General features: G+C 39.7%; 8 protein-coding genes across 10 annotated transcripts; 3 read left to right on the forward strand and 5 right to left on the reverse strand.

Annotated features, from left to right (window-relative positions):
* Nucleotides 1–592: 592 nt before the first annotated feature.
* Nucleotides 593–7,229, forward strand: LOC148160136 (toll-interacting protein). Its single transcript, XM_088004080.1, has 6 exons — nt 593–803; nt 2,930–3,082; nt 3,343–3,525; nt 4,545–4,697; nt 6,083–6,167; nt 6,282–7,229. The coding sequence occupies exons 1-6, from the start codon at nt 771–773 to the stop codon at nt 6,503–6,505; spliced, it is 831 nt and encodes a 276-aa protein (XP_087860206.1). The 5' UTR covers nt 593–770; the 3' UTR covers nt 6,506–7,229.
* A 1,170-nt stretch (nt 7,230–8,399) lies between these two features.
* LOC106930655 (uncharacterized) lies at nt 8,400–55,397 on the reverse strand. Its single transcript, XM_088004081.1, has 48 exons — nt 55,283–55,397; nt 55,028–55,069; nt 54,670–54,928; nt 53,268–53,382; nt 52,906–52,990; nt 52,051–52,157; nt 51,670–51,880; nt 51,436–51,561; nt 51,230–51,347; nt 50,577–50,715; nt 49,769–49,879; nt 49,262–49,331; nt 48,719–48,856; nt 48,475–48,639; nt 46,832–46,926; nt 46,619–46,745; nt 46,263–46,518; nt 45,748–45,797; nt 45,456–45,565; nt 45,208–45,359; nt 44,928–45,066; nt 44,508–44,618; nt 43,984–44,160; nt 43,478–43,717; nt 42,683–42,839; nt 42,114–42,242; nt 41,578–41,725; nt 40,153–40,196; nt 39,865–40,050; nt 21,897–39,764; nt 20,407–20,660; nt 19,891–20,062; nt 19,403–19,647; nt 19,063–19,246; nt 18,211–18,436; nt 16,592–16,764; nt 16,441–16,510; nt 15,445–15,566; nt 14,069–14,100; nt 13,815–13,983; nt 13,093–13,188; nt 12,553–12,593; nt 11,536–11,751; nt 11,313–11,414; nt 10,993–11,121; nt 9,427–9,466; nt 9,177–9,297; nt 8,400–8,734 (listed from the first exon to the last, which is right to left on the reverse strand). Exons 1-48 carry the CDS (start codon nt 55,356–55,358, stop codon nt 8,533–8,535), a joined length of 24,345 nt encoding a protein of 8,114 aa, XP_087860207.1. The 5' UTR covers nt 55,359–55,397; the 3' UTR covers nt 8,400–8,532.
* Nucleotides 55,398–60,453: 5,056 nt separating this feature from the next.
* On the reverse strand, nt 60,454–66,168 carry LOC148160137 (U2 small nuclear ribonucleoprotein A'-like). Its single transcript, XM_088004082.1, has 9 exons — nt 65,956–66,168; nt 65,455–65,602; nt 64,914–64,992; nt 63,614–63,660; nt 63,074–63,176; nt 62,919–62,998; nt 62,674–62,746; nt 61,316–61,409; nt 60,454–60,707 (listed from the first exon to the last, which is right to left on the reverse strand). Exons 1-9 carry the CDS (start codon nt 66,035–66,037, stop codon nt 60,553–60,555), a joined length of 861 nt encoding a protein of 286 aa, XP_087860208.1. The 5' UTR covers nt 66,038–66,168; the 3' UTR covers nt 60,454–60,552.
* Nucleotides 66,169–68,870: 2,702 nt separating this feature from the next.
* LOC148160138 (selenoprotein S-like) lies at nt 68,871–72,696 on the forward strand. The gene is made up of 6 exons (XM_088004084.1): nt 68,871–69,198; nt 69,385–69,516; nt 70,243–70,349; nt 70,420–70,506; nt 70,660–70,732; nt 71,457–72,696. Exons 1-6 carry the CDS (start codon nt 69,102–69,104, stop codon nt 71,531–71,533), a joined length of 573 nt encoding a protein of 190 aa, XP_087860210.1. The 5' UTR covers nt 68,871–69,101; the 3' UTR covers nt 71,534–72,696.
* A 661-nt stretch (nt 72,697–73,357) lies between these two features.
* LOC148160139 (chondroitin sulfate synthase 1-like) lies at nt 73,358–107,658 on the forward strand. The gene is made up of 3 exons (XM_088004083.1): nt 73,358–75,092; nt 79,927–80,422; nt 105,045–107,658. The coding sequence occupies exons 1-3, from the start codon at nt 74,782–74,784 to the stop codon at nt 106,635–106,637; spliced, it is 2,400 nt and encodes a 799-aa protein (XP_087860209.1). The 5' UTR covers nt 73,358–74,781; the 3' UTR covers nt 106,638–107,658.
* A 7,157-nt stretch (nt 107,659–114,815) lies between these two features.
* LOC148160140 (leucine-rich repeat serine/threonine-protein kinase 1-like) lies at nt 114,816–177,403 on the reverse strand. Of its 2 annotated transcripts, XM_088004085.1 has the most exons (39): nt 177,209–177,402; nt 170,544–170,670; nt 165,545–165,732; nt 162,619–162,790; nt 160,907–161,086; nt 160,007–160,143; nt 158,067–158,293; nt 157,663–157,790; nt 156,205–156,368; nt 154,975–155,112; nt 153,577–153,689; nt 147,529–147,599; nt 146,671–146,800; nt 145,718–145,830; nt 145,056–145,270; nt 144,794–144,958; nt 143,967–144,139; nt 141,463–141,586; nt 140,937–141,096; nt 140,602–140,780; nt 140,422–140,519; nt 139,417–139,588; nt 139,165–139,331; nt 137,544–137,683; nt 136,563–136,821; nt 135,015–135,184; nt 133,402–133,599; nt 133,174–133,313; nt 132,959–133,096; nt 130,954–131,148; nt 128,959–129,110; nt 127,434–127,551; nt 127,235–127,351; nt 123,257–123,454; nt 122,925–123,139; nt 121,344–121,769; nt 120,662–120,763; nt 116,857–117,036; nt 114,816–115,294 (listed from the first exon to the last, which is right to left on the reverse strand). In XM_088004085.1, exons 2-39 carry the CDS (start codon nt 170,611–170,613, stop codon nt 115,279–115,281), a joined length of 6,048 nt encoding a protein of 2,015 aa, XP_087860211.1. In that variant the 5' UTR covers nt 170,614–170,670; nt 177,209–177,402; the 3' UTR covers nt 114,816–115,278. The 2 variants fall into 2 exon arrangements, with proteins under 2 accessions (XP_087860211.1, XP_087860212.1); XM_088004086.1 differs by lacking the exons at nt 114,816–115,294; nt 116,857–117,036; nt 120,662–120,763; nt 121,344–121,769 and adding an exon at nt 121,776–122,440 and having other exon boundaries at nt 177,209–177,403.
* A 792-nt stretch (nt 177,404–178,195) lies between these two features.
* On the reverse strand, nt 178,196–192,202 carry LOC148160141 (retinaldehyde dehydrogenase 3-like). The gene is made up of 13 exons (XM_088004087.1): nt 192,011–192,202; nt 191,832–191,936; nt 190,128–190,268; nt 187,457–187,586; nt 186,621–186,682; nt 185,228–185,356; nt 183,531–183,644; nt 182,353–182,455; nt 181,437–181,621; nt 180,819–180,983; nt 180,362–180,519; nt 178,511–178,585; nt 178,196–178,425 (listed from the first exon to the last, which is right to left on the reverse strand). Exons 1-13 carry the CDS (start codon nt 192,107–192,109, stop codon nt 178,356–178,358), a joined length of 1,536 nt encoding a protein of 511 aa, XP_087860213.1. The 5' UTR covers nt 192,110–192,202; the 3' UTR covers nt 178,196–178,355.
* An 8,886-nt stretch (nt 192,203–201,088) lies between these two features.
* On the reverse strand, nt 201,089–213,072 carry LOC106927606 (ankyrin repeat and SOCS box protein 7). 2 transcript variants are annotated; one of them, XM_088004088.1, is made up of 6 exons: nt 213,032–213,072; nt 212,807–212,952; nt 210,940–211,004; nt 209,632–209,843; nt 207,891–208,496; nt 201,089–203,231 (listed from the first exon to the last, which is right to left on the reverse strand). In XM_088004088.1, the coding sequence occupies exons 3-6, from the start codon at nt 210,975–210,977 to the stop codon at nt 203,092–203,094; spliced, it is 996 nt and encodes a 331-aa protein (XP_087860214.1). In that variant the 5' UTR covers nt 210,978–211,004; nt 212,807–212,952; nt 213,032–213,072; the 3' UTR covers nt 201,089–203,091. The 2 variants fall into 2 exon arrangements, with proteins under 2 accessions (XP_087860214.1, XP_014858770.2); XM_015003284.2 differs by lacking the exon at nt 213,032–213,072 and having other exon boundaries at nt 212,807–213,024.
* Nucleotides 213,073–214,825: the final 1,753 nt, after the last annotated feature.

Here is a 214,825-nt window from a genome sequence, read left to right on the forward strand (position 1 = left end):
TTTTATTTGCTAAATGACAACTTATTTATTAATGTCCTCAAAATCAAACATACATTTCCTCAGTCATTGCTTTTGAACTGTATTACCCAAAGGTTCTGGGTTTCTTTCCACAACCTTCCCCCAGAGGTTTGCTGGAATTCTGAACATAAAAACTTAATGGAATGAAACATCCAATTGTGAGATTTATGTGGATCCCTTCTCAGATGGGAATACAGGCATGAAGCAGTAGATGCTCTGGCAATGCAGGCTCTGAAAGTGGTAGATATGGTGTGATTGCTTGGTAACCAAACAAGATTTATTAAAAACTTACGCAAGTTATTCTAAATTGTTAGGAATATACGGAATACACCATAGAAAGAGGATGTTTAATAAGAAATGTTTTCTATCAGTTTTTAAAAGTAAATAAAAGTAGCATCTTACAAATTGCATTGAAAAGGAGGAGGTAAGTATTTTGTAGAGATACAGGAGACAAACTTAGTAAATTTGTTTGTTTTGTTTTGCATTTTTGACTGGGGAAAATGGTTGATTCTGGCCCCCTCTCCTGGTTAGCGGCGGTACTGCGCTACAAAGCGAGAACAAGCAGGAAGCAGACCGCCGTACACTGGGGGCAGCACTGCACCATTATCTTCAATAGCAAGACATTTCCGGAGTCAGTTTCAGCCCAAAAACAGAAGCTCGGTTGTTTTTAATGAGTCACTAAGGACTTTTTTAATTGTTTCAAGAAGCGTCACGACTCGACAGTGTCTGAGCCCAGTTCTTGAAGGAACGACATGGCGACTACCATCAGCACCCAGCGGGGACAGGTAACGGACTGCGTTAACTCCAGGACTGACTGACAGCTTGGCGCAACTTGTGTCCTGATTTCTGTCTCTCACTGACAGACAGCCAGCCAGCCGGGCTCCCAGCTCAGCCTCAGCCTCTGACAGACTCGTATACTCGGATTTATCGTCTAATTACCCTCTAGTTATCTGTTGGTCAGCTAGCCTCTGTCCTGTCGGGGCTAGCTTCATCTTCTTGTTGAATGTTTTCCGCATCTTGGACAGCTTCTCATTTCTCTATTCAGTTCCCTCTCAGATCTGAGCTGCTGCGGTCACATCATGACACACAGACACACCGACAAATGATTTTCTTCTACCACATTTAGGGATTCATCAGATCGTATCATGTCTGCTTTTTGTTTTTAACCTCAATGATTGAGGAGTTCTTCAGGCTGAGCCGCGCTCAGATTCTTTAATGACTGCGTTTCCTCGCTGACAACAGATTCAGACTAGTGTATGTGCTAAACATAAGTTAAAATCAGGATAAAATACATTAAAGAGCTGTTGACGTATCTTCCAGATGACTCAGGCATGGGCGGTCCTAGCCTGTGCGGTGCCCTGGGCTGGGCAAACAACATTCAGCGCCCCCTCCCTGCAAGTTCAACCCAACATGATGCATCATTTAAATTTCCATTTACCAGCAGACATGCTGCAAATTTAATTTAGAATCTTGTTTGGAAAACATGGAAGTGTGATGCAGTGCAAGTTTATGGAGTATTCAACTGAAGCAGAGAATGAAGTCGGTGTGATCTCTTTTACAGCGTCATAAGTGTAAGGAATATAATCAGTATGATATTGGTAAATGTCCATTATCACCCATGTAGTGACTATTTGTTGAAAACTCAAACTCAAAAATAAAAAAACTCAAGAATTAAAGGTGATCAAAAGAAAAGGTAAATCCAACTCAAATAGTCACCTATCATCGTGGTTAGTCATTGTGGATTCTGGCTTACACAGTCCAAAAAGTCAAAATGTAGTTCTTTGTTTGTTTTATTTCACTGTTCAGACAAAAAGTTACAGGCTTCGCAGGATTCTGCTACTCTCCTGCTCTGATTCCTGCACCTGTTCTCTGACTGACTGACAGACTGACAACTGATGACTGAGACTGGTAGACTGATTCCATAGACTGGTTAAAAAAAACAAAAACTTATGGCCACCCATGTGCATAATAAGTTACCTAAAGCCTACCTGTTTATACAGTGAAACACCCACATCCCAACTGAAATTAATTAATTAAGTGAATTCCTAACCAAAGAACTTATTCTAAATAAAAAATTAAACAAAAATTCTAATTATAAATCAACTAGAAAATAAGCAAATAAAAATTAACTAAATAATCTAAATTCTAAGATTTAATTGAAAATAGAGAACGTGCATAACAGCAGTATTAATATTGGCTATCAATATTGATTGAATTTTTATATCTGAGCATCCCTATGTAATAGGCTGTAAAATTGTTGTTGACAAGCAGCTTAACGCAACAGAGTAATTGCAGCAGGCTAGGAAAACTTTCCTAACAATGTGAAGTGACTAAGGGACTGTTGTACTGGCCAACAACTAACACCAGAGGGTGTATTTGTAATGTCATTACCATTATATTATATTAAAATTATATAAATGTTATTTATTGCACTAGGCATGCACTGCTTTTATGGGCGATTGCCGATTACAGATCTTTATAAAGCCTAACCTGGTGATTTTGATTTTAGCCAATTATATAAATTTTTTTATTGAAATGTTTTTAAATACAGCAAGAAAGTTGCTGACTTTGCAACAGTGGGGTGACGGACATGACCTTGTGATGTCAGTAATGAAAGCAGAGGACCAGTGTCCTCTGCTCTCAAGGGAGAGCAGAGGACAGTGGTTGATTCTTAGACTTTTGCTGCTGTAAATAAGATTGGAGATAAGATTGGCTTCACATGTAAGTATCAGCTGATCACCAATCTCCCAAAATGAAGGAAATTGAATCCAATAAATCGACTGGGGCATAAATTGCAATAATTTTTGGGACAATTTATCAACCAGCAGAATTAGTTCTGGTGCCAGACCTTCTTGTTAGTCATGTTTGGTGGCGGCCTTGCCTCGTCCTCAGCAGTGTGTCGTGTTTCCAGGTGTACATTGGGGAGCTGCCGCAGGACTTCCTGCGGATCGCTCCCACCCAGCAGCAGCAGCAGCAGGTCCAGCTGGACGCCCACACGGCCCGCCAGCTGCAGTACGGAGGCTCGGTGAACACCGTGGGCCGACTTAGCATCACTGTAGTCCAGGTAAGATGGACTGTTCAAGCGGCAACTTAATGTATTTAGCTGGGTATGTTAATGACTCTGCAATTTGTTATTCTTCATGTAAATTGCATTTATTAGGCTGAACATATGTATGAAAGTGTTTTGCGTTATGTCCTTATCATAGATTTGAACCCTTTTTCTCCCATCCATTGGACACACTTACTCCATTATACAGTTTGAAATTATTGGAGCCAGCTTGTATTTACTTCCTTACTATCGCTGCTATGTGTTTACCTGTGCAGGCAAAGCTAGCTAAAAACTACGGGATGACCCGGATGGATCCGTACTGCAGGATCAGACTGGGCTATGCGGTCTACGAGACCCCGACTGCTCATAATGGAGCAAAGAACCCACGTTGGAACAAAGTGATCCAGTGTACGGTACCACCAGGGGTAGACTCCTTCTACCTGGAGATCTTTGATGAGGTGAGGAGCTTTGTCCAGCAGGGGCCACAGCTGAGCATCCACACCTGTAAGACGAACTAAAGTCCTATAAATGTAATCTTTTTTCACAAATGTGGAGCTAGCAAGAGGAGAGAGGAGCACTCCTGCTTTGTGGAGTCCTGGATTATATGAATACTACTTGATTTTTTAAAATATCTACCTGAAGAAAATATTTTGTGTTGATTTTATTGTAGCGATGCACTAATCCGATATTAATATCTGAATCTGTCCCAAAATTGAAAAACAATTCTGGATCAGGTATTGGTGACATCATGCTTTATTTGATATTATATTTAGAATGCCTAATTGCCCTCTCTGAACAATTTAAAAAAAGGTTTGTTGCAGTTTATGTTTATTGTTTGACCAAGACAGTCAACAAAATGTTTTTATTAATTTTAGTTTCCTTATTATTCATTTTATATTTGCTGTTATATTGCTTATTTCACTGACTGAACAAATTAAAGTTATCTTGTTTTTACATGTTTGACCAATCCTGTGAATCTATTGGTGTATTTAAGTGTGCTGTACTGGTGCAGCACATCAGTAGATAAAAAAATGTTTGAACTCAATTCAGCTGATTTTCTGTATCGTCTGATACTACACCTCAGGTATCAAAACTGAAAAAAGTGGATCACTGCACAATAAATTAGATCTCTAATTTATTGATCTGGAGTCTAGACAGTCTAGGTCTGTGGTATATTGTTAATCATCGATACAATCCAAATATTAACCAAGGATGGATGAAAAATAACCAACAATAAACTAAACCTTAAAGTACAGAGATGAAACTGGAACTTGTACGTGGACACTGAACAAATAAATTCAGTTTAAATAAATAAAACAGTTCAAGTTTATGTTTTCAGAATTTATTTAATATCTGTCTTCGAAAATATGAATAAATATTTGAAATGGGAGCTGTGTGTTCTAGTGAAAAGATCCTAAATTGGCTGAACTGGTCTGAGTTTATATTTGTTTCTTTGTGTGTGTGTGTATGTGTGCAGAGAGCGTTCTCCATGGATGACAGGATCGCCTGGACACATGTCACCATTCCTGAGGGCCTGAGGGACGGGAACGTGGTGGACGAGTGGTTCAGCCTCAGTGGGAGGCAGGGAGACGACAAGGAGGGCATGATTAACCTGGTCATGTCATTTGCTGTGAGTGCAATCGCATGCACACACAGTCTAACAACTGACACACATTTTGTAATCCAACATGATGAAATAAAGATGTTAGTGTTACAGGTGAACCACGCCAACAGTTTTATTTCCAACTTCTCCAGAAATTAAAATGAAATCTAAACTAGATCAGCAGTAGTGACAGGTGTGTGTGTGTGTGTGTGTGTGTGTGTGTGTGTGTGTGTGTGTGTGTGTGTGTGTGTGTGTGTGTGTGTGTGTGTGTGTGTGTGTGTGTGTGTGTGTGTGTGTGTGTGTGTGTGTGTGTGTGTGTGTGTGTGTGTGTGTGTGTATTAGAGATGGAGGCATGTTTAGGTAACGCACTAACTGTTGTTTCTACTAACTTGGGATCGGATTTTAGGAAACTGTAATAGTCAGAAGTCTGAAGCCTTGGTTGATATTCTGAATGATTTCCATGTCTGTTATAAATCTGACTGAATGATGAATAAAACACATACCTGCTGTTCTACAGATTTACTCTAACAATACTATAGGTTAACTAACTAGAACTCCAGGAAACTTTGTGACATCATTGATATTTCATGGTAAAGTGTTTCGATTTTAGACAGTTTTATGAATTGCTGTTGTTGCAGTTGCTGCTCCCATGGTTACAGTCAGAATGTTTCAGCTCAGATCTTTGGCCAAATCATATTTCTAGTCTATGAATGTTTCTGTAAGATCTCAGGTAAACTGAGTCAACAGTGTTGTCAGTATTAGTGGTGGGACTTAAATAAAAGTTTTAGTTGAGGTAACTGCAGGTTCCCGGGTTTCCCTCAGTGTGTTATAAGCCTGGTAGATCACCAGGCTTTACTCTGCCCCCCACCCCCCACTGTATTAAGTGTTGTTTAATGCCAGTAACACTGTTACTGGGGGCTTCAGGGGCTTCAGGGGATCACAGTGGTGAATCTGCTGCACAGCAGATTCAGGTTGTTGCTAGGTAAAAAAAAAGAGTGACCCTTTCCTTTACGTGTATCTCCCAGAATGCCGTGTGATTCTGGATCAGAGTTCAGTAAAATTATTGAACATTCTATTGGACATATTTTTATTGATATTGATCATCACATTTCTATAGTGATAGATATTTTCTAATCCCACACTTAACTCGTCGAGGAAAGACCCAACGGTGACACGTCACTCTAGATACTCCAGATGTTTGTGTTTTGCTGCTGTGATAAAGTCATAACTCCTTCCCCTGATGGTGCATAGACATAAACCCAATAGAAGCTGCTGCCTAAAGACCAGCCTTGCATTATTTCCACATAATGAAGCTTAGATTGAGTGAGAAAGCTGAACAAGTTCATTACAATGAGTATCACAAGTATCCATAGCAACCATCTGTTCTAATGGTAATCGTCTCTTTATTCCAGTCCCTACCAGCAGCAATGATGACCCAGCCTGTCGTTCTAATGCCTTCTGTCTATCAGGAAGGAGTAGGCTATGTGCCTATTGCAGGTAAAACACACACGCACGCACGCGCGCGCAAACGCACACACACACACGCACACACACACACACACACACACACACACAATGACTGCTGTCTCACTGTCTGTCTGGTATTCTAAGGGGTGCCAGGAGTCTATAATCAGGGTGTGGTGCCCATGGCCGTACCAAGCAGCATGCCGGCTATGGGGGGCCAGGGCCCGGTGTGCAGCGAGGAGGATCTGCAGGCTCTTCAGGACATGTTTCCCAACCTGGACAAGGAGGTGGTCCGCACGGTGCTGGAGGCGCAGCAGGGCAACAAGGACGCCGCCATCAACTCCCTCCTGCAGATGACCGAGGAGCTGTAGCTGCAGCTGCAGCAGGGCGCAGCGGGCAGCAGACATTCCAACAGATACATGCATGATGCAGCAGGGAGGCCATGACCAGTCAGCTATCGCCCACAGAGAGACTACTGCAGCTTTCCACATGTACACTCAGTTCTCCCAAAGAACTTTAACCCTGAGATTGATCCACCGGCTGCTGGTCAGAGGTCCGTTTCCTCTCAGTTCAGTTAGCCTAGAAGAGTGTGTGTAGATACACACTCTGAGTTGCTGCATTGATAGGAGCAGCCAGGTGTGTACAGGTTGGACTCGGCAGTGGAGTGTGTAGATGTTTGGTTTGAGTTGTTGAAGGTTTGCCGACTTCAGGGTTCGATTTGCACTGATCAAGTCAATCTGCCGGTTGTTTTGGCATTTTTAGCTGAATAGTGTTTGTGTCTCTGTGTTGTACAGCTCCTCCTTCACATTTAGCCATAAAATGTTAGCTATATGAAAAATCTATAAATTATATAGAAATCTATACAATACAAAATTTGGGGTAAATTATCCATCATAAGGAAATTATGAAATATTACACAACTGTCTTAGATGTAACTTTAAAAAACACTAAGAAAAGTATTTTAAAGTTATTTTGATATAAAATCTAAAGGTGTCTGTGCAGTGGCTTGTTAATGAACCTTGGTGTCTGAAGTGCGGCGTGACTATGTTGCTTTGTTCCATGATTAGCTTGCCAATAAAGCTTCTGAGGCCAAAATACTTTGAAGTTTTTCTTTGTTCATTTCAAGTTGAAGCAATCATTAGTTTTATCTTCATCAGTTTCATATAGAACTGAACACAGTCTGACAAGACTGACACACAACAACACACACCACGGACACAAGGATACATGGATACCAGTACCCATGTAGCAGCACCTGTTAAACAATCTCCAGGATTTTAAAGGTGTAGTTCTGACTTTTTGAGATGAGATTTTGCAGGCAACAGAACATCTTTGTACAAGTAGAGATCAATTTTAGTTGCTGGATCAAAGTAAACTTTTTACTTTTATAGCACCTTTCAAGATAAAAACCACAAAGAGCTTCAACAAAATAAATACACAAAACAAATTTAAGTAAAAGCAGATCTAAATTTTTAGCTGGCCTTTGAAAGAAGCCACTGAGTTTACTGATCTGAGTATTGGGAAACTAGTCAAAGTATAAGCAACTCTCATAGCTAGTTTAGTTTCAAAACTGGATTGTCAGTTTTGAAACTAAACTGACTAGATATATAACATGGTTACTATCATATTTTCCGGACTATAGTGAACCTCACTATAAGTACAAGCTGCACCGGGCTCTAAGCCGCTGGTATCTCTGCCACTCTTGATTTTCCTTGTGGAAAACCGAGAGCGAATGAATGTAGTTGTATCTGATTTCTGAGTATCTTAGTATATTAGAAAAAGGAAGCTACACTTTAAATGAAGTTATATATTTTTATTATGTTAAATATATCTATCTACTGGTCTGTGTCTGTCTTAAAAGTGATGTAAAATGTTTGAATGCTTCATATGATTCCATATGATTTGTGTAAACGTAATCTGTCTTTGTTTATGTAAGAAAGGACAGCTGATGCAACATGCTGCTGATGCAAATAAAGACACCATCTAATTATATGTATTTACAACCACTGTGATTATGTGAACAGTCATCTGCATACAACAACAGCTTCTCACTTCAATAAAACTATTTTAAAAATTTCTTTGTTTCATTTTAGCTATAAATCAGTGTGCTGAATTTCTGGTTCACACATTTTATTTAGATTGTTTAGCTACATCAGCCTGTAGCGATGCCCCTCCCCTCCAGAGGGGCCTGAGCTCCTCCAATCTTCACTGTGTTTTCATTCAGTAATGTTCCCCATGTGTCACAAAGGTTCTGCATACAAAACATCATTTTGCAGACATATTTTATTTCTTATCAGTGAGAAATACAGACATAGTTTAATTCTAACAGACTCTGAAGAAGAGCATATTGTGCTATAAAGTGTGAAAAAGTTGTTCCCTGGTATGAATGAGGAGCAGATCAGCGCCTCCTGCGGTGCTGGGCTCTGGTTGTGGCGCCCGCTGAGCATGTCTCCATCCTGCAGCGGCAGCTTTCCACCTGGCTGTAGCTGTGCTGCAGCGTGGAGCCGTCAGCACAGGTCAGCTCCACCTGCTTCATGCTGGTTGTGGCTTCATGGCAACACTCACATTGATGCATCATGGAGTTTGCTGCAGCTGAGTACCTGCAGAAATCCACACAGACAATGACAGCGTCAGCCTCTAACTGCATGGTTTCTACCTGTTCTCCATTTAAAATGGCTCCTCTTCCCCCAAACTTATTCTTTAGACTAAATTTAGCATTTGAATGTGAATAGATGTTTAGTAAAAAGATTTTTCACAAATTTTGACATGATAGGGGTATAGAGTATTTCAGTTTGCTGACAAATGACAAATACATTTAGACATGCAAATAAAATGCAAACTCAACAGTTAAGTCTGGTTATCCAGGTTCTGCAAGATACAATGTAAAATCCTTCCATTCATAGATTGGAGTCACAAACTAACTGCAGTTATCCTTATTTTACGTTAAGGTATTTACAAAACATTTCTCTGTTTTCATGCCTAACATCTTCTATGCATCAGTGTAAGATTAGGAACTCCAGAAATATTGCCAAACATTCTTACATAGATGAGCTCCTGCAGTGTCCCACACATGATGTAACATTGACTGGCGCAGCACTGACACAGTGGTTCACCTCAACTATGATCTGCTGACTCTCCACCTGGCAGACACTCTGGAGCCGACCTGGAACACACCACAGCTCGTCATACACCATGTGTTGTGTGCTGTGTGTTCCTGTGCTATGTGTTGTGTGTTGTATGTTGTGTGTTCTGTGCTGCAGCTCATGCCTCCATGCAGGATGTGGAAACTTACAGGTTGTGCAGCAGCCAGAGGCATCGGTCGTCTCAGTTCCCTGCAGGACAACAAGGCGGGTTAGCAGAGAGCAGCAGAGCTTTATGGAAGCGGTGGGAAGTTAATGTCCATCTGGTTGAGTTTAGCAAATTCACAGTCTCTTGAAAAAGCATTAACACTACTGCATAATACAGCAATCACTGTGCTTTGTGGTGATCCATGATTCAGGTTTTAAGGGCTCAAGAGTAAAAGAAGCTGAACATGAATGCATGCAAGACTTTTTTTTATTTTACACATTAAAATCCTTTCACTTCCACTTCACTATTCTGCAGCACACTGAGTTGGTTAATGTTAAAATATCTGACCTTGGGATTGTAGTGCGTGATCTGCAGTATTACCATAAAGTGATTGGAAAGTTCTGGAAGTTTAACTCCTCCAATGAGCCGGTCAGTTTGGGTCAGTTATGAAAGGTGTTGCTGGTTTATCATCTTCCTCAGTTTGCTAGAACATGCTGAGCCTACATTACCTACACAGGCTGATGGCCTCTGTTACGTCCACTCTCGCATTTCAAAATATCCAAAAAACACAAAAATGCCAGAGCAGTCCAGGAGGAGGGTTTCGACTCGCTCAAAACAAATAAAGCACTCGCGGAGACTCTTTCCTGTTTCCAAAAGGTTTCTTTTACTTACAAACATAACAAAAAGTAATCTCCGAGTTGACTTCAACAAAAAACTTAATTTGCGGTACAAAAATCATTTCATTCCTCACTCCTTCACCAAACAATCAGCTCAGCCCCAACAGCTGTTTCTGCCTGTTAATCACTGCCCGAGCCTGACTGACAAGGAGGAGGGTCTAAAAAGAACAATTAAATACATACATAATTAAATATACAAAATTGAGCTACCATTAATTTGTCATTAAATCTGTGGAAATTAATTTAGCAATGAATAAATTTATCTAATTCTTAATAGGCTCCAACAGCCTCCATGTCACGCTGCATTGAAGCAGTAATTCATGCCAGAGGAACAATCAAGTATTGAGTGCATAGAAATGTACAGACTTGGCATTTGTGCTTAAAACATCTGCTTTGTTTGATGTAATGTGATATTTTGATTTTATGAAACAGATTTTTGTTTTACCTGTCATCCACTAAAAATGCAAAAAGTAAAAGCTTGAAATTCTTTACTCTATAATAAATTTCTGTAAAATGACTGTTTCATTTTCTGAGATGACTGACAAGAAACATTGAAGAATCACCTAATATTAAGTTGTTTGAGGTTCTAGAATAGAAGGAAAAGTGATGATTCTCTCACACAAACTTTAGTGGCAATGCCAACTGCTAACTGAAAGTCATGTAAATAAATACTGCATGAGCATACACACTCAGTGTCCCAAACAGTGTGAGATGTTGTGTATGTCTTTTTGTGTCTACAGCAAGGAATCCATCAGTCCAAGTTTTCTTTTGTTGAACAAGATTTTTGTCTTTTTCTTCCTTTGCCACCATCTTACCATAGTTTCAAATGTGATCAAACATGAGAGTTTAGGAAGATTGATGTCCACATTTTTGTCTACATTTGAGGAACTCACAGGTTCACAGTTCAGGGGGTTGAAAGGAGGACAACTGGTCCTTGTTTCCTTCATCACACTCTGTCCGTTGATCTCCTCACATGTGTATTGCACACACTTATCACCAGGTAGGACAAACGTGTTGTTGACCTGAGCAGAAATGAAGAGCAGTCAGCTAAAAGCAGCAGGCCTGAACGTGTTTAAAACACACACAGCATGTATAGTAAAGTCAGGAATGAAAGATCTGCTCTGTACTGCTAAAGGCTACATAGCTTCATACTGCTGTGATTAATATGTCAACTCTTATTTTCACAACACATAAACACAGTATGTTGACTGACCTCAATGATGTGGACTGTGTTGTTCCCAGAAGTGGTGAGAATGCAGCTTTTCTGTACACATGAACCACAGCACTGACCTGCTGCAGGCTGATACTCAAACCCCTGCAGACAGACAGACAGAATGAATATATCCATGGTAACCTGTAGGAGTTTGATTGGTACCAGATCCACTTTCATTATGTGTGCAACAGCATCCTGAGTGATGTTCTGTGAATTCTCTTACTTCAGAGCAGTTTTTGTGGCAGACAACAGGTCTGCATGTGATGACATTGAGTTTGGTGGTGGGGTGTGTGTTGAGGCCGCAGTAACACTCTTGGCAGGCTGCAGGAATGAAAGACTCCTCCTGTCCATCTCCTCCTGTCCCTGGTGGCGCTGCATCTCCTGACGCCTCCAGTGGAGCTTCTGTTACTGTCTGCAGTGTTGGTATCTTGGCACCAGGCTGTAAAGCCACACAGTTTTAGTTACTTTCCTCAGGCGTTAAACTCTAAAGAAGCTCTTCCAGAGATTTGCTTCTTTTTACAGTGACTGAGCTAGAATAGTCTGACAGGTAAAGTCCAAAAAATGTAAAAAGATATTGGATGCTACAGCAAAAACACAAAATTTACAAAGTGTTTTCTTCTAGTTTCTAGTGCAAATAAGTAAAATACATGAAATAAGACACAAATAACTAAGAAGTAACTTTTTACCAAGATAAATAAACATCAATAATGTTTGAATATAGATAAAATAGTTTCACTGGCTGATTTTTTTCACTAATAACAAGACATTTTTCTGGTTTTAAGTGGAAAAAAATCTATTTTCAAGAATTGTTGACTTAAACAACCTTAGGATCCAAATCATCTCAATCGAAAGTTCAGATTACAACGTTTTAGTTGTGACCATGTCACAGGCTGAGAAGTGAGGCAGCTTTTTTGTCTTCTGTGTCTTTTAATCTTGTGTTTATTCAATTCCTAATAATTGTTTTAGTGATGTAATGAAGTGATGGAACCACTGTAAGAAGAGTAGCAGCAATGGCTCAATGTGGATCCTAAATGAACTAACCAAACAGGCCAGCAGGAGTGGATGTGGACATGACTGAGACACTGTACATCATTCTTTTGTGGTAAAGATGAAATAAAAGAAAATACCTATTATGGTTATGAACAGAACAGAACATGTCAGGTTTTAATAGGGAAAATAAATCCTTTGATAGCAAACTAAACAGTCTGGCATAATCATTCAATAAGCTTAGTTTCCTCACCTTGAACTCAGTCATGTCATAGACACACACACCTTTAGGAACTACAGAGACAGAAAGGAGACAAGTTGGGTTTTAATATGGTTATTATGTAAAATAAATGATCCAGCTCTATTTCAAGTGAACAGAAATCTGTACTTAAAACGACTATATGAATTCACTCATTGATGTTAAACAAAGTTCTTCTTATACTTATTTAATCTACAGTTTATGAAAAACCATAGCTGTTTAATTACTTTCCTCAATATGAATTAGTTGCATCAGTTCTGTGGTTTAACATGTGAAGAATCAGATCGTTAGCAGGTTGTAAACTGATTTAAATCAAACATTGAATACATAGAAGATACACTGCACATTTCACTGTTATTAATAAGGGAAGTTAAGAAAAGCAGGAGGTAGTTAGACTGTAGGGAGAACGGGGCTGCCTACTTCGTCAAATCTTTCATTATGTTGGACTTTTTTGTTGTGTTTTAACTCAGGAGGTAAATCCTCTCCTGGCATCCAGAACCGATGCAGTAATTGGTCCAGACTGGAGCCACTCACCACACTCGTAGGACGGGCAGCAGTTCCTGTTGGACACATGAAGCTGGAAGCCCAGAGGGCAGGCCACAGGACCAGCACACAGGTTCAGGTTGCATTCTGTTGGAAGCAATGGCAACACATGTTGCTATAAAACTGCATTAAACTTTGTCATCACAAATAACAAGAATCAAAGCAGAAGTTCTGAAGTTTTGATTTGTATTGTTTGCTCTTATTGCTGGACCTTGTCCAGGAAGTCTGAGCTCAGAACATCAACCAATCAGCTGCTCACAGCAGCACCAAACTCAAAAACATAAAGAACATCAGGATCATTATCAGAGTTTATCATTGAGGTCACAACGGCTACACAGTGAAAAGAGATTAGGTTATTTAGCATTTTAAACTCCTGATAACAGGACACAGACATGAGTCAGGTCTTCATATCATCCTCATCTCTTCACAGACTCCCTGTTTACGTCTGGACTCTGGCTGTGCTGTTGCAAAAATAGTAATATCACATCCAGTCAGAAAAAAAAACTTATCAGTAAAAACAAAATGATTAAATTGAACCTAAATCTTGAATAATTTTGGAGTTAACTAAGTATTAACTCTGTTTTAGGTGATCATTGATTCTATTATAGACAATAATTTTTATTAATGGAAGCTTAAGCTTACAGCCTTATTTATCGGTTACCAGGTTCAGTTAGCAGCGATGTGTTTACATGATATCATGTAACATAACTGACCACAGGTCTGCGTGGTGCAACAGCCTTGGGTTGTGTTGGTCAGCTGCTGGCCGGGCTCACTGCAGTTGGGCTTCTGGACCTCAGGACAGATCACCGGCTCACAGCGAACACTCATGGAGTCCTGGTCACACTCACAGTTGCTGCATTCACTGGTCCATGTTTCCCCTGGCTGGTGGGTACAGATGAGCTAGTTTAGACCTACTGGTTATGATTTAATGGAGTACATGTAGATGTGTGTTGGGCGCAGTTTTCACCTGTTTGGGTCTTCCATCTGGTCCAACACAGTCTGTAATCAAACCACAGAAAGGGGAACAGAGAGTATTTATGATTAACAAATAATTTGCTGCTTTATTTGGTGTGAGGGCAGGGTCCAGGTCTGAGGAATCCAGTAAAATAACTGGGGAGTATATGTGACTGAGCTCCATTGACTGGCTCATTTCTTCAAAACTCTGAAATATGTCAGTAACTTCAACAAAATGTGTTCTCAGCTCTATTTTCTACAGCTATTACCAGCATTTCAACTGGTAGGGAATCTATCTATCTATCTATCTATCTATCTATCTATCTATCTATCTATCTATCTATCTATCTATCTATCTATCTATCTATCTATCTATCTATCTATCTATCTATCTATCTATCTATCTATCTATCTATCTATCTATCTATCTATCTATCTATCTATCTATCTATCTATCATCTATTGTTGAGATGCTTTACCAAGGCCGAGAAAGAGTCACATGCTGTTAGACAAAGGGCCCATAGTAAAGAGTTACATTTTTGATTCTGTTAGACACTAAGGTCCATTTCTCACGAGAAACAGAAACTTATCAGGCCACAGAGACATGGTGTGATTTCAGGGAGTGTCTTCAGTTCATATAATCAGCTAGCCTCGTCCTTCTCCTCAGACGCTGCACAGACTTTTTAGAAACTCTTCTCGGATGTAATGGTAAAGTGTCTCCTTTCAGCGCTGAAAGTTAATAAAATAAGTAAAGTCTGAATGCTTTTCTTGGCTGATTTTATGCTCCGTGTGTCAATACAAATTATGATTCATCAATTGAGATTTTCATTCTCAACACTATCTATCTATCTATCTATCTATCTATCTATCTATCTATCTATCTATCTATCTATCTATCTATCTATCTATCATCTATCTATCTATCTATCTATCTATCTATCTATCTATCTATCTATCTATCTATCTATCTATCTATCTATCTATCTATCTATCTATCTATCTATCTATCTATCTATCTGTCTATCTATCTATCTGTCTATCTGTCTGTCTGTCTGTCTGTCTGTCTGTCTGTCTGTCTGTCTGTCTGTCTGTCTATCAATCAATCAAGTTTCTTTATAGAGCACATTTCAGCAGCAAGGGAGTTCAAAGTGCTTCATAAAAACCTTGTGCATAAAAAAGCATAAAAACAAAGTCCTTTACAACATCATAAAGTAAGTTGTATAAACAAGTGTTTTAAAAGCTGTGTTAATTTATGTGTAATTTCCTGAACTTTATGAGAAACAGATGATAAAAATGGATCTCCCATCAAAACACTAAGACTGTTCAGTCAGTCTGAACCTAAAATTCTCTGAAGACTCACTAAAAGTTTTTTTTTCTCAATCATCTTACCGCAGGAAGCAACACATGTGTCATATACTGTGTTGAACAACGTGGTGCCCTGAGGACAGAAGCAGCCTTCCTGGGTATAGTTGGCAGATGATGTCACATCTGCCTGAAACTTCCTGTTGTATCTGATGGGATTAATGGAAAGGTGGGTTACTGCTGAGGTCTGATTACATTTTTAATCTTCACCCTTCACACCCTTTGAACTTTTTCACATTTTGTAGGAAAATAATTACAGACAAAATTTTCTTACAATAGAAAATGTTAAGTACAACACAGAGTGTTAGTACTTTTACAACCAAACATTTCTAAGTAGAACTACATTTATCTAGATACTTTAACCAAAAAGCAAACTTTGCTGCATCCAAATCAGCTTTTATCTAATTTATTAAACCAAAAGGTGCAAGTGATTTGAAAGAAAGTGACCCAAGTCCCGTTTTTATACCAGAGAATCAATACATTAAACTGAGATAAAATAATTTGGAAATTAGATGCCTTTCTTTTTTTATAGCAAATGTGTAAAATCCTTTTTAAGTTTTGGATCTGTAGAGAATAACATCATCTTCCTACAAAAAAAGAAAAAAAAAGACTTTTTAGCTTAGTTCCTTTTATTTGGCTTGCAAATACGATGATTTTGGTCTATGTGACAAAAAGTCTGGACACAATGCATCTCATAAAGCTCTGTTCAATTCATCATTGATTGAAAAGAGACATTGCTAAATGATTAGATCAAAGCATGGTCAAATTTTGGGATGGTTCCAGTCAAAGTCCAAACTTAAATTCAATTGAGAAATAAAAGCAAGACTTGGACATTTTCTTTCACTTCAGAGTTATGCACTACTTTCTGATGCAAAATGAAATCCTATATTGGACATGCTGACATTTGTAGCTGTTGTGCAACAAGTACGTTTATTTATCTCTGAATTTTCCATCTACAAAGAACAATAAGCAACCTGCAACGAATAATACAAATGTAGTAGAGTGAGAAAATATTTACTGCACCTGTCATTGCATGTTGGCTCTACTGAGGGGCCACAAGCCATGTACACTTTGTTGTTTGGACATCTGTGGTCTACAAAATATAATCATGTTAACTTTAATATATTCCAAATCTCCAAAAGATGAGATATGTGATAATAACTAAATGTCTCACCACACAGTCCATTGGTGTCACTCCTCCAGTCAATACAGACTCCTGCATTGGAACACTCAGTAGCATACGCTGCCAGGCTGGAGCACGTGTCATTACCACCATTACAAATTTCATAGGTACAAGACCTCACAAATGGTGCAGGGGATATGAATGAGTGGCATGGGGTGAATAAACTACAAAGACCATAGTTGCATATTAGAACAGCAGAAAATGACTAAAAAAGTTGCAGACACAAATTCAAAAAACTGTAATTCAATATACATGCAAAGACAGAATAAGAAAAAACTGACAGCTCAGTTTAACCCCTGTCTTAGAGCAAGTGTTGCATGACCCTTAAAGAGGTGGCATTGTGTATTTTCCAGGCACAAGGTTCCATTTTATACCACAATCAAGTAATTATGTTACCTTCAGTTATTATAAAAACACTGTACATATCAAACATATAAATAAATTTGACTTTGAAATTTGACATGTTTGTACTTTTGGTCAAATTAAGGGATTTCTCAAACACACATGAAAGAATCATGTATTTTAAGACTTAGTGCCATTCATATGAAGCTAGGAGATGCAGAAAAAACGACTGGAATTAATTTCAAGTTTTTGCAAATATCACTTGAAATATAATAAACATAAAGACAGATTGTAACATAACCACTATGTTTGTTTCTGTTTTTTGAGTAAATACATTAAACAGTAAATGTATCATCTGGTTTGTATAACAGTTGCTGTTATTTCATTGTAAAATAACTCAGAATTTCCACTTTTAAAACTGATTTTGGGCAGGATCATGCTGGTTTTAGGTGTGGCTGAAATTAGTGCGTCGGCACGCAGTGGTGCAACCGGAGAGGAAGACGCTCAACGTCAGATATGTGCAGCGGGAGACTTGATTTGACTGAAAGTTTAAAATAAGTAACAAATCAAAGGAAAGATATAAAACAGCAATCAAGGTTCGCCCCAGCGCCGCAGATTGTGCGCTTTAGAAGCTGGATCGGAGCTTGCACCCAGGAAACGCCGCTAGGTGCAAGAGGACGCCACCGGGGAGGAAAGAAAGAATCTCCCGGTGAGATCTGGACTTTACTTTTATTTTTGGGAATTTTTGGTGGTACCACTCTTTCTTTCTCATTTTTTTGGGGGGTTGGGGGTGGACGCTTTGAGTTTTTTCATTTTGGATTGGGACTTTGGATTAAATGGAGAAATTCTTCCAAGACTTTGTTTAGTTTTTTTGAGGATATGGAACTCTTTTGTGGACATTATTCTCTTTAAAGGAATGGGAATTTTGGGACATTTAAGTATTTGGTTTTCTTTACTGACAAACTGAGTGATTTAAATCTAACCTAATATTATTTTTCAGGGATTATTGGTTACTGATCTATTTGTCAGAATAACTATTATTATTTTTTTAGTTTGTGGTTTTTGTAATAAATCATTGTTGCTAAAAGTCAACAAATTTCATATTGGGTGGTTGGATATTTATTTTTTTGTCAAATTAAATGGTTTAACATATTTTACCTGATTCCTGTGACAGATCCCCCTTGAGTATATTGTGAGTTCCGCTTTAAATCAAGCTGAATTTTACAAGATTTATGAAAAATAAATAGCATGTTTTGCATTTTTCTGACCTGCTCATAAGTAGCTCACAGGTGGCAGGTTTGCAAGTTGGTTGTGTTGTTGGATTTGGGTGCTGTGATGAAGATGTTAGAGGTTGTGTTGTTGCAGTAACTGAAGGGAGGCTTGGGGAGACACAGCTGGTCCCGGGGAGAGTCCAGAGTCCTGCAGATTCTGAGCAGCTTTCTATCTGGCCATTTGGAGAACGGCAGTCATTGGCCTGCGAGTTGTCACAGGTACCTACCAACAAAGGAAGCAGTTAGTGGCAGAGCGAGGAAACTCAAAGAAGTCATTCTCTGGACATTCTCTGGAAATTCACAAGAAGTTCAGACAACATGTCAACTTGTTTCTTTCGTCCTGTGGAAGGAAATAAATATTCCATCCTTAATATATGGAATAAATATGTTTCATTTTATTTGTCACTATAGAAGGAAAATGTCCATTAAATCCATTTCAATATCTACAATAAAATTGCACAATTGTAAGTGTGAAATATTCTTAAACCTCTTAGTAAATAAAGACCATCTAACCAGTTGATATTCATTCTAAAACAGAAAATGTACAGAAAGGAAATAGGCAGGAACTGTCTAGTTTACAAAAAACAAACAAACAAAGGCTGTTTAAAACTTTTCTACCTACTTGATTTGGGTTGGAATCAAAATGAAGTCATGTCTGATTTGGGTCTTGGTACATTCACTGACCTTTGGATCATTCTCAGATACTGTCATCCTAAATAAGTGTAAATATAAATGTACCCCTAACTTTCCAAGTGAGATGATTTTCCCATTCAATCCATTGTCTTTTGTTTCATATGTCCAAATAATCATTACTAAACATGACTGATAGCAAACTCTCTGATAACTCACCACATTGTCCCTCAGTGTTTCCCCCAAACAGAGAATAAGGAAGGTCAATACTGAAGGAGGAGCCCCTATAGACAATTTTTGTGTTGATATCTTGTATCAGTGCTGTGATCTCCATATCTGTGCCATATAGTAGCATGACAGAATTTTTATATGCTGGATAGACACGTTTCTGATTCACATACACCTATAGGACCCCAAAAACAACAAAAATATCAAGTTAAGGAAGGTTGTGAAGTCGTAACAATTGTCAATTACGTCATATTACGCAGAATATTTATTACATCTTATCTATACAAAAAATATCACAAGCTGAAATTGTTCCAGTTAGACTGCTGCTTACCACATTGGTTGGTGTTCCTGAAGTTTTCACTTGAGTCAAAACTGCCTTTACTGATTGATATGTGACACTTAGAGCCAAAGGGCAGAATGTGCTGTCTGAAGGGTCACAGTTATTGCTTCTAGTAATCGTTAAGTTATATTTTGAAATAATCTCCTTAACCAAGTAATAAGAGCAATTCTGTTGAAAATTATACATTTTTCCATCAAATGTCATGTAGTTGGATCCACTCCACACATTACATACACCTTCAGGAAGAGAAAGAGAAAAGTTCAAAAATTAAAAAAAAACATGACATTAGCAGGTGCTGCCAATATGATTGTATTTTTGTGAAATGTTATTAACTAATAAGAATATATGAAATGCTAATTTAATGCTACAAAGGTATTTCATCTGGTTCAAATGGAACACTAAATGCAAAGATATAAAGGACCAGATATAAAGATATAAAGCAGACAAATTATTACGTAACGATTCAATTTTAAACTTACATTCACATTCATAGTGTAAACAACATCCATTTTGTTCATAGATCTTGACAGGTTTCCTCCAATTGGTACAGATGGGTAGGGTTGCATTTGGACAGACTGTAGCTATGACCGTTACCTTGCCTTCAATGCAAGTAGATGTGGTGCAATTGTTAGTATTCCAGGACTCTCCATTCTAATTAAAAAAAAAAAAATCGAAAGTCAAATACAGGGGTGAGTTATCGTTTATCACTGAAGGGATTTGTTCTTGCAAACTCCAGAGTTGTCTGGGACTGGAAATACCAATTATTTTGCATAGATCAAGTCAGAACATTTGTCATCGTAATCCAACATGATGAAAAGTATACTGCAGAATTGACTTGTGAAATGTATATATCTTAACGTATAAATTATTTGTAATATTCCCTCAGTTGATTGGGATATCTTTGGTCGTACGCTGTACTCTGACTGTTGCAAAAATATCTATCTGTGTTGGAACCAATTATTGATTAATTAGCTGATGACATTTTAATGCCGTACTTGTCTTGGTGGATACACATCAGAGCACTCTAGAGTAGCTGCAGATGCTAATGTTGTCACTGTGGTCAGGACTCCAGAGCTTGAAGTTGGGGGCTTTGCTGTTGAGCTCAGTAATAAAGTAGAAGAACGTGCAGTAGTGCTAGACATTGACGTGGTTGGACATGGGCTGGATTGGGTTTCAACTTTACAGGATGCATTGCAGTATGCACTGTAACACCACCCAAGGCCATCAGAAACATTGTATAACAAGTCTCCTGTGAATAAAAGATTATAGAGCAAAGTTTAGAACATTAAATAAAAAATGGATTCATTACATTTTAAATGCAAGGGTAATAATGAAATAAGGATAAAAAATGTGAATACTGAAGATTTATTATATTAAGATAAATATTACAACCTTTAAAGATTTAGCTGTTGTACTCAGAATTTACAAATGTATTGCTTAATTTAAACTAAAATAGTCTTGTCAATCTAAAAGCTGTACAGAGTATCATGAAATGTGGATAAGTTTGAGAAGATATCTGTATACTCTATTCCTGTAATAATTACCCATATAATGTAATTTTATAAAACTGTTTTGGCGGCCTTGTATAAAGTCCTCAAAAATCATCTGTAAATCTGATTCCCCTAAAAAAACCTACAAGAAGACAACAGGATTCAGTGCCAGATAAATCTGACAAGTTTGTTTTAAATTCTGTAATGAATAAGTCACTGGTGACCAAATTGTTTATGTAGTAGATAAAAAAAACAAAAGATAGTTATATATGTATACATAAGATATATTTTGAAAACGGAAGAAAACAAAACCAATATATAGATACTACTCGATTAGTAGTGTCTATATAAGGCACACACTACTGCCTTCCAGTAGTGTGTGTCTACTTGTACAGGGTGGCCCACAAAAAAGTAGCCCGCATTACTATAGTATTACTGGCGGCCTACCGTAAAGAAAGAAAGAACTTGAAATGCCAAAATCTTTACTCACTCTTTACAGAAAGTGCTGGAAATGATCCCCTTATGCGTCATTGCAGTTTTGGGTGCGCCTTAACAAATTGTCATCTATGCGACACAACTCTGGGGCACCAATGCTCTGAAATGCATTACGGATATTGTCTTTCAACTGCTGTAAAGTTTTCGGGTTATTAGCGTACACTTTGAAAAGTGTACGAAAAAGTAAAAAAAAAAAAAAAAAAAGTAGCCCGCCTTCCTGGCACTTTGGCAGAAAGGCGGGCTGCTTTTTCGTGGGCCACCCTGCATTATCTATGAAATTTTGTGATTTTATCAGGGATTTGTAATTTCATGTGTGAAACTGAAAATTTATAAAGGATTATTCATATTTATTACATTAATTAAATCCATCCATCCATTTTCTATACAACTTTGTCCCTAGTGGGGACAGGATACATTAATAACACATATCTGAAAATGCTAAATGTTGAAAATATTATAAAAATAAAGAAAAATAAACATTAGGATGCAAAAGAACATACCAGGATGATGAGATGTTCCATTAACATTACACACACAAGAAGCTGTGGTAAGTTGTGAAGATGAAGGAAAAGTTGCTCCGGTTGTCTGCGTAGTTGATGTAGGTGGATAAACTGTTGTACTTCCTGGGAGTGTCTGTGTAATGGGTGCAATGACAGTTGTAGCACTTACTGGGCTTTCAGTGGTAAGGGAAGTTGTGGTTTTTATGGATGGGTTTGTAAGTACGCTTGATGTTTGTAACTGTCCGGTTATTACAGAAAAAGTTGTTTCAGAGCGTGTAATTAAGGGTGATATTCTTGTAGACTCTGTCTGAATTGTAACCCTTGTTGTACGAAAGGGAGATTTTTGTGAAGATACTGACGGAAAAAAATATGTTGTACTTCTATGATGTGTCGGGAAAGACTTAAATATTGAGCTAGTTGTAGGTGTAGGAGTTAAAGTACGAGTGGTTGTGAGTGGAACAGTTACATTGATTGGACCTGTTGTACCAACTTGTGAGGGGTGTGTAGTTCCACTCTTCAATGTTGTTGTTTCTGAGATCGTAGTTCCCACAGATTCAGTTGTGGCTCTCTGGGTGGATGTAATAGGGCCTTCTGTAGTCATATGAATAGAGGGCTTTGATGATACCGTTGTAGTTTCAATCATGCTTGTTGCCTCTGGTACCGAAGTTGTGGTTTCAACAATTGCTGTGATGGAGAATGTTAATTGACCAGAGGTTGCTTCAACAGGCTGTCTTGTATCTACATTGGTTGAGTGACCATGACTTGTAGATGCTTCAGAAGATTTTGTTGTAATTGCTCCTGTGCTTCTGGATGGTTTTGTTGTGGTTTTGGTAACAACAGAAGGTTTCAAAGTAACAAGTGTTGTTTCTTGGCTTGTTGATATGATCCCTGGTACTAAAGTTGTGGATTCAACAATTTCTGTTACCGAGCCAGTCACTGGGCCTGTTGTGCCAACTTTCGAGGGTTTTGTTGTTCCAATCTTCACTGTTGTTGTTTCGGAGAATGTAGTTTCCGCAGATTTAGTTGTGGCTCTCTGGGTGGATGTAGTAGGGCCATCTGTAGTCGTTGTATAAAGAGAGGGCTTTGATGATATGGTTGCAGTTTCACTTCGGCTTGTTGCCTCTGGTACTGAAGTTGTGGTGTCAACAATTGCTGTGGTGGAAAATGTTAATTGACCAGAGGTTGCTTCAACGGGCTTTCTTGTACCTACATTCGTTGAGTGACCATTGGTTGTAGATGCTTCAGATGATTTTGTTGTAATTGCTCCCGTGGTTCCGGAAGGTGTTGTTGTGGTTTTGGTAACAACAGAGGGTTTCGATGTAACAAGTGTTGTTTCTTGGCTTATTGACATGATTCCTGGTACTAATGTTGTGGACTCAATAACTTCTGTTATCGAGCCAGTCACTGGGCCTGTTGTGCCAACTTTAGAAGGGTTTGTTATTCCAAACTTCACTGTTGTTGTTTCTGAGAATGTAGTTTCCACAGATTCAGTTGTGGCTCTCTGGGTGGATGTAATAGGGCCTTCCGTAGTCGTTGTATGAATAGAGGGTTTTGATGATACCGTTGTAATTTCACTCTTTCTGCTTGTTGCCTCTGGTACTGAAGTAGTGGTTTCAACAATTGCTGTGGTGGAGAATGTTAATTGACCAGAGGTTGCTTCAACGGGCTTTCTTGTACCTACATTCGATGAGTGACCATTGGTTGTAGATTCTTCAGAAGTTTTTGTTGTAATTGCTGCCGTGGTTCCGGAAGGTGTTGTTGTGGTTTTGGTAACAACCGAAGGTTTCAATGTAACAAGTGTTGTTACTTGGCTTGATGACATGATCCCTGGTACTAAAGTTGTGGATTCAACAATTTCTGTTACCGAGCCAGTCACTGGGCCTGTTGTGCCAACTTTAGAGGGTTTTGTTGTTCCAATATTCACTGTTGTTGTTTCTGAGAATGTAGTTTCCACAGATTCAGTTGTGGCTCTCTGGGTGGATGTAGTAGGGCCTTCCGTAGTCGTTGTATAAAGAGAGGGCTTTGATGATACCATTGTAGTTTCACTCCTTCTTCTTGTTGCCTCTGGCACTGAAGTTGTGGTTTCAACAATTGCTGTGGTGGAGAATGTTAATTGACCAGAGGTTGCTTCAACAGGCTTTCTAGTACCTACATTGGTTGAGTGACCATGACTTGTAGATGCTTCAGAAGATTTCGTTGTAATTGCTGCCGTGGTTCCGGAAGGTGTTGTTGTGGTTTTGGTAACAACAGAGGGTTTCGATGTAACAAGTGTTGTTTCTTGGCTTGTTGATATGATCCCTGTTACTTCAGTTGTGGATTCAACAACTTCTGTTATGGAGCCAGTCACTGGGCCTGTTGTGCCAACTTTTGAGGGTTTTGTTGTTCCAATCTTCACTGTTCTTGATTCTGAGAACGTAGTTTCCACAGATTCAGTTGTGGCTCTCTGGGTGGATGTAATAGGGCCTTCTGTAGTCGTTGTATAAAGAGAGGGCTTTGATGATACCATTGTAGTTTCACTCCTTCTTCTTGTTGCCTCTGGCACTGAAGTTGTGGTTTCAACAATTGCTGTGGTGGAGAATGTTAATTGACCAGAGGTTGCTTCAACAGGCTTTCTTGTACCTACATTGGTTGAGTGACCATGACTTGTAGATGCTTCAGAAGATTTCGTTGTAATTGCTCCTGTGCTTCTGGATGGTTTTGTTGTGATTTTGGTAACAACAGTGGGTTTAGATGTTACAAGTGTTGTTACTTGGCTTGTTGACATGATCCCTGGTACTAAAGTTGTGGATTCAACAATTTCTGTTACCGAGCCAGTCACTGGGCCTGTTGTGCCAACTTTAGAGGGGTTTGTTGTTCCAATCTTCACTGTTGTTTCTGAGAACGTAGTTTCCACAGATTCAGTTGTGGCTCTCTGGGTGGATGTAATAGGGCCTTCTGTAGTCGTTGTATAAATAGAGGGCTTTGATGATACTGTTGTATTTTCACTCCTTCTGCTTGTTGCCTCCGGCACTGAAGTTATGGTTTCAACAATTGCTGTGGTGGAAAATGTTAATTGACCAGAGGTTGCTTCAACGGGCTTTCTTGTACCTACATTCGTTGAGTGACCATTGGTTGTAGATGCTTCAGATGATTTTGTTGTAATTGCTCCCGTGGTTCCGGAAGGTGTTGTTGTGGTTTTGGTAACAACAGAGGGTTTCGATGTAACAAGTGTTGTTTCTTGGCTTGTTGACATGATTCCTGGTACTAATGTTGTGGACTCAATAACTTCTGTTATCGAGCCAGTCACTGGGCCTGTTGTGCCAACTTTAGAGGGGTTTGTTATTCCAAACTTCACTGTTGTTGTTTCTGAGAATGTAGTTTCCACAGATTCAGTTGTGGCTCTCTGGGTGGATGTAATAGGGCCTTCCGTAGTCGTTGTATGAATAGAGGGTTTTGATGATACTGTTGTAATTTCACTCTTTCTGCTTGTTGCCTCTGGTACTGAAGTAGTGGTTTCAACAATTGCTGTGATGGAGAATGTTAATTGACCAGAGGTTGCTTCAACGGGCTTTCTTGTACCTACACTCGTAGAGTGACCATTGGTTGGAGATGCTTCAGAAGTTTTTGTTGTAATTGCTGCCGTGGTTCCGGAAGGTGTTGTTGTGGTTTTGGTAACAACCGAAGGTTTCGATGTAACAAGTGTTGTTTCTTGGCTTGTTGATATGATCCCTGTTACTTCAGTTGTGGATTCAACAACTTCTGTTATGGAGCCAGTCACTGGGCCTGTTGTGCCAACTTTTGAGGGTTTTGTTGTTCCAATCTTCACTGTTCTTGATTCTGAGAACGTAGTTTCCACAGATTCAGTTGTGGCTCTCTGGGTGGATGTAGTAGGGCCTTCTGTAGTCGTTGTATAAAGAGAGGGCTTTGATGATACCGTTGTAATTTCACTCTTTCTGCTTGTTGCCTCTGGTACTGAAGTAGTGGTTTCAACAATTGCTGTGGTGGAGAATGTTAATTGACCAGAGGTTGCTTCAACGGGCTTTCTTGTACCTACATTCGATGAGTGACCATTGGTTGTAGATTCTTCAGAAGTTTTTGTTGTAATTGCTGCCGTGGTTCCGGAAGGTGTTGTTGTGGTTTTGGTAACAACCGAAGGTTTCAATGTAACAAGTGTTGTTACTTGGCTTGATGACATGATCTCTGGTACTAAAGTTGTGGATTCAACAATTTCTGTTACCGAGCCAGTCACTGGGCCTGTTGTGCCAACTTTAGAGGGTTTTGTTGTTCCAATATTCACTGTTGTTGTTTCTGAGAATGTAGTTTCCACAGATTCAGTTGTGGCTCTCTGGGTGGATGTAGTAGGGCCTTCCGTAGTCGTTGTATAAAGAGAGGGCTTTGATGATACCATTGTAGTTTCACTCCTTCTTCTTGTTGCCTCTGGCACTGAAGTTGTGGTTTCAACAATTGCTGTGGTGGAGAATGTTAATTGACCAGAGGTTGCTTCAACAGGCTTTCTTGTACCTACATTGGTTGAGTGACCATGACTTGTAGATGCTTCAGAAGATTTCGTTGTAATTGCTGCCGTGGTTCCGGAAGGTGTTGTTGTGGTTTTGGTAACAACAGAGGGTTTCGATGTAACAAGTGTTGTTTCTTGGCTTGTTGATATGATCCCTGTTACTTCAGTTGTGGATTCAACAACTTCTGTTATGGAGCCAGTCACTGGGCCTGTTGTGCCAACTTTTGAGGGTTTTGTTGTTCCAATCTTCACTGTTCTTGATTCTGAGAACGTAGTTTCCACAGATTCAGTTGTGGCTCTCTGGGTGGATGTAATAGGGCCTTCTGTAGTCGTTGTATAAAGAGAGGGCTTTGATGATACCATTGTAGTTTCACTCCTTCTTCTTGTTGCCTCTGGCACTGAAGTTGTGGTTTCAACAATTGCTGTGGTGGAGAATGTTAATTGACCAGAGGTTGCTTCAACAGGCTTTCTTGTACCTACATTGGTTGAGTGACCATGACTTGTAGATGCTTCAGAAGATTTCGTTGTAATTGCTCCTGTGCTTCTGGATGGTTTTGTTGTGATTTTGGTAACAACAGTGGGTTTAGATGTTACAAGTGTTGTTACTTGGCTTGTTGACATGATCCCTGGTACTAAAGTTGTGGATTCAACAATTTCTGTTACCGAGCCAGTCACTGGGCCTGTTGTGCCAACTTTAGAGGGGTTTGTTGTTCCAATCTTCACTGTTGTTTCTGAGAACGTAGTTTCCACAGATTCAGTTGTGGCTCTCTGGGTGGATGTAATAGGGCCTTCTGTAGTCGTTGTATAAATAGAGGGCTTTGATGATACTGTTGTATTTTCACTCCTTCTGCTTGTTGCCTCCGGCACTGAAGTTATGGTTTCAACAATTGCTGTGATGGAGAATGTTAATTGACCAGAGGTTGCTTCAACGGGCTTTCTTGTACCTACATTCGATGAGTGACCATTGGTTGTAGATTCTTCAGAAGTTTTTGTTGTAATTGCTCCCGTGGTTCCGGAAGGTGTTGTTGTGGTTTTGGTAACAACCGAAGGTTTCGATGTAACAAGTGTTGTTACTTGGCTTGATGACATGATCCCTGGTACTAAAGTTGTGGATTCTACAATTTCTGTTACCGAGCCAGTCACTGGGCCTGTTGTGCCAACTTTAGAGGGGTTTGTTGTTCGAATCTTCACTGTTGTTTCTGAGAACGTAGTTTCCACAGATTCAGTTGTGGCTCTCTGGGTGGATGTAATAGGGCCTTCTGTAGTCGTTGTATAAATAGAGGGCTTTGATGATACTGTTGTAGTTTCACTCCTTCTGCTTGTTGCCTCCGGCACTGAAGTTATGGTTTCAACAATTGCTGTGGTGGAAAATGTTAATTGACCAGAGGTTGCTTCATCGGGCTTTCTTGTACCTACATTCGTTGAGTGACCATTGGTTGTAGATGCTTCAGAAGATTTTATTGTAATTGCTGCCGTGGTTCCGGAAGGTGTTGTTGTGGTTTTGGTAACAACAGAGGGTTTCGATGTAACAAGTGTTGTTTCTTGGCTTGTTGATATGATCCCTGTTACTTCAGTTGTGGATTCAACAACTTCTGTTATGGAGCCAGTCACTGGGCCTGTTGTGCCAACTTTCGAGGGTTTTGTTGTTCCAATATTCACTGTTGTTGTTTCTGAGAATGTAGTTTCCACAGATTCAGTTGTGGCTCTCTGGGTGGATGTAATAGGGCCTTCCGTAGTCGTTGTATAAATAGAGGGTTTTGATGATACCGTTGTAATTTCACTCTTTCTGCTTGTTGCCTCTGGTACTGAAGTAGTGGTTTCAACAATTGCTGTGGTGGAGAATGTTAATTGACCAGAGGTTGCTTCAACGGGCTTTCTTGTACCTACACTCGTAGAGTGACCATTGGTTGGAGATGCTTCAGAAGTTTTTGTTGTAATTGCTGCCGTGGTTCCGGAAGGTGTTGTTGTGGTTTTGGTAACAACCGAAGGTTTCGATGTAACAAGTGTTGTTTCTTGGCTTGTTGATATGATCCCTGTTACTTCAGTTGTGGATTCAACAACTTCTGTTATGGAGCCAGTCACTGGGCCTGTTGTGCCAACTTTTGAGGGTTTTGTTGTTCCAATCTTCACTGTTCTTGATTCTGAGAACGTAGTTTCCACAGATTCAGTTGTGGCTCTCTGGGTGGATGTAGTAGGGCCTTCTGTAGTCGTTGTATAAAGAGAGGGCTTTGATGATACCATTGTAGTTTCACTCCTTCTTCTTGTTGCCTCTGGCACTGAAGTTGTGGTTTCAACAATTGCTGTGGTGGAGAATGTTAATTGACCAGAGGTTGCTTCAACAGGCTTTCTTGTACCTACATTGGTTGAGTGACCATGACTTGTAGATGCTTCAGAGGATTTCGTTGTAATTGCTGCCGTGGTTCCGGAAGGTGTTCTTGTGGTTTTGGTAACAACAGAGGGTTTCGATGTAACAAGTGTTGTTTCTTGGCTTGTTGATATGATCCCTGTTACTTCAGTTGTGGATTCAACAACTTCTGTTATGGAGCCAGTCACTGGGCCTGTTGTGCCAACTTTTGAGGGGTTTGTTGTTCCAATCTTAACTGTTGTTTCTGAGAACGTAGTTTCCACAGATTCAGTTGTGGCTCTCTGGGTGGATGTAATAGGGCCTTCTGTAGTCGTTGTATAAATAGAGGGCTTTGATGATACTGTTGTAGTTTCACTCCTTCTGCTTGTTGCCTCCGGCACTGACGTTATGGTTTCAACAATTGCTGTGGTGGAGAATGTTAATTGACCAGAGGTTGCTTCAACGGGCTTTCTTGTACCTACATTGGTTGAGTGACCATGACTTGTAGATGCTTCAGAAGATTTTGTTGTAATTGCTCTTGTGCTTCCGGAAGGTGTTGTGATTTTGGTAACAACAGTGGGTTTCGATGTAACAAGTGTTGTTACTTGGCTTGTTGACATGATCCCTGGTACTAAAGTTGTGGATTCAGCAATTTCTGTTACCGAGCCAGTCACTGGGCCTGTTGTGCCAACTTTCGAGGGTTTTGTTGTTCCAATCTTCACTGTTGTTTCTGAGAACGTAGTTTCCACAGATTCAGTTGTGGCTCTATGGGTGGATGTAATAGGGCCTTCTGTAGTCGTTGTATAAAGAGAGGGCTTTGATGATACCGTTGTAGTTTCAATCATGCTTGTTGCCTGTGGCACTGAAGTAGTGGTTTCAACAATTGCTGTGGTGGGGAATGTTAATTGACCAGAGGTTGCTTCAACAGGCTTTCTTGTATCTACATTGGTTGAGTGACCATGACTTGTAGATGCTTCAGAAGATTTTGTTGTAATTGCTCCTGTGCTTCTGGATGGTTTTGTTGTGGTTTTGGTAACAACAGAAGGTTTCAAAGTAGCAAGTGTTGTTTCTTGGCTTGTTGATATGATCCCTGTTACTAAAGTTGTGGATTCAACAATTTCTGTTACCGAGCCAGTCACTGGGCCTGTTGTTCCAACTTTCGAGGGTTTTGTTGTTCCAATATTCACTGTTGTTGTTTCTGAGAATGTAGTTTCCACAGATTCAGTTGTGGCTCTCTGGGTGGATGTAATAGGGCCTTCCGTAGTCGTTGTATGAATAGAGGGTTTTGATGATACCGTTGTAATTTCACTCTTTCTGCTTGTTGCCTCTGGTACTGAAGTAGTGGTTTCAACAATTGGTGTGGTGGAGAATGTTAATTGACCAGAGGTTGCTTCAACGGGCTTTCTTGTACCTACACTCGTAGAGTGACCATTGGTTGGAGATGCTTCAGAAGTTTTTGTTGTAATTGCTGCCGTGGTTCCGGAAGGTGTTGTTGTGGTTTTGGTAACAACCGAAGGTTTCGATGTAACAAGTGTTGTTTCTTGGCTTGTTGATATGATCCCTGTTACTTCAGTTGTGGATTCAACAACTTCTGTTATGGAGCCAGTCACTGGGCCTGTTGTGCCAACTTTTGAGGGTTTTGTTGTTCCAATCTTCACTGTTCTTGATTCTGAGAACGTAGTTTCCACAGATTCAGTTGTGGCTCTCTGGGTGGATGTAGTAGGGCCTTCTGTAGTCGTTGTATAAAGAGAGGGCTTTGATGATACCATTGTAGTTTCACTCCTTCTTCTTGTTGCCTCTGGCACTGAAGTTGTGGTTTCAACAATTGCTGTGGTGGAGAATGTTAATTGACCAGAGGTTGCTTCAACAGGCTTTCTTGTACCTACATTGGTTGAGTGACCATGACTTGTAGATGCTTCAGAGGATTTCGTTGTAATTGCTGCCGTGGTTCCGGAAGGTGTTCTTGTGGTTTTGGTAACAACAGAGGGTTTCGATGTAACAAGTGTTGTTTCTTGGCTTGTTGATATGATCCCTGTTACTTCAGTTGTGGATTCAACAACTTCTGTTATGGAGCCAGTCACTGGGCCTGTTGTGCCAACTTTTGAGGGGTTTGTTGTTCCAATCTTAACTGTTGTTTCTGAGAACGTAGTTTCCACAGATTCAGTTGTGGCTCTCTGGGTGGATGTAATAGGGCCTTCTGTAGTCGTTGTATAAATAGAGGGCTTTGATGATACTGTTGTAGTTTCACTCCTTCTGCTTGTTGCCTCCGGCACTGACGTTATGGTTTCAACAATTGCTGTGGTGGAGAATGTTAATTGACCAGAGGTTGCTTCAACGGGCTTTCTTGTACCTACATTGGTTGAGTGACCATGACTTGTAGATGCTTCAGAAGATTTTGTTGTAATTGCTCTTGTGCTTCCGGAAGGTGTTGTGATTTTGGTAACAACAGTGGGTTTCGATGTAACAAGTGTTGTTTCTTGGCTTGTTGATATGATCCCTGTTACTAAAGTTGTGGATTCAACAATTTCTGTTACCGAGCCAGTCACTGGGCCTGTTGTGCCAACTTTCGAGGGTTTTGTTGTTCCAATATTCACTGTTGTTGTTTCTGAGAATGTAGTTTCCACAGATTCAGTTGTGGCTCTCTGGGTGGATGTAATAGGGCCTTCCGTAGTCGTTGTATGAATAGAGGGTTTTGATGATACCGTTGTAATTTCACTCTTTCTGCTTGTTGCCTCTGGTACTGAAGTAGTGGTTTCAACAATTGGTGTGGTGGAGAATGTTAATTGACCAGAGGTTGCTTCAACGGGCTTTCTTGTACCTACACTCGTAGAGTGACCATTGGTTGGAGATGCTTCAGAAGTTTTTGTTGTAATTGCTCCCGTGGTTCCGGAAGGTGTTGTTGTGGTTTTGGTAACAACCGAAGGTTTCGATGTAACAAGTGTTGTTACTTGGCTTGATGACATGATCCCTGGTACTAAAGTTGTGGATTCTACAATTTCTGTTACCGAGCCAGTCACTGGGCCTGTTGTGCCAACTTTAGAGGGGTTTGTTGTTCGAATCTTCACTGTTGTTTCTGAGAACGTAGTTTCCACAGATTCAGTTGTGGCTCTCTGGGTGGATGTAATAGGGCCTTCTGTAGTCGTTGTATAAATAGAGGGCTTTGATGATACTGTTGTAGTTTCACTCCTTCTGCTTGTTGCCTCCGGCACTGAAGTTATGGTTTCAACAATTGCTGTGGTGGAAAATGTTAATTGACCAGAGGTTGCTTCATCGGGCTTTCTTGTACCTACATTCGTTGAGTGACCATTGGTTGTAGATGCTTCAGAAGATTTTATTGTAATTGCTGCCGTGGTTCCGGAAGGTGTTGTTGTGGTTTTGGTAACAACAGAGGGTTTCGATGTAACAAGTGTTGTTTCTTGGCTTGTTGATATGATCCCTGTTACTTCAGTTGTGGATTCAACAACTTCTGTTATGGAGCCAGTCACTGGGCCTGTTGTGCCAACTTTCGAGGGTTTTGTTGTTCCAATATTCACTGTTGTTGTTTCTGAGAATGTAGTTTCCACAGATTCAGTTGTGGCTCTCTGGGTGGATGTAATAGGGCCTTCCGTAGTCGTTGTATAAATAGAGGGTTTTGATGATACCGTTGTAATTTCACTCTTTCTGCTTGTTGCCTCTGGTACTGAAGTTGTGGTTTCAACAATTGCTGTGGTGGAGAATGTTAATTGACCAGAGGTTGCTTCAACAGGCTTTCTTGTACCTACATTGGTTGAGTGACCATGACTTGTAGATGCTTCAGAGGATTTCGTTGTAATTGCTGCCGTGGTTCCGGAAGGTGTTCTTGTGGTTTTGGTAACAACAGAGGGTTTCGATGTAACAAGTGTTGTTTCTTGGCTTGTTGATATGATCCCTGTTACTTCAGTTGTGGATTCAACAACTTCTGTTATGGAGCCAGTCACTGGGCCTGTTGTGCCAACTTTTGAGGGGTTTGTTGTTCCAATCTTAACTGTTGTTTCTGAGAACGTAGTTTCCACAGATTCAGTTGTGGCTCTCTGGGTGGATGTAATAGGGCCTTCTGTAGTCGTTGTATAAATAGAGGGCTTTGATGATACTGTTGTAGTTTCACTCCTTCTGCTTGTTGCCTCCGGCACTGACGTTATGGTTTCAACAATTGCTGTGGTGGAGAATGTTAATTGACCAGAGGTTGCTTCAACGGGCTTTCTTGTACCTACATTGGTTGAGTGACCATGACTTGTAGATGCTTCAGAAGATTTTGTTGTAATTGCTCTTGTGCTTCCGGAAGGTGTTGTGATTTTGGTAACAACAGTGGGTTTCGATGTAACAAGTGTTGTTACTTGGCTTGTTGACATGATCCCTGGTACTAAAGTTGTGGATTCAGCAATTTCTGTTACCGAGCCAGTCACTGGGCCTGTTGTGCCAACTTTCGAGGGTTTTGTTGTTCCAATCTTCACTGTTGTTTCTGAGAACGTAGTTTCCACAGATTCAGTTGTGGCTCTATGGGTGGATGTAATAGGGCCTTCTGTAGTCGTTGTATAAAGAGAGGGCTTTGATGATACCGTTGTAGTTTCAATCATGCTTGTTGCCTGTGGCACTGAAGTAGTGGTTTCAACAATTGCTGTGGTGGGGAATGTTAATTGACCAGAGGTTGCTTCAACAGGCTTTCTTGTATCTACATTGGTTGAGTGACCATGACTTGTAGATGCTTCAGAAGATTTTGTTGTAATTGCTCCTGTGCTTCTGGATGGTTTTGTTGTGGTTTTGGTAACAACAGAAGGTTTCAAAGTAGCAAGTGTTGTTTCTTGGCTTGTTGATATGATCCCTGTTACTAAAGTTGTGGATTCAACAATTTCTGTTACCGAGCCAGTCACTGGGCCTGTTGTTCCAACTTTCGAGGGTTTTGTTGTTCCAATATTCACTGTTGTTGTTTCTGAGAATGTAGTTTCCACAGATTCAGTTGTGGCTCTCTGGGTGGATGTAATAGGGCCTTCCGTAGTCGTTGTATGAATAGAGGGTTTTGATGATACCGTTGTAATTTCACTCTTTCTGCTTGTTGCCTCTGGTACTGAAGTAGTGGTTTCAACAATTGGTGTGGTGGAGAATGTTAATTGACCAGAGGTTGCTTCAACGGGCTTTCTTGTACCTACACTCGTAGAGTGACCATTGGTTGGAGATGCTTCAGAAGTTTTTGTTGTAATTGCTGCCGTGGTTCCGGAAGGTGTTGTTGTGGTTTTGGTAACAACCGAAGGTTTCGATGTAACAAGTGTTGTTTCTTGGCTTGTTGATATGATCCCTGTTACTTCAGTTGTGGATTCAACAACTTCTGTTATGGAGCCAGTCACTGGGCCTGTTGTGCCAACTTTTGAGGGTTTTGTTGTTCCAATCTTCACTGTTCTTGATTCTGAGAACGTAGTTTCCACAGATTCAGTTGTGGCTCTCTGGGTGGATGTAGTAGGGCCTTCTGTAGTCGTTGTATAAAGAGAGGGCTTTGATGATACCATTGTAGTTTCACTCCTTCTTCTTGTTGCCTCTGGCACTGAAGTTGTGGTTTCAACAATTGCTGTGGTGGAGAATGTTAATTGACCAGAGGTTGCTTCAACAGGCTTTCTTGTACCTACATTGGTTGAGTGACCATGACTTGTAGATGCTTCAGAGGATTTCGTTGTAATTGCTGCCGTGGTTCCGGAAGGTGTTCTTGTGGTTTTGGTAACAACAGAGGGTTTCGATGTAACAAGTGTTGTTTCTTGGCTTGTTGATATGATCCCTGTTACTTCAGTTGTGGATTCAACAACTTCTGTTATGGAGCCAGTCACTGGGCCTGTTGTGCCAACTTTTGAGGGGTTTGTTGTTCCAATCTTAACTGTTGTTTCTGAGAACGTAGTTTCCACAGATTCAGTTGTGGCTCTCTGGGTGGATGTAATAGGGCCTTCTGTAGTCGTTGTATAAATAGAGGGCTTTGATGATACTGTTGTAGTTTCACTCCTTCTGCTTGTTGCCTCCGGCACTGACGTTATGGTTTCAACAATTGCTGTGGTGGAGAATGTTAATTGACCAGAGGTTGCTTCAACGGGCTTTCTTGTACCTACATTGGTTGAGTGACCATGACTTGTAGATGCTTCAGAAGATTTTGTTGTAATTGCTCTTGTGCTTCCGGAAGGTGTTGTGATTTTGGTAACAACAGTGGGTTTCGATGTAACAAGTGTTGTTTCTTGGCTTGTTGATATGATCCCTGTTACTAAAGTTGTGGATTCAACAATTTCTGTTACCGAGCCAGTCACTGGGCCTGTTGTGCCAACTTTCGAGGGTTTTGTTGTTCCAATATTCACTGTTGTTGTTTCTGAGAATGTAGTTTCCACAGATTCAGTTGTGGCTCTCTGGGTGGATGTAATAGGGCCTTCCGTAGTCGTTGTATGAATAGAGGGTTTTGATGATACCGTTGTAATTTCACTCTTTCTGCTTGTTGCCTCTGGTACTGAAGTAGTGGTTTCAACAATTGGTGTGGTGGAGAATGTTAATTGACCAGAGGTTGCTTCAACGGGCTTTCTTGTACCTACACTCGTAGAGTGACCATTGGTTGGAGATGCTTCAGAAGTTTTTGTTGTAATTGCTGCCGTGGTTCCGGAAGGTGTTGTTGTGGTTTTGGTAACAACCGAAGGTTTCGATGTAACAAGTGTTGTTTCTTGGCTTGTTGATATGATCCCTGTTACTTCAGTTGTGGATTCAACAACTTCTGTTATGGAGCCAGTCACTGGGCCTGTTGTGCCAACTTTTGAGGGGTTTGTTGTTCCAATCTTAACTGTTGTTTCTGAGAACGTAGTTTCCACAGATTCAGTTGTGGCTCTCTGGGTGGATGTAATAGGGCCTTCTGTAGTCGTTGTATAAATAGAGGGCTTTGATGATACTGTTGTAGTTTCACTCCTTCTGCTTGTTGCCTCCGGCACTGACGTTATGGTTTCAACAATTGCTGTGGTGGAGAATGTTAATTGACCAGAGGTTGCTTCAACGGGCTTTCTTGTACCTACATTGGTTGAGTGACCATGACTTGTAGATGCTTCAGAAGATTTTGTTGTAATTGCTCTTGTGCTTCCGGAAGGTGTTGTGATTTTGGTAACAACAGTGGGTTTCGATGTAACAAGTGTTGTTTCTTGGCTTGTTGATATGATCCCTGTTACTAAAGTTGTGGATTCAACAATTTCTGTTACCGAGCCAGTCACTGGGCCTGTTGTGCCAACTTTCGAGGGTTTTGTTGTTCCAATATTCACTGTTGTTGTTTCTGAGAATGTAGTTTCCACAGATTCAGTTGTGGCTCTCTGGGTGGATGTAATAGGGCCTTCCGTAGTCGTTGTATGAATAGAGGGTTTTGATGATACCGTTGTAATTTCACTCTTTCTGCTTGTTGCCTCTGGTACTGAAGTAGTGGTTTCAACAATTGGTGTGGTGGAGAATGTTAATTGACCAGAGGTTGCTTCAACGGGCTTTCTTGTACCTACACTCGTAGAGTGACCATTGGTTGGAGATGCTTCAGAAGTTTTTGTTGTAATTGCTGCCGTGGTTCCGGAAGGTGTTGTTGTGGTTTTGGTAACAACCGAAGGTTTCGATGTAACAAGTGTTGTTTCTTGGCTTGTTGATATGATCCCTGTTACTTCAGTTGTGGATTCAACAACTTCTGTTATGGAGCCAGTCACTGGGCCTGTTGTGCCAACTTTTGAGGGTTTTGTTGTTCCAATCTTCACTGTTCTTGATTCTGAGAACGTAGTTTCCACAGATTCAGTTGTGGCTCTCTGGGTGGATGTAGTAGGGCCTTCTGTAGTCGTTGTATAAAGAGAGGGCTTTGATGATACCATTGTAGTTTCAGTCCTTCTTGTTGCCTCTGGCACTGAAGTTGTGGTTTCAACAATTGCTGTGGTGGAGAATGTTAATTGACCAGAGGTTGCTTCAACAGGCTTTCTTGTACCTACATTGGTTGAGTGACCATGACTTGTAGATGCTTCAGAAGATTTTGTTGTAATTGCTCCTGTGCTTCTAGATGGTTTTGTTGTGATTTTGGTAACAACAGTGGGTTTAGATGTAACAAGTGTTGTTACTTGGCTTGTTGACATGATCCCTGGTCCTAAAGTTGTGGATTCAACAATTTCTGTTACCGAGCCAGTCACTGGGCCTGTTGTGCCAACTTTAAAGGGGTTTGTTGTTCCAATCTTCACTGTTGTTTCTGAGAACGTAGTTTCCACAGATTCAGTTGTGGCTCTCTGGGTGGATGTAATAGGGCCTTCTGTAGTCGTTGTATAAATAGAGGGCTTTGATGATACTGTTGTAGTTTCACTCCTTCTGCTTGTTGCCTGCGGCACTGACGTTATGGTTTCAACAATTGCTGTGGTGGAGAATGTTAATTGACCAGAGGTTGCTTCAACGGGCTTTCTTGTACCTACATTGGTTGAGTGACCATGACTTGTAGATGCTTCAGAAGATGTCGTTGTAATTGCTCCTGTGCTTCTGGATGGTTTTGTTGTCATTTTGGTAACAACAGTGGGTTTAGATGTAACAAGTTTTGTTATTTGGCTTGTTGACATGATCCCTGGTACTAAAGTTGTGGATTCAACAATTTCTGTTACCGAGCCAGTCACTGGGCCTGTTGTGCCAACTTTAGAGGGGTTTGTTGTTCCAATCTTCACTGTTGTTTCTGAGAACGTAGTTTCCACAGATTCAGTTGTGGCTCTCTGGGTGGATGTAATAGGGCCTTCTGTAGTCGTTGTATAAATAGAGGGCTTTGATGATACCATTGTAGTTTCACTCCTTCTTCTTGTTGCCTCTGGCACTGAAGTTGTGGTTTCAACAATTGCTGTGGTGGAGAATGTTAATTGACCAGAGGTTGCTTCAACAGGCTTTCTTGTATCTACATTGGTTGAGTGACCATGACTTGTAGATGCTTCAGAAGATTTCGTTGTAATTGCTCCTGTGCTTCTGGATGATTTTGTTGTGATTTTGGTAACAACAGAGGGTTTCAATGTAACAAGTGTTGTTTCTTGGCTTGTTGACATGATTCCTGGTACTAAAGTTGTGGATTCAACAATTTCTGTTACCGAGCCAGTCACTGGGCCTGTTGTGCCAACTTTAGAGGGGTTTGTTGTTCCAATCTTCACTGTTGTTTCTGAGAACGTAGTTTCCACAGATTCAGTTGTGGCTCTCTGGGTGGATGTAGTAGGGCCTTCTGTAGTCGTTGTATAAAGAGAGGGCTTTGATGATACCATTGTAGTTTCACTCCTTCTTCTTGTTGCCTCTGGCACTGAAGTTGTGGTTTCAACAATTGCTGTGGTGGAGAATGTTAATTGACCAGAGGTTGCTTCAACAGGCTTTCTTGTACCTACATTGGTTGAGTGACCATGACTTGTAGATGCTTCAGAAGATTTCGTTGTAATTGCTCCTGTGCTTCTGGATGATTTTGTTGTGATTTTGGTAACAATAGAGGGTTTCAATGTAACAAGTGTTGTTTCTTGGCTTGTTGACATGATTCCTGGTACTAAAGTTGTGGATTCAACAATTTCTGTTACCGAGCCAGTCACTGGGCCTGTTGTGCCAACTTTAGAGGGGTTTGTTGTTCCAATCTTCACTGTTGTTTCTGAGAACGTAGTTTCCACAGATTCAGTTGTGGCTCTCTGGGTGGATGTAATAGGGCCTTCTGTAGTCGTTGTATGAATAGAGGGCTTTGATGATACGGTTGTAGTTTCACTCCTTCTGCTTGTTGCCTCTGGTACTGAAGTTGTGGTTTCAACAACTGCTGTGGTGGAGAATGTTAATTGACCAGAGGTTGCTTCAACGGGCTTTCTTGTACCTACATTGGTTGCGTGACCATTGGTTGTAGATGCTTCAGAAGTTTTTGTTGTAATTGCTGCCGTGGTTCCGGAATGTGTTGTTGTGGTTTTGGTAACAACAGAAGGTTTCGATGTAACAAGTGTTGTTTCTTGGCTTGTTGATATGATTCCTGTTACTTCAGTTGTGGATTCAACAACTTCTGTTATGGAGCCAGTCACAGGGCCTGTTGTGCCATCTTTCGAGGTTTTTGTTGTTCCAATTTTCACTGTTGTTGTTTCTGAGAACGTAGAGTCCACAGATTCAGTTGTGGCTCTCTGGGTGGATGTAGTAGGGCCTTCTGTAGTCGTTGCATAAAGAGAGGGCTTTGATGATACCATTGTAGTTTCACTCCTTCTTCTTGTTGCCTCTGGCACTGAAGTTGTGGTTTCAACAATTGCTGTGGTGGAGAATGTTAATTGACCAGAGGTTGCTTCAACAGGCTTTCTTGTACCTACATTGGTTGAGTGACCATGACTTGTAGATGCTTCAGAAGATTTCGTTGTAATTGCTCCTGTGCTTCTGGATGATTTTGTTGTGATTTTGGTAACAACAGAGGGTTTCAATGTAACAAGTGTTGTTTCTTGGCTTGTTGACATGATTCCTGGTACTAAAGTTGTGGACTCAACAACTTCTGTTATCGAGCCAGTCACTGGGCCTGTTGTGCCAACTTTAGAGGGGTTTGTTGTTCCAAACTTCACTGTTGTTGTTTCTGAGAATGTAGTTTGCACAGATTCAGTTGTGGCTCTCTGGGTGGATGTAATAGGGCCTTCCGTAGTTGTTGTATGAATAGAGGGCTTTGATGATACTGTTGTAGTTTCACTCCTTCTGCTTGTTGCCTCTGCTACTGAAGTAGTGGTTTCAACAATTGCTGTGGTAGAGAATGTTAATTGACCAGAGGTTGCTTCAACGGGCTTTCTTGTACCTACTTTCGTTGAGTGACCATTGGTTGTAGATGCTTCAGAAGCTTTTGTTGTTATTGCTCTGGTGATTCTTGAAGTTGTTGTGATTTTAGTAACAACAGAGGGTTTTGATGTAACAAGTGTTGTTTTTTTCCTAGCTGTCATTATTGTTTTTGTGGCATATGTTATTTGTGGGGTGGTTTCGTCCTTCAGTTTAGTTGTTCCTTTTGTTTTTGATGTGATGTTTATTGTTGACGTAGATCTTAAAGCTTAAGAAAAAAGACCAACATATAATAAAACATTTATGGCAAACTTTTCAAAGTCAAACAATATCATAGCATTTTGTCGTAATTATAGTCAGTCTCCAACCTGTGCTAAATTCAAATGGAGTTGTTGTAGGCCCAGTGGTTGTAGTATTCATGCATATGTACATGCTTCTAGATACAGTTCCATTAGCGCCACATTCAGCTGTAATGCAGTTTCCCAGACCATCCGAAGTGTTGTATATTGTGGCACCGAAGTTGTAAGTTTTTCCATTAATTGTGCATGTACATGCTGTAGGTAGATATATTACATTGTTAATCTAAACAAAATAATAATTTCAGTATTAACATTTATTAGATATCCTGATTACTATAAATTACAACATATACTCACAATCAACACTGTAGATACATATTATCCCAGATAATGTACAGGAGCTTTGAAAAATAGAACATTGTGTTAATCCCACTATTTTTTATTAACTGGTTAAAAACAGAGTGTTTCCTTTTGTGTTTTTTTTTTTTTCAAAATTTCTCTAAAAATTTATCTCACACAAATAAAAGTTCCACATGTAACTGCAATATGTAACCTTTACCTTTAAAGTCAGTTTTTTACATTTTTATTAAAACTGTCACTATGTGGTATGATAGAGACGGAAAAAAAATCACGTTCCTCCACTTCCTCCTTTACCAACTATTGCAATGTGCATAATTGCACCACTCCCTGTCAAAAACAACCTGTCAGTGCCAGGAGGAAGATATTCACAAATTAAAACTCTATGTACTAATGTTGACATGATTCCTGGTACTCCAGTTGTGGATTCAACAACTTCTGTTAATCTACTAAAGGCAGAAAAACATCTTACTATTGCAGGAAAATTGCTCATGAGTTCTTCATGGGTCATCATTGCTGTAGAGCCTCTCATTCATAATAAGTTCTACTCTTGGGACAATGCTATTGCCTAGGCTGTGAATACACAAGCATGATTGACAGTACAAAGAACATCTTTCCTTTCTTTTTTCCATCTATCTATCTATCTATCTATCTATCTATCTATCTATCTATCTATCTATCTATCTATCTATCTATCTATCTATCTATCTATCTATCTATCTATCTATCTATCTAACTGTCTATCTAACTGTCTATCTAACTATCTGTCTTTCTTTCTGCCTTTCTTTCTTTCTTCCGCTTATCTGGAGGCAGGTCGCAGGGGTAGCAGCCAAAGTAAGGAGGCCCAGACTAAGGCTGGGTTACCGTTACTAAATAAGACTAAGAACTTCCTCCTGGCTCTTATTGGGTGTTTCTGAATGTGCGGTTTATTTCTCAATAATTACTGATAGCACTTGGAGAAGGCAGAGGAGCTAATTTTTTCCTGTCAAACTGACACAAAAAAGTGAAAGTTTAACAAATATGTAAAAAATAAGTAAATAAATACTTTTTTATAGAAGTTGCATACCTTTGCCTACCTTAGCTTTTGTCATAGGCAAAAAAATAACAACTCCAAATAAACATTAGATTCAGCAGAGAAGACAATTCAAGAAGGAGTTGTCCAAGTAATAACAAAAATAAATGCTAAATTACAGTTGGGGCAAACTACAAATCCTTAACTAAGATTCACACTATTGTATGAAGCCCCAGATGGAACGTAGCCCAAAATAAAGACCACACAAACCCACAAAGTCTAGTTATATAACCTTATATAGTATGACAATGCATGTATGAATCAGATAGCATACGCAGATAGCATACACCAATCTATTAGTGTTTACTGGACCAGTTATGCTAATACAATGATCAATGTTACATGAGACATACCAAGTGTAACAGCTGTTGGATGGAACCTTCTCGCCTGTGCTGTAATGGATGCCTTTGTCATCATAGCATCCACACTGGTCCCAGTTCACACATTTCATTGTGTCTTCATCAAAGAATGGCTTGGTGTGAGAACACTGTGGATAGCAACCTATGTAATACAAAAGTATATATGTTAATTAATGGGGAATGAAATGTCCAATGTAGGTGTAAAGTGAGGAGTTGACTTTTCCATCATGATGTTTTTACGACTCACTCAATGAAAACATAACACATGCCTCCTGCAATGTGGAAAAACAAGTCACTTTTTACTAAACATTAGATTCCTTGCATCTTAATTTTTCACTCTTAATGATTTGACTACTATACATAATATTGTAGGGAAATTAAGTTGTGGTATGAATATTATTTAGTAACAGTAACCCAACTTTCCTTAGCTTACCTTCAAAATACTTTGTCTTATCTGAAATACTGTTTAATAAAATGTGATGTAAGTAAAGTTACAAGTTATTTAACTAGCATGCTGGACAAATGTTTACCTTCCATGTGAGTGATGAGTTTGGTACAGTTTCCTGAGGGATTCCTACATGTCTTCATACAGTCAGCTCCACAAGGCTTGTAATGCCATTCACAGCCACCAGGGGAGTTATAGTAGTCACAGAAAATAGCTAGCAGACACAAAATATGGACCTTTTATATAATTTTTTTAATATAAAATAAAGTTTTGCATGACTGGAAACTGCCTGTTTCCAGTCATGGAAACAGGCAGTTTCCATGTAACTAAAGGCTTACTTTAGTGTAACTAAAGCAAGGCTTACTTTAGTTACACTAAAGTAAGCCTTTAACAAGTAAGTTACACTGACTAAAGGCTTACTTCATTCAAATTGGAATAATTTCATTGGTACTTAAAAAGTCAGTTATATTGAAATATGTATTTAATTTGATTTACATGTGATTTATTTGTGTGCATTTTGAGATTACTAAAGTTTTGAACTGGTGCTTTGTAAAGCTGAAATTAGCTTGAAATTAAACAAAATCCAATTTTTGATTTTGTTACATCATCGAATAGCTCCATCACCATGACAGCAGTTGTGATGGTCAAACTTACGGCACAACTTTGGAGTTCTCCAGCTGATGCAGGCTCCAGCTGTGCTGCAAGCTTTGGCATAGGCAGCCACAGCGGTGCAGAAACACTCACAGTCACCTCCAGTGTCACAAGCACAGGAGTCTCTCACACAAGAATCATAGTATGGGCCAGGATCAACCTTAAACACAAAGCAGTTACATCAAACATGTTGTCTTTCTCATTCTAATTATACTCATGTAAGGTATACTGTTACATATTTTGAAAGAAGTTCAAAAGAGGCCAATAAATAGACTTTGTAGAAAAACTACAAATATTCTCCCATCAAGTTTTTCCATGTTTAAAACATTCTAAAATAAAGTTTGTTAGGCTTGTGGTGGAAATTTTATCATGCGGTAAAGTTAAGATATACACCAAAGGTTAGAAGCCAGACTGTCTCTCCACTGTTCAGGATCCTTTATCCATGGTACAAGACAAATATGTGGACTCTGACAAACTCTACTATGAGCCTTACTCAAAGCTTTTACTCTGTCCTGTTTGAGTGCTTTATATTCTTAAGCATGGTATAACATAAACTTGACTGACTGGAATTTCATCTAACAGTGCCTGGTAATTTTTTTCTAAAACGGGATGTTTTAGATAGATAAATAAACAGTAGCTGGATCACCACGCAAAGAAAGAGGCAATCTGTGCATGTAGTGATAAAGATGAAGAAAAGAAGAAAAAACTATCTAATCTCCCAAGGAGTGGAGCATTTACAGTTTTTAATTTATGTAAACATGGATCCATTTAGGTGTAGCTGTGCTGTGTGCATGTTACTTTTGGATGACAGCTGTGGAAGGTGGCGCTGGTTATGATGCTGCACTGCTTCTGAGACCAGGCTGCCCGGTAACGGTTGGAGGCACAGGGATCACTGAGAAGCTGGGCATTAGAGCAACTAGATGACACTTTCCAGCTGTTCCCAAACTCTAAAACATCTGTCACAGTCTCTTGAGAGCGTGTGGTAAAATCATTTTTACTGTTGCCATCGTAGTTCCCACAAAGTCCACACACTTCACCCTGGCATGGTGAAAACAACAGAGCAGTCACAAATATGATATGATTTGAACTTATCATCATCAGGTACATTACCAGTTCAGTAAAAATATCCAGCATTGATCAGTGTTGGTCTAAATATCAAATGAAATGATACAAGGATTTGTGTTCATGTGTAAGTATTTTGATAGTATGTTCTTTTATTCGGCCAGCTTATGGTCGTCTAAAATAAAACCTAAAGAACCAAGCTGAGATTTAGTTAATCACAACACACACACTTAATGAGTTACCTGGAACTGTGGACTGAGAGAAATGAAAAGGCTGGTCTTCTGGTCCCACATGACTACCAGCCCTGATTGGACGGTCACCACCAGGTAAATACCCATTTTTTGTACAGAAACAGGGAGAACATTGATGTTTCCTTTTATAACCTGGAAACTGTCATCTTTAAGATGGAATTCATTATCCTGTACACATCAAGATTACAAAGCAAACAAAAACCACATAAAATGTTAAACACTGCACAGACTCCATATAAGACTTTCTATTTCTCCTTGTATATATTTTGTTCCACATGTCAAAGATTGGCAGGGTTTATGTTTTTCCCAACTCCCTACATACTATTACATAACATGCTAAAAACTTTACAAATAAACTCTGGTTTTTGATGAAAGATTAGGACTATGCTAAGATGAGGCGATGGTATTTTTGCTGCAGGTTGTCATGCTGTCAGAATCTTCTCTCCTTGTCCAGCAGTTGGAAGATATTAACAACTAGATCACAGGTGTAGATGGAATGAGTGTGGTGTGTTTACCTCTAGGAAGATCTTAATGGTCTTGGAGCAGGTGGTCCCAGTGGTTCCACATGGAACATTCTCAGTGATAATACTGAAGCTTCTGTTTCCCTGACCAGGGCTGCAATAATCCTGAATGAGAACACACAGTAATACAGTCATAGGATTTCCTTTGTGTTCCCTTCTTATAATTAAAAAAAAAAGTCAATTACTGATACAGCTGATAGTTTTCTCCGCTAACAGGCTCCAGAATTCACTTCTATTGCTAGAGAAAGATTGATTTCAACTCCTCAATATGTCTAAAAGGTGACTGTCCAAGTATGTTTATTATTTATTGGACCAGTGTGTATTAGTGACAGGTTTGTTCATCAACATACATCACATTTAAAGATTTTAATTCTGACAAATAAACAATGTTGATTTGTCCAGTAGCCTTCTTACCTGTAGGAGTGTGTATTCGCATTGTCCACTGAAGTCAAACCTTTTATCATCAAACGTAATATAATGACCATCTCCATAGATCCCACAAACTCCATTGCAAACATTATTGGTACAAGTGAACGTTCGTCCGCTGCATGAGCTGTGGTGACATACAAACAGAAATAAATCAAACAAATATATAAATGTCAGATGTGAGAGCTGGAAGGGAGAGAATTGGCATGAAAGAGTTAATATCTGTGCTACAGTTTTTAAGGTCAAAAGTCATAAATGCCTCAAATACCAGGTGTTACAGTCCACTGTGAGAGTCTGTCCTGGCTGGTAGACGTGTCCATTGTGGACACATGGACAGCTTGTCTCATTGATGCAGCCTCCTGCTCCGTCTGACAGCAGGCCTTCCGGGCACACACATCCAGATGTACAGCCTGTACTGATCTGCTCCCGGCAAGAGTGAAGAGATGTTAGGCTGAACAAGGTGCATGGATTTATATCAAAATGCTTTTTTGAACTGAAATACTTTGCTGTACTTACACAAGGCATGTCCACTGTGCTGCAACTCCTCTGACACTCAGCCCCAGTGGTGCCAAGCTGAGCAGTGGAGCAATCAAAATAAATCATGGGGGCGACACATGTTGTAGAGGCTGAAGATTGAAATTGAGTGCAGATTATGTTAAAACTACAGATTATGGACTAAGACATCCTTTGCTAAAGAATGAAATATTGCACTGTTTACAAACCTCATTATAGGTTGCAATTAAGTGTTAGTTGTATAAACACCACAAAATTACCCTCCCATAGATGGATGTAACGTATAGAAACCTACTTTGTAGTCTGGCTCCTCCTGAGCAGCTGAGGGCCCCATGTCTGCAGACACTGTGGACGAGGCAAACAGAATCAATATGAATTATGAGGCATGTGGGGATGTAGTGATCTGATCCCAAACAGCCTTGACAACGCATTACAAGCTGACTGCATTAAACTCCATGTTTCTTGCCCTACTCTCTGTCAGTTTACTGACCAAAAGAAAATGGAGCACCAACTTTAAAAAAAATGTTGATTTGTTACATGCAGTCAAATAAAGTTTGTCAAATTTAATTTATTTATGTTTGCTTAAAATGACAACTTAGTAAACTTAATCTACATGGACTTAAAGCACTTGGACTTAAAGGACTTGGACAAGTCCTTTAAGTCCCCAAGACTTAAAGGACTTGGGGGCAAGATTAGGGGATTTGCTAATCTTGCCCCCAATTTATTTTTAAAGCACATGTTCTTTGATGATAAAACAGTTCATATTTATGTGAATATGAAAATCTCCAATGAGCATCTGTGAGTCGTTACCATGTTACTCCATCTTTGATGATGGCCTGTCCAGCAGGAATAAAGGTGTCCTTATCGTAGCAGGGGCAGCTCGCACTGGACACACACTGTCCCCCTTCATTCATGTAGGTTCCCTCAGCACAGCCGCAGCCGTCCACGGAGGTGAAGTTGACCTGGCAGGAGTAATCAGCCTGGCTGAGGGAACGACACGTCCGACCACAGGAGGTCATGTTGTACTCATAAACTGTTTCTGATAGGCATGATTCGCTAAATTTTCCTATTGAAAAAATGTGAAAAGGTTAATCAAACAGTCCGATCTACCCAGCAGAAGGATATGTTTCCGAACAGTGAAAACATGTTCACTGATTTTTGCTCACCGCAGATGGTTTCCCTCCAACCACTGATGTGGACTCCTGCTGCTGAGCAGGCATAGACATATGAGGAAACCGCAGCACACATGCAGTCCTCGCTTTTTTCACAGTTACAGCCGTCGTACATGCAGTTCTGCTCAAACACAAAGTGGACATGGAGAAGGCTATGACAGTAGAAGAGTTTTATACACGCTGAATGCTTCACGTTTGCAAACCTACGTCTTTGTATGAGCTGGGGCTGACAACAGAGTGGCAAGGGGCAAACACTCCCAGCGGATCAGTCAATTTGGAACACCAGTACTGTGCATAGTTCTCTGTAACACACAAATATAAATAAATATAATAATATAATATAATAAAAGGTGTATCTTGAAAAAGACAGTAGTGTTTCCCTGATGAAAGGCATCCAGGCTGATGTCACTTCACACATAGACATGTTTCTGAGATTTTGGGACTAAGGCTCATACTCAAGCTGCCGCTGATAGTACCAATGTGAAAAGTAGATTTTGTCCAGAAAATCTTTCTACTGGTTAATTTGGTATTTTATTTTGGCATCGTGTTTTATCTGTGTGTCTTTGTTTTACTTTGTTTAATCTGCATTTGCAATTTTGATCTTTGAATGGTGATATACATAATAATTACTTACTTACTTATCATTACTTATCATTTAAAAATTATTGGCCAAGATCTCATTTACTGATTTTTACCTTCTTCTAATTTAGCTTCCTGTTTCTTGACAGCTGAACCTGCAAGATGAAAGCATGTGTCTTGCTTTTCTGCAAAAAAACATTTTTGAAATATTTTATAGGATTTGCATATGCTGTGTAATCAGACTATGTTAACTTGTATGATCACTATGAAATCTTTCTTTTGCATTTTGGCAACTCCTCAGGGCATGGTTCTATTTGGTTTAAGACTGCTATTTCAAGAAGGTACTTGAAAATATTGTTTGCACTTTAAATATTAACTATGTTAAAATTCTGTCTTTATTGGGAAGGTTATCTTCAACAACTTCAACTTTTTGTAAGATCATGTTATGGCAAAATTTAAGATTAAACATTGACTGTAACTTTTTGAAAACGGTGCTGCAAAAGTAATAATTTTAGGCCACAGCAATCACAAAAGCATAACCCAACATCCTGGAGGGCCTGTGGTAAGCTGTGAGGGCACATTGTGTGTTAGGATCCCGGGTTGTTAGGTTGTTTTGTTGTTTGATTTGATTCTAGTTTCATTATTTTGTGTTTCTTATTTTGTTCAGTCTTGTTTCAATTTTTCTTTAATTCAGTCCTTTCGCAGTGATTCTAGTTAAGTTTATTTCTTGTATCTAGTTATGCTTAGTTACTCTAGTTTTATAATGTTTAGTTTGCTTAAATGCTAGATTCATTTCCTAGTCCCCTGCTTACTCTCCCTCGCCTCCTATGCCACTCTCTCTCTCTCTCTCTCTCTCTCTCTCTCTCTCTCTCTCTCTCTCTCTCTCTCTCTCTCTCTCTCTCTCTCTCTCTCCTCAGTCTGCCCCCTGTTCTTGCCATTCACACCTGCAACCCGTTAGCTATCAGCCCAGTTCCTTTGTTCCAGCATTCAAGCTCCCAGTACTTAAGCACCTCTTTCTCAGTTACTCCTTGCTGGTTCCTCCTTTTATTCCCTGTAACCTCTCCACTGCTGCTCTGGTTTCCCTGCATTCTTCTCATGCCTCCTGGCTTCTGCTATGGTTTATTTTTGTTCGGTTCTGGAATTTTGTAAGTTTGCTGGTTCATCTTTTTTTTTTATTAAATATTCCAACATCACCTGTTGCCTACCTCTCTGAATTTGGGTTGTCTTTAAAAACATTCAACATAACATTGTGTGCAGGAGATCATCTGTACCTCTGCTAATGTCCTGGCTGCAAGGATCTCCAAAGAGTGGCATGATGTCAGGACAGCTGACTCTGGTTTTCCATGTGTTGGCAAATGCTGCAGCAGTTCCCTCCACAAGTCCACTGATGACCCAGAAGTCATCACTCATTATGTTGTTGAAGTTCCCACATAACCCTGTAGCATTGTGGGACAGAGATGAGCTTTTGGAAACCTGAAAGATGCATATTTACATCCTAAATACATGGAGATGTACCGGATGTGGCTCCTTTGAGTGACACATCAGCTGAAACGAAGACTTGCATCACAGGAGAGAGCTGGACCATCACTTGGATTCCCACTTTGGTGCTGATTACAACATAAAAGGAGGATGGCCAAAAGGCGCTCAGCTCAGCTGCAGAGATCAGAACACATAGCATTAAGTGAGCTGTCAGTACTGAAGCAACATGTCCTACAGGTTTCATTTCATCAACATGTTTATTATAGTTCATTAATATTTCCATGGTGTGTTGTGGTGATAAACTGTCTTCTAACAGCCTGTGGGTTTCTGTCTCACTCTTTCTCTGGTGATGTGCCTACATGTCTGTTGTGTCCGAGTTCTCTGATTTTCCTCCATTTTCTTTCATTAATTACCTTCAAAAACTGATCATAGATGTCATACGTTTTAGTTCATGCTGCTGCACACTGAATGTCAGCTTAAAAAGGCTGCAACCCTAGCAGAATAAAATACTACGTGTAAATGTATATGGACATTGTGTGTGGGTGTGTTAGATGGACATTAATAATAATATTCACTTACATGTAAACAATGGAAGCTGAGAAAGAATATTGTTGACATAGACTTGCCCAGATGCTTGAATTTTGATGACCTGGTATTTAGTGGAAAGACATTTTAGATTGTTAAACATGCATTAATTAGTATTTGGATTATCGGTTAAAATAATTCACATTGCTAGATGTACCACTCTCAGAAGATATATTATATATATATATATATATATATATATATATATATATATATATATATATATATATATATATATATATATATATATATATATATATATATATATATATATATCAGCTGTTTTCTATTAGTTTTCTCAAAAATCTGTGGTCTTAATATTTATTTATGTATTTTAACTTTAAAGTGACAATGTTAGAACTAGTTCTTACAAGTTCTATCCCAGGTTTGAGTAGATGCTTGTAGACACAATCCAATGATCTGAAAGTCTTTGCATTGTGTCTACATGTTATGAAAAACAACAGAAATATAAGCCGGGGAGTTAATGTGTCGGCATCTTACCACGGCATTACTGCCCAGGGCCAGAGTAACGGCTCTGAGACACGTCCTGCTGTCTGTCAGACCACATTTGACCAGGTCCACTAACACAGTGTACAGGGAGCCATCACTCTGCTGCAACACAGTGACACAAAACCTGTCAGCACAAATAGCAATCCCAGTTAGAACACACCCATTTTGGTGTGAGCATTGACTGGTTATCAAGATATATAGTGAGTTTAAAAGGTTATTGTTTCTGACTACAAATAGCACAGAGGGCAACACACACTGCTGCACACTGTTGCTTAGCTGGCTGAAAGATGGCTGCTGCTATCTGTATTTTCTTCTTGTCGCAGAAAAAAAACAATTAGACACCGGGATCTTTGATCTCTAACACAGAAGCCTTATGGGTATCCATCCAAACGTTGGTTCTGTCTGCTTATCCTGGCAGGGTGGAAGAGGCGCTGCTATTGGCAGCAGTCTTGTCATTGGGAGACCGGTAGGTACACCCTGGATTTGAACCCAGGACCTTCTTGCTGCAAGGCAACAATACAGCTGGTCCTCTGGGCAGCTGTATTGCCCAGAGGCAATACAGCTGCCCAGCTGTATTGCCCAGCAATACAGCTGGTTTTAAAACTATAGTTAAGTTTTAAAACTATAGTTAAGACAACATAAACTGGTTTGTTATCCTTCATTTGTTTTTTTAAATATCTTTCGGTGAACCAGCATGCCTTGATGCTGTTGTTACACTTGTGTAGTTCAGCACTAAATATGTTCATTACAAAATGAATTTAATCATTGTCTAAGCATACAGATGTATAAAGCTCTTTACTTTAGCCAGAACATAGGAGCAGTCTCCATGGAAGGTGTAGATTTTCCCATCAAAGGTGGTAACGTGAGCTCCTCCCTCCACAGAACAGGTTCCCGAGCAGTTTTCCTCTGTACACATCCAGTGGCCTTTCTCACAAACACTGTTAAATTCATACGCAAAATTTAGTTAATTGACTAGAAAGGTGTTGGTGTTAAAAACAGTACTGATTTTGCTGTGGTTAACTATGGGGTCCGCAAAGCCCGGCTTTCATTTTGATAATCCACTTCCGCTAATTTAGCTATTTATTTACAAGGTAAATATCTAGCTAGCAATCTAGATATTCGTTGCTAACTAAATCTATTTAGTTAGATAGCTAAACTTTTAGGGCCAGTTAAATATTTTATTTGGAAAATAAATAGTTCGTTTGAAAATTATTTTAAAAATTAAATGTTTTGTTTGGTAAATAGATACTCACTATGAAAGTACATATTTAATTTTAAGCTATAACACATATTTTTTTTAACCGACCTTGTCAACATTAGCATGAAAGTATTAAACGCATTTCAAATTAATTATTCAAAATATGTCCCCATCACATGGGAACATGCTACTGGCTAACTCAGATTTTCTTTCCATATATGGGCCTGGTAGAGTTGCGTATGTTCCCAGCTTACCAGGATCTACAGTTGAATGAGTAGGACTCTCCTGACTGGTAGATCTGGTTGCGATGAAGACATGGGCACCGATCAGCTGCGACACATCCTGTGTTACCAATGTCATCAAACACCATTCCTGAAGGCAGGAGAGATGATAATTAATTTGCCTGAACAATAAATAACTCAGCATGGATGCTCATATTAGAACAAGAGTGTGTCTTTACCTGCAGGGCAGCTGCAGCCATCGTGGCAATGGCTGTCACAGGTCTGACTGGCCTGTGGGTTGGAGCAGGAGTCCTGACATGGCCGGCTACATTCCAGAAACTCCATGTTGTATGGGCATCGCTTGTCTGTGAAGACAGTTTGTTTAATTTTGTGGTATCAACTCCAGGAAGCTAATCTTAAAACAAAATAGCAAAGAAGGACTCTAATCTTCAGACTGCGTGTGCTGAGCTTACAGCAGAAGGTTTCGTTCCTCCAAGGCTGGGGTCTTCCTCCTGCATGGACGCACTGTCTGGAGAACTCTGAGATGGTTTTGCACAAGATGGACTCTGTGTTCTCTTCTGAGTTACACATGTCTGCAATGCACGCCTTGGTAAACGATTCCACATCCAGGAGGTTCTGGCAGCTGCTGAATGGATCGTTGGTGAAGGTCTCCTCACAAAGCAACTGGGGGTAAAAATTATAAACACTTTAAGTCTGTGGTCAACTCAGTCCATAGAGGCTTCTGGTCAAATAGGGGCTGAATGTAAACTGTTTCATTCAACAGCAGAATTGGAAACTCTAAATCAGACACTAACTGATATTAATATGTGACTGATGATGATCTGGATCATTACCTTATCCCCACAGCTCCGGGTCAGGCTGAGGTCGGGTTCCACACACGTCTCAGTGGGCCCGTTTACCTTGTAAGTCTCAGCCAACTCCACTACAGACAGCACAGCCCCTACAGTCAGTCACACAGTAACCATCCTGTCACAAACCAGCAACTACTCTCACATCAGATGTGATTGTAAAATATTTAGCAAGGACAAACCAAACTTAGTGTGTATCAATAAGTAAATTAATTCAGCAAACTAAGGAAAAACATAAATATAATTTCCATGTCTTTCTGAAACTGAGATATTTATCCAGATTTCTTAAATAAGTGACTGAAAGAACAACAGAGGGTTTACAGTATTTTCTCATTATAATCTTTTATAAAGCACAAAGACATTGAAGCACATTATTTTACAGACAAATTAAATTCCATTAAAAATAAACTCAGAGCTGCAGAAAACATTAACATTTTCCCCAGAAACTTCAGCCCACAGCCAAGGATAGCTTAAAGTGGGTTTTTTTTTTAAATCTGGTGCTGCCTTCTCAATCCTAAAGTCTGTCATTGGGAAAAGTACAGAGTTTTTCATAGCATGTAGAAGCTAAATTAATTGGAATATTATTTTAAATGGACTGAACTTATATAGTGCTTTTTCCAATCATTTTGACCACTCAAAGCACTTCACACTAGAGTCACATTAACCCATTACACAGATTAGTAGACAAGTTGGGGTTAAGTGCCATGTCAATGTGCCTCTGGCACAGGTTGAAGCTGGAATTCAACCTACAACCTTCTGATCACAGGACAACTACTCTTCCCACAGAGCCACAGTCGCCCTTACCAGCAGCCATGCTGAGTTACCATTAAATTACCTTACCATCTTTCATAAAATCATTAGCTATCCCATCAAAGTTTCCACACAGTCCACAGGTCTGGTTCTGATATTTGCTATCCAGCTCGATCTGTAAAGATACGACACATAAAGAGATTAAGTCATGTGTGACGTGTGAGCACTAAAACATGTTCATGGAGGAATATATGTATCGGAGTTTACTGTGAAGAGTCTTCCTAGCAAAGGTGTACTATATAATGCAGACATTTAGTTTCATAACAACAAAGGGCAGAGCTATATATGCTCCAACATAACTGACACATTTGTATTAATTGTAAAAGACTGAATAACTTTAGCTTGGAAAGACTTAATGATGTGCTTAGTCTGTTTGTGTCCTTCATACATACATCTAAGGAGTCATCCAGATTCCAAATAGCCTTGATTCCAAGATTGGCTTCAACAAAGATACTGGATGTGGTCCTTTTGATTGTCACTCCGAAGGCAACAAGTGGCAGAGACACCCTGCAGCAAACACACAGGATCAGGATGAGTCACAGAGCAGAAGCTAAAAAGTGAGGCAACATTTTGAGGCAAAATAATTCAACATTAGACATAAGCAACATCAGTCAGCAAACATGTTCAGTAAACCCTTCCATTTTGACTTCAAGATCTTTTAATTGAAGAACTTTAACATTTTACGACAAGTTCTGAGAAACCATAAACTTTAGGAACAACCCTGGAAAATAAATAATAAGAAAGAAAAGAAAAGAGAAAAATAAAAGAGAACAAGAGAAAAGAAAATAAAACACAAACGCTTTTTCTTCTGTCTTAATAATGAAGCTTTTTTTGCTCCTTTCTAAGCAATGCACATAACATTCTGCATTGTGTCTGCTTATAGCGTTCTACATGAACTCTGCAGAGGTTTTACTGTGCAGGTGCAGCAGACAGAAGGTGAGCAACTGAAAACAACTCTGTCACTTTCTCCATCTTTGTTTCAAAGGGATCCTGGATTTTTAACTGGCTGAGACATTTTTTCATCTTCTAAACTTAAAAACATAAATCAAATTAACAACAGTAATGCCATAGGTAGATCAGAGATATGAAATATGGTATGAGGCGTATGTGAGCAGTGAGACTGTAGGATAGAAGCAAACATAGAGACGATATGCAAAGAGCTGCTTAGAGAAAAACATTAGGATTTCATGTCAGATATTCCAGCTCTAAGTTAACTCAGTTCTCTATTTGCTTAAACCAGAGCTATCCAAACTATTTGCGCTGTGGGCCAAAATCACCAAGTTGAAAGCATTCAGGGGCCATATTTTTTTCCACTTTAAAATCCAAAATGATTTTATTGTAAATATTTTATTTTGGGGATATAAAAATGAAGATGTTGAAATTTTCTTAGATGTTTTTCTTACAAAAAAAGAAAGGAGTTCAGGTTTTTGGTCGAAGTTTGATGACTGAGTGCTTAGAGTCTGTTGAGTAAAAATGAGCTTAATGTTTGTGGCCTGAATTTAATGATATTAAAATCATAATTACTGTGTGTTGTACCAAACATTTTCCATTAAAAAAAAAACCCTGGCGTAAACTAAACCTTAAACGGATCTGAAAAGCTAAGCTGTTTAATAACTTAGACACAAGTTTATGATTAAACTCTTATTATATATATATATCAAACAATGAGAATGATGAACAGCAATGAATGTAAATATGCATTTGTAACTTAACCATAGCTGTAACTCTTCCTGCAGAGATTCAGTCTGTGGCAAACATGACATGAGCCAGAGATTAAATCTGGACTGAACTCACTTCTGGTCGTTGAATATGACGGAGCTGTTGGAGAACTTCACCACTGAGCCATCCAGCTTCATGGTGATGCTGCTGATGGTGGCGGTGTTGTTGACCAGGCCCCGCCTCATCTGGATGATGAAACTCTCATAGCTTCCCCCGCAGTGGGAGACCAACACATGGTTACAGGTGGAGGCCAGCTGGAAGAAATGCCCATCGAAGGTCTTGAAGTGATAGTTTCCCCAAGTTGTGCAGACTCGGTCAAGGTGAGACATGTTGGCTGTTGAATGAGAATGTTAGAAAGAAAAGAATGGACAAACAAGTTCATAATACTGATAATAGTAGTCAAACCCCAAAATGCTGGTGTTTGCATGGTTACCTGAAGTCAGATCCAGTGTCTGAAGAGCAGGGACGATTGTTACTGTGGTGAAAACAAGAAATTATAACTGACTAGTTGAACACATTGTTATATATTTTGAATTTCCATTTTCAGTTTAAAATATTTTCCCTTTCTATAAAAACATTAGTATTAAAAGTAGAAGAAAATTCTCAGGATAAAACATTTACATCAGACACCCGAAGCATTTTTATGTAGAATTATCTGAGCTGTTAGTGAAGCTGTGAAATGTGTTACCAGTCTGAGACAGAGAGCCAACCAGCAGAGTCAGGAAGACGAGCCATGATGTGGGCTGCAACCGTTGGGAGCCCATGTCGGTCCTACGGGTTGACTCAATGACAGAACTCAATGGGAGAACAAGTCCTTTTATAATATTCCAGCAAAGGTGGAGCTGGATGCACACAAGATTACAAACTGTTTACTCAAGAGGCATGTTTCTTCTCCCAGCTCCTTCTATACCCCAAGTAACATCTGAGTAATAGCTGCTGATCTTTACCTTTGATAAAAAAAAGAAACCAGAGCTGATGCTGTCTGGACCTGTTTTTGTTTGTTTGTTTTGCTTTGTTACCAAAATAAAATTTACCATATCTAAACGCTTGGACTGTTAAATTTTCAAAAACACGAGGAATGAAACAAAATCAAAGATGCTACACAGTTTCTGTCTTTTAGGTCTATGATCAATTTGATAAATTTGTTTTTGTCCGGAGTGCGCAGAAATGAAGGAAGAAATAGGATGCACAATATTTCAGCAGTAATGTCAATATTGTCCAGTACCGGGGGCCATGTTGTCTGTGGTGGACTGCTGATGTGGACATGGTGTACTTTCCTCCTGCTTATGTCATTAATCTATGTTCAACCACTGTGAGAGAACAACGATTACTTCTGTTTTGAACCTATTCGTTGATTTAGAAACTACGTTGGGATGCATGCTTTCCTTAGTGTTTGCACTGTTCCATTGCTTATCTCGCTGTGCATATGATGGTCCTCTATGGGCATAGGCGTAAATTCCGGGGGGGTCCGGACCTCCCCAATCTTGGAAGAGTCTAGAATTGTCCCCCCGCCCCCAAAGAAATCATGAAAGAAACCCTTGTATTTAAACAATGTCAACAGAATAAAGGCAATAGAAACAAAGAAGTAAATCTGCCATTCATCTAAGAAAAAAAATAAGAATTAATTTTTAGGTCCCCCCCACCATTGTTAGAACAATGGTTCAGTTCAAAGTGTAGGAGGAAGAACAGATGCGCTGCTGTTATGAGGAGGCTATGAGCTTTTGATCCATACTCCAACCTGGAAGGTGGCGATAATGCACCTTAGAATAAGAATAATGATAATAATAATAATAATAATAATAATAATAATAATAATAATAATAATAATAATAATAATAATAATAATAATAATAAGAAGAAGAAGAAGAAGAAGAAGAAGAAGAAGAAGAAGAAGAAGAAGAAGAAGCTGAAGCTGAAGCTGCGCTGCTGAACGGTGTTACGTGAGCCGCTGAAGTGAGGAGCTGGCTGTTAGCTGTGGCTCTGTAGCGCTAACATAAAAAAACCCTCCAGTAAGTAAATTCTTAAAGCAAAAGACATATAACTCGTTTTATTTACTTTCACTGCCCAATAGAGTGAAACACATTAATAAAAATCAGAGTGCAGTTCGTTATTTCATTACTTTGGCTGAATCATAATAAACTGCCATGTTATGCCTTGGAAATCTAGCTAAACTGCTACATTGCTTTCATAGACTTAGCTCTTTTTTCTGTCGAAAGTAGCCCTCTAACTCGTACTTTAATAAGAGTTTGAATTGGGAGGGAGCGGCTGAACATTACCACTACCCGACAACTCTGTATGGGTGCCGACAGCAGAGGGGCTAGAAGAGCTGACAGTAAAAAAAAAAAAAAGTATGCCTTTATTTCTTACCATCTTCAACGTGGAGCATTTAAAACCACAAAATAAATTATGAATATTTTTCTAGAAAACTCTGGTGCTAACCTTTAAATTATGATACTTCCCAAATATTCATCCATCAATTTTCTTTACACCCTTGTCCCTTAGTGGGTTCGGGAGGGTTGCTCGTGCATATCTCCAGCTAATGTTCTGGGTGAGAGGCGGGGTCACCCTGGACAGGTCGCCAATCTGTCGCAGGGCAACACAGAGACAGACAGGACACACAACCATACACACCTAGGGACAATTTGGAGAGGCCAATTAACTTGACAGTCATGTTTTTGGATTGTGGGAGGAAGCCGATGCATGCAAACTCCATGCAGGAAGACCAGGGCCTGGAATTGAACCCAGAACCTTCTTGCTGCAAGGCAACAGCTCTACTGCTGTGCCACTGTGCAGCTGCGCCACTGTGCAGCCCATCCCAAATATTCAATTTCTACATATTTATAAGTTTTAACATGGAAAAAAAAACTAAAATAAAAGTTTAAAGCAACTTAAGTTATAATTTAAATAACACATGACTTGTATTGAGAACCACAGCAATAAATCAATATTTATGAGGAATTTTATTAAGTGGAGTTACTTATTAAAACTTGTTTTTAGTCAGAGCCTTAAGTTTTTGTAAAGGTGTATCAGAGATTAGATCTGTGACTCTGAACCACACTCATATCTAAGCAACATTTGAATCTTAGTTTGACTTCTATGGGTCTCAACAGGTTGTTTACTGAGAAAAACACTTTTGTTATTCATTGCTACTTACTAGTCATTTTTGATGGTGCAGCTTGAACACACAAAAAAAATGTAAAGCACATTTTACTATAACTTTGCTGACCCCCACAAAATTGCTCTTAAAAAATGTCCTTGTTTATGGCCCCCCCTTTTCCCCCCCAGTAATTAAATGGGATCTACACTCTTGTCTCTGGGTACTCTGACTTACAGTCCAGAGATATACCTGTTAAGTTATGAGTGTGTGTCTGCATGGCTGACCTTCTGTGTTGTCCTAACTTCAACCCCTAACCTCTAACCCCTAACCTCTCCAGGGTGAACACTGACTGGAGACCACTGACCCAATGACCACTGCAGGGATAACCAGGTACTGATAATAGTTTGAAGTTATTTGCTAGAATTTCTCAGGTATTGTATCATGGTCTACATTCGCCATGTTGGAAACTGAACTCAACTTGGCCTGTGGGAGCCTGCGTCAGTGAGTGACTCAGCTCCCTCAGTGCAGGATATTCATCCTGTGGCGCACATTTAATCACCTAGCCCTGTTAACCTGGAGGGATTACATGCATCAATATGTGATATTTGTTGTGTGATTCTGTTTCTAACATTTTGACTTCCTCTTTTAATGCAACAGTCTGAATGGCAGAGTTGTACTTAGCCCTAGAAGTTCTATTTTAAGAGTAATTATTTTTTGAATATGCTTTCAAGATGATTTTACAAAGTAAATGGGTGCATGCAATGCGTCTACGGCTGTTTTGATCCATTAGAAAGGTTCTGTACTCCTAAATTTGCATCAGTCTTGAATAAATGACATCATGAATTAAGCTGTCAGGTCACATCCTTTTCTCTCCTTTGGGGTTTCATATGAACAATATAAATGTAGCATCAACTTTAATGTTTTGCAGCTGTACCTCATAACTTACCATCTTCATACAGCAGAGTAATTCTTCTGAGAAGGAAAACCTCCAACATTAACTAATCTTTGAGACAAACAGTTAGGAGATGGCTTTGGACTGTTTTAAAACCTCTAATTTTCCTCATTTCAATAAATATTAATAATATAGGCACTTTATTAAGGATTTTTTCTCTTTGTATTTCTTTCTGAGAGACATAGATCACAAACTATTCCTAACATATCAGACTGGATTAAATTTGCATTGTAAACATCCTTGTTTAACAGGGATTTCATGGATCCTTTTTCTCTCCACCCTTTAGTTCATGAAAGATCTGACTTAGGGATGTTTGCTGTGTGGTACCGCCTTGCCCAAAGGTAGTGTGTTCTGTTCAGCGCCATGTTGTGTTTGGTTTCTTAGCAGTGCTCTGCTGTTTCTTTGAGAGCTTTATGTCTAAAGTCCTGGGCAAATACCGAGGGTTAGGAGATCAACTGAGAGCAGGATGTGGCTGGAGCCACTGAGTAAAGACGCAGCAGGTGTCCGGGGGAAATGCTTGACTGATGGGATTTAGCTTGATGTCAAGAACTTCCTCAAGCCAAGCTGGGAGAATCGGACACAGAAACAGATACCTGCACAAAAGTCTCATACTTTGGACGGTTGGCATTTGAACAACATTCCCTTTACTAAAATAAACTTGTTGGAGACACTTTGATAGTTTGCTTAATATTTTAATGTGATCTCACATTTAGGAAACAACATAAAATTCTGATAATTCTGATAACCTTTCTGTTCCCATGTGTTTTAATGGTCCAGACAAAGTCCAGATGTAAATCCAGTTGAGCACCTCTTGTAGGACTTGGAAGATTTCTGTTTTCAGATGCTCTTTGTTTAACCTGATTGAGTTTCAGCCACTTTGATCAAAAGAATTTGTAAAGCCGGTAAACAAATAACTCAAAAATACTTAAGAGTATAAACATGTGGTTCTGAAGTAGACTGAGGAATTAATAGAAATGGGTGGTAAACCATTCTGAAGCCAGAAGGTGGAGTCTATCAGAGCCTCACATTCAGGGAACTACCTCTGATGCTGGTCAGAGGCAATGGAAGCTACAGAAACTCAAGCATTGGTTGACAGCTGACCAGCCAATCAACCAATGCTTGATTAGCTGGTCAGCTAATCATGTGGAAGACATGCTCATAGAATGTGGAAGACATGGGTTTGTATCCTGTTTGTCTGTTGGTTATTTTCTTGTGTAAATCTTCTGATGTTTTTTCTATTTATAATACAATTACATTTGTTCTGTCCTGTGAATTGCATAGTGAGGTGTTTTTTGTGTTGTCTTATTACATTGTTACAATTCCTGCATATTTACACTGCCAAACCTTGTGACAAAGTTGATTAATGTGCACTATCTGAGTCAAATAAATTAAATGCAAAAAAATATATAAATAAGCACAATAAAAGAAAGTACTTTACTCCTGGTTCAGAATGTTGCTACTTTGTTCTGATCAATTGTGTACAAATCCATGATAGCTTATGGTGGTAATGTGAAAAAGCTCATGGGGTTTGATTACTTTCATACTCTTCTATTTTAGAAAAAAAAAGAATAAAGAAAATATATAAAAACCAAGCCCTGTGATCTATTCATCCACTGTCTGAACCAACTAGAACTCTGCACCACTAAGCTGCTCTGCTTCAGCTTCTGAACCCTCCTGTCAGGAGGCTGGACCTCAACTACCTGAAAATTTCTGATGTTGCTGAAAAGTTCAACAGAATGCAGCAAAGTTTGCAGGGGGAAAAAAAAACAAAATGAGATTTTATTTGACAAAAGAATGTAATCTCAGAGAGTACAAGAAATCTGTTTAATGAGTCAATATACAAAATAAAAACAGCACACTGCAGTGCGACACCAGAAATCTGAGAAAGAAAAAAAAAAACCTAGCAGGTTCAGGAGCCATTTTCATGTGGCTCATCCTCCATGTCTTCATCCTCTGCTTGGTCCCCGTTGTTTATGCCATCTCCGTAACCTTCCTCCATATGCGCCTCTGCACCATTATAGTCTTCTTCTTCTTCTTCTTCCTCCTCCTCCATCCCACTGGGATCTGATTCAACAAATGAAGAGATACGAGATTCTGTCTCATCATCACATGGAAGACTAACGGACTTCGTATCAAACTCGTTGGGTCTGAAAAGGATATTCAATTGTGATGGAGAAATGTGAAACTTCAGACCTTTAGTCCAGTGACAACAGAATGCAGCTCCAGATTCTATCATCGATGGATTCTGTAAACAGCTGGGTTCTTTATATTCTATCATATTTGGAATAATTGAGCAGTAAACAGAAGCCTTGATTAAAAAAAAAAAAAAAACTGAAGAAAATCTTTCCTAGCAGGTTTACTCTTCAGACTGTTAACTCCCTCTAAGACTTCAGCAGACAAAACCTCATACTGAAAAGAAAAAATTAATTCCATGTTTGAGGGAAAGAGTCCTGGAGACCAAAGCTACTAAACCAGGACAGACTTGGTTTGTTGTCTTTGGAAGCAGATTATTTGCTCAAATTGACCTTTCAGTCACTGGTTTGGTGGTTCTGAAACAGTGCTGAAGTAGTTCTCTGAGGGAACAATCCTGCCTCTTGAGAACCTCCACACATCCTACTGAGCGGGTCTGTCAGTAGAAGCACACAGGACAGCAACAGCAGGTTGGAACCCACCTTGTCTGAGATCTCGTCCTGGGATCTGTCCGGCCTGCAGCATGCCTTTCAACCTCTCCACCTCTGCCAACGACGTAGCGTTGGAGATGGCATTCTGAAACACATTTACACAACTTCAGCACCATCCAACCCTACAACTGACTGTCAGATCCTCCAGCTTCCTGCGGTGGATCCAGAGCACTGATCAGCATGTTTTGGTTTGACTCTTGGAATGCAGAGTAGGTTTGATGCAAATGATACTAAAGTCTTCATGGTTTGCAGCAGATGAAGATCAGGAATGTAATCTGAATGTTTGTTAGCAGATTTTAAAACTCTATTCTGTGAGCAATAGGCAGGCAGTGTGAAGATCTCACAACTGGACTGAAATGCTGATCCTTCAATGCTGCAATTATTGAGTCTGCTAAAACCATTTTTCAGAGTCCTGTTGGAACATGTCATCTAGTTTTGGAAATATTTTTAGGTAGTCCTATGTTGTCTTTTTCAGAAATTAGATGTAACTGTCAAGATTCAGATCCATTATCACCCCAGACTCCTGGTTCTGTCAAAGCTTTTTAAACCAACAGACAGAAGGAGGGGGCTGGTTTTAGTCGATGCTTGTTTGGCTCAAAGACTAAAACTTTGGATTAATCTTTTTTTAGCTGAAGATTTTGGCACATCCAACTGTATTAATCTGTTAGTGAACAGATTAATACCAAACTTTAATGTGCTGGTGAAAGACTAAAGTACAATTGTGTGTCATCAGCATACATGTGATACTCTGTCTTATTGTTGCATAAAATTTCAATGTCCTTGTAAATGTTGAGGAGAGGATAAGGATGGAACCTTGGGAAAATCCACAGATAATTTCATTCATGTTGAAAGGTAGCTGAGGACTATGCCAGAAATACCAACCCAAATTGCCAATGAGGACATTAAAATGTCATGATCAATTGTATCCAATCCTGCACTGGGATCAGATAAAACTACTATTGAAATGTTATTACAATCTAGGCTGGAGTCGATGCAGATTATTAACAACACAGTGAAAAGAAGCTAAAGCACAACCGGTGTTATTCTCAAATGAATCAGAACCTCATGCTGGCTGTGCAGTTGCAATATATTTTTAAAAAAGTGAACACAAACTATGACCTTGATTACAGATATGTCTGCAGCACTGAGGCCATCCAAATGGAGCCTTCTAGAGCTAGATAATGACCCAGTCATTATCTAGATTATCAATCTAGAATCTCATTACTGATAAACAATGTAGTCATTATCAGTCCTTTTATAAAAGGACAAACGGACGAAGGGGAAAAGTGGGAAAAACATCTATTTTTGTGTGACTGGAAGGGGTCAGAGATCCCACTTGACAAACTGACCTTGATGGCCTCCACATCAGCTTGAGACGGCCCCGTCCTTCTCTTCTCTGGCTGAACGACCCCAGGAGTAAACCTGAAAGGGACACAGCTCATTTAGGCAACCTTCTACTCATCTGTGAGACTGGGACAGAATCAACTGCTGTCCTCTTCGCTACATGTATTTAAATGTATAACAGTAGTTCAGATTTGCTGAAAGGAAGCAGTTCATCAGGGATCCTGAAATGTTGCTGTTGAATCAGACTCACGTTTTTGTTCGCCTGGCCATGTCCTTGGCTAGCTGAACGCCTCGTTTGCCTCGGAACATTTTTTCTGCCTCCTGCCGTTCCTGGAACAACACAGTCAGAGGAACATGTTCATCTTTATTAACATACATTGGTATTTTGGGTTTACCAGACCTTACCTTGAGCTTCACTTTCTGAAAATCGAGCACACGGATCTGTGGGATTTTGTTGATGACGTAAAGCCTGTAGTGCTTCTTGTTTGTCACAGGATTCTTCAACAAGCTGCAAGCAGAAAGGACAGAGCTGCATGTCTGGAGGTGATGGCCAAGAGGGGTCAGACACTCAGCCCCATTCACTGCAAAAACTGAAATCTTATTAAGATTAAATATCTTACTTAAGGAGATTTATGCTTGTTTTCTTTCTGACAAGATCATTTTTCTCACCAAGAGGGTTTATGTTAGAATGTTTTTCTTATTTTAAGTGTTTTTGTACTTAATTATCTCAGTAAGATATAAAAGCTTGATATTAAGAAAATATTACTTAAGAGTAAATATATGCTAGAAACTAGAATATCAATATTTACCAAGCAAACTTCAAGTCTAGAACTTATTTTATCCAAGTAAAATGTTCTTATTTCAAGCACAAAAAAGAAATCTCTCCAGATAGTTAAATCTTCAGATAGTGCTATATAGAGATGAACATGTGTGTGACAGCGTTACCTAAGGAGGGTTAACGTCTTCACCGAGGCCAGCGGATCCAAGTCTCCCTGATGGGAAAGGAGAGGAGAAGGAGAACTAAGTTCTGATAGAGATTAATATGAACAGGTTTCAACTTTACTTTAATTAGACCCCAAACTGCCCAGATGTGTGAGCAGCATCAGATCAGACTTTCAACAGGATGTACTTCTAACCAGTAAGGAGAAGGGTTAGGGCCACTGGGAATCTCAGAAAAAAGTTATTTTTAGCTGCCCTAAGTCCTCTTCCATACACCTTAACAGCTCTGAGTCTAAGCAGCCTTTCCTAACAGCTGCCTAAATGTGGCCTTTAAGGCAGGATGGAGACAAAATAAGCATTGACTTTTTAACTTGCATGGTAATGCTGGAATAAGAGAAACCAGAACAATCCAACAACGACAATGTATTGATGAGCTCAAACTGTGATGTTCCTGAATGATCTTTCAGGAACATAACAACTCAAGAGGTCAGACCTCAAGGTTCAGTAACTGATTAGAACTGGAGGACTCAGTTTAAATCAGCTGTAGTCCTGGACCACTGAGCAGCACTTTAGTTCTGGAAAAAATGAAGACATGAAATATTTCACTTTGTATGTTATGAATCTATATAATGAGTTTCATTTTCTAGAAAGACAGACAGGAAAATACTGTACTTTTTCGGGATGTTCTAATTTCCTGAGTAGAGAATCCAAAGTGATCCTTGGATCCAAGGATCTGTCCTCTGCTTCCTCCCAGCTGAACACTCTATGCTGCAAATGACCCAAACAGCAGCAACCCTTGATCCGCCAATTCAGCCTGATAAGCTGCTGATCCACTGAGGTCTCATCTGTCTGTTCTGGTGCCCCGATATCCTTTCCTAATTTTGGGAGATCTGTGATCGGCTGATACTTGCATGTGAAGCTAATCTTATCCACTGATCTCATCTTCCTCAGCAAAGGTCTAAAAATCAGCCACTGTCTTCTATTGCTTTACTGTGAGAGGTTTGACTGACAGCCCAGCACCAGGTCATGTCTGCATGTTTGCAGTTAACAATAGTGATCCCACTGTTGCTAACTCAGAAACTTTGTTGTTGTATTTAGCAACATTCAGACAAAAAAAAAGTCAGTATCAGTCAGAACTGGAACCAGCAGGTTAGGCCTTTTAAAGATCGTAATCGGTGATCGGCTAGAAAACTGCAATTGGTGCAGCCCTAGTTCTGGTCTCTCGTGTTTGCTCTGACTTTATACCCTTCATCCATGCATGCATTCCAAACAGCAGGAACTGGGGCTCCATGGTAATGTTACTCACCAGCTCTTGGATGTTGTTGTTGGTGAGCACCAGCTCTCTGAGATCTGGCAGGGACTGCTCCAGGTTCTCTCCGATCCGACTGAAGGAACAACAGCAGCATGAGAGACAACAGCCACACAAACACCTCACATGATGGAGCCCTGTCACAATAGCAACTTACACTGGACAACAAGTTGTCTCAGTAATTATTATGATGACGATAATATTGTTTTGAGACTATTTTCAAGTAATTCATAGATGATGACATAATAATGCACCCTGTCAAAAAACAGGAAACTTTAACTCTGTAAAGAACATTTATCAATGGAACTGGAAGACATTTTAACTATTCAAAATTAAAACACAACAACAATAAATAAAACCCATATGACTATATGAGATTTAGCCCCCTTTTTTTGTCTGGATTTTATTTGTGTTTGGGCTGAAAACCCTGACCACAGCCCACAGCCTCGGATCACTGGCACCACCTGTCGGGTCTCAGGCAGGATCCAGTTACTTCCAATCAGCATCTGATCATTTCGACCTGAATCTGACATCTTACCAGATTCTGTTGTTGTTCATCAGCAACGTCTTAAGTCTTTTGAGCAAAGGGAAGCCGTCCAGTTTCCTCACTTCATTATCAGAGAAATCAATGGTATCAAACTGGTCCAGAGTCGCTCCCAGGTTCTCCAGAACCGGGATCTTATAACCTTTAAAGTAAAACACAGGAAAGGTTAAAGTTAAAGTACGTGAATAATTTCTATGCAAACACACCAGGTCCTCAGCTGCTTTTTCACTTAGCATTCAGAGCCGTTTTGGAAACTCCAGAAAGTGTCCTGCTTGTAGTTTGACTCTGACTTCCTACCATGCTAGCAGTTAGCAGCCTAGCTTCTCCGGGTCAGTCAGCATAATTAAAAAGGCAGCAAGTGAAGCAGCCGTTCTGGACGCCTTGTAAAGCCTGGTACTGCAGTCCGCAGACACAGCTACTTCCTATCCTGGTGTTCTCCGACTGAATAAAAGCAACGAGGCCTGATGCCGCTGTGAGGGAGGCGCTCAGGCTTACCTCGTAGGTCCAACTCTCGGTCTCTCACCGGGTTGGTGTACTGAGCAGCCTGCTCTATAAGCTCCGCAGATAACTTCACCATGTCGACAACAGAGCCAGGCTTTAGGCGGAACAAGTTTTCTTCACCAAACTAATCAAAACGTGTCACACACTACCGCCAGAACAAAGATTTCTTCTTCGTGTGTTTATTGTCTTCTTCGGAGGTAAGTAAGTTGGGGTTGGCAAACAGTCCTAAAGCACTATTACCGCCACCTACTGGTCTGAGGTGTAGACATAACAATATAGCTGTCTTTATTCAGGGGCGGAGCTAGATGGGGTCAGTGGAGCACTGCTTAAGAAGGTGGCTGGGCTTTATCCACGGGGCTCGGCCGAGCTCAGCTCAAAGAGGAAACATGGGTCTCCTTTCCATGGGCTCTCCACTTGTAGGACGAGCCAAAAGTGTCAGGTCCCAAAGTGAGAAGCTCTGTCATCTGGGAGGGAGTTAGTGTCAGGTATCAGCTGAGGTGACCATGGCATCTTGTTAGGATGGATAGAAGAAAAACATAAATAGCATACATACATCAAAAGAAATGTGCAACTGAGTGAGTTCTTAAAAAATTAAAGAGTTTGCATTTTGCATGTGTACATAAAAACCAACTGACTAGAAAAAATGTAAAAAAAATAAATAAATAAAAAAAAGGTAAATAACATCTGTTCTCTGGAGATCTAGAGAACATAGTAGATAGTGGAAAATCACAGAAGTTCTGCTCCAGAGGTTCCTTCTTTTTTAAAGAAAATCTCACTATAGATTATAAGTAACCTTTCTCTCACATAAAACATTTTTAAAGCATATGTATTAGTTGTAGTCCTACACGTCTGTCATATTCTATGAAATCTATACTTGCAGTGTTTGTTTGGCCTGTAGGACAGCATCAGCTGGACTTATCATGTAAAACAGATTATACTATACGACTATAAGCAAACTTAACTTGAACTGAACCTGTTAAAATCTATTCCTGCACACTAGAGTTTGCACTACTGCCATCTTGAGGAGCAATTCAAAACCTACACTGTCCAATCAGTCAGATTGTGTTGAGCAGGCAGGTTCTAGGCAGAACCCTTCGGCAAGCCATTTTAACATAAATTCTGTTTTACCGCCCTTACATTCCAGATACCTCAAATTGTTTTGTGACTAGACGTTTTAGCGATTTAAGATGTCTTTAATTATATTTCGACTAGACAAAATAACTATTTGAGATATCTCTAATTACATTCTGACTAGTCGAAATGACGTCAGATTTACCATTGACTTGTATGGTGACTTCAATTCAAGATATCTAAAATGAATTACTGACTATCTGAAATACACATTTCAGATATCTACAATTAAATTATTACTAATCATAAAGTAAATTCAAGATATCTCGATTTTGGTCTTAGATGTATTTTTGGATAGGAGAAATGTAGTTTTGACTAGTAAAAACTAAGTTATAGATATCTTAAAAGCAAATAATGACTAGCCAAAACTAAATTAAAGATATCTTGAATTGTAATTTTGACTAGTCAAAATTCCTTTTCAGAAATCTCCAAATGAATTAGAGATATCTTGAATTACACAGCTTTTCTATTTAAGATATCTTAAATTGACATTCCGACTAGCCAGAATGACATTACTGATATCTTGAATTAGTATTCTGTCTACTCAAAACGTCCCTGACGTACGTAGCAATTTGAAAGTTTAATAAAACAATGAAAAATAGAGAATACGAAAAAAGATGTTTGAAAACGCGCCACTTTCATGTTGAAAATGCTTTGACAATAGCAGTTTTAGCTTTTCAAAGTTGTTCTTAAGTGCATTCGGTTCGTCGGAAATGAATAAACAGGAAAATCTTTGCAGTCTTATAGTTTATGAAGTTTTGCTATCTTCGCATTTCCAACATTGTCGACCTCTTTCTAATTGTGGCATTTACTGACAATTTTGTGCAGGAAACATAAAATTCTGCAGGCAACTGTTTGGACACCACAAAGGGGCTTCCACGTCATTCTTAATTCAGATATCTAGATCTAAAATTGTTGACTAGTCATAATTGTGTTGAAGATATCTTAAATCGTAATTATGGATATGTGTCCCGTCAAAAGACAGATCCAATGACGCTATTTGAGATATCTTGAAAGGAATTTTGACTAGTCAAGATATAATTGAAGATGTCTTGAATTATTATTCTTACTAGTCAGAATGTAAATACATATATTTTAAATTACCATTACGGATAGTCAAAATGTAGTTTTGTCTAGTCAAAATGTATTTTTAGATATCTGTAATGTAATTTCGGACAGTCAGACGAAACCGAATTTATGTTAAAACGGTTTGCCATAAGAACACAGGAACCTTCCACTTCCAGTTTGTAATTTCAGCGCAACAGCATTTGTTCCCTCTGCCAAAATAGGATTAAAAACTGTCCACTTTTTTTTTTTTTAAATCATGTTTCTCTGCTAAATCGAAACTGGTTTGTGGTATCATTTGAAGGGTTTGATAAACTTATAAAGATGAATAAAGGAAATCTACCAGGACGGGCTTTCATTGTATCTGATTCTTAGAACAATACAGAAACTAGCTATATTTGTTTTAGTATGAATTATATTAGAGGGATCTGTGAAGTTGCTAGTGGGTGTCATAAACATTGATTAAATCAAGATATATTTGTGTTTGTATCCAAAATACAAGTGTGAATCTTGTTTTGTGCATTTGTAACGATTGCTTTGTGCAGACACAAATTATCCTGTGCAGGTGTGAATCGTTCTGTGCATTTATAAATCGCGTTCCGTGCATTTGTGAATAATGAGACTGTTTTAGCTCCCAAAAAAGGTGTCTGTTTTCAATTTCAGCCAAGCGTCATCATTGAGCCTCCGCGTCAGGTGGCGGCGCCAGTACAGAAGTAACTTTCCAGATGAAGAAGAGATTGCTGCGAAGATAAACACGTCACCGTGAATGTCCTGGATTGAGAGTAGATAGTTTTTGGTTTTGTGTCAGTTAGTTGGGATTCCGCTAAGATGGAACTGATATAAGGACGTTTGCGCCGCAGCAGGAAGCTTAAATAGACTCGCTGTGTGATTTGGGCTTTTAACAACACGGTGTGTGTTTGCGTGTGTGTGTGTGGGTGGGTAAAATGGATGATGATGTGGAAATATTAGACGTCGACGATGACAACTCTCCCCGTCAGGTTCCTCTGAAGAACCAGGACCTGACTCAGCTGAGCTTCACAGGTAACTAGCAACAACATTTCCGGTCTCGGCTTCATGACGTGTAAAGTATGAAACTGGCTAAGAAGGGCTGTGTTGAGTCTTTCTACTTGAAACACACGTCAGGAAATTAGACTGTAATAAGTTGAGTGGATTGTTGTTGGGAAGCACACGGCATAGTTGAAACACTTCCTCCCTGTCCCCCGGCAGTTGGGGAGTTCCTGTCCCTGTACGGGTGGTACCTGCTGGCTGTCACCGTCACAGTGCTGCTGCTCATTCAGCATCTGAGGAAGAGGAGGACCGGCCAGAGCCGTCAGGACTCCGTCCCACACAACCTGCAAGGTCAGCATCAACGTTCAAGTGGAGCCACTTTTCTAACAGCATTTCTACTTCCAGTTTCTTAGAATTTAACAAGAAAAAAATAAAAATAATAATAATAACGGAGCGATTCTGGCTGTAAGTCACGGTGATCAACCTCAGTAATTACTATGTAATTATGTCACTAATTGCTATAATGTCATATGTCATATGTAATGCTAATTTGCTAATATTTAACACTTTAGATGGGAGTAGCTTGTCAACACATAAGCTATTTCCCCATGGATCAATAAAGTACATTGTAATTCTTAGCATTTTCACAATAAAACCCCATTTTATATTAATATTGAGAAGGACTGCAATAGATATTGGCTTACATGATATTGGCATACAATGCTAAATGAGCATACATGCTCATTTAGCATAAATGCTAAAATATAACCAAATATTCGGTTATATTTGGTTACATTTTGGTTCCATGCAGCATAAATGTTGAGGGAGGGCCAGCATGTTCTTGTTAGATGCTATCCTGATTTTGTTGAGATGGAAATGAGGAGTTTAATTTTCTTCCTGTAGCTAATGTAATTGGACCTTTAGAACTTTCAGCCAGCTGGTCATCAGTGCACAACAACGGGTGGAGGGAGGGGCTGGGGGAAATATGACATTATTGTGACTCCTTTATCTGGCATGTCAGTGAAAAATATGAAGTGAATTTGTTGCAAACATGATTTTCCTTTTTTATTCCGGAAGATGCATCTCTAGTGACAAAGAGACAGGAGGCCATGGAGGCAGCTCGGCGGAGGATGCAGGAGGAGCTGGATGCCAAAGCTGCTGCCTTTAAGGAGAAGCAGAGACAGGTGCAGTGGGGGCTACATGGTGAGCCACCTGAACCGGGGTAGACTTTTACTCATGGTTTTTTATCAACAGCAAGAAGAAGAGAAGAGAAGGCAGAAGATCGAGGAATGGGAGAGCATGAAGCAGGGGAAGAGCTCCAAAGGACACAAGCTCTCTGGGGTGAGCTGACCTTGACTTGTCTCAGGACAGAATATTAGGCCTAGGTCAGGAACCCTGGTTTCTGCTGTGAGAGAACAAGTGAGCAGTAAATGCTGGAATAGAACCAGCTGCATTCATGTTGCTGTAGTTTCACTGTGTGTGCGATTCCTGCAGAACACAGAGGAGGCGAGCGCAGCAGCAGCTGGGCTCAAACCAAAGATGGATAAGAAGCCACTGCGCTCCAACGGTAAGAACCTCACCACCTACAGCCTTCATCATCAGGCTGTGTGTGCTGCAACAGAAACACAACACGGATTATTAGGTTTAGAATATGTAAGCAAATGGTGTTTAAACGGCACTGGAACTGCCAAGGATTACATTGATGCAGTATTTTTTGTTTGTGTGTTGTGTGACCCAATTTCTTCCCAAACAGGAAGGAAAATGATCCATGCTAATAAAATTAATTAAGAAATCATAATTTAAAAGTGTGCCCCCTTTACTCAAATACCCTCAAAACAAGTTAGCTCAATTAAATGCAGTCAGAAGGCAGCTAATAGTAAACTATTACATTTAATCTCAGTATGAATCCAGATGTTCTGGTTCTCTGACCTCAGGGAACAGCCATCACCATGGAGACCAAGAAACCCCGCAGCAGGTGAGGGAGGAGGTTCTGGTTCGGTTTAAAGCTGGGTTAGGTTCTACAAAAACATCCCAAGCTTTAACGTCTAAAAGGAGCTCAAACATATTGAGTTGTGACGGTCCATCTGAACCTGGTCCAGAATCCATGCTTGAACCTGACTGAGTCGCTAGACTTTGGTGTCTAGAAGCACTAAGTGTGTAGAGACAGAGCTGCAGCTGAAGTACAGTGAATGTTGATTCTACTCAGCCTGATTGCTGGATAAAAATACACATTTCACTTCAGTATCTGTAAAATAAACTCACAATTACATTTTTTTGTCTCTGTGTTTCAGACTACAATCCCCTGATGGGACAAGGAGGCTCCTGTAGCTGGAGGCCAGGGAGGAGGGGACCCTCAGTGGGCGGATGAAGTTAAAGGGTGGAGGTGCTCTGACCGCCTCCTGACTAACCTGCACCCTGACTGCTGGGACCAAGCTGACAATGAAACAGAGCTCCTGCTTCCAGATCACTGCTTAAACATCAATACTGGTGATGTTGGTACACCCATTTAGAAAATCACACTAGAGACTGTTGAGAGACATAATCAACATGATTTCACTGCACGATCTAACAAAACTACAAATAATATTTTCGTCTTGCAGTAAAAATGTTCCAATTATTACAATTCCTTCTTCCTTTGGGTCCAAATTTTTTAACATAGTACAAAAGCTTTACAGCTGCAGTATATAACTTTTATAAAATATATTTTTACAAATTTGCTAAAACTATCACAGTGTTGTGTAGTTTGTAACAGATTATTTATGTAAAGCTTGATCTCCTTCACCTCCTCCATGAGCTGTTATTACCATCTGAAGAAATGCATCACTCCAAACAAAAGACAACCAAACAGAGTCCAGAGGAGGGTCTCAGGCTGTCAGTCATCCTTCATGTACTTGCTGCTAAATGTGCTTGTTACAGGAAAACCCTTTGTGTGTCGTCATCTGTGACCATGCTATCTAGCATGAGCATTTACAACATGCTATGCTAGCTGCAGCATAGCAGAAAGCAAGGAGAGGAAAAAGAGGGTGAGCAGCACCACACAAAATTGTGATTGACAGCACTAATATTGTTCCTGGCTCTGATTGGTTGTTTCTAGTTCACACTGGGAGATCAGAATAGGTCAATTTTTTTTTCACAGAACATCTGTCTCATATCATACTGTCATAAAGTAGTGACAGTTTCAACAAATATTAACATATTTTTTGTAAAAGTTGCATACTGCAGCTTTAATTATTTCAGAAGGAACATTATAAAAGTGCATTTTAATGGGTGTACTACACTTTTCCTTTCCTCAGTAGCTCTTTTGTTAAGATGACAGCAGATCATGGACTCAGTTCTTGGTGTCATTGGAAGCTTGACATGAAGCCGTTCCTTGAAATGGTCTCTAACCAGAAGGTCTGGCTGATCTGTCCCAGTCATTGTTGCGTATTTCTGAAAGATTTGAGGGAAAATCATAGCAGCAGTTGTATCTAGTTGATATTGTTTACATTCTGTCTGTGTGATTCTAAACAAATTAAAGTGTAAGAAACCTTGTGTCCGTTTCTCTGCCCAACTCCAGTCATTGAGCTGGGAGAGCTGGGTTTGCCCAGCAGGTAAACTGTTCATTTTTATCTTAACTAACATGGGGAATTGTATTTATTTTGAATGCTGATGTTAAGGTTGTGTGTTTTTATTCCATTTCTGTTTTAGAATGGCCCAGTCAGTCATATATAAAAAAATGCATAGCTTTCCCCCTGCATCTTGGCGGCGTGACCAATTTGGTAAAGTACAGCATCCCCCAAAAGATCAGATGCTTTTGAACCATTTCTAATAATATTTCAGACCACTCAAGGTCACCTCACAAAAACAAAGATATTGAAAATAAACATAAGACAATTTAGAGTAAAATGATGTGGGAAAAAAAAGTGAAAATGCTTCTTTGAACAGTCACATTTTCGTGAGGGTAAGTCAGCATACTACTGAGGCCTAATCCACAGAATGAAGGAATCCTGTGGAACCAGGCCAAGGTGACACTGTTATTTAGGCACATCATGTACAAGTTGTACAAAGGAAACACTTCCGATTCATGTAAAGGAATGTACCTTTTCATGTATCCACTTAGGTCTTCTCAGCAAAATCTGGACAGATCTGCTAGATGTTTGTAAATGACCAATTCAGTTTTGCTTCAAATATTGGTGTTATTACTGCTGCCATGCCTAAATAGAAACACTGTCTACCAACCATTGTTGGCAGTGGCACAAATCTTGTGCTTTTAACAGAGTTCTTAATTTCAGGTTTCTTGGTCATAATTCATCCTGTTTTTAGATTTTGTTCAAAGTGACCAGGCACATACTTTTTATTACGAAGAACTTTATTGACTTTATATAGAACAAAAACACTGTCTTTTTTTTGCCCCAAACTTCTTTTGAGTCACATCAGCACAGGTGAAACTCTTTCTAACCAGAAGACCTATTATGATGAAACCGAGGCAAATGTGCTAGAAGTGTTGGTCTGTTTCACATTATAAATATAAAATATGGTTAAAATTTAATATTGAGGTTTGGAGCTGTGGCCCCAAATTTTAACCACATTTAAAACTTGTGGTGAGTTTTTAAGAAGCAGAAGGAAAATCAGAAGCAGGAATGGGTCACAGTCAGGATTTGATGCAAATGTTAGTTTCCACAAAGAGCTGTAGAAGTTAAGAACTTTTCAAACAAAGTTAAATAATGAAAAACATCTGAAATATTTTTATTCTCTGTTATCATTGAGACATGGACTATTATCTAAAAATAGAGAAGATGCGAAACAAGATTGTTTCAGTTCCCTCAATGCAAAACCAAAGCGCGATTCACATTAATTTAGCCGCTAGGTGGCGCACGAGATAAGCTGTGCTACTCCTTATTCTTTTTAGTTTTATGTCCCGACTTAAACGACAAAGTAAAAATAAAAATAGATATATCTGTTTTAACCTAAGAAACATTTTGATAAAAGGGTTGGCACTAAATATTAAAGCGGTAGTTTACAGTCGCAGCTGGAACCCGCAGCAGCACATTAACCACAGATTTAAGCAACCCTGTGGGGTTCTGCTCACATTTTAATAATCATCGACACAGTTAAAACCCTACATTAGATGTACTGCACATAACTCCGGTGGTTAAGAAAGGATTTCCGGTAAAACGTGGTACGCTGCGTCGGAACATTTCTACGGAAACGCACTTGGGTCAAACCAGTGTTAAACCCTTCGAGATCAGCGATCTGGATTGTCAGACATTCCAGCTACCGTGCTGGGGACAAACCTGACAGGATCCTCGCTGCAATGCAAGCCGCTACCTTCGTCGCTCGGCGGTGATTCCCCTGCGGTGGACGGTGGAGGACTGCTGGCTGGTCGGGGCGGGCAGCGGCAGGGCTCGGAGCTTCAGGTAGCGGCTTCGAGGAGTCTGCTGCGATGCTACGTGGGCATCTGGAAGAAAAGCGCTTTTCTGCTCCTAGACTGTGTGTGTGAGCCACTGGAACCTCACCGAGCCGTTTTTAGCTGCCGTCTTTTACTGCCTGGGTTTTATTTCCTAGACATTTTTCTTCGAGAACCGCTGTTTTAGAACCAGACAGCATTTTCCGACGAGCTGGTTAAGTTTTGGGGGAATGGCAGGTCGAAGCCGAAGAGCATGGTTTAGTGTTCTGCTGGGACTGGTGGTCGGCTTCACGCTGGCTTCGAGGCTCATCTTACCCAAGGCGACAGAGCTGAAAAGAGCCGGGCAGAAGCGCAAAGCCAACCCCGCCGCCTGCGGGCTCCACGGGGGGCTCAGGAACGAACGCGGAGGAGTCCTGTGGGCACCGCAGGCGGACGGCTCCCCCACGACGGTAAAGCCGGATTCCAGCTCCAAGAGTTTTCTATTCGTGGGTGTGATGACGGCTCAGAAATACCTGAACAGCCGGGCCGTGGCAGCACACAGGTACGGAGAGGGCTGATGAGCCAGCACTATGGATGGCTGACAGGCTTAAACAGAGGATGAGGATGACACAGATGGTGGTCATCCTTATTCTTAAGCTTACATGAATATTTCAACTTTTTCCAAACAGGAGCGACCCTAGATTGTAGGGACCCCAAACGATTAGACTTATCGTTTAGACACCAGAATGGTGTCTCCACCCTTCTGGTTGGAGACACCATTTGAAGCACCATCTTATTTGCTGTACTTTAGTTATTTAGTTTGGTCATTTGTCATAAAAAAAGAATAAATCCAAGCATTGAAATCAAACTCAAAAGTTGTTAAACCAGCAATTTTTCAACAGAATCTAAACACAAAATAAAGAAAATAACAATTATTATTCATAATTTGTAGAGCAGTGGTCTCACACTCCAGTCCCACAGGGTCGGTGTCTGGATCTCTGTCTGCTTCAGCACACCTGGCTCCAATATCAGCTCATTAGCAGAGCTCTGTAGCACCTGACTGCGTGCTGGTGAGGCAGTTTCACCATTTAATTCCAGTGTGTTGGACAAGAGACACTTCTAAAAGTTGTATTCTGGGGCTCCAGCAAAGCAGTTTGAGACCATTCAACTGGTCTAGAGTCTCCATCTGACAGCAAGGTTCATGACTGCTAAGACACTGACTCCTCCTGTCTGGAGTTGGACGTTCAAATATGTAGTCCAAAATAGATACTCATATATCTTGATTTTAGCCAAATTAAATAAGAACTCTGAATTTTGCTTTAATCAATTCTGTACTGTTACTCTTAATATGGAACACTTTCTGTTGCTTAATCGGTCATCCAAGAAGCTACTAATCCTGAAGTCTTCCAGCTGATTTCATGAGTTGTTACTGGAACACAATGCTCTGTTTTCTTAATCATTTTTATTCCCCTTTTCACATAATGTAAATTAGATGGGATTGTTTTGTATTTGTTAACTCAAACTCCTGATTCTATGTAACATATTAAACTACAGGCGTTTCGACACAATGTGCAGAAGGAACTTACATTTCTGATGACTTCATGTCATATTGCAACATGAACTCAACAGCATTTTTGCTATTGCATAATTTGCATATGGTTTCTGGTGCAATTTCAACTCTCAGTTGGCAGCATGTGTTTACTGGTTTGTACTAGAATAAAGCAGCTGATAAACTCCACAGCATCACTGTAGAAAAGAATGTGAAGGACTGGATGATCTCAGCTCACAGAGTTCTCAGCAACATCTTCAAAAGCAAGTGGCGATTTTAATTGCTAAAAACTAGTTTTATTGTCGAGATGAAATATTTAGCTTTTTGAAACAAAGGTGCACAGATGGCTGAACAGAGGAGGGGATGATTAAATAAGATGGGTAATAATAAAATGGACCCACCATTTGCAGGCTTGGAGGACATTTCAAATCATTCAAGGGTTATTAATAATGTTTGGTTAAAGGTCCACTATTATGCTTCCACTGGAATAGATCAGTGGATTGTACCTCACGATTATGTAAGTGAGCTGCTGCTGGTCACGCCCTCCCAACGCAGCGTTTACATTATTGCCTCAGACCCAAAAGCTCAATAATTCAGCACAAAAAACTTTTTTCCCGCAATTACAATCTGTTTTATGTATATATTTTTGCGAGGTTAGAGGACAAGCACTTCTCTCAACATCTGAAAAACAATGTTAGCTTATGCTAACTGACAAATAATGTTCATGCCGAACAACAATACAAAACACATAATTATGTACTTCGATCACCATCATTTCCAGATTTGTGTTGAACAGTCCAAGTCTTTTGGTAAATCCTGCCTGTTCTGTTGGTAGTTTTGTTAGGACTCCTGCTAGGTAACAAATTGTGATAACGGTTTAGAGGTTTTTGAAACCGGCTGTTTTGCAAACACCAGCAGGACATTTACTTATTCCCATCAATGGGGTGTTTATTTTATTTCATTTTTCCTGCTCTTGGACTGTTTCTAGAAGCAGGAGATACCAAAATGGAAGCACAGAAAAATGCAAAATGTGATTTTTGCATAATAGTGGCCCTTTAAGGCCTTAACTGATTTTCCAATGTCTTCTTGCACAAAATAAGGCCCAGAACACATCCACTAACTCTCTCTACCAGCTCACATGCTGGGCTCCATTTAAACTCAAATGTTGGAATTTCTAAGATCTGAGTTGGAAATTCTTCTTGAAAATGGGATGATACTAATAGAAAGGCTGGAAGTTGACAAGAAAGCAACAATGAGGTCAGGTCAGTAACTAAATTATATTAAATAATTCTGTTGATTTATCTGGTGATCAATCAGTTAATCAGATAAAAATTGGCACATTCTGTAGCTTTTTCATTTAACCACTTACATGGTTATAAATACATTAAAAGATGAAAATAGACAAATTTAGATCATTTTTTAAATAAAGTAAAGCTTTAATTTCCTAAAAAGCAGAAACAGCATTCCTTTAGTGAACACCTGATCATTTGTAGCAAAGGAAGCATCTTCAGCTAAAAACATCCTTCTAACATCAACATCAGGCCTTGCTAGTGGACTGAACATCGGCATAGTGTGGCTGATCTGTTGAGTGTTTTTTCGATTAACAGATTAATAATTGGATAGTAAAGTGTGTGTGTGTTTGTTTTTTTTAGCAGAATATGAACCAGGAGAAGCTGAAACTGCAACTTGAGGTGTTCTGTTCTGGGTGAAACATATTTTTCAACTTAAATACAAAAAGTATATATGTTGTACAGTTTTGGTTTGCTCTGAGCGTGCTGTTCTTTTAGCAAACAGCCCTTTATTGAGTCTGTGTGCACCAGTTAATGATTAATCAATTTACTTAATACTAAATTAGTTGATGATTATTTCAATAACTGACTCATTGAGGTTAATAGTTTCAGCCCTACTCAGATCCACAGATACAGCTTTTACTTGAACTTCTAATGGTTTGTAGTGTGTGTAATGAAACACATCTGTTATGACCTCGTTTATATGTTTATGTGTGTTTATTAGAAGTGAACTGAATTCCCACTGGGCTGCACAGTGGCGCAGTTGGTAGAGCTGTTGCCTTGCAGCAAGAAGGTTCTGGGTTCAATTCCCAGCCCTGGTCTTTCTGCATGAAGTTTGCATGTTCTCCTGTGCATGTGTGGGTTTTCTCCGGGTACTCCGGTTTCCTCCCACAGTCCAAAAATATGACTGTTAGGTTAATTGGTCTGTCTATATTGTCCTTAGGTGTGTGCGCATGGTTGTTTGTCCTGTCTGCCTCTGTGTTGCCCTGCGACAGACTGGCGACCTGCCCAGGGTGTACCCTGCCTCTCGCCTGGAACGTTAGCTGGAGATGGGCACCAGCAACCCTCCCGACCCCACCAAGGGACAAGGGTGTAAAGAAAATGGATGGATGGATGAATTCCTACTCATTGTTCAGTTTGCATGTTTAATGCTGTGAGGTTATCATTTCTGGGGTCAGTGGACCATGGAAGCCCTCATTGGTAAAATGTGTATGAGGATGAGTCTTCTTTCTTTTTCTCCTTTGTGTTGTTGGCGCCACCTTCTGGTGGGAGTTTGATCTCTGCCATTCAGGTGGATTTGAGTTTTCTGTGCTACAGAGTCAGCAGAACTAGACTGATCCACTGTTGTGGACAAACCAGAGTTGTAGAAAGTGAAGAGTGTGAGCTACAGTTTGTCTCACAGGAACAAGAGCAGTTCCTGATTCCAGCTTCTGAAGTCTGTCTGATATGTGAATGCCTGTAGCACCTGGCTGCTTGATAAAGAATTAATAGGCTAATTAAAGTTTGATAAAAAGGAGGCCAGTTGGTCACCACATCTCAACACCCAGAGGAGAACTGAATGAACCTACTGATGCTGCTGGTGGAATGTGGATAGCATTAGCCTGTAGGTGAACTCCTTCTCTCCTGAAGAGGCAAGACTTTAGAACAGGGGTCTCCAGCTCCAGTCTTCAGGGGCTCGTCCTGCTAATTTTAGCCCACAGTTTTAAAAGCCTTGGTGTAGGTCATTCTAACTGATCTGAAATAGGAGGAGATTGGAGTGATTGAATTTCAGATGGTGAGAAAAAGGAGGATGTGTTTTTCATGAAGTTATTATCTTTGGACATACAGAGGGACGATCCAGAGTTATCGCAAAGTGGATCAGCAAGCTCTGCACTTGACGATCTAGAGTTAAACTAGTTTCCACAGTTGAAACTAGGTGAAACTAGAGATCAGGCTTGAAATCTGACCTGAACATTCAGAGCCACATAAATATTGTTACAAAATCAGCCTCCTATCACCTGAAGAATATTTCCAGGATTAAAGGACTAATGTCTCAGCAAGCTCTAGAGAAACTCATTGATGTGTTTATCTTTAGTCACATTGATTACTGAAACAATGTCTTCATACGTCTGCATAAAAAAATCACTAAATCCAGAAAGATGGAGCACATTACCCAGTTCTACAGTCCTTCACTGAGAGAATAGATTTTAAAATACTGCTGTTGGTTTATAAATCACTTAACGGTTTAGCACCACAATACAATAAAGATCTGTTGTTGTATCAACATTCCAGATCTTTCAGGTCTTCTGGTTCTGGTCTGATCTGTTATGATGAAGACTCTATGATGTTTTTATGATGTAAAACACTTTGAATTGCCTTGTTGCTGAAATGTGCTATGCAACTGAACTTGAAAGTTATACGTAACCATTGAAGTTTACATATAACCTTCATTTGATATGTAAACTTCAAGTTTCAGTTGTTTAGTCTCTGTCACCCCCATGTGAAGCCAAACATCTTAATGTTAGCTCTTGCTCTCTGAGCTCTGTCTCACTTTGTATCTGTGTTTGTCTCGTTTCCAGAACTTGGGCCCAGACCATCCCAGGTAGGGTGGAGTTCTTCTCCAGTGAGGGCTCTGACACCTCTATCCCCATCCCGATTGTGGCTTTGAGGAATGTGGATGATTCCTACCCACCTCAGAAGAAGTCCTTCATGATGCTAAAGTACATGCACGACCACTACCTGGACAAGTACGAGTGGTTCATGAGGGCCGACGACGATGTGTACATCAAGAGCGAGCGGCTGGAGAGCTTTCTGCGGAGCCTCAACAGCAGTGAGGCCATCTTCCTGGGCCAGACTGGGATGGGAGCCCGGGATGAGCTCGGAAAGCTGGCTCTGGAACCTGGAGAGAACTTCTGCATGGGAGGTCCTGGTGTCATCATGAGCCGTGAGGTTTTGAGGAGGATGGTGCCACACATCCGTGAATGCTTGCAGGAGATGTACACCACCCACGAGGATGTGGAGGTGGGCCGGTGTGTGAGGAGGTTCGCCAAAGTCCAGTGTGTTTGGTCCTATGAGGTAGGAATACTTTTACCTCCATCCAGTAGAGTTTTTTTCTAGAGCTTTTTACTCACCTTTTGCTTTCGAACGATTCATCTGTTAGTCCAGATCAGCCCTACGCTGTGATGAAAGGTTTGAGCTTTTCACATGATGATGTTAGGATCGTGTAGCTGCAGATTTATCCTTTGCTACAAATTCATCCTTTGCTTATCAAGCATTCAAAGAAAGTAATTCTTTACTGAATTTCAGGCAATAAAATGTTGCTTTTGTTAGTTAAAAATGGGATTCAATTATTTGTTTACTTACATCTTTCAATGCATTTCTAATGTTGCAGAAGTAAACGTAAGTGGTAAAATGAAAAATCTGCTGAATTTGCCCAAATTTTATCTAAGTAATCATCAGAATAATGGATTACTAACATAATTGTTCATCTTTCTCATAGACCTGGGTTGGTTTGGGGAACTTTTTTACTTGAATGAATTCATCATTTTAAGATGTAACCTGGCTTCTCTTTGTCTGAAATTAAAATTGGATTGATCTTAAACATTTAGGAGTGATGATAGTAAAAGTGAAAGGGGTGAATGCTTCTTCCTAAGGCTGTAATTCTGTCCTGGAGGATCTGGAGGTTTTGTATCTCGGATGTTGGACCTTTTTAACTCAACTACTTATCCCTCACTGTTCACTCTCTCCATCCTTATCTTCTTATCTTCTAAACTAATATTTACAGTTGTTCATTTCCAGTGAAGTAGTTTAGTTTGTAAAAAGTATTAATGGCCCGAAACATGAGCTAATGACTGGGGAACAGAGCTGCATCGTGTGAGTGATGACTGCTCTCCAGGAAAAACTCAGTTTCTGCCATGCTGCAGCACCACTGCTTAACCCCCGCTGCTTTCACGTCGTTAACAGTATTTACCATTTTGATTTCCATGGAGATAATGCTGACATTACAACACAGAGTCTTGGAGCTCTGCCATAAGTACTCAGTTGAGGCTCACCACACGTCATCTGCCTGACGTCAGAGATCGTTGTGGAAACATGATTCCCTCCTGAACATCACCAGAGCATCCAGAGAGGAAGTTCACACTAGAGGCTGGGAACGCTTAGCTGGCAATCAATCAAAACCTTTCACTCACACTTTTTGGCTAATGCTGCAGGATGCATATTTTATACACAATATGTCTTTTTGTGTTTTTTTACATATTTGTTAAAATTGCTATTTCGTCATAAAACAAATCATTTGTGAAAATTGTTCACAAATGAACAATCATTTGTGAAAGAAAATCCAATTCCTCTGCCTCCTCCCAGTTCTCCTACTCCAGTCTGCAGAAATACACCAGTCGCTCAGAAACAACCAATCAGAGGCAGGAGGTGGGGCTTAGTGCTGCTCACATCCTCCACTTTTTTCTCTGCTAAGCTACAGTTTTACCACAACACAACCAGGCTAGTTAGCATAAACACCGACACGGCGGATAAAGTCATCCACCCACACACTGATGAGCGATGCCTCGACACGCTCTTATCTCTGGGTTCATCCTGCTGACACCATCCCTGACTCTCCTCGCCTCCGTCTCCATGGGAGACTGAAGTCTCAGCTTTCATTTCTCATATTGATGATGAATTTTCTCATGAACTGAGTCTAGAAATCCTGACTAAAATTTTGTGCTGTGCCTCTTTTAAGTACCCAGGCACTTTGTAATTACTGTCATGAATGAGAGGAGTGGGCTGCAGGTCAGATTGTTAGCTCTAGTTACCCCAAAAGAGAAATTAAATGTCACAATCATGTCATGCATGTATCTTCAAAGAGTCGTGAATGGTGATGCTGTGGGCAGGAGGTTCCAGTACCAGTCAGTGTAGCAGTGAATCTGAAGAGAGCTCTGACCGAAGCCTATGATGAAAAGTGTAGCTGTAGAGAGAGACTTTTCTGGCAGGAAGAGAGGAGATCCTCATCCGTCTGCTCGCTCTGCTGCTTATCAGTGACATCCTCCTCTCATCTCTGTGGTTTTCACACACTTGTCTAAATTAGATTTTCTTAAATTTGTTGTTACAAATATAATGAAGGGAAGATGCAGTTTAATTTCAAAATTTTTTTAGCATACACTACTAGGGCTGCAGCTAACGATCATTTTAGTCAGGGGTCCCCAAACTTTTTCCTGCGAGGGCCACATAACTGTTCCCTTTTCTGGTCGGGGGCCGGTCTTAGTTTTTCGAGAAATAAACCTTAGAAAACTTTTTTTGACGGGGGGGGTGGAGGGACGGGATGGGGGGGTAGCTGCCGACGACATATTCTCGTTTGTAGATAGATTTTTACCCAGAATGCAAATGGAAAAAAACCGTGAGCGAAACGGTGACTGGTACTGACTAGTATATATTCCATTGAGGGAAACTAAGTTTCATATCTGCTCAAGAGTCCCCCTGGTGGTTGAAGAAAAATCCACATATATATGAAAAAAAACACTGAATGCTCTCTGGTATTGTTCAGGGGGCCGGACCAAATGAGGAGGCGGGCTGAATCCGGCCCGCGGGCCGTAGTTTGGGGACCCCTGATTTTAGTCAACAATTATTCTGAAGATTAATTGGTTAAAGAAAAATGAGCAGTTTTGGCTTAATTGCCTCGATGTGTTGATCTTTCAGCAAATTACCTTTTTTTGAGTTAGCTCACTGTAGTTGGCGATTAATCGATTAATAAATTAATTAATAAAGTTGACAATTATTTCAATAATCAATTAATCAAATTAACTGACTTAAAGTTCCATGCTCGGTTTTTGTATGTGAACTGTAGGCCTCACTCTGCTCCGCCTGCAGCATATCATTTAGATGGCATCTATGATCAAATATCAGGATATGAGTTATTAAAGGTCTGAATTATTGAGATAGAAGGTTTTAGAGTTCAGCATAATTTCTTCCCACCGGTGTGAGAGGATCAAGGTTAGACCGACGTCTCTCTCCACATTCCTGCAGGGAGAGCTCATTTCTATCGGGAAATCTCCAGCTGTGAAGCTTGTTGTCGGGGAATCAGTGACTGAAGCATCCACAACAGATCATGACATCCTCCTCATCGTCTCCAGTGTTCATGTGTGGAAATGACTTTAGGGATTTCAGCAGGCGATGCAGGAACCATTTCCACCCAAAATGTTGAAGGCCGGTGTGTGTTTGCTTCCCTAAAATCCCAACTGGTGACAGTTTCTGTGATTGTCGGAGAACAGCTGTGCTCAGTTTGCTGCGGCTGGGAAAACATGCTGCCATGGCCGCTGAATCCACCCCAGACTTTCCAGGAAGGCCAAAGCCTGAAGGTTGAGCAGCAGTGGAGGTTGTAGAGGCCTTTCAGAGAGCTCAGTATGTGGTCAGACTCTGCTATTTTCAGACATCCTGTGGCCACCACGTCCAAAACCCGTCTCCTGTCACTTTAGGGCTGTGAAATGGCTCGCCAATGAATGTTTCTGCTCACAGCTCAAAAATAAACAGAAAGTGGAGGCGAGAGTGGTGAATTAGTGGGAATTATAGCTCTGCAGCATAAAGAACAGACAACTTGTGTCTCTGCTAGCAAGCAGGTCACTTGGATACAGAATGTGCAGAATGCTCATTTTTTCCTCCTCCTTGGCTTGAACTGGAAAAGGAAATGTTGGTATGCTTCCTGACTCTGTCTGGGATGATTCAGCGGAGAGACATGAGGGCTATAAGCAGCAACTGATACATGCACATCAATACTTTGGGATATCACTGAAAAAGTTTGTATACTAAACAGATCCAGGACACAGGGCTATATATGTCAAAATTTTACTTCTGTTAATTTAGGATGCCTTCACACCAGCCCTGCATAGTCCGCTTTAATCAAACGGTCCTTCTGCCTAGAAAGTCCGGTTTGGGGAGGAGTGAATGTGAATCAAACTCTGATCTCGACCATAAAAGCTAACTCTGGTTCACCTACAAACTCCAGTATGGGTTTGGTTTAAGTGAACTCTGGCGTGGTTCAAATGCAGTGTGAATAAAAGCAGACCAGACACCACTCTAAAAGCAGAAAGCAGACTTCAGTGCAGGGCATAATGGGTAAATGTAACCAAAAAGAAACACATGAGTCTAATGCTAGCAGGAGAAGTGGAACATGGTCTTTTACCAAAGACAAAAGAGAAATTCTACAACCGCTACAATCTGATGTCATTCCATTTGGTTTTGTGACGAAGGAAGTTGTTCAGTGTCTTCTTCAGAGGTTTTCATGCTGTTTCTTTCAGTGGTTCTTGGTGCAGTGCCACCACAGGCGAAAGGGGGAACATGTTGCTCAAACGGATTGGTTGTTATGACCCAGTGCAATGTGAAAAAGAACCACAGCAGCTGGAAATTACTTTTACCCAAATCGAACTGAGTTTACTGAACTTTCAGGTGTTAAAACACCTTTAGATATAAATAGGATTTATAACAAGAAATGTTTTTTCCTACAAAATGTGGACTTGCTGACAAGCTTGTCCATCTACTGTAGTGTATCTGGACTTGGTCTGGGATCCTTTGACATGATTTACTGAATAAAGCTTCTCTTTTAAAATCATTGGATACACCAGTCTATAACCAGAACCATCTTGTTTTATCAGTGACCTTTGTTGTCATCCTCCTTGTTGAGGGTATCGGTGATCGTCCACTGGAGAACTGTAGGCCATCGCCATCAGCTGGCTTCCCCATTAGTGGTGCAGGTCATAAATGAGTCAAACGTTTCTCTACCAACTATCATTTTTATTGGCTCTCAATGATCATGGCACACATGACATTAACAGTGCTTTAACCGTGTGGCCTCCGCACTCTTTGCAGTTTAATATCCAGAAGGGTGGAGGGTGGGGGGAGGGTAAACGATAGCCTTTTATTTTAAGGAGCACTGAAAGAGCGCCAGCTCCAATCTGCAGTTCTAACTCAGTTAATGGGAATCACAAGGCTGCATTGCTGAGTCAACGTCCTAATCCTGAAGTCTCCTCAGTGGCGTGCAGAGCAGCCGGAGCAGCCAGAGTAGCCGGGCCTTTCAGAGCTCTCTAAGCTTTCATGCGCCTGGCAGCCACTCTCTGGTCATTTGCATTCTCTTTTAGCTTCTCTGATTCTGCGCAGTCCACCACTGAGAAACTGCTTTGTGAATAATTCTGTTAAATGGTCTATTTTATTAGAAGTGTGATTTTGAATGCTGGTTTGAAACGGACCAGTGTGCTGTGTGCTGCCCTGTGTGGAAACTGCCACAAAACAGACTGCTTCAGAGCAGCTGTTTAATTCAGCTGGCTGGGGCGACGCAGAGTGTTTCTGGATTCCTCAACAACTATTTACAGCTAAATATGCTTTGACTTCACCATTTGATTTGCTGGAGGGTAACCACGGGGACAGTAGTGACTGGAAGTGCCGTTGCTTTCAGGTGATGTGCAATAAACGGTCAGAGGAATGACTCAGTTTTTCGACCTGGGGGCTGCTTGCCTACATTTAGTAATGGTGGTAGGAAAAGTGTTAGCAGCTATGTAGTGTAAGGAGACATGAAGAGAACATTTGATGAACCATAACCTTTCAGGGTCTAACATGAAGAATTACGGTACCTGAGCCCAGTCTTAAGAAACCAGCCTGACCAAAGGATTACTCCTGCTAACCTGTCTCTGACGTCAGCAGTCAGGGTTTGTGCTCTGCTCAGGGGTGTCTGCGTGAGGCAGCAGCAGAAATAGGATGACTTGCATGTCAAATTCCCACTGCCTCCAGTCGGCATGTTGAGTCTGGAAACAAACATGTGGACGACCCAGAGTGTACCATGTGGAGGTTCCACAGTCATGCTGAGCCTGTGTGTTTTCCATGTCATTAACTCCCAGTAGGCCTGTTACGATGACAAATTTTACTGAGCAATAAATTATCCCAGAAGTTATTGCGATAAATTACAATATTTTCAATCAATATAATGGTAACAGTATAATAATGTAAGAACACAATCTCAAAGATCAAGAAACTTTAAATCCTAACAAACATTTAACACTGGAACTGGAAGACATTTTAAATATCCAAAATAAATTAAACAGAAACAACAAAAAATGAAAAATGAATCTCTGGAAACAATCGTCCTGCAAAAAAAAGGCTAGATGAGAACGAAGCTCCGGACTGAAGACTTTTGTCATCTGGTTTTGGTAGAAAGAGAGAGAGAAAAAGAGAACAACAATAAATAAAGGAAATTATTAAAATTATTTACATTATCATGTGAGTTATTGAGTTAATGCTTATTGTGACAGTGCTAACTCCAGACATGTTCAACTGCCGGTGCTCATCTAGGGCTGGACAATAAAAAGATAATTTCTATTGTGATAAATCAATATCGGTAGAAAATGAAATGTTGATCATTTCACTGAACTTCGATCCAGAACTGCACAGCATTGTGGGTCTGGATTGAATTGAGCTGTTTTTATAAAATGCCTAAAGATGATGTATATATTGTATATGATTAAACTGAACTGAATCTTCTTACTAAAGGTGTACAATGTGTTTCTATTCAGTAATGTATCAGACTGTTTCTCCATGATTTGTATGTGGGATACAAAAAGTAGTGAGGTCCTCAGGCGGCACCATTCACTGTGCACTATAATGATGCTCATCACAATCAGTCACAGCACTGATTCTAAGCCTTCACTATCCAATTAAAGGAGATTAGTTTCTAAGAGTCTTACAATGACCATTCAGGTTGTCACCATGTGTTTCCTCTTTATAGATGAACCCCTGAGGAGCCGTCATTGATTTATTTGAACACTTCTTATGTCTGCTAAATAATTTGTTCATTCTGGTGGATTAAAACTCTGATATCATAGCGCATAATTCAGTGGTTCAGTGAAGTTGAACGTCTTAACCCAACTACTTTTTTGTAAGAGTACATGTTCTCATGTTAGAGGAATCCTCTGGTCATCAGAAGAAGGCATTTGTTTCCTACCACATCTACAGCTGCTCTTTTAAGGGAAATATTTAGTACACCTAACAGCCACCCAATTCAGGTGTACTTTATTGATCCTAAAGGAAAATTAAATGTCATAACTCACATCATCCAAATATGTTCAGAGTCATTGTGGATGATGATGATGTAGGCAGGAAAGATCTCATGTCTAATTACTGTCATGTTAACAGATCTTCAGCTTGGCAGCAGAGATGATGTTCCACAATATTATGTCCTGGATATAATATTGTTGTTGGCGGCTCGGCTAATCCATGTCTTTTGCTTTGCTGCTGCTCTGTAAATCTGTCTGATTGTATGGTTAGAAGGCAGAGCAGAGAGAGTCTGGGAAATGATCCTTGATCGTTACGATAAATGGAAGAGATGTTTTGAACTTCCTTCATCTCTCTTTGTATCCACAAAGCCTCCATTCCACCTCCTGGGATTTGGGGTCATAGTTCAGGTATGATTTGAGCTGCCCCTGGTAGTAAAAATAATACCTTGTTGCCATGGTTATATATCATAACAACTGGCCGAAAGTAAACAAGTAACAGCAAAAAACCTTCTAGCTACACAGCACCCAGAACCAGAGAGAATCACTGAGAGAAAGCGCTGTTCTAAAAATTATCATCATCCAGTGTCCTTATGATCTGAGATGTGTTGATCAGCAGAATCGGATGCAGTCAGTCACTTGCTGATGTTGCAACTCAAAAACTTTACCTTTAAAGCTCTGAATACATTAGGACATCCAGTCTGTATAAGAAACTAGACAGAGCTCTGCTTCATGCCTGTTTGGTTCTACAACCACAACTTCATGTTCTTAAAGCTCACATACCCAATGATCTCAGTGGATTCACTTGTATGATGTGACTCTGGTGCATAATAGGAGTTGGTGGTTGATTTACTGTGGATGCTTGACCTTCAAGAGGTTTGAGGCTGATGTCCAACCACATTCACCTGGAGCTCCCACACTAAACACAGTGGTATTATTAATGGCATGAAAAGCAAAGAATGTTGTTACGGTCGTTTCATTACACACATGTTGTAAATGTAGTTTACATCTAGAAAGCGAAGTGTAAAGTTTTCATACCATCAGAATCTCATAGCTGTCCATGGCTAATAGAGATTACATAACTAGTTTCTTCACTTTGTGGGGCTTAATAACTGCAAACAAAATCTAAGCCATTTATTTTTTCATGGACAGAATTTCATATTGAGGTTCTTAGAAGTAGATTAAAATAAAACCTACATGGCTCCAATCTTCCATGAAATGGAATCCATTTCAGCTGAAGGGCCTGAAGCTCTTACACTTAAGAGACATGGATGCAGCTGAGTGAGGAACCGTACATTATTCATACGCAGATGGAATAACATCTTCGTACATTTAAATCTTTTCTCGTTGTCATTCTGTCCTGGTAGTCAAATTTTGAAATCCCAATATAAAGACCTGCTTCTCAGTCCAGCTCATTAGTCTTGTCAGAAGGTGTGCAGCGGCACTTTGAACAGCTTTCATTCCTCTGAGCTGAGGATTTATTGAGTCCAGCACACAGTTCAGTAATCCAAGCAAGATGCAGTTAAAACATGAGCTACTTTATGAAAGGCCTTTGGTGAAACAATCTGCTAAAAAAAGTTATGTGACGTTCACAAATGATCCCATGCTTTTGAATGGCTCTTTACCCTGGACAATAGTCTGTTGGTGAGAATTGTTTGTTTTTTACAGCTTTGCTCACTTGTAATGCACTGCAACAGACATTTTTATTAAATTTAAAATTAGATTTAATTTGTGAATAAATGTAATAAAAGAAAGGAGTGGGGGTAAAGGCACACAGAGTACATGCTCATTGCTCATAGTTTGTTTTCATCACATGTCATGGCGATGTGTGCAGCACACTGTGTGACCTGGCTGCGACGCTGATGCAGGCCTCATGAAGCAAGAGAGAGGAGAAGTCATGGTGTGGTGAATGTTTAGAGTTAAGTGTTGTTTAATCTATTGTATTAATTGTTATATTCAATGGCGCAGAAGATGATTTTCTTGGTCAGTCACAAATGTTTTCATTTTTATCAAGAAACTGCACCGCCCTGTGTAGGTATTATCTCTACGTAAAAGGAAGTCTGTGTTGCAAAAGCCTGTCCAGTTGCTCTGTCACCATGACTGTCAGTAGAAAAAAACTTAACTGTCAGGAGCCCCAAACATGAAGATGAGTGGTTTAAAAATTTGTCCCTGAATTTATGCACAGGCTTTAATTTTGTAGGAAAATAGAAAGTAGCTCTTGAGTTGTTTTAAATAGATAGAGTTGATTAATATGAATTGGTAGGAAAAGTGATTCACTCCACTGGGCTTAAAAAGCATTAAACAGTAGACTGGGGCAGTTGGTAACAAGAAAATGTTGGCCTTAGTAAGAAATTGATTTTAATGATTTTTATCCACTGGGACACAATAAAACATTCATCTGCATTGGAGCTTTCTCTTGGTGCTATAGTAAAGGGGTGTTTCAACGTTTTCTATTTCTAAATCTAAAATACCTTGAAGTATAAGATTGTACTGTTTAGAGCATCTTTAAAATCCAGTTGGATTGGTGCATTATGGTGGCAGCATGTTGGTGTGGCTCTGTTGTGTTGCTTCTGGTTTCTTCTTTTTTGTAGATTTTTGAGCAGGAAGAGGAAGTTCCAACCAACTCTTCCATCCATCATGATGATCAAGGATCATCATACCTTCTACTCCAACATCTCTCTGCCCGGCTTTTTAACCATAAAGGCAGACAGAGGTTTATAGGACTCTAAATCTCTTGGTTGCTCTGCTAACACAGAGAGACATTTGGTGTCACCCAGGACACCAACAGTGTGTCCTCAGGGATATCGTCTCTGCTGCCCAGAAACTGACAAGCTAGCATGTCATGACCATCATGACTGTCATACAGGAAGAAGCTTCAGTCAGAAGTTTCATTACAAGACTGACTGCCAGTAGAGACCCTTCCTGCCCACAGCATCACCATCCACAATAACTCTTTGAAGATGATCTGAATTAAAATACTTATTTATTTTATATTATTATTGTCACCTAAATATCTTGAATCATCTTGTCTCATGATCTGAATATGTGTTGCTGTCCGCTCTGTGCTTTTTTCTGTGATAAACACACCAAAGAATGCAGAACGGGGAAACGTGTTTTTCTCTGGATCAGCCTCCTGACAAACGGCTCCTCTGTTTCCTCTTCCACACCTGAAGCTCCCTGCTTAGAAGGAAAGCAAGGACCTTCTCATGGTTCTTGTGGAGCTCACTCTGAAACAGTTGCTCAAATAAAAATGACTAAATAAAATCAAAGCTTTTATTTTATTTTAGAGTTTTGTTGATGGCCACCTACTGACATCCTTCTACACAAAATCTGCTGCGAGAAAAACGCAAAACATCCAAAGCCTTTCATGTGATCAATTTATAAAGAATATTGTTTTTTTTATAATTTACATCTGAATATTTTTCTGAAACTAAATGTATAATATTCAGATGTCCCACAAAAACTGCAGCAAATATTACAATTAGTTTGGCTTAATTTTTTATTCTTTCAGTGCTTTCATCTTTAAGAGACAGTTATAAGGGGCTTCACAGCTGTCTTTGGGTTTTCGGTATAAATGCCCATAACAGACTTGAGTGACAGAAGCATAATTATCCTGTATATCCAGAAACACTCCTTGGCCTCTGTGTGTCCTCACTTCTTAAATATGAGCGAGAAGCTGAATGTGCAGGATGAACAGGATGAAGAAGGAATCCTTTGTGTCTGGTAGAGGGTGCTGAGTGTGGATTTGGGCTGTAGAAAGCAGCCTTTGTTAGAGAGCCTTAGCAGGTTCCACTGTCGTGTTGGGCTCATGTTGCTGAGCAGAGACTAGAGGAGACATAGCAGCCACTAAGGTTTACTTTATACTTCCTGGTAATCACGGAATCACAAAAATGCAGACACCAAGTAAATGGTTTGCCATGTGAGATCTCTTCCTTTGCAGTCATCAACCATAAGCTGCACTTCAAAAACATTCTGTGCTCTGGAAAAAGTCAACAGTCAACCTCTGTTGGAAACATGTCATCTCAATAAAATTGAGGCAACTGTAGCACTTCCTCCTTCTCATGATCCAATCTGATTGGCTCAGGGGGAATTAGCCTGCAAGGCCAGGTTGGAACTGGAGGCTCACTCTTCATATTGGCACAGAGTGGTATGCTATAAAATATATTGGATATGCTCAACATGAAATATATTGTATGCATGCATGTATGCATGTATGTATGCATGTATGCATGCATGCATGCATGCGTGTGTGTATATCAGTGACGTGGGGTGAGGTTCATTGCTGGTGACGCACTGACTTACGACTATATAGACGCCATGTATGTTATTTGACGTACAGAAATTTCGCGCAGGCATACAACTCTGGGGGGCAAAAAGACTAATCTTTTACATGTAATCCATAGCCGTGTTAACTCAGTGAAACTTAGAAATGTAGGTATTAATTTCGTGCTATGATCCACAGCAAGGGGGAAAAGGTATTCGCCACGCTACACGCAGACTCGTTGCCATAGCAACTGCCAACATGTTTTAGGATTTAACACCAAAAAAAACCGCTTCTGCTTTACTGAATTACTTAGACATCCAAACTGTAGCCCACAAAATGCACATTTCATTAAAAAACTAAACAAAAACATCTTAATGCTGTCTTACCTTTACTTATCAATGAAATCCATGCACCGCTAATACTGCACAAAAATATCCGTTCATCCAAAGCCAAGTCTATCCTCGGCATATCCTTTCTACTCCGTTTAAGAATCATCAAACTGTCTCGAAGCAAAACTTTCAGCTCCAGTGTTGGTCTTCCTTTAGTTATTATCTCCTGCTTCAATTGAAAATCCACTTTAGAAAACTGTTTAAGTGTAGAAATGTAGTCTTTCATGTTGACGTCGGAAGAGAAGAGGAAACAAATATATCGCTGTACTTTGCTTATTTACTGTATGGCTAGCTCCATGGCTAGCTCACTGTGTCTTACTCTGCAGTTGTGGAGTCACTGTATCTGGGATCATGAGCGCCCCCTGCCATGAGGTAAGAGAACTGCCTGCCTCACCTCGAGTCTGTTCTCTGCCGTTTCTGATCGCTCCTCCGCCCACAAAACACGATACACACACAGTTGGTGACAAACAAACACTGTACATTATATACATAAGCTAAATTATGGAAAATCAGTCCATATATTAAATATTTTTTAGCCATTTTATTGCCGGCGTACAGACAGGACGAACTTGCTCCCATAGAATGGCAGCCTGTGCAGTTAGCAAGAGGTTGCGCAATCCCAGGTGAGGCTCAACTTCCTGCTGCTTCACCGGCTTCGCTTCTGAGCATTTGAATGGGAAAATGCAAAAATCCAGCGATTTTGAAGAAAAAATAATCAGAATTGGTTAAGCTACGTAAAAAATAGGTACTTTATAGTACAAACCACAGGGTGAAAATAGCAATATAAATGATTTTATTATTATTATTTTTCTATGACGATAGGTGAGGCTTTGCCTCCCCTGACCGCTCGTCACTGATATATATAATCATATATAATCTGATATATATATAGTCCCTTAGGAAGATAAAACTCCTAGTCGGTGTGAGTGTATGCAAACGTTCGGCAACCACATGACTGGGTGTCAACTGTTCGACATCCAGTCAACATACTCAAAGGTCCAATATGTTGGACCTTTGAGACTTTGCTATTTGCTAGCATGGAGTCTGCTGTAGGATCTGTAATGTCAGTAGGGTCAGCAGGGTTCTGATTATCCAGAACATTAAAAGCCCCTGCTGAGACTTAGGACCATGCAGGGCTTGACTTGCTGCACCAGGATGGGTTGGGTTTATGTCGTGAAGCTTGTTCTAACATTTCCTACAGGTTCTGTCCAGAATCTGTCCAGCCTGCAGGCCGTGGGGGGCCTTATGGCTGTCTTTGTGCCATTACTTAGCAAGTTTCACAGAGTGGCAGAGCACATTGTCCTGGTGAGAGAGGCAACGGCTGTTGGAGAGTGTGGTTGCCATAGCGAGATGTGCTTTGTCTGCAGCAATGTTTAGGTGGGTGGTACATGTCGAAGTATTGTAGGATTCATGGCTTCCCAACAGAATTGGGCTCTTAACAAGGGAATCACTGTTTTTCACTTTAGTTTGTGTAAACACTAACAGATCAAACTATATGTTGTAGTAGGGTTATTAATGCTAATAATGATACTCAATAATAAATAGTTGCTAAAACGGATTATTTCAGCTGAACTGTTGTCTATTTGTGGTTCCTCCATTGTAACCTCATCATACCTTACAGGAAATGGTCATGTTGGTCAGTGGGAATTACACTGAAATATTTTGCTGGTTTTTAAGTGTATTCATACTTATATAAACATAGATTTGCATCAGTAACTAATTGAAAACATAAAGGCTCACTGGAGAGAAACCATTCCTCTGCTTCCAGTCCAATCAGGAAAGGTTCAGGATTTTTCAGTCACCTTTTCTTGCTTTTTGTGTTAAACCTTGACCTCTATTAACTCTCAGCTCCTTGTTTCCCATCCACCTCCTTATTACATATAAAACTTTGTTGACCCACTACGGCTGCCTCACCAGGACAAACTTTGTTTCATGGGTAATTGAGTATTAGCTGCTGCTTTCTGAAGGTTCTGGGATGCAGTTTTGGAGAACTGTTGGAGAACTGCGGTTTAAATCAATTAACTCGTAACTTTTTCTGTTGGTTCGTGTTCTCTTTACCCACAGAAAACTCCAAGCGAAACCAACCCTCTCACTACACACCATGTGACAATGTTCAGTCTGTTTATTGGTCAGATATGTCCGGGGGGGGAGAACCAACTTCTAAAGAAGTAGAAAACACAGTTCAATCAAATCATTAGTGTGATTCTGGGGCCTATTTCAAGCAAAAGAACAGAATACCAAAAGATTTTGAGGAGATGTCTTGAAAGTTTCTCTACTCTACTACATCCCATAAAGCAACACAAACCTGGCTAGAGGAAGAACTGTGGAAGTTACTGAGAGCATTTGGAAGTGGTCTCTGTAGAGTTTGGTCTCAGCTTGGTGTGATTACTGTGTTCATATCTACACCATCCAGTAGAATCTATTTGCTGCATTGTATGTAAACTGTTGAAGTTCTGCTTGGCAAATAAAAGGCAGGGAAAGTTTATTTGTATAGCACAACAAGTCAATTCAAGTACTTTACATACACTGCATAAAAGGTTATGTAAAAGCCTTGTTGACCTTAGGACAGTTTGTTTCTGAACGGGCTCCTCCAGCTCCATCTTACCTTTGAAACATTAGATTTGAGTAATGTGCCAGTCAGTCCCTCCTGGAGGTGATGATGTTTTTTTGTGATTGTTGAAGCTTTTTCAGAGCGATGTGGTCAAAGTCGCAAATTCTTTAAATCTTTCTTTTTGCCATAACATGATCTCACAAAAAAGTTGGAATTGCTGCACATAACCTTCCCATTATAAACAGGATTTTAACATAGTATTTAAAATCCAAATAACATTTCAGTACTTTCTTGAAATGGCAGCCTTAATTAAATAGAATCATGTCCAGAGGAGTTGTCAAAGGGCAAAAGAAGAATTCTATATTGGTCATTCAAGTTAACGTGAACCATTTACACTGAAAAAGAAGACAAATGTAAGAGTGTAGCATCACATGCTTTCATCTGGCAAGTTCTACTTTCATAAAACACAAAGTTAAATAAGAAGGAAATTGTGACTGGTCAAAGTTCAGCTGAGTTTCAGTGTTGAAAGAATTGAATATATAATAAGACATTGAGGTGATTGGTCAGATTTGCAGAAAAGTTGCAATGACTGGTGAAAATTTTAAGTCTATGCAAAATTTGCGAATTATGAATTTGCACGAACAGTTGTGATTGGGGCGACTGTGGCTGTGTGGGTAGAGTAGTCGTCTTCCAATCGGAAAGTTGTAGGTTCAATTCCAGCTTCCTCCTGCCTCATGTCGATGTGCCCTTGGGCAAGGCACCCAACCCCAAATTGCCCACCGATTGGTGTATAAATGTGTGAGTGTGAATGCGATTCCAGTGTAAAGCGCTTTAAGTGGTTAAAATGATCGGAAAAAGTGCCATATGCTATATTTACCATTGCAACTTCCTGGAGGGATTCATTTGTGTGCAAACAATGATATTTCATAAAACCCTGAGCTTCTGCTTTCTCACACTGATACAACGGTGGCTTTGGTCAGAGGCTGCTTCAGATCTGCTGTATCTCAGACTTCTACTGGAGGTCTTTCCTGCTCACAGCCATCATCATCCACAAAACTCTTTGAAGAACTTTGATGATATGAGTTACAACAACATTCAGATTCCCTTTGGATCAATAAAGTATTCTTGAATTGAATTGAATTGTTAGCCAGTGATCACATCCTGACTCTCTGTCTGAATGTGGTTTTCCATCACTAAGGTTGTTTGGTCCTGTTGGGTTTATTCTGGGCACAAACCATGACACAATGTTTATAGACTGATGGAGAACAGAAGGAGTGTTGTTCACCCAGTCCCAGCTGTATTAGAAGCAGCTGAAGTTCTCTGCGGTACCATGTGGGTTTGTGTGTGCGTTGACCGTGCCATATTATCTTGACGGCACGGTCTCTTTCTGGACCGTGCCGTCAAGATAGTACAAAGCTGTGTAAATCCAGTTAGCACCGTTTGCCACTCCCCCCACTCCAGCCTAGCTGAACTTCAGGACATCTGCTGCCCGTCACCAGGCCCTGACGTAAAGCTCCACCCAGGGTTCTGTTAAAGCCCGTCAGAACCAGAAAACTCAGTAGATGGCTTTGGTTCTGGAGGAAGACTGCCAGAACTTTGCTGGCAACTGGCAGCTGAGTTAGCATCATCTATAACCTCCCCCAGTTTAGATGCTATCTGCTGTCCATCAACACCATCCCCCCTCCACCTAAACCATCCATGACAGGAACAGTTTGATCAGATGAAGATGTTTGCAGAAGCAGCTGTGCTCCAGCTCTCCACCAAGCAAGACAATGAGATCTTTCATCTTTTTGGGGTTAGAAGATATTTCTTTCCAATCTGTGGCTGTCACATGGCTGCTGGAAGGAAGCTGCAGATAATTCCCCAGGCCAGCTGCAGGTCACATCTGGAGCAGTAGCTTTAACCCCAGCACACAGCTGGAGCTGTGCTAACCTGGGGCCTGGGTGGATGTGAGGTCTGTGGGATCAAACGGGGACAGGGTTGTAATTAGAGTCCCACACCCAGCATGTTCTCTGGCAGGCTGCTGCTGTTTTAGGCGTGGAACTGATTATTACATGCACCAGTTCTGAGGTTCAGCATTCAGTTTGCGTGCTGCACCAACAAAAAGCTGATAGCTGCAGAAATGATTTGAGATTCAATAAATCAGAGGCACAAAGCTTTGTCAATGCCCCTTAGGCCTGTCCTGATAAAACATTTTCCTGGATGTCATTTTGTATCGAAGCCCATTTTCGCCATGGCAGAAAAAATAGAAAGTCATAATTTCGACTTTCAAAGTCATAATTATGAGATTCAAAGTCATAATTTCGACTTTCAAAGTCATAATTTCGAATCTCATAATTATGACTTTGAATCTCATAATTATGACTTTGAAAGTCGAAATTATGACTTTGATTCTCATAATTATGACTTTGAAAGTCAAAATTATGACTTTGAATCTCATAATTATGACTCTGAAAGTCAAAATTATGACTTTGAATATCATAATTATGACTTTGAAAGTCAAAATTATGACTTTGAATATCATAATTATGACTTTGAAAGTCAAAATTATTACTTTGATTCTCATAATTGTGACTTTGAAAGTCGAAATTATGACTGATTCTCATAATTATGACTTTGAATATCATAATTATGACTTTGAAAGTCGAAATTATGACTTTGATTCTCATAATTATGACTTTGAAAGTCAAAATTATGACTTTGAATCTCATAATTATGACTCTGAAAGTCAAAATTATGACTTTGAATATCATAATTATGACTTTGAAAGTCAAAATTATGACTTTGAATATCATAATTATGACTTTGAAAGTCAAAATTATTACTTTGATTCTCATAATTGTGACTTTGAAAGTCGAAATTATGACTGATTCTCATAATTATGACTTTGAATATCATAATTATGACTTTGAAAGTCAAAATTATGACTTTGAATATCATAATTATGACTTTGAAAGTCGAAATTATGACTGATTCTCATAATTATGACTTTCAAAGTCAAAATTATGACTTCCTGTTCTTTTATTTTTTCTTTCATGGCGGAAGTGGGCTTCCATAATTTTGAGACCCTTTTCAGCTAATTTAATAATAATGCCATATTAATGCAAGTACACTATCTCAAAGATAAAAAAGCATTACCTTCTAAAGACCACTTAACAGAGACCATAAAACAATTTAAATGTCCAAAATGTATAAACAATAATTAAAACGGATTATGAAGTCTCTGAAACCACAATTGCATTTAATAAAATATTCATAATTCAGCTTAGAAAGGTAAGACAGGAGTTAAAAATAATAATAAAACAATAATAATAAACTGTCTCAGCATGGTGACAGCTTTAACAAATATGTAAGAATTTTTTTAAATAAAAGTTACATGCTATAGCTTTAAAGGGGAGCATCTGTTTAATGACTGCTCACCAAATGGAGATTTTAATTTATTGTGCAATTAATTAATTAAAGCTTACTGTGACTGGCTTAGTGGGTGGTTAGTGGAAAACTAGCTTACATGGTGAAGAGGCAGTGGTCCACTTGTATTGCTATTATTAGCTGGTCTGATAAGCAAGAACACCACAGAGCAAACCTGCTGGTGTCATGGCCTTATAAAGCAAAGGCCTCGCTAAACACATCTCTCTGCATCCTTCGACACACTCACACACTGAACAGACCGAGTCTCATCTGTGTGTCCTCCCTGACAGATAGGCAGATAAATGATGCACAGTAGGTTTACACCTACTGAGCCTCTCAAAATGAATACTACAACATTCTTCTCAACCAGAGCAAAACACTAAACCACCCATCAATAAAACATATTTTAAATCAAAACCAGTTTGTTGAAGAGCGTGGAGGCCCCACAGCAGAGGGCTGATGTCTACCAGAGCCTGGGAGCTACCACTGCAAAATCAAGCACCTGATGGAGACATGTGGATGCCTGACTAATTCACAGACAGCTTAAAACGCAATAAGAAATTCAGTTTTTCTCCAGTGTAACGCTACTGTTTGCTGTGTTTTGGAATAAAGAAGTGAGGATGGTAATGTTGTGAAATGTTCACAGTAAAATGATGATGATTCCGTTCAAAAATACTTTATTGATCTCAAAGGGAAATTAAATGCCATTACTCATATCATCTAAATATCTTAAAGAGTTATTGTGGTCAGGGAGGGTCTCTGGTAGTAGTCAGTCTTGCAGCTAATCTGAAGAAGCCTCTGACTGAAGTCCGTTGCTGTATCACAGACATGACCTTCATGTCATGTTAACAGATCATCTTCTGGACACCAGAGACCATGTTTCACAGAAACATCTTCTGGATGACATCAATTGTAGATTTTTGTCTGCTATTTCTTAAGATCTGTTTTTATATTGAAACTTTTTATGAAGCCGACTTTTTGGCATTACCAAAAACAACAATGCAGTGGAGCTGAGACACTTCCATGACCTGTAAATAGCTTGTACTTGTACAGTGCTTTATCAAGTACAGGCCACACGACATTCGGCAAGCTAATCGATGGTAGCCACATTCTGACAGAGGTGGGGCTGCCATGCACCAACCACCACCAGCAGGCAACATGAGTGGAGTGTCTTGCCCAAGGACACAATGTCAGAGGCAGATGGAGCAGGAATTGAACCGACTGATAAACCTCCACTGTCTCCACCATCGGCGGGTTCTGGAACAGTCGGATGTAATCGGTAACATATGAACCAGACTTCTACATTCCAGTGAGGTTGTGAGGACTGGAGGCTGTGTTTTACCTGCTTCACACACCCTGCACCTGTTTACACACGCTCTGGCTCCAGCTCTGTAACTGCATGCTGAAATGAAAGAGTGGACCTCAGAAAGAGCTGATTGTTTTGCAGTGGAGGGGTAATGCTGGGCGGGGCCTTGGCTCCAGATTGTAGGCTTTGACTCATTGATCTTTGTGTACATGTGTGGAAAGAGTTGTCACCAAATGTTGCTACACCATGTATTTACCTCCCTTGGCAACTCTCACTATCTGGTTGCTCTCTGGGCTGCAGCAGCTCCACAAACCTGCTGCAGCTGCAGTTACGCAGCAGTTGCACCAGGCTCGACTAATTCACAAATTAGAGGTTTCCCCCTTTTTTTCTTTTTGACATTTTTCTGGAATATTTTAATTGGATAATGAAAGAACATGCTCTGACATGTTATTTCATTATTTTGGATGATATCACAATATAAGGGGTTTAATATCAGTCAATAACAATACGTTTTTTTTCTTTTAAATATCTGAAATTCTGTCAGATATTTGGATGGTGGAGGGGTGTTTTGGGGGGGGGACTGCTTTTTGTCCTGCCCCTGTTTTATCTTCAGCTTCCTCTCCAGCTGCTGTTCTCATTTTCTCCTTTCATTCCATGCTGTTGTTCTTTTTTTTTTTTTTTTTTTAAGCAATTTTGAGCCACAGCATCAAAACCTGGAACTGCTGCTGCACAAGTTACTCAATAGGTTGTTGCTAGGTAACCAAAGAGCGAGTGAGTTAGTTGATGCTATCTACTTTTCTTAGGTAGCTGTGAGAGGCTGAGCAGATAAAGTCTTTCCTCTGCCTACATCTCCCAGAAGGCTTTGTGGTTCTGGATCAGAGATCAGTAAAATCAGATTACCTATTGATGTTGATGATGTCTGTTATGATGATTATTATTGATTTATTGCCCATCCCTAGGTTCTAATTGTATGCATGCTGCAGCAGTGAGGCCTCTGCTCTGTCCAGCCTGATTTCAGTGCTGCAGACTTTGCCAGAGCTTTGGGTGGTAATGTGAGAGAGGCTTTTATTCTTGCAGGCGTTGCTCTCTTTGGTTCTTGAGTCCATTAATGGAGCTTATCTCCCATCTCCCTCTGGGAACATGAGCAGATAAAACCAGGTGGCTTTAAGGAACAAAGGCTCTTTTCTGCCATCAAGACTATTTTAATATTTACACAACACACAAACCCAAAGAACCTGCTTTTATTAATCCTGGGGTAATAAGATATCCAGTGCAACACTGAGTAATAATGACATAAATCAAGATAATGACTCTTGTATTGTGGGATGAAACAGATGAATGGAGAGCTTCTCCCTCTATAATTTAGGGTTTAGGTTTCAGCTACAACGGGAACGCTGACAAACTCTGTCACTTTACTGTTGTGTTTTTCTTTAAAAGGTTTTATTGGCTCTAGTGGCCTTTATTTGATAGTGAATTGACAGGAAAATGGGTAATGAGAGAAGGGGGAAGACATGCTGCAGGGAATCGAACCTAACGCCACATCCAGGATGAAGGCCTTCATATGTGGGTTGTGTTTAACTCCTGCACCACCTCAGCACCCCTGTGTTGTGTTTTTCATTGAGCTGTTCAGATTTGTTTTGAATAAACTATGAAATAAGCAAGGAATTATGTTTGCTTAGTTCATAGCAAACTGAGCTATGAGCTGTCTTTCTGAGACTGGTTTGTTGAGTTAGATGGTTCTGATCAGAGAGCATGTTTCTAATGTCCTGTCTTCTTCTCTGTTCTACCTGGAGTTGGTCAAAACCTTAGTCACAGTAAATCATTAATGGCCCAAACCTGTCCTCCACCAGTCTCTGGTTTGTAAAGGTACCAGGCAGATCTCCCTCCTGCTGAGCCCACTATAACAAGCTGTTTTCCCACAATAACACATTTTGCTGGATGATAAATTGTCCCAGAAGTTTTTGCTATGAATAATAATATTGTCATTTTGAGACCATTTTAAAGTAATATAATTGCAAAGACATAATAATGCAACAACACATTCTCAAAGATCAATAATCTTGAAATTCTAATGAACATTTAACACTGGAACTGGAATATATGCTAGATATCAAAAATAAATAAACAAAACAACAAATAAAATTAATTATGAAGTGAAATCTCTGTAAACAGAACTGTCCTTTAAAAAAAGGACTGATTGAGACCAAAGCACCAGACTGAAGACTTTTATCATCCAGTGTTTAGAAAGAGAATAAGAAACACAATAACTCATAAATAGAAATTACTGAAGTTGTTTTAATGTGCCGTGTGATGAATTGATTTATTGATTTATTGCTACAAGCCTGACAGGAACATGTTGGAACCAGTGGAATACTTCTTCCTGAGGATGTGAAGCTTTGCTTCCTCAGGTTGTCCTTTGGGGAACATCCACCAACTGCTTTTTCACTTGTTTTTTGCAGCTTACTAAAAGTAAAATATAAGAAAATGTTCAAACACAATCCCTTTTAATTCTTGATGCCTCTTATTTAAAGATTTATATCACTAAACTGCATATAGAGACTTCATTTATTCATATTTTCAAACTTATTGATATTTAGTGGTGCTCTTGTGGAACAGTGGAGAAAATGGTAAAGCTAACTTTTCCGAAAATACTGTCAGTTTTGTTTTTGTTCAGTGTCATTAATCAAATTTTTCTACAATAAATAATAAATTGTATGAAAAATGCCCACCCCTAGTTGCTGTGTGGACATAGTAACTGTTGATAGGTGGCAACTGTGGGAGCTGCCACCTATTGAGCTCAGTGGGAAGAGTTGTTTTTGAATCCAGGTTGGGGGTTTGAGTCCAGATCTCTCCTGCCACATGTCCATGTGCCCCTGGGCAAGGCGTTTATCCAGGTTGTCTACTGATCTGTGTGTGTGGTTCTGGAGTGAGGTGCTCAGAGTGGTCAGTATGCACATCTATTTCTCATCAGCAGACTTATCTACTTCCTGTTTTCTGTAGCTGTGGACATTGATGAGCTGCTGCTTCTGTGGAATGAAGTGATGCATCTGTGTGTTATGAATCATTTGACCCTATAAGCCTTTTATAAGCCAATCAAAGATCCTGTGTATCCTGTTGGTCCACTGGGTGTCACAGTCACAGGGTGTCTGTCTGAATTAGACCTAGTCACATGCTGTCCTGCTGCCCACCAAGCGGATCAATCCCAGTCCCACTGTGGAGCTGTCCTGCTGGGAGAAACTTTTCCTGGAGCGGAAAATTAATTTGGACACATCACCAGTGTTTAGTAGACGGCCAGTCTCCAATTAGGTTTGGATGGTGGAGGGGTGTTTTGGGGGGAGACTGCTTTTTGTCCTGCAGATTAAACCCAGCCACAGAGTGTGCGAGGCCTCTGACCCAGCTGGTTAGTTTTTCTTTTAGCACCAAAATATTATCCAACTCACACCTAGAACACAGAACTGGTGTTTTCCCACATGATAGTGGACCCCTCAGTTCAACTGGGACCAAAGCTGCATCATTTGTTCCATTTCCAGCTGCTGTGGTTCTTTTCCACAATAATCTGTCAAACCCACCAAACCCTTTGAGCATAATATGCCACTCCTCACCTGTGGTGGCACTGCACCAAGAACCACTGAAGGAAACAACACAAAAACCTCTGAAGAAAACACTGAACACAACTTCATTTTTCATGAGACGTAAACAGTGTAGTGGTGTCAGATCTTAGCGGTTGGAGGATTTCTCTTTTGTCTTTGATAAAAGTCTACAAGCCTTTTCTCCCACTAGTGCCAGACTTGTGTGTTTGTTTGGGTTGTATTTACCCAGAATGCCCTGTAAGAATTGTCCACTTTCTACTTTTGGAGTGGTCTTGGTGTTGACATGTGCATTCAAACTGCACTAGAGTTCACTTCAGCCGAACCCACACCAAGGATGGCTAGCGAACCAGAGTCACTTTTTTGGTCCACATCAAAGTTTGATTCCACATTCACATCTCCCCAAACCAACCAGACTTGGGTTAAAAGCGGACCAAACAGGTCTGGTGTGAAGGTACCCTTAAATCTGATTAGGGTTCCATGACCCCAATCAGGAGGTTTGTGCTTGAAAACCCTCCAGTGCGTCTGAATTGAACCAAAGCAGAGTGATGTAAAGAGCTTTCTCAGTCTGGGGAACCTGGGAGGAATTTTCATTGGAGGGTTTAGCGCCCACTGCTCAGAAGTCGGTCTAATAAACAGAAATCTTCAAACATTATGACACTGAATGACATGAGGCTTTATTTCTGTTTCCTCAGAAATAAAGCCTCATGTCTTTGTTGTTGCAGTATCTGTCTGCTGAGGTTGTGTTGAGTCTGCTGACTTCTGCGAGTACAATATTTTTTACTATCATCTACTCCACACAAGCCCACATAAACAAACTAAGCCTTTAAGGCGTTTTAACATCTGAAATAAAAAGTTCAGTCTTCAGCTTCCCGGAACAGTTTTCCCTCAGATTAGAAAAGTGACGAAAAGTGAAGAAATGACGTGAGATTAATGAGTGTGAAGAAATGAAACTAATGACTGCAGCAGTGAAGAATCAGCCTCATGACTAAAGCTATGGGGGGAGGGACATGGGGGGTTGTGACCAGCTGGCTGCCAGCTGATGACCCTGCTGGGTGCCATCTGGGCTTTCATCCAACATCACTATCAACTCAGATACATCAGGAAAAACATGGCATTGTAAAAATGTCATGCAAACATTGGCAACATGGAGCTTGTGTCTAGTCTGTGAGTCTACACGGCCGGACAAGGTCACGGCTGTGACCTCAGCTTGGACCGCAGCTGGAAGCTGCTTGGAGCTTTCATGAAACCATGGCAACATGTCTAGAGGAGAGCTTCTCTCTGTGAAGGCTGTGATTGGCCAATCTGCTGCTGTGGCCGTCTGTAACCATCCATCATCTCTGACTTGGTGTTGACGACAGTGTTTAGAGCGCAGCTTCTGCTGTCACCTGCACATCTGTCAGCTCACTGCAGGGAACCTCACACAGCTGGAGCACCAATGGTCTGGTGCTTCTGTTTTCATCAGATTGTTGTTTTTTTCACACAAATTCATAATTTTGAGTTTACTGTATTGCAAATTTCCCCAAAAATGGTCAGAAACATTGGATTTGAGTGATGCTAACTCCCACCTGCTGGTCGCAGTGTTTATTACTTCTACTACACTGCTGACTCGGCCTGGCTTGTTAAGTTATACTCTGTGATCGATACGATAAACGTAACAAAGTCATACCAGTGTAAATATTACAAAATTCCTTGAAAATTTAGAATTTGGTTGCAAAAATTTACAAAAACAATCATGAAATTCTGGAGAGAGTAATCAACGTGAAAAGAAGAATTTATTCAACGAAGAGGCAGCTATTTAACGGTTGAATAGGTTTTATTGATACATTTTGGATCTGGATTTGGTGCAAAATTTCAGAAGTATTGACACCCCTTATTTAAGCAGTAAAATCTGTTTTCAACACTTTAGTCCTTGCTGGTTCACTGCTCTCCTAATGAAGTGTATTTTCAGTGTGTGTTTGTACTTGCCCTGGTTTCCTTAGGTTTATTTTTCATGTTCCACTGCCAGCTGCATTATTCATGTCTGGTCTGGTCTGGAGACAGTAAGGAGAGAATTAGTTCTCTGTCTCCTCATGTTCAGTGGACTATGTGGACAGACAGAGACTGTTGCAATGTGACCTGAATTTGAACCTGAAGTGTTCTGACAGCAAACTGTCTCCTGTCTTTACAGATGCAGCAACTCTTCTATGAGAACTATGAACCAAACAAGAAAGGCTACATACGAGATCTCCATAACAGCAAGATCCATCGAGCCATCACTCTGCACCCCAACAAGAACCCACCCTACCAGTACCGCCTGCACAGCTACCTGCTCAGCCGCAAGATCGCAGACCTGCGCCACAGAACCATTCAGTTGCACCGAGAGATCGTCCAGATGGGGCGCTATGGAGCAGCCGAGCCCACCCGAGAGGACCTCCAGCTGGGCATTCCTCCGTCCTTCATGCGCTTTCATCCCCATCAACGAGAGGAAGTCCTGGAATGGGAGTTCCTGACTGGGAAGTACCTGTTCTCTTCCTCGGACAGCCAGCCACCCCGCCGTGGGATGGACTCCTCTCAGAGGCAGGCTCTGGACGACATCATCATGCAGGTGATGGAAATGATTAATGCCAATGCCAAAACGCGAGGCAGGGTCATCGATTTCAAAGAAATCCAGTACGGCTACCGACGGGTCAACCCGCTGTACGGGGCAGAATACGTGCTGGATCTGCTTTTGCTGTACAAGAAGCACAAAGGGAAGACCATGACGGTTCCTGTGAGGAGACATGCTTACCTTCAGCAGACCTTCAGCCAGATCCAGTTCAGGGAAGAAGACGAGATGGATGCCAGGGCTCTCGCTAGCCACATCAACCAGGAGTCCGACTCACTGTCCTTTCTGTCCAACTCTCTGAAAATGCTGGTACCTTTCAAACTCACTAGTTCAGGACAGGACCAGAGGGAGCCCAAAGAAAGCAAAGTTAACATCCTGGTGCCGTTGTCGGGCCGCTACGACATCTTTGTGCGTTTCATGGCTAACTTTGAGAAAGTTTGCTTGATCCCCAACCTGAATGTAAAGCTGCTGATTCTGCTGTTCAGCACGGACAATAACACTGAACGGGTCAAGCAGGTGGAGCTGATGAGGGAGTACCACCTGAAGTACCCCAGAGCTGACATGGAGATAAAGCCTGTCGCCGGCTCCTTCTCCAGGGCTCTGGCTCTGGAAGTGGGCTCCCTGCATTTCTCCAACAACTCCTTGCTCTTCTACTGTGACGTAGATCTGCTCTTCTCCAGCGACTTCCTGAAGCGCTGCCGGACCAACACTGCCTTGGGGGAGCAGGCCTACTTCCCCATCATCTTCAGCCAGTATGACCCCAAAGTGGTGTATTCTGGGAAGGTCCCCAGCAACAACCACTATGTTTTCACCTCCAAAACGGGGCTATGGAGGACCTACGGCTTTGGGATTGTCTGCGTCTATAAGGGGGACTTGGTCCGAGCTGGGGGCTTTGACACCTCCATACAGGGGTGGGGGCTAGAGGACGTCGACCTTTATAATAAATTTGTCCAGTCGGGGATCAAGCTGTTCAGAAGTACGGACACGGGGATTGTGCACGTCCACCACCCGGTCATATGTGACCCCAACCTGGAGGCGAAGCAGTACAAGATGTGCCTGGGCTCCAAGGCCTCGTCGTATGGCTCCACCCAACAGCTATCTGAGCTCTGGCTGGAGAAGAACGACCACGGCTTCGGGAAGCTGGCCAGCAGCAATGCCTCGGTCAGGACAGCATGATGAAAACACACCATGGCCGTTCACTTCCGCTTTACAACTCACTTTTCATCTATTTATTTTTACTGCAGTGAAAGACTTCCCGTTCGGCGTTGTTTGACTGTTTTTCACATAGGCAGCCTGGACTCATGTTGTTGATCATAGGAGGAGCGTTGGTGGGTGCTAACCAGAACCTGAGGCTCTTCTCCACTGACAGGTTCCATCAGTGCTGAGGACGCAGCGGTTGGTTGTGTGTACCTCAGGAAGTACACAGTCATGCTTGTAATGCGTTCTGTTTGTCTGGTGTGTGTACTTTACCAACCAAGAGTACTCGGAGCAGAATTCCCCTCCTGATTGGGAATGTTTACACAAGGCCGAGCCTGAACATGATCCCAGCCAAACGTCCAATCAGAGCTGTTCTGTTAGACTTCCAGTGTCTTTTTTACCTTCTTTGTTTTTTGTTTTTTTTGGTTAGATGTTGTTACACTGTTACCATTTTTTCCTTTTTTTATATATTTCAGTTTTTTATGATTTTTTTTAAGCTCTACTGCTGGATTTGATATCTGCAATTCACTATTTGTTTTCTAATTTATTGAATTTGCAGGCTCTCTTTTCTACCTTCTGATTTTTGAACAATGTATATTGAAAAGATTGTATAACCGCATCAGTAGTCATGACATAGCCCTTTGTTTCTTCATTTTTGCAAACCTATTTTTAAACTTCTCACCAAAGATAGATCTGCAGTCTGCTTTAGATGTTCCCCTTGTTCTGTGTGTGTGTGTGTGTGCGTGTGTGTGTGTGTGTGTGTGTGCGTGAGAGAAAGAAATAGAGAGAAAGAAGCCTGTGTGTGTGTGGGTAGCGTCCTTCAGGTGTGTGATGGTGCAAAGGCTGTTTGTTTCAGGCCTTTCTAACAGACCAGAAGCCGCTCAGGTCGTCATAGCAGCGTCATAAAATGGGAGCAGTTCTCTTGTCGGCCATCTTAAGTCACATGTTGCTGTTCCTTTTTCTAAATGACTTTGTTGAATAAAGTGTTGTGGCTCAGTGATGTGGGTGTGTCTGCAGTTTTTGTAGTGTTGCAATAGGAAATAAGGCCTGTTTGATCTTGTCTCCCAGGTTTTCATGACTGTCATCAGACTCGTTGCTCCATGAATGCCTAATGAGGCTGTGGTGTGGGAAAACCATGCCCACAATGATGCAGCTGCAGTCCCTGCAGTTTCTGCAGAGGAATCCAGCCTTGGGGACATTCCTGGGCTCCTCCATCATTATTAGTCTGGAATTATTTCACAACAAGTTCTAGATGCAGATACTCTCAAGCATTTGTTTCCTTGTGCGCTTAATGAAAATGTAAATCATGTCTGGCCGTGGCTTAAGGGAGGGCTGGTCCAGGGTGGCTTCTTTCCTTTACAGAAAGAGAGAACCAATGTTGGGATTTCCACCCACCTCATCCAGCCACCCGGGGCTGGAAGGAGGGCGAGACGGAGCAGGACAACATTCAGCTTAGTTTTGTAAAGCACTTCTCAAAAGATTAATACAAATACTAGAGTGTCTCATGATTAATAGTTTGGTAAAACTATTTATTGTAAATCATGACCCAAACTAAAACTGACATACTCGTGTTCTTAAATTGTAGTATTGTCCCCTTCAACACCCTGAAATCTTGTTTGGGTGAAGGATTTATTTTTTGATTCTGAAGCTTCTAACTCTTCATGACAAACATCCTCCACTGCTGAATATTTTCACCCTGTCTGTCTGTGTTCCAGCTCTGAGATGTACGGTAGGAACATAGTGCCTCCCATCACAGGCCTTGTTGACCCTTAAAGCTTGACTTTGCTCTCACCAGGTTTCTGGCTTCTCTCTGCTGGTTGGTATAGTCCAAGCAGACGCCTTTCTTCTGGTGACTCCAGCATCAACCTCACTTTTTTCATGTTCCTCGTTATTGTACAACTTAAAAAAAAAAAAGCCAAACTGTTTTTCATGGAGTTCTGTATCAAGTGAAGATACTTAATTCTGATAGATGTGGCTGGAATTTTGGATCTTTATTTCTTCTTTGTGTCCACATCCAGGGCTATGTCCTTCAAAGAGCCTGTTGGCATGTGCCACAACCTTTAATGACCACAAAAAGGAGCTACAAAAACCACTTCAAGCTTTTAATTTCCTTTCCATCAGATTCCAATATACTAACATTTAAAACTGTACTCCTCTCCCACTCTATCTCTGAGAAGAATACACCAGACTCCTCCTTCGAATCCAGAGAAATGAAGGAAGTAGTTGTGAACCTCACTTGGAGCCTTGTAATTTAGAAAGCCTTCGTTGCATCACAGTGATCAAAGGCAGCCTTCGAAGGATGCAGACCCTGAACTTGAACACATCCTTGCTTTCAACAGGATCCCTAATTTCCCTCTTCTTGATTAAAGTCTGATGGATGGTTAGTGTTAGCAGACATTTTAACCTCATGTTGCAGCCTTTGTGTAAGTTATCAGGTAAAACTTATGTCAGACCTTGTTCCATGTTGTTCATTTTTCTTTGAAAATGCTAAAATGTCAGAAAGTCTCCCTGGGTTTGAAAACCTTTAAACACAACTGAAAATTATTTGGACCTCCTGAAGACAAGATGGCATCAGCCAGAAGTAAGCTTAAATAAAGAAACAGAAAGAGATGACTTCCACTCAGAAAGAGGGGATTCCACTTTTAAACTGAACTTAAACTTTTCACACTTCTGTGGCTGTGTGCTAACAATGTCTTTCAAAAAGTATTGAGTAGTTTTAGGACAGTTTAATGACAGTTTCATGTCATTAAATAAAGTAAATCGAATATAATTGTATTATGACTTGAATCACTTCACAAATGTTTTGTACTAGGTTCTATTGAGTCATGGACTTGTAGCACACATTCCTCCTGATCAGCAGGGGGCAACAGTGGAGAGGAAAATTGCACATTTAACAGGAAGAAACGTCCAGCAGAACCAGAGCCAGGATCAGTGAAAACTAGCAGTAGTCTGCCAAGACTGACTGGAGGGTTGAGAAGAAAGAGCAAAAACAGATGAACATGTTGGATTATTTTCTATATTTATGAAAGTAAAAAGTTGATAGCAGGAGAGTGAGAACGATTAGCTGATGGCAGCGTTAACTCAGTTGATAACTAGGATCAACTGAAATGACCTGTTGAGAATTGGTGCTATAAAAATAAACAGAATCTTATTGGAATTCACCTAGATAATGTTTTTTACTCAGTGAATTAAGCTTGACAGCTTTTCCAGTGTGGCTCCACCTTTAATGATGACAGTGTAGAATCTATGACTTTAAAAACTTTATAAACTAAGTTATTCCTGGTCTGTGCAGCGATAATAAAATGGGGAAATGAAAGTAGAGTGATGGGTAGTTTAATCTTGTCACTGATCGTTTCAAAGACAAACTCAGGAACAGAAACTGACTACAGAACTCCTCATGTGATTTCTGAGTTCTTTGTAGTTTTCTTTAAAAAAGAGGAACAGGCAGCATGACAGCATTCAGCAGTCCGTCTGCTGGCAGCTGGAGAGAGAACACAGCATGATGCAGCTGAGGCTCTTCAGGTAACAGGACAAGATCCTGCTAAACCTTCAGGACCAACACATTCCTCCAACACACTGATGCTACCAATACAGCTGCTCCTAGGATTCAGACTGGCCTGATTAGAAATGTGCATCTAAATCAGCAGAACACCTTCAGTATGTAAATAATGTCTGTTCTGGTAGATTCAATGCTGCTTTTTAAAGCTCTGTCCCTGACACTGCAGAGCTTTGCTTCCTGAATATGGAAGCCAAATGTTCCAAAGAGCTAAAGCAGAGCTTCAAGCTGAGGGAGAGAGATGTTGTTCCTCACCAGCAGGGATCAGAGAGGATTTCTGCTCTGCAGGAAGTCCACTTCTGTGACCCTCAAACAGGGACACAGAGATCATGTGGTTGTTTTTCTGACAGTAGGTTCCGGCTGAATACATCTACATTATATTGTTGTAGAACCACGTTCAGCTGTTGTACAGCCGATGTGCAGACTTGAGCTTCATCTGTGGGTTCAGTTACTGTCAGGTCAGGTCCTTCATGTTGAGTCCCACAAAAGCCTTCAGTTCACTAACCAGTGTTAGTCAGTGATCCTTTTCATGCAATCTGAGTGAATTTATCAGCTTATGGATTTGAAAATTTATATTCGGTCGATCATCTCTGTGGTCTGCAGAACGGATGCAGACCCTGCTGAGCATGATGGCGTCTAAAGAGAAGAACACTGAGACTCTGATTAAATGTTTTCCTCTCTGCTGCGGCTCAAACACATTCAGATGTTCCAACCACCGCATCCTGACAGGCATCACAATCTGTCCTATACTGTTCAAAAAAATCATGAACAAAAACATTTTTTTTCTAAAGTAGTCATTAATGAAGTATTATGCTCTTATCTGAGGAAATCCTAAGATTTGCTACAGCTGTTAAACTGAACAAGGAACAACTTCATCCATCAGTGATGATGGTCAGCAGACGAGGTGATGAGAATGTGGAAATGAATAGAAATTTACAAGCAATAGAGCTGGTTTTGCTGTTTTGTCTGCATCAGATTAGTTTTCCTTCTCTATTACAAATCATTTACAGTTGAAACCACATATATTCAGTAGATAAAAAAAATGCTGCTGAAGCCGGTGAGGCAGACATTATCCACAGAGAAACGTATTCTAAAGCAACATGGGCTGAAAGGCAAGAGAGCAGGAGGCCATTACTGCAAATGGAACCTGAAAAGCTAGATTATAGTTTACAAATATCCACTACGACACAGAGCCATGTCCTGTTCATTTATGGAGACATGTCCTGTGATCTGATGAAACTAAAATGGAACTATTTGGACATGATGACTGTTGTTGTACCATCCTAACTGTGAAGTATGGGGGTGGTAGTGTCATGCTGTGGGGTTGTTTTGCTGTTTGAGAAACTGGTCCACTTTATTAAATATATGGCATCATGAGGAAAAACATTATGTGGAAAATACTGCAACATCTAAAGACGTCAACCAGGAAGTTCAAACCAGTCCAGAAGGATGATGTCCCTCAGGAGAGAGAGAGGCTGCAGGTCAACAGGTCAACAGGTCAACGTTCTGTTGTGGCCGTTACAAAGCCCTGATCTCTGTCCTCAGAGAAATTGTGGGTGTGTGTGTAAACTTCTGGTCTTTTCATGGCCACCAGGTTGTCAGAATGTGTGAATGTATTTTCCATTTTCAGCCAAACTGTGTACCTGACAGAAGCACTGACTGAACATCAGTGAAGAAGTGCTGGTGTTTTCTGCTCAGGGACACCGCTCATGTGTTTGACTTCTAATTAAAGGCAGTATAAGATAATAGGAAGTAAGAGGTGTGACATTGTATCTATTTACTTCCTGTTTGCTTTGTTTCTTGGGAAGTAAAACTTTTAGAAGAGCTAGAATTGATGAGATGGAAATGTTCTCTCTAACCATTGGATATGGAGAGTCAGATTCCTACCACTTTAATCAGCTCTGATTTATATAAAAATATAATTTGGTACCAAACGATATTTTATCTCTAAGCTGCCATCAGCCTCACATTGAACAGTTTTGCTGAGATTCAGTCCAACATTTACTTGTATGATTTATTTTTGCGGTCTTTTCAAAACTAATATAAAAAATTATTGAATTATGACCAAATATGAATTTGGACAGCTAAAACTGTTCATTTAATATAAAAAAGGTGAACTCAGCACTGCAACACCCCAAATGAAAAAAATTTCATGAAAATGCAGCTTTTCATTTACCTGAAATTTCATCTGGGACTTTTAAAGAAGGTTTTGCAGAGGGACAAAACAAAAGAAAGGAGGGAATAAATCTTTAAATTAGTATATGTGTTTTTCTTTTTTTTTTCTTTTGCCACAAAACAGTTACAATCCATGTGAATCATTATTAAGATTAAGAAACAAATAGCTGATCCTGATGCTCGTGTTAAGGCTCTCAGACTTTATGAAATATTTCAGTGTTAACTTCCTCTAAGTCATTAGAGATTAGATCCTGGAGATGATGTACCTGGCAAAATGAAAAGCCCCTGACTGAGCTTTAGTTGCTAGTCTTTCTGTTTCATCCTGAGTTCATGGAAACCAACTCTGAGTTTCTGCTTTGTTGTTTCCTTCATGAAGCCACAAAAGAAGCGACTGCAGGTGATACTTTTTCACTCCTCTGGATCACTGCTGTTGTTTTTTTTTTTTGTTTGTTTCTGCTCTGCCTTCTCTAACCTACTGCGTATTCTGATCCAGGTTCTGGTTCTGCTGGAGGTTTCTTCCTGTTAAAGGGGAGTTTTTTCCTCTCCACTGTTGCTACATGCATGCTCTGTATGAGGCATTGCAGTAAAGTCAATGACAATGTAAGCGGTTGTCACTTTATGCTCATCTAGGAGGAGTGGAGGCTGCAAGTCAATGACTGTAGAAAACATTTTAAACAAATTCGAATAATCTGAATTAGGAGGATTAATAACTGGGATCAATTGGAACAGATGTACGGTCTGATGTTCCTGACTTCTAATAGAGAGTTTCTGTCTCTGCTGCCCCTCAGTCCTCTGGGTTCACAGCGGAAACATGTCCAGTTAATATTCTGGGAAGATGAGTTCCAGGAAGACAAAATGTTCCAGTCCAAACATAGCTGAACTCTTTTTAGCTGAAAGCTTCAAACCAACATTTGGTCATTTCAACAAAGACGCAGTTCATTAATCCACATCTTTAATGGATGAAACATCTTTTAGTAGAATGGAGCCTCCATCTGTTGTCCATAACATTCTCCAGCTATTATCCCTGGATTAGAAGGGAATACCTCACAAGTCGCGCGCGCGCGCGCGCGCGCACACACACACACACACACACACACACACACACACACACACACACACACACACACACACACACACACACACACACACACACACACCCCTACAGGAGCAATTTTAGGGACCAATTAATAGCCATATGAAGAAAGTCCACGGGCCAGGATTTGAACCAAGGACCTTGTTGCTAAGCAGCAGTGCTAACCAATGGGCTGGAGTATGTTTAAAAGTCACAGACATAATGTGACCCTGATGTTATTCAGTCTAGCAGTGCATGGAGTCACTTCAACACACTGTAGTTTCCTGCTTCAGAAAGTCATGCATCACAAAACTGAATGAAATCCATGAATATTAGTTATGACTTTTCTAAGACAGAAATCCATTTTAAACAAATCCAAGAGAAGCCTGAACCGTCCCTTTAAGAACTTCTTGCTTTTTTAAGTTTTATTGGCACTAGTGGCCTTTATTTATTAGTAACTGCCGGACGAGAGGAAAGGCAGAGAGAGAACTCCGACTGGAGTCTGTATGTGGCGCCCCCTACAGGAACATGTTTGCAAATAAAAATCTATTGCAGAATCACATTAGGAGCAGCGTTATATAGAAACAGGAAGTAATCTATAAAATAAAAATAATCAATACAGGTCGGCCTGAAGTAGTTCTTATTAAAGCTGTATTTCTACTGCTTTCTAGTGTTTGATGAGAGACTGACTAAAAACAAGCTTCAACTACGTCCACCTATCGGAGGTCACGTGACTCCCAAGCTCCCCTCCCCACACACCCATCCACCCTGCACTTCAGGCAGCGAGGTCAGAATGTTCTGACCTGAACAGCTCAGTCAGCGGTAGGATTTACTCACATCAGTCACATACAGAGAACATCAGAACTATCTGAAAGTGATAAGAGCATCACTGATAAACTGTGCAGAGCTCTTCAGCCAGCAGCCTGCTTTGTTCCCATCTGGAGTCCATGGTGGACTTCATGAAGACACGCTGGCTCATTTTTACACAGGAAAACAAGATATCACCATTATTTATTACAGCAGATTGTTTACAGGGCAGCTGGGAATCCCAGACATTCCTAACACAGCTCCATGTATCATCTCTGCTTCTGCCAAATTAAAATGACACTCGAAACCTTCAGGATAAGAAACGACTTAAAGTCATCTTACTCCTTAGCTCAAAGCTGAAAGTGCTGTTTTACAATCCGTCCATCTGTCTGTCCGTCTCCCCAAACGGTGCAGTGTTCTTCTTCCTCAGCTGCTGTTTGGTGGATTAAGGTCCTTTTAAAAAAATTATTAGTTTAAAATATAAAAAAGGTTGATGTGAGTGAATGTCATTCTAAGATTCCTGTCTCACCAAGTGGTTCAAAACAAGTGAGAAAAACACTGAAACTTTATTTACAAAAAATGTATTGAACATAATTTCATACAATAACAATGTTGAGCATCTGCATATTTTTCATTATAGAGTTCTAGTAAATGAATAACTCCTGGCTCCTTTGGTCAATAATTCAAACTGTATGAGAGTGTCGGGATGTTTGGAGATGCTGCAGCGTCTGACAGCTTGTTTTTCTGTTGCTGCACCTCGTTGCTTATTTCTGCCTAATATCTGGGAGTGAGCTGCAGTCGGCCTCCAGATGTGTTTACAGAGCAGCAGCTGGACAGGGAGCAGCTCCTGTCCTCGGCCTCAGGTCCAGATGAATCTGCATCTGGCAGTGCTCAGGTCCAAAGAGGATCCTGGATCTTGTTCCCAGAGCGTCAGAGGGATCCACCCACCCAGCAGGACAGAGCTCAGTCTGTGTTTGAGGATCAGAATGTTCCTGTGAAGCTCCACCATCTCAGTTTGGATGGATTCTAGTAGACAGAAATATGTGAGGAGTAAACAGAGGGAGCTGAGAAGCTGGAGGCGGACGGGGGGCCGGGGTCTGCTCCATGGCCTCTAATGTGCTTTGGTTCAGGTCACATATACACATTAAAACACACACACGTTTTTATTCCGGACTGTCAGATATGGAATCAGATTAAACATTTCATGTTTACCAAACATATTCCCATTTGCTAAATGTCAAAATAATGAGAGATTTTCTTGAGCTCTCAGAGTGTGTTGGGTAGAATGTGTTTCAGGTCTGGATCAGTTTGCCTCGCTGTCACATCAGGCCGCATGAGGCTCACTGAAACATGGCAGCTGCTCCACTGAGGGACCAGAGGAAGCTGTACCACAATGTCCACTAAAGTGCACCAGTTCCTCCTGCAGAAAATCACTCATATAGCATGATGCTGCCATAAATCATACAGGATGGTGTTCAGGTATCCTCCCTTTCATTTTGCTGATCCATGGTTGTTTTTTAGTGTCATCAGGGCAAACCTCCAGATGTTCAGGTCTTTGTTCCCGTGTGCATGTGCAGAGTGTAATCTGCCTTTACTGTTTCTGTAAGAGGCATGGCTTCTCCTCCCTGAGTGACCTTTCACTCCATGTCTGGACAGAACATGTTTCACTGGGAAAGTTATACTTTTACCCAGTCAGCAGGTCTTTTGCTTTGGTTCTGATTCAGTGAGACAGAAAGCACCAGGCTGTGGGGTGCTGGGCTAAAACCAGATTTGGTGATGGATGGCAAAATTACAATATATTAATAGATTGTATTATATATCAGTGGGTATGTTTTAATATGTCACCCAGCCAGCAGCTCCATATTGTTCCCAAATAAATATACTAGAGAATTTTAAGATAATTAAATATTGTATACTATATATAATATAGTTTTATATAAAATATAATGTTTGTTGAACATGTATTTGTTAAAGAAAAGAAATAGATATATTTTTGGCCCTGAGCTGCTGCCCCTGTTAGTCCTTTCTAGTCTGGCAAAGACCGCAGCCTCACCAATAGGGGGCAGTGAGGAGCACTACAGACAGAGGCCAACAGCTGTCTTCTTCTTCTGGTCTGCTGTCATGGTGGACATTCCCACCATGACAGCATGGTGGGAATGGAATCAGGGCCTTCCTGATACATCCATCAGGAAGGCCCACCGCATCTTCCTGGATCTTATCTCATGTTTTCTGATTGTCCCATGAAGCCTCACGTGGAGGCAGAGTGTTCGACCTTATAATAATCCATATCAGATATGAAGAACTAACCAACAGGAAGCTTCTGAAGCCATCAAGATGAGGCTTTCCCAAATTGTTAAAGGAGTAGTGATGATGTTGTATGTAACCATCTGAATATAACAAATTATATTTCTTATTATTCTGACATTTAGCAAAAATAAAATTTTTTTAGTAATTTATCCAACTAGCTTAAAATAAAAACGATGACTGTTCAATAATGTCAGTGTTATTCTTTTTCCAGTTATATGGAGGGAGGGGGGGGTAAGGTGTCTGTCCTGCTCAGTGCCTCCCACCCCATGCTGAGCAGCTACCTCCTCCTCCTGCTACTGCTGCTCTCAGAGTGGTACAGCTCCTCCCAGGACTGGTAGAAAACGTCCAGCTCCTGGTGGCCCCAGGCCCTCCAGACTACCAGGCACCACTCCATGTTTTCCTTCTGCTGGAAGCCGCATACAACCATGTCCTTAGCCACCAGCGCTGCCTCCTCCAGGGTCCTGAGGTGGGGAAGAGGAATAGAAGGGGGTGAGGAGCTGGTGGAACGTGTCTGTCATTTGCCTTTCCCAGAAACTCACAGGCAGCTCATTTAAAAGCCATCAGTGCACTAGATTTACAGCCTATGGTAGCCAAGTGCTTGTACAGGATGAAGATCTTGTGCTTCTCAGGGTTTAAAGGCACTAAAAGATGAGCAGAGAGTATCAGGACTGATCTGTCATTCATCATTTTGGGTTTGGAGTCAGAACCCCACATAACAGCGTTCTAGTTAAGAAGTCGCAATTTCAACATGGCGACGCCCATAGTAGCTCTTATGAACATAATTTTAATCTAAGCTTTCCTTCAGGAAACACTGCTTTTAATTTAAGAGTAGTATTGCAGGCGCTACATGAAACATTGATTTTAGACAGATTCTTACATGTGTCTTGTAAAATAAATGTTTCCACCTCAGCTTATGTAAGTGTACTGATGTGCAAATGGTATAAAAAAAAAAAGGAAATCACCATGATGGCAGAAAACTGCTTATCCGCCATCATCGGTGGCTAAGCTAACTAGCCTGAGCTCTTATGTGGGCAGAGCCTCACAGCAGAGCTGTGAGGCTCACACTGCGGAGCTCTCACTGCGGAGAGCAAGGGGCAGGGTGTGAGCAGCACATTCACAAGCATGACTGAGAGCATTTAGCCCCTCCTCCTGGCTCTGACTGGTTGTACTGCAGATGGCAGTAGGACCACAGGAAGGAGGTAGAGGAGTTTGATTTTTTTCACAGATTATCTGCGATGGCATGGTGACAGTTTAACTTTTATAAACATATTGTTTATAAAAGTTTCGTACTACAGCTTCAATACAGAAAAGTTCCTTTCTGTTTTTTTGTGTATTGTTGAGCAAGAGCCAAAGAGAAGCCCAACAGATTTACAACATACAGGTGCTGGTCATAAAATTAGAATATTGTGATAAAGTTCATTATTTTCCATAATGTCATGATAAAAATTAAATTGTCATATATTTTAGATTCATTGCACACCAACTGAAATATTTCAGGTCTTTTATTGTTTTAATTTTGATGATTTTGGCAAACAGCTCATGAAAACCCAAAATCCCTGTCTCAAAAAATTAGAATATTATGAAAAGGTTCTCTGAACGAGCAATAAAAATAATCATCTGAATCAACAAAGTAACTCTAAACACCTGAAAAAGATTCCTGAGGCCTTTAAAAACTCCCAGCCTGGTTCATTACTCAAAACCGCAATCATGGGTCAGACTGCTGACCTGACTGCTGTCCAGAAGGCCATCACTGACATCCTCAAGCAAGAGGGTGAGAAACAGAAAGAAATTTCTGAACGAATCGGCTGTTTGCAGAGTGTTATATCAACGCACCTCAGTGGGAAGTCAGTAGGAAGGAAAAAGTGTGGCAGAAAACGCTACACAACGAGAAGAGGTGACCGGACCCTGAGGAAGATTGTGGAGAAGGGCCGATTCCAGACCAAATTAAATTTTCATCTCCATAAAACTTTTCAGCAGATGGAAGCATGAAGTGCTCCAAAATCTTCTGATAGCTGCTGCATTGATCCTGCCCTTGATAAAACCCAGTGGACCAACACCAGCAGCTGACATGGCAGCCAGACCATCACTGACTGTGGGTACTTGACACTGGACTTCTGGCATTTTGGCATTTCCTTCTCCCCAGTCTTCCTCCAGAGTCTGGCACTTTGATTTCCGAATGACATGCAAAGTTTGCTTTCATCCGAAAAAAGTACTTTGGACCACTGAACAACAGTGGTCCAAAGTGCTGCTTCTCTGTAGCCCAGGTCAGGCGCTTCTGCCGCTGTTTCTTGTTCAAAAGTGGCTTGACCTTTGACCTGGGGAATGCGGCACCTGTAGCCCATTTCCTGCACACGCCTGTGCACAGTGACTCTGGATGTTTCTACTCCAGGCTCAGTCCACTGCTTCCCCCAAGGTCTGGAATCGGCCCTTCTCCACAATCTTCCTCAGGGTCCGGTCACCTCTTCTCGTTGTGCAGCGATTTCTGCCACACTTTTTCCTTCCTACTGACTTCCCACTGAGGTGCCTTGATATAACACTCTGCAAACAGCCGATTCGTTCAGAAATTTCTTTCCGTTTCTCACCCTCTTGCTTGAGGATGTCAGTGATGGCCTTCTGGACAGCAGTCAGGTCAGCAATCTGACCCATGATTGCGGTTTTGAGTAACGAACCAGGCTGGGAGTTTTTAAAGGCCTCAGGAATCTTTTTCAGGTGTTTAGAGTTACTTTGTTGATTCAGATGATTATTTTTATTGCTCGTTCAGAGAACCTTTTCATAATATTCTAATTTTTTGAGACGGGGATTTTGGGTTTTCATGAGCTGTTTGCCAAAATCATCAAAATTAAAACAATAAAAGACCTGAAATATTTCAGTTGGTGTGCAATGAATCTAAAATATATGACAATTTAATTTTTATCATGACATTATGGAAAATAATGAACTTTATCACAATATTCTAATTTTATGACCAGCACCTGTATAACAGCAACGACACTGAAGAGCCATGCAACTGATTAACACCAGATGTATTTAGTGGCAACCACAGCTCAGCATAGAGTGCATCTGTAAACACCTGTGTGCATGTGTGTGTGTGTGTGTGTGCGCGTTTGTTTGTAATACCTTGTGGGGACTATTTTCCTGACACATACTACGTTGTGGGGACCAACTGCTCCTTGTGGGGACCGAAGCCTGGTCCCCACAAGGGGAAACTCAGTTTTTGGGTCAGGGGTCAGAGTTGGGGCTAAGGTGTGAATTGAGTTTTGGTTAGGGTTAGGTATGTGATGGTTAGGGTTAGGAAAAGGGTAAAGGTAAGTTTTAGGCTGTAGAAATGAATGGAAGTAAATGGAAAGTCCCCACAAAGATAGCCAGACAAACATGCGTGTGTGTGTGTGTGTGTGTGTGTTAGTTAATAGAAGGTTTCTACATAGGAATGTTCAATAGCAGCTGTGAGGAGCTGCGGACATCCAATCCCCCCTCCTCCTAACCCCCATACCCTTAGACCATGGGAACCCCAGGGAGGATCACTGCAGAGGAGGTGGTCAGAAATGTTTCTATGAAACACAGCTTCAAAGTATGATCCCCCCCTTCAACTCCCATCCCCCACCGACAGATTGTTTTGAGTCACTGTAAACACACAGGGAACCATGAACCTGCAGAGAAAACTCCTTTAGGCATCAAAACAAAACAGTGAATTGTTCAGCTCTATTATGGAAATTCTTATAGTTTCTAAACATGTAATTAAATTCATTTTTGATGCCATCTGATTCAAAATGCAGATCTGCTCCTAAACTAACTGGACCTGGCAGTGAGCTGTCCTCTGAAACTGCAAAATTAAGGAGCAGACATTATCCTGAAATAACAAAGAAAAAAAAGTGAAAATAAATTGCTAGAAAAACGCAAACATTCAGAGATTTCAGCATGTTCCTTCAGTACCACCACCAAAGCCCACCCTGGAGGTCCAGAGGACTCTGAGGTGCTTGCCGTTCACCATGCCTAATTACTGCTGCAGAGTTTTTCTCCACAGCGATGGAACCGACCCACCAGAACACCCTCATTCCTGCAGGAAGGGACAATAGCTGAATAACTCACCCCAGAGAGGACAGTCCTGGTGGACTGAGGACAGCAGAGACACGTCCCCTGAGTTGATTTCCACAGGACTGGATTTCAATGATTATCAAATCACCTCCACGCCTGTCAAACACACACATTCAGCATCGGGTTAGATTGCAGAACAATTCAGTTTCTTTCCAAAGTTGAATGTTGAAATTTTCTGCTTCTTTCATAGAAGTACCAACTGTCTCCCTGCAGCAGACAGTCACTAGCAAGCCAGGAAGAAAGGGAGAAACCGAAGACAATTTGTTTTCTATATCTTGAAGAACTACTTGTTCCATTGGCAGATTAGTATTGTTATTATACTTATAACATTTGTATAAGTGAATTAATCTGCCAATGGAAGTAGTAGTTTTTCATCAATATTAAGGAATTATTTACTTAAAACAGGCCTCTATATGTTGCTGAAAAATTACTTGTAATTTTAAAAAAAAATTTTTTTGTTTTATTTGACGTTTACTAAGATATTTGCACTAGAAACTAGAACAAAAATAATTGGCAAGATTTTGTTTTTTTTGTAGTGTAGCTAATAGTGGAAAGATCTATGCTATGTGTTTAATTTTATATTTAACGTTTAGAAAAGTGAAGGTCATAGAAACAGTTTTCCTCTCAGCTGGATCAGACGCATCACAAGGCCTCCAGGTGTGTGAACCGTTCTTACCTGGGGATCCACACTGTCCCATTCACTGGCAGCAGATTAAAAGCCTGCAGTTCAGGGACTACAGAGTTTATTTCCTCTGCAGAGTCTAGGTTAGTAGTTATGGATTCCTGTTGGGCCTGCAGGTTCTGGGCCAACGGTGAACAGCTTCTACTCTTCAGTGAACTGCAGTCTGTGGCGCTCAGACAGTTTGACTGTGGCGGTTCCAGAGAGCAGGTAGACGACAGGGAGCAGTAGTCTGTCACAGAATCCTGGTGCTGGATGATTTGTGTGCCTGCCTCCTCACTAAAAATCAGCGTCACATCTCCGTTAGACCATTCCAGCTTCCCATTCTGGTCCGTAGTGTTGATGTCATCACCTGCCGCCGCGGCCATCCCAGCAGGACGCTGCACGGCAAACACGTCCCGTAAGGGGTTTCTGTCTCCACAGCTCAAAGTAGGAAAAAAAAAGCAATCAAAACAAAACTCTATTATGTTTCAACATAGAGATGAGTGCTACAATCATGATCAATAATACCCCTGATAAACTGGAGGCTCTACACCTCTACTGGAGAATAAATCTGACAGTGGAACATGTTTCACTATCATTTCCTGTATAATGCAGCAGACAGTTTTTAGCTTTAAATATGTTAACTGTCTTTAAATGGATCTCTTAATCCAAATGAGAGCAGAACTTTGTTACATTCCTAACTAAACAGTAGCTGAACAGAGAATTAACACAATGAAGACAAACATTTTTAACATAGCTTTACTCCTCTGGTAAATGTCAATCCAAGAAGCGGACAATGATACTAATTTTCAAAAGTAGCAGGTGTTCCATGATATATCGACACCAACATCGGTATTGGTCTGATATTAGTTACTTTTTAACATATCATTATCAAGCTGATAAAAATGGGCCTATATTAACAACCAATATTTATTTCCATCTTGTTGCTGTTGGTTTCTGGAGGAGGTTGGTCATGTAACGTTTGATCATGTGACAATGATGCAGCACAGGATTGTGGGAGTTTAACTGAAGCAGGGAAGCGGTGGTGAAGTCAGCGGTGTGGTCGTTTTTCTTCTGAAGATGTTGAAATGGTAGTGTAATACCCATCATCTCTATAATATCAATAAATATCAGTTATCAGCATTATAAATGTTGCATATCAAAATGGACCCAGATTTTCATATGGATAAACCTCTAGCGTATAGTTTCTGGGCTTATCTGGCAGTTAATGTAATCAGGACAGAATCTTGTGATTTATTGACATGTGAGCCATTCCAACCATAACTCATTAAAAATTACTTATAATTTCTGAAGAGGTTGTTTTATGTAATTATGTTTCATTTTAGCATAATTTCAGATATTTATGATGTGCTGTATGCTTATAATAGTTATCTTAAACTGTAAATGAGAAAATGAAAACCCAACAGAGTCTGAATTCACAAAAAACAGAACTCCAAAGTAAATTCCAAGAGTCTATTTCAGCAAGAAATGACCATCAAAAGTTGACCGTCTGCTTAGATTAATGTAGCTTATAAGGACATTTTGTTGACCACTGGTTGCTGCCTCTGTGACCCAAATGGGTTGATTAACACCTACCAGTAGGTGGCACACAGCTCATATGAGGCGGCGTAGTACAGCTTGAGCGTGTTGCTATGGTCATCCAGCGTCCACAGAGCTTCCTCTCCACACAGACTGAAGCTAGTGGTCATGCTCACTATGGACGATGGAGCCTTGTACGGTTCCAGCCTTCGCACTGCCTGGAGACTGCTGGTGTCAATGACCAGCAGGCCTGGGCCGTTAGAGAACCAGAGCTGGAAAACACACACAAGAAACTATCAGTTTAACTCCAGGAGTGGAAAACACAAACTATATGATGAGCTCTAGGATCTGAACCATGATGAAGAGGGAAAATGTGGCTTCATGGTCACCTGAGAGCCGCTACTGAGCAGAGCCATGCTCCGGACGGGGTAGGGCCTCTGCCTCGGGTCAGAGTCCTTCAGGCCAAATACGGTCTTGTTTAAGGTGTGTGAACAAAGGTACATCTCTCCATCCAGAGGAAGGTCGTCCACCAAGGTGTAGACAGCCACCAAACCGTCAGACATCCCAGCAAACACTTTGGCCAGGCTCTGGGTAGAGAAGGAAAACATCTCCGTTTACCATATTAGGAAATATATTCATGCACATTGTCTAGTACTTTTAGGGAAGTACATCATTTTTAAATTTGTTATTCCTGTGTTATCTTCCTGTTTTGTTTTGTTTTGTCAATCAACTTAAAGGGGTGGATATTTATGGAACCACATAGTTTATGTTAAATATTTTGATTTAATTCTCATTATTTTGCAGAAATCAGTTTCTTTCCTTCCCATTTCTTCACTTATTTAACCAGCAGCACACAATGTCCTGGTTACACAAAAGTAAGAAAATTAAAACAAATATATAAGTTTAAAACAAATTGCAAAACAGATTAAAAGCAATGACATTAATTAATACAATCACGTTGGGTGTTTTTAAGAACCGCTTGAAAAAATTCCAATGAAATAAGATTCAATATTTTAGTTCAGACTGGAGCTGATTCCATGCTGTAGGAGTCACAACACTGAATAATTGCTTCCCTTTTTCTGTTTGAACACGTGGACCATGCAAGAGAAAAATGTTGTGGAGCGTAAACAACGGTCAGTAATCGATTGTTGTCGAAGAGAATTTAAATAAGTTGCAGCCAAACCGAGTAGAGTCAAATCTATATCATCAAGTTTCTATTTAACATTAATGGTTTGTTTTTTTACAGTAATTGTCAAAAAGCCACATTTTGTTCATTAACGTTTATTTGTAAATGTAACGAAAGGATAAAACATCCAAGAAGGTAAATACTGCTCTGCATAACCAGCACACATTTAGGATAATTAGGCAGACCGCCATATTAGAGCTTGTAAGTATGCAGGTTGATTTGGTGAATATTTAGCAATGGGAAAAAGCAGATCTGTTCGCAATATTAAAGCGATATGTTTCTTATAATCACATCATAATAAGGTTTTAATAGTCTCACTAAATAGTCTAAAAAAATAAATTAGGATCAGGAACTTTGCTGTTTGGTTTCACATCTGTTGTGTCAAATGTATGAGCCTGGGCCAAACCAGAATACAAACCCATAAAGGTATGAGAAGGAGGTGGTGGTGTGCGTGTGTATGTGTGCACGACATTACTCTGACCCCTTAAGGAAGGTGGGAGGTGCTAAGGTATTCTGATCAGTTGGGTATTTAGGGCATTCACTTTATTTATGTCAGACAGGAACATATATCGTAGTGCACACAACATTCAACATCAAGCACTCATGGTGAACAACAGATTGTTTCACTTTGGTTACATTCTGATCCAAAGTCAGCAGTAAAGTGTAACCAACTCATTGTTCATAATAGTGGGTTTATGTTTACTATCTTTGGCAGCAAAGCTCTCCTTCCTGTCCTTTGGAGCTCTAATTCATTAATGTCAGAAAGTCTTATATATAAAATAAGTATGAACATCCAGGAGAGTTTTTCATGAACAGAGCTTCTGCATGAGAACCAGGACAGACCGCCTGTGGGTGTTCGGATGTTGTGTCCTGTTATCATCGCCTCAGCACAGACAGGGTAATGCAGCAGTTTCTTTTCTTTTGCCATTTAAACAGTTTTGTCAAAAGGAATGTTTCCATTAACTTTTTTAAATGTGCATTTTGAAGTAGGGCTGAAACGATTCCTCGAATGATTCGAGTACCTCGATTACTAAAATTCCTCGAGGAAAATTTACCTGCCTCGAAGCTTCGTTAATTTATGTTGTATTAGTTAGCGCACCGTGTTCCGGCCGGGACTTCATTTGCGTTGCGCGGAGCTCTCACTTCCGCCTCTGAGTTGTTGACAAAAGCTAAGTCTCAGCGGCATAAAGTCCAATCTTCAAGATTGGCCCGTGGGGATTTTATTGATTGATGATAATGCCCGACTTTTTATCGTTTTTTGGGGAACCAATAAGCATCCTTAAAATGACTGGGGGAATGCCTGGAGTACGGCAGCATTTCTCCTCCGGGGCTGCTGGTTGAAAGCGAACGGCGGGAAGAGCGCTGAGGTGAGCGGATAGCCTGAACAGGGCGGGCGGCTGAGTAGCTGATGCTTACCGTGTAAATGTAGCTTTACCGACGAACCGCACAATAAATTTCATATCCCGGTCTGAAGAAACGGGTGGCGGAGCGCATCGTACATGGCTGGTAGATGAGTTTCTGAGTGTGACCAGTGAAGGTGTCGTAAATATCCCGTATTGCTTCCCCCCGTGTTCGTCCCCCGGTCTAACGGTTCGTCAGTCCGCTGGTCTATTTCCTCCCCTCCACCCCATCTTACGTTCGTTCATTCGCCCTCTCCTCCCACTCCAGGCGGCATTTCCCGTATTTTCAAACCCAAAGCGTGACAGGTTAGGTGGCAAGGTGTGTTTAATTAATCTATTAAACTCACTGAAGATGAATACATAAACTAAAAGCTGGATTGTAGACATTTTTTTATAAGCATATTTGTGAGCCTGCCTCTTTGTTATTAAATTCAATATAATTTCAGATTTTTCTATAACTTTTCTTCTGGTTAACTTAGAAAGTGAGCTATTATTGTTACAGGTTAGTTTTCTAAACTACAAAAAAGCAACTGTTAGGGATGCTCAAATATGAAAAATTGGACTGATATTGATATCTGATAGTAACACCGGTATTATGCCAGATTTACCAATATTTCATTTTATAATTTTTTTATCCGATTACTCGATTAATCGTAAGAATAATCGATAGATTACTCGATTACTAAAATATTCGTTTACAACAGCCCTATTTTGAAGTATTGCATTAGGAAAGTTTGATGGAAATGATTAACTTCAAAATAAAATTCAAACATCCTAGATTTCACAAAACCATTTTTATGCTAGCTGAGGTAGTTTTTAGTTTTTCCAATAAAGAGTTAATGCACCAAAGGAGAGATGAAAACATATCAGCCAAATAAGTTCTGCTGTAGCAAACTTTCACATACACTGCTGGGTATATGCCTCATCAGGCACAGACCTGGTAAGGTATAGACATTATGCCTTACAGTCAGACATTTTTCATCTCTGAAAAATGTCTGACTGTAAACCTTCAATTTGGAGGGAAAGACTCTGTTGTTTTCAAGTGTCCTCAACCTCTACTTCCTGATTGTTTAGGAAGTAGAGGTTTACAAATTATGATTTTCTGGCCTGGTTGATTCTGTTCTAACCAGTAGATGAAAACGTGGCTAATTTGCGTTTTTTTGTTTGTTGTTGTTTGTTTTTCCTGTTTTGTTGTCTTAAAAACCAGGCAGGTTGTACAGTAATGGTTTATTGACTAAAAATACATCCAGGTGGCCAATGTGCAATTCTGGTCTCTTCAGAGGGCAAACCTCCAGCTTGGAAAGAGTTTACTACTTCTAGAGTCTCATGTTAGTATCTTATGGCAGTAAGAAGCTCCAAAGCTTCCTCTGCTTATGCAAGGAAAGGAAGAAAAACTTTTTTTTTTTTTTGCAAAAATAGGGTGGATATATTTTCTTCCATGGTATTTTGATATTAGTGGAGAAAAAAAACTTGCTCTAAGAAAGATTTCCAGTAAAACCAAATGCATCTGAAGAACTACTTAAACTGTTACATTTTTATGATATCTATATATAAAATATGTCAGAAACTGGTTCTTTATAATTTTTAGCCAAGGTCATCTGAATCACTGTGGTGTGTCCACTTGTGGCTCTGGAGCCGCTGGTTGGAGACCACTGGTTTGCTTATTATGGGCCATTTGGCCAACATGTTTGGGCCAGCTAAGAGGAACACAGATGAGCTGTGTATTTGTGTGCGTTTGTGTGTATTTGAGTGTGTTTGTGTCTGCTGCCTTTGGAACTGACTTGCTCTGCAGCTGGAACGTGGAACAGACAGGTGACCACAGCTGGACAGGACAGGCGTTTCTGAGGCTGACTGAGGGGACACATGTCCTTCAGGCTGTAAACAAACACCTCCTGCTCCTTTCAGATAAGAACAGAAAGAGTCAGCCCAAACCCTACATTGATTAAACTCCAAAACACATTATGTTATTATTGTTCATACCTCAGTAGCTATCCATAGAGAATTTTGCATTTTCATCTGGCAGCTGATCCTGTTGCCAGGACAACACATCCTCTTTACATCCACCTGGCCCTTCTCCACATTCACCACACTGTAGTTTCTGCACAATGCATGGGAAACCATCAAGAATGTAAGACCAAACAATCAGAAGCACCAAATATAATCCAGAGTTTGATCCATTCAACACGTTGGGACCAGCTGTGTGTTTGGTGCACACACACTCCTAGAACTAGCAAAACACTGCAGCTTATTGAGAGACTGCAAAGGTTTTCTGCCCCAAAATAAAGACTTGCCCAGTCAACTTGAGTCTGTAGTGAGGAACCAGACTGATCACACTGTGGAGTTCCAGCAGCTCAGAATGAACCTACTTGAGGTTACAGATAGTAGACAACAATCTAGTTTTTACTCCTTTCTTTATCCAGGATGATGATAGTGAGGGGACAACAGACAATTACATGTGGACATAAAGCTGCTTTCATTGCACATTTTAAATTCTCAATAGCAGCCAAGAAAACAAATTTTTCACAATGAATATCAGTCAGTATTTTATCCACCAAGTGAGACAAAAAAAATGTTCTGATAAAAAAACAGTCATTATGGGAAATGTTCCCTCTTTACAGGAATTTCATGTATTTTAAGCTTATTGGATGTTCTTCAGTGTAAATTGTGTTAAACATCTTCTGGCTCACCAAACTTTAAAAGCCTGACCTGCAGATACTGTCAAACCTGAGCAATACCTGTGAAAAAATGCAAACTAATTTTTTAACTGCTCTCTAACATAAAGACAGAGTTCAGAGCATTGCTCTCCAATAACACAGAAAGAAGTTTGTCGCCAGTTGCTGTTTTGAAAATAAAAAAGTTGCTAAGAAAAGCAACAAAATTGCTAAGTTGGAAACAGTGAGAGGACTTTTGTTAGCCACATATGTTCAGATGTGACCTGGAGGGCGGCTCTGTCAGGCGGCCCTCTGTAAGGCAGAGCAGGAGGGGACAGCGGCTGACTGTCAGAGCTTTTTGGAGGAAGATAAGATTGGTTTCTCATTGAAGTATCGACTGATCTCTGATCTCCCAAAACTACGGAAATGTGCCGACCAATCCGTGAACCCTTACTAGAAGCCAAAAACAGTTTGTTCTGCAGCCAAAACCTTTGACCATATATGTACATGGATATACTTTCCAGTGTAGTCAATAGAACGATTAATTTGTTGGTAAATCTCATCATGTTGCTGTCTCTATCTGTTAAATGAGGGAATAAAATGTAATGAGTGTGTTTGGCTTCAGTCATGCCATGCTCACTGTTGGGTCAGTATTTAAAATATAAGGATTAAATTAAAATAACAGTCATTTCATGATAATATTGTTGTCAGGTTAGAAGTCTCAGTACAAGGCCAATATTTTTGAGAGTTTGGTATCACAATGTTCTTTTAATCAAGCTTTGCTTGATTAAAAGCATGGAGTGAACATTTGATTTCCAGAGCAGTGAAGAGGAGACATCTAAACGGAGACAAACCTGTCCTCATTGTCTCCGTGCCAGAAGACAGCGCTGCATCCCTGCAGCTGGGACAAGAAGAGCTGCGACTGGCTGCCGCAGGACAACAGATACCTAAGGCAGGGGAAGCTGGGCTCCTCCATCTGTCTCACACACCGCAGTGCCACTGGCCTCTAAACACACACACGCAATATGGTTGAACATATTAATTTATGCATTTTATCTGTTGGTGCCTTCAGAACACCCATGAATGCTTTATAGGATAAAAACAAAATAAAAGATATATGAGATATTTTCAGGAACCTCTGTTTTCAAAATAGTTTGCACAATTACTGTACTGTACATCCCTGGTACAGCCCACACATGGACCAAACGGTTTTGTTTTACATCCAAGCATTCTCACAGCTACAGTAGACAGCAAAAGAAACAACGACAACGCTAAGCTGACTGAAATCCTTTTATATGTGTAAGAAAAATGATTCTCAAATATTGGACTTCTAGGAACTGTCCTAAAGTAGAGGACTGGTACACTGAAGTTCTCATGATACTCCCCTTGGAAAAACTGACTATATCTGGCTCTATGCTTACTAAAAATTGTGGTTCTCATGATTAATAGCTTTTATAGTTTTATAATTAAAAATAAAAGCAGCTCCTAATTAGCAGGGAGTGACATTAAGTGTTAGTTCCTCAGAAGTATTGTACATTTGGAACTCTTCCTGCTTTACTTCCTCATTTTTTCATGCACCACATGTAGATATTTTAGTTTACATAATTACACCACAGTTTACCGCTGGGCAGTAAATACCTTAATAGTGACATCTTATATTTCGAAGAAAAAAACAATATAATACTTCCAGCATAAGAGATTTCTTGGTCAAACTAAAGCTTATACAGAGGTGCTGTAGGATCATAGTTGGTAGGTTTTATGAAAGTTCACAAAGTTCTTGAAGACGGCCGGTCCTGATCATGGCCAGCTCCTCTCTGGTCTCTTGATCTGACAGGCAACTAGAGGGGTCCCACTCTGTTATGGTCTACCAAGTCTGCTGTGGGCTAGAGTTGGAATTTGTGTTTAGGGGAGCAGGGTAAGTGGGGCTGAGAATTCAACACATAAAACTGAAGAGCGAAAGAGTGAGAAGAAAATCTGGATTCAGTTTGTAATATAGAGACTGTATGATCCAAAAAATCAAACACCAGAAAATGAGGATAAAATAAAAGTGATACTTTAATAAAACATGGCATGCTCCTTAAAGCCAAAATAAGTAACTTTTCTGAAAAAAAAATAAATAAATAAAATTACATGTTTGTTAAAACTGTCACTATTTGTGACAGTAGAATATGAGACAGAATCAGTGAAAAAATGAGGCTCCTCTGCTTTCTCCCTGTGGTCCAGCTGCCAGATGCTCAGTCCAAAGCAACCAATGAGAGCCAGGATGAGGGGCTTAGTGTTGTCAATCATCCTCATGTACTTGCTGCTCAATGTGCTAATGGCAGAGAAACAATTTACCATTCCAGGAAAATCGCTTATCTACCATCTTCATTGAGCATGCTAATTAGCCTTAGCATTTGTGGGAAGCTCCAGTTGTGTAGAACCAGCTGCAGCGTAGCAGAGAGCAAGGGGGAGGATGTGAGCAGTGTGTATATGAGGAAGATTGACAGCGCTAAAACCCGTCTCCTGGCTCTGGTTGGTTGTTTCTGATTGAGCGGTCTATTTATGCAGATGGGAGTAGGAGCTAGATTTGCTTGATTTTTTTTTTCATAGATTTTCTCATATCAAACTGTCACATCATAGTGACAATTTTAACAAATATGTATAAAACATGATTTTTAATCAAAGTTACGTACTGCAGCATTACGTAACAAATTCAGAAACTGTCTAGATATGAACCCCAACCTTGTATTTATTTTATAAATGGCCTGGTGTGTCCATGAAATGACATGTCAGTAATATGATGTGACATCACAGGATCTATGAAGACAACAAGACAAAAACCTTCAGCTTTTTGCTGATGGACTCACCTTCTCAGGCTTGGTGTCCCAGCACTCAGTCATCAGGGTGTGGAGGCTGTAGAATTGGACCTGCTCCAGACCGCCCAGCACTGGCCGGATGCCTCTGGAGAGCTTCCTGGCTATCTGGAGCTGGTGGTTCCCCAGAGCTGGCCTCCGCCCAGATAACAGCTCATACAGAACCATTCCATAGGAGAACATGTCCACCTGGATGGACGGGAGAGAGCAGAGAGCATTCAGCAGTGTTATAGTGGAAATGTCCAAACACAGGCCCAGGAACAACTGCAGCGGCTCTAGGAACAGAATATCACAACTCCACCCAAAAATGATCCAAACTTCTGGCAGATTTAGATTTAAAATCATTTCAGTCAAGCAAAAAGAGGAACAAATATTTTATCCTTGTTCATTTACTTTCATTAAAAAATACAATGTAGATTTATCAACAATCAGCAGATAAAATATTATTGGTTTAGCCAAATTCATTAATGTGCTCCAAGTCGAAAGGCCTCCTTACCATCACCCCAATGTTTAGCTCCCTCCACCGATTCTGCATGAGCTTTAGGTCTGGGCTCCAAAACAATAATCAGAAGAAACATTTTGCTAAAACTAAGCCTAAATCTGCCACAGGTATGAAAAATATGTGAATATCATTATGTGTTGTACAGGGATTTCTTGTGATAGATAGACCAACATAATGTTTTCAATTTCTGTGAAATAATGTATGATCCCATTATTAAAAATTATTTTCATGCAAATAAAAATCTGAACAGTGTGTGGTACATGTATAGACCCCCAGCCTATAATTCATGTTTAATAAAGCATCTTTAGCAGAAGTTCATTGCAGTTTGTTTCTACCAGCTATAGAGACTGAAAATCTGAATGATTTGTCCATTCAAGCACTACAGAACAATAAGACCAGCAGCTTGGCATAACTACCGTATTTTCCGCACTATAAGGCGCACCGGATTATAAGGCGCACCTTCAATGAATGGCCTATTTTAGGACTTTTTTCATACATTAGGCGCACCGCATTATAAGGCGCATAGAATAGACGCTTCATACTCTATTATTACACATCCACAGTAATAAAGAAATGGTCCCCGAGTACTTTATATAGTAGGCTGGCCCAGCCGTTGTTTCACTCACGGTGTTGGTGTTGCGATATTATGCCCAACTGCTTTCTGGGTAACACAGACCAACCGACACGCTGCCGCTGCAGTCTCTGTCTCTCTTCCCCTGCCCCTCCCCCCCTTTAAATGTATTATCAAACTTTATTAACAAACCAGTGTTCTGACAACTATCCCAGCATGCACCGCGCACTACTTCTTCTACGGGGGAAAAAGAAGTTGGCGGCTGCTTACCGTAGTGGACCAACTACGTAAGCAGCCTACTGCATGTCTGTGTAAACATGACGTCTTTCATTTCGATCTGAGTTAATTAGCGTAGCATTTCTGCCGGATTTTCACAACATATCAGCCACGACAATGGACAGGGGAACCAACAAGTTCATGTCATCTTTTTTGGACGACATCAAGGTGTTTGAGCCACTGGATGCCTCCAACATTGTGCGCGTCACAGCTAAAAGCTACCGATAGATGAGGAAAACAGCAGATCCTCACACCCTCAGCATAAATATAGCTGTGGACAAGATCACTGATGCCTATTGTTCTTGCAAGGCTGGGTAAGTCGGCATTCATGGTTTTGATGGTCCACAATGTACATTAGCATATGTTTACTACTGTAGCTTGTGTTTGTGAGACGGTCACGCACGTGGTAGCTGCACTGTGACCTAAAATGGGCATTAGCCAATGAAACGCGGCCCCTGTGGTAAGGTCCGTTGCTGGACCTGTTGTGACTCAATATTGGTCCATATATAAGGCGCACCGGATTATAAGGCGCACTGTCGGCTTTTGAGGAAATTGAAGGTTTTTAGGTGCGTCTTATAGTGCGGAAAATACGGTACATTATAAGCTGTAAAGATCAAAACCACAGTATTTGTAAGTGAAGTAATAAATACCTTCTCGTCGTAAACAATGCCCGGTCGGACCTCGGGAGCCTGGTATCCTGGGGTTCCTTCGACTCCCAGCGCCCCCTCATGGAAGGATTGCCGAGAGATTCCATAATCAGACAGCTTAACGTTGATGGGATCCTGAACCTGAAGCAGCACAGTTTAATGAGCAGAAGCCCTCAGGCCTCCAGACGTGACGCTGGCGCAGGAAGCCGCATACACACCTCCAGGGACCACACCAGGATGTTGTCCGACTTCAGGTCACAGAAGATGATGTTCTTTCTGTGGAGGTAGGCCAGTCCTGCTGCAACCTGATACGCTACCTTAAAGGTTAACATGTGACCAAGAGGCATGTACTCTGAGCCTAGGCAAGAGACACAAAGTGTTCAAGTGAGAAAATGTTGGAGGCATTCTGAGGAAATGAGCAGACAGACGGTTGTAGGAGTGTTTGCCTTTATGCCTCTTCTCCAGCACTGTGTTGAGGCTGCCCAGAGGCGCTAGCTGCAGCGCGAAGCACAGGGGATGAATGCTGATGCCCACCAGAGCCACGATGCAGGGATGCTGCAGAGAATGCAACATGCTGGCCTCCTGACGGAACTCAGAGAAGCTGCGACACGCATTAACGAACTGCAGGTGCTTCACCATGGTGTCTGAGAGCCGAACGAGAGCTTGTTACGGTCATGTGTTTAATAAACTAAGGGATATTATAAAAGATAGCAGCAGCAGCTAACACGTTTTATCCATATTTTCACCATATAAAAAAAGTTAACACTATAAGGGTTAACTCTCATTGTTAGACTTCCTTTACCCACATCTTTGCAGAAAGATATGGGTAAAGGACATCTTTCTTTCTGCATAAAAAGATGTCCTTTACCCACTCATGACAAGCTGTTAGCATGTCATGACAGGTTGTCATACAGCAACAGTCTTCAGTCAGAGGCATCTTCAGATTCAAATGACTGCTACTGCAGATCCTTTCTGCTCACAACATCTTCATCACCAGCTACTTGGACGAATTGAATTATGACAACATTTAGTTTTTCTTTGGCATAAAAAAAAGTACTTTTTGAATTTAATTGAATGAACTCTGACTTAAACTAAGGCCATTGAGGCCTCATTCAGATGAAGTATTTTGGAAAATCCCTTGATACTGGCAGAAGTTGCTAAAGCAATCGTCCTTGAGGGATCTGTGCAAATGGATTTTCCTTTTTGAAGTGGATACATTGCAGAGAAAAATCAAATCTAACCAGACACTGTGAGGCTCTGATACCAGGGGGGGCGATGCAAAGAATCCTGTGTGTTAATCCATGCTAAAACCGAACATTTTGACTTGTTAACTTGCAACTTTAGCATAACTGAACTTGGATTATAAAGCTGATATGAGAAAAAAGAATGGAGGATTCACAAAACTGATTACCCTAAAATCATAACCTTGCTTAGTAGTTCCACAGCAAATGTGGTGATGTCATAAACAAGAAAAACATTATAATGAATAGAGAAAAATGAACCTGAAAACTATAACACCGTCTGTTTAAAAATATCTACGCAGCACCGGGAGAACAGTCAAAAGTGCACAAAAAATTATTTAAGGGCTGGAAATCTGGAATTTGCATGACATGTCCCCTTTAATAAATGAAATGTTTGATGTTGTAAATGTGACACTGAATATCTGAAATTAAAATTTGTTAGATAATCTAAACATTAACTTTGATGAAAACATTAGGAACTGAAAAAAATCTGAAAAGAAAAATACTTTAAGTGCTTTGTGTATTGGATTCTGTATCGACTGTTATTTCTACTCATTCATGTGAAGGAGGTCAAAGGTCAACAGAACATAAATTACTGTATTAAAATAAGACAACATATTTGTAACTGAACATATGCTGGGTTTTATATAAAGGTTGTGAAGTAATCAACATGTCTAAACCTGGAGCTGCTCTACTAACTCTATGGCCGCTATAGCCAAGTTTACATTAAACATGTAAATTTGCCATTTTTATGTAAAATTATTCTCCAAACAGATGGGTTCTTTCATAAACAAAGCTATCACAGAAAGCTATTGCACCTGTATCGCTGGTGGCTGACAGCTGACGACATCTCTTAAAGTGGAAGAGCTTCACAGCAACCGGCTGGTCTCTGTATCTGGCTCTGTAGATGATGGTCCCACTGCCACCCTGACCGAGGATGTTCTGTTCCTCCTCGCACAGCTCCAGCTGAGCCTTCTCCAGAAACAACCTAACACACACACACACATACACACAAGTATGCCAATTAATAAGCTCCACGCCTAAACTGTAGACATCGCTTGGGAAATTCGTTCAGTGTTTAGTTCTGCATTATAATATTATGTATAATGTGCAAGTGACCACCTGTTGCACAAATAGAACTATAAACCCTCCTTTACACATAACTGTGTTATGTCCATAGTGCATGTCCATCTGGGCAGATTACAGGAGTCCGCATTGGGGGTGATATGATTAATCAGATTAATCATGATAGATCAATGATTGAAATTATCATCAATCAATTAAGTAATTGATTAACTGCTAAGACTTAAAGAAAATTTCGCTGAAAGAACACACACAGAGCAGTAATTAAGATAAACTTTACAAAAAAAAAACCATACACTTTCCATTAAAAAAAAACAACTTTGTATATATGATCTAACTAGAATTTTTCAAGTGTCAATTTTAACTTAAAAAAATACTATCAAGCACCTTTTGTGGTTCAATTATAACTGGTCGATCCAAAAACTACTCAACATGTCAGCCCTGCTCTGTACTGATGTTCAGTCCAGAAACACCTGAGCTTCTCATGTTGATGTTAGGAGGATGTTTAAGCTGCAGATGCTTCCTTTGCTACAAAGTGCTTACTAAAGAAATGCTATTATTATATTTTAGGCAATAAAATGTTTATTTTCTTATATAAGAAAGAAATTGAAGTATTTGTTTATTAGCATTTTATGTATGCAATGCATTTTTTAATACTTTATACATTTTTTTAAATCTAACTTATTGATTAATCGTCAGAATAATCACTTATTTAATGCTCAGCTGCAGCTCTGCTGTGCATGTTTTCAGAACATGCTGCAGTGATTACAGAACCAGAAATGTGTGCTGTTTGTCTGGGCCACTCATGCATGTGCTAACGGGCATTTCCCTTTTCCCATTAACACCTGGCTGAGCTGTGAGTCATGATGTTCATCAAGCCAACATTAATGGTACCTTTAGCTGCAACTAAACTTTGACTTGAATCAAGTTGCGACAGTCAGGGATGATGTTTATGTTATGGTTGAGGCCATAATTACCCAGTCAGTATTGTGCTGTTTAAAGTAAACGAATATGTGTCAATCTACTACAACCCTGTAAAAAGCATCAGGAGAACAGAAGGAATACAAGCTATTCCTGACAACTTCTATTGATCATAGAACCCATCATTGAAACAACCTGTCTTCCACTGAAAATCAATAAACGCATTTAATACTGTTACTAATAAGTGACTTTATATTTGACTCATTTAAAGTCCTGATGCTATGTTTAGTGAATTCCCTCAACTCGGGATCAACAATCCAAAAGTCTCCAGTGTATGGCATTGTTTAATGAAAGTGGTTTACCGTGCCGGGAAGTCGGTCATGAACAGTTCTGGGACCAGTTCCTGCAGAGGGATTGACTGCTCTGGATGCTGAGGACAGACGATGTGTTCCTGTTCCACAGCTGCCAGCACACAGTCCTCCATGTCGAAGTAATGAACCTCAGCTTCTCTTCTTCTGCCGTCCTCTGCCTGCTCCTGTTGCTGGTCCCTTGGGGCACACAGGGAGCAAGGCACATACTGCTCAATGAGGAGACTCCCATCACTCTGGGTGCCTGTCAAAGCTAGAGAAGGGACAGGAAGACAAAGCAATATTTACTTGTCTTAATGGATGCAAAAGCAACATTAAGCTAAATAACCAGGAGCAGCACCCCTCCTGGTGGCAGCATGTTAGAGCAGTTCTGTTATGTTGTTTCTGATTGGTTGCTGTTTGGCCAGTGGTTGCCTTTGGTTCTGGATGCTGAGCAGCTGGGAGGATTTTTGCTCTTACTTTTTAACTTTCGGAGAGTCGCTATGGTATGTAACCATGGCAACAAGGTAAGGCTTTTACTACTGGAAGCAGCTGATTAGCGTCAAAAAAGCTAAAAAAAAATATGTAAAAACAGAACAAGGTCTTGCATGTAATGGATTGCTGCCAGGCAGTTCTTCACACAAGGTTTAGGTGAATCCTACTAGTCAGTGGCATTTGTACACCTGCAGCACTGGCTGGAGTTCACACATGCTGGGATCAACACTACGATTCAGTGAAGATCAGCATAGAGAAGAGATCAGAGAGTGAGCCAATCACTGGACATTTCTCTCCTGGCTTTCAGACAGAAGCAGAACAGTTCCATGTAAGAAGCAATAAATCTGAGAGCGAGAAGTGTTTCATTGGGAAACATCACACGTGCAAGCAGGACTAATTTTCTTTCTGTGTAAATTTTAAATGAGAGCAGGACAGCATCCTAAGGTGAAAAGAAGTAATCCTCCTCTTCAACTACAAGTATGAGAAGAAAGGAGCACTGACCAGGAAACCACTGTTCCATCAGAGAGTTGACGTGGTCAGTGATGAAGGCCATGGCGGAGAAGTCTCTGATGTCTGACTGACAGAGGATCTTTATGCCTCCACTCTTCATCTTCTTCCAGTTAACATCAGATGACTCCACACTGCAAACATGAGCACATGGCCTCCGTCAGCCAAAGTCTTAGAAATTCAATCAGTCTTTTTAATACATTTTTAATAAATGAGCTCTAGCAGAGTAGCTGAAAGTGCCGTTTTGTGGTGTGTATTTTTTTTTTTTTAACATTTTATTTATATTAGTCCAATAGAATATGGTGAAAAATAAGAACACCTTATTTTATTTTTAGTTCTCTAACAAATAATATCATCATGTCAATTACTAAGCTCGTTATTTACAACTGGAACAAGAACGTGGTTTAAATTAAGCATAAATATTAGTCTGCTTTACTCAAACAAAAATAATCCGTATTCTATAATATAAAAAGTTAGGACACCCTGTTGTTTTGTAAATAACAGTAAGACTTTGATATTCTCTGAGGAAAGTTTGCCCCACTCGTCACTTTCAGCTGTGAGCTGTTTGCAGTCTTCCAGTTAGTCCACAGAATCCCACTGAGAACAACATCTGGGATTTGACTGCAAATATACCAAATACATGGCTGTATTTTTTGTTTGTTTGTGTATTTTATGATATTCTTTTCTGCTGTATGAGATAATGTTTCATGTTTTGATGTTTCCTGAACAGATTATTTTTGTTGAAAATTAGAATTTGTTCTACACCAAATACCAAATCAATAAAAACACGGTAGACAGCTCTAGCAGTCTGCTTTCAGTCCGACAGACAGGAGCACAGCAGGCTAACTGGTTCTAAACAGGACAAACTTCTTTCACAGAAAGAAGTTTTCTGTGAAAGAAAACTTCTTTCACAGAAAGAAGTTTTCTGTGAAAGAAAACTTTCACAGAAAGTTTTCTTTCACAGAAAACTTTCTGTGAAAGAAAGTTCACAGAACTTTCTTTCACAGAAACTTTCACAGAAAGTGAAAGTTTCTGTGAAACTTTCACTTTTCTGGGTCCCAGAACCCAGAAAAAAAAAGTCTGGGTTCTGGGACATTGTACGGCCCAGTATTTTAACACTGATGAGAACAAGTGTCTGTTCTCATCAGACACTTGTGGATTGTTTTTCAGTGGGAATAAATGTGAGAGTCAGGTAGTTTATTCTATAAGATGCTATTTTACAATAAGTGTGAAACGGTTTTTAAGTTTAAATAAAGTCTTATTACTTGAATCTGTTTTGTTGAATTATTATTAAATATCCATATATCCACATGCTTTCATGCAGTGTTTTCCACCTGACTGTAAACAGCTGATGTTTGACAGCTGATGCTCCAATGGTGTGCAAATCTTTAAGAAGTTCTAGGTTTTGGCTGGACATGAGGTTAAAGGTCGCTCTGTGGATTGAGGAAACAGTCGTTTATTGAGATTTGTGAAAAATTTCTTCTTTTGCCACAAAATTCTTTTGACAAATGTTGACATCTCTTTCTGAATTCTGATGAACAACTTTGTCCTTCTGCCCAGCTGTGCTCTATCATTCCTCCGTAAATGTCAGTGTTCATGCATCCCCCATTCTGACCTGAGGTAGCCTCCATCAAAAGTGACCAGAAGCCCCTCCTTCCAGTAGATAGTTTGGCTGCGTCGGACCCTGAAGGTGCTGCAGCGGTTCCTCTGCTGGCTGCCAGCGAAGCTATAGATCAGGGAACTCCTGCGGTTCAGGCTCCTGTTTTTGGCTGAATCAAACGACTGCAGGAACACCACAATATGTGTCAATCGTGAAGAAGTCCCTACAGTGACACAGTGGTTACTGAGGCTCTAGTGGAGCATTCACCTGAACGTCCATCTCTGTGAGGCTGATAAGCATCCTGGCAATGAAGCGCTCCCAGAAGCCAGCTGGAACGAAGCTCATCTTAAAGAGACGCTGCAGCGTGTTGTTGGTGTGCCGGTGGAAGCTGTGGATATCCATGGCTGGCTTTGGAGGAAGAAGATGTGGCAGCAAATATCTAGAGAAGGAGAAACAACAAGAATGCAGATGAACAGGAAAATGTATATTTATTCACTCCATTATCAGGTGCCGCTCTTCTTCTGGATGATTCAGTTTATAACGGTGAGCATATTGAATGCTCACTCCAGCTTTTAAACTTTGGTTCAGTCGAGGCAGATGGATCAGATTGATGTTTAACTCCCGTTTAAATTGAGCTGTTCCTCTCTGCCAGAACCTTTGTGTTGTGCTTCTGGTACCCGAGTAAATCTGATGCTCAAGTGACATCAGCAAATAACATCCATGGACGACGAGGCCGTTTCTCTTGACACACTTGGCTTTCTCTTTTTGCTTACAAAAATAATCTGATGAAAGGTTGGAAAAAACCTGTCATGTGCAAGTTGCACTAAAAGTACTTAGCCTATCAGCGAAGTTATTCAAGCCTAAAATATTATCTTAATGCTAAACATGTAGTAGCACAGACTTCCCCAATGCTAATGTCAGTATCTAATTGAACATTCTACAGAAGTTCCATGAATGATCAGGAGTTCCTGAAACTCTGGAAAGATAAAGGGGTAGAAAAACACTTTGCACCAACCTGATGGTTTTAGAACCTGAATAACATATTAAACTATAAATATCTGTTGTTGACCTCATATGTCTGTTTATTAAATAATTTAGCAGCAAAAAGGAATTTAATTGAAAATGTTGCTTATTTTGTTGATGTTTTGTTTTTGATTAAAATGTGATGAAAAAATTATGAACTCTGGAATAAAAGTCCCATTACTACTTTTTATATTGACATGTAAAATATAAGAACAAAATTCTCTTTCCAATAAATTTGCTCAGTTTTACCTGTCATTGGCAACAGGCAGAGCTATCTCAAACTTAGCCAGAAACTGGAAGTACTGCTCCTCTGTCTCCTGGGTGAACCCTGTTCCAGCCAGCAGCTTCTGTACAGCAGAGATCACAGCAGGAGAGTATGCAGAAGCTTCAGATCACCATTAAACACAACAACAGACACTGAAGGCTCACCCTGAGGTCTTCCACTTTGATCACTCCATTCCTGGGGACAGGCCGACAGGAGTTCAGATGTACGATCCTCTCTAAGCAGTCTGACAGCCAAACAGGACACAGGAAGTACAGAGTACACAGGCCATGGCTGGTGTCAGGGAAATGCAGCAAGGTTCCAGTTTCAATCAGGAAACTGATGGCTAGGCGAAGTACAAAGAAGAGAAAAGCAGAGAGTCAGAGCCAGGTCCTTTCTCCGTAAAATGGGATAAATACTCTGGTCTCCTGCAAAAATTTATGAGTTAAGACATTACTCAAGTGTTAGAACATGAAATGGGTTTCCATTCCAGTCTGCGTACCAGTTTGCAGGTCCTCATAATCTCTGATGTCACTCTCTGGGTTCTGTTCAATGATGCTCAGTAACTGAGCTTCAGTCAGGTACTGGACCTCTCCTTCAGCATGTCTTCTCTTCTTCTCTTCTACCACTGCCTCCTGTAGGATCAAATAGCTCCTGGGAATCTGACAGACAACATACAGAAATACAAACATGTAAAACATGCAGCACTTTTCCATTTCACATAAGCAACATGATCTTTGGTTATTTTGGTGAGCCAAAAATACAGTTAAAACCACAAATTTACATACACATCTGTAGCAAACATTATTAGAAGAACATGGGAAACAGTTTAAAGCAAAGCTAGGACAAGCAAGAGCCTAAAAAATCTCCTGATGAGCTGCAGAAAATGGGACCAATCAGAGAAGATGACTTTGATTTTCAGATTATCAAGCAAAACATCCACTCACACACAGAACATGTTTGTGTGGGAGAGGCGATCATAAAGAATAAACCCAGTAAACTGGGTAGATGATCAGAACAGAACTCACCAGTCTGGCCAGCAGCTTGCTCCCACAGCCTGAGCTGCTGCTGCTGTCCTTCATGGAGAGAGCCACATGGTAGAGCAGCATCTTCAGACCATCAAAACCCTCCAGAGTCTTACATGACACCTCACTGAACGCCAGGAAAAACACAAACAGATGAGTGCAGCAGGTTTCATTGATGTTCTGGAAACACTTTGGATGTCTGACGAATCGCAAATTCCTCTGGTAGATTACAGAGAAACTCGCTTCTGGCAGCTGGGAAATAATACCAAGCCAACATAAAAATATTCTATACTGTAGGTATATTTATGATGTAGCTAAAGAACAGCAACATCTGGCATATTTACAAGTTACAGTCATCTTTTAATTTGATCAAAATTGCCTGGGAGGCAATGCAAGAAAAAAGAAAACAGAAACTTTTGTGTCCAAAAACACAGTACTGTTGCTTACTTATGAGACCTGTCAACAAAGAAGTGAAAAAGTGTGTTTTTATTCATCCTAACTTCTCAAAGTACTTTCAGACTTCTTGTCACATTCCCTCATTCAAACTCTCAGGTTACCACATCCATTCACCACCAGACATGATTGGTAGACAACAACTACGTGTTCAAGGTCTAGTCCAGTGTTTCTCAATTCTGGTCCTCAGGTCCCCCTGCCCTGCATGTTTTAGGTGTTTCCCTTCTGCCACACATCTGGATTGAATATTTTGGTGATTAACAGACTTTTGCAGTACTTGATGGTCAGGGAATCATTTGAATCAGCTGTTCTGGAATAGGGGCACATCGAAAACATGCAGAGCAGTGGGGCAGTGAGGACTGGAATTGAGAAGCACTGGTCTAGTCAAAGGACACATCAGCACATGTAAACACCTGGGGCCTCATGTATAAAGTGTGTGTGTGCACAAAAAATATCCGGCGCCATATTTTACGCACAAGTAGGCATGCATAAAAATTAACTTTGCGTCAAGGTTTGCGTAAATATACGCACACGTTTTTGCTGGCGTAAAAATGTGCGGCAGCCACACAAACTTTTTCTGTGGACAATATCAAACTACAAAGCATCAAAACTCACCTAAATACACTGAAATCTGATTACATTCGGTTATTTAGACCAAGAAGTTTCAAACCTGATGTTTTTCATGATTTTAATATTTTATTGTTTAAAGTAAACAATGAAACTGAACCGCATTTATCCTCAGACAATTAGCTAACACACGCACACAAAATAAAGAAAATAAAAATAAAAGTATGTGAAAACCTCGCTCGAATGTAAATAGTACTTTTCCTCAGTTTTTGTCTCATAAATAATCAACAGGTTTGATTATTTTTAAGGTGATCAAGGTGTGTATGCAATCACACGTATATAAGTAGCTGCGCAAAGGTGAGCCATGTAATTGTGGAGCCCTTTGGTTCTGATGGAGAACATCCCCAATGGAAGGATTCAGAGGGAGCGTTTGTTCAGAGATCATATTGATCTGCTCGGAAATGTTGATGATGGTTTATGAGCGTTTAGATTGCTCAGACTGATCATCCTGGATCTCTGAGCAAAACTTAAAGAAGGCGTGCGGTACCGGTCCAGCTGCAGCCATCCTTCAGTTGAGCCGCCCACTTTGTGAATGTGCCTTATGGACATAAAGCATCTTTATTCTGTAAACAGAATTCTACTATTTAGAATAAATGTCCATAATCCCACTCAAAGAACACTCTGACTCCCTGTCTGTCTTTAAATCCCAGCTGAACGCGCTACTGTTCAAACAGGTATTTGCACGACCTTAATTTGGATTTTTTTTTTCATTAGAATGTATTTTTACTTTTGCGTGGTGACATTATGTGCCCTCAAAACACCTTTTAAATAAAATATATAATTATTATTATTATTATAAATACCTATACTGCTGAAAACAAGGACGTTGCCATGGTTATTGCTTCACGTGGTGGCTGACTTCCGGGTATTCATACTAATTCACAAATGTATTTGTGGGTGGTGACAGGGCGGACCAGCAGCTGGGCTCTATTTCCCGCAAATTAGGATTTATAAAGGAAAGGTGCACGGCTACGTGCGTGCGCATGGCTTTATGCATCCGATTTTTTTTGTGCGCCACACTCTTCTAAATTTTTCCGTACACCAAGTTTTAGTGTGAAAACTGCGCACTCTTTTATGCATGAGGCACCTGATGAACAGGGAGACGGTGTGAGCTTGGTTGTGTTTGTGTCAAAAGGTCTTCATGCAAGAACTGCTATAAATTTTATCAAGAAGCATTTCTTAACTTCTAGGGGTCAGACAAAACTGATGGCATCCCTCTTTTACTGACCAAAAAGCCCACAATTCTCACTGACATAACATGAAGCTGAGTCAAGTAAAAATGTATAAAAATTTCTTAGAAATTAACCAATGAAAATCAGATTTTCCTTTTGAAATGTGATTCAACAGTGTTATGCCACAAGGATTTCATCAATGTTAGGCTTATGCAGCTATTGATAATTGTGATTACAGATAAACTGTGCCCTTACTGCAGGTGTTTGACGGTGACGTCGGGGTAACCAGCTGCCCGCAATCCAGACGGCGATCGGCACAGAGCCAGAACATAAGCTCGCAGTGTTGCCAGCCTCTCTGTGCGGAACTTAGTGTCAATGAGGTCCAAATGGGTTCCTACAACTACCACAGAAGAGTTGGGTGCTCGTGCCTAGAGGACACAAAACACTGGAAGTTATTATATATGTAGATGAAAGTCAAGCCATAGAAATCCTGTGGAAAACACTGTCTGCTGGTATTTTTCAGTAAGTTAGAGATATTTTTTACAGTGCAGTTCCAATGCAGGGTAAGCCCTTTTTAAGGTGAAGGTTAGATTTAGAGGTATGGTGTGATTTAAGTTTTGATTAAGGTTAGGATTATGAGTATAATGGTAATGAGTAAGGTAAGAGTTTGGGGTAGGCATAAATGCAGTTGCTAAAATCAACAGAAGTTAATACAAAATGCAAATGTGGGTAGAAATACAAACTTTTGTGTGTGTATATGTGTGTGTCATTGTATTAGATTGTAAGGCACATTTTTGCAACAAATACAATGTTGTGGAAACTGGCTGCTCCCAAAGTCTAGGACCCATAAGAAGAGGTGCTGTTTTAGGGTTATGGGTCAGGTTTAGGACTAAAGTGTGAGTGGAGTTTATGTTAGGTTTAGGATTAGGTATATACTGGTAGGGTTAGGGTAAAGGTCAGGGTTACACTATAGTAATTGAATGAAAAATGAATGAAAGGCAATGAAAAGTGCCAATATAGGGAGAAATAAAAACGTGTTTGTGCCTGTGTGTGTATATAAAAGTGGGAAAGAGAAAAGTTACCTCTATGTTGAGAAGCCATGTCTGCAGGTTGGCCACAGCCTCCTCTCCCAGAGCCAGGTTCCAGATAACCACGTACAGGGACTTATCAGTGAAAAAACACTGGTTGACTGTGGTCATGCTGGCCGGACCACCAATATCCCACACATGGAACATGACTGACTCCTTCTGTGATGGACACATAGAGAAATGTTCCAGCTTTGAGTCTGTGTGCATGCTGAGTGGACAGTAAGCACATGTTATGGGTTCTCTGCATTTTCCTCACATTATTTTTGCCTGCATTGGGTTTTTCCAGCTCCCAGCTGAAGGTGGAGATACTGCATTCTGAGGGGGTGAAGGGAGACGCCTTGCCCGTCAGCAGAGCCTCCACCAGGGCCGACTTCCCCTGCCTGGGCGGACCGACCACCAGCATCTTCAGCAGCCTGCAGGGCTCTGCTTTTCGAAGCTGCGCCCGGAGGAACGCCAGGACAGAGTTGGCACCTGTTTCCCAACACACCACACTCATTTTAGTCCTGAATCTGTAGCACAAGTGCTAACCATGTTTTATTGGATTCATCAGTACTTTACAGTATTGTTCATAGTATCACATTGCCACTGTGTGTACTACTGTGTCTAAAATTTTAAAAACTAAAAGCATGATCCAATATCAACGTCAAGAGCTAAATAGAGTCATTTGTACATATATTAGGAGGAGGTTGTTTACTACAGCAGCTGGAAAAATGATAGAACCAGCGATCTAAGAGGATGCACAGCTGATCACTCAAGACTGAGCTGGCAGTAAGATATTCTGGTTTTATAAAACATTCCTTAAAAATGGAAGTTATAATTTTTCAATCACACAACCACATAGTCACACAATCAGTTAAAACCTGATCAGTTAGATCTATCTGTGAGAAGAATCAGAGTGTTTTTGTGGTGAAATAGTACCTTCATCTTTTACTGCCTGTGGAATATTGTTGATGTTGAGGTTTTCAATGTCCAGCTGCCACAGGTTGGAAAGTTGTCCCAGTTCTGCTGGTAGTTCTCGGATTCCAGGATTACTATCAGCAGGAAACGTAACATCAATCAGACAGTCACAGCAAGGGGAATTCACAGCTATCATACTGTCTGGATGTCCAAGCTGTGATACTTGGATGAGTGTCTTCATTTTAGAAGAATATATTAAATAAGACCAATCTTAGTTAAAGTTGTATTACGCACAATCAATATTTTTGAGCTTTATATGATGTTATAATGTTATTCTCTCACAAAAAACACATAACTGGTGTGTTACTTTGATTCTTCAAAGCAAGTTTGAGGAATCTTTGAATCTTCCATGGCAACCATTCATGGGTGCCTAAATACATGTTCATACAAAACGACGCCTGTTGACCCAAAGCTCTACCTTGGAGCTGCAGTTTCCAAAGTGAGATTCTGCCTCACAGAGCACCCCTCCCCTATGCCTCCCCCACTCAGCTCCTTCAGACTAGCAGCAGCAACAATGAGCAAGCACTTGCTTGACCTGTGCTTCTGCTGAGCTCATAATACAAACTATAATGCTCATAAGAGCGGTTGTAAACAACATAACTACAAACCAGTGTTGTGACGACGTGCTGAAGGCAGAGTGTTGGAAAGGATAGGAGCTTATTGAAAAGTTGGAAGCCTATTTTAAGGCATCAGATACAGCTATGATGTGAAGTCAAATTCACAGTCATATTTGATAAATACAGCATTTTTATAACTGAAGGTAACATAGTTACTTGATTGTGCTACAAGATTTCACTATGTGCCCGGAAAATACATAATACCGATCCTTTACTAAAGGAAATTACTGCATTTGTTTTTAATCCTAAATATGACTTTCACCATGACAGATGCACAAGACACACAGAGGGACTCACTTAGAGAGATACAGCTCAGTAAGGTTGTGTAGAGCACATAGTGACTGGGGAACACACTCCAGTTGGTTATCATTCAGGATCAACACTTCCAGGGAATCTCGCAGAACACTGGGAAACTCAATGGGACAAACTGTGGAACAGAATACAAAGAGTCAAAGCTCACAGCTCAGACACAGTGGACAATACACATCTCTGCTGCATATCAATGGATAAATATGTTGGAGTGAAACATTTTATAATGAGACTAAGTGTTTACAGCACAGGGTAGCATTCAAAAGCTCTTGAGTAAATGATCTTTACAGACACAAAAAAATGCTTATGTGGACAATAGCAGGTGTGTGATCACAGATGCCTGAAGATAAGATTGAATAACTTCATAATAAACAAATTTGACCTTGAATTTTAATAACATTTCCTTTCAGAATGTTTTCCTAAATAAACAAAAATAGCTCACACATAAATTTGTATGTTTATTTCAAAGGGATGTTTACAGCACATGCAGATCAAATTGGAATTTGAGAGGCAAATTTTGATAAACTAAATAAAAATGTATATGAAAATTGAAAGGAAAAATCTGGGGGACACTTTGGCACCTTTTGGACAAAAAAAATGCACACCAAACTTATTTTGTGTGTCTATTTCATTTTCAAAGCTTTTTCGAGGGCAGTTTTGCTGTAAAATGTTGCTGCCAAGAAAGTTTTTCTCTAGTTTTGCAATTTTAGTAACTATGGAGACATTTAAAACTAAACTCCAGACATATTTACATAGATTAAAGCCAGGATAAAATGCATTTGATTCTCAAAGACCAGCGCTGTTTGTAACACACAGTGACCTTAAGATCTTAAAACCGACCGTTACCTGGGTCCGGATCTCTTCTGTTCCATGTTGTCAGGAAGGCTAGCCTCCTGGACTTGGGCCCCTCTTCGGTTCTAAAAGATAGAATTTGCAATGAAGTCAGAGGTACACTTCAACTTCAGCAGCACTACAGACAGTTAACCCTTGTGTTGTCTTAACATTCTGTTTACTCATTTTTGTCCTACAGGTCAAAAATGACCCGCCCTAACAAAAGCCCCAAAATAAAGCAAATTAATTGAATTTTGAATCCAAAATATATTTGGCATGATGAAACAATCTGTTATTTATCAATTCAACTCAATTCAAGAATTTTTTTATCATGTATATTTGATATACAATACAAAGACAATCAACAGTATTTTTTTTCACCACAAACCAAGTGTTGTAGCAATTTTCCTTTACACAGTAAATGTTTATTATTGTAATTATATAAATGTGAAGTTATTACTTAAGAATGAATTATACTGAAAGGGGAAAAAGTCAACAATTTGGAACTTTTTTGTCAACGGTTCATTCCTTTATATTTTTTTAGGAAGTGAATTATAAAAATACCTCTCGTAACCACGGGCGCGGTATAGGGGGGGAAGTGATGACAATTCTAGGGGCCCTGACCAACAGGGGGCCCTCCACAATTTATTTTTTTATTTATTGTTCATAGAAATTAAAAAAAAATTGGGGCCCTGTCAATTACAAAATTAATCATATTGTATTTTTGAAGATTGTTTTTAGCAGCAAAAATTTAATGTTCCCACTCCCAGACCAAAAAACACGCATCCATATTTGCCCTGAACCCCGCCCTATCTGCGTTAAATGGTTCGTTCTGCTTGGAGCGCTTCACTGTGAAGCCGTTCAGCTGCAGACAGTGGAAGACACGAACGACTGTGGCAGTTACTATGCTGCTAAGAAAAGTAATAAAGTCCAGTTTTCAAAAAAATAAAATAAAATAGAGAGGGAGAGAAAAAGGCAAGAGTGTCAATTTATAGTTCAGTTTTTCTCCAAGAGAGGTGAGTAGACTGTGTGAAATTATCAACCATTTAGCATAATTAGCTTAGCTACAGTCTACTGATAATAAGATATAATAAGATATTCATATATTGAACTCGTACCTTTTGCCACTTAACAGATGAGTTGGTCAGCAGCAGCTCTAACTCAAATCCCTCGTGACCTGTTCTCTCCTAAGTGAAATTAAAGCTGCAGTATGTAACTTTTATAAAAAATATTTTTTTTCCACATATTTTTGAAAACTGTCATTATCTTGTGACAGTATGGTATGAGAGGTAATCTGTGAAAGATCCATACTGTCTCCCAGTACTCTCTAGAAACAACTAATCAGAGGTAGGAGAGTTTTAGTGCTGTCAATCACAATCTCATGTGGCTCATCCTTCCTCAGCCTTGCTCTGTGCTATTCTGTAGCTAGCATAGCCTGTTGTAAATGCTCAGTGTAGTTAGCATAGCTACCAGTGATGGCAGATAAACAATTTTCCTGTAATGATAAGTTGTTTCTCCACCATCAGCACATTTAGCAGTGAGTGAATGAGGTTGATTGACAGCGCTAAGAGCGTCCTACTGGTTCTGATTGGTTGATTTTGGTCAGAACGATGCATTACTTTAGCTAGCAATAGTAGTTCAGGGAGGAGATTGATCGTTTTCACAGATTATCTGTCTTATAAACTGCTACGACATGGTGACAGCTTTAACAAATATGGAGAAAATATATTTTTTATTAAAGTTATGAACTGCAACTTGAATAAAATGCAACTACATAGCCTTTTTTGAGAAGTCTGGATTGCTTTATGTGTATTTTGCATGTTGTCTATGACTGTTGCTCGTGGGGAAAGACATTTCAGTAAGCTAAAACGAACAGAAAAAATGTAAGCAACCTACTTGCATACTGTATGCAGACTGAATTTTACTCTTGCATGTAAAATTCATGAGCAGTAAATATTGTACTTATCAGTATTGGACCAAAGAAAGCAAGGCAGTTGCAAGCCTTTGAAATTATGATGCTTTTGATGGGTCACATAGACTCAAGAAATTGTAAGAGCAGCTACGTAGGGGGAGGGGGCCCAATTTAATTTTTTTTCAGGAGGCCCAAGATCCCTGGCAGCGCCCCTGCTCGTAACACAACAAAAAAAATGTAGCTTGATTTTGTGAACAATTTAACATCGGCTCTTATGTCTCATAATTATATGAGATGTTCAACACAAGATGAAGAACATCTTCTGTTCAGCATAAGGTATTGAACATAAGAACAACATCTTCATGAGATGATGTTCATCTCATGAAGAGGTTCTTCTGCTGAACATCCTCAATACAAGATGAAGAATATCATCTGTTCAACATAAGGTGTTGAACTTATAAGATGTTTTAATGTTGAACATCTTCAGCATAAGCCAAAGATCACCCTATCCTTTCTAACCTATGTTGAACATAAGATAAAGAACATCCCACATTGAACACAAAATATTCAACACATGATGTTCAAGAAAATCTTTATAACTTGAAGATGTTCTTCACCATATGAAGACTGTCCTACGTTGAACATCTTCAGCCCAAGAATTTGTTCAACATAAAATGTTCAACTTCTTATGCTGGAGATCCCATGTAGGTCAGTATGTGCAAACATACAACGTAGCACCAGTTAGTGAAACGTCTACTCATGGCTTCAGCAAGGAACCAACTAGCGGTACTCAGATTCAGCATACCTTAATATCCTCTATACCTAATTTGATTTTATTATGTCAGATTATTTTTTGTTGTGTTTGGGAACTTGTGTGATGTGAGGGGTTAGATGCAGATTGAGAGTGCAAGTGCAGGTCAAATACAAGTTCAATTTGTACATCAATCCAGTTTCTTTGATGCGTGTGTGTGTGTGCGCGCGCACGTGCGTGCACTGAACTCTTTTTCTAAATGGTCTAACTGTTTTTTAAATGGTTTTATAATTCACGGTTCCAAAATGACCCATAAGACAATCCTTGGACCCTAGTGGTGTACAGCCCACATGGAAATATAAACAAAAACAAAGTGTCACTATTTTTAATGACGGGGTCAATTTAGGAAAAGTCATAAAATTTCAAGTCAGAAAAAGATAGTTTAGGGCAGAGGTTCCCAAACTGTGGGGCGCGCCTCCTAGGGGGAGCGCCGTGCCATTGCCGGGATGGCGCAGGAAGCCGTCTGGATGAAAAAAAACAAACAAAAAAAAACATGAACGCTATATGCGCTGGGTTTTTACCTGAGAATGGTCAACTCTCTGTTATTCCTCTGTCAATTTGATACAGTAGAGGCTTCCGCACTTCCCATATTTGTGTCCTCTGTCACTTTTATCAGCAGTTAAAACTGTTTAATCCGTTGTTAACATGTGGTAACCTGTTTTTCCGAATCGCCTTTAAACGCAACATGAGCGCTACGACACCTGTGGGGCAGTGAAGGAGACCTGCTGCTGCTGTGCAGAGCTACGCAGGAGTGTGTTAGAATCATGGCAGTAAACCAGCAAAACGCAAAGAACTTTTCACAGTTTTTCCCCCAAACTAACAGACTGTTGAGTCATGCTGTTGGATGCAGGTAAAGTTAGCTAAAAGATGACTAGCTAGCTAATATCAATACAGCACCTTTAGCTTGTTAACAAGTAGCTTAGGCTACTGGTGTTGTTTATGTTCAGCTACGATTCATTTTGCCCCCCAAAAAGTTGATTCCCCCCCTTGTTTGTCTGGAGCCGGGTCTGAGTATAACAGGAAGTCTCTAAGAATCCAACCCTCACCCACTTCGCTCACACACATCATTCAACCAGACAGCTATTTGTAAGCCATAGGGGGGGCCCAGAAATAGTTTGGAAACCAGTGGGGGGGCCCAGGAGAAAAAGTTTGAGAACCACTGATTTAGGGTATTTTTTCTACAGCTAAACATGCTACTGGGTCACTTTTGACAAGCAAGACAACACAAGGGTTAAGAACATCCTAATAATTCACACTACACATGTTCTCAATCTCAAAATATTAGCTCAGCTGACTCAAAAGATGACAGATTTGTCACCCAAAGTAAGCAGGCAAATAATCAGCAAAAAAGAAAAAAAAAAAAAATTCACATTTAACAATAATGTCAAATAGCATGTATAAGTCAGAAATTAGGTTGAGGAATATTTTTAAATGTCAGTAATGTTCTAGAATGGCACCCCCATTGTGGCAGAAGGTTGGAGCAGCTCTGTTGCGTTGCTTCTGATTGGTTAAGTTTGTGATATTTCTGGTTAAATCATTGCATTTTTGGAAAATTATTCCCTCTCGTCCTGAAATATATAAAATATATATCACAAGCTCGCCTAGATGAGCAAAATTGCCTCCAAACAAAACCACATAGAACCTTTAGAACAATCACTGTCGGCGAGTTAACCAAGAACTCCATGGAATGGAGGTCACCGTGCAAAGAAGAAGTGAACACTCTTGTTACATATAAAAGTGGAACTTGTCTGTTTTTAGGTGTTATAATGACTAGTTGCAGAAATTCAGCAACTCATAGTAACAGTTGTTGAACCACTGAACCATTGAAAAGCTTCAGAGGCCTTTCAATGGTTATAGAAGAGGCTGCGAAACACACCAGGTTACCATGAAATGGTGACTACAAGGTACAGCAGCAGCCTGTACCCCAGACAAGTGGAGTGTCTGGGGAGGAAAAGAAGAGAAAGAAATACAAGAAAACAGCTCTATTTTGTCCATTTAAAAAGTAATAATATAGATGTGGTGTCAGAGCGGGAGCCGTATGTGCAGAAGTTCAGATTTCAAGTTTCATCCTCCGTTTTTTTTTTTAAGGTTTTATTGCCTCTAGTGGCCTTTATTTGACAGTTAGTTGACAGGAAAGGGGACAATGAGAGAGGGGGAAGACATCCAGCAAAGGTCGCCAGGATGGGAATCAAACCTGTGACAGCCACATCAAGGATGGAGGCCTCCATATGTGGGCTGTGCTTAACCTCTACGCCACCACAGCATACCATCCTCAGTTTCTTTGCCACATGTCTCCCCTTCTTCTCTAAGCCCCTTTTCTGTTGGAGTGCTGTCAAGTGAAGGCCACCACAGCCAAAAAAAAATATTTAGAAATAGAAAATAATAATTTAGACAACTTTTACATAGAATCAAATAAGGTGTTTTAAGCCTGGTTACATAAAAAAGTCAGATGGCAGTAAAAATAATATCATCATTTGTCTTGGAGAATTCTTCTAGGTTGCATCGTGAACACAGCGAGCATTTATATGCAATAAATCATGAGATTATGAGAGCATGCATGGAACTTCCCTCATTAGATTGTGATGGTTCATCTTCAAGATGGCATACTGGCCTCATGATAAAGGTACAAGCTATATTAAATGTGTGCCATGTTCAGACTTCTGTGGAATAGAGTCCCCAGCTTGTAAAAAGCACACACACATCCATATTGCGCATAAAAGGCGGGGTGCTAAGGTCAAGAGAAGATATAAATATATTTGGCACGCTGTCAAAAAGAAGCTCTGACCTCACAATAAGCGATGAAGAGGAGGGTGAGAATAAAACGGCCAAGCAGTAGTTTACAAGGTATAGAGCATATCTGTACATAAATTGCAACACAAAAGTGTTTGTATTGGTCTGATGCAGCATTCTAATGTTAAATATGCTGTTACAATGAGCTTTAAGCAGAACTAAAAGAAATAAAGGCTTGAAAACATCAGTCAGTTTGGAAATAATGTATGTAAAGTTTCACTTACTGCAGTCAGTCACTGAATTCAGTGAACTCTTTAATGATATTCTCATTTGTTGAATAAAGCTGCACAGAAAACCTAGCAGCTGGATCGAGCTTGTACTAAAAGGAGGGCTGAAGAAAATGGTTTTTATAAAGTGTAATTATTACAACTAAACTCACTGCAACATAAAATTTTATATAGCCTTACTATTCAGATGGAGCAAAGCAAAACCACAGAGGCATTGTGTTTTGGTTTCATATCAACTGACATCAACAGTTATTCCCGCCAGACTAATTTTAGCCGCCTGCCTGTGAACCAGGAAGTGTTTCCAGGTGAGCCAGTGGACCGACCTGCCAAGCTGGTTCCTGGACAGATCCAGAGTCTTGAGCTTCGAGCACTTCCATTTATTAGCAGAAGGGAGCGTTTCAATTAGATTCCCACACAGCTTTAATGAGACGATAGCCTGAAGGGAAGAGCAGATGGAGGCAGGAGGCATTAGGACATTGATGCTGACAGAGTTCCTGCTACACATAAGGTTTCTGAATGCAAACAAACTGAAACCACCTAATACTCTGTAGTGTATTTAAGGTAAAGGAAGCAACAACAAACTAAGATTTTATATAGCATATCAAAGTTAGAGATCCAACCATCTGGTTGTTCCTCCATCCATCCATTTTCTGTACACCCTTCTCCCTAGTGGGGTCAGGAGGGTTGCTGGTGCATATCTCCAGCTAGCGTTCCGGGTGAGAGGCGGGGTCACCCAGGACGGGTCGCCAGTCTGTCACAGGGCCCATCTGGTTGTAAGGTCAGTAAATCAACCCAAAACATTGGACTCAGAAGAGTTTTTTTTTTTTTTTTATATTTCTTTCATAAATTTTTTTGTTAAATAAAGAATAATGTGTAAAGTAAGGTGGATAAAAGAAAGGAAGCAGTCTGATGGTCTGACAGGACAAGCCCTCTTCCTCCTGCACCTCCACGGTTCCCCCCGCCATCTGACCGTTCCATGAGCTATAAAATTATCGGTTATAACCGATTTATGATTTGAGTCATTTTTAAATCATTTCTAGGTGAATGTGGATCTGAATGTGAATGTACAGACAGTATGAGGTAGGTAAGAATACTAGCTCATACAGTCTCATCTGATATCAAAACAAGTATCAAGAAAATTTGTCACAATTCAGTGATATTTAAATAAAATAAAGGAATTAACTAGTTCCTAATTTTTCAACAATTAACAGGAACAAACTGCACCACAATCAGATTGTGCTTCAGATCACATGAGGATCAGTTTCTCTCATGGAGATACTTCTTACAGACATTCAGCATAAATCAGGGAAATAAAATTCATGAAGAACATTACAGAGAACCCATAACGTCCTCTTCATCAGACTGTCACATAGCAACTGAAGACTTTCTGTCAGAACCTTCTCCAGTGCCACTGTGATACAGACTGCTACGTGACATCCTCCTGGTCCACTCTCATCAGCATCCACAACAACTCTTTGAAGTCACTTGGAAAATATGATTTACAACATTTCATGTCCTTTTAGGATTAATATTGGATTAATAGAACTGAAATGATAATGGCTCATTTTAATCTGGGTAGATGGACACTCTGGTTGTTCAGGTTGCAGTAGTCATGACTCAGATGACTGAGAATATACATAGTCATGTTAGTCACAGAAAATTCATTTTAGATTTGTAATTAATCTTAAATGTCCAGTTACAATCCACATGATGGTCCATACCTCTAGTTCAAAGATGTAGGAAGGAAGCTCTTTGAGGCAGTTGTCAGAGAAGTCCACCTCCTGCAGCTGAGTCCTCCAGAAGATGGATATGGTGTTTGGAAGATTCTCAATCTGATTGGAAGACGCTTTGCATTGATTCTACATGAAAGGGTCAGATAAGTGGACAGGCTGTTACTATTACCATAACAGAAAAACTGTGTATTATAGTTTTCCTGTCTGTGACTCTTCTTTGATTACAGTGTGCGCAATGGAAACCAAAGTCAAATGAATTGTTTGAATCCATAAAATTTACGATTATAAGTTGATTTTGATTTTACCAATGATTCTGGTAATTAATTTTAATCGAATAAAAACTTGGCACATTCTGCACATTAGGGGTGTTGTGGTGGCACAGGGGTTAAGTACAACCCACATATGGAGGCCTTAGTCCTCGACACGGCTATCGCAGGTTCAGTTCCAGGCCTGGTGACTTTTGTCGCATGTCTTCCTCCTTCTCTCACTTTCTTGTCAATTCACTATCAAAAAAGGCCACTAGGGCCAATAAAACCTTTAAAAAATATAAAAATTTCATTGCCTAAAACTTGTCAAGTGGGACAATTTCATCTTCACTTGGTTCAAATTCTGTAGTAAAAAAAAAAAACACCTATTCAGCACCCTTTGCTGTTAATGTTAAAAGAACTGCAGATCCATACATTGCTACAAACGATCTTGCATTCACTGAAAGAATGCTGTTATTGTATTTCAGGCAATAAAATGCCTAAAATGCAATAACAGTTTATTCACATGTTCTTATGTATTTCTAATGCTGCATAGGCGTAAGGGTTGAAATGAAAAATCTACAAAAGGCAATTTTTAAAATCCGATTCATCGTCAGAAGAACTGATTACTAAAATAATCATTAGTTGCAGCCCTACAAAATATTGACATGTCTAATTATAAAACCTGCATGCATACACTTCAAAATGTAATAATAATAATAATGTTAACATTCAGTCTCCTAAAATGGAATTAAATGTCATCTGGTTAGCTGAAAGTTTAAGCACTAAACTTTCAGCAACGTAGATAAAGACTTAAGCTTATAATAGATGCTCCAAGAGTCAGACCATTTGACATTTTCCTTTTAGTCATGATAATAGATCACGAAAATCCACAACCAATAATAATTAATGTTTATCCAAATTCTTAATAGAATGAATCAGACAGTCGTTCTTAAGCAGCCTGAATTCTTACCAGTGGGCAGGCCCAGGGGTCAGGGAAAGCGTTCAGTTTGTTTCTGCTCACATCAAGGCAGCGCAGGGACTTTAAACAGTGCATAACTGAAGTGAGCAGACTGGTTAGACAGTTACCAGACACATCCAGTCCCTCCAGCTTACGCAGACCGATCCAGTTCACAGCTGGAAGAGCAAAAACAAGATTTAATCAAATAGGGGAAGAAAACAATTTAAACATAAAGAGTAATATTATATATACACATTGTAATGTATTACTGACATATAGCTGAATGATAATTGACTAATTTACTGAATGGTGTTATGGTTGGCGAGTTTGGATTGTGATTTCTGTAGTTCACTACTTGAAAGCAGATCAAAATTGTCACTAACAAAATGAAGCAGTTTACATCATTGTCTTGTTTTTCTTCAAAAATTTTAAAAGCTGGGAGGAAACATATGGCCAGTAGAATATGAATTGCTTCATGATAAATGCACAGTATTTGGATAAACTTTATCTTTCTTGTTATTTTCTTCAAATTCTCTATGGCTATAAGCCCAGGTTCTAGTAAAGCTGCTCTCAGAAAATATTAACATGACATTTTAATTTAGAAAACAAACCATTCCAATAACACAATCTTATTTTTGTTTAGTTTCTAGTGGAATTGTCTTTGTTTTTTAACTTAGAAATAAGTTAAAAAAAAGCAAACGTACCAACTTTTCAGTAAATATAGGCTCTTGTTTTATGTCAATAATTCCATACTATTGATGAAAACATACTGGTTCCACTGGCAGATTATTTCACTTCTAACAAATGTGTTGTTTGTTATGACAAAATTTAGTTTTATTTAAAATCAACCAAGCAATCAATGAATTTGATCTATAAAACACCCTTCATGTTGGAGGCAGCTTCCTGAGTTTACTGAGGAAACATAATAAATGGTATTTCTGAACTGGGTTTGAACCGTCCAGGGTCACAGTCTGCAGGGGTAAATACCAGAGTTGTGAAGCAAACTGAAACTGGTGGGATGCTCCCTTTTCCTCCCCTCTTTGTAAGAGGGCTGGTGGATATTAAAAGATATGTGCCTTCATCTCTTCACTTTCCTGGACTAGCCAAGGAAGTCATTGCTCATTTTCTTTGCTTAATTTCTTAATAAAATAATAATCAAAATGCATTTTGATTAATTCTTGATTGACTCAGTGTTTCACCTTACAAAGATTTATTTATTTCCTTGACATGTTGTAAGTGAAATAAAACGCCAGTGGAAATAGTAGTTTTTATCAATATTAAATATGTAAGGAGGCAGAGGAACTTGTTTTTCCACAGATTATTTGTCCCCTTTTATGCCATCAGGACATAGTGAAACATGTAAAAAACTTATCGATTATAAAAGTTGCCTACTGCAGTTTTAGACATGGCAACATTCATAATATGCATTGAGCCATCAAAGTGTGCCACATAATCAGATATGGAACATACTGGCAGGGATGTCAAACAGTGTGCTGAGCTGGTTATCGGCAGCACAGAGTTTCTGCAGGTGGACCAGATGGAGAAGTCCAGTTGATAAACTCTTCAGCTGGTTCTGAGATATATTCACCATCTGTAACCTGAACCACAGAAAAAATTAAGTTTGAGATATTGATATAGAATATTTATTCCGTTGAATTTAAAAACTGTTTTGATACTTTCAGTTCTATAGAAAAGTAGCTTCTAATCTTTGCGTTACAGCAAAACCAAATATCAACAATCTCGTGAGAAATGTTCTTATTTGGTCAAATAAAATGACTTGATGTCTGAAATACTAATTAACTAAATAACAGAAAGACAAAGGTAAACCTTTAAACTACATATTTCTGTCTGTCTTGACGTATCTGGTCCCACACCTGGAACAGATGACATCCTGGGAGTTCTGAGCAAACGGCAGCTCTTTAAGAGCGTTGTTAGACAGATCCAGAGTTCTGAGATGGATGAGGCCCCAGGGGACCACCGAAGGCAAAGCACCCAGGCTGTTGGAGGACAAGTCCAGGTGGGTGATTTGGGAGCAGACGTCCATGAACCAGTCCAGATCCAAATATGGTAACTGCAAGCCGCTCCAGTACACACGGACACTCTGCAGACACCAACAGACACACACTCATCCCCACAAAGAATGATTTCAGAGCTATGGCCAATGATAAGACATCTTGGAACTGTTTGCCATAAAAAATGTCCTGCTAACATTAAAACTAACATCAAATTCTAGGATCTGATGTTTATGCACCAACATGCTGCCCCTCATGGTGGTAGCATGTTGGTGCAGCTCTGTTGTGTTAGTTCTGATTGTTTGTTTCTAGACTTTGGTTCCTAACTTTATTTTATTGTTTTTGGATGTAGGGTGGGATGCCACTTTTAAACAGTTGGTATGATGTGTAACTATGGCAACAATATATGTTTTTACAACAGGGGCGGCTAATTAGCACCCCAAAAGCTCAAACGAATCCTGAACTACGACCCCAAATCCCAGAGGAGCTGAAAAAGAAGTTTCATGAAGAGAGAGAAGGAGGAAGTTCAAAACATCTCTTCCATCCACCAAGAGTAAGAAAGGATTATATCCCCAACTTCAACGCCTTTCTCTCACCATACAGACATTTAAAGAGAAGTGGACAAATTTAATACTTGATGGTCGGTTGGCCTCAGGCTTCTGTGGCACATTTTTAATAAGCCTACACTGCTTATATCTACATTCTAAATGAGAATGTACAATATAAACCTGTGTTCTTCTACTTGGTATAGTCTAAATAGAGGAGTACATAGCTTACCCTGATGATGCAAGAAATAAACTAAGGTGCAGACATTTAATAGACTCTAACAAGTGCACAACTAGTGTATATGTGGCCCAGAACCGTTCTGCTCCTATCAATCACACATCCCAGGTGATTTCCACTTGACTCCTCCTGCTACAAGTGACATAATGGAGCTGGAAGATGTTAAACAAAAGCTAAAAACATAAAAAAAATTGCACTGCTAACCCAGCAGAAGGCACAGTCAAAAGTCTGGAAGTATCTTAAACTGGTAGTTGACAACAACACCTGCGTTGGTTTCATGGACTGCAGCAAGCATGCTTTTCTCTCTGATGTCAGGGTTACTTTGGGCTCAAGCCTCTAACTAGAATTAATGAGCCGTGCTGAATCAGGCTGGTCACAGTGTCAATGGGCTAAGGCCCGGTTGGGTTTTTTTTAGGCCCAATCTGAACTCTAGTTACTGTGGAACAGCATCTCTGCTGCCTGGATACTGAACTGTTAGCATGTCATGACAGACATGAGACTGTTTTACAGCAACAGTCTTCAGTCAGAGGCTCTTCAGTTTCGCTGCAAGACTGACTGCAAGAGACTGACTGCAACAGAGAGCACAGCATCACCATCCACAACAACTCTTTGAAGATACTTGGATAAGATGAGTTATGACAACATTTCATTTCCCTTTGGGATAAATAAAGTATTTTTGAATTTAAATTGAATTTGCAGGATTATAATGGAAGCTTTGGGTCCATAAATAAAGCTCTGATGATTTTCTTAGGTATAAAATGAAATCAGAAGTGTTTCAGAATACCTGAATGACCCTAACCCATAATCTAAATATGCAATAACATCACTTTAAGTGAATCTACTCTTTACATGGACATCCTTCATTTATTAGCCATTCATTCATTCTGAAACACTGCCTATGGGAAGGTGTGATTAGCTAAAAACCTAGATTACACATTTAAACTGACATTATTTATGTTTTCTTATTAAAGACAGGTCTATCCTGTGAAGATCTCACATGTACTAGTTAAGACTCAGACCTCCACTCCATTTGCACCAGACGTTTCGTCAAGTTTCTGTCTCAGGAGGCGTTTGCTGAAATCCGGATAGTCCATCAGGGTGTAGGATGAAAATTCAGCACCATTTTCTAGCAAGAAGTGAGCGATCTCCTCATTACCTAAAACACAAAACATGCAGTTTATCCTATGTACAAGAAAATCCAGAGCTAAACCTTTCAGGGAAAACTTCAGGGAATCTTTTCCCTGAACTCTTTTGACAAATTTGTTCAGACATACCTTATGCCTCATTGTGGTTCTGAATATTCACAGTTCCTCAGGCTATGAAGCTGGTGTAAACTGTGCCAAAGTCTGTAGTGACTAAGTTGTTACCGTTGTTTTTTTCTCATACAATGCATGTCTGGTAAACTAAACTATTTGAAAAGTGAGATGAAGGGTAAACGTTAAAGGGATTTAAAGCTAAAATGAATATTAAGTTTACTCTAAGCTAATGTTAAAGTATCAAACTATCTCTGAAATGACTATTCAAATCCCAGCTGTTCAACCTGGCCTAGGACCCACAATCCCAATCTCAATTTGTAGCTCTTCATACTGTCTATGCTTTCCTTTCCTTCTAAGCATCTTTGAGTGTCCTAAAAAGTTTGCTAGTATTATTATCATTATTATTATCTCTCCAGGAAGAGAGATAATTCTATTTTCAGAAAGCATACAGATAAAGCACAACCAGGGCCAGCTGCCTATAGAGGAAGAATTAACAACATCTGTTGGTGTTTTAATGCCACAGTTGAAGCAGTAGGATACTTTTTGAACTGTGATTGGGATGTCAAATGTAATTACCCACAAACAAAGCAGGAACTGAAAATCACTCTCTTCATGTTTTGCTATCAGAGCTGAATGTGTCCTGGAATAGTTCTGTCTTCTTACTGGCTTGTGCAGCTGCATACAGCGGCAGTCCACAGAGGACAGCGAACTCATCGCTGTGGATAGCAAAGTCCTTCACATCTGCATTATAGCAGTGGACCAGCAGACGCACCACATCCAGATGACCCTGCTGACAGGCTGTGGCCAGCAGGCAGTTCACCAAATCTCTCTTCAGACTCACACCTAATTGGTAGACAACAAGAAATATTATACTTACTAATCACTTATGTACATATTAAAAGAACCAAAAACAAAACAACATAACTGTTAACGCAGTTATGTCAGCAACACAGCAAATTTTCATCCAACCAAAACTCATTCTGCTCTGTTGCTAGGCAGAAAAAGAGCTATTTTAGCTCAGAGATTGGTATGCCTTGTGGAGTTTTACAGCAGACCCTGTAATGTAAACTCTTCAGGAGATTTTTCAAGAATGACAGTAAAGCTGACCAATCATATCTGTTCTCTACGTTGAGCTTTGTAATTACAGTCTGAACCAAGAGGCTGCCAGCTGGTGTGGAGGTTTCAGATGATCATTCTAACATTAACTTTAAATATAAAGTTGGACTACACAGCTCAAATAAGATCCACCACACAGCTGGATTTAGAGCAGAGAAAACAGGCCTTTCCAGGCTTTATACACTTGCTGGAGGAATAAAGATGTAAAAGTTGCACTAAAACTTTCATTTAGGGATGTTATACTTTTTGGTACAGATGAGATCGCTGCAGGCGATTTGTTGGTTTAAAATGTTTCTTCAAGTCAGAACATTCTCATCAAAATTCCTGCAGTTACAAATATCCTGGTAGTTTTAGAGAGAAGTCTGTGTTATGGCTTTAAACCACACACCTAAAAAATTAAAGTAGACATCATGCTACAGAGCAGGAGTGGGCAATATGGACTTAGCATTTTATCACTATATTTAGTGGTAAAAATGATAAGAACTATTTATAACCTCTTTTTTTAGGTAACTGTCTGGCTGTGACTGCATGGCACAGCAGTGTTTGTTATACATGTCTTTAGCACACTAGTCAAATAAAGTGTGATTTATATCGCTAAACTACACAGTAACTGTTGGAAATATTATATGTTGTTATCGTTCTTACATGTGTATAGATTATTGATCTTACCATAGCAGTCTTATGTTACTATAGATTATTGTGATTTTTATTTAGAAGTGTTGGCCTCTTACTGTCTGTGTTAAAACTTTTGACTGCTGTGTTCCAGACTGTTTGACCCACTCACAGAATGTCTCTGCTGCAAGATAACTGATTGTTCCCTCCGCCCATGAGAGAAATCACTTCCAAGGGAAAGGACTAGATGACCTGTGTGTAGATAGAGCTTGCCTTCTATCTCTTGCTGTTTATCTTTTACATTTTTCTTTTTCCTAAATAAAAGGCCGGCTTTAGCTGAGAGAAGGCAGTTACTTGCCTGCAGCCGGACATGTTTTAGTTCTCTCCCTGGTGGTAGTAACAACCATTTCAGTATTCTACTTGGGCCGCTAATGAGCCATCATTTGATCCAGGTGCGTTAAACCTGGGAGAGATCTAAAACAAGCAGGATGCCGGCCCTCGAGGACCGACTTTGGGCACTCCTGGCTTAGATTCATGCAGTTTTAGATACACCAACATATGGGTAACATTTGCTGAATTTTGCAATTCAAAATGAGAGGAGTAAAATATAAAATATGTGATGGTTGTTGAACTATTTCTGCTCGTACCAGGTATAGAATCCAGCAGTTCTTTGAGCAGGTTGGTGTTGCCACCATGTGCTGCCAGGACGGCTGGATTGGACAGCGATAGCTCCTGGGGCACAGTGATACGAGCTTCCTTCAGAAGGTAACACACACTCACTAGATCACAGTGCTGAGTGGCCACAGACAGGAGGCGGACCTGAAAGACAACCAACAGGAACACAATGTCAATGCAGAAACTGGGATATGCAGAACCTTTGAGTTCTGCATAAGCCCAGTTTGCCCAATAGGTATTTATAGAAATATTTTACAGTTTCAATGACATCACTAATAAAATTCAGAAAATTTCCCATTTCACACCAAAGGTTGGAATTTTTATATTTTTATTTATATATTCATTTTGCTGAAGTACATTGAAATATGAACACTTTATTAATTAAATATATGTTTTGATATAGAATTATAACATATAAACATATTAGATATTTAGCTTAGGTAATATTTGGTTAGGGGGCTTCACTTGAATTTTTTTTTAAAAAGTGGAAAAACTGTCTACATCAAACAATAATAATGACAAGCTGATTTACAGTAGCTTCTTTACATAAGCTAGACTGCTATGAGGAAAGGCTGAAACACTGCCACTAGGTCAGATTCACTGAATCATAATATTCAAACTTTAGAAAAAAGTTATCTGGTTTAGATAAGCAGCAGAAGGTAAATCATTTTTACTATGAATTAAATAGCCTAAGCTGAATTTCCTTATCAACAACTGTATAATTACTGTAAAAAAAAAAAAACAGTGCAATGTGTTACAGAAGTAGAATGGGAATTCCTCATATAGAGATATTAACAAGGTGTCCACACAAACTTAAAAAGTCTTAAACTCATGTATCTAAAATTAAGGCCTTACAATGTCTTAAAATCACTTGAAACATTTAAGTTAGTTGGCTTTAAATATGTTAATTACTGCTCTTAAATTTAGTTTAATCAAGTGAGACTTTTCTATCAGGCAAGTGTTTAAGTGGTGTGCAGACATCTTCTCTGTGTTCAGTGACTCGAGTTGGTTGAGGCTACCGTTGGATAGGTGCTAATATACCTTTGACACCTTTGCCAGCTAGCTAGCTTTTTTACCTCTCTTGTGAATAAGCACAAATTTATCGCCAGTTAGCTAGATGACAATCATTGTCGCCACAAGTTCACTTCTGTTGTAAACACATATGTGGACAGGCACATTCTCTGTCAAAACCACATTTAACCCTGGCACTATGTGGGTTAAGGCTGTACAGGGCCATGCGTAGTGTGAAAAACACAAAGCTGCTGCCACGACCCACAAACAGACCGCAGAAATTTCACAGCTTTTTCTTCCTTGATTGTAATGCATCAGGATGCAACAACCATCCTCAATATTTATAGTTTTTATTTATGCATTTTGTTGCATTTATCATGTGTAAGTGCAAATTTATCGTCAGTTGGCTTAACAGCATTTATTGTCGCCACAGGCTAGCTTCTGTTGACAACCGACATGAGCTCAGGCACATTCTCTGCAAAAAACACTTTCAACCTTAGCACTGTGTGGGTTAAGGCTATAGAGGGCCATGTGCAGTGTGAAAAACACAAAGCTGTTGTCAAGAGTTACAAACAGACTGTTTTTTCTATGCTTCATTGTAATACAGCAGGCTCCTTCTGCCGTCTTACTGTCTCAAATTTCATTCAAAGTGACACTAAAGGATTTTTAAGTCTAACTTGCTGAAACCTGCAGATACCATGAAGAAATACCTCATATGTTTACTGCATGTTTTCCCCTTTCTCTGCCCACTTTCTGTCTGGTGATTGTCAATAAAGGCCACCTGTACTGAAACAATTTTAAAAATTCTGCATAAAATTCTGCATTTCCAATGTAGTGTTGCTGCACAGTGCACTTATGTCATCCAATATCACAGGCTGACAGCAGTTTGCCAAAATTATTGGAAACAAAAAGAGCCACATAAACAGTACATTTCATGCTAATTTGGTGGCTTTAGGAAAAACAGTGTTAGATTAGCATCTGTAGACAGATTCACACATGGATTCTGAAGCCGTTTCATCTAGTCAGACACACTGCTTCCTACAGGAATACAGCTCCAACAATGGAAATGCTCCTATTCCCTCCTTACAGGTCATAGGTTTGTGAGTAACCTTTCATTTATAGATCATGTTGTGTTTGCTTCCTGCCAACAACTGAGCTTGCAGTGTCAGCCTCAACTACCAAAATAACAGATATTAGCATTTCCACTGTAACAGAGACAGTTCTTTACACCAACACCCCCACCATTACAGCACCTGCTGCCAAGAAGCCCTGAACTTCCTCGTTCTCTGCTCCGCACGCTGGCTGCACGCTCTAGATTTAAAACCAGAGTCACTGTGAAGTGATTATGTTGAAGTTTTTATATTCACTATTTGTCTTTGTTAGAACTTCTAACTTGCATGTCAGATATTTGATTTTCTCAGTCACAAGTAAGGAAGAAAAGCTCACTTGTGTGAGAGCTTCCTGCTCTCTGTTGGGCTCGCCGTGGAAGGTGTTAGGAGCACCATAAGCTAGGGCTCTTAGACATTTTCCATTAAAGGGCAAACCTGTCAAAAACTTCCATTTTTTCTGAGTACATTTATGCCTGCAGTCACGACCAACTACTTCCTCTTTCATCTTTTAGATCCGATAGGCTTGAAATGATCAGATACATCTAAAAAGCAAAAAATTGGGAAATCAATATTCTTTCCTATTGTTTCCAGATTTGTTATTACCTGTGAAAAGAGAAATAAAAAAAAAAAAAAACAATCCCCAAGACATGGAACAATAAATTTGTTTGAGCACACCATGCTATCAATGCTATTTAGATTATAGAAGAGTCAGGACTTCCCAGTAAACAACAACCATGTTTTATATGAAGCCCTCCACACACTCTTGGTAATGACTCACTCCGTCAGGATGGATCCCCCCGGAACACTCCACACAACAGGCCTGCTGAATCAGCTCCCTGGCAGTCTCCTCATTCCCGCCTTCATATGCTGCCTTGATGTTCTCCAGGGTTGAAGGAGGAGCAGTCCTGGAGTTGGGACCAGTGGCCTCCACCAGAGAAGCCTTGGTTTCCATTTCCTCCCCCCTGCCTGCAAAGAAAAAGTGAAACAAAGAGGATTTAAAAACTAGATCAAATAATCTAGAAACCTGGAACTGTATGATGTTGGTTTTACACATTAAAGTATTGTTCACATTCAGAACTAAAAGAAGTTAAACAATATAATGCATAATCTCAAAAAGGCTTCATGGCATTTTCTGGAAGGCACAGAACTCTTCCTCTGCTGATGTGGCTGTGAGATGATGAAGGTCTCTTCAGCTCTGACCGATCTCCAGACTTCAGCTCAGAACAGGTTTACTGGAATGTGTAAAGAGGATTAGGATCACCAAAAACAATGTTCACTCGGAAATCCTTTTCAGTCTAAAAGTTTTTACCAAATTATTTCCAAAGTAAAGCCACTGTGTTTGGGACAACAAAGGAGGTTGGAGTTCACTCTGAGTCAATTCGCCGTTGGGTTGTTGGGCACTTCACCAGCTTTGCCTACTAATGGTGCCAAGAGAGAGAAACCATTAGAATAGCACCCTCACTTCTATCAGACTACCCCAGGGCAGCCTTGGCTATAATGTGCCTCACCACCAACAGTATGTGAATGTGTATATGAATTAGTGAATGACTGAATGAGAGTAAAACACTTTGAAGTCCTCAGACTTGATTCGACACTACACAAATGCCATTTACTATCTTACATAACCGTGATTGAAACAAAATGTTTTTTTCTCTCCAAACATTTTACAGAGAAGAGGTTTCTTTTTTTTTCAAAGGTTTTTGATGTTAACTTCAATTCAATTCAGTTTATTTATATAGAGCCAATTCACACCAAAGGTTGGAATTTTTATATTTTTATTTATATATTCATTTATATTCAAATGTCTCAATGTCTTAGATAAGGAACAGGGAATTCTTTGTTTCAATAGGAAACTTCTCATCGAAACGGACATAAATCACGTTCACTTCTGGAATATCCATATGCTCCCACTAGCTCAGGAAGTGAAGATTAGCTTTCATAATTACACAGATGACACACAGCTCTAAAGTACAATGTCACCAGGTGACTCCAAACCATCCAATCACTGAACGGATGCTAAGAATAGATATATGTGTGGATGTGCCATAACTTTCTCCAGCTGAAAAGAAACAAAACTCAAGTCATTGGTGCACAGCTTCAGATATTACATCTAGAAACTATACAGCTAGAAATATAATTCTTGCAATCAGATACAAACCCTGGGTGTGGTGATGGACTTTAACCTGAACCTTCAGAGACAGTTACAAAGTCAGCCCCCTGTCAACTGAAGAACATTTCCATTATTAAAGGACTAATGTCCCAGCAAAATCTATAGAAACTCATCCATGTGTTTATCTTTAGTCGCATTGATTATTGTAACAGTGTCTTCATAGGTCTGCCTAAAAAAGGCAGAGCTATTTTTCCAGAATGCTGGATCCAGAACGCTGCAAAACAGTTGAACACTGAGTTACTTTAAATCAAGATTAAAACCCCAGCTATTTAGAGTTGCTTTTGAACCATAACAAATGAAACATTGGCCAACTTATTTGATGTGTATCGATGATTTTGATGTTGGCACTTATCAAAATCTAAAGCTTGTTACTGGATTTCTCAATTGTTGATTGTATGGTGTTTTTTTGTGACTTTGTATTTTTGTTTTTATTATATAATGCACTTTCAACTGCCTTATTGCTGAAATGTGCTATAGAAATAAACTTGACTGAATGATCAAGGCACATAAAAAAATCATTTCAATCACACACACATTCCAATCAATTGTTACTGCTTGCGATGGACTGGTGACCAGGGTGACCCCGCCTCTCACCCGCTGACTACTGGACATAGGCACAAGCAGCCCTGGCGACCCCGTAGGGATAAGCATATTTGAATAATTACTGAATTACTTGCACTTTTTCTCTTTTGAGAATCACACAGATAAAATGTTTTGATAAAATGTTAGAAACTGAGTTGAAAAATTGAACTTGGAAACTGTTTTAAGACTTGGAACAATAAAATAAACTACAACGACTTAGGATTAAGTTGTAACAGCTCATTCTATCATCTGTTTTGATAACTGGCTGTTTGAGAACTGAAGAGGGCCATTTGTAGAAGAATGTGATGCATGAGCCTGACACCCCCAACAAATACAATGTTATTGGTGAAATAAAGACAAGGAAGATGCAACACTTTGCCTTGTAGTTCACCTTCTTCAACATTAGATTGCTGAAATGAAACAAAGTTTGTACAAATAAGTTTCCCCGAGTGTGTTGGAAGTCCTTAAAGCACATCTGTATGTTCTTTTATTCCTATTGGCTCTATTTGAGCAAGTGGATCAAATTTAACAACAGTGGCTCTTAAATGAATAATACAGAAAGATGTGAAGTCAAACTGCTGTGCTGATGCTATTTGAGAAACCCCGAGGGAGTGAAACCATTTGACTCACATTAAGAGGCTCACACTTTCAATATGGCATCTCCAATATGACTCTTCTCTTCATGGGAAAGCTGGAAGAGAAATTGATGCTAAAGAATAAAATGTTCCCCTCCCCCCACTCCACTCAACTTCTCTGATCAACCCACTAATGCTAATAGATCTGTGGGAGTGTATCACTTGACAACACAACATTAAGGGTAAAATGGTGTCTGTATGTGAGAACTCCACCACAGATTTACTCTGTGAACAAAAGAAAATAAATACAAAGGTTATGGTGGATCAGATGCATCCAAACTTTCATAAGCGACTCAGAACCAGTAAACAACGCAACCCACTCACAACAGCCTCCAAGGTCATACAACCTACACTCACAGATGAGGTCATATTGTGTATGTTGTTTTAGCGGACAGTGCAGCAATTACTTGAGCACAATCCGACTGTCTTAGCTTAGTAGATATCTACAATAGCCATTTTGATAGAAAATATACCTTTGGACAACATTCATAGTATCTGGAATCTGCCCTAGGATTTGCAGTTAACGTGGTAACCATCTATGATACCGATCATCACTATTTCCTGGATATTTGAACAAACAAAGCACAAAAATAATGCAGATATCAGAAGAGTTTGCAATGTTGGAAGATGAGACGAGAAGATGGGAGCTTCGTTTCAATATTTTTCAGAAACACAGTGTGGGGCAACTTAAACCATGGCTGAAATGCAGAAGACTCAAAGTGAGTAGAAAGAAGGCAGCGTTGGTTGAAAGAGTTTTTTTTTTCAGGGGGCTACAGACAGTGTGCGGTAGCTAGAACTTCCTAGCAATAAGTTATCTAGGCCTGCCTTGCCTAGTTCCTGCTTGGCAATTGGTGTAGGTAAAAATATTGATTCATCAATGCAAAAAACAAACCTAAATCAGCCGATCACAAACAAAATCAGCTGTTCAGACACACAGATGTTTCCCCCAAAACAAACTAAGCAAAAACACCATTAAACAGCTCATGCAATAGTCCATACAAGAATTGCGTCTCTGAAATAGAATCCTCAGTAATCTGTGTTTGTTGTTGCAATTTTTAATCGCCGTTGAGTTGATTTAACTTGTACTACTCGTTCACTACACAGGCTTGCTGCTCTTGTTTTTTTGAAACAAAAATGGCCGCAGTGTCCTGTTCCAAATATGGTAGTTCGACATCATTTGTGATCAGTGCCATCAAATTGTTGCCCTCAGGTATCCTGCAACCTGTTGGTATACAGCTAGAAGAAACTTAGTTGTTATATGACAGGGTCAGAGAAGAATAGAAAGGGCTACAAAGGCCTGAACATACTCTGTAAGAACTGAGAAGTTTGTTCTTTAATTCAAGGTGGCAAGAGCAAAAAATAATTATTTCTGGTTGACTCATTTCATAATGACAAGAATTCAGGTGCAGAACTGATTGAAAATTCTCATAGGTTAGATTTCTTTGCAGGCAAGGCAGAGAAAAGAAGATTCTCCGTCCTTGCAGAATATTTAAAGCTGAGGAAAGTCAAAGTAACATGTTGTCTTTCTCCATTAGCTATAGCTCCATTTATTCTCCTTTAAACAGCAAATTAAAGAGGATTGGTAAAAATCAGCACTGTGATCATTCAACTTTTGGCTCCATTTAGAAGCTTCCTGCATCAGTTTATATTTTATGATAGAAATTGTCTTGTAGATACTTAAAGCATGCTAGAATTTTGATGTATCGTAAAATTGGTTGCTCATCCTTAAGTGTTTTATTTATTATATTCTTGTATTCTATTTTTCTTTTCCAAGACACTATAATAATTTTGTCATCTTTGTGTGTTTTGTGTGTTTTTTTTTAATGGGACTGCAGGTGGAAATTAGCATTTCGCTAAATTGTATGTTCCTTAATATGCATTGTCCCATTCTAGTAAAATAAACTCAAATTTAAACTTTTCCAATTAAAATCAGATTTACTTCCTGATTACACAACCAATGGATTTGTCCTGGTCACCTGGTGGACCAAGGTTAGAATGAACACAGTGTAAATGTCAAATTACTATAATGCACATTTTAATAATTACTTACAGAGTTGTAACTTATATGCAAATACTTCAAATGGCGTGAGCTCTGATCAGTTAGAACCAGCCGGTTCTGTCAGAGCTCAGTGAGCGCAGTTTAGGCCATAAAACAGGCACTCTGCAACAGTTCAGGATTCTCACTCTGATGGTTTCACTTCTGTTTATGCTAAATTTAAGCAGCTCTACAGTCACTCCACATACAGACACGTTTCAGTTTAGAGGTGCTTGTTTTCTCGATGTCCCTCATTAATATGGTGCCGCAGTATTAAAACTAGGTCTATGGTTTTCATCCTGCAGCCAAGTGTAAGAACTTTGTGAAAATAATGAAAAGATGGAAAATGACTCACTATTTCTTTGCTCCATGTTGCTGGGAGGTCCTCCAGTTTCTCTGGAAACGCCAACAGACCAGTAGGACATTCCTACTGGAGTCAGTGGTAAAGCTAACCACAATCAGAGCTCAGGTCCTTCAGAGACCTGCATGAAGAAAGCGGCATTAAGAGACAGACTGATGCAGAGCAAAAGACAACAGATGTCAAGAGAAAGAGGGTTAGGCCAAACCCTATTTCCATCATGGGAGATGAAGTGGAGGTTGTTGAGGAATATAATATAATATTAGTGTTTATCTGAAGAACTGACTGGACTGGAGACTCAATAATGAAGCCATCTACAAGAAAGGACAGAACAGACTGTGCTACTTGAGAAAGTTAAGATATTTCAAGGTTTGCAGAAAGATGCTGCAGATCTATCAGTCTGTTGTTGAGAGTTTCATCTCTTCTGTTGTCATCTGTTGGAGCAGCACCATCAGAACCAGAGACATAAAAAGGCTTAACAACCTAATAGAGAAGTTCTGTTCTGGTTTTGTTCTGGGGACGACTTTGTAGATGGTGATGCAAAGAAGGATTTTACATAAAAATCAACGTGTGTATATATGGACAACCCTGACCATCTTCTACGTGAGACTGTCTTAGGAAAAATGAATGTCTTCAGTCAGAGGCTTCTTCAGATTTGCTGTAATACTGACAGCTACAGGTGATGCTTCCTGTCAACAGCCATCAGCCTCTAAAGTGACTCTTTGAAGAAACTTATATAAGTTACAACATCTAATTTCCCTTTGTGATTAATATAGATTTTTGAATTTAATTTAATTGCATGAGGGAGGAGTACCTGGACACAAGTACTTTACAAAGACAACCTGACATTGAGGACAATTTCATATTGAAATTTATGAAACACATTTTCATTGTTGAAAGTGAAGTGCTACATGAATGTGGAGATGAGTTCAACTGTCTTTTGTCTTAAAATAAACAATCTTTATATATATTTTTTTATTTTAAGTACTTGATTGTTCCTGACATGCAACAGTCAACAGGAACAAACTTTAGCGCAACCAGCTTCTGCTTTAGGGTGCAAACAGTTCCTTTGAAAAACTAAAAAAAATTACTTTTCACATTTTGTCATGTTGCAACCACAACCATGTGTGTATATTCTTAGTATTTCATCTCATAGCCCAAAACAAAGTAGTGCATAACCGGTATGTGGCTGAAAGAGGATATATGGTTTTAAATTTTGTTTTAATTAGTATCTAAAAGCTGTAGCATGCATTTGGATTCAGCCTTTCTGAATCAGAACATTGCAGAACAACATTTCATTACAGTTACACCTGATAGTCTCTGAGGTAAGACTCTACCAGTTGCTCGTAGTACGAGTCTTTAGACCAGACTTCAACTGAAGTTCTGATCTGTAAAACATTTATTTATAATCAGAAAAACATAGCAAGCAATTTAAGTTCAGTAATTATGAATAACGTTCAAACTGTATAATAATGGGCTAAGAGTGTTTGGTAATCGTGTAGTAACCCAGCTGCAGGGCGGTAACCATTCTGATAGATAAAGCCTGGGAGCAGAATAGTGACACAGAACACAGTGGTTGATCTACATCAAACTGACTGAAAATCAGAAGAATGTGGCCTAGTTAAAGCCAAAATTGCAATCTGACTGAAATAATTGGTTTGATCTTAAGACAGCTGTATAGAAACGGATACCAGCAGACTTCAATGAACTGAAGCAAATGTGTGAATGGTGGTCAGCTTGGAGAACAGCTATAAACTAATTCTTACCAGGATGTGAGAGACTTTTAAAGCCAATTGACAGCTTCATAATATTTCTGCTACAGGTTCTACAAAGATCCTCATCAAAAAGTGTACAGAGGACCCCCATCTATTCATAGATCAGGATCTGCAGATTTAACAATAAAAATATTTTTATGTGAAATGTCACTTCAAATTATTCGCCAAAACTGTACCTAGTCGCAGATATTTTTTTGTAGCAGATATAAAAATATTCAAAACAAATGTAGCTTGGGAAGCTGAAACACCTTGGTACAGTTCAACCCGACATGCTACTGGCTGTTTTTTGCAACAAAGCCCTACTGGTTGATTAGTTGTACAGCCAAGAGCAGAAATAAGGAAGACTGTAGATTCACAGTCTGTCAGCTTCTGCAGTAGTGATTAAACGTTTTTATGCATACTGAGTGTTTTGAACTATTAAAACCGGTGGCTATCAAAGCATTTCCTCTGTAATTCCACTCAATTCTTATCTCCCTTGTGTGCTCCGTCTGGGATTTCTCCAGCTGAATTCCAACTGGACCAATGAGCAAACAGGAGGAGAAGTTATGAATGACATTGTCAATTTTCTGGGCTGTTTTAGAGCATAAGAAGCAACAGGCAAACTGTTGTGGCCATACTTCCCACTGGGTTGTTTACAGTACACACAATTTCCAGTAAGCTTCATTGAGCTGGTGCATTATTTATGTCATGGCTAAATGTTAGCGATTGGGTAAAATCAGATCCAATCGTTCAAAACTTCAACAGAGTCTACGCCTCCAGAAAGCAAAAGTGAGCAGCATTATTAACAACACTAAGAGCCGGTTGTTTCTGACCGGGAGCTATTTCTGCAGGAAGCAGTAGGAACGCTGGGAGAAGAAAAAGGTCAATTTTTTCACAGAATGTCTCATATACAAACCGGATTCCAAAAAAGTTGGGACACTAAACAAATTGTGAATAAAAAACTGAATGCAATGATGTGGAGGTGCCAACATCTAATATTTTATTCACAATAGAACACAAATCACAGATCAAAAGTTTAAACTGAGAAAATGTATTATTTTAAGGGAAAAATATGTTGTTTCAAAATTTCATGTCGTCAACAAATTCCAAAAAAGTTGGGACAAGGCCATTTTTACCACTGAGTGGCATCTCCCCTTCTTTTTACCACACTCAACAGACATCTGGGGACAGAGGAGACCAGTTTCTCAAGTTTAGAAATAGGAATGCTCTCCCATTCATGTCTAATACAGGCCTCTAACTGTTCAATTGTCTTGGGCCTTCTTTGTCACACCTTCCTCTTTATAATGCGCCAAATGTTCTCTCTAGGTGAAAGATCTGGACTGCAGGCTGGCCATTTCAGTACCCGGATCCTTCTCCTACGTAGCCATGATGTTGTCTGGGATTGTGGTCCCAGACATCATGGCAGAATGTGGTCTGGGATTATCTTCTTGAAAAATGCAGGGTCTTCCCTGAAAGAGATGACGTCTAGATGGGAGCATATGTTGTTCTAGAATCTGAACATAGTTCTCTGCAATAATGCTGCTTTTCCAGACATGCAAGCTGCCCATGCCACAAGCACTCATGCAACCCCATACCATCAGTGATGCAGGCTTCTGAACGGAGTGTTGATAACAACTTGGGTTATCCTTGTCCTCTCTGGCGTCCCAGTGTTCCATAAAGAAATTCAAATCGTGACTCATCTGACCACAGAACAGCCCTCCATTTTGCCTCACTCCATTTTAAATGACTCCTGGACCAGTGCAAACGGCTGAGCTTGTGGAGCTTGCTTAGAAATGGCTTCCTCTTTGCACTGTAGAGTTTCAGCTGGCAGCGGCGGATGGCACGGTGGATTGTGTTCACTGACAATGCTTTCTGGAAGTATTCCTGAGCCCATGCTGTTATTTCCTTGACAGTGGCATTCCTGTTTGAGGTGCAGTGACGTTTAAGGGCCCGGAGATCACGAGCATCCAGTGAAGTTTTACGGCCTTGACCCGTACGCACAGCGATTGTTCCAAATTCTCTGAATCTTTTCAGGATGCTATGCACGGTTGATGATGATAACTTAAAAGTCTTTGCTATTTTACGCTGGGTAACACCATTCTCAGGGCCGTGCAGAGACCACTAAAAGGGCAGGTGCTCAAAAAAAAAAAAGAAAAAGGGCACATCTTACCACATTCTAGGACAGAATATTAACAAAAGCCACACAGCTTTCAGAGTTTAATAAACAATGATAAATTACAAAATTGTGAAATATACAATCAAAGCTAAGGTAAATCTCTATACAGAGCATACAACTATGCATATGTAAGATATTTTATTAGTAATTTCTTTCTGCAGGTCTATTTTGTTATAGGAAAGTATTGCAATATTCAAACCCGCAATTTAGCAAGATATGTAAATCAGAGCTAGACCACCAGACATATTTTGTCTTTACAGAATTACACTATTAAAAATATAAACAAGGGCACAATGCAACCTTTTATAAAAAAAAAAGAGCTGCCTGTTTGCTGCAGTGGAGATGAAGATGGTCCATTCAGGAAAGCAGAGCTGCATCAAACTTTAAGGTGGAATTGCAGAAAAAAAGAAAAAAAACAAAAGCAAAAATTGAATTGTTAATGCATGTCACTATGGGAAAAGCCTACTGAGTTTTGCTTACAACTTTTTTAAACATTTAAATCACACATTTGTCTCATGAAGTGAATTTTTTTTGCAAAACAAAAAAAAAATCACAACAAAAGATTTCTGATGTGTGCAAATAAAAGTTTATGTTTGGCAAATAACTTTTTAAGTTCACAAGACAAAAATTAGTTATTTAATTAAAAAGTTTTTTAAACAAAAGAATTTGTTTTTAAAAAATAAATCATTACAATTCCAAAAGTTTTGATTACAATTTTATTTTACTTAACTGAGGTTAGTTTATTTTTTCCCATTGAATAATTGGGGAAAAAATTTAACTACATACTCTGCGAACCAGACCCTAAACTTAAAGTCTGGGTTGAGTTTTTTCCCCTTCATTAATGACATACATTATATCTATCATGGTAATTCAGGGTGAGTTATTTTTAATTCTAAATTAATATCCTTGTTGGACTTTTATTTAAGTGCTATTCTCTTTCAAGACGCATTTACCTAACGCCAGAATAAATGCAATGTACATTATGCAGCAAAGGAAATTAGAATATCGGACATATATCCATTATGGAGATGATAAGTTTTGGACGGGCGATGTGCCTCGTACACAGGTAAGAAGCTTTATAGTTATCTAGCTTTGCTAGCAAAGTCGTAGCTAGCAGCTAGCTAATAGCACAACAACAGCCTAATGTCTGTATGATAAAAATACTGAATCGATAGATAACAGTTTTCCCTCACCTGGCTGTCTCCTCCCGCTCAGTAGTTCTTCAGAGTAAGCCAGACGTAGAGGCCTGTCAGTGTCTGTTGTATTTCATTACCTCTCTGTTTAAACCGCGACTCCGTGCTGAAGCAGAAACGATACTTTCAACGTTTTCCGTCATCTGACAAGTAGCAAGTCTACTCCACTTTATTCACCAAAAACGTTTTTTAATACAAAAACTGTTCTGTAATCTGGAACGTTCGCTATGCTGAGCTCCAGTTAGCCGCCTTATCTCACTGCGCGAGAGGCAACTGCGTCATGCGTCACGGGCAAAAGGTCAAAGGTAACAAGGTGACTGGAAGGCCTATTATGTTGTACAAAAAAATAAATAAATAAATAAAATAATTTTAGTACATGTTATGTGTCAGAAGAGGGCTTTGAAAATAATACCAACAAAAAAAAAAAAAAAAAAAAAATTGACCAAAAGGGCACTTTGGGGCAAGGAGCAAAAAGGGCAGGTGCTCAAGCCCCCACACCACCCTCTGCACGTGCCTGACCATTCTGGTATTGCTGCACTATCTTTCTGCGCAACAATGGTAGAATCGGTGATCCTCTTACCATCTTGGCTTCAGAGAGACACTGACACTCTAAGAAGCTCTTTTTATACCCAATCATGTTGTCAATTGACCTAATTAGTGTTAATTGGTCTTCCAGCTGTTTGTTATATGTTCAATTTCCTTTTTCCAGCCACTTATTGCTACTTGTCCCAACTTTTTTGGGATTTGTAGACACTGTGAAATTTTGAATCAACATATTTTTCCTTTAAAATTTTACATTTACTCAGATTAAACTTTTGATCTGCCATCTATGTTCTATTACGAATAAAATATTGACATTTGCCATCTCCACATCATTGCATTCAGTTTTTATTTACAATTTGTTTAGTGTCCAACTTTTTTGGAATCCGGTTTGTACAATTCTGTCACGACATAGTGACAGGTTTAACAAATGTGTAAAGAACATATTTTTTAAATAAAAGTTTGCATTGCAGCTTTAAAAATGTTTCAATGGGAAGATATTGTCAGTAGACTACTATGTTACAGCTCACTCATGTATGCTCCACCTGACCCGGACTATGGGGTTAATTGTACCATTTCGCTCTGTATTGAGACCAGACTATCACTATTTAATAGCAGAGTTACGTAAATACTTTGCATCACATTTCACTTTACGTATTTACAGGAGGGGATGTCTGTCTGACACGATTTAGCGTCCGCGTTGATGCGCAAATTAACTGCGACACTTTTCCAGCTCTACAAACGGTTACTACGCCATCTTATCAAGATAGTTGTCTCGAATGCTGAAAGGAAATCTGAATAAGTTTTTGGGTCAGTAATTCCGGAGGTTTGGATTTGTTATTTGTTTCCATTTTGTATAAATTTTTAAGTGTTTCCATGACGCGTCAACTAAATCCAGCTTCAGAATCTGGAACTCTCGGCGGAGAACCAGCAGCCACCTCTTCTGGGCTGCCGTCCCAGACCACAGCGCATTTCCTCAGTCAAAAACACCCGGCTTACCTCCAGGCTGACATGTCCAGCTTTCCTCCCGACAGGACAGCATTATTCCCGCAGTGTTGCGCCGCGTCAGACAGTAACCTGGACCTTTCCTGCTCCGGCTCTAAACTTCAAGTCCACTTCCTAAATCTCAGATCCGAACTCTCCAACCCGGACACACGCCGCTGTTACACATGCGTACGGAGGAGTAGTTGGGCTTCAAAACAACATGTAGTTCCGCTATTCATTCCTAAAATAACACCACGCCCACAGCTACAAACAGCAGACCAGGAGACTTCTTCAAAAAGAGACATAATAATAAACCAGCACTTTTAATCAGTAAATGTCGTGTTAAATAAATAAATAAATAAACCCTATTTCATTGTTTACTGTGATTTTCACAATACATTTTAGTGAATTATAACAAATAATGAATTATTTTATCCTGGTCAGTTAACATTGAAACACAGCTTATTTCATTAACAGCTGAAATCAGCTGTGACTGCTGGATAATTAACCATTTCTTCCTGGCATTTATACATAGCACACAAGAAAGAGGGAGGCCACTGGGTAACTGGTCTCAGAAATCTAACTTTCACACTATTCTTACACTCAACACATAATTTTTTATTAATTTATCTTAGTGAATGCCAACTGTTTTCTTGCAGGAGGAAACACCTACCACCTGAGATGCTTCATATGGGCGCAGCGCTGTTACGTTTACTCATTTTCAGAGTAACTTCACTCTCAGATTAGCATCTCCCCAGCAAAGCATGGTGGTGGCAGCATGCTGCAGTCATGTAGAACATTGATCCACAACAGTAAAAAAAAATCTGAAAAACTTCAGGAAATTCAGGAGATAAACATAATATCACCTGTGCACACTTTATTTAATCTTCAGCTTTAAAATTCTTCCTGTGAATAAATCGTTTTTGATATTGTCTACAAACATGTTAATATGTTAATAAAATTAAATAAAGATGTGAAAAATGCTAAAAGAGATGAATGCTTTCTGAAGGCATATCATTTCTAACCCAAATATTTTCTTTTAGCGTTCACAACCTGGAAATTACAACAATCTAAATCAAAAATTCTGATGCTCTATAGTTTTAAAACTGGATGACATAAGGATCAGGACAGTGCAGGGTGGCATGGACCTTCCCAGCTCCGCTCACATGGAATCATTCATCTTGAAGGTTACAGTTTTTACCTCAGAGTATTCTGCAAGGGCATATTCCCCTCTGGAGAGATCAGACAGACCAGAGAAAGAAGTTCAGGCGGCGTAGGACAAAGGAAGTAAAATAATTAAATCCTGACGCTTCTTACAGCTCTCTTCCATTTCCTGACATCTTGTATCCTCCAAATGGAGTCTGGACATGCATGGCATTATAGCAGTTTATCCTTGAGACAGACAGAGAAGGATAAACCTCAATGATTTTTTAAAAACTATTATTATTATTTTTATTATTATTATTATTATTATTATTATTTCAATATTTCTTTGTGTTACACAATATCTGCAACAGACCAGAGAACTGAAATTGACGGAATGGAAAATAAAAGCAGAAATAAATATATGGCTCAATAAATAAAACACACCAATTAATTTCAAAAAGGATACCTCACTATTTTAAGTTAATTGAACTTTAAATTTTTCATTTAAGTTGCAACTATATATTTAAGCACATACTGTACTATGAATTTACTGTTTAAAAACAAAATTCACATTTTTTCTTTTTGTTATTGACCCTTTGCACGTGGCGTCAAAATCTTCAGATGTTTGACTAAAAACAGGCATCACTTCCTGTAAAGCTTATCAAAAATTATACAGTTACTAACCTAACAATGCTTTTAGTAAGTGGATTTGACCGTAGAAATGGTCACATGGTGTTGTGTGGCCAGCTGAACAAACAGACAAGGATGCAAACTAAACTTATTTTATCCTAAACCTTTTAACAGGGAAAGAATATGGAGATGGATAGCAGCTGTCAATACTAAGAAATATCTGAAAGGCAGTCCTCTGTGTATTCGTGGATTTGCAGAAAATACTTTACAAGGTAAGACTAACGTTCACTGAAACACAAGTTCTTTCATATCATCCACACGAAAAGTACAATTAGTAAGATGCAACCAAATGTGGCATTATGGAGAAGGTATGCAACAAACCATTAGCAACCATGGAGAAAATGCCCCATCATCATGTAGCCTACAACATACGAAAAACGTACCCATCTAGACTTTTGTATGCAGTGTAACAGGAAACATATAACTACATAGTGGCATAAATCATGTGAATTTAGGCAAAGTCAGCAATTTGATGAAATCAACAAAGAAGAAGGTATGGTCGGTTTCTAAGTTAGATGTTTCCAACTTTTGTAAATACCACCGTTTATGAGACCCAACTAGGTAACTAAACTTAACTACTATCACAGACAAATTCATTCAATCTGAACTAGTAGAAGCCATGGCTGTACTGGCAAAGTCAACATGGGAAATCAATCTCAGAGACTCCTTTCAGTACTCCGTTTGCTCACTTCTGACATCTGACATGGCGCCTCGCATGATAGGTGACAGAGTTACAAAGATTCAATAGTCTCTTTAATTTCCCCTTTAATTTTTTTTCAGAAGTAATTTTACTACCATGTGGTATTTTTTAAATTTTTCTGTCCCCTATTTTTACTTCACCAAAATCATTTCTCTCTTATTATGCAAATTAGGAGAGGCGGCGTCTTCACTCTTTAACTTCTGTATAATATTTGGTTCATATTACAAATCTACAAGCCACCGGCCATAACAAAGAAATAGCGACCTACAATCAGTTCATCAGTGAGCTGAAGGTTAGCAACTTTATTTAAAAACAAACAAACAAACAAAAAAACATTGTAACTCCTGACATAATTATTTTTCATATGGGTGATGTGATAGAACATGTGTTTCAGTTTGCAGCACTCATTGAAGCAGATATTGATCGTCTGGTTTTTCATAACTTGGTGAAGTTTCCTCCAGAACTGAAAAAGATTCCTGGATAGGTGTTAAAACATCGTCAGGGAAAACTGAGTGAATGTCTAACTGCCTTCAATGAAGTCTTTTGAGTTTTTTGCTCAAAATGTGCTTCAGTTAATGCACAGGAATTCAGAAGTTTGTAATTGTCCACTGAATAGAAGAAAAGAAGGTTACCAGACAGTTCCAGTCTCCAGGGCTCCAGACACAGACAGAGCTCTGTCCATACTTGTTGTGAACACAGCAGACACCAAGCCATACTGAGAGTTGTTGGCCCTCTCTATGACTTCCTGTTTGCTCTTAAAGCTGAATATACAGAGCACAGGCCCAAAGATCTGAAATCACAAATATATAAATGAAGCTTTATAAATGAAGAGAAAAAAAATCGGCATTGTACAATGCTAAATTCTTTATAAAGTCGACATTTTGACAATTAATTTTTCGGGTACCACTAGCCCTGGGATGGTTGATACTCTGTCACTCAAATGTTTGTGACTTAGGAGTTTGGCTTGTTTCACTGCAAAATATCAGATATTCAGCCTGTTTTTCTCTTCTGGGTGTTTTATTACAAAGTGTCTCATGTGGCTTTTCTTTTTCACACTTTCATCCATAACACAGTGCATAGTGCTGCAACCTCTTCCTTGGCGATCCTCATGCTGTCTTTGACCTCGGAGAAGATGGTGGGATGAATAAAGAGACTATTTTCTCCCACAGCTCCTCCACCGTATTCCAGCTTGGCACCTTCTTTTTTCCCACTTTCTATCAGGCCAATTATTTTTTCAAACTGTTGTTGGTCAATCTAGTAGTAATAGAGAAGGCAAAAAACAATGAATGAATAAAAATGTTTACTTTGGATTTGCAAGTGATTCTACAAAATTCCTGATTCAATTATATACATATATTTAACAATATAAAACTAAATATGTAGGACTGACCAGGTGGAGAGTTTAAAAGATGAACAGAAAGCTAGAAATGAATTATTGAATGAATGAACGAATGAATGAACGAATGAACGAAAGGATGGATGGATGGATGGATGGATGGATGGATGGATGGATGGATGGATGGATGGATGGATGGATGGATGGATGGATGGATGGATGGATGGATGGATGGATGGATGGATGGGTGGATTTTCATTCAATCTTAGTTATTACATGGTGAAAGTCAGTCATGTATTTTACAGTGCCAATTCATAAATGTGCTTTCATGATTTTTTAAATTATATTTTTAAATTTGGAAGCTCTGACACCTGTGGCCCGTGTGTTGTCTGGGGGTCCAGTGGGTCTCCTATGACAATCTTCTTGGCATTTTCTATGCTTCGGCGCACAAACTCCTCATAAATCCTGTCCTGCACAAAGACACGTGATGCAGCTGTGCAGCACTGGCCTTGGTTGTAAAAAGCTCCTTTTTGAATTTCCTCCACAGCCATCTGCACTGCACGCACACGCATGTACACACACACACACACATGCACACACACACACACACACACACACACACACACACACACACACACACACACACACACACACACACACACACACACACACAGACACAGACAGAAATAAATGCAAATTTAAGAAGAAATGACACCATCTCTAGGTCAGAGTTCAGTTGATCAGTGATCTGCATGGTTCTACAAAAACAAAAACTCTTCCACAAATCACAATATGTTCATCTCAGAGCTACCTGGCAGTTATTTCATAAAGTCTAAGACCCCTCTGCTAATTTGAAGTCAAAGACAAAGGTTTAAATCAGACAAAGACGTCCTGAGAAAATACAAGTGTAATTTTAAAATGATTATTTCATTTCAAAAGAAAAAAGATAAAAATCATCTTGGCTATTTGTGAAAAAAGTAATTACCCACTGAAACTAATAACTTGGTGGCCACAACTTCCAACAAGGAAGGGCCAACGATCTTCAGAAGGTTAGTAATTATACCAGAAATGATCCCTAATGGTTTAAGTACACACACGCATACACACACACACACACGCACGCACACACACACACACACACACACACGCACATACACGCACATGCACACACACACACACACACACATGCACACACACACATGCACACGCACATGCACACACACACACATGCACACACACCTTAGGGCATGTCAAGCAGCATAAAAAAGCAAGGATAATTTTACTTACAGTCACAGTCAGCAAACACAATACAAGGGTTCTTCCCTCCCAGCTCCAAAGTGACTCTCTTCAGATTACTTTTGGCTGCAGCCTCTTTGATCAGTTGGCCCACCTGGAAGAAAATGGTAAAACTGCCGTAAGACTGTAAACACATCTGTTGGTAGAAATATGTGAATCCATGAGCAAGAAACAATTTTTATATAATGAAGATAAAAAAAAACAAACATTAAATTGCTGTAGAAAGTTTCACATCAACTGATGCAGATCACTGCAATGCAAAAGTATTCATACCTCTTGTAGTTTTAAGTAGTTCTTTGGTATTCAGCTGTAAAGTCAAAGTGGTGCATAACTGTATGGATTTGAGGAATATTATAGATGTTTTTTAAAGTGTTTTACTAATAAAACACTTCATAAAGTGTGGTGTGCATACTGTATGTTTCGCCCCCTCCTAGATTTGGAAACAGCTAAACAGTATCCAATGTAGTCAGTTGTATTCAAAAGATGTTCAGATCTGGTGGTTCATAAGTGGCAAAGAAAACCATAAAAGAAAAGTTGTCTGTCTTCATTTTACTACAAGCCTGGACACAGTGATCATATGAAAGAAAATGCTCTAGTCAAGTGAGACCAAAACCTATACCATCATGGTGGCCACTGCCACCATGATGGCAGTGGCAGCATCATGTTGTAGGGATGCTTTCCTTTAGCAGAACAAGGAAGCAAGTAAAAGTGCTTGGAAAAATGGATGATGCTTAATTGAGGGACAATCGTAGAAGAAATCTGTTAGAGGCAATAAAAGACTGAGGTGGCGGTTCAACTTCCAGAAGGACAACGACCCTAAACATGGATTAGTTCCATGTTTAGGGTCTAATCCGTGAACTAATATAACTGAAAATCTGTAACGAGTTGAAAATGCATTTTAATAGAGACTGCCCAGGCAAATTCAGCTAATGTGAACTTTTGTGCAGAGTAATTGGCAACATTTAAAGTCTTTAAATGAGTAAAGCTGGAGGAGACTTGCCCCTAAAAACCTGTAGCTGTGAGCTGTGGGTCTATTAAGTTCAAATACAAGGGAGATTAGTACAAAGGGACATCTTTTGTTTTTTTTTTTTACTTTTGATCAGTTCATCAAATTCACAAAAGCGTAATTACTGTGTGCAGCAGAAACGTTTTGTCATGCAGTCACAGACCTCTGTGGAACCGGTGAATGCCACTTTATCAATGCCTTCATGGCTGGCAATCGCTGCTCCGGCTGTGGATCCAAACCCTGGAATGATGTTCACCACTCCAGGAGGGAAGCCTGCCTGAAATGGACATCCAGAGAGCATGCTAATGTAGGACACAGAACTCACACCCTAGACCAGTGGTTCCCAAACTTTTTCTTCTGCGCCCCCCCAGTGGTTTACAAACATTTTCTGCGCCCCCCCCCCCCTTATGGATTACAAATGGCTGTCTGGTTGAAACGACGCGTGTGACGGGGGGAGGGGGCGGGATCGACTTTTTGGGGGGCAAAATGAATGTATGTAGCTGAAAATAGACACCAACATCGGTAGCCTACAAGGTACTTGTTAAGCTTACGGTTCTGTATTGATATTAGCTAGTCATCTTTTAGCTAACATTACCTGCATCCAACAGCTTTACTCAACTCAGTCGGTTAGTTTGGAGGGAAAAACTGAAAAGTTCTTTGCGTTTTTCCGGTTTGCTGCCGTGATTCTAACACAAACCTACGTAGCTCCGCACAGCAGCAGCAGCTCTCCTTCACAGGTGTAAACCCAGCGCGAGCGTCGTAGCGCTCATGTTGCGTTTAAAGGCGGCTCGGAAAAACAGGTTACAACATGTTAACAACTGATTAAACAGTTTTATCTGCTGATAAAAGTGACAGAGAACACAAATATGGGAAGTGTGGAAGCCTCTACTGTATCAAATTGACATAGGAATAACAGGCCATTCTAAGGTAAAAACCCAGCGCATACAGTGTTCATGTTTTGTTTTTTTTTTCATCCAGACGGCTTCCCGCGCCCCCCCCCCCTACCCCCCTAGGGGGCGCGCCCCACAGTTTGGGAACCTCTGCCCTAGACCAATGAGAGGGAGGCTCATTGGTCTATGGCAGTGGTTCTTGGGTTCGATCGAACCCCAGGGGTTCGATGAGTCGGTCTCAGGGGTTCGGTGGAGCCTCTGCCGCAGAGGTAAAGACACACTGTGTAAAGTCGTGATGACGCCCCGCTTTGCCATCACTTGCTGTAGAGCATTACATTGAAAGTCCATTAAAAGTGCCAACTTTGCATTAAATTATCATAATTTACAAAATCAAAGCAAAGTTGGCACTATTAATGAACTTTTAATGCAACTTTTAGAGCAACTTTGCATTAAAAGTGTCATTATTTACCAAATGACACTTCATTACAACAGTCATAAACATTCATAAAGACTTCTTTATGTTCATGACAGATGTTATGTCATGTTTATGACAGTGTCATGTCAGTCTTATGCACACCCCTTCAAATAAAATGTTACCCATATTCTGTTTAAGGCCTCAGACAACCTTGGGCCAGGTTTGTTTCTGTCCATGTCTGTATGTAAATGTCTGACCACAACTATTTGTTAAGAATAAAATATTTTTTAAAAATCTGTTTAAGAAGTCATTCATTTAATGAACTATTGATGTGCTTAATGTTTCAAGCACATCAATAGTTTCAGGTCAAAAATATTTAGGAGTTCCACAGGATTTCTCCAGAGGCAGGGTGAGCTCACCTCACGGTGGCTATGAAAGAAACCTAATAAAGCTGCAGGCATTTTCCATGAGAATCTGGGCACCAACTATTATTTCCCTTAAACATTTTTGTTGAAACAAACAAACAATAATATTCTCTCAGTTTTGGAATCAGACCTCTTTGATCAGTGATCCAATGTGCAGCGCAGTAAGTGGGGTCTGCTCTGCCGGTTTGATGACCACAGTGTTTCCACAACTCAGGGCCGGTGCTAACTTCCACATGAGCATCAGCAGAGGGAAGTTCCACTGGTGGAGACCAAAAAACAAACAAACAAAAAAAAGCCAGTGAGAGAATTTACAGCAGTGAAAATATATAGCAGACATGTCAACGTTCCTCTCTGTGTTTAATGCACTTATGGACATGAAATTCTTATCAGATGCAGATGACTGAAGTGATTCACAGACATAAAATCATGAATATTAGTTAAATTAATCCATAAATTGAACCACGCATAAGAAAATGGAACGTGTGTTGAACTCTGAAATACATTTGTTGCTTTGGTTGGTAATGACTTTCTTTTTTAAAACATTTTCTAAATGAATTCATTTGTCATGTTTATTGCTCTGTGGTGGTTTTAATTCATTCTTTCACCACCTTCAATGTTCTGTCCTATCCATTCTGATCTTCATTCCATCCAGACTTTTCTAACTGGATGATTGTAAAGTGATCTACTGGACTATCCTAGTAACTGCATTTCATTCTCTGATGGTATGGAGGCCCGTCAACCACAAAGACTTGGAATTCATCACCAAAGTTAAAAACATCAAGATACCATTGGAGACATGCAAATCTGCAGTATTGTCAGCTAAGATTTTTCAATGAATTATTGAAAATGGCACAAATGATTTTCAATATGTAAATGTTTCGTAAAAACAAAAATAAAAAGTGAATAAAACCAGAATATTTTATTTTTATATAATCTTATATTCAGAAATGTACTGTGTCCAATTTCTCATTAAAACAAACTTCTTGGTTGAATGGAATTAATTTTAAATTTAAATCTGCCAGACTATGAATAACTCAAGACAAAACTGTTCCTTCTGCGTTGATAATATCATCCCAAACATGTTCCTAAATTTGGAGGTCTCATAACATAAAACGCTCTATGAATTGTCCTTTTAGAATCTGGGGTTGTTTGGTTTTGGGATTTGTCGCTTTTCTGTGTTTTTTCTTTTTTTCTATTAGTTCTGCCTTGTTTCTATTTCCACTTCAGTTTTTCCTTAGTACGTCTAGTTTATGTCTTGTTTTTAGTTATTTGTTGCCTCTGTATTTTATTTACGTTTCTTTAGTTTAGTTATTATTTTATGCTGGATTCATTTTCTAGTCCCCTGTGTAGTCTATTGTTTTTGATTTCTTTGGTGTACTCTTTTTAATTTTTTTCTTCATTAATTCTACAACTGAACTTTACATCTCTCATTTGCCGCAATCGGCTTCACTTTAAAACACACCATGACTCGTTGTTTCTGACCGCCAATGACTATGTTTTGACCTTTTTCTTCAAATACCTACTGGAATAATGGCTCCACAAATACCAATAGGTTCATGTCTGGTTAAGCACAGAAAAGTTTCATCTGTAAAAAAAAATAAAAAGAAAAAAGTTATTGTCATTTCATGAATACCTCCGGTCTTGTGTTTGACCAAAATCATATTTCACGTAGTGGTTGTGAGGAAAATCAGCATGCTGTGACCTATTGTTCTGTACATATAGAACTCAGATTTTGTCGTCCATACAGTCTCCTAAACCAAGTCAGTGTTACAAATGTTTTAAATATTTGTAGTTCACAAATCTCTACTTATACTACATTTACAGTTTTTCTGTTACCACGGTATTGAGTTTCACAGCCACATACAGCTTTCTAATTTGACTCATTCTTGAATTGGGTTATGTAAAGTGATCATTTAGATTTCTGGCTATTGTGTTAGTTCTCATAAAGCCATTCATCCCATTTGTTTTCCTCAGCTGTGTTGGACTGCATGTCCCATCATCTATAGTGATGGAAGGCTTACTTAGACTATAAAGAATAATTTATTGACTGAACTTACATTATATTGTGGGTTTCTGTTCATTTTGACCTCTCTAAGCATCCAAATACATCCATACACAGACTGGTAGGGAAAAAGGGGCTAGAGGCCTTGGCCAAGAGGGCACTGACATGGCAGGGAGGGAAACTGGAATCAAACCCACCGATTTACCAATTATAGGAAGAATATTCTCCCCACTTATCCACTGCTGTCCTGTGTGGGGATTTGTTTGTACATTTGCTGGACAAATTGATATTGTCTTTGTCTTTAAATCTTTGGAACTACAAGCTAACAGCTAGAGGACAGATTCCACACACACTCACCCACAGGCACACTTTTGCCATGAATCTTATCAGCCCAGCCTCCGTAGTAGTGCAACGTTTTGATGCTACCTTCCAGATCAGTGAAGAAAGCTTGGAGAAATGGCTTTCCTGTGTCCAGTGTCTCCAAGGTCTGAGGAATAAAGAAAAGATGCAGTTGAACTTATTATATTTTATTTTATAGTACATTTTTTCTAATTTTACAATATTAGAAAAATATAGTAATTACTGCCTTATAGTGCTTTTTTAATCCCATGTCCTGAAATATATATATATATATATATATATATATATATATATATATATATATATATATATATATATATATATATATATATATATATATATATATATATATATAATATATATATATATATATATATACCAGACAACCCCGATGCCAATTACAACGGCTGAGTGAAGTACCATCAGAAAATCTCATTGAAGATGTGAATGCAGCATTGAGAACGATCCCTACCAACACCATAACTGAAACCAATGAATTGATATACAACTCAGCATCAGTGATCCTTGAGATGCTTGGCTATAAGAGCAACCATGAGACCCAATATCCACCATGGAAAAGACGGGAAGGGAAGGGAATGAAAAGATCAGTACCCAAGAAGTACACCCAGATGCCCATACCTGCTGCTACAGAATGGGACTCACCCTGAATGGTTAACTGAAAGGCGCACAATCCTGATCCAGAAGGATCCCTCAAAGGGTTCAGTCCCGTCCAACTATCGGCCAATAACCTGTCTCTCTACAACATGGAAGCTCATGTCAGGCATCATAGCGGCTAAGATAAGTGGACACATGGATAAATACATGAGCACGGCACAGAAGGGCATCGGCATAAATAGCAGAGGAGCCAAACGCCACATACAAACCACTTGCACAAGATGCTCTGTCCCCACTGCTGTTCTGCATAGGCCTGAACCCCCTCAGCCAGATCATCAACAAGACTGGCTACAGATACCGACTCAAGAATGGGGCCACAATCAGTCACCATCAAGCTGTACGCCAAGAGCGAGCGAGACATCGACTCACTGATCCACACCACCAGGATCTACAGCACTGACATTGGGATGTCGGATGGTTACAAAGAGAGGGAAGGTCGTCCGCACAGAAGGGGTCTCACTCCCAGAGGGAACAATAGCAGACATAGAGCACAGCTACAAATACCTGGGAATACCACAAGCAAATGGCAACCTCGATGAGGTCACAAGGAAAGGAGCCACAGCCAAATACCTCCAACGAATAAGGCAAGTCCTGAGAAGCCAGCTCAATGGCAAGAACAAGATCTGTGCAATAAACAGCTATGCCTTACCATTAATCAGATACCCTGCCGGAATAATTAGCTGGCCAATGGAAGAGATGAAGGCCACGGATGTTAAGACTCGGAAGCTACTAACCATGTATGGAGGGTTCCACCCCAAATCCAGCACCCTGAGACTGTACACAAGCCGTAAGGAAGGAGGCAGAGGACTAGTGAGTGTGAGAGCCACTGTCCAGGATGAAACATCCAAGATCCATAAATATATCGAGGACAAAGCCTCAACGGACGATGTGCTCAGCGAATGTCTCAGGCAATGGGGAACAGAGGACGAGGTGCTGGAGGAACCATCATGGGAGGACAAGCCCCTACATGGGATGTACCACCGACAAATAACTGAATTGGCTGATATCAGGAAATCCTACCAATGGCTGGAGAAAGCTGGACTCAAGGACAGCACAGAGGCCCTCATCCTGGCCGCCCAGGAACAGGCCCTAAACACCAGAGCAATAGAGGCTCAGATCTACCGCACCAGACAAGACCCAAGGTGTAGATTGTGCAAGGAGGCCTCTGAGACAGTCCAGCACATAACAGCAGGGTGCAAGATGCTGGCAGGGAAAGCGTACATTGAACGACATAACCAAGTGGCGGGCATAGTGTACAGGAACATCTGTGCAGAATATGGACTGGAAGCCCCGAGATCGACGTGGGGAACACCCCCAAAGGTGGTGGAGAATGACCGAGCTAAGATCCTGTGGGACTTCCAGATCCAGACAGACAAGATGGTAATGGCGAACCAACCGGACATTGTGGTGGTGGATAAAGAACAGAGGAAAGCTGTTGTAGTGGATGTAGCAATACCAAGTGAAAAAGGAAAAAGGAAAAAGGAGCATGAGAAACTGGAGAAATACCAGGGCCTCAGAGAGGAACTGGAAAAGACCTGGAAGGTGAAGACCACAGTGGTGCCTGTGGTCATCGGGGCCCTCGGGGCAGTCACCCCCAAACTGGAGCAGTGGCTCAAACAGATCCCAGGAACAACATCAGACATCTCAGTCCAGAAATGTGCAGTTCTAGGCACAGCCGAGATACTGCGCAGAACCCTCAAGCTCTGCATTAAATTATCATAATTTACAAAATCATGCACAGTTGGCACTTTTAATGCATCTTTTAGAGCAACTTAGCATTAAAAGTGTCATTATTTACCGAATGACACTTCATGACAACTGTCATAAACATTCATAAAGACTTCTTTATGTTCATGACAGGTGTTATGTCATGTTTATGACAGTGTCATGTCAGTCTTATGTACACTCCTTCAAATAAAGTGATACCAAAAGATCATACATGCCCCACATATTTTTGTCTACTGTCATATGTGCCTTTGTGATGGTGTTTTACCGCCAGCAGTTTCCGGTCCCTCTCCACCAGGTCCGCCAGTTTGTGCAGCAACCTCCCCCTGCGGGGGGGCTCCATCTTCCGCCAAGCAGAGTCCAGCTGCATGGCTGCTTTGGCTGCTGCGACTGCCTTATTGACATCCTCCTGCACCGGAGAGGGAGGCACATCAGTCAGGATCCACTCAGGTTGAAAGCTGTTCCTCACATTTTCAGAAGGTCAGAGTTGTGACTTTAACCATAGATTCTTATAATCAAACCAACCAAAACTCAATTCACGCATTAGTTCTAAGCCTAACCTATAACCCCAAAACAGCACCTCTTCCTTTGGGCCCCATAAGTAACATTCAGTCCACACAATGTAGCATGTGGTCCCGACACTAAAACCAAGCTACACGCGCGCAAACACATGCGTGCAAATGCACGCACGCACGCACGCACGCACGCACACAAGTTAGTGTTTTGACTCATATTAGGAGTTTGTATTGATTTCCAATAATTTGAGCTGAATTTCTGCCTAACCCAAACATTTAGCCCTTTTTTTAACGAGTCTTATCCGGCAGTGTGGCACTCAGAATTGTTGTCTGTCAAGGTGAAGCACAACAAAAGTACTTTCACACATGAAGCATTACAGCCTTCACCAAAGCATGGTCCCTCTAGCTCAGTTTATAACTAGTAACATTGGTGTTACTAGTTAATACACAGCATTAGATTCCGATGTCACCAGGTGACCGTGAGCCATCCAATCAATGAACAGATGCTTAGAACAGATAAATGTGTGGATGTGTCACAACTGTTTTCATCTGAACTGAAACAAAACTGAAGTTATTATCTTTGAACTTAGAGAAACGATCTAGACTCAACACACAGCTTCAGTTATTACAGTCAGAAACTAGAGATCAGGACTGAAAACCTGGATATACTGAGATGCTCGGACGTCAACCGTCAAACACACATGAAGACAGTTACAAATCAGCATTGCATTATATCAAGAGCATTTCCAGGATTAAAGGACTAATGTCTCAGCAAGTTCTGACTAAAAGCAGGAAGATCAAGAACATCACCCAGTTCTACAGTCCTTCCACTGAAAGAACAGACCTTAAAATATTGTTAGTTTATAAATCACCAAACTACATTAAAGATCTGCTGTTGTATCAGCCTTCCAGACCATAAATGTCTGGAAGGCTGATAAAGAGCCGGTATCGATCCTGGTTCAACCGATAGACTTGATTGGTTGAACCAGAACCAAACATGGAGAAGCAGAATTTAGTTTTATTTCTCCTCTAATCTGGAACAAACTTCCAGAAAATTGCAATACAGCTGAAACAAATCACTGCTTTAAATCAGTGCTTTAGAGTTGTGTTTAATGTGTAGAAAGTGAAATATTGATCAACGTATTTGATGGGTATTGATTATTTTGGTGATTGCATTTTACAAAATATGTTTATTGCTTGTTTCACAATTGGTTACTGTATGCCATTTTATGATACAAATCACTTTGAACTACCTTGTTTCAGAAATGAGCTATACAAATAAACTTCACTTGACTTTAGATGGTTTTATAATCTTTTCAGTGATGTCTGTTTCATTTTCTATGAGAAACAAACTTCCTGATTGAATTAAAACTATTCTAAATCTAAATCTGCCAGGGGTGTTTTTGAATTTGAATTGGATAATTTTGGGCTTTTCAGTGATTCTTCAGAGTTCTTACTTTGTCTGCTTCTTGGACCTCACAGATTGTGTCCCCAGTTGCCGGGTTCCGAGTTGGGAACGTCCTCCCACTAGCGGACGTGTGCCACTCATTGTTGATGAAAATCTGTGGAGAAGCCAATCCACATGTCCTTGAGATGCTTTCTTTCCAGGTTTAAATGTGTGTGTGCAGCTCCATACCTTGGTGTATCTGACTTGCTGGATTTTGACAGGCTGAGGTAGATCTGAAGCTGGGATCTTGTCTGCCACTCCGTTCCTTGTTGTCCCCCTCTGTGCCATGCTTAGGTCCCAGTGCAGTGCAGGCTGGAGTCTGGCTGCTCGTTCTCCACTTCACTGCCTTTAAAGTGTACCCCCTCCTCACAGAGAAGCTCCTGGCAGCTCAACTCCGCCCCTGCAAATCAAGCAGGAACCTTGTTCCTGCCAACTCTGGGGTAGAACCAGGCCTCTTCTGTTGTTTTTAAGCTTTTTGTTCAGAACTCAAATAAAACTTGAACTACAACAATACTGGTTAAATTATTAAATTATCACATACAGTAGTGTGAAAAAGAGTTTGTCCCAAGTATTTAGAATAGGCTTAGAATATTAATCTAAAGTTAGCAGACAGACTTCAGCAATTGTTTTTATCAGCCAAACCTCAAATTAACACATTGCAATAATAAATATGACAATGTTTGTTTGTTTTGGTGAATGGCATGTACTTGTACACCACTTAATCTAGTCCAGATGATAAAGTGCTTCACACAACATTCAGTCATTCACACACTAACGGTGGAAAGCTGCTGGATTGGAGCCACAGAGGGAGGCTCTGGCTGCCAGGCAGGTGAAGTGTCTTGCCTAAGGGCACAACAAAGACACACAGAGTGGGTGTTGTAACTGGCAACCTGTTGGTTGCAGAACAAATTCCTCACTATCACCACTGTTGACCTAGTTTTGCAGACTATCAATGTTTTCCTTACATATCTATGTTCTGATGCATCAGTATGAACCAGGGATCTTCCAGTTCAGGCCTTTTGGGTCAGAGTCTGGCAGGTTTTAAATGTGTCTGCACATCTGAGTTAAAATGTTCGTGTCATGAGCAGAACTCTGGAGAATTGGACTGCTTACTGATATTCAGCTGTGTTGGAACAGGAAGAAGCACACCTAAAGGTTGCAGGACACTGGCCCTCCAGCTCTCGAGGCTTAGAGTTGAGCACCCCTGGTATAAACCACATGAAGAAATGAAGATAATCTAAACCGAAACACAGTAGTTGCTTCCAGTCACTCTGATACTTCTCTACACTGACAACAACCAGGCAGAGTTAAATATGGTCATTTCAAACAATAAGATAAAACATTATTTTTGGAATCTTTTTTTGTTTTTTTGATCTGAGAGTGAAACGGTGATGACGGGCCTTCATTTCTTATTCAGAAGCCTAGATCAAGAAATTCACTGCTGACTGTTTCCTTGTCAAATAGAGAATAATGAGAGAAAAGTCCATTATGGTTTAAAATGTGAAATTAACTCTATCTGCAGTAATTAACAACAAATCAAAAGTAGCAGTGTTTTCCAGAAATCTGCTTCAGTTTGCACCTGGCCTTGCAGGAACCCATCTGGGTGAACAAAGGCTAGCAAATACTTGCACTCACATACAGTCGGCTATTGTTTCCTCTTCATCGCCTTTCCTTTTTGTCGGTGTTTACTCAGAACAACAAGGTTTTGCAAGCCCATTTTTCACCTCAGCAACTCCATGATGATGCACACAAATGAACCTAACTGATTGGACAAGCCAACAAAAAGACAAGAGAAAGGACAGAGTGATAAATTCAGGATTGTGTTTGAAAACATGGGTGAGCAAAAGCTTAGACTTATGCATATAAGTAGGAGCAAATGAAATAATTATATCTAATAGATTAATAGCATAAAGAAAGAAAGCCTTCTAAAAGTCTTTTTAAGCAATGAAACAAATGCATTATACTTGGACAGTAAACACAAAAGCAAGTAAAATTCCTTAACCCTAACCCTAACCCTAAGATAATTAAAATAATTAATACATGCAAAAAATTACATAAAAGATTGTGTATTTTAGTCTCTGAAATAAAATTATTAAGCAATTTAGACAATATGGTTTTGTTTTATTCAGTTTGAGAAGTAATACAAACTGATGAGGCATTATGAATTTGTGGAATAATATTGCTAGATGAAAATAATATAGTTAAGAAATTGTAGTCCTTACAATTTCTTTGCACTTCAGCCTCATCTGTGCCGTGTGAGCGAATGTTTCTACAGCTGGAGAAGCTGTGTCAAAACTTAATTTCAAAACATTGAAAAACATATTTTATAAATAAAAATTTGTTAAAAAAATAAAAAATTAATTTAAAAAAATCCCAGTTCACACACATCCTCATTCACATCCCGTTCACCCGTGATGCATGTTCACATTATTTATTGAAAGTAACAAAAAATATTTTAAATTTAAATGAAGACATGAAATAATACAATATAAAATACACTGACTTAATTTGTAATATTGTACAGTGTAGGTTATCAAATCAGTGTCAGCTGATAGTGTCAACTAGGTTGCCTGCAGGGATTTTTAAGGTCCAGCAGATGTCAGTATTCAGTGACACAGGATCAACACAGTATCAGTTCAGCAATGTGGTGAAATGCTTCATGATGCCTCATCAATCCATCAACTTATCAACCTATTCACATTTGTGGTGCATCTGGAACAAACTTCCAAAAAAAAAAAAAAAAAAAAAAAGAGAAAACAACTGCCAAACAGCTGAAACACTGAGTTTCTTTAAAGGTTAAAAATCTGGTTTGATGTTGCCTTTGATTAGTAGTAAATGGAAGATTGATCGACATATTTGATGTGCATTTATTATTTGGATGGTTGCATTTGACACAATGTAATGTTTATTGCTTGTTTCGCAATTGGTGACTGTGTGATGTTTTTATGATATAAAGCATACATCATGTTTTGCATAGCAAATTTCAGCAATTGTGTCATACAAATAAACTTGACTTGACTTTATTGAGTCAAGTCAATAAAGTCAAGTTAAGACAGCTCGAATCACGAGCTGTCTCAGAACCGCCATATTCAGCTAACCTGTGTTGACCTTTTCCACATTACCTCACGCTGTTCAGAGCTCTGTCCACTCCGTCATGATGGACATCAAAACAACCAAAACCAAAAGATACAGTGGTCAAGGATAGCTACTGACAGTCATAATGACTGTCAGCCCTTGGTGCAATTGCAAATTTGCAATTAACACTTTTTACAAGGCAAGATTAATGTTCATGTACTTTATAAGTAAATATGACAAGAAAGATGATTTCAAATATTGCAATAAGGAGAAGGTATCATCTAACCATTAGTAACCATGGAGAAATGCCTCACCATCATGGCTGAATGTATGGATGACACTGGTTCCCATCTGGTCTACAAAGAACTAGTAGGGAACCAGTTTTTAATGCTGCTCCGGTGTAAGGGAAAACACTGTTTATCACAAAACAAAATCAAGAAAGAGGAAGTACGAGTTGGTTTCTAAGCTAGCTATTTACAACTTTTGTAAATACTATTGTCCATGGTTTTCTCTGAAATGTAAAACTCAGAAAAAAAAGGAAATATATTAAATATATGTTTCAGTGTGACACTGAGCGGCTCACTTGGAAGCACCATGTGCTGAGGCTGTGGTTCTCAACCTGGGGTCTGTTCCCGGTCTCTGGCCTTCGCTGCATGTCTTCTCCTTCTGTCTCCTCCCTGTTTCCTGTCCATGTACGGTTCTAAGGCCACGAGAGCCTACAAAAATGTCATTCGTTATAAAACCAATTCAGTACCATGGGAATCACAGAGTTCTACATTAAAGTGCTTGTTTGTGGTTACAGTTTAGGGAGATCTGCATCGGGGTGGAGGGAGTGGTTCAGGTTGAAAAGATGGACAGACTGAAGCAGTGTGAGAGGAGGAGAGGGAGGGAACCTCTAAGATAACCCTGTCCAGGTGTTCAGAGGGAGACAAAGCCTCCTTTCAGTTCCTGATGAGAACACGTTTCCTCCTCCACTTGTTACAGAATGAACCCCAACGAACAAAAGAACAAAGTCAGGCAGAATATTGGATCCTGCTCTTTTTGCAAAAATATGCTTGAGAGAAATACAAACAGAACACAAAGAAACTATGAACAATGTGTTTCAAAATTTTAAGTAACAGTAAAGTAATTGATTCTATCTTCTGGACATGCTCCATGCAGTTTGCAGTAAGTACCTTGCAAAAGTATTCTTATGCCCAGATTTTAAATCTTCTTTTGTCAAGTTATAACCTCAATTCCTACCCTAGCCCTAACCTTAACCAAACTAACTCACTCCATACCTCTAAATACAACTAGTAGAGCACAGGTGAAGAGCAAAAACAGTGAGGACCAGAAAAAGCTCCAGATGCTCCACAAATAACCTCCTTTTGTTGGTTAAAATGGGGAAAGTGGTCCTCTGTATGTAACATATACAAATACACACCTACACACCTACACACACACACCTACACCCCCCCCCCCCACACACACACACACACGCATGAACATACACCAAGCCAATACTCTGAAGAGTAACTTTTGACAGCAGTTACAGGTTCAAGTCTTTGATGACATGACTCAAAAACTCAGACTCAGTCAGGCTGGATAGAGTTTGAGTCAACATGAAGTTCTGCCTCAGATTCTCTGTTAGATTTGGGTCTGAGTCTTGACCAGTCAACATGTGAACATTCTTTCATCTTTACCACAACAGCCTGACAGTTTGACTGTCAAGCTGTTTGTTGTCTTCTTTTCTCCAGGATGTGATTGGCAGAGGGAGCTTCTAAAGGAGTGGACTCCAGCAGAGTGATGCCAGATGGTTAGTTCTTCCTCCAGTCATCTGATTGGAGCTCACATTGCTCTTTTTCCTACTTCCTGGTTGCTACTCCAAAAGCACTCCTAGCAGCTGTCTGCCCTTCTTTCACCATTTAGCATTTAAAAACAGAAAAGAACATCCTTCCATGAACTCAAACATCTGCTAATCACAGCTGAGTTGTGATTCTTACCTCCTCCAGGATCCTGACCCGCCTCAGCAACCGTAACACCATAACAACTTCCTAACTTTACCTTTGTGCAAATAGTGATCGCCATTCCTCTGACCATCTCCTTTCTCCTCCTCCCACAGAAAACCACAAGAACAATAAATAAATAAACTTACTGTGACCAGGGAACTTCCAGTACTAAACTATTGCACCATGAGAAGCATGATAACATGTTTTATTAAAATCAAAATGAATGAATTTCCACTGGCTAAAGTTGCAGAAATGAGAACTGTTGTTCTATGTCTTAGCCTCAAGAAGTCAGTTACAGAAATAAAACATTCTCTTATGTGAATTCCATCAGAAAAGCCTGAGTGGTCTCTTCATGACAAAACCATTTAATCTGACTGGTGATAAAAGCAATTAGAGTTCAATAAAAGAGAGGAAGAAAGAGAGCATCAAGAGCTCTCAATGAGAACAAAGATGAGAACGGAAAAGGAAACTAAAGTGTCTGCTTTTCTATCTGGATCCACATTTGGGACATTGCTGCTTCACATGACCTTTAAATAGCTGGTTACTCGGCCCATTTGAATCTGAAAGCCCAGGAGGACTTGAGCATTAGCCACTTGAAATTGTCTTGGTGTTTCTGTAGGTGTGTGTGTGTGTGTGTGTGTGTGTGTTTTCTTTCCCTTCAGAAGCATGTTTGTCTTTTCTTTCTTCATATCCAATTCAAAAATAAATTGAAATAAAACTAATCACTCTATTTTTCTTTTTGGTGGTCAATTGAAAATGGACAGGACGAATGAAGTGCACAATCATTTATTGTAAGCAAGAGATCAGGTTACACAGTTGCTTCTCTCTGTTATCGATTTATTCATCTTTTTATTTAAACCAGGTCCCTCTCTTTCACACAGCCATCAGGCAGAGAAGGGAGATGATTACAGTGAAAACAAGTTCAGTGACATGAAAACAAATTTACTATGATGATTTACTATGAAGCTGGCCTGACTGTTCATCCCAAGAAATGTGCATTGGCTAAAAAGGAACTACAATATTTAGGCCACATCCTGAGTGGAGGAGTCATAAAGCCAGTGAAAGACAAGATGGAGGCAATCAAAGCGGCAGAGAGACCAAGAACCAGAAGACAAGTCAGGTCCTTTTTGGGCCTGGTAGGTTGGTATCGTCGATTTATCAGGAACTTTTCTGCTAGAGCAGCCCCTCTTTCTGACCTCACTGGGACATCAAATGCAAAAATTGTGTGGGGAGAAGCACAGGAGAGGGCCTTCCAGGATTTGAAGCAGGCACTGTCAAGAACCTGCACTTCAGAGCCCAAACTTCTCTTTACCCTTCACAGTTCAGACTGATGAATCTGCCAGGGGAATTGGTTGGGTTCTTTTGCAGGGAGAAGAAGCGAGGAAGAAACCAGTCGCCTAAATTAGTAGGAAGTTGTTTCCACGAGAGACCAAATATTCGGCGGTGGAACTGGAGTGTCTGGCTCTCAAATGGACAATTGACTCACTCAGATATTATCTGCTGGGGCAAGAGTTCATCCTTGAGACTGACCATCGGGCACTGAAATGGTTGGAGGCCATGAAAGACACAAACAGTGGCATCACATGATGGTTCCTGTCTCTTCAACCTTAACGATTCAAGATAGGTTACACTCCAGGAATAGAAAAGAGAATACAGCTGCAGACTTTTTGTCTCGCTGTGGACACAGTGAGTCTCCTGAAGGGGAGGGAAGTGTGAGGGATTTACCCCCTCCCTAACAGGTGCTGTTTTTATGTGTACTTTATATATTCTAATTTATTTGGTAAATGTATTTTGTGTTTGGGGGAAGTAACTTGATTTATTTACTTTATTTTAATAATCTTCTCTTCTCTTTGAGGTCACCTGGTCATGTGCTGCCATGGAAGCGCGCCCATGAGCAGTGCTGACAAGGACCTGGTGTTTTCAATCAGCCTCATTGGAAAAATCCATTATATGAGAGGGAGGAGAGATGTATTTTTGATTTTGTTTGGATCCAGATTGTTTTTATTTTTCGCTTTGTTTGAGTTAATTGTATTTGGTATTGGAGTGATTTCTCTTCTCCATCTGAGTTGCCATAAATATGAGTTCAGTTTGAAGAATGCGGCCGCATTCATGAAAGTAAACTGCTGCACTGAAAATATTGAGAAAACACATAGCCACTCCAAGAATTAGGAATTTTTTCATAGCTTTTATAATAATAATTCTTAATATTTTCCTTTAACTTTGTGTTGATCGGTGACATAAAATTCCATAATATTCACCTCAGTCATATTGTCACAACTACATATTCTATTTAAAATATCTCAATGAATCAAGTCAGAATTTTCTAAAATCTTCAATAATAATGTTCAGATAATTTATTTTATTTGTAAATTTGAATGTGTGATCATCTCCAGGCTGACCATGGTTACTGTGCTGTACTTCACTTCGCAGGCCTGTATGTTATTAATTTGCGTTAAATGAAACATGTTTGTCCTCCAGGAAATGAGATGGCATTCCAGGGAAGCAGCTGGCTCGTTTCCATTCGCCTTTCTCAAGGGACTCTTTATGTTTTCACTGAGACCAGGAGACATTGACCAGGGTCAGTGGTGTGACATTCAGCTGCTTTGTGTTGAATTTTGATTAAACAAAGAACCACTTTCTTTTTTCCTTGTTTTATTTTCAAAACACACTGTCTGTACTTTAAATGCAGCGGGGTATAATGGAAGGGGACATAGAAAACAAACCCCTCTGTTATGAACACCAAGACAGTCAGGTTGTAGGAAAATGAACAAAAAAGCTATTTCTGGTGGTTGTAATCAGTGTTTCTGTAACTAACATCCAGCTCAACTACTTTATCCCGCAGCACAGGATACACACGTTTATAACTGGAACATATGATTCTAGTTACTTTACCAACCAATAATGGGAACAAAGTGCTTTTTTGGAAAAAAAAACAGGGAACTACGAATTCTTTAAACTGGGATGAGTCTAAAGGTATTGTGTTCTAGACACAGAAGTTAATGTAATCAGCAGCGAGTCAGTCAGTCATTGTCGTCTCCATGGTTCCCAGTCTGTGATCTGGATGTAGTCCTGTAGACTCTCACTGGAGGTTCATGCACTCTGGGTGTGTATTCAGGAAGCCGTTGTAAGAGGCTGTGATCAAAGTGGCCAGGCGGGGGGACAGAGTGGAGGTTGTGTGTATTTGGCATTAGCAGTTAGCAGGTCCAGTGTCTTTCTCTACCTGCTGTATATACCACAGTGCTGGTTCTGTTGGACCTCAGCACGGTATTTGACACAGTGAACCAGGACATGTTTCTAAAGAGAACTGAGTTGGTCTCTCTGGTACAGTACTTGAATGGTTTGAATCTTACCTAAAGAACAGAGACTTTGATATGTAATGCTTCATCGGACTGTCACATGTGGTGAACCCCAAGGTTCAGTCCTGGGTCCCTCATTTTTAATATCTATGCTGGTTCTGGTTCTGCTCTGCATCCCCAGAACCAGAACCAAACATGTAGAAGCAGCATTCAGCTTCTATGCACCACAAATCTGGAACAAGCTTCTAGAAAACTGCAAAATAGCAGAAATACCAAATTCTTTTAAAACCAGCAAATACACCCAGCTGTTTAGAGTTACCTTTGATTACCAGAAAATGGAACATTGATCAACATATTTGATGTATATTTGTTTTATGATTTTGTAATGTAATATTTATTGCTTGTTTCTTAGTTGGCTACTATTATGTTTTATGTTTAGTGTAAAACACTTTGCTTGCCTTTTTGCTGAAATGTGCTATAATAAACGTCACTTGACTTGAACGTCACTATTAATGGAGCTTTACAAGCTTCACTAACCGAACAACTTAAATCAACTGTTTGGTGATATTGTCATTTCTTTTACTTGCAAAGAAAAGTAAAAAAACATTTATTGACATGTGAATGAGGCCGTATCTGCATCTGAAAAATGTAGTTAAAGTCACATCATACAGTACTGCTGGTCATCTCTATGAGAAGTTTTATCAGAAACAACAGAGATACGGCCTCATGTAAAACTATAACATCATGCAATACAGATTATAAAAATATCAGGAATTTAGGCATTGTGACGGCAAAGATAGAAAACATACCCCAAGTTATTTTTTAATTGCTTAATAAGCTGCTGCAAAAGAGGGTGAAGAAAGCACATAACTTCACAGGCAAAAAAAGTATACATATTACAGACAACATATTCAAAATGAAACTTTAATGAACTCACACACATAAAATATTTAATTCACACCAAAGAAGTTACAAGACTTTCCAAAATGTAAATGTCGGGAACACCAGATTATTGCTTGAACAGATTTTACATAAATAGGCCGTAACATATTTACACTGACGGTAGCTGTGAAGGCCAGTTTTCCTGAAAACACGACTGCTTTAGAGTAACGGTGAGGGCTCCACAGTGCTTCCACCGTGGCACAGGAATGGACATAGCAGGTTCACTGGAGCTGTCATATCGTAAGTTTAAAAAATAAAACAATTACCACATTACACTCTTTCACCAATGTCTGAAAATAAAACTGATTTGTATTGTAGTTCGTAAAAAAGATAGATGAAACGTCTTCAGCAAACAGATTTGTGTATTAGCTTAAAAACTTACACTTGGTTTTCTTAGCCACTAAAAGTTATTATGTGAATTCACTGAATACATTCAGAGCTTTTCAAATTCCACTTAACCTGCCACTAATGACACCTCAGAGGAATTCAGAGACAGATCAAGTGGATCAAAACCCCCACACTGATCAGCCATCAGGGTTCAGTTTATGTTTTACTGCAAATCTTTCAATGTAATATCCACATTTCTGTTTGACCTCACCTAAAAAATAAAAATGAAGTACATTTTTAAGCATTAGAAAATATCATGAACTAAAGAAAACATTTCACATCCAGTCATAAATGTTTCAGCTCAAAATTACCTCAACTGAACTCTAAACGGCAGACTTTGAATTGTTTTGCATTGGTTATAAATGGTATACTATCTAAAATTAATTTCTTTCACCTTTTCTGTCTGGATGGGCATTCAGCTGACAGCTGGTCAGAACAGGATCTGGACTGAAGATGACCTCTGCTACTTTAAAACAAGTCTGGTCTATAAGATCTGTTTAAACCAGTCATGTCTGCAGCAGCGTGGTTATTTACCACAGACCATGAAAGGTCTGGAACAGTCTTCAGATGTGAAGCACTTAAAGAAAAATAGACACAAAAACAACTGTGTGTGTCCAGAGTAACTGTCCAAATGTTACAATGTCCAAAAAAAACATAAGCTAGTCTTCATTTGAAACCCCAACCAGATATTTTGAGCCAAACTTAATTCTCCTGATACATATGGAGGTCATAAAGGGAGTCATCTACTAGAGGTAAGATATAATCACGCATTACCTCCATGCATAACACCCCCACCCCAAAAAAAAAAATCTAAATCCTGAGGAAACTTTAGACTACATGGTTTCCTCTAACTGTTCTTCAAATGAGATTCAGGATGATAAAAAAACAAAAAACTCCCACAAATCTGCCAGAAAAGTTGTGGTGGTACAGACTTAAACTGCAAGCATTTAAATGCTTTGGATTGTAACAATTACTGTCAGAATCATTCAAACCTTTAATTAATAATTACTACATAGCCTTGTAGCCTTTTGTGGTGGATATGAAGCTTACTGCATCTACCACTCTGCTCCTGCTGCAGATTCCTCCACACACTCTAAGCAGGTTTCAGATTTTACTCCTGCTGCACCGTGTTAATACTGGTTCCAGTTCAGAGTTTTGGCCATTCTGACTGGGCATCTTCTGTCAATGTCTCAGTTGAATACAAAAAGCTACCTTCCATATTTTTATTAAAAAAATAAAATAAAATAATACAAAATCCACATGCCCATGCTTTAATTTTTCAAAACTCTCACCAATGGGATAACATATGTATAAAAGGTAAATGTTATTACTATGGGAATAATGCCATATGCAGTCAAGTAAGTTTCAGTCTCCTAAAAAAAAGTGCCTACTAAAAATTGTCAGCAACTGCAAGAAGTTTAAATAAGGCTTAATAGAGTGTTGATAAAGAAAAAAAAATCTGATTGGACCAAATCTTCAGAACGTACAGAACAAAGCAGAGCATCCTTCTAGAGCAGAATCATAATGCTTGCATAGTCTGACAGAGAGCCCGTCACCGTCTGTCCGCTTGTTCCAAGCTCCTTCACAAACTGTCAAACTTATGTTTTAAATAGTCTTTCATAACTTTTGCAATTGGAAGATCCTCCAAGAATTTCAAACTTTGAAGGCCAATACAGTGACGGATTTTTATTCGACACAGGTCCTGGAGACTCCGAGGTTGCCCTGAAAATGGAAAAGAAACAATTACCAAATAAGTGAACTTGTTAAAGTTAGTTACTTAAACATATGAATGGAAATAATTGTAAATCTTGTAATGTTTCACACTGTGAGCCCTCCATCCCCCTCCCCAAAACACACATTTTGAATAATCTACAGACATTTCCAGTAGTTTTCACTTATTTTCACAGATATTTGATGTAATCCTGGATATCAGATGTGTCTGTAGGAGGGACTGCTTAGATGTCCGTCTGTAGGTCTTTTTCTTTTTGATGGGTGTTTCTACAGAGCACTGTTTCTTCTGAGCAACATGACCTGCACTACCACCTTCTGGTGACACTCTGGAACCTGCTTCCAGAGAGAGACGTTTCAGGAAACGCCAGAAACGTCTCTTTCAGAACCCATTTACATTTGAAATACTACCCAAATTAGTTCAGTACTTAATGAACTTAAAGACGCCATCAAATTATTTCCTAAAATTAAACAGCCCTGATAAATTGAACTGGTAGACTGATGCTGGTCCATCTGGGAGACCTGCCAGTGTAGCAAACTATGCTAAACTGGCAACTTTGCAACTACGTAGCAAACGCCGGTTTAAAGATGATTCTCAGAGGATTAGAAAACTCACAAATGTCAGACGTCACCACAGAAAAATGCATCATGCTTAAAATATAGAAACAGAAAATCTATATATACAGCTAAGCTTCATACCCATGGTAGATTTCAGCTTAAAAGTTTTCATTTTACCTACAAGTTGTCTTCATGAGTTGTCTGTCATGAATCAGACAACAAGTTGTCTGATTCATGACAAAATGTGTCATGAAATGCCTCTTCATGATGACACATTTTGAAGTGGCTCAACCTGTCTTGATTTCAGTCTAACAGAATCAGTAAAGAAGCTAATGATTAGGGTGATGGTAAGAGGCCTTCCAACATCACTCTGGAAGCTCATCACTAAAAATACATCAAAATAACAGAGGAAACACAAAGCTGACCCGCAATCATATGAAGGTTTTAATTGCTGTACTGCCAATAAATACTTTTATTGAAAAGGGTATAAATTTCGTTGACATGCCAGTTTCTAATAAAATGTTAAACGAGTATCAACTTCCATAGTTTTATTATATTTTGAGAATTGTGCGTCTTATGTCCAATCAGAGAAAATTCTTGGTTGATCTTTCACATGTATGAATACTTATGAGTTTAACTGTATAAATAAATGTAAATATACAGTACACGTTTTTTCTGGACAAAAAAAAACTAACATGGAAGTGAAGCTGACATGTACAGTGGCTGAGGAGAACAGAGTGCCTGTCACTGGATGGTGCATGGTCCCTTTCATGTCAGAAGTTGAGGTGTAATCAGTAAGCCTGTAGATATGTGATCCAGCTGAACATCCAGAGTCCCTCAAAGGCCCGGTCCAGTCTCAGACAGCACACAGCTCTTTGTTACCTCTGATATCAAAGTTGAGGCAGCAGCAGAGGAATGCAGGCATTGTTACGTCTCAATCATAACACTGCAGGTGATCTGTGGCTCTGGAACAGAAAGTCCCTCAATGCTTTTTCAAATGTCTCCCTCCACTGCCACTGAAAATCTCTGTATATTTTTTTACACTAAAAATGGACAGTATGGATGATCTGAAGACGGATTTTACCTGCATTATTACAAAATGCCAGCTAGAGACACACATCAAAGGCTGACTCCAAGTTTTAGCATCTCTAAAATATTTGTATTCAAGAACAAATGTTATTTAGGTAAACACTACTTTACAGATTTTTACACAAACCAAATGTTTCCTATAAAGAGTTTTTCTGACCATATGTACTTAATCAGGCTGTGCAATTAATCATTCAATATTAATCTTCAGCTTCAAAATATACAAAAAACATTACACCATCCAGCAACACAAGAAATCTGTGCAACCAGAGAAAATCTACATACAGAAAATAACTATATTATTGAATGCAACTAGGATTTTAAAGAAATGTGAAGAGTCTTTCACTAGTTACAGTACAAGGTGGATTCAAGTTTAATGACTGTTCTCTAAAAACTTTGCTCTTCTAACCACATTGAATCATTTCAATAACTGATTATAAAATTAAACAAAATGATCAAGATTTGATTATTTCTATAATCATATAGACCTATCCCTAAACTCATCCTGTTGTCTAGCGGTTGTTTCCGTAAAACTGACAGCTACTACACACAATCAGACTTCTTGATGCAGGGCTCTGATTGGCTGTTCACTTCAGCTTTAGAAATAAATGTTAAAAATCTGTGCTCATCTAAAATGCATATGTTCAGAGTTGTTTAGTGTAGCTAAGATACTAACTGCTCATAAGATTCACATTATAAACTTAAATCCTTACATACCAAAATTTAATTTATAGGTACTTTTGCTCTTCCATCTTGTTTTTAAAAAGGAGCAGAAACATGTAAATACGTCCGTGGGGTCTATGGCTCTCCAAATCTTTTCTTTCCTTAGTTTGAGTAAAATCTAAATGTTGATGTATATGAAGTCTCAATTTCAAATTAATAATAATAAAAAAAAAGATAGACATAATTTTTATGTCTATCTTTGTCAACAATACAAATCTTTATTGGCATAACTGATTGGCAAACAAACCCTTCTTATAATTGCTGAGCAGCCTTTTGCACCAAAATTATCTTTGGTGATGAACTCCAAGTATTTGAGGTTAGAAGGTCTCACTGCCATCACCCTAATCTGTAGATCTCTCCACAGATTCTCACAGATTCAGGTCGGGACTACAAAATGTAGTCCTGACCTGACTACATTTTGTAGTCCTCTTCTGACTGGAAGCATGTTTCTTCCAGTCAGAAGAAACATGCTGGTAAAACCCAAAGGCTTTTCAAACCAACAAATTATATTGAATTTCACTGCAAATATGTAGAGTGAACTGCAGGGGTTCTGCCAGTGTATTAGGCCTGGCGACCCGCCATGCTTTGCTAGCCCCGACACAAGGCTAAGTATTTCTTGTTTATGTTTTTAGAAAAATATATTTACAAAAAAACAAACAAAAACAAAAAAAAAGAAAACGCTTTTTATTGCCGTATTGCAAGCCTCTCTGTTGCTTTCTCTGTTGGTTTATAGTTTATGCATAAACTATAAACCTATCTTAGGTTTATAATATATATCTTATATCTTAGGTCAGCGTGCTGTCCAATCACACCGCTGGCGCCTCTGCGCGTTGTCTCAGCTGGATGACTTAAGTTTACCTCAGCGTGGATCCCGCGCCTCCTTTCACTCAAACTAGACACTAGCTGACCTGTATGGATATTTACATCAACCCCCTGTGAGTAATTATGTTTCTTTCCAGAGTTTTTGATCAAGGTAAGAGTTTAAACTCCACCGCATTAGCTCTGATTGCACAGCTCTACGTGAACCGCAGAAATAACTTGTTCAGAGGTGCTTTGAGCGAGCGGTGAGAATGATTTATGTTTGGTTCAGCCTGGTGAGGAGCTTTCGCGTTCGCCGCTTCGCAGTCACGCATCACGCTGGTTTTATATTTTTTTATTATTAGTAGCAGTATTTTTCCGGTTACAATGTATCAGACCATACTAAATGCTTTGTCCACTTAGTCAACCAGAGTTAATGCGCGCGGCTGCGCGGAGATCTGATTAACTCGTCCCATTAACTGAACCAACCAAAATAGTTTCTGTGTTCCCTTGTTAAAAACTCAACAGACACGAAATGGAAGAGTTACTAAAGCCACATTAGTAGCATTGAATTAAATCTTCCGTTTGTTGTGCATCTTTGCGCAGTGCAGTGGATTTAACTCATCATGCAGGGCCGGTCCAAGGCTGCATGAGGCCTGGAGCAGAATTTTATTTAGGGGTCCCTCTTGCTGCTAAAACCATCAGTACCACTTACAGCTTCTGTGTTAAATTTAGTGAAATCTGGGGGAGGGGAACTAGTTTCATTGGTTAATAAGCTATAATTCTAACTTATTATAAGGCAATAAGTTATAATTGCAGTTTAATTTGTATGAACAAACAAAGCTCAAACTCAAAGATTAAACTCATAGCATTAGATTGTAGCTATGGTAACAATTTAACTATGAATATTGTTCTTTGAATTTTTACAAAGTAAAATTGCCAGCTCCTTAAAATCTTACATATAAATGTTAAACAATTTAAAATCTTTTAATTTATGGGTGTTGAAACCATTAAATCAAATTTAGCAGCATTGATCCTCTCGATAAAAAAAAATAATTACATGTATATATAGCATTTATGGGTCCCTGAAGCCCTGGGGTCCTTGTGGAGCTGCTGACGTATTTTGGATTAAACAGAAGTGCAAATAATTGATAATCATTTTAATTGTATTTTTTGATTAGTTGTTTTTAAGACTAGTTGTTTAAATATTGTGTCACTGGTGATGTTTTTCCGTAACATATAATTACCCAGTAATAATTTTACATTTCCTGTCTATTTAACATCTTTTAACACAAAAACATGGTGGGCTGCTGGTGGACCGCCTCGGCACCCAGACCACCGGACTTAGCAAGTTTTCTGGGGGAAACCCTGAACTGGATCACTAAACCACTGCTTACAGCATCTATTCAGTGCAGCAGTGAGACTCTATCCAACCAATTGAGTTTCCTATATAGATGCCAAGTGTTGGAGTGTTAGTGTGACACTTACTGGTGACCTCCTGCAGGAAATCCAGGCAAGGCCGGCTAATTCCAGACATGCTAATAGACACAGCTACGGGGGTTTGGCCTTCGTAGTTCCTGGTGTTGGTGTTAGCCCCGTATGTGTAGAGCATCTGAGCACACAGCGCATCGTCCCTAAGGGCTGACAGATGCAGGGGGGTCTGTCCATCTTCAAGGCGACCAAGGTTTGTGTCTGCCCCCCTCTGCAGGAACATACGGCAGTAGGAATGGTTTCCTTTGATGACGGCATAGCGCAGCAGGAAACCATTCTGAATATCGATGTTGGCGCTGTGGTCCAGCAAGATCCGTACGCAGCTGGAGCGCTCACGGATGATGGCCAGCTGCAGCGGCGTGGTGCCTTTGTCACTAAGTGGATCCACCTCGGCCCTGAACTCCAGCAGGAGGCGTACAAACGAGTCACGGCCATAATGGGCTGCCACATGGAGCGGTGTCCAGCCATCGTTGCTTTTAGCGTTGATGATGTCACCGCGATACTCGGACTCCAGCATCAGTCGGGCAATGCGAGCCCTGCCATGCATAGCTGCATAGTGAAGGGCTGTGAAGCCACCAATGAAGTCCTTCACTGTGGGGTCCGCTGTGCGAAGCAGAATGGAAACAAGTGAACTGCATCATTACCTGCTTTTAGTACTGAGGTGAAAGAAATAGGATTTCCTAGAACTCCATTACTAATTATTTGCCGTAACAGGTCACTGTTGGCTGTATGAAACATGTTAGAATATACAATTCCATTATTTTGTATTAACTAAGTATTTTGGGGCTAACACCAGAGGCTTCTTGTTGCCAGCTCACCCACCAAGGTTGCCTGGCCATTGATTTCCTAAGCAATGCCGCTTAATTCAAATCTCACTTCACAGACAGTCTGGACTTTCTCCCATTAACTTGGTTTCCTCCAGTAGAATTTCTACCAGGCCAACCAGCAAACAGAAAGTGAAGTAGCGAACAATGACGTTGATTTTCTGTGTTGTTTTAGAATTGTAATCTGCTTGTAGTTTAGGAGTGTCAGCAGAGGACGTTAATGGAAGTGTAACTTCTAGTCTCTTTAGATTTTGTTTAACATAGCCCAGCTCCATGTTGTCATTTGTTGTTACCGCAGGGTGAGTCAAGCACAGTTCGTCTGGGATGTGTGATTGATAGGAGCAGGGCAGTTTGGGGACATGTGTGAATAAGTTAGTCTAATTAACTTCTACATCTTACCATCTTTCCTCACCAGAGTGAACTACCTCCTCTTCCATTTAGACTATCATAAGTAGATTAACACAACTTTATTTCATGTATTCTCCTTTATAGATGAGATTGTATTGTAGGCATTTTGAAACACACCACAGACGCCTGAGCTCAACCACCAAGAATATAATTTTGGCTTAGATTAAACATCTAAGCCTGCAGCTGCCTGGAATCCAGTAGGTACACAGTCTATACCGGACTACTTATCTCTAGGTATTCTAATGACTTTTCATCATCCCCGTCTCTCAATTATTCATGTGTGTAGACCTGCAGTGATTTGCTCTGTTAGGAATGATGATGTTAGTGAATGGCTGCATTTTCTCTGGTGATTTAAACCATTTGTTTTGTTTTAACAAACAGGCTCAAGTGCAGAAGTCAGTTTCCTTTCAGGATAAATATAAAATTCATGTTTCTATTTCAAGGAGCTGTTCTAGGACTGATCAAGATAACGAAAACTAATAAAAACAAAAGCATCAGCTTCTGACCTCCATGCTCCAGAAAGACTCGGACACACCGCTCCTTTCCTTTGGCAGCAGAGAAGTGCAGCAGCGTCCACCCATTGGCGTCCCGTATCTTTGGCGAGTAGCCCTGCTCCAGCATCCTCCTGACGGTGCATATGTCCCCCGCTGCCACAGCAGCCTGGATCTGCAGCTCCTCATGGAGGTCAGGGTTCCCTCTGCAGTGATGGTTCAGCATCCTGTCACATTTCACAACAGGAATTTTTACCTGTTCATTTTGGAAAAACTAAGAAATACATTGTGGCTCTCAATGGGGTTATTATCTGAAGATAACTTGAGGTTTTTGTCTTGCTAAGAGACATCTAAACTTTTTAATGTCCCTCAGTAAGATGCATCTTGGCCACCCGCTTTTTGTAGCTGTTGGCAGATCTGTGAAATAATGCTGGGTGGATATTTGTCTGTAGACTTGTCAACCAACTTTCTCGCTATCAAATAATGAATTTCATAAAGGTTGGAAATGGCCAGACTGACTTGCAGAAACAAAATCTTCTCTAAGATACATGATGTCTTGCCTCCCTTTCTGAGTTAAACACCTGGACTGACCAAGTAGTCTGTCTAACTTTTACTGAGTTGCTCACACACGCTGATTCTGAGGTATGCATTGAAGTAGCAGCGGCTGGAAGCTACTTTTTCTTTTAATTCAAAAGTATTAATAGTTAGTGTTTCATCAACTGCTTTCCATTTTGGTTTCATTTTTGAGAACCAGTAGGTCCTAAAATGTAAAACTAATCTTACACCAACTGTTCCCACAGCAACACCATCCACAACAAGCCTTTGAAGATACTTAGATCATATGAATTATGACACCATTATATTTTGCTACATGATAAGTATTATTAATTGATTTTTTTAATTAATTGAAAAAAATGGCATTCCCAGTTTTTTTTACTTTTTAGTTTTTTAAAATGTAATAATAATAATAATCACAACTTGCTAAATCCATCCAAATTTTCAACTGCATAGACCTTACAATAAATTTTGAGTCCAGTTTAATCCATTACAAAAAGTAACTTTACATTATTGTCAAACCTATATGTATATACACAACATCGTTTTATTCCTAAAATAATTGGCTTAAGTCATTTTTTGACCATTATTTTAGGAAAGCAACAATATCTCAGTTTCCATTATAGAAGACAATATAACAAACTGTTTCTAAGGAACAGAGGATGAATCAAGTTAAAGTTAATTTTTAAAACAGGTTTAATCAATTTCATCTCATATTTCTCATGGTTTACTTAACACAACAACAATATGATTAAAATCAAAATGTACCTTTTAACCAGCTGAAGAGATGGGCTTCTCTTAGTCATATTGCTGCTGCACCTGCAGATGTTCTGCTGCAAAATCAAGACAGATAAATCACAACATGAAGAGCAAATCGTATTTCACCTCTTCTTCTAATCGCCAATTTCTTCACGCCAGCACTGAAGTGTTCAGATTTATTTTTATATGTAGAACAACATGATTAAGTAAAGCTCCCTGGCTTTCCTAACACATTTTCCAGGATAAACCCACAAAAAGGTGGAGGCTTCTAGAGCTGTGCTACCAATTTTTTGCTTCAATTCTGATTTGTATGCCAAGCTGTCCAAAAATGATTTAAATGCTAAAAAGTTATTAGTAATCTTAACCACACTAAATCTCTCGATGAAGAAAATAGAAGAAACTCTAGAGTAGAACCTCAACACAAAAAGTTTTCCAACCTTTAAAATGAATGAATGAAGACCAAACTGGTCACTTCAGCTGACAGGACGATGTGACCAGCCATCGGTAGCAAAGATACCAAAACACTTTTTCCTCTGTTTCTGTGTAGATTGATTAAATCTAAATCTAAAGCTGACAGTTTGCTATTGTATATGGTTAGACATTATGTATAAATGAAAGGCCACATTGTACAAAGATATAATTAAAAAAAAGATAATTTTAATAATAAGAATTAACACCAGTAATAGGGTGTTTCCAAACTTAAGAGCAACTATGCCAGTTTTAAATGAGACCTTATTTTCTTCATAACTGAGCAGCCCTGAATGTTACACACCCACCAACTCACTTATGTTCTCCACGATATTTTTTATTTTATTCTCACAACCGTAATAATGTAGAGAATAATTTATTCCATGGTACCTTTACATTTGTTTTTTTCTGTCTTCATAGCATTCCTTTAAAATTAGAATAACATGCTGAATGTCTTAAATATCTTGCAAGGCATATAAGTGCATTTTATCGGTCTGTTGACTTTACATTGGACAATGTTAAAGAAACCGCCTTTTTGAAGAGATGCCCTGTTTCTAGGATTAGAACCAGAATTAAACTCAATTCTGCCAAAAAAAAGAAAAAAAAAGATTAGAACTTTTTGTTTTTATTTCCAGTTGCCCTAATCCTCTTCCATGCATTCCCTAGTGTAGTGTTTTAACCTTTAAACCTTGTGACTTTGAGTTGAACAGGCTGCAATGTGAAAGACTGGGAAAGACTGCACAGCACATGATGAATACTCATCCTGCAGGGTACTAACACACAAGACTGAAACAAAAAATAAATAAAAATAAAGTGAATTATGAAGGACAAATATTAAGTTAAGAAGTGTTCACATGTTGTAAATGATAAAATAAGCCTTTAGAACAACAAAATGAAGCAGAACAGTTACATTTCAAACTAAATCTTCTGTTTAAACTGATAATTTGTTTTTCAGTTTAAAACGGTGTAGCTTAGCTTTGGAACAACAAATGTTTAGCAACTTAAATGGTTAATGGAACAGACTGGGAAATTAACAATGAGAACAACAAAGTAGCAGTGTTTCAAAACAGAATTAACATTAAACTGTACATATTTGTAGCATGAAAACCAACTAATAAGAGTCCAAATGTAAAGGATATTCGGTCTGGACTTTAGAGAAATAATATTTGCCAGAATCCTCGAACAAAAGCCCAATTTAGGGATGTTATTTTTACCAGGCTGCTAGCTGATGCTAGTTAGCCAGCAGGCTAACTAACTCCCCAGCGTTAGCTCGTTAGCTTTTCTATGCCTTCAGGAACCGAGCCAGGGACTAATACGCAGCAGTGCAGTGGATTTTTCGATAATAAAGTTAATACTGATCATTTACAGTCAAAAATGGTACCTCTGCTTCGATAAAACAAAGACTTACTGTGCAGACGATAAGCAGCCGTTTAGCCAATCAATCAGCTCCAGGGAAGACTGGAGTTGTCAAAGCTGCATATTTCTGCTCCCTTCCGCTCAGATTCCACAGCAAACAGCACAGCTCAGGGTTCAGGAAAACTTCACCAACAACACCTGGAAGTTCCGTCAAAGTTCATTTTGCTGTCAAAATCGCTTCAACTACTAAGTCTCTGTGACAACAGTGTGACCTCACCAGGAAAAACAACCAAACTTCCGTCTTCTTCTTCCTCTTCTTCACAATAAGAGCATATGCAGCTCTATATGATCAAAATGAACAAAAGGTGATGGGATATAAAAGGTTATCCTTACAGGGAAGTGGTTTGGAAAAGGTAAAATGCTCCCAGTATAACAAATAAGATAGAGAGCAGAACAGAACAAAATAAAGAAAATTTATTTTGTTAATCATGTTCGTGGTTGAATCATTGCATGTTCGAACACTTATTCATCTGGTTCTGAATGCTCTGCGGCTGGGAGGATTTTTGCTCTCACTTTTTTTTTTTACAATTATGATGTGGTACTGTGGCGATGAGGTATCGTTTTTTTACAACTATGAGCGACTGGTTACTACGGAAGAGGATTAGGGCCACTGGGGGAAAAAAATTCTGACTTTAATCTCAGAATTCTTAGGAAAAAAGTCAGAATTCTGATTTTAATCTCAAAAATAATAATTCTGACTTTAATCTCAGAATTCTGAGGAAAAAAAATCTGAATTATTATTTTTGAGATTAAAGTCTGAATTCTGAGACTAAATTTAGAATTCTGAGACTAAAGTCAGAACTGCTTTATTTTCCCCCAGTGGCTCTAATCCTTGTCTGTAGGTTACCATCAAAAAAACTCAAATAACCAAAGCTACAACCCTAAATCCCAGAGGCGTTGAAAAGGAGGCTTCATGGATGCAGAACAGGACCAGAAAGAGAAGGACAAAGTTCAAAACATCTCTTGTTCCATTAAGACTTAATGGCGTCTTAATGATAGTCTTCCATCATGGAAGACTATCATTTAAACGGAGATTTAAAGAGCATTGACAGCAGACAGAGTGAGGCGGAAGATTGAATTCTGTTAGTGTTATTTTTTGTCTGTGTTGCATAGATGGAAAAATCCTCCATATGTTTGCACTGGAAAATGCTTCTCCCTCTTGTTTTCTCATATGCTTTTCCTCAGAGGCACAGGTGGCAGTGCTGTCATTTTTAAAGTAAAAAAATATCAGCAATTTCAGACAAAAAAGCCAGAATTTGGATCTGTTGACATTAGAGTTGCTTAAATCCTGGAGAGAAAGGAAGGTGGAATTGACACAACTCTCCAATGATAAGATGATTACTCTTTACTCTAATTCAAATATGCACCATTTTAGACTATTGCACACAAACTTTTCTTTGACACATAAATTAGACTAGAATTATTTGGAATGAAAAATAAGAAACAATATAACTTGAATATGAAAATTATTTCTCTTTCTCCCATTTCTTGTTACACACTCCCATCATTTGGTAATAGCTGATCAGGAATTGCACAATAAACTGTCCAAAAGAAACAACAACAAAGCAAATCAATAGTTTGGTACAATAATTCAAGATAAGTCAGAAGAAACTGCAATAAATAACACAATGATTAGTCCTTTTTGGTTTTGGAATTCAGTAAGCCTGACCAAAGTCTGCCAGGAAAAAGAAGAGCTAGAAAGTATAGTAACACAGTGCAAAGTTTTAAAATGTTAGGAAACAGAGTATGTATATCTTATCATCAAATTTAAATATTATGAGGAATAATTTAACAGTACAGAGAGAACTAATACCAATATTGATGACATTATAAAAGGTAAAAGATCTTCAAGTTGCACATTAATAAGTATTCAAACTGGTGCCTACCTGCCTCCAACAATCAGGGGAGGCAGAGATTTGAACCAAGGACTTTCTTGATGCAGGAATACGTTATCAACAATGTGGGATCTAGACTGGGCATTGAATAATTCAATCTGTTCATGATTAAGATA

The sequence above is a fragment of the Poecilia mexicana genome, unplaced genomic scaffold (genome assembly GCF_051168715.1).
Source record: "Poecilia mexicana isolate PSO_F unplaced genomic scaffold, ASM5116871v1 scaffold_3, whole genome shotgun sequence".
Classification (NCBI taxonomy): Eukaryota; Metazoa; Chordata; class Actinopteri; order Cyprinodontiformes; family Poeciliidae; genus Poecilia; species Poecilia mexicana.

Coding starts and splice junctions, on each gene's coding strand:
- LOC148160136 (XM_088004080.1), top strand. CDS start 771: ATGGCGACTACCATCAGCACCCAGCGGGGACAG. Junction 3,083..3,342: donor TTAGCATCACTGTAGTCCAG/GTAAGATGGACT, acceptor TTACCTGTGCAG/GCAAAGCTAGCTAAAAACTA. Junction 3,526..4,544: donor ACCTGGAGATCTTTGATGAG/GTGAGGAGCTTT, acceptor GTATGTGTGCAG/AGAGCGTTCTCCATGGATGA.
- LOC106927606 (XM_088004088.1), bottom strand. CDS start 210,977: ATGACTAAGAGAAGCCCATCTCTTCAGCTGGTTAAAAG. Junction 209,844..210,939: donor TCTCTTCAGCTGGTTAAAAG/GTACATTTTGAT, acceptor GAAATGTGACAG/GATGCTGAACCATCACTGCA. Junction 208,497..209,631: donor AGTCTTTCTGGAGCATGGAG/GTCAGAAGCTGA, acceptor TGCTTCGCACAG/CGGACCCCACAGTGAAGGAC.
- LOC148160141 (XM_088004087.1), bottom strand. CDS start 192,109: ATGGCACAGAGGGGGACAACAAGGAACGGAGTGGCAGACAAGATCCCA. Junction 182,456..183,530: donor CATTCACCGGTTCCACAGAG/GTCTGTGACTGC, acceptor ATTTTCTTCCAG/GTGGGCCAACTGATCAAAGA. Junction 178,586..180,361: donor CTGGAGACTGGAACTGTCTG/GTAACCTTCTTT, acceptor GTCTGTCTCAAG/GATAAACTGCTATAATGCCA.
- LOC148160140 (XM_088004085.1), bottom strand. CDS start 170,613: ATGTCCTACTGGTCTGTTGGCGTTTCCAGAGAAACTGGAGGACCTCCC. Junction 146,801..147,528: donor CAGAAGAGATCCGGACCCAG/GTAACGGTCGGT, acceptor TCTGTTCCACAG/TTTGTCCCATTGAGTTTCCC. Junction 137,684..139,164: donor TTTGATGGAGGCTACCTCAG/GTCAGAATGGGG, acceptor TCATGTTTGCAG/TGTGGAGTCATCTGATGTTA.
- LOC148160137 (XM_088004082.1), bottom strand. CDS start 66,037: ATGGTGAAGTTATCTGCGGAGCTTATAGAGCAGGCTGCTCAGTACACC. Junction 64,993..65,454: donor ATGAACAACAACAGAATCTG/GTAAGATGTCAG, acceptor TTGTTCCTTCAG/TCGGATCGGAGAGAACCTGG. Junction 62,999..63,073: donor TTCAGAAAGTGAAGCTCAAG/GTAAGGTCTGGT, acceptor GTGTTGTTCCAG/GAACGGCAGGAGGCAGAAAA.
- LOC106930655 (XM_088004081.1), bottom strand. CDS start 55,358: ATGGGCTCCCAACGGTTGCAGCCCACATCATGGCTCGTCTTCCTGACT. Junction 20,063..20,406: donor ATGTGTATCCACCAAGACAA/GTACGGCATTAA, acceptor TTTTTTAATTAG/AATGGAGAGTCCTGGAATAC. Junction 11,752..12,552: donor ATGACATGACTGAGTTCAAG/GTGAGGAAACTA, acceptor GTGGCTTTACAG/CCTGGTGCCAAGATACCAAC.
- LOC148160139 (XM_088004083.1), top strand. CDS start 74,782: ATGGCAGGTCGAAGCCGAAGAGCATGGTTTAGTGTTCTGCTGGGACTG. Junction 75,093..79,926: donor CGGGCCGTGGCAGCACACAG/GTACGGAGAGGG, acceptor TCTCGTTTCCAG/AACTTGGGCCCAGACCATCC. Junction 80,423..105,044: donor AGTGTGTTTGGTCCTATGAG/GTAGGAATACTT, acceptor CTGTCTTTACAG/ATGCAGCAACTCTTCTATGA.
- LOC148160138 (XM_088004084.1), top strand. CDS start 69,102: ATGGATGATGATGTGGAAATATTAGACGTCGACGATGACAACTCTCCC. Junction 70,350..70,419: donor TTAAGGAGAAGCAGAGACAG/GTGCAGTGGGGG, acceptor TTTTATCAACAG/CAAGAAGAAGAGAAGAGAAG. Junction 70,733..71,456: donor GAAGCCACTGCGCTCCAACG/GTAAGAACCTCA, acceptor TCTGTGTTTCAG/ACTACAATCCCCTGATGGGA.